The 243,793-nt window shown below is 41.6% G+C and overlaps 9 protein-coding genes and 2 long non-coding RNA genes across 15 annotated transcripts; 5 read left to right on the top strand and 6 right to left on the bottom strand.

Annotated features, from left to right (window-relative positions):
- The first annotated feature begins 935 nt into the window (after positions 1-935).
- igf1 (insulin-like growth factor 1) lies at positions 936-15,481 on the top strand. Its single transcript, XM_026146870.2, has 5 exons — positions 936-1,417; positions 2,752-2,911; positions 12,632-12,879; positions 13,039-13,071; positions 14,900-15,481. The coding sequence occupies exons 1-5, from the start codon at positions 1,370-1,372 to the stop codon at positions 14,957-14,959; spliced, it is 549 nt and encodes a 182-aa protein (XP_026002655.1). The 5' UTR covers positions 936-1,369; the 3' UTR covers positions 14,960-15,481.
- Positions 15,482-27,160: 11,679 nt separating this feature from the next.
- Positions 27,161-31,277, top strand: pmch (pro-melanin-concentrating hormone). Its single transcript, XM_026147078.2, has 3 exons — positions 27,161-27,458; positions 30,872-31,013; positions 31,118-31,277. Exons 1-3 carry the CDS (start codon positions 27,228-27,230, stop codon positions 31,165-31,167), a joined length of 423 nt encoding a protein of 140 aa, XP_026002863.1. The 5' UTR covers positions 27,161-27,227; the 3' UTR covers positions 31,168-31,277.
- parpbp (PARP1 binding protein) lies at positions 31,243-50,727 on the bottom strand. Of its 2 annotated transcripts, none has more exons than XM_026147074.2 (11): positions 50,588-50,727; positions 48,893-49,048; positions 45,462-45,698; positions 45,231-45,335; positions 42,668-42,838; positions 42,396-42,550; positions 39,727-39,910; positions 39,394-39,575; positions 38,181-38,262; positions 32,639-32,822; positions 31,243-32,069 (listed from the first exon to the last, which is right to left on the bottom strand). In XM_026147074.2, exons 2-11 carry the CDS (start codon positions 49,040-49,042, stop codon positions 31,756-31,758), a joined length of 1,764 nt encoding a protein of 587 aa, XP_026002859.2. In that variant the 5' UTR covers positions 49,043-49,048; positions 50,588-50,727; the 3' UTR covers positions 31,243-31,755. The 2 variants fall into 2 exon arrangements, with proteins under 2 accessions (XP_026002859.2, XP_080147562.1); XM_080291436.1 differs by having other exon boundaries at positions 45,231-45,329.
- Positions 50,728-50,737: 10 nt separating this feature from the next.
- nup37 (nucleoporin 37) lies at positions 50,738-78,738 on the top strand. The gene is made up of 10 exons (XM_026147075.2): positions 50,738-50,989; positions 52,589-52,760; positions 52,841-52,962; positions 62,432-62,504; positions 62,702-62,796; positions 76,163-76,253; positions 77,775-77,950; positions 78,030-78,080; positions 78,365-78,458; positions 78,562-78,738. The coding sequence occupies exons 2-10, from the start codon at positions 52,605-52,607 to the stop codon at positions 78,673-78,675; spliced, it is 972 nt and encodes a 323-aa protein (XP_026002860.2). The 5' UTR covers positions 50,738-50,989; positions 52,589-52,604; the 3' UTR covers positions 78,676-78,738.
- LOC145421311 (uncharacterized) lies at positions 55,589-56,904 on the bottom strand. Its single transcript, XR_013902644.1, has 3 exons — positions 56,746-56,904; positions 56,006-56,087; positions 55,589-55,831 (listed from the first exon to the last, which is right to left on the bottom strand). It is a non-coding gene; the product is annotated as an uncharacterized LOC145421311 (long non-coding RNA).
- Positions 78,739-85,358: 6,620 nt separating the features above from the next.
- On the bottom strand, positions 85,359-90,753 carry th2 (tyrosine hydroxylase 2). Of its 2 annotated transcripts, XM_026146368.2 has the most exons (12): positions 90,324-90,753; positions 89,273-89,447; positions 89,051-89,139; positions 88,899-88,966; positions 88,364-88,414; positions 88,124-88,269; positions 87,544-87,679; positions 87,390-87,459; positions 87,254-87,310; positions 86,994-87,089; positions 86,776-86,909; positions 85,359-85,656 (listed from the first exon to the last, which is right to left on the bottom strand). In XM_026146368.2, exons 1-12 carry the CDS (start codon positions 90,600-90,602, stop codon positions 85,491-85,493), a joined length of 1,467 nt encoding a protein of 488 aa, XP_026002153.2. In that variant the 5' UTR covers positions 90,603-90,753; the 3' UTR covers positions 85,359-85,490. The 2 variants fall into 2 exon arrangements, with proteins under 2 accessions (XP_026002153.2, XP_080147560.1); XM_080291434.1 differs by having other exon boundaries at positions 86,776-87,089.
- Positions 90,754-91,603: 850 nt separating this feature from the next.
- On the bottom strand, positions 91,604-119,403 carry pah (phenylalanine hydroxylase). 2 transcript variants are annotated; one of them, XM_080291435.1, is made up of 13 exons: positions 119,243-119,403; positions 118,103-118,222; positions 101,637-101,820; positions 97,810-97,898; positions 97,332-97,399; positions 95,805-96,001; positions 95,283-95,418; positions 95,100-95,169; positions 94,857-94,913; positions 93,936-94,031; positions 93,458-93,591; positions 93,261-93,376; positions 91,604-92,037 (listed from the first exon to the last, which is right to left on the bottom strand). In XM_080291435.1, exons 1-13 carry the CDS (start codon positions 119,312-119,314, stop codon positions 91,994-91,996), a joined length of 1,383 nt encoding a protein of 460 aa, XP_080147561.1. In that variant the 5' UTR covers positions 119,315-119,403; the 3' UTR covers positions 91,604-91,993. The 2 variants fall into 2 exon arrangements, with proteins under 2 accessions (XP_080147561.1, XP_026002152.2); XM_026146367.2 differs by having other exon boundaries at positions 118,103-118,225; positions 119,243-119,401.
- Positions 119,404-141,545: 22,142 nt separating this feature from the next.
- On the top strand, positions 141,546-210,288 carry LOC113008682 (uncharacterized). The gene is made up of 15 exons (XM_026146301.2): positions 141,546-141,790; positions 146,620-146,685; positions 153,097-153,283; positions 156,922-157,356; positions 158,028-158,534; positions 163,614-163,760; positions 169,673-169,852; positions 173,288-173,364; positions 175,199-175,304; positions 181,709-181,933; positions 198,624-198,694; positions 199,900-200,010; positions 200,114-200,211; positions 205,057-205,126; positions 208,282-210,288. The coding sequence occupies exons 1-15, from the start codon at positions 141,641-141,643 to the stop codon at positions 208,531-208,533; spliced, it is 2,682 nt and encodes an 893-aa protein (XP_026002086.1). The 5' UTR covers positions 141,546-141,640; the 3' UTR covers positions 208,534-210,288.
- LOC145421310 (uncharacterized) lies at positions 200,558-203,473 on the bottom strand. The gene is made up of 2 exons (XR_013902643.1): positions 201,860-203,473; positions 200,558-201,090 (listed from the first exon to the last, which is right to left on the bottom strand). It is a non-coding gene; the product is annotated as an uncharacterized LOC145421310 (long non-coding RNA).
- Positions 210,289-212,373: 2,085 nt separating the features above from the next.
- ascl1a (achaete-scute family bHLH transcription factor 1a) lies at positions 212,374-215,443 on the bottom strand. Its single transcript, XM_026147405.2, has 2 exons — positions 213,293-215,443; positions 212,374-213,202 (listed from the first exon to the last, which is right to left on the bottom strand). Exon 1 carries the CDS (start codon positions 213,873-213,875, stop codon positions 213,309-213,311), a length of 567 nt encoding a protein of 188 aa, XP_026003190.1. The 5' UTR covers positions 213,876-215,443; the 3' UTR covers positions 212,374-213,202; positions 213,293-213,308.
- Positions 215,444-216,370: 927 nt separating this feature from the next.
- On the top strand, positions 216,371-226,372 carry itfg2 (integrin alpha FG-GAP repeat containing 2). Of its 2 annotated transcripts, XM_026147643.2 has the most exons (12): positions 216,371-216,577; positions 217,299-217,394; positions 217,469-217,510; positions 217,602-217,779; positions 217,856-217,995; positions 218,810-218,958; positions 219,044-219,138; positions 219,552-219,605; positions 219,830-219,921; positions 220,518-220,635; positions 222,182-222,355; positions 226,222-226,372. In XM_026147643.2, the coding sequence occupies exons 1-12, from the start codon at positions 216,482-216,484 to the stop codon at positions 226,287-226,289; spliced, it is 1,302 nt and encodes a 433-aa protein (XP_026003428.1). In that variant the 5' UTR covers positions 216,371-216,481; the 3' UTR covers positions 226,290-226,372. The 2 variants fall into 2 exon arrangements, with proteins under 2 accessions (XP_026003428.1, XP_080148241.1); XM_080292115.1 differs by lacking the exon at positions 219,552-219,605.
- The last annotated feature ends 17,421 nt before the right edge of the window (positions 226,373-243,793 follow it).

Genomic DNA, 243,793 nt, shown 5'->3' with positions numbered 1-243,793 from the left:
AGCTCCTGTATCAGAAGTGTGTGTCAGTGCTGCTGCCTGTGTCAGATTGGGACATTTGATGATGATCGTGTTTTGACCCACTTTACCCAAACAACTCTAACTGTTGCGTGTCTTAAGTCCCCTTTGGAACCAACCATGCTTGTGATGCACACACACAAACACGGAGGGAGCATGCCTGGATACGTGCTGGTGTCCTGTTTTATGATTGGGTCACAGCAGTGATCTCATGTTTAGTGACTGGATCAGTGTTGATATCCCGTCCCTGCTGAGAACAACCCTCTTTAAGCCCTTGCTTTCGTCCCTTCCTGTGACACAGTGGGAACTGCGGGGCCCCATCTTCAACATGATGACAGTGGGTGGCCCTGCATCAAGAGTCTGTCAGTGCAGACGATTGCTCCAAGGGTATGAAATAAATGTCTTCTTCATCATAAAACCCCATGTGTTTTTCTTTTTTTTTTCCTCCTTTTTTTATTTTTCCACTCTAGTTCACAGGAGCATCAGATGTTATTTACAGGCGAACCCACTTCTATTAAGTGAAAATCAGCAAGAAGGGAGAGAAAACCAGAGACATACACCAGGATTATGCAGTGACAGTGTGCAGAAAGGCAGCAAACCCTGCACAGTGGCTCTCATTTAGAGGAAACAGGGCTTCACATGTGGCTTTCTGGCTCAAGTTTGCTCCTTACTGTAATAAAAATGTCACATTTTTACATTTTCACTCCGGTTCACATTTATTTAGCTTTTCCTTGTGAGGTTTTCGAGTTGGGAGCACTGCGGTGACCAAGTGGGAAAGTGTTTTTAATGATTTATTTAATCAAACCACTAGTGGAGAGACTTGCTGTTCAGTTACGCGGTGCCAAATTACGCACAACAGCAAAGAGCCATATCACAACCGCCAGCTCGTCTTTAACTTCTCCTTCATGAGCTTTCAGGGCACAAAATAATGCGTTTGTAAGAGTGTGAGCCGCTGCTGCTACTGCTGCTGGTGGTGGTGGGGCTGATCTGAACTACTAACCAAGTCTTAGAGAGATCAAAATTCAATCCCGTTCTGAGAAAAAACAGAAATGACGTTATTTGAATATGTGCCCAAAATCCTTAATGAATAACTTAGGACGAGTAGGAGGCAAATGCTGCCCCAGCTGTTTCCTGTTGAAAATGTCTGTGTAATGTAGATAAATGTGAGGGATTTTCTCTCTAAATCCGTCTCCTGTTCGCTAAATCTCACTTCTCCAAAACGAGCCTGCGCAATGGAACAAAGTCGGAATATTGAGATGTGACATTGCCCGCATCTCATCCTCTTTCTCCCTGTTTTTAATGACTTTAAACAAGTTCATTTTCGTCGGGCTTTGTCTTGTGGAGACCCGTGGGGATGTCTAGCGCTTTTTCCTTTCAGTGGCATTTATGTGATGTCTTCAAGGTAACTTACCTGATTTCCTTTGACACTATACATTATCACCTTGATTCTTCACTTGCTCACTATTTGCACAGAGCATCTTCGCCTACTTTAAAAAGAAACAATAAAAGGGGATTCTTATCGCTTGCTTGTATTTCACAGCTTTTGAACGCATGCATTGGTGCGGATTTATTCACATTTTTCTCCTTTTCATCCACTTATGGAACAACTCTCCCGCATGTCCTGGTAATCTATTTTATTTTTTTCCAGAGATAATTATATTTTCTACATTTTGCTTTGATTCTTTTTTCTTCTTTTTTCTTTTTTTTTTTTTTGCAATCAAAAAATCATTGACATGGATCGTGCATGACTTTCAGCGCAGGTATGAATTTGGACATTTTCCGTGCGCCCGGCGCTTTTTTCCACCAGAAAGCCCTAATGCAGCTGTGCAACTTTCAAAGTAATTACTGCTGAGTCTGCATAATTTACGTGGTAAATATCTAACCTGATTCCTCTGCGGGGTTGAAAGACAGAGAGCGGGAGAGAGGAGAGATTATCAAGAAACACTTGCGGGCGTCGGGACTTTGCGGTTGTGATGTAGATGGATAACGTTCCGTGTTTATTCTCTTTATTATGTACATTTGGCCCAGTCAGCTTCCTCCGCGGGCTTTGGCGGGAGAGCCTTTTTCCATCTCACATTTTGGATCGGAAAGATCTCTTGGCAGCTCATTTATTCTCCTTTCTGAGTGTCGAAGCACTTTTGCGCCTAATAATGCGCTGACAGCTAGGCTTTGGCACATTTTAAATGTTAAACTGGTTGTTAATGATAGATAGCCTGCATTTAATTAATGTGATTAATGCAGATTGTTGTTAACTTGCTAAGACCCACTACACAGAAGCCGGGCGGATGGACGAGAAGGAGAGGAGGGGGGTATAGTGTGTTTTCAATTTGGACGCGCTCCGCTCGGTTACGCACAGGCGCTCCGGAGCATCAGAGCTGCTCAGCCTCCTGTTTGACTGACTCTGGCACCGAGTGCGAGTCTGGATTTAATACATTTTCCTCCACATCTCCAAACTCCTGTAAAGTTACCATCTGTTTCTTTCCCCTTTTTAGCAGATGGAACATCCTGGATGCCCAACTTTAAGCTGGCTGCCTTTTTTTTTTTCAACCCTGTGTTTGACAGTGCGAGTGTAATACTGCCACTTACTGACGTGCCTTTGAGCAAGACACTGTGCAACAAACTGTCACAGCAGATGCGCTAAATGGAGAAGAGTGCATGAAGCTTTGAGTTGTGGTTAAATGAAACTCTTTTTCCGATGATGCTGTGAAAATGTTCTTGCTCTCTCCCTGTGCGCAGAGTGCGATGTGCTGTATCTCCTGTAGCCACACCCTCTCACTACTGCTGTGCGTCCTCACCCTGACTCCGACGGCAACAGGGGCGGGCCCTGAGACCCTGTGCGGGGCGGAGCTGGTCGACACGCTGCAGTTTGTCTGTGGAGAGCGAGGCTTTTATTTCAGTAAGTGCACCTTTTTATTTATTCATAAAGGTTGGCTGTATATGTCCCAGAGCTCTCCACCTCCTGCGAGCTCATAAATAAAAGAACAGCCAGTTTGACATCTCGTCTTGGCTTTCCCTTAATGTTTTTTTTTTTTACTTCATTCATTCCTCATCCACTCTTACATCTTATATTTAAATTCCCTGTACATTTGTTTTAATGCTACTCTCATCACCGAGGTCAAATTCTGAATGAGAAAAGTTAGATGAAATATGGAATAATGATAAGTAACTCTTATTGGTGGCAAATCGCAGCTGTGACCAGAGGGAAAGGGCTTTAAGTGGAATTTGGCTATCTCCAAGAAAAAGGAGGGGTAGAAAGTAAATGTTGCAGTGAAGTTTTTTCTTTTTTCCACCAGAGAAGGGAGAGCCACCCAAAGAAAACCCTCGACCAAGAAACCAGGATTTAAATCTCCAATTTTTCCATTAAGGGTACAACCTAGCCCAGAGCAGCACAGGATATATGGAGCTATGAAGGTTAGGTGCAATGTTCCACCGGCAGCCAGAGTTTCTCAGGACATGTATCCTGCTTTGTCTGTCAGAGACGAGCAGCACGACTGTACATTAACAGTATAGTTGGCTCCCACAGAGCTGAAGGTTAGAAGCTTATTATTCACTTTTCTCTGGCTGGCATCCATCAATTAAGCCAGTTTCAGCAAATGTCCTCAACGAGCATCACATCTCCACCAACAGTCATTTCTTATTCATAAAATTATTAGTTCTCCCTCTGACTCCTGTGCAGTTTTGTCATAACAATCCATTTTAAATGGTTTGGTTTGGTCCCAAAGTTATGAAAGATTTTCCACATGTGGTAGACTTTGTCAGCTGCCAGTTCGAAAAACAGAAGAAGAAGATATAAGATTTCTCTTGGAGATCAGCAGCATCTATAATGCATTTGCAGTTCTTCTCTTTTCCAGTAATTGATTTCTTTCACCTTCGCTTGAACCTGAATAGTTTGAAAATATACCTTTTCTATCGTGTAGGACAATTAGAGGCCAGAAGAAGTGGGCAGTAGTGGTCTAAAGCCATGCTCAGGTTTAGCAGATAACTTTACTGCATTCAATAACTTAGTTTGGCTTGATAACCCATTATTTTTTTCCTAATTATCACTAAAATGTAGCTGATTGAAATGAATTGGATAAGCAGAAGAGAATGGATGGCATTCACAAGCTTAGTCTAAATGCAAGCAGCATAGACTTCACCCTATGATAAAACCTACCCTGCTTTATGGTCCTATTTGACCATAATTTACTACGTAATCATCATGTTGCATTAGCTAAAAACCAATAATCAGCAAAGTGTTTACTGAAATCACAGATCGCAGGAGATGATCTGGTCATCTCCTAATAGAATTCTACGTAGTCCGACTTTTCCCATTTTTGCACCAGAGGAGTCGCCCCCTGCTGGCCATTAGAAGAAAAAAAATGCAGGTTTAAGGGACTTCAATACAAATATTGTCTATACACTCTGGTGTTGAAACAATGCTTAACAGCTGGGTTTAAATCCTTAACTGACCTAAACCAAGTACTGTGGTGCTGTGATTCCACAATGTGTGGGCCAGCTTTTAAGGGTACTGCAGGGCCCACAACCTCAAACTAGGAAATACCTCATCTTCAGTTCATGTGATGAACAAAGTCGCAATTATAGGTTTGGACCACAGAGCTACTTCTACTAATCTAAAGTATTTGTGAAAAAATTACGGCAACACACTAGGTCATGGTTAGCACTGCAGTTAGTAAGAACATAACATAACGTATACAAGTGGACTGATTGATTCTTATATAGCGCTTTTCTACTCTTTCGGAGTACTCAAAAGGCTCTATACAACATGCCACATTCACCCAATCACACCCATTCCACAAGAACCTTCTCTATTCATAGTGCTTTCTAACTACATTCACACACATGCATACTCCGATGGATGCATTGGAGAGCAACTTGGGGTTAGTATCTTGCCCAAGGACACTTGGCATGCAAACTAGAGGAGCCAGGGACCAAACCACCAACCTTCCGATCAGTAGGTGACCTGCTCTTCCTGAGCTACAGCCAACCCTCTAAAGGTTCTTATTGTTGAAGGGTTATTTCCATCTGCAGATCTCTGCATGTGGTGGCATGGCTCTGTTCTGGGACCTTTCCACCTTTCAATATACATGGAAAGGTGTGCCATGGATGGAAGTGGGTTCTAAAGTGGCGTGCAGATGTATATAGATGTGTATAGCAACTGGGGACAGACTAATAGATGGGATATGCTTTAGGCTCGAGTCCATTTGTGTCATGTGATGTGAGTATGAGGCTCTGAGGAGGCGTCTGTGTGCCTGGTAATTTACACGAACACAAAGATTTTACATTACCCTGCACCAACTACACTTGCGCCCTTCAGTCGGACTACAGAGACATAACAAGAACCATTGCTTGGCCATGGTGTCTCTTCAGCTATCTGTCGCTGTATCAGAATATAATAGACTCTTCATGCAGCTTAAATATAAGAGTTGGTCAACTGGATTTGTACAAGTTCATCAGCTCAGCTATCAACTGTTCTCGTTTGGCACTGAGAATCATCTGAACTGTGCTTTGATGGGACTAGCTACACCTGTCATGAAAAACGTCTGACACTGCATACAAAGTGCATTATGCAGGAAAGTGTTTACAGAACTCAAGTCAGAAGGTAATTTTCCCAAAGACTTCTATAGGACCAGAAGTCTTTTTCAAACTACAGCTATCACCCTCTAGTGGCCTGGAAAAAAATGCAGGTTTAAAGCACTTCCATGTTGGCTTCTCTTTTAAAAGCCAGAAGCTACTCTCAGATCAATTTCCTGCTTTCTACCAGCTTGTTTATGTATGACTTTGTTTCGGAGAGATTGGAAATTAAATAGGCACAATACAATTCACACATCACTGTAAAATCTCTCTCTTACCCCTTCTCTAACCTTAACAAAGGGTCTGAGTTGCATAACCTAAACCATGTTTCTGGCTGTTATGCTAAGAGATTCTACAAATTAAATAATTTAAATTCTATGGAATTGCGTCTTCTGAATGTAAATAGATTTCTTTACAGATAGCAGTGTCAGCATGCACCTTGCTGCTCCTCTCCCCGAATCCTGCTCCTTGCAGCTTTTCCAGGACCAGTCCACATCATTCTCTGCGTCAGGGCCTCTGTATGGCATTTGCCAGAAAGTTTTTTGGAGAGCCACCAAGCTACTGCAAAGCTGCGAGCCGTGTTCGTCCAGATGCTCCTGGAAATACCCACATGCTGTGAAGTGGTCTTGACAGCCAGTCCGATTGCCAGTATTCTGCCTGTTAAGACTTTTTGGTCTTTGGATTCCCTCGGCTTCAGCGTCTTCTTCTTTAAATGATCAAACATAACATTTTAATAAGTGCAGGCCTTGGATTCTGAGTAAACAGGTTTGAACTTTGGCATCTTTTTTTCCTTAGCAGTCTTTTTTTTTTTTTTTTAAACCCCAACTCTGAACATTTCATTTCTCCGATTTTGAAATGGTCCCGTGACCTGTCTGCAGCTGTAGCTTAAAAGTTTTTGATATGTTTAGGATTTTGACAAGGTATGAGAGTGTTCAGAGCCGGGTGATGTGGGAATGTGACAAAGGGTTGGATACTGATACCGGAGTTTAACTGCAGTTTATTAAATGGGAAAGTGTTGAACAGAAGCCAATGTAACTCATGAATCCTCATGTAGAATATACTTCTTAAACAGGAACAGACCTTTTTGTGGTGGTTGGTGGAACGTATTTGTCTTTCCCACATTACCTTACACTGAGCTGTCAGTGGACTACACAGCATCCATCTATCAATGCTACTTTTTCCTGTTAAAAAGAGGCGTATTTCATGAACACTCCATCCATTCTCTGAAAAAGATGACAAGGTTTGAGCAGCAGGGTGCTGTGCCTTGGAAAATATGCTTCTCGCCGTCGTCCTCGGTTTCTCTCGCTCTCTCATATTCTCGCTGTCATCCCTTTTCCTTTGCTTCTAGTCAGTAAAATATCTGGAGAATCCATTTGGGCTCTGTCGTCCATAGGACGCGGCAGAGTAACGGCTTGGCCAAAGGAAGCGTGATCCTTTCCCTGAACTCTTCCCCTCCAGTCTGGCCGTGTTGAACTTGGCAGCCCTCTGATTGATAATGTGTGCAGAGACAGTGTTGCAACAACAGCGGGCTTTATGTGCTCACAGTGCTTTTTGCCATGCCACCAGTAAAGTGAAGCACACTTGTATTTCACAACTGCAGATTTCCTACCCTGACAGAAAACATTAGTTGGTGGAAATTCATTTTTTTAAAGGGTAATTAAACAAACTGCGGTCAATGAAACAGAGAAAAAAAAACCTGCAGTCAGTTTTTCCAATTATTAGCCCGACCTAAAAAAATCCTTAGTTGTCTTTGTAATGCTTTAGCAGGCAGGACTGCGGGGTGATTTCACTGGGATGTTCATTCCATGAATCAGATCTGTTATGGGACGTTTTTTGGCTGAAGTGTGAGTGCTAAGTAGCTCCGCGCTCTAAGTCACTTTTAGTTCATGCTGAAATATTCAGCTGTTTTAGAGTGAGCACGAGATATTTAATCTTACTCTGTAAGACTTCTGCATAGTGTCTGCAAAGAAGATGAAATAATCCATCCTTTTTTCAGCCAAAAGCTCATCGTCGCTACACAAATACCCAATAAGAAGGCAACCAAATATAAAATGCAGTGTGCTCAGGTGAGTTGAAGGTGGAAAGGAGAGTGGAGGATGAGATATGACTTCCTTTTCAGTGTCTGTCCCTGCCAGTTTTATTCAGAGCCACTTGAGCTGGAGAAAGAGGGAGAATGTGTAAACAGCACGTCACATGCACGCACTTAGACTCACGCATGGCGAGGCCTGGTCCCTCAGCAGCAGGGGATTATGTGGATTACAGGATGATCAGGACACCCTCCACCATCCCCTCCCGCCATAGTTTTGCACTGGACCTGGGCACACAGCGGAAGGCACCAAGGCCCGAAGAAAGCCCTCCTGTGTCTTCTCCATCGCTATGAAAAGGTGTCGATTTCCCATGAAGACCTGAAACTAAACATCTCTGACCCCCGCTGCGAAATACTGGAACAAAGAGGCTTCTCATGAAAAGGACAGGCAGGCGTCGTCCAGATTTAAATCTGTACATTAGGTGAAGTTGAGACTCGAGGGATTTGAGGACACTAAAAAATACTTAACCTTTTCATTCATTCACATTATGCAGGCCTTCTACAAAGAAAACAGGGGAACATTAGTTAGATTTATAGATATCTTCTTCATGGCGTTCTTTTGTCTTTATAGATCTCATAAAATGGCTTGGTTTCGCTTGTTAGGTGTAACCAAAGACTCATGCACAGCAGTGATCACATTACATTTGTCTGTAATGCAGAAATGTAGCCTTCCTAAATTCGATAACTATTCAAATACTCAAGGCTATAATAAATAATGACATTTATCTCCACGATAAGCAGAAGAAATACATGATCAAACACAGGCATTAACCGCAGACAATCTAAAAGATGGATGCAGCTTCCAGGCAAAGTTCTTTCCCCTGCGATCTTTTTTAATGGCCACCAACTGGTGATAAAGACTTCCAGTGTCGAGGCTTTGCAGACACATGACCACTAACCATGTAATGATAACTTAACTTGTCTCCCAACTACCGATCATGAGAAAAAATTACGTTACATTTGTAAATTCCAAAAGTTGTTGCAAAACTTTTTCAAGAACACATACCCTGAAAAATCCATCTTTAAATATTCATAATGCATTTGGATAAGGTTCAAATTCTCACAAGCCGTAAAACATGGTACCAATGATAAAGGGATAGTTTCTAGTACTTAAAGCAGCTTTTCTAGTCCCTGCCCAGCCGTAAACTCCCTGACACTTCACAGGAGGAGCAGTGCACTGGCTCCAAGAATCCACTGCTTTTTATTGACCATGACCAAGCTGTAAAACTCAGATGCTTTCTGTGCCACTCTGGAATGGGGAAATCGAGCCATCTCTCTCCGGTGCTGTTCCTTGGAGGAATGAGCACTATGCATGCTGAGCCTGTCAAATACCAAACCAAAGATGTTTCAGGGAACCGTGCGGTGACATCAGATGAAAGACTTTACGAAAAACTAACATAGATTGTGGCTAGTCAAAACTATAGCATAGCTTCTGTTAAGAAGGATGCTGTCAGAGTGACATCCAAGGTGAAGAAGTACTCCACCCCAAAGACCAATTTGTGGTTTTTGTGCAGCCAGCTGTAGACTTAAACTTCAAACAGTGCTTCTATACATATTTAACCGGGGTCAAGTCTACGCAGACGCGTTCCACACATGCTCACTAGAAATCGTGTGGACCTCCTGATGGAGGAAGAAGAGCTGCTTAGTTTGCTGTGTTTGGCTGAACAACAGGAAAAAGTCAAAAAGAGAAAACAGTGTGTGCAAATTCAAAACAAGAACAAGATCAAGGTTGTGCAAGACATCACTAAACTACACATGGCGTATGAAACAAGCTTTCACTTGACTTTTAATTGGTGTGACTGCAGTGGTGCTAGTCCACACGGCTTCAGATTTTGGGTTGAGTGCTAATGTGCATATCAGTGATACAATGAGACAAAAGTTATGATTTGGCCTTTAAAAAGCACTTAAAAGAAGGTTCTGTAAATGTCTAAGTGGCTAATTCGTAGTGGACAAAGACTGTGGTTGTTTTCAGTTTACAACCGGTAGAACTTATTCCAAAGTTAACACACTTATGGACAAAGGAAAATACCTCAGAACACATCAAAATGTTCATAAAACTTCTGAAAAGAATAGCTTTTTCAATGTCCAGGGTTTCTCAGAGATGTGTGTGTTAGTTGTGGTTCCTTGACTCACCGGTTGTGCGACATGCATAGCTATCCAGTGTATCAGGCCCTCCTAAATAAACCTCTGGCTTTTTTCTCTTTATTTTCTCGAATTCACCACCAAGTACGGTATGTGCTGCTCTGGTTAGAAATATTTGTACAGGCTGGCATCATCTGCAAAGAAGTAAGTTGTTAAAGGTCCTTCCTAAAGACAGTTGGTATTTAATAATCAAAAGAAACGTTCTTTCTTTAAGTTTTCCTTCAGACTGACTTTTGCAAAATCGGCAAAACCTTTTTTGCATCTTCTTTATTTACCCTTATTTAACAGTCACAGAAAACAATTCTTTGTTGATGGGGGATTACAGCAGTTATCCAAAGCTTTTAGACCTGATTATTATATGCGTGTTTTCCCCTAACCTGCCTGAGCTGATTATCCTACATGTTACAACCGGCACCAGCTGATTACCCTGTCCCTTCCAGCTGTTTGTGCAGCAGGGTGGCAAACTATTTTCAGAATAATAGCGGATGTTAATTTGTAAGGCTTTATTGGGGGGGTGGGGGGGTTGGGGGATTGAAAAACAGGCCAGGCATTGAAGCACAGCCCCTCTTTTGGCTTTCAGAAACCATTATATAATCACCAGCCAGGGCTCAGTGTCGCAATTTTCTCATTTTAAATGTCTTCACGTCAGGTGTTAATAGAACAGCCAATGCTTGGCCCACTGTTACTCAGTGGGACAAGCACTGAAAGAATTTCTTAGAAAAACAAAATGAATACAATCGTTTGAACTGTATATAATAAATAGTTTAAATATCCAAATCAAGATTTTTTTTCAGCCATTTAAATATTTCAGTTTTCTAGTTTGCACACATCTAGTTTAGAAGTCTGAGATCTGGGTAAATCCAGTTCTTCTGTTTCCTAAATAATGCAGGTGCACAAGGTATTTTTAGCATCCAGCTACCTGATGAGCAACATGAAAGCCTCCCTATCACCCCCCATCTCCTCCTCTTCATTCACACCTCTGTTAGCCTCCACTCTGCTTTGTGTCTGGGGGTCTGAGGAGAAAGATGCTTCTGTTTCTGAATGAAAGCTGCTCTCTGTTCAAAATAACGTTGTCAGGACAAGGCAGACAGAGAGCAGAAGTTAATGCACTTTGTCAGCACTGGCAGTCTTCTGAGCCAAGAGCTATTAACTCTGAGAGGGAAAGGCATTTCCTCCTTGTAAATGCCATATTAAATTATTATTATTTCATTTGGTAACAGGGAAAAGCCCATCAGGACTATATTGTTCAAGGTGAGCAGGGAATTGTAAATGGGAAGTCTGGGTTTTTCTAAAAGCCACCAAAGAGGGTGGGTTCTGGGGGGTTAGGGAGTTAAAAGAGGAAGTGAGTACTGGCGTCACTGTAACTAAATGTGATCATTGAGTCAAAAATCTGTCACGCCCTGAGATGTATTATTTGGACTCAAAAACCTCCCCCAAAAAGCAAAATACCCAAAACACCTTTGCTAGCTGGCTTTGCTTCTTTACTTCATGCAGTGAGCATGCATCATGTCTCCATCCTCAAAATCTGTGTTATTTGAACGAGCCTCCAGGGTGCTTCTGCCAAATAAAAATGTGAATGAACAGTGGGACATAGCCAATGGTGGTGTGGTCCTAAAAGCCTGCCTGGATGTTTCTGCAGGTGGATCGGGCCCAGGGGACTTGTGGCTTGGCCTCGCTGGACTATGTAAAAGACACCTGGGCCAAAATGGCTGAGCAGGATATTCTCACCATTTGGGTGACTGCCCCCCTTCCCCCACCCCTTTCCCTCCTTTTTTTTAAAGTTTTTTTTTTTTTACATTGATGCAGCTGCCAAAATGAGTCCACAGTGTGCAATGTGATATATTGTAAATTTTACATGTAAGAAATCAGTGTCACTGAGACCGTACGGCTGTTATCACAGCTTTATTACGAGCGTGGCGTCGGCGTCCAGCCATCGCCAGAATGTCTTTGATTAATTCTATTAAAAAAATAAGAAGCATAGGAAAGGGAAAATAATAATGTCATAATTTAAAGACTCAAAAGTGACCATTTCAACTGAAAATGCGTAGTAAACTTTAAATCAATGGGTATTTTGGGAAAAAATAGACAAAGGCACGGATTTTGTTGGCTAATATAAAAATGTTTTGTCAGCTGTACACATGTAAAGTGTTTTTTCTGGCCTATGCTTTATATTTGTACAAATTAAAAAATATATGCAATTATATGTAGAAAGCACGGAAATCATGAAACAACATTGTTCCTTTTTGCTTCCTAGCTAACATCAATATTTTTGTTGTTGAGTTTGGCTGGTTCAGCTAAACCTGTACTGGCCATAAGCATGAGGACAAATTTACCACTTAAATTATGTACTAAATTTCAAATCAAAGTTCCCTTAATTTAGAAGCAGGTAAACAAATGCGGACAACACTGATTTTACTGGCTGAACGGACATTTACCATTAACAGATTTTTTTTTTTCCTATAGGATGATAGCAAATTAAGCTAGCAATAGTTTTGTTAACCGATTTAAAATGTTGTCTCTGGCTGACTTTTTATATAAATATACTTTTAGAATATATCCAGTCATATGAAATCATTAAACAAATCTATGGTTTTTCTTCAAGTCCACTCAAGAGCCAAAATATTGCTACCTAGCCTTTTTATACCAGCTCGTGTAAACAAGTGCAGATTTCTTTCTGAAGTAGTAAAGTTTGGATCAATGAGTCCTTTATTTCAGCGCACTAGCCACCAATTTTGTTGGGTAGAAAATTAGAACTAAGCAATGGAACTGGTTCTGTCTCTCCATTGTCTAAAACCTGCTGCCGTTCTTCTCAAACAGATAAACCAACAGGCTATGGCCCCAGTGCAAGGCGGTCACGTGGCATCGTGGATGAGTGCTGCTTCCAAAGCTGTGAGCTGCAGCGCCTTGAGATGTACTGTGCACCTGTCAAGACTCCCAAGATTTCTCGCTCTGTGCGTTCACAGCGGCACACAGACATGCCAAGAACACCCAAGGTTAGTAGCAGAGCGAGCAAGGGGACAGAGCGTAGGACAGCGCCTCAGCCAGACAAGACAAAAAACAAGAAGGTGAGCAAAGCATCAAAACAGATAAATTTTAAAAATTGTTGATTGGATTGAATTTACATTTTGTTACATACTCAGAACATACGTGCATAATATCCTGATTAATTAAGGTAATATAGCTTAATTAGCAGAAACTAAAGTGACCTATTTTTTCTTCCACAGAGACCTTCACCTGGACATAGTTCATCCTTCAAGGTATGCATGCAAAATGATCTCATGTTTCATTGTCCTTTTGTCATCTAAGCTTTATCAAATACACAATCTCGCCAATGACGTAAGAGTTTCAAAAGCAGGGCAATCTTTTTACAAGAAATGAAAACTTTATATAAATCCTAGTTCTAGAACATCAGGGGGCAACTAAAGAACGTGTAATTTCTAAATATGGATTCGGTGTCATAGTGTGAGCATTTTAAAATTCAACCATGTGCTTTTTACTCTTTTCTCAATAAAAGAACACCATTAGAATCGGAAGAAGAAACTAAGTGGTTTTTGTGGTAGACCTGCAGTGGCACTCCCCAGGCACAATCTCCACTCTGCTACTTTACATTATGTCCTAAAATTCAGATAGCTTACAATACAACACATGCAAGGGAAGGAGCCAAAGCATACATATCACGTTTAGTGATTTTATGTTTGCAGCTGTTCGTACATCACTGGCAGTTGGTGGTGAACAATTTTAGATCTGTTCGAAGGTTGAGATCATACTCTGTCCGAATATAGCATGTTTTCTGACTGAATGCATTTGAAATCCGAGTGCCCACGTCTGATCAGAATAACCACACTCAGAAGAGGCAGAGTGTAAAATCAAGCATTGTAGAGGGAAGGATGTTGAAGAAAAATTCAGTGAGCTGCATTTGTTTGAATTCATTTAGAGTCCAAAAATCAATTATATAAAGAACATATCGTTGATTTAAAATATGCAGACCTCCTTGGCAGGGAGGTAAGGAGTTAAGAACTAAGTAGATAACTACTCCTAGAATCTACTAGAATAAGTACTGTAATAAGTACAGGCAGAACTACTTATGTACTTTCCCTTACTTAGGTCTTGCATGGCTCAGGCACATAAAAACCCTGTTTAGAGGCTAGGATGTGCAGATGTTAGTGGAAGAAGAAGTTATTTAAACACTGAGAGTGAAGAAAGTGATCAGCAGTCAGGTCAGGTAATTTTAAGGGCTTTTACTATTACTAGATTCTGGACTCTTCCAGAGCACAGTCCAAAGCAATTTCCCCCTGATTTCCCCTTGCTGTCAGTTGCTTGAATACAAGACCAGGATACCCCATCTGCTCTAGTGTTACCCTAACCAGTGTAAGAATCCTTATGGCATATGACTGACCTTAGACAAGATCACTTTTAGACCAACATTTGGATGTTGGAATGTCTTGATGCATGTTCCGTCATACCAGAACGTTGATTCGGTTCATTGTGGACTGAAAAGGACAGTTGGATCATTAACAAAACCTTTCTCCCACTGAAAGTGTAATGTACAGATGAATGAAAACAACTTTTTGGGATTTGGAAGTTAGGTACTAAAATTGATTCCTATTTGAAGTTACCAGAAATAAAAAATTTGTTTTGTTTCATTATTGTTTATCACCATCACCATCATGTTGCTGTGGTTAGCAGCTGTTTTAGGTTCTAAGTTTGAGCATCCTGGTTGGCTAGGGTCTTTCTGTTTGGAGATTACATATCTGATTTCATTTCTTTCCACTGACCAAAGATGCGGTTGTTAAGTAAAGTGGTCATTCTAAACTGGCCATAGATGTGAAAGTGTGTATTTCTAAGTTTCTCTAAATTAGCCCCAAGATGCATGGGTAACCACACAGAGTGTATTGCACTTTTTACCTAATATCAGTTGGGATGTGTTCCAACCCCTTGTGACCCCCAAGTTGGATAAAGCAATATGAAAACTGCCGGGTAGATGAATTTTGACCAAATAAGTACAGAAGACCAGGCCACCCGGTATCTTCTATATCTCTGCTGTACATCTAAAAAAAAAAAAAATGTGTTTCTTTTTTGTTGCAGGAAGTCCACCAGAAAAACTCAAGTCGAGGAAGTTCGGGGGGCAGGAATTACAGAATGTAGGGAAGGAGCAAATGGACAAATGCCCAGCAACTTGGGAGGAGAGAAGGGAGTGGCCTTACCTGGTACCCCTGTGGAATGGTTCACTGTAAAACAAAAGAAAGAAGATGCTAATAATGACCTGAAAAGCTCTTCAAAATGATTGAAAACAGAGAGCTAGGTGGTGTGTAAGGGTCTGATGTGGAAAGTTGTGATTATTTTATACACTGCACCATTCCATACTGGGAGGAATTCTTTGTTAATGCAATGTAACAGACTAGTTTAGCTGCTAAGACACGAACAAGAGCTTATTATACCTCCATGTGGGAGCTGCAGCCTCCCCAGGCTCCAGGAAAGATGGGAACGTATCTGGGCCTCAGCCAATCAGAGAGCAGCATGACTGTGGCTCGGTCACATTTAACAGTTAGTACCCCAGTTCAAAGCTGATATATTACCTTCAGAGTTTGTTTTTATGCACCATCCATTACTGTGGATATTTTTATTATGTAAAAAAAATAAATAAAAAAGGTTTGCTTTAAGGACAAAGACCAGGTGGTTCATCAGAGTTTGAACATTGTTGTAGGTATGTTAACTTGAGCCTAAGTCTAAACCTTACTACGAGGAGTCGCTGGAAGGTTTGAGATCAGTCCAAATCTCTCTTAAGCCCCAGGAAGTGTTCAAAACCTGAGGACTGAGTCTACAATCCAAACATTATAAAAAGAGCTCAAGCACTATTAGAGGGGATTTTAAAGAAAGTAGGTAGTACAGAAGGTACTACAAAAACAAGACTGGGATTTTTCACATTTTCCAAAACAGAAAAACAAATTAACCAGAAGCTAAAACTGAGTTCTCGTTTGGCCCTCAGAAGCGTGTCCTTCGGTGAAGTCAAAGTGCATTTGGCAAACTGAAGCGGAAAAAGTCAAATAATGACAATCAGGCAAAATGTTTGTCGTCTGCATCCTTTCACGTGTCAACACCCCAGCCAAATTTGATTTTTGACAACAGTTCAGTCAACATTTCCGTTTGAGTGGAAACCTGTGTTTAACCTTGAACACAGGTTTCCACTCACAACCCGTGTTCAAGGGTAAACACGATGTTATGAAAGTTTAGTCAAAGCAAGTGCTCTAAAAAAAAAAAGCAGAGCCTTCACACGTATGAATTTAAGTGATTGATCTTGACCTGGATATTTTATTAGCTTAGGAAGGCTGAGAATTTTGCAACTTTATCTGATGGCAAGAGTAGAATAAACCTCCACTGCATTCATTGCAGAGTGCACCCAAGAAACACACATATTTGGTGAACGTTGGCAAAACCACAAGGACAAATCTTTCTGGTGATGTGATGTTCGCATATCAGAATACAAATACACATACAAAAGCACTCACAAGGTAAATTAGAGTTATGCAACTACAAGCAAAGGTCATGCAGACATACACCAACTTTGATGAAAAGCCAGTTCTGAGAAGTCCTTGCATGAGGACTAACAAAAACGGCTGTTTGTTTAAGCCTCCAAAAAAAAAAAAAAAAAAAAAAAAAAAAAAAAAACGATAGGAAAAAAATAATAATTGCCCAAGACAACTCATCTCTGGCTCTGTCTCCTCTGCCTGTGTATAATCAAACAGTATTCCCATTATGTTAACCTATGCATTACTATCATTCATTGTACATGATGGTTTCATATAACAAAACTGTATTAAGAATCCTATCCACTGTATAATGGTGCTATTTTGTAGTTTGTTACTTGCAAGAGATGGCTAAGAGACTGATGGCAGGGCTTACATTGGAGGTCTTCCCTTTTGCACAGCCTTGTGGCCACCATTTTAATAGTGTTTTTATTTGTAAGCTGTTTCAATAAGGTAGTAGTCTAAGCGAGTAAATGTATCTGTGTGAAATCTGTGAATGCATGAAGAATTTAAAAAAAAAAAAAAAAGGAAATGAATATACCATGTTGTGTTCCCAAGAAGGCAAAATGCTATTTTTTCTACTGTTTTAAATTATTTTCTCAATATAGATCCCTTATGCCAAATAACTTGACAAAATAACTGTGAACAATGATTCTTCCAATTGTATTAAGATTGTAAAAAGTCATCGTGTACTTTTGTCTGTCCAGATGTGTGTGTTGGTGATAATTCACCTAACTGGAAGTCAAAGTACCAGCTATTGAAATTACTTAAAACAAGACAATGCAACCTTTGTCAAACAGTAGACAATCAGCATACATCCAACAAAAATCCCAAATGTACCCATTTCAGTAACATATTTAGAATCTGGATCTTTAATTTAATGACATAAATAAAAAGAGGTCGTTGCTACTCTCATAGAGACGGGGTGACGAACCCTACGAAAGTAGGGCTGTGGACTCAGAGTTGACTGGTCGATAGTTTAGTTGACACGCTCTTACCTAATAACATTTTTATTGATTATATGGTCCTCAGTCTTACTGGGCTCACAACTAAGGACTCACCCAAACCTGAGTACATTGACAGTATATAAGATGGGCACTGTGAAGTCAGCCACTAGTTTGAGAAATCCTGTTGAGGTCTTGAGCTGATTTATTTATTCCTTTTTTTTCCCTTTTCTTTCTTTTTTTTTTTTTTTTTTTTTTTTAACCATTCTTGATGCTTTGAAACCAGAAAAGATGAACTTTGAAACCACACAAATTTATATAGGACAGAAAGTAATTTTGAATCTGCAGGAGTCACCCTCTGGTAGCATTTGAAAAGAATGCAGGTTTAAACCTCTTCTGCTTTGGCATCTGGTTGCCTATGCCTATGAGTGTTGGTTAGCCAATGTAATTATTATTTATAGATTTAATTAACTATTACTCAGAGTCGGTTCCAAAGTAACTGACAACATTTAAAGTTCGCAGCATTTTGAAAATCACAGTTCAACTACCAACAAACCACATCATCTAAAAATTGTAAGACAACATGTCTGCCTTAGTATATTTAAATTTTTTTTTTCTGATAATAACTTACACCTGCAGATTTATCCAGATACAGTTTCACTGGCTTCAGCAGATAAGACTAAAATGGGTATGACATACAGTGAAGGATTAGGGTCATTGAAAAAAAATATCTTTGAGTCGGACCTGTGCCTGTCAACATGGAATATAATGGCATAAAGTTCAATATTTTATTCTATTTAACTAAAATTAAAGAGCTGCTTCACAGAGATTGTGAGCTCTTCTGAAAACTACTCCATTGGCATGGGGAAACAATCACAAGTTGTACTTGAAATGTTAATAAAATTCCTGCTGCTATCTCAAAACTCCAGATTTTTTAAAAAACCCCAGAGGATTATTTTTATCTTTGTTTTTTTGTTTTTTGTTTTTTTTAGCTATTAGAAAACTAGCAAAGCCATTTGCAGATATATTAACTTTATAACTTTAACACAGTGGTTCAGCAGAGCTTAGAAAAATACAGCCATAATTGCAGTTTTCCCATTCTTCCCGTTCCCACTCCTGGCTAATTGCCTTTAACACACTTCTCCATTATTTAGTCTGTTGGTGCTAACAGTCGCGACAGAAAAGAAGTGATCTTCCCACAAAATAAATGTAGGGCTGAATTATTACTTGTGCTTTGTCTCTACATTTTTTATTTAGCCAGTTAGCTTAGCTTGCTGACTACGTGTACTCAATGTAATCCGCCCACTAGCAATCCTAAAGCTCACAGATTAACACAGGAAGTGAATCCTGTGTGTTATTTCACCTCAATTTTTAAAGATTAGATAAACAAGATTCTGAGCTTTAGAGGAGCTTTAAAAAAATAAATAAATAAAACCCTCTGGGCAGAGCCAAGGCAGCTGTTCCCTGTTCCTAGCTAACATTGCTAAGCTAAACGAAAACTGGGCTTACGTTGTGCGATTTTTTTCAGTCGCGTTATTCAGCTCCTGCTCAAACTGCACGATTGACTCGTAGAGGTTAGAAGTTCGTCGGTCACGATGCAGGTCTCACACTATACGGCCCGATGCTCTGATGCGACCTGAGTGCTCACACTGTGCGTCCATAAAATGAAGGTTATAACAGAAATTCTGTCGCTCGCTCTCCCTCTGTCTTTCACTCACACAGACATGCACCACCACCATCAACTTTGCTAAATTGCTAATGAAAAACATTGATCAGCTGTGATTGAGCAGCAGTGTAGAGCCAACTATTTTCACGGTTGTTGTGGTCGTGATAATTTTGTGAGGCCACATCAAAAAGGCTCGGATGAGCTTTCCAAAGTTCTACAAGTTGTGCCTCCATCGCTTGTGTTCAGCTCACACGCTGCACTGCCGTGCTGCTCCGTCTTTTTCACCGACATTTATGTGTTTGCGTGTGCGCAGTGTGAGCGGCTGCGGTGATACCCTCACGACGGTCGGGAGGATTTCAAATCGGTTTGAAATCCTCACGACCAAGCGATTGATGATCGGGAGCTGGTCGTGAGGTGTTAATCACTTCTCGTTACCCAACGTATACTACACGATCCACGACGGACGATAAAGGCCAAAATCGGGCCGATCACCAAAACGGGCGCACGACTCAAAAATCGGCTCAAAATGGGCCAAAAATCGCACAGTGTAAGCCCAGCTTAACGGGCTACTGAACCTGGCTTCATATTTAAGCTACAGTTAAAAATGAAATTAGCCCATGTTGAGAACTGAACTAAGATTGCATTGTCTGGCTTTAAGAGTAACCCAGGAGTTTAATTTATCTTGTCCAAAACATTCGTTATCAATTCTCAATTAAAACTTATTTTCACAGATTAATTTAAAAGTGTGTTTTTGTTTCTAAAAAGGTTGTATAATGTGGATTTGCTATATTCTTTAGTGTTTATTCTAAGCAAACTGTCTTATTAGTCAACCTGGCAGCAGAAATGAAATAGGAAGCTGGCTGGAGAACAGCTCTGGTCCTCCCAGATCTTCAGATAAATGGTATAAACCAAAGACTTTTTGATTAAAGTGAAGCCTCACTCACCATTATTGTATCATGAATGAAACCAATGAGCTGTTCATTAAATATCAAATGATGGTATCACTGTCTCAATTTCACTACAACAACAGTACACCCGTCACACTATGTTTCTGGTACCTGAAATACAGTTTGTGCATTAAAAAACAGAAGCTGCAGCAACCATCTTCACACAATGAATGAAACATTCCAGTTTGTCAGTGGTATGCAATGATCAATAAAGCCTGGATCATGGGAGCGTGTGAGTCATTAATGATTATATGAGGTGTTATACGAGATGATACAATTTCCTGAAGGTCACTGTCCAAAACAACTGTCTGATTGGAGCGCTGTTATTCATGGTGCTTGATTGCCTTCTGTAGACAAAAAAAAAAAAAAATACTGACAAACTGTTCACCATTCCTGCTGAATAAACCACTTGTCAACATCACAGAAATGGCTGGAGCGTTCTTTCATACTGCATGTGTATTAACTTATAAAAATCTCTGGGGAAACATAACCCTGTAAAGACATTACTCTCCCTGCCACATAACATCACACTGGTAGCATCTATATGGCTTTTATTAGGAACCCAGTGGAGTCAGACACATAAACAGCAGATAATTACAAAGTAGAAGTTCGTCCCTCTTAAATCTTTAAAGACATTTTGGTCATGGATAAAGCCATAACTCAAGCTGAGGCTTTGTGCACCATGCATATGAATCTGGTTGGGCTAAATGACAAAGTAATACTTCCTAAGAGGCAGCAGGATCTGCCAAAGCAAACAGAGAAGGGGCGTGGTGCTTCCTGCATGTCTCAGCTCTATTGGGGGATGCTAACAGTGACAGCGCTGAGCTCTGCTCGTTGTCAGCACTTAAATTTTTATTTTTTATTTTTTTTTAAAGAACTGATGTATATGGGGCAACAATAAAACCCTGATAAACTGACTCTCTGGCTGACGCTCAGCAGACAGCGGAGATCAAAATGTGAAACAGCAGGAACGCCGGCAAGGTCCCGGTCATCCTGACCATCCTGGATGTTATTTCATCCCTCTCCATGACTAATACTGAATCAATTATCTTACCCTAATGGGACAATTGCAGGTTGCAAGCTTGCAAGATTTAGAGTTCAAATAAATTGGAGAGATCGTGTGCAGTGGAGAGAAAGAAAGCCAGTTATCGGAGTGAATATCAAGGTTAGGATGTCTTTAAAATGCTCATTTTATACTCTTATATGGGCTAATTTTGCATTACATGGTGAGTCAAAAGAGTGCAACACACAAACATGTTTGAATAACCTCAGGAACCAGGATGGTTGTGGAAAGAACAATCTCTTCCCATTGATCTACGTGCACTCGGGATCCAGTGCATCTGAGGACACAGATTTTGGACTGGGCTCTGAAACACAATCTCTCCACACTCTTCAACTCCTCATCTTAAGCACACAATTGTCTTTTGAATGACCTTGTGGTCTGTTTTACTACCCTCACCAATTTTACTACTTATTCTGCTGGTTGTTTTACAAAAAAGAAAAGAAAAAGAAGTTGTAAGGCCTCATCAGTCTCCCGCCATCCATTTTTTTCCAAAAGGACACCCAGGATTTCACTTCACCGAGTTCTAACTTTTGCTCTTTGCTGTTGTCAGCATTTTTTGTCTTTAATCTTAAATGTTTTTACATTTTGGAGGTAAAAATCCAGTCTTGGAAAATGATGAGTTTACTATGAGAAATTTACAAGTAGCCCTGTGTGTAATTTGATTGCTACTGCAAGCCAAATGCAGTGCAAAGTGCAAGAGCACGGTGCTAACTCAAGAATATTAGCAGCTAGATTAAAGAATGTATTCAAAAAAACCATGTAAAGCTTCAGAATTGGAGATTCTCTTTCTCTCAATTTCAGTCAACAGTGGAAATTCACTGAGACTTGATTATAGCAGGAGAGTGTTGGCTCAGCTGTGTGCTTTAAGAACCCATGATGTCAGAGCCTTATTTTCCTTGGAGAGGCTCTCATCAGCTGCATTGTTCCAGGAAACCATGGTCTGTTCTCTGGGCAAAAAAAAAAAAAAAATCCTGCCCAAAATGCGATCCCCCCTCTTCTGCACCCGCATCTCTGCTGAATGCAGCACGCCGGCCTCTGGCACAGCTCAAGACACACACATAGATGTGAAGCATCCTGGACGAAGCATCACATTTCCTTGGAACCAGAGCTTCCCCTGCACTGCAACAGTGTTTGCCTTTTACTTTCTTTTTTGTTTTTCATTAGAAGATGAGTGTCGGTGATGAAAGGCAGCGTGTTAATACAGGACGAGGAAATAACATGCTGTACCCTGAAGGACTATTAAACAATGCTGCTACTGATGTCATAGAGCCCAGTCTTATTATGAGGTCTCGTTTACGCACAAAGATGTAGGTGGTGTGATTGAAATACAGCACCGGCAACTGACAGGTGATGCAAGCAGCTGACAAAGCCGTTGATAAAAACACTCTGCAGCTTAACCGAGCTCAAAATTTAAAAGACGCACAGACCGAATCAGATCTGGATGCAATTACAAGCGCATACAAACAAGACCAACTGCAGTCAGTAGTTGAATAAACTTTGTTGGCATGAGTTGAAGATTTGACAAGCGGTGTTGTGGAAACATAAAGATTTAGTAAATAATGTTCATGGATACCCACTGAATCACATCTGGTCTTCATAAGATTATTTGACTCTTGGCTTTTCTACTAATGTTCTTTGTTACAGAATTATGGTAATGATTTCTTAGAAACTCGGACTGGGTGAAAAACGCAGTTACCAGATAGAGAGACCTTCACCACAGCTCAGAGTTCGTTGATTCCTCTCGGCAAGTGCCAGGGGAGCTGACAGAGCCCAGAGGCTCATGAATCAGGTGGACTTGCTTTGAATTCCCAGTCCATCCCCTGTCCATGAATGCACCCTCTATAAGAATAAATATGGGAAAAGGGAGGGATACATTATCAGAAAGAAAGAGCGGGAAAGGTTACAACAACAGAGCACGAAGCTCACAAGTTCAGTTGTGCTTCTGCTGGAACGGCCGTGCCCCTGTGGACAAGTTCAGTCCTTCAGTAGAAGTCCTCGCCCTCCAACAATAATACTTACAAAATAAAGGCTGACCGCTCCAAGTAAAATCACTTCAGCTGAGTTCAATCGCTATTATTCATGTCCTGGTTCTCCATTCCCTGCTCCACGGCTCCTGTGATATTAATAAGGTAAGCCCTTTGAGCTGAGAAGAAGCCTACCAGGCGTTATGTCAACATTTTTGCTTGCCTCCGCCTTTATTGTCAGCTGATGGTCAGCACCTTGGTGTGAGAGCTCGTGATCAAACGGCCTGGAGGCTTGATCACAGGGCTATTGCAGATCAAATTCTCCTTTAAACAAAAAGTTTGACAGGTCGCTTATTTGCGTTCTTGATGAGAGTTAGATGAGAAGACCCCACTAACACCTGACACTACTCTGATTAGTATGGTAAATACAAAGCTACCGCCAGCAGCTGGTTAGCTTAGCTTAGCATAAAGAGTGAAAACAGCTAACCCAGCTGTTTTCATTCTCACAAATGACCTATTTACACCTTAAAGTATGACATCAGCGTTTTGTCAATTTGGCCACTTGCCTTCTATCCGGTCGTTAAGTGATGACATGACGAATCCTACTTCCGGGCCTAAAGTAGCCTGTGTTTAATATGGCTTTTGTGTTGTTAACATGTTTAATGTTTTGTATTTTCTTCTATTTAATCTCAAAAAGCTCCTAAAACAGTCAGTGATCACTGTTGACCTCCCTCGGCTTTTATTACCGCTAATCATTTATTTAAGCTCAGTATTTAAAACCTTAGGATGTAACTACAGCCCAGCCCATGCAGCAGTATATGAATGACTAACCTCGTATTGTGGATGGATTATCTCAGTTGGTCTCCTGGCTGAAGTTTGGTCCTTTTACAGCATCCTGCCATGCGATTACATTTGTTCCTGACCACCGAGAACACTCATGTTAACTTTTATCGAGTGGAAAAAAGTTAGCTTGTTTATATTATGCTAACATAGCTGTGTCGCTAGCGGTCACGTAGCACATCATTATATACCAGCTAGCCAAACTTCAGTAAACCTACAAACGTCACTGCTGTTTAGTTTTCTGTCTTCATTTATGTTGGAAGTGATAACAGCTGTTTTAATTTGTTTCCAAAACCCCGCAGTCAGGACATGCTATATTGTATTTCGATAGAAGCTAGCGAGCTAACTTCCTGCTAACTTCTAACTCCGTTAAATGTCATAAATTCCGTTTTCATGGATGCCTGGATGTTAAACACAATTGTTACACCTGGTAGAGCAGAACGCTGATCATTTTATTAAAGATGAAAGACTTTAGACAGTGTTTCAACTCTCAGTAATGCCATAGTGATCGTTTGATATATGGACCTGCAGCGGAGTTTAGGCCCAGACACGGCTAGTGACGTCAGACTTAACGACCGGATTGGCGTTTGAATGAACAGCAACAAGTGAAGCAAAGGATTCCTTTTCTTGGCCTTTTGTATAGCACTGTTCTTTCTTTATCATTCGGCTTACTTTTTATCATATTGTAGGAATGTATTTTAATACCTTGGCTCCTTTTTTACCCTGGAGAAAACCTAGCATTAATTAAAATAGGTTGAGTTGTTTCACCCACATAGGGGGACATCCAGGGCAGACACAGAACTCCATGGAGTTATATATCTTAAAAAAGTCTGGGATTTCCTTTGGGAACTACCAGAAGACTGGAAAATGTTGTTTGTCAAAAGGACACTACTTAGCCAGCTGTCACTACAGTACAGATAAGGTAAAGAAAATGGATGGATGGATGGATGGACTATTTACATGTACCATGATCTTTATAGGCAACAGTAACTGGCGGATTATAAAGCATGACCCAAAACACAACAGTTAATGATTTTTATGACTTTGGAAGAGTGAGTTTTTACTTCAAGAGTCCAAAGTGAGAGCAACAGGGTGGAACGACTGGAGGATGGACGAGCAGGTGGGTTTGAGAGGTGAGTACTTAACTAAGACTTTCCAAATGAGCCAGATCAGCATGAAAGAAAGAGGTAAGTGATACAGGCAGAAAGTGAACTCTTCAGCTTTTCAGGGGCAACTACGGAACAAGATATCAAAGACGTTAGCACAGGGGGGAACTTTGGAAATTACAGGAGCCATAGAGAAGCCTGAATGCTGCTCTACTATTGACAAAAATATGGCAGAGATCGGATGTTTTAGTTGGTCTTTAAGTTCAAGATAGGAGATGAGGAACAGGTCAAGGAATGGGCATGAACAGGAGACTCCATCTACAGGTTAAACCCATCCTTTACCTAAAGAGCTAAGTCAGTAAAAAGCATGGGGAAAATCCCCTGAACAGTACAGGACCATGACAACATTTTCAAACCACAGACTACTTTAACTATTTTAACTTTCTCTGATTTGTGTGAACATCAAAACCTTCTGAACACCATATTTTATACCACAACCACCATTTTTTGTTGGACCAAGGTTAAGGTCTTTGTTCGTAGGGGTGCCTCACATCTGTAATTTTGGTTTGCATCAACTGGAAACCTTGAAGGCAACAAGTAAACAATAAGGTGTGAAAGGACCCCTTTAGTGACTTCTACAATAATAATAATAATAATGGATTGGATTTATATAGCGCTTTTCAAGGCACCCAAAGCGCTTTACAATGCCACTATTCATTCACTCTCGCATTCACACACTGGTGGAGGCAAGCTACGGTTGTAGCCACAGCTGCCCTGGGGCAGACTGACAGAAGCGAGGCTGCCATATCACGCCATCGGCCCCTCTGGCCAACACCAGTAGGCGGTAAGTGAAGTGTCTTGCCCAAGGACACAACGACCAGGACAGAGAGCCCAGGGACCGAACCGGCGACCTTCCAGTTACAGATACGCTTCCCAACCCCCTGAGCCACGGTCGCAGAGAGCTGTTTGCATGCTTGCTCTGTCAAATGTCACCAAAATCAGAAGAATCAGTTTTCCAGAAGCCACATGCCTGCACAAGATTACATGGAAACCCAGCAAATAGTTCTTGAGGCACTTGCAATCTTGATTTAAGAGGTGTACTCCCGATTCCCAGAACTACTGGAAAAGCATTGATTAAAAAACCCGTCTTCAAGCAAAACAATCAGATTGGGGTGGGTTTTTTTTTTTTAAATATAGCTTCAAAACAACCAATATAAACATTCTTTAAACAACAAAGAGAATTGCTTTCACTTGGCTGGTGATATAGAGGCAACAGAAGAAGAATGCTAACCCTAACCCAGGTTAACTAGGAGGCTTGAGCTCAACCTCTTTTAAGATAAACTTTCACTTGCCATTTAATTGGACTTTTTTGGTTAGATTAAGGAACATAAACTATGTGGTTTGCCTAAAAATGTTCTCCTTTTAAATTGTAAGATAAAATGACCAACCTGGCTCAAAACCATGTAAAAGTGACCACATCAGAACACACTGTACTCGCACCAGTTAACGAGGCCACAAAAACATAACTTTAAATAAAACTTGTAATAAGAGCTTGCACAAGCAACCTGTGGGTTTAGTCTCCTTATAAATAAGATGAACCCCTCCTCCAGAATTTACAAAAGAGATATATTGTTAAATTTGTGACTTTTAGATAAGCTGACATGACTTTTGTTTTCATCAAACAGAATATGCTAGCCATTTCAGCCTATTTTCCGTCTTTGAGCCAAGTTCAACTAACAGACTTCTTCTATTCAAAGTCTTGGCAAGAAGGTATAATAGTGATTGGCGATACCAGACAAATAATCTAAGTAGGTGCCTTTTTACCTGAGTCTGGAGGCGACAGCACCTTGTTGATGGGGATCTTGTTAAGTCACTGATACCTCTGAAAGACTCCCTGTGTGAGTTGTGTTTCTTACTGCAGCAAGTCTCCATCTTATCACCTGCTGGGTTAATTTCAACATGCGGATTTTGAAGGGACAGATTTGAATCAGTTCCTACCCTTTGACCCTCTATGAGCCTTCTTTCCCCGAGTTCTTTAATGTGGTTAAAATTATAGCACACCATGTTTCCCCATCTTTAATAACCTTAATTCGCCAAATCTTTAAATGTACTAAATGAAGTTTGTCACCTTTTGCTTCCCTGTTAATGGACTTATACCACATCTCCTGTGACCTTTGATCTTATACGTTGATGTGTCCCTGTGGGAGACATGATGATGATTTTGTACATTAAACAATTGTGAGCTGGCAGCAAAATGCTCTCTCCCTCAATATATAAAGCAGCTTAAAGTCCAATCATACCAGTTGTTAAGGCAAGGCTCAACTGGCGAAAGTCTTAAGAAATAAACATTGTAGATACCATGATCTCTGTCTACTCTGTCTTCTTAACTCTGCTGCTTTTCACTGAGCTGAGCAGCCACTCAGTCACCGTAGCCATGCCTGCAACTAATGCAGAGGATGGTACAACAGAAGAAGACAGCCTGGGTTTGATACTGGGTGACGAGTCGATCTCTGAGCCCGCTGTGATCCCACCGGTGTTCAGGCAGCGCCGAATCAGGGATGAAGATGGGAACCCAACAATCATCATCTCGGTAAGTGTTGCAACTTTCATCATGCATTAACGTTATTCCTTTTTGTTGCGACTTTTTAGCCTTTATTGTTATCGCACAGTGGAGACAAGATCTCCCATTTCTTTTCCTTTTCCCCTGAACCCCAAATGGTGTGGGCGGATGGCTGCCCCTCCCAGAACCTGGTTCTACTGGAGGCTTCTTTCTGTATGAAAAGAGTGTTTTTCCTCCTCATTGTTGTCAACTGCTTGGCTTCAAAGGGGTTCGTTTGATTGTATTATTGTAGGGGTCTATGCCTTTGAATATAAAGTATATAATGCCTTGAAGGGATTTTGCACTATATAAACAAAATTGATTTAAACTGAAGAAAGAACATTTTTCTTACAGTAATATATTTGAATTGTACTCAATATACAATATATACAATAATTTTTACTACGCTGATCCTGATAATAATCAGGTGTCAGTCATTATGGTTATGTTATAAAGGATTCTGAATTGGTTGAAGGTCCAGTAACTCTTATTAAGAAGTATTAAAGTAGTTCTTTGTAGTACAAGTGTTGCTGGAACTTAAACCTGAGCAGATGTCCATGCGCCTTTGAAGTAACAAACTAATTTTACAGTGTGGGCCAAATACAGTCCAGTTTGATCTGAAGTGGGGGAGACCAGTGAAATTTCATATAGTTTTAACTACATGTTTTATGCCCGAGATACCTTAATTTAAGGAAAAGAAGTGCAATTTCAACTACACGTCTTAGTTTTTCTACATGGAAAATAAAAGCTGTTGTGGCAGCCTGACTCTTTGTGCTTGTATTGTAAAAAATAAATGTGTAAAATTACAGCAAAAGTTCTGGTAGCTAAAATTACCAGACTGTTCTGTAATTATAAAGGAGAAAGCGTTCATTAATTCTTGTAAAAAATATCCAGAAATTTTTATATTGGATTATGAAAAAACTTATATAAAACTATAACTGTGTAGGTAATTGTCAAGTACTTTGATGTAGAATAAAAGCCTGTACAGGTGGCCCTGTTGAATAAGAAATGCTTTAAAACTTAAAATCTTATCTCTCTCTCACTATATATATATATATATATATATATATATATATATATATATATATATATATATATATATGTATGTATATATATATATATATATATATATATATATATATATATATATATATATATATATATATATATATTTCTTGGCTGCTGCCTCAAAGCACACTGTGTGCTGTCTATCTTGCGTGCTGCACAATATCGTTTATTATTTAGTAACTACTGATATCTATGACTAGCTAGTTTATTGTGATGGTGCTTTTTTTTTTTTTTCATTATGTTGCTCTTTGTTGTTTGCTGTCTCCCCTGTTTTTTTTTGTTTTTCTTTCTCTCCATACAGGTGACCCAGGAGTTTTTTTTTGTTTGTTTTTTTTTTCTCTCTTCCCCCCCTTCTGACCGTCTCTTCTCCCCTTTGGTTTTCTTTCTTCCTCTCCCCCTCTTTCTTTCATTCTTTCCCCCTGTCCTATTAAAAAAAAAAAAAAGTTTGACACCCCTGCTTCCACACTGTTCCCATAAAGGATTCTAATTTTCCCAAAAGTCCCCACAAAACAAAGGAGCTTGTAACAAAAACACACTCTTCCTGGAATGTAATTACTAATATTGCAAAATCAGTGTTGTTTTATGTTCATCTGAGACAGTATTTCTGAGTGAATCTATGGACAAGAGACTGATATATGCTGATTTTTGGTTTGGAAATAATGAATTGATATTTTCTTCTCTTTGTAAGGTGACCTTGGGTATTAGAAAGGCGCCCTCAAATATAACGTACTATTATTATTATTAGGTATAGTTCATTTTTATTCTTGAAGTTGACTAGAGTTGCTCACAGTTCAAAATACTGCTTAAAAAGCTGTGCACGTGAGGCTATATCCACACAAGGGAATAGCTCCTTTGAAATGAAAATGAAAAATATTACCTCAAGGTCTGTCAAGAATATGGAAAAGCAAGAGGTAGGCATATAACACTAACCGAGAAGAAAAGTTGGCCAGTCAAAAGTCAATAAATAACAATGCACTACACTGTCTGACATTAGAAAAGGAGGTAAAGTTCCACACCATTGATGTTGCAAGAAAAAAATCTAAATTTTCGTTGTTGACAAAAGGCCAAAATACCCATGTACATACTACGTACATCCATTGCAGCCCTTTTCCCCAACTGTTTAAGCTAGCTTTCTTTTGATTGCTGCCCCTCATTTTTATTTTATTTTATTTTTTTACAAACACCCACAGAAAATATGGAAAAAACAATTAAAGGTCCACTTTTCACAATACTAAAAGGCTATTTAACCAAAGACCAACCCTGCTTCGAATCCCCACCTAAACATAGTCTTACACTCTCCTGAACAGGGATGTCAAGCTCACTTGACATTGGGGGCCACATACCGAGCCCACTTTGATATAAAGTAGAGTGGACCTGTGAAACTGTGCTAAATGTGTAAAATGACAAAAAAAAAGTTATGGAAGTTCATTGCACAGACTGTCCTGTAAATAGAAAATATAACGTTTTCATTCATTCACAGTGGGCTGGATATATTCTGGCGCCCAGGCCTTATGTTTGACACCCCTAGGGTAAGCACTATAATTAGTGCTTAAAGAAAATTATAACCAGCGATTTTGATTCTTTTTTGGATCAAATTAACTTAACAGCAAACTATCCACTGTCATTCAGCCTAACACTGTTCTGCCAGTGACGGTCATGCCTCATAAATCTTCATTGTATGAGATTTTTTTTCATAACAACCTCAGCTAACCATAGTTCAACAACAAAGAGCACATTATCTCCATCCTGTGACTGAATACTTGACCCCTTTCAATTGGCCACCGTCCTCGCTTCTACTGTTAAGTCAATACTTCACATAAATCTATAAAAATATTTTACGGCAACGCTGGAAAACTGGGAAATACTATTAAGCGAAAAGGTCAAATGATCACAAGCCTATAAAGATTTATTGGACTCTCAGTGGGAAGAATGACGATATATCAGTGTTTCCCCCAAATGTTTAGCTACGATGTGTAAAAGGTTTATCTGCAGACTGCGTCTTGTGTGTTATGAACAGGGTGGTTATCTCTGTGGTAATGGGAAACAGGCAGCCATGATGGAGACAAAGACATCTGGGCGAACCGGAGCTGTGGAAGAAAACGGGCCACTGTGATATAGTAAAAAATGAGGGAACACATTTCTTCCATTTGGGGTTCTTGTGGCTTGGATCAGCTGGTAAAAGCAGATCCAACACCTGTACTACAAGTAAAAAGGATAATCTTTAAAAGCTGTTCCTGCAACCTGACCATCCAGAGTTCACATCCTACAGTACGGGAATGTGTGTGTGTGGGCTCCGGGTGTCACATGTAATCACTGATCAATATGATGTTTTTCAGGATGCAAGGCTGAAAGGGCACAGTGTTCGAGGGCTGAACCCGGCCTTCACTCGGAGCCTTCCTCTCCTCGCAGATCGAAGCCTGAGCCACACTCCTGCCGAGTACAGCGTGAAGATAGATCGCAGAGATACCGACCTTGACGGTAAGCATATGGAAAACCAGCATTTCTTGGAAAATAAACTTAAAAAAAAAAAAAAAATGCCATATAAACTCAACTGCTCTATGTGGTTTCCTTTCCTAACCTAGTGCTGCGATGTATGATTGGAAGAGTGTACCGGCCCTGCTGGGAAGCATGAGCGACGTCAATGAATGTTTCCTCCTGTATGGTATAAGAAGATTAATTTACTTGTAGGAAATAAAGCAGACAAACATGGAAAACAAAATAAAAGTTTATTAACAATTGCAAGCTGTGTGTTTAAAGAGTGGATGTAAATGGTAGAATCTTGAAAATAATTGAAAGGTAAAATTTACATACTAGCAGTGACGATATACATTTTATTTCCAAGAAGGCGTTATTAGACTCATTTTAAAATTGATTAGTGATAAAGTGCAATGACCAGCTTGCTTTTCGCCTAACAATGTTGGACATTTTAGTGACATTTTCAGAAAGAGTTAAATAACACTGTTGTGCACATTTCATACGAAGCCTCAGTGTAGCTTAGCATAAAAATATTTAACTCTTAACAGCAATCACTAAGTCACTAAAGATCACGTGATATTTTACCGTGTGTGTATATATAAAATACTCGAGGTTAAACAAGATGACAAATGATTCTAAATGGCAGCCCAAGCTGGAGTATACTCGTAGTACACAAGCTTCAGCTGCTTCATATAAATATCTGATAGAAAAGTCCTTATTGTGTCATCGTTAGTGCAAACACTGGTTAGACTCTGAAGAAACTGGTCAGCTTCCCTTGTCCAGCTATGAGCTTCTTCTTACTCAAGGCCTTGCTGCCATTTTTGCCAGGCATTTTGACTGATGTGCGAGTTGGCTGTTTCTTCTCCGGAGGCTCATTTTCAGATCCACCGTGTTGGTCCAGCTGCTTTCTCTTGTTACCCCTGCTTTGCATCTGAAAGCCAGTTCCCTTTCCATTAACCAGGCTTGCACCTTGTTTTGGGGCATTTCCACTTCTTTGCTCGAGAGCAGCCCCCCGCTGTATCTCACCCCGTGCCTTATTTGTACATTCAGAGGACTTGGCTGCAAATGTAAAAGAAAAACAAAAATGAAATAAATAATTAAAAAGCAAAAGTAAGTGTGACAAGTTGGTAGGGGGGAAAGGGAAAAATGTTGTGACGAAATTGCTTACGTTAGCTGCTAGTTGAAGCAGGCTGTGTGTTTATTCTCTGAACCTGAATTTCAACATTTGTCATGTTAACCTGATGGAGCAGAGCCTGAATTCCCACGGAACAAAAAGCAGAAGGGGGAAATGGGCAAAAAGTCTGTACAAGACTGTGTGTGTGTGTGTTTTGTTTTTTTACGACAGATGTGGGGGTGAGGAGGTTTTATAGAATGGGAATTAATTTAACAGCAAGTTGTAAGTACCAGTCCCACAACTGGGACTGAGAAGGCTCCAAGGCCGGAGCTGAGAAGGTGAGCCTGGGCCTCGATCCAGCTGTGTGCCGTCAGAGGAAACAGAAGTCTGTTCCAGCAGATAAAATGCAGCACGTCTTGTTCTGACATTTGACATGTTGCTGAGTACAAAAAAATAAAAGATGGTGGTGGGGTAGGGGGTGTAGCTTGTAAAGAAAAATAACATAAACTTTTACCTTTTGTTGAGTCTTCCACATCAGAGCTGCACCCATCATTCACAGATGTGGTGGTTTTAGCTTTGGGTGGGTGCACGCAAGTGGGAACCTGGCTAGTGCTCGGGAAGTCCAGCACACGGTTGAGAGGGAGCTCTTCGTCATTGTAAGTGCAGGCGAACTGGGATCGGATGACTCTCTCTCGGACCTGGAATAAATGCAAAACAACTGAAATCCAGCTGATATGGCGACTGGTGATCAGTATCAACAACTGAGGGCAGGTGGCCGAGATTTTTCTGGCTCTTTCTTTTGGCGTTTTGAAACAAAGACCCTTTTAAGTACTTTTCCACTCCTGCTCAGCGGGTTTCAGCAGCTGGATCTGCTAATTAGCACTGAAGTACACAAACTACTTTCTTTCCTTGCTCTGATATTGTAATCAAATGTATTATAGGCCAAACCTAAAAGGGAACATGCATATCTGCACTAAAATTCGTGGAAATCCAACCAACGGCAGTCAAGACATTTCACAGAAAGCACAACTTCTGTGGTGTTAAATCAGAAGAATTTTTGGCACATCTCAAAGAGGTTTTCTCTGGAGCTAAAGGAAAATTACCAGCGCTGCAATAAAGTTTTATTTTTTTAAACCACTTTTGTTGAGTGGGGTTTCATGTACTCAAGTGTAATAGACTTTTCTTTTTATCATCAAGAAAATGCGTCAATTTCTGTCAAATAAGGTACCACAAAACAGTCATGCTTACGTCTGAAGTAGCCCCGAAAAACGTGACTCAGAGCCAGAAAAAACACAATGTGTGAAAAGTATGCGGATCACGAAAGTCATTAGCATCAATTACCATTATTAGGTCATTGTAATCCATCCAATAGTTGCTCAGATCTTTCAATAACAAAAACAATAAAAGGGTATGGTTTTTAATTAGGGGATAAGATTCCTGGCTTTTAAAGCATGTTTTATGTTGGGGTTTTTTGAACAACTAAAAGTTTTAATATGTTGCTGAAATCCCAGAAATGAGAAAGATGAGATTTTCTTTTCTAGCCAACTGATATACTGTGCATTGCTCCTATCAATTACCACATCCTTTAAAAAACAAAAAAACAAAACAAAAATCCCAACAGCCAAGTTTCTATAACAAAGTGAATGATATTGAAGCCTACAATCCCAGCCCAGGGGCACACACAGATCCACAGCTTTTCATCCACTGTTTGATGTACGCCTGCTTGGGATTATCACAATCCAGGGATTTCACCCTTCAGGCCAATGGGCCACAGTAAGGAGAAGAAATGTGAGAGAGCAAAGCTTGGTGGGTCCGCGGAGCACAAAGGGGATCAAAGCCTTTGTGCTTCTCAAAAGAACTTCTTTAAAGAGGACCTAAAACAACAGAAACCCCAGCACCGAGGCACACTTCAGTAACGGAGCTACTGGTTGCATGCTAATAAAACCTAAAGAAGATGGAAGGGGATGGAAGAGCTGCACGGCCAAACTATGACCCACAGAGAACAACTAATCCAATTACAACAGGTGGAAGCCTGACATGGCACCTTGTGGTCACATAGCCCTCATTCCTCCGAACACAACTGTCCTGAAATAACCTACGTCTGACCCGACACCTGACCGAGACATTCCTGATAGCATTTTAAAAAGCAGGTGCAAGCCATTTCTGCAGCTTTGTGTTCTGACATCTGCTTTTGTAGAAGTGAGAACAAAGCAGTAGCAGGTGCAGCGGAACCAGAGCTATATATAAAATAAAATGAATATATAGCTAAAGGTGAATGCACCTCATTTGAACATCGTTACTTGTGTCACAGAGGAAGCAGGAGTTTTTCTCGTGTTTTTCAATGTTTTGATCATCTGTGGTAATAGTGGAAGGAAGAAAGAGGAGGAAAAGAAAAGAAAAAGACCTGGAAACAACCCAAAAGCAGAAACTAAATCTGTCCATCTCTGTGTGTGCCGGTTGACGTCAGTGCATGATGAAACCGCTGGAGAAGTCTAGGATAAAGTCATTTAGCAGACAACAGGAAACAATAACCTTTCAAGTTTCCCTTGCTAGTCGAGTTACGCGACTGATATGGCATCTTCAAAGTGAAATTGATGCAGAAAGCTTCCGCTCACCGAGTTCAGGAAGCGGTGAGCTGCCCAGGGACCATTACAGCGCACTCAAACAGGAAGGCAGCCAGATTGTGGGGAGCTAAAATGACATCTGGTAGCACAATCAAATAAAGGAGCTATTTCACAAAATGTGTCTAGCATACATCTTCTAATAAGTGCTTCACACTTCATGTTTGCTTAAAGGATAATAGCTTGCAATCTAGAGCTGGGTGATGCAGCAGCACTACCCTAAAAATACCTCTTACCACCACAAGAAAAATAAAATGGCATTACCGGTATATTCTGAGAAATAAGTTGTCTTTTTTTTGTTGCTACAATTAATTTTCAGTTTCAGAAAATAGCATATCTTAGCAATTTGATCCAAGTATTACATTTCATTCAGTGTAACTCATAACAACAGTCACACTCTTTACCCTTAAAATATAAAGCAATATTTTAAGGGAAAGACAATAATACAAACAAAACAGAAAACCACCAACAATCTTGATTCCCTATGAGCAAGCACTTTGGCCACAGTGGGAAGGAAAAACTCCCTTTTGACAGGAAGAAACCTCAGGCCGAATCAGGCTCATGGAGGTGCAGCCCTAATTGAGACCAGAAAGAAGGACAAACAACACACTAGAATTTAAGATGTAAAGTGTCCTATCTCTAAGGGAGAGACCAGCTCATTTCTGCCGCTTGTATCCACAATCTCGTTCTTTCAGTCACTACCCACAGCTCGTGGCCATAGGTGAGGGTAGGGACGTAGATCGACCGGTAAATTGAGAGCTTTGCTTTTACACTCAGCTCTCTCTTCACCAAGACAGACTGGTGCAGCATCTGCATCTCTCATCACTGGCGAACAAGACCTCGAGATACTTGAACTCCTCTACTTGGGGAAGGAACTCATCCCTGACCCGGAGTGGGCAATCCACCCTTTTCCGGTTGAGAACCATGGCCTCAGATTTGGAGGTGCTGATCCTCATTCTCGCTGCTTCACACTCGGCTGCGAACCGTTCCAGTGCGAGCTGGAGGCCATCACCCGATGAAGCCAACAGAACCACATCATCCACGAAAAGCAGAGATGAGATTCTGAGGCCACCGAAGTGAAAGCCCTCCGCCACTTGGCTGCACCTAGAAATCCTGTCCATAAAAATTATGAACAGAATCTGTGACAAAGGGCAGCCCTGGCGGAGCCCATCACCCACCGGGAATGAGTCAGACTTATTGCCGGCAATAATAATAATAATAATAATAATAATAATAATAATAATAATAATAATAATAATAATAATGGATTGGATTTATATAGCGCTTTTCAAGGCACCCAAAGCGCTTTACAATGCTACTATTCATTCACTCTCACATTCACACACTGGTGGAGGCAGCTACAGTTGTAGCCACAGCTGCCCTGGGGCAGACTGACAGAAGTGAGGCTGCCATATCGCGCCATCGGCCCCTCTGGCCAACGCCAGTAGGCGGTAGGTAAAGTGTCTTGCCCAAGGACACAACAATCAGGACAGAGAGCCCGGGGATCGAACCGGCGTGTGAACCAAGCTCTTGCAACAGTTGTATAGTGATCGAATGGCCCGTAGCAATGGGCCAGACACCCCATACTCCCGGCGCACCTCCCACAGGACACCCCGAGGGACACGGTCGAATGCCTTCTCCAAGTCCACAAAACACATGTAGACTGGTTGGGCAAACTCCCATGCACCCTCAAGTATCCTGGAGAGGATAAAGAGCTGGTCCAGTGTTCCGCGAATCAGGACAAAAACCGCATTGTTCCTCCTGTATCCGAGGTTCGACTAGCGGACGAACTCTCCTTTCCAGCACCCTGGCATAGACGTTCCCAGGGAGGCTGAGGAGTGTGATCCCCCTGTAGTTGGAACACACCCTCTGGTCCCCCTTCTTAAAGATGGGGACCACCACCCCGGTCTGCCAGTCCACAGGTACTGCCCCTGATCTCCACGCAGCATTGTAGAGCCGTGTCAACCAGAACAGCCCTACAACGTCCAGAGCCTTCAGGAACTCTGGGCGGACCTCATCCACACCAGGGGCTCTGCCACCAAGGAGTTGTTTAACTGCCTTACTGACCTCGCCCCCGGAAATTGGCGGGTCATTCCCCTCATCCCCAGACTCTGCTTCCTCCTCGGAAGACGTGTCAGTGGGATTAAGGAAGTCCTCGAAGTACTCCTTCCACCACCTGACAATTTTCTCAGTCGAAGTCAGCAGCGCTCCGCCAGCACTATACACAGTGCAGGTAGAGCACCGCTTTCCCCTCCTGAGACGCCTGACAGTTTGCCAGAATCTCTTCGAGGCAGTCCGAAAGTCTTTTTCCATGGCCTCTCCGAACTCCTCCCACACCCGAGTTTTTGCTTCAGCCACTGTCCGAGCTGCATTCCGCTTGGCCTGTCGGTACCTGTCAGCTGCCTCCGAAGTCCCACAGGCTAACCAAGCCCGATAGGACTCCTTCTTGAGCCTGGTGGCTCCCTTCACCTCTGGTGTCCACCATTTGGTTCGGGGGTTACCACCATGACACACACACCACCTTGCGGCCGCAGCTCAATGCAGCAGCTTCGGCAATGGAGATGCTGAACATGGTCCATTCAGACTCAATGTCCCCACTCTGCCTCGGAATGCAATGAAGCTCTGCCGGAGGTGTGCGTTGAAGATCTCATGGACTGGGGCCTCTGCTAGACGTTCCCAGCACACCGTCACTACGCGTTTAGGTGCACCGGGTCTGTCCAGCGTCCTCCCCCACCACCTGATCCAACTTACAGGACTTAAAGGATCTGTAGTTAACAGCTAACGTACAACATCTTGCCATCCATGCTAGATACCAGAGCACACCTTCAGGAGTCTAGTGGAGTCCATACCTTGACAGTTCAGGGCCGTTTTGGCAGCAAAAAGGGGCCAACGCAATATTAGGCAGGTGGTCATAATGTAATGCTTGTGTGACTGAAGCGAGTGAACCAGAGAAACATTTAACGTAAACACTCAAATTCGACTCTTATCGCCATAAAAGACTTCAGATGGGACATTCTGTGGGACAACTGCCCTTTGCCAAAGTCTCTAAACACTTTCCTTGTGAATTTATGGTCTCACTGACCCGTTTCAGTTTATACGGGATAAAAATTTTTGTAAATTTTAGTGATGCTAGGTAGGTGCCAGAAAAGAGGATTTTCCAAGAAAACAGGCACTGTTAACAGGTTACTGGTTTGAATGCCCCATACATAACTTTTTCAGCACGCTCGAACCAACACTAAGCTAAAACCCAGCTGTGCAAACGGGAAGAGTGGAAGTCAGTTAAGATGAGAGCTTCAGCTAAGCAAATAAATAATATAAAACCAGGAAGAAATTACAGGATATAAAGACATTATTTTCAATGTTTGGACATCTGATTCAGTTTGGAGAGGTTCATATTTAGGATTTGGGGCTCTTGGACAAAGGGGCCCACGTTACCTTGGGTTTGAGCAGGTCTAGTCGGCTCTGGACTCTGTTCTTTAGGGGTTCTGGAGAACATCCAGTAGACACTTCAGGGGATCTGAGGAGAGAGAGCCACAGCGAGAAGCAAAGAAAATTTTTCAATAAATTAAAAAAGCTACAAGCTTACATGGCCACAGTAACCGAGAAATCTGCCTGCTATTTCTTCAAACAACGTTCTCCCTTTAAAACTCTCACCATGTAAAGATGTTTTCACTAGCATTAGCCGTACAGTGTCACCCGCCCCTGTAGCCACAAACACAACCAGTGGCTGTATTATTTTTATTTCAGAGCAGATAAATTGTTCCATTGTGATGTGGGAGGATTTTCCTCCATATGGTTTCAGAGGAAAGTCGCACAGATCCATGTTGGCCTATTTTATATTTCAGGGGGATTCCCACTCTCACTGAACCCTGTGGTAGTGAAAAAAGTCTTTACTGGTTTCAGACTCAGATTCAGAGTTTACTGCAACAAACTAATCACAAATATAATTATTCTCTCCTTTGGCATTATTGTGTCACTGACAAAGAACTGAGGAAAAAGAACTCAAGTGATGGTATTGCTTTGGAAAGAAACTCACATATTTGGACTCTTGGGATCAATAACCCATACAAAATATTATAAGAAGACCAGCAACATCTTTCAAGAACTTGCCCATCATATTAAGGCAGACAGTAAACTACAAGCTCATTTAACTCGAATTAATCCGACGAGGCTGTGAACACGATGAAGTTCCAGTTTAACATAGAAAAATTAATAAATACAAAGTAGTGATTTTGCTCTATTACAGTGTTATATAATGTAAGCGCTCTTTACTGTGTTTGCACATGGCACTGAAGGAAATGGTAACAGTCACTTCATGAAATTTGGGTACTGCACCACTAGAAATCTAATATTTGGATAAGACAATCAAATATTAAAAATTAAAACTAGATAAATTGATATTGTATTTTTGTTTCACTTCTTTAAAAGCAATTTTTGGTTGACCTTAAAACCCACTATTAGTCAAACTCCCCTAAATTTACTTTTATTTTACTATTATAACCTTTCTTCTAGAGGTCATCACATAATGCAGTAAGTCAGGCCTGCTTTAATTCTTAATTTTGCCAAATGTAGCCTTAATATTTATTTTAACCAACTGAAAATGCAGATATCAGATTTTGAGTGAACTGCAGAATTAACAGGAACCAACCTGAACAGCGTGAGGACGCAGGTCCCCTCTGCTCCACCGAGGACGGGCTGATCCTCGGACAGCAGGTCGGCTTTGCTTTGACACGGAGGAGTCAGGGCTTCTTCATCCAGCAGCGCCATCAGCACCTTCACAGTGTCACGACCTCCGTATGCTGTAGCGTGATTGACTGCATACACTTTTGGCTGGGGGTGAAGACCAACATAACTACAGTCACAGCTCTGCCAGATGGTGAACAGACAGTGAAACATGAAGTGGGTTCAATGTATGGACTTGTGGCGAGAAGGAAAAGCCCAGAGTGGAGCCAGCTGGCTGAAAGCAGAGGTTATACATTACCCTTGCAGGACTTATCCCTGTCCCGCTTCCATTAGCAGACTGCTTCTGGATCTGGTGTAGCTGGCAGATCCTCTCCTTTAGCTCCTGTGCAGTCTCCTCAGCAGCAGCGTACACGGCATCTCCGCTGCTGCGACCCTTCACCAACACCGCCCTGATGGCGGTCACCAGCCTGGCTCCACATACACTGGGAAGTCAACAAAGTGACAAGGGAACAAGAAATGAGCTACAGGAAGAGAAGAAACGCTGAATAACTTTGGAAAGGAGCAGATTCTTTCTTATGCGGGACACACAGTGGTTTTCATCTGGATGGAGTAAACAGTCTTCAAGAGTTCAGCCAACATTTGCCAGCATGAATAACGCTCTCGCAGAAAAGCCGGGGCTTTAGTCTGAATGTCTTTAAAAGATATACTGCTTCTTCACTTTCAATTAATTGGACACTGAATTTCAGGGCTCAGAGTAATTGTTTCAGCATTAACATCCAGTAGAGCTTTATTTCACTATAGCAGAGTTTTGCCAATGTTAACAGTTATAACAGTTACATGGTCACTGCACTCCGGTCTGATTTTCCTCTTTATGTCGCAGTTGGGAGGGGGGGTGTTGATCCGTGTTTGTCTCCACAGTATGTCCAAAAATCATAGCAACATATCATTTATGTAAGTTTCAAACAGTCAAGTGCACCAAAATGTTTTGGTGGCGAGGCGGTGGTCCAAACCTGACCCGGCTCTGATGCGAGGGAGCGAGCGCGCCTCAGTAACAGAATCATTTGGGAAAACAGATGTTCGCTGAACAAGGGGCCCTGAACTCGCCACAGAAGGTGTTTGTATGAGGAAATACGGTACTCCACTGAGAGCGTAAAGGCACTGCCTGCTGAAAGACACGTTGGCCATGCTCATCAGCATCTCATCAGACGGGAGTTCTCAACGACCCGCGTGAACTGAGAACCCTCAGAAGAGCAGCGAGAGTTGAACACGGCACTGCACAAACATCATGTGTTGTTATGGCTCGAGCGAATCCGCCGTTGCTACTGGGACTGCTTACAAAAGGCTCCTTCTGCAGCTTCAGCTCAAAGCTCACATGATTGAACTGCTAAATTATTTGTGATAGCCACTTCTGTTGTGGTGCCAGATGCTTTGACATCTAAAATAATCTGTAACAGTATAGAGAGTGATCTGTGGAGCTCTAGGTTTGATGATAGTTCATCAAAGTGAGCGAAGCAAACACACGGGGAACAAGTTATTTAACAAAGATGGGCTTTGATGTAGCAAAGATGAACATGCTTTAGCAATCCAAATGTTATCATGCTTAGATGGGAGTCATTACAGGGATTTGGGAGGAAATAATAAGAAGCAGTGGGGGGACAGGTGGATTTTATGATCACAGGTGTGATTTCAGCACAGTCTGATCCGCCCTGCTACAAATATTCCCACCAGTCGTAGCAGCGCACTGCCAAATCCTTGAATTCACAAGAACTGAGTCAGCTCCTCCAGAAAGGAAGCGGGATTTAACCTGAACTGAAGTGGAGAAATTCAAAGAAAAATCCAATCCAATTATAAATCACAAGTTTCACTGTGCTTGACTTCAGCTGCCGCCAGGTGCTCAGCTTTTCTTGGAATCTCTGCATTCTCCTCATCAGCTTAGGATGACTCTGGATATGAAATACATGTGTGTGTACTATAAAAGCACAAGTTATTAAATACTGTAGAACAATTTGAAATTATTAGGTATTTATCTGAAACTGAAAACCTTTTCGGGGTTCCCTCAGGTCAATAAAAGTAAAGAAATCTGTTACTTATATTGCATGATTCAAACATTTTTAGTCATGCTTAAACATTAACACAGTAACACGCAACAGTATGTGTGTTACAGTAAACTAGGAAAAAATGACAGATTCTTTTACATGATTTTTAAGGTGTTCTAGAAATGATTACCTGAAAAAATAATTAAAGACAGCTTTTTGACAAAAAAAACAACAACAACAACAAAAAAAAAAAAAAACCCCATTTACTTCAATGCCCACTTTGTACAAAAGATTTAGATTTCAAAAACATTTGTTGTTAATATGTTGATTAAGAAGACTATTAATTAACTGCTACTTACATAAAAATATACTATATATGTGTGAATGACATGAAGTGATATAGCTAGCCTCACAATGTAATTAACATTAAACTAAGCAGATGCTTATGCTAAGCTTACAAGCTGTAAACATAAAGTAGGAAACATTATTCATCTTGTGTGAGATGATAGCCAATGTGTGATAATTTATAGGTTAAGAGGCACTAAAAACTATGTTATTCAGACTCCAGCGTTTTGATAAAGCTAGAGTAGCGTGTTCTGTTGGTATTTAGATATTATGTGAAACTAAGCGAAGCTGCTAGCTACAAGTTAAAAAAAAAATTGAAAAAAAAGTTATATGGTTGAGAAAAAAAAAGCGAACAATTTTGTTTTTTCTGTTGTTGAAAATCTAAGTGATGCCTGATGTATTTATAACTTCTATTGCAATTTGACTTCAATTCTTTAGAAAACAAAGAATTTCCAGTTCAGGTGATAGAGTGCATCTCAACTTCCCAACATTTACATTTAGTTCTGTCTCTACGGTGGAGGCGTATGTCAAACTAAGCAGCAAGACAGAGAGCAAGTGGAAGCCTGGATCAAACAGTTCTGTGTACCTTGGGTCGGGGATCTCCCCCAGTATTTCTTCCAGGTTGTCTACAAACTGGACAAAGTCAGACAGGCCTTTGACATGCTTTCTCAGTGGGTCAGATTCAGCTGGAGCATAGCCCTTCCCTCCAAGCTGGAGAGCCCTAACAAAAGACGTCACGGCCTGCAAAAAAAAAAAAAAAAAAAAAAAAAAAGCAAAAGCATGAGAACGACCCAGATGTTGCACCAGAGAGGATTACTCTCATTTACTTGAGCACATAATGACTGGGGGTGTTCTTACCAAGAACAGAGAAGTGTTGCTGTTGTGCGCAGCATGCTTGATGTCAGTAAACGCCTGTCGTCCAAGAGTGCGACTGGGAACGTCGAGGATTAGCGCCATGGCAATGTCGTTCTTGGTGTTTACCAGCAAATTCAGATAGGAGCAGAAAACGCGTCTCACAGCCATTTTCACCTACAGACAAATAGAAAACACACAAGACCAAAGATTTTTACATTTTAATAAACTGTCAACGGTTCCCCAAGATTATAAGGGAAACTAACAGAAAGTCTATTAAATCTTAAACTGGGTAACGTGTTTGAGATGCATTTTTGGTTGCATCCTCTCATTGGTATTATGGCATTCAAAGGCTAATGAACAGTTAATGAACAGTGCAGCACAGTGGCACGGTGGTTAGCACTGTTGCTGCACAGCAAGAAGGTCCTGAGTTCAATTCCACCATCAGGCCGGGGTCTTTCTGTGTGGAGTTTGCATGTTCTCCCCGTGTTTGCGTGGGTTCTCTCCGGGTACTACGGCTTCCTCCCACCGTCCAAAGACATGCAGCTTGTGGGGATAGGTTAATTGATTAATCCAAATTGTCACTAGGTGTGAATGTGCGAGTGAATGTGAGTGTGAATGGTTGTCTGTCCCTGTGTGTTGGCCCTGCGACAGACTGGCGACCTGTCCAGGGTGCACCCCGCCTTTCGCCCTATGACAGCTGGGATAGGCTCCAGCGCCCCCCGCGACCCTGAAAAGGATAAGCGGAAGCGAATGGATGGATGAACAGTTAACGTCATGGCATTAATGCAAGTGCTTAACCAGCACTTTGGAAATTTTGGGTTTTGTTTACTTTCATTTTTCAGATGAAAAACTCATGATGTAACTACACATTGTGTCAACCCTCCTCAAACAACTGTGATTAGCCAACTCAGTACCATTGTTTCCTCAAGTACATTTCCTGCAACTTCTACTTCAAATAGATTGGAAGGGTTTGGGTCAATTTGAAGAGAGAAAAATCAGCGCATTCTAGTGATTTGGTAGCAGAATTGAAAAGCAACAGAGGTACAGTAGGAACAAATATGAATACTGTTTCATATTATATTCATACTTTTCTCAATTGGTCAGAAGGGAGGTGTCCTTCTTGGCCACTGTATTTAAATATGGTGGTGGAAGACAGTGGCTGCACACCCGCTCCTATGCATTTATAATAGATTATAAGTGTAGTTTGTTGGAAGACATAACTACACAATGTATATTTATCCTTTCCTTTGAATTAAATAACCTCAAAAGGTTACTGACTGCTGGTGCCAAGGAGACTGGAAACAAGCCCGATCAATAAACCAGGCACCTAATAGATACAGTTAAACCTTCAGCTCCCTTGTTTCCCCAATTAGTGACCATACCAGATAGAGCCACATAGAGTTGTGTCTCCTCATTGTTTCAAACTGGGGATGTTCTAGGTGTAAGGTGACTGTGTTAATCACCACATCATAGATGGCAGCTAGGTATCATGTTTATAAATCTCTCCCCTGTCTTGACCTTACAATAGTTTAAGAAGAAAGGCTACAATTAACATTAAAAACTAAAGCTGAAAAAAACAAAACAAACAAACAAACAAAAAAAACCTACCTGGAGGAAATATTTTAAACGCAAAATGAAATAAAACAAAAACTTATATTAGTACCTCAGTTTTTTTTATTTTTTTATTTTTATTGTTTTAAGACCAAACAAACCATCCATCAGTTATATTGTAAGGTGATAGACAGAAAATCCCAACAACCAGATGGTCTCCTATGAACATGATTTTGGCAACAACGAGGAGAAAGAACTCTCTTTCAACAGGAATAGACCACCTCCCATGACTAGTTTAGGGGTAAGGGTCTAGAGATATCACTGAAACAAAAATGTACGGATTTGATGGAGAGTTATCTGCTGTATTAGTTTGCCATTCTGCAGCCAAACAAAGCAGAGACTCCAGGAAGTTACTGGAACCAGACAAGACAGCGGCAAATTATTTTTATTTCCCTATTTATATTAAAACAGCAGATAATCTCTCCGTGTCTGTTTTTACTTCTGCTAAGCAAACCAGCAACAACATTTACTTCAGTAAAAACCTTCGGTCTGAAATGCCCAAACTGGAAAGTAGCTTTAGTTCCCGAGTAAAACGGCTACAAACAGCAGCTGGCATCGCTCCAGTAAAAAATTACATCAGCACAGCAAGCCTCCTCTCTAAAACCCCATAAATTTGCAAGAGGCAGAAGAGACCAGCAAAGAGACTGTGTTACAGAAGCTCCTGTGTCGTGTTTTAAACATCTGCCTGGTAATTGAATTCACATTGCACCCTTAAATCTGAGTGATGTGATATAGAGCTCCTGTCAATAAGAGCAGGATGGATTCCAGACAGAAATTACACTGAAGGCTGGGAAAGCAAAAGCATGGATTACTGCCTGCAGGAGAGAAGCATTTCATATTACTAAAACACAATATTCAAAGGCAGAAGGCAAAGTGGAAATAAAGGATTTCTTGTGGGAGTTTATGAAACAAGTTGCACCTTTCACTGAAGCAGAAAAAACACAGTTGGGCCTACCTGTGAGCTGCAGGACCTGCCTTTACCAGATGGGGTTGACGGGACTGAGGAAACTGGCAACTCTGGGACTTCCACGTTGCCCGATAGGAACTCAAACAGCTGGATCTTGGCAAAAGAATTTACAAAAGCAGAGAGAGAGAGAGGGGATAAACAGATTGGCCTTATCTCCAACTGTGTAGCCAGTGTGATCATCCACAATCAACATCATCAGCCTGATTTCAACCAGCTCACCAGGCTCACAGGCTCCTCTGGATCAGAGTCCACCAGCCTCAGCTGTTTGTACATGAAGAGGAGATCAATCAGGTCGATGGTGTTGGAGCGTTTCAGGAACGACTCGTATGCCTCCACAATGAGATCATAGTTCTCCAGGCGTGCAGGGCTGGGGGGCAGCAGGTGAAGTTTGTCTAACAATAAGTGTTTCCAGGCCATCAGGACATCACTCAGAGCCACTTTGAACTCTCCGCCATGCTGTCACAGGAAGAGAGAAAGCAGCATGTGCAATTACAAACAGCCTGGAAACAATCAGTTCAAAAGCAAAGAGACCTTCTGCAGCCGTCCAAAAATAAGCCATGAGTGGTCTCACCCGGAAACCTGCAGTAATGTCATCAGTTATAGACGTGATGACAGTCGGCCTGATGGTTCAATTGAACTATGCCGTGATGATGATGTGAAATGGGCTCACACAGCCTCGCTTTTACGACACCGGATAACAGACACACTGTATATTTTTCCTCCTTAATTCCATTTATTTTCCATTTTGCGAAAGAGGAAATTCATCAGTTGCCTCACCTTCAAAATTCAACTTTATCCTAAATGAGTCCAGAAACATTAACATTTAAAAAAAAAAAAAAAAAGAGTATCCTCAGAGCGACTGAGAGTGAAGCGTGAAAGGCTGGGTTTACAACATGGTTGCTGTCACAGTACGTTTCAATTCAGTTTTAATTTTCCAGCACCAACTCACAATAAATCAACTCAAAGCTCTTTATATTGGCAAGTGTCAGAAACGTCCAAAAAGACGAGATTGCCTGTAAGCAAGCAAGCATTTGTGACAGTGGGAAGGAAGAACTCCCTTTTAACAGGAAGAAAACTCCAGCTGAGCCAGGCTAACACAGGGGCAGCCATCTGCCATGAATTGGGGAGGCAGAAAAAAAATTAAGAAAAAGAGAAGACAAAAGTTAATGCCATGCAGCAGAGTGCATCATGGGAAGTCCCACACAAGCCTGAGCCTACACCAGCTCAACTAACAACTGATTCAGGTTCACCTGATGCAGCCATAACCATGCTTTACCAAATCATTATCAAAAGTAAGAGTTTGAAGCCTATTCTTAAAACAGAGCCCGTCTCCTGAACCCAAACTGAGAACTGGTTCCATAGTGGAGGGGCCTGAAAGCTGAAGGCTCTGCATGAGATTGAAGGAATACAACACTCCAGTCTGGAAGTACTAAATAAATGAACTGTGTCTGTGAAGGTTCTCAGTCATCCAGGTCATCGTAGTCAAAGGAGCTTGCAAAGAAAAGCGTCTGGACTTCTTTAAGTTGCTTGAAGACGTTTCACCTCTCATCCGAGAAGCTTCTTCAGTTCTAAGGTCAAATGGTGCAGAGTCCCAGATTTAAACCTAGTGGGAGTGTCCCCCCACAGAGGGACAAAAGGACCCCCTGACTCACATCCTGGGCCATCTGACCTCAGGAATTCATATGATAAGGTGGGGCCAGGTTTCACAATGAGCTCACCTGAAACCCTGGCTGATTGGGACCCACACCCAATTTCACACCTTGGCTCATCAGGGGGTCCTTTTGTCCCTCTGTGGGGGGACACTCCCACTAGGTTTAAATCTGGGACTCTGCACCATTTGACCTTAGAACTGAAGAAGCTTCTCGGATGAGAGGTGAAATGTCTTCAAGCAACTTAAAGAAGTCCAGATGCTTTTCTTTGCAAGCTCCTTTGACAATAAATGAACTAATTTTTCAGCGTCAGTCTGAGACAGGATGTTTCTATTTTTAACAAATATTGTGCAGATTAAAGAAAACAGTCTTACATATTTGTTTAATATGTGCAGCGACGGATATATCCTGTTATAAAATGGCTCTAAGATTTCTCAGTGTTACTGGATAGCCTGACCCTTTTGTTAAATAAAGGGCCTAAAATGCAAGTTATTGGTTTACCATTAGACAAAGTTTGATAACTTCAGAAAACCTTGGGCTATCAGAATTGCTGCATTTCAGCTACTTTAACTTTACTTTTAGATGGATTTTTTTTAAAATCTGTATATATATAGGCATTTTTAAGCATAAAGGGACCAAACTACAGAGGAATAAAGCTGATCAGCCACAGCATGAAATTATGGGAAAGTGTAGTGGAAGCTCGATTAAGAATGGAGGTGATGATTTGCGAGTGGCAGTAGGGTCTCGTGCCAGGAAAGAGCACTTTGAAAGTCAGACGTAGACCCATTGAGACTTTGTGGATTTAGTCAAAGCATGTGGCGAGGGAGGAGGTGAGTTACTGCATGAGGAACTAAGTAGCAGCAAATGGCACACATGAGGGCAATGAGGTGGGATAGGTGGTTTCAAGGTAGAGGTGAGACTGCATCAAGGGTCATCTGTGTGACCTGTCCTTTATAGATATGAATCAGATCAGTAAAAGTATTTTAAAGTGTATGAATAAATGAATCAAGTCCAGAACCGTATTACTTAAAACTGAGTAACTTTGAGGTGGTGTTGCAGCATTTTAATAAACCTATTTTAAACTGCATTTTACATCCAATCTTTTTTTGTAGTTTCTGTGTATTCCTTGTGGTCTAACAACAAAGCTGTGGAAGAAATCAAGATACATGTTGTGTATTATTTGTGCAAAAATGATGCAATCATGAAAAAAGCCCATCAGCTACGCAGTCTGAAAACCTTTCGACTGGTACTTTGGGTCAAAGCGTGACTTTTGTGGCTTGTGAAAATAAGGAGCAGGCTGATGGGAGATCTCATCTAGAGAAGAGGCGTTCAAATCAGTAAGACTGAGAGTAAGTGCATGCAGGTGAAAGAAAAAGGAGCACAGCAGAGAACGAGTTGGTGAAGATGAATTTGAATATTTGTGGTCAACTGTTCAAAGCAGCAGCAGGGTGGAGGAGATGGATGAGAATATAAGGAGAAGGGTTAGAAGATGTCATGTGGCTTAGACAGTCACTCAGCTGGATGCAGCTGAGTTAAAGATGCTACGATTGTGATTGAGTGGGACTGTTAGGGAAGAGTGCAGAAAGGTGGGTTATTTAAGATCTCCATGTTTTCAATCATTATCCAACACCAGCCTCTTATGTTGCTCACAAAAATACACAAATTAATAAATAATAAGCACATAAAAATAAAGCTACTATTTGTGGTAGAGTGTAGAGGATGAATTCAGAAGTATGACAGCCTGAGGAGATAAACTGCTCTGACGCCTGGAAGTTCGGCAGCTGATACTCCTGTATCACTCGCCAGATGGCAGCCTGGCTTACAGGCTGTGCCTGGTGTTGTCTTTTCATATCCTTTGAGCTCTGCGCAAATTAGAGGATGCTGCTAAAGATGGAGCTGGCAGGCAGGGGGGAAACTGGAATGCCACAGATGAGGTTGATGGAGGTGGTGAGAGAGGACAGATACAAATAATCTGTGGTATTTTCAGGGTGTTAGGGTTACCTTTTTATTCACTTCTGCCATGGCCACCTGCAGCACCATAAGCATGCCATCAGCTCCATGAATGGTGGTCCTCTCAGACTGTAAGACCCGGTGACGCTCCCTCCTGAAGGTTTTCACCATCAGCTTGAGTTGGTCTCCTATACCCTCCATTATTCCCTTAAACAAAAGCAACAAAAAAATTCTATCGCACATTTAAATGCAACAAAGTTTTTTTTATATACGTATATATACATATACACATATATGTATACATGTATGTATACATGTATGTATACATGTATGTATACATGTATGTATACATGTATGTATACATGTATGTATACATGTATGTATACATGTATGTATAGATAGATAGATAGATAGATAGATAGATAGATAGATAGATAGATAGATAGATAGATAGATAGATAGATAGATAGATAGATAGATAGATAGATAGATAGATAGATAGAGATAGAGAACAAAACATAAAACAAGCCTGATGTTAAACTGAACTTGATTTAAAAGCCAACATAAAAGATGTGTTTTAAGTGTGATTTGAAGGACTGTGTAGATTCTGAAGTACGAATATCATATGGCAAGTGATGTGAAGTGATGTGTACCTACATTTGGACTAAAATGCTGCTGCAATGGAGAGATGAGTGTTGACGACCCAAATAGAGAAAACTGCGGTAGTCCAGTTTAGAGGTGATGAAGGCATGAATAAATTTTTCTAGGTCTTTAGGAGGAAGATGATGCTTCGCAATTTCACGTAACTGATTAAAAACCGATTTCACAACTGTGGACACTTGCTTCTCTAATTTAAAAGAGCCATCTAAAAACATGCCGAGATTTCTTACAGTGTGGAAATGATGACAAGCAAGAGGACCAAGGGCATCAGTTATCCAAAAGGGCCATGACTTCCAAAAACAATAACTTCAGTCCTATTTCCATTTAGGGCGAGAAAATTGTGTTTTAACCACTCTTTAACATCATGTAGGCAGTTAAGCAGAAGGTGAAGGGGGACAGAGACATACAATTTCAAGGGGAAGTAAATTTGGATGTCATCAGTATAACAGTGAAAGGGAATGTGTATTTCCTGAAAATGGATCCCAAAGGTATCATGTATAAAAAAAAAAGCAGAGAGTTGGATCCAAAACAGACACAAAACAGACCCCGGTGGCACACCACAACAAATAGGGGGAGTATTTCCCAATAGCAACAGAAAAAGACCTCTCTTTAAAGATAAAACTGTGCCTTTAAGACCAACGACATGGTCAAGTCGGATAAAAATAATGTTATGAATAACTGTGTCAAAGGCGGCAGTCAAATGTAAAGTGACTAAAGCAACAGAACAACCTTAGTCGACAGAGCTTCCTTGAAAAGGCGAGAAGGAAGAATATCTTGAGGGGAATTTGAAGGCCTTAAGTTACTGATTGCTTCCTTCAAGAAAGGAAAAAGTCACTGGCAAAAAAAAAAAAGAAACCCTCAAAACCAATTTATACATATAGTTCTTTAAATACAGAAAGACATACCTGAAATTAATTTAAAGACTTAATTTTCATACAGGGTCTCAGTGGCATGTAACACCTTCGATAACTTGTAAGTATTTCACAGCAAAAATGTGTCCACATTTTACATCTACAACTACATACATATATACAACACAGCGTTTATTCACTTTACATTAAAAAAGACTGATTAAACAACGCAAACCTCTTAAATTGCTGCAGTCTTCCAAGAGCACACAGTCACGACACAAAGCAGCTGTTTTGAAATTTTAAATTGCCGATGACGTTGTTCCTTTTTGTCCAATCACCTCTCAGCAAATAGCGGGGGTGAGATTTTTCTTTTCGTAGAGATATTCAATTCTAAAACTCGACAGCTAGCTATAAGTTCGTGTCATTAGACGTGTTTCAAATAAAATCTTTCAGTAACGCTTATGGATTTTCTAAAGTGGTTTAGACTTTCTCCCCAAAAATTTCTGTCGCCATAACTAATACCCAACCACCCTCTGACATTTCTACTCGATGGTACGTTCCGTGTCGTAATCGGAAGAAGATTGAAAACATCTCAAACGCGGGCAGCGTTTCGTTCAAGGGATTCATTGAAAATAAGGTAGTAAAGTCTATCAGTTACTGCTGTGTTCTGAGTTTAGATAGACCCTCACCAGTAAGGGTTAGCTACGACATTGCCAGGCTGCGGTTTGACTGGTAAAAACGACAAGCAGTGCTTCCGCATTTAAACCAGCAGCACGTTTTGCTTCTAGACTGGTGACATGCTACCATTAAGATAAGATAAGATAGAACTTTATTAATCCCTCGGGTGGGTTCCTCTGGGAAATTCGACTTCCAAAAAGCACAGCAACGACCGAAGTTACAGTTACAGAATTGTTATATACATATACATATATATATATATATATATATATATACACACACACACACATATAAATACAGAGACATTATTATTATTCTTCCACAAAAGCCACACTAGTTTAGCTGAGATATCATATTCACCTAGTTTTCCTTTACAGAAATAACATGAAAATAAACGACCTTGTTGCAACTTAGCGAGAAAAAACTTAACTCATAAGCAGTAATACAATTTTAAGCACTGTCTGCATTTGTACTAAGTTTAAAAAAGGGGGGGGGGGACGGGGACTCTGTGTGTATATTAACTGCGCCGAATCTAATGTTGATCAATGTAGTTTGGTAAAACATAGTCCAGCTGCGTCCTACTTGCTGTGCATGAGTCTGTAACTACTGGGATATGAAAAACAAGAAAGTCTTTGATTGACGTTTGGTTTTTAGGATCCTTAGCAACTGTAACCCTGCAGACTTTTTTTCCTTTTTTTATTGAACATAAGCAAAAATACTGATTTAGTTTAGTTAAGTTTAACTTTATTTTTTATCTGCAAGATACAAAAGAGGGTTTATAAATCCCCAACTAGTGTAGTTAACAAAAACTAAGATAAAAGTAGGCCTGAAAACAATTTTAGTTGACTGAAATAAAATCCAGTCTAGACTTTTTAAAAATATAAATTCAATAAGTTCCTGGAAATTTTCTTGATATAATGGCATCAGTTGCAGCAGATTTGTGTGTTGTACCTCCATGATGTACAGCTACAACAAGTGGTTGTAGCTCAGGTGGTAGAGTATGTAGGTATGATGTATGAATGTGTGTGAATGTTAGAAAGATAGATGTAGAAACAAGTGCTTGTTTGAATGGGTGAATGATGCATGTTGTATAAAGAGCTTTGACTGCTCTAGTAGAGTAGAAAAACGCTATATAATAACAACTCCATTTACCACATCTAAGGTGCTCAAACACTTAACAGAACTGACTGATTTTAAGACATTACAATTAACACAACATTTATTTTGTGCCTGAGTATTTTGTGCCTTTTCATTAGAAGCCCATTGATTTACCTTTAAGCGTTAAGACAAACCTAATGTTATTTATCCTAAAAGTTGGGAACCTGTTTAGTTAATCAGTTAAAAATCAAGTTAAACACAACCTTTAACAAAATAGCTTAATATCATCATATATGTAGTGTTGAGACTTTTAATTATCACATTTATCATGACTACTGGTACATTTACCGATAATAATCTGATCAATGAACTGATGTTCTTGTTTAAAAGTGGTTTTAAACAACAGGTATTGATGATCATCCTAATCATTTCCTATCGGTTATCCTTCTGATTCTTTCAGTGGAAGTACGCGCGACATGCAGGAGGACTCAAGCCACAGTCCCAGCTACACCGTACCATGTGACGACTTTGTTCATGTGGTGGAGTTCAGTCCCTTCAGCTCCGGTACCCCGGCATCTCTCCTGGCCTATGGTGGAAACCAGTACGTGGTGGTGGGCACCTGCCTCTTCCAGGTTAGAGATACAGTCTCACGTGTTTTGGTTCACTGAGTGCACATCTGTTTCCTTCTCTGAATGCAACTTTGCTCCTACAGGAGGAGGATGTGGAGGTCGAGGGAGTTGAATTCAATGTTCTTCGAGCTTTTCACCATGAACTGCGTGTCGACGCTCTAGCCTGGAGCCCCGAGTCTCGGCTGGACAGGATACCCACTATCAGGTACTAGGCCACTTGCATTCCACGTGCTTTGGCCTTCTTCTGTTTTTTTTTTTGTTTTGTTTTTTTATATCCAAATCAAGTCTTTTTATTAACATCGTTCACTTTGTAGCTCGGTGGCTTGTTTAAAACTCTTCATGTAAGCGCTTTCTGAAACATGAATGAAGACACCCATGTTCAGCTTCGGGAGCTGAAGACATGCAAAACATGGGTGGTCACTTTTGAGCTTGATTGAAGTTTCTCATCTGATGTTTCTGGTTTTCGCTGGGTTAAATCAACTGCCCCCTGCTAGGGCTGGGCGATATGGCCTAAAATTTATATCGCGATATAATTTCAAGCATGTGCGGTAACGATATATATCACGATATATTCTTTTCTTCTGTATAACGTATTTTCCACACTATAAGGCACACTTAAAATCCTTTAATTTTCTCAAAAATCGAGAGCGTGCCTTATGTATGAATTCTGGTTGTGCTTACTGACCTCGAACCGATTTCTGCGTGCAGAAATCTGTTAAAAAATGTTTAGTACAACTTTGGTAAGCCGCACTGCTTGATGGATTGTCAGAGCATTATGGCTGCCGTAGTGAGGAGCTTCGCGGAGTAATCTGGGTCCAAAACTCCATCCGCTTCAGGTCCCAAAGTCAAACGAACACTAACGGTGTGTTCACACCAAACGCGATAGACGCGAACGAAAACGCCCCAAACGCCCCTAATTTGACGCGTGCACATTCGCACCTCGACGCGTGTCCAAGAAAAATCCATCGCGCCTCAAAATTGCATACTTTGACGCGCGTGAACCGGAAATGTGGGAGGAAGTTGTGCCAGACCGGTATCTTTGCTAGATGGCAGCTGTCGAGCTAGCGCTTGAAGAGAGAGTCTCCCTTCTCTATTTACTGTGGAGAGCAGAGCAGCGGCGTTAAGGACGTCCTCGCCGTACCTGGGTCCATCAGGTCCTCCAGACGCGTGAGCAGTTTGGTGAGTTTCACCACTTGCTTCAGGAGCTGCGCCTGGATGAGGCGATGACAGCGATATCGCCGTCTTTCCCTCGCCCAGTTTGAGGACCTGCGGCCCGCGCTGGTCCAAGCATCGCCCGCCTAGACACCAACTACAGGCGCTCAATCCCACCTGCAGAGCGCCTGTCCGTCTGCCTGAGGTTAGTAAAAGTGTTTAATACGGTAGTCCTTTATTGATACCTGTGCTAATATGCTAAACTATCGTTTATAGACTGCTAACATGGATGTGCTATGCTATCAATGAATGCCGTTGGTGTTTACTGATAGCAAACTGTGGTATGGAGACGACTGTTTATAATATTTTTAGTGATACTCAGTTCTTATCAAGTCCTGATTTAATTCAATTTATGCTGTTATCAGTGTTTGCATTGATAGCATGGCTGTGGTGTCATACGTATGCGCTCGGTGTTTGCTGATATCAAACTGTAGCATTAGGACCACTGTGGGTTAATCTTTGTAGTGATACTCACTCCTTTTTTTATTTAGACCTGGTTTAATTCTGGTATAGTTGAATATTTGTATATAATCCCTGCAGCTGTCAGACTCTATAACAGGGGTCACCAGCCTTTATTAAAACTGAGAGTTAGATAAAACTGAACAGTTTGGTTCATCTTTAGTTGCATGGTTCCATCTTGATAAGCTATGTCTTATCACAGATTTATTTTTCAAAAATATTAATGATATAAGAAAGGAAAGGGCTACATGTCAACATAAAACTCTTTATTTCTATTAATGTCTTACTTCATTCCTACCTGATTGACATGTTTAGGAATTATGAGTGATTGGCTCACTGTAGTTGTGAAAGTTGCTACCAATCAAATTATGATATGTTAAAGTTAAAACAAAACAACTGTTTTAGATATTATCTAATATACATTTTGTAATTATCCTTATAATTACAAAATGTTTTATGTAAGATTCAAGTTTTGTGATTTAAATCTGACATCACAAAAGTATTTTGGAATTTGAATAATGTATTTTGTAACTGCAGTACACATAATACTGATTTTGAACAATTTTGTCCAGGTTCCTTGTCACCGGGGACTCCTTCCAAGCGTTCAGTTACAGAGTCGGTGTGTCAGATCACCCCCCAGGTAGCGACGGCCATCTGGGACTGTCTAGTGGACAACTTCATGGCTGTGCCTTCACCTGGAGACTGGCGGTCCATCACAGAGGGATTCCAGGAGTGCTGAAACTTCCCTCTGTGCTGTGCAGCTCTGGATGGGAAGCACATCCAGACAAAGGCACCCCATATATCATATAGGAGACACACACATTGATATACACTAAATATTTATTTCATTTCTTTTTTTGTGGTGCCCAAATTTATGCACCTGCTTGATTTTGTTAAAAAAATTATTGCACACTTTTTGTAAATCCAGTAAACTTTTCACTTCTCAAATATCACTGTGTGTGTCTCCTGTATGATATTTAACTGACATTTTTTATTGTAACAACCAACGATTTATACAGGAAAATAATGGCTATTAACAAGGTTGCCCAAACTTCTGCATCCCACTGTATTAGTATATTTTGTCATTAGTATAATATGAAATAAATTCTACATGTGTCAAGTCGTGTGCCAACGTTTGCTGTGTAGTAGAACTAGAGACATTTGTCATTATAAAAATTTATTTGAAACAATATTAAAATTCTCGAACAGAAAAACATTAAACATAAATATATAAAATATAAGTATTTACAGAGAGACAGGAATAAAAAGGACCCAGCTGCTCTCCAGAGCAGGAACAAGGCTGAGGAGGAAATGCTCCATTGGAGACTGGTGTGGCCTCTTCAGGGACTCCACCGCCGATGGACCGTCCCTCATCTGCCTCGGAGCCGTCCTCCTCTGTGGGCCTGTAAAACAGCACAAAACACAAAGAAATGAGAAGGCTGCTACTAGATTTTAATTTCAACATTGAAAACAAAAACAAAAAACAGGATATAATCAGATTAGTTGTAGATATTTAGTAAAGGTGATCACAAGGGAATCCAACCGAGTAAAAAGCTATCAGTGCTTGCTGTACATACCTGTGGGTGCAGCAGCAGGAGCTCAGGGACTGGGGAGCCAGGAGAAGCAACAGGGGATGCTCTGCTGCAGAATCAGTTGTCTCTATCAATACAGTATTAAATGTTAACAGGTTGAATATAATAATCAGAGAAAGTATATACAGTGGTCCATCATTTATTGCAGCAGGGGTTCTCAGAAACACTAGGCCCTGGCCACGCACTTCGTACACTGTTTTCCCCACACACATGAACAATGGTCACAGTTCTCACAATTGATTCTCAAAGTGCAAACCTTTGTAGATTGCAAAACGTAAAAGTATTATTATGCCGCGTTTTGTCTTCATCTGCCTGCCACTTTCGTGCGCCTTTTTCCCTTGCGGTGCAGGTGTCTATTTCCGAATGAGGGTCATAGTTATGGGTGTTTTTGTGCGGTTTTTTTTTTCTATTGGACGTGATGGTTATCAAAACCAAACATGATAAATTTGCCACGCGCAGGAGACACGGCACGGAGGAGATTTGTCAATCAGGCTGCAGAATGCAATGCTGTACTGTGCAATAAAAAAAAAAATCAGCGAAAAAGCGAGGCAGTGACGGATGAACAGCGGGACCACTGTGTGCTGTTTATTAATAAACAAAATATATTCCTATATGACAACATGCATAAAAGCAGAACGGTATTTGTACGTCCATGGGAAAATAGCGGTGGCTTGCTAGCTTGCCAGGTCAGTGAAAACTTTCAAAAGAGAAATGAATGAACTTACCAGGTTGCCCGATCTCTTCACATATCTTCCTCCAAGCTCTGTCCTTTATATTCCTGTCTCGGTACAGAAAGCAGCTGGTGTCGTACAGCTCTGGGTTGTTTGCAACAGCATTGATTAGCCTTCCCCTCCACTGAAGAATGAAGGGCTTTGGCTGGATCTGCCCCTTTGACCTAGGTCACAGCCACGTCACCAGGCTCCTGATTGGTTGTCGCGGCGCAACTTGACGCTGGAGTTCAGATTTTTCCAACTCCAGCGGTAGATGCGAAACGCGCGTATGCACAAAATGCAACACAAAAACAAACGCCTGAAACGCGCTACACTGACGCGCGTTTCAGGCGTTTTGGCCTTTTCACGACACAAATCTGCTTCCGAATTCAACATTAATGAATCAATGTTACGGAAGTGGAGGAAGGGCAGTTTTTGGCTTTCCCCATATTTCAAAAGTGCTTCATCTCTTTGCTGTGACATGGTTGTAACCGCTACGATGCTTTCTACCAAAACAGGCGCAGCTTGATGACATCATCATCATGCGCTATCGCAATAGCGCATATAGTCAAAATCTCTATCGTTAGCCAAATTTATATCGTTTCCATCATATATCGTTTATATCGCCCACCCCTACCCCCAGCGTAACCCTTTTTGTGTATGCTGTGTATGCTAGCACAGCGGTCTCCAACCTTTTTTGCACCACGGACCGGTTTATGCCCGACAATATTTTCACGGACCGGCCTTTAAGGTGTCACGGATAAATACAACAAAATAAAACTAGTACCGGTACCAAAATAAAGAAGATTTATTCATAACACACGTGAAAACACCAAGGAAAACCGAGTTAACGATACAAACGATAACAAAATAACGCTGAAAACCGATAAAAACCCTGAAAACTATACATTTCACACCTGAGCCTCAACTTTCGCGGCCCGGTACCAAACAACTCACGGACCGGTACCGGTCCGAGGCCCGGGGGTTGGGGACCGGTGTGCTAGCAGATTCCTGCAGTTGCCTGTAGGTTTTCATGTGATATGACCACCAGCTCCAGTGGTTCCTTAGGTTGTTTAGGTTGCCACAGTTGCCTGTAGTTTTCCATATAGGTCTGCGAATGCTTGCCAACTACTAGGTGAGTGACTGTAAAATTAAACAAAATGTAATGCAAACTGGAAATAGAAAAAGTTCAGCAATGTTATTTATTAACCGGTTGGAATATATACACAATCTTACCCAAGCAACAGATGGTTGACAGTGTCTAAGCCAATGTAACTGATGCCTTATTAGCAAAAGGCATTTGGTTGGACATTTGTAGCTCATCTGTAGGTCATGGGCCTCTTGTTACGTGAGAGGTCATGATGAGGCAGGATTAGAAGGTCTCCAGCCAACTTTCACTTCCACATTAGACATTTACGTCTTTTAACATAACTTAACGGCTACCCTGAGGTACCCCTGAGCAAGGTACCGTCCCTACACACTGCTCCCCGGGCGCCTGCTTAGTGGGCTGCCCACTGCTTCACTGAGTGAATGGGTCAAATGCAGAGAAAAACAAGTAATTTCCCCATGGGGATCAATAAAGTATCCATTATTATTATTATTATTATTATTATTATAACAGGGTCACTGTTGTAAACACAGTTTTTGGGACCAGAGAAGAGACATTTGCAGAGAAAGCACACCAGCCAGTGAAAGTAGTCATCACTGCCTCTTGCTGTCACACTGCAGATGCCAGGATGTGAGCAAAGTTGTTTCAGGTGGCTTTGGACAGGAGGGAAGTAGCCCAAGCAAAGATTGTTAGAAAGCAAGAGTTTTCGCCTGAGGCGGTGGATGGGAAGGTTTCGTGGTCCCCCTGGAGGTGTTTAGCCTTTCTGTAATTGAAAAGGAAAAGCAGCTGGCCTTCTGTGGTTTACTCCACAGGACCCTTGAGCCAGCCCTGTGACGTGCGCACTTGTTATTGCGCTGATGACTACCCACTCAGGTTCCATCCCTCCCTTCAGGCTGCACGTAGCTGTGCCTTCCAGGAAAAGTACAACGTTCTCACGGGTTTGCCTCAAGTGGGGGCCCAGAGAGAGTAACAGAGAGGGGAGAAGAGGGGCCTCAAGCTGCCACCACAGCAGCTTATAATGAGAACAAGCCTGGAGACTATTAAAACCACAGACTTCAACTGAACACACACATTTTTCAGCCTTGCCTGTCATTTACTATATACAGTGGACAACATGCTGGCCTTTATCAGAGAGTTAAAGGCACAAAGAGAAGATGGGCAGAGGGACATGAGAATGACATGACAACAAAGACCCCCAACCAGGCTCAAACCAGAGAAGCTAAAGTTCATGTTTGTGGCATTTTACCCTCAGATGCCCTCAGGGATGATTGCAGCTTGGATCACTAGGCAACCAGAAACAGACATGCATCAGTAAATTACATGCTAATATATTCTGTAGTTTGCACAGAACATATTTTAAAACTTCAGCTTGGCATCCTAGTTTGCTGCATGCATGGGTATATTTGCAAGGATGTATTCTTTTTATTAAATGTATTTTCTAAATTTCTTTTCAGCAAATAATAGAAGTACTTTGACAAATAAATAACTGATGGATATTGTATTATCCTATAATTCCAACTAGGGCTGGGCTATATCATACCGTTCACGGTAATACCGGTGTAATGTTGGGCAATGATAAGAAAATGAAATATCGCGATAGGATATGGGTAAAACGCGCATGCGCAGTGCCTTTGTTTGCATACGCACATGGCTGCGACGCAGAATGAGAAGAGCGAAAGTGGATCGTTAAATGAAACGGATGAACCAGAATTGGTTTGTAAAAATGCTGCAACTTCAGTGGTGTAGAACTGGTTTAGCTTTCATCCGTCAGATATACAACAAAGCACTATTTTTGGTAGCGCATGCTAGCGGGCCGTCGTTATTACCGTGTTTTTTGGGAGATACGGCGCACTTAAAATCAATCCTTTGATCTTTCTGAAAGTCGACAGTGTCCCTTTTAATCCCGTGTGCCTTATGTATGAATTCTGGTTGTGTTTACTGACCTCGAAACGATTTTATGTGGTACACGGCGCTCGAAAATCTGTCAAATGTTTCAGTACGACTTTGCTAAGTTACGAACCCGCACCGCTTGATGTATTGTCGGAGCATTATGGCTATAGTAGGCAGGTGCCTCGCTGAGTGAAACACATACAATATTACCATATTGTATGTGTTTATAACCTCTTTTAAGTTTTGTGGATATTATACATGGTTATGCTGAGGATATGTCGGCCAACTTCCACTGGAAATGCCTTTTGGTTAAACTGTCAGCAAGGATTTGCATTTGCACTGTAAAATTTTTTATATAACTTTAATGCATTTAAAAAGTTGCTTGTGTAAGTGCAAAATACATTGATGTTTTTTGGGGTTTTTTGCACTAATAAAGTTGAGGAGTTGTAAAGTATTTTATCTAGTGTCAATTATATCATCAGTTATATCGTTATCGCAAATTTTCAAATGTATATCGTGATAGATATTTTTGGTCATATTGCCCTGCTCTAATTCCAACTCTACTATCTTGGGGTCTATCTGGTAATCTTCTACTCAGGAGCTTTCATTGTTTCACAAAGAATTATTATAGTTTTGTATTTTGTGATTGGTTTTTATTAGTATTTTATCCTGACATTTTATTTACGTTTGGTTTAATTCAGCCTCGCTTTGTCAGATAAAAAAACTAAACCACAGTTCTTACTCCTCCACATCAAAAGTAGGCAGCTAAGGTGGTTCAAACATATCTTACCAGAAGGAGGTCAGGGGGCAGACACATGACACGCTGGAGAGATTTTATCTCTGATCTTGGAATGGCTCGGTGTTCCTATGGAAACGTTGGAGGAGGTGGTTGGGAAGAGTGAGGTTTGGACATCGCTGCTGCCCAAACGACCTGAACCAGGTTAGGCAGGATAAGTTGCAGTGTTGGTAATGTAAGAAGAGACTCAATAGCATTAAAATGGGGGGAGTCTAAGAAGAGGCATGGTCTGATATCCTGCGTTGGTTTTGTTCCTCGAACACCAAGGTTAACATTGTGATATGATGTTATCACTTTGCGATGTATTGTTTTGGTGTTATTGACACACCATCACACCGCACACCAAACCCTAACCATGTCCCTAACAGCCATGTTTTTATTTTTTGTTTTTTTGTTTTTTTTTTACATTTTCTTTTTCCTGAGTGGACATTGGCAATTTTTTTTCCATGTCACAGAACTAATAACATTGTGATTGACCAAGATTAATTGTGATGATTCAGGAAGAACGCCAACATGGGGGATATCAAATACACCCAAGGCAGAGAAGCCCAGACCTCCCTGACCACGTCTTTCAGCTCTTCTGGGGGAACACCAAGGTGTTCTCAAGCCAGCCAGGAGATGCGATCTCTCTCTCTCTCTGACGACATAGCTCCTGGAATCACTGGGACGCTCGGGTCAGACCACTGGGCTTGCACCCATAACTACTGTCTGACTTACTGGACCCATGTGGTGCTTCTTGTGCGTTGCAGACCCACAGAAGGCCAGGTCCATATTTTGTCTTTGGGCTGCATCCAACTGGCCCTCATAGGCTAAGGCCCGGCTACCAGGCACTCTTTCTTGGACCCCTCTCCCCGGGCTTGATTCCAGGGGGCCCTGGTAACCCTATCCTGAGCAAAGCAAACTGGCTCCTTGTTCTCTTGTTCATAAGGGTCGTCTGAATCACTCTTTGTCTGGTCTCTTGCCCAGGACCAATTTGCCTTGCAAAACCCAACTAGGAGCAAATGCCCCCTCAACATAGCTCCTGGGATCAGTGGGGTACAGACCTCCCCACCACAATAAAGCAGGGATTCATAAATGTCATTACAAGATGAAAGGGGAAAACATTCACATATGCATACAGTATATAGACTCTAAATGTAGCTTCTTTTTTTAATGTAAAACATTAAGCCAAGATTCTGCTAATTTTGGTCAAGCAGACCTTTCAAAGATGTTCTCACTTTCAAAAACCTATCCTGTTTCAGCCTCTGTGGGGTTAAAATGATGGCACGAGGTAGAGTGAGTTTATGTCAACAAAACAAAAATTCACTGGAATTTCCCCTTTTTATTCAATGGGAATGGCTTTGACATTTAATTTAAAAAAAGGCAAAACGCCAGCGTGTGTTCCATGTTTTACAACAAACACTAATACGCAGGTTGAGAGGGCCTGTCCTAATATAATCTAATCTACTGTAGCAGTAAAACCCTGGAGCACGTTAAGGCTGTTTGTAGTGACATCATGCCAAATCCATCTGTGCCTGTGCTCGAAAATGTGTGAACTGCTGTCTGTTTATTCTGGTGATATGTGTGTGTTTTTCTTGTCATAAGTGAGTTAGTGTAATTGTGTGAATAATTGCAGGCGCTGGTATACGAGGACTGATTAGAGGGGAAAGTCCTCTGCCTGGCTCTGCACAGGTTTTTTTGAACAGAAGCGTGCACAAATGGCGTGAGGATTCTTATTTTTCTACATGTTTATCTTAGCTTGCAATCAGAATCTCCCTGGCAGTGTTTCTACTGATCGGCGTCCAAGTTTTTACCACACACACACAGTCTCATCCAGAGGTGTCAGCGTAGGTGGTTGCATGATGTCGTTTGTCATCGGTCTGACTGTTTTGATGCTCACTCTGTGTTTTTATGTCCTCTCTTTGCAGGTTGTGCACGGCTGCAGCTGACAGAAAGCTACGCCTGCTGACTTCTGATCTTCAGGATAGGCATGAAGTCAAGGTAATGCAACATCTGGAGCACATTGGCCACAACTGCGCTTGTCATTAGGCATCAAACTTGCGCTGCTTAGTGCTGACGTTCAGTGCTTAGCGATAGAGGAAGTAGTTAAACTGCTACAAAACATTCATTTAACAACTTATTGATTGGTATATTTTCTGTTTTTGTTCACACGTTTGTTTTTCCAATGCTGTCACTAGGTAATGGAGGGTCACACCAGCTACATTAACCATTTGGTGTTCGAGCCCATGGAGGGGAAACAAATTGCTTCCGTCAGTGATGACCACACTTGCAGGTCGAACCCGTTTTATTTCCATGTGTGTGTGTGTGCGTGTGTGTGTGTGTTCCCAGCTTCTGATTTTCAGTTCTGTTCTCTGTTAATGGTGCAGAAAGTTCTGACAGTGTTTCCACAGTGAAACACGATGCTAAGCACAACATGCTCCAGTGTGACTGTGCGTAAGCACAGAGCTGCTTTGTAGCTTTTCTAGCTAATTGGTTAAATATGGAAATCCAATTAGCTGCAGAAAGATTTTCCTCTCTCTAAAGGGGGGTGGGTGTCCCGTAACAGGGTCCCCAAAATTTCCTTTTCAATTAAGGCGAGAGGAGGGGAAAAAGTGTATCAGTAGCTGGGGTCACCACGGGGACAACCCCTGTAACATTGTGAGGCTGGTTCTGCTGCAACATACAAGCACGTCATTTAGCTTTTACTTCTGGATGCCCACTTCAGCCACATAGCCGTTAGTATTAGCTGTCCTGGAGGTAGTTAAGTCATATACTTTTAGCTAGTTATTTCAGCTAGTGTTGCTTTTTGTTTCAAATGGCAGCAGCAGTGTAGAAACTCTAATATTTTTAGATTCAAACAAAAAAATGCAGGTAGTTGGAGATAACGGACTGGATATAAAGATGAAAATAGCTACACTTACACCACCTATCATGGAATAAGGGGTGACTATGTAAATCAAGACTGTGGACACATAGTAACAACTTCATGCACCAAATCATACTCTTCTTTATGTCAACCAGTTGGGGAATATCTTGAATAATATAGAATAGAATAGAATAGAATAGAATTCAACTTTATTGTCATTGCACATGCGCAGGTACAGGGCAACGAAATGCAGTTTGTATCCATCCAGAAGTGCTTTAGTGATATAGATATATTACAATATATATTAGCAATAATATAGATATGTGAGTATATTACAGAAATGGGTCTATTATGGTATGTTATAATGTACACGGTATGAAGTATGTTGTGAATATTCTATAACTATAGGTATGTACAGGCTGTAGTGAGTACAAGCTATGTACAGGATATGAATAGGATATAAATATGAAAAACTATACGAAATAAATAACTTTACAGAAATCTGAGATATACAGCTATATATATAATATGCGCACAACATCACATGAGAAACGTCAATCAAGTCATAAATTGGGTTAGGAGTAGGCTTGTCTTTTTATACAGTTGGACCTGATTGAGTCGACACCTTCTGGCTAATAGAAAGAAGAAAAAGTTTCGTTTTTCGGACCTGACTGTAGACTGCATATGTAGCTATGTTTCTCTATGAAGACCTCCGCGAGGCCTTGTAGATCTCAGAAGGGAGTCTGGTGTGGGAATGGAGAGTAGACCTTTAACTGAGGAATCCAGTGTCCGGGATGGGGTGTAGGGGAGGAGAAGGTTCTGATAATTACTGGATTTGTAGCTGAGAAGAAGGATTTTACAGGAGACTTACCTTGACTGGGAGCTGGTGAGGGTGATGGGTTAGCAGGACTTGGTGCAAAGAACTTTCCAGAGCAATGGAACCTTATTGTTGTTCAGTTAGAGAAAGTTGGTTGACATCCAGATTTTGATATCTTCCAGGCAGTGAATCCAAAGCAGAAATACCTTCAACATGCATTTTTTTTTACTGGCTAGTCTGGTTGCTGAAAGACTTCAAGTGTTATAGAAGTATATTTGAAACTCATTTCCCTTGCTCTGTGACCTCAGTAAACACTTTCCACATGGCTTTATGATCTCAGTTGCTAGTTTCAGGCCTTATCAAATAAAAAGTGAAGATTATCATAATTTTAAGAGCATTATCTAAGTCCTTCCTGTCTTGTTGTTATTTACACAGGTAGAGCCATGCCTTGCTTTTCGTGTCTGGTTTCAAAACACCAAGATATGAAAGCAGCACGGTGGCACGGTGGTTAGCACTGTTGCCGCACAGCAAGAAGGTCCTGAGTTCAATTCCACCATCAGGCCGGGGTCTTTCTGTGTGGAGTTTGCATGTTCTCCCCGTGTTTGCGTGGGTTCCCTCCAGGTACTCCAGCTTCCTTCCACTGTCCAAAGACATGCAACTTTAGGGATAGGTTAATTGGATAATCCAAATTGCCACTAGGTGTGAATGTGTGAGTGAAAGTGAGTGCGAATGGTTGTCTGTCTCTGTGTGTTGGCCCTGCGACAGACTGGCGACCTGTCCAGGGTGTACCCCGCCTCTCGCCCTATGACAGCTGGGATAGGCTCCAGCGCCCCCCGCGACCCTGAAAAGGATAAGCGGAAGTGAATGGATGGATGGTGAATGGAAGATATGAAAGCCCAGGCATGCAGCTAACCACAATACCTTATTGGCATTTACTGCCACATCGCAGACAGTCCTTTATCATGCTGCCATTAAGAGAGAGTTTAATCTCATATTCTGAAGTATAAAAAAATGCTATTAATATCTGTTGATGTGGATTCTGAGGTGGAGGATATTTTTCCAATAATTTATTGTGAAACTATGTGTGTTTGCGTTAGTATTGTATGATTTTGTCTTGAGAGTCACACTGCATTATAATCCAGCATTTTTTTTAATATACAGTGCTTTGAAAAAGTATTTATATATTTTTTATATAATTATGGCATAATTTCTTAGATTTTCTCCGTATTTGTCACACTTACTTCTTACACATCATTAAACAAATACTAATATTAGATCTCCAAACCTACCTCCCTGTGTGGAAAAAGTAATTGCCTCTTAAACCGAATAACTGGTTGTTCCACTCTTGGCAGCAAGAACTGCAATTAAGCATTAGTTATCAAACATCAGTTATCATAGAGTCTTTCAGATCATCGTGGAGGAATTTTAGCTGATTTTTCTTTACAGAAGTTTACAACAGAAGTTGTTTGTTTTTTTTTCAACTCCATTGAATGGTTTTCCAGATGCTTTGGCCTGTTTAAGGTCATGCCAAAGCATCTCAATCAGTTCTAAGTCTGGACTTTGACTTGGCTCGTGTGTTTCAGATCATTGTCCTTCTGTGTAACTTGAGTGCTCTTGAGCTTCAGGTCATAAACTGATGGTCAGAAATGTTCTGGAAGAGAGCAGAATTCATGTTTTCATCAAGTTAATCTAGCAGCAAAGCAGCCCTTCACCAGCACACTCACAGCGTGAGTGTTAGTGTGTTAGTTTTATGTCAGATGTAACGAGACTCAAACCTTCCACAAAGTTCAGCTTTTGTGTCGTCAGTCCACAGAACATTTTCTTAGAAGTCTTGGAGATCATCAACATGTTTTTTGGCAAATTTGAGATGAGCCTTTTTGTTCTTATTGGTCAGCAGTGCTTTTCTTCTTGAACTCTCCCATGGATGCCATTTTTGCCCAGTCTCTTTCATATTGTTGAATCATGAACTCTGACCTTAACTGAGACAACTGAGGCCTGCAGTTCTTTAGCTGTTGTTCTGGGTTCTTTTGTGACCTCCTAGATGACTCATCGATGCACTCTTGGGGTAATTTTTGTCGGCTGGCCACCCCTGGGAAGGTTCACCGCTGTTTCGAGTAGGGCTGGGCCATATTATACCGTTCACGGTAATACCGGTATAATGTTAGGCAACGATAGGAAAATGAAATATCGCGATAGAATGGGAGTAAAACGCGCATGCGCAGTGCCTTTGTTTTCATACGCACATGGCCGATTGTTGAGTGAAACAGATGAACCAGAATTGGTTTGTAAAAATGGTGCAACTTCAGTGATGTGGAACTGGTTTGGTGTTTGTCCATCAGATACACAACAAAGCACATTTTTTTTGCAGAACATGCAAGCGGCCATCGTTATTGTCGTATTTGTCGGACTAAGATGCTCTTAAATCTGGGAGTAATCTGGGTCCTAAACTCTGTATGCTTCAGGTCAAACAACACTGCAGCATCACTGAGCGTTAAAAACTGTCTAAATTCTTTCATCTTTAGTAAAACGATCAGCATTGCTGCTTTACCAGGTGTAACTATGAAGTTTAGCTTCCAGGCATCCATTAAAACAAAATTTATTACATTTAACGGAGTTAGAAGTTAGCAGGAAGCTAGCGGAAGTTAGCTTGCTAGTTTCGCTAGTTACCTAAGCATGATATAGCATGTTCTGACTGAGAGATTTCTGAAAAAATTCAAACGTACATCTCTGCTATCACTTCCAACATAAATGAAGACAGGAAACTAAACAGCAGGGACGTTTGTAGGGTTACTGAAGTTGGGCTAGCTGGTATATAATGATGTGCTACGTGATCGCTAGCGACACAGCTATGTTAGCATAACATAAACAGTGAAGCTGGAGGACGAACACTAACACTTTTCCACTTATAAAAGTTAGCTTGAAGGTTCCTCATGGTTAGAGACAAATGCAATCGCATGGCAGGATGCTGTAAACGGACCAATCTTCAATCAGGAGAACAACTGAGATAATCCATCCACAATACGAGGTTAGTCATTAATATACTGCAACAACATGGGAATAGAGCAGCTGCCAGAGAATTCAACATTAATGAATCAATGGTACAGAAGTGGAGGAAGCAAGAAGAATGAGTTTAATAAAGTTTGATTTATCTGACTGCTTTGTTTCGCTTAATGTGCCTTATAATCCCGTGCACCTTATGGTCCGAAAAATACGTACTGCACACTGCAGTTTAATGTTGCAAAGCACCTCTTTTTAACTTCAGTGGATATTATACATGGTTATGCTCAGGATATGTCAGCACATTTCTACTGGAAATGCCTTTTGGTTAAACTGTCAGCAAGGAATTTGCATTTGCACGGTTACATTTTTATAAAGCTTTAATGTACATAAAAACCAGCTTCTTGTTGAAGTGAAAATAAATGGAAGGTTGTCTTTTTGCGCTAGTAATGTTGTGGAGTTGTATTTTGTCTCGCATCAATTATATCGTCAGTTATATCGTTATCGCAAATTTTCAAATATATATCGTGATAAATATTTTTGGCCATATCGCCCTGCTCTAGTTTAGAGTTTTCTCAATTTGTGCTTAATGGCTCTTACTATGGTTCGCTGGAGTGTCAACGCTTTAGAAATGGGTTTGTAACCATGACTTTGTCTCTCAGCTGTTTCTTTAGATTGTGTATGATGTGTTACTTTTTGAGTGATTCTTTTGTACCCTGCTTCTCTGTAAGAAATGATAAAGGGGCAAATAATTTTTCACAGGCTTTTAGTCGGTCCGTTTTTGACTATCAGCAGCATAGTGATCCCCCTGTCCATTCACATCTGAACAAGTCTCCTCAACTCTATTCCTCCGCTCCCTCTGCTAAGTGTCCAGAGAAAACAGGAGTGCGCTCTCTCTGCTGAAAGATTTAAATTCTGTCATGTTGAGAAAATATGGGACGCAGGAGGAAGACAGAGGAGGAACAAGGGATAGATCAAGTTAACAGGAGACGACCTTCCAGTCAGCCCACACAAACTGAGCCTCGATATGAGAACAGGAAAGAAAGGGAGGGAGGTTTCTATCTGCATGTATAGACTCATGACCTCTCCATCAGTCTGTTAGCTTTGGCTGGAGTGCCTCTACTATAAGTTTGTTGTCATCACTGTCCCCTGCAGCTGTGGGACCTCTGCTGTTTCCAGTATGCAACCTGACGCTGGAGCAGCAAGGTGGGGAACCAGACTGCACTTCCTCAGAGATGGAGTCTTGCTTCATGTAGTCTAAACAACTCATGGTGTCAGTGTAGGTGGAAAGGGTGTGGGTTATGCCACCTAGAGATCACGAGGGCACTCTGCAGGGTTCTGAGAGGATTTGGGGCTGACTGAGTTCACCGCTGAACTCAGGAAAACGCCCACCTGCTGCTGCTGCATTATGTGTATGGTTTAAAGCAGTATATCCTGTTCTCACTGATAATCCGTTTGCTTTTTCCTCAATCCCTCATCTTGTGTAAGGGGAGAAAAAATTACAGTACTGTGATAGCCTGTCCTCGATTACTGGTTCTCAACCTTATTGGGTCCCTATAAGATTAGTTCAAATAACCCTCTGTAACCCCACCCACTCAACATGTTCTGAATTTGTTGTCATGGATTACAAACCTGACCTTATTCAACACTTTTAGTTACATAAAGGTGGATATTCTGTTAATGTGGGCAGCTTCCATTACTACTGCCTTTTTAAAAAAAATAAGTAATCTTGGAAGTTGGGAAAATTGTGTGAATCCTGTGTGATCATGTGTTTTAAAGTCAGTAGAGAGTAAGAAATGCTATTTTTAGAATAGAATAGAATAGAATTCAACTTTATTGTCATTGCACATGCACAGGTACAGGGCAACGAAATGCAGTTTGCATCCATCCAGAAGTGCTTTAGTGATATAGATATATTACAATATATATTAGCAATAGTATAGATATGTAAGTTTTATAAAACATTTAATACATTTTTTTTGTTTCTCGCTCTGTCAACAACTAAATAAGTCGTTAACCAACATTTTCCACCTTTCTCAGTTGTTTCTGGGTCTTAAGAGAGCATTCCTGCCACCTTTTCACAATCTGGACCACATGCTTTTTTAGATCAGTCTTAGCTTATAAAGAAGAAGCTAGATGTTTCTAGATTATCAAGATTCAGTGTTGCTCCCTGCTAACAGATTTGTCAAATTACAGACGTTGTGCCTGACTGATATTTTCTCATAGATTTATATAGGAACTGAAATATTTTTGCAATTATAGTTATCGCCACCTGGGGGCTTTATGAAAAAAACAAAAACAAAACACACAAAAAACAGCCATGTCCATCTTTTATATACAGTATATGGTTCCAGCTGTCCTTTTAGCCTCATCAGAAATGGTGTTACTGGAAGGATGAATGTCAAGAAGCCATTCTAAAGGAAGGAAAACCGGGAGAAAGGCTGAGGTATGCCAAATTATTCAAGAACTGCACTGAAAATCACTGCACTGACGAAGTAATGGATCCAAACTTGAAATATGTACGGCTTTAGGAGAGAGGTACAACAGTGAGTATCTGGAGCCATTGTAGAACATGGTGAAAGCCCTTTCATGGTTTTAGGGCTTGATTTCAGCCAGTGATGGTGGGGATCTTGTCAGATTTTTAACCACCGTACAAAACCACCTGGAAAGCTTCTGGTTATCAACAGCTTGAATGATTTCAAACACTCTGCCAATGCAGTAAAAACATACCTGAATAGAAAAACACACAAGGGAACACCATCAGTCATGGATCGGCCTCCCCAGAGCCTGAACCTCAACATCATCTTAACAGACAACTGAAGAAAAGGCAGAAACATCCAAAGAAGAGCTCTGAATGTCCTTCAAGAAGCCTGGAGAACTATTCCTGGAGACTACTTAGTAACTGAGTTCAGGTTGTGTGGAAGAACAACGGAGGTCACACCAAATATTGACTTTTCAGTTTGTTAGCCATATATATTTGTGTTCCCTGTTCATGTAGTGACCCTTCAAGGTACCTGAGATATGATTCTTATTTCTCACCTTTGATTATTTATTCTATTCTCTAAAACAAATCGGGTCACACAGTGCTAACGGCATTTCCCGTTTCCTTCATTTATCCGAAACCCCAAAAAACCACAACGCTCCAACCTTATTGTTTGCTCACTCAGATCACTTCCAATGTCCTTTTCATCTCTGTTGTTGTACATGGAAGCAGAGAGTTATTGCTTGATGTAGTGTGATGCAATAACAGTGCTTTATCAGAAGAGGTGACGCGTGTTTTCGTGTCTCATGTCTTTCACCTCATTCGGCAGAGGTTATGTTTTTTTGGGGAGCTGGCGTTCTCCATTTGAAGGGGAGAGCGGTTGACCGCAGTTTGGCCGTTGGTGGTGTAGCGTGCAATTGAGCTCTGCTTGGCTAGTGGTCTAAAAGAATAGGGTTTAGTCGTTGTTTTCCTCATGTGGTCTGGGGGTTTTTCCTCTCTCTTTCTCCCCCCCCCCCCCCCCCCCCCCCCCTCCTTCGTTCTCCACAATGGAGGCCCAGGCTGCACATGGGCAGAGGAGAGAAGCCTAGAGTTTTGACAGCACCCTATCCTACTGCCTGCACGGGAGACGAGGCAGGAAAAGTTGAGTGTTTACTGTGGTCTTCATCTGAGACGGGGCATATCCTCCCCTACACCGCACCACTGAGGACATCAATCTCTCCAACAACACACTTGACATTTAGATAGTCTTTGGAGGTACTTTATTACATGATGTCTTTTGCATGACCTCATCAGTCAGCGCCTTCCCATGCTTCACAAGACTTTGTTTTATATTCCCAGAAACACTTGCAGCCTTCCCTGTGCCCCCATCTCCACCTTTTCTTCTAGTTCAGATGTGGTTAACCGTAGATCCAGGTCTCAGGAACCGCAGCTCTCTCGGTCCAAGTGATTCATTACATCCGTGGTGTTGCTGAGCTGCTTTTGCGATCATACAGCTTATTTAGCTGCTGGAGCCATACTCTAATTAAGATTGGTCCTAATCCTCCAGAGCTCTCTGTTTCATTTGCATAAGGTAGGATGCTGTTCAACTTTTCTCCGCCACGCTTCCCCAGCTGACGTGCGTTTCGCCGCCCTACGCTGTATTCCACAGAAAATGAATGGCAGCGGGCCGCCCACAGCGAAACATTTGCTGTAATGCAAGTGGAGCATAACACCAACTCAGGCGAGGGTGCTTAGCCCCCTACCTCCATTCCACTCCAACCCACCTTCCTCTGCCCCTGCTGTCATAGCTCAATGTAATTTGACGCTGGCGTTTTTTCTGTAAGAGTCCAGTATAAGTCTGTCTGTCTTCGAAGCTTGAAGGCCCAAATCTGAGAAAAGAGCCCATTTTCCCTGGAAAAGGATGAAGACAGCTGTACCCTGCTGCAGATTAGAGGAAACCATGAACTTCAGTGAAAAGACGCCACCCATTATTTACTCACCAGCCTTTTACTGTGAAAGCCAGGCATGTTTCCACAAAGCTGCAGATTTATTGAAAAATAAAGGCACTCCAACACGATTCACCAGTCTGGCATTAGTGGGTATCTTTGCTGCTGTGATCTTTATAGCAACAACAACCAGCAACTCACAAATACAGCTAACCAAATTTCGTGCTGAAGACCAGAGATGGGCAGTAACGCGTTACTGTAATCCGATTACTTTTTTCAAGTAACGAGTAAAGTAAGGGATTACTATTGCAAAAACGGTAATTAGATTACTGTTACTTTCCCGTAAGCACGCTGCGTTACTGCGTTACTAAAACCGTGATTTTTTTTTTGCGTGTCTCATGACAGTGACGTAAGCAAGTGCGACGTTCGTGACAACAGCTGTGTGCAGATCAACAATGGATAATATATCGAGTGCGGGAGAGAGTATGAGCGTGCAGCGTTTAAAGCGTGGAAGTACTGACCTTTAAGTTTGATTCCATAAAAAGTGACAAAAACATTAGTGTCCGCTGTTCACTGCGTGGGAAGAAAAATTCTTTTTACAGCGAAAAAAACCCTAAACTTCCGAGCAAGCACGGACAGTACACTGCCACGGGAATATGAAACTCCCAGATCCTTCCACTGACCGCTACGACACACCTGCACCAGGGCAAACCTCCGCCTGCCCCACTCCTGCTATACAGGTGAAAATAGAGCAACAGGACCGCTGAGTCCTTGATTTTATTTATTTTCTGCTGTGTTTTACCTGCATTTATTTGAAAGAGTGAGTGTAAACACAAAAACAAATTTTATTTTATGTGCTGGAATATGCAGAAAATAGGTTTAAATGTTAAACAAATTTCTTCCAGTCAGAGAATGTTGCATATAATTTAATGTTTGCTTCATGCGTAAAGTTAAAAGATTAAAACTAATAAAACAAGTTTTAAAAAGAGACTTTTTCATTTGATTACATTTTATATGATGGGTTATGCAGAAAAAAATAGAATTGGGCTGAAAGATCGATCGCTTTATTACCTATTCAGGTTGTAAATCATTTTTTTAAAAAGTAACTAAGTAACTAATTACTTTTGAAAATAAGTAATCAGTAAAGTAATGGGATTACTTTTTGGGGGAAGTAATCAGTAATTAGTTACTGATTACTTTTTTCAAGTAACTTGACCAACACTGCAGAAGACAACAAGAGTCAAATCAACAGGAACAATATCCATCCATCCATTTCCTTTCACACTTCCAAAGAGGTTATAGTAGCGGCAGGCAGACCGAGGTATTCTGAACGTCCTTCTGCCCAGATGTTTTTTCCCTGTGTCTTCTGAGAGATTCTGAGACACCATCAGCCCAGATGAGATATATGGTCATCAGCCACTTTATTGGTTAAATCTGTTCCACTGCTTATTAACATGAATATCTAATCAACCAATCACATGGAGGCAACTCAGTGCATTTAGTTAGTTAGATATGGTCAGACCAAGCATTAGGATGGTGAAGAAGGTGATTTGGAACGTGTCATGGTTGTTGGTCTGAGTATTTAAGAAACTGCTGATCTGCGATCTCTAGGGTTTACAGAGAATGGGTCTGAAAAAGAGAAAATATATGAGTAAGTAGCAGGTCTTTGTGCAAAACGGCCTTGCTGATGTCAGAGGACAATGGCCAGACTGCTGCAAGCTGATAGGACAAAAAAACAAAACAAAAAACCGACAGTAACTCAAATAACTACTCACTACAACCATGGAATGCAGAAAAGTATATCTGAACGAACTGCACGCGCATCAGGTGGCCTGCAGCAGAAGACCACACTGGGTACCCCTCCTCTGAGCGAAAAACAGGAAACTGAGGCTGCAACCCACATAGGCTCACCAACATTAGACGATAGATTAGAAAAACGTTGGTCTGTCCCAGATTCTGCTCTGACATTCAGATGGAAGGGTTAGAATTTGGTAAAACCAACATGACCCATGTTGGTTTTACCAACCAACCAACTTGGATTCTATCCTGTCTGATATTAACTTATCAGGCCAGTGGTGATTGTGTAATGGTGTGGGGGTATATCTATTTGGAACACTTGTGGTTCTTTACTACCAATTGAGCATTGTTTAAACACCATAGTGTGCCTTTCTTCCGATGGCTACTTCCAGCGGGATAATGCACCATGTCCATGACAGTGAGTTCACTGTACTCTAATAGCCTCCACAGTCACCAGATTTCCATCCAAAAGAGCTTCTTTGGGATGCTGTGGAATGAGAGAATGACATCATGGATCTACAGCTGACAAATCTGCAGCAACTGTGTGATGAATCTATGCCATGAAGAATTAAGGGAGTTCTTAAGGTAAAAGGGAGTCCAACCCAGTGCTAGCAAGGTTTATCTAATAGTCTCTCCAGTGAATTCTGGGACTACCAGGGGCATGTCTAGAGAACTTTCCAGGGAGGCATTCTGATCAGTCCAGACAGCTTGCAGCCAGCAGTAACCCATTTCGACCTTGTTTACTTGTGTTCATGAGTCTGGATAAATGACCAAGTGAAGGCTGGAATGTAGACAACTGATAAATCAAGAGCTTAACCTTTACCTTTTCCGACCGGTGGCACTGACGTCACATCTTATGAAGACTCTAGAGCGGCTGGTGGCTTGGATCTCCGACTACCTCACCGACAGACCACAGTACGTCAGGCTGAAGGACATCACGTCTGACACAGTGGTCAGCAGCACAGGAGCACCACAGGGAACTGTGCTGTCCCCTCTTCTCTTCACCCTGTACACCTCTGACTTCTGCTACAACTCTGAATTATGCCACATTCAGAAGTTTGCAGACGACACAGCCATCATGGGGTGTATCTGGGATGATCAGGAAGAGGAGTACAGAAGTCTGGTGAGGAACTTTGTCGCATGGAGTCACACAAACCACCTGCAACTCAACACCTCAAAGACTAAGGAACTGGTTGTGGACTTCGGGAGGTCTAGAGCAGGTCCACTGCCGGTTCAGATAGAGGGGGAGGAGGTGGAGGTGGTCAACAAGTACAAGTACCTCGGGCTGTGGGTGGACAATAAACTGGACTGGTCATGCAACACAGAGCACCTGTATAAAAAAGCCCAAAGCCGACTGTACTTCCTCAGGAGGCTGAGGTCTTTTAACATCTGCAGGAAGCTCCTGAGGATGTTTTACCAGTCGGTGGTTGCTGGAGTACTTTTCTATGCTGTGGTGTGCTGGGGGAGCAGCACAGCAAAGAAGGACTCATCCAGGCTGGAGAAACTGATCAGGAGGGCTAGCTCTGTGGTCGGCATGAAGCTGGACACTCTGGTGACAGTGGCAGAGAAAAGGACATTAAAGAAACTGATGGACATTATGGACAATGCCAGGCATCCTCTGCACACGGCCATTAACAACCAGAAGAGTCTGTTCAGTGACAGGTTGCTTCTCCCAAAGACAAGAACTAACAGACTTAAAAACTCCTTTGTCCCACACGCCATCAGACTGTTTAACTCCTCTCTGGAGGGGAGAGGGAGGGGAAACAGGAGGACAAAGGAGGGAACAACTAAGCTGTAGTGCCTCTTCACCTCACTGTACAATACCTTGTGCAATACTTTTGTAAATAGTCAACGGTGCAATAGACTCAATACTTGAAATGTGCAATTCACTTGTATTTTTATTTTTTATTCCTATTTATTCTATTTATCCCCTTCGTATATTTTATTTATATTGTCTCTGTATTTATATATATGTGTGTGTGTGTATAACTCTGTAACTTCTGTCGGTGCTGTGCTTTTTTGGAAATCGAATTTCCCAGAGGAACCCACCCGAGGGATTAATAAAGTTCTATCTTATCTTATCTTATCTTATCTTTAGGCTCTCTTTAACACAACATCTGCATGCGGTTTCATGCTCCACCCTCCCGTCACTCAAGACAAGATGATGGTGCAAGTTGAGGGAGTTTGATAACTACTGCAAACATACACAGCTGCAGCAAACACAGAACCATATCTCATCCAAATATTGGATCATTGCATGCCTTAATAGGAATAAGAAAACTCAGGGCATTATATTTGCAAAGGTCAAGGCTGTGTGTGCCATTATGCTTTTGCATTTAGCACTACAGAGAAAGAAACCTTTGGAAGGTCAATTCATTCTAATGTTATGTAAGGGCTAAGGGTGGCTCAAAATCCGATGCTATTTTTAGGCGCCTGCTCTAAAGCCCCATCTTTGCTGTTAATTAAGAGGTAGTGGATTTTGTTTTTGGATTTTAGGCCAAGAACAGTTCACGTGTCAAACTGAATCAATCCGTAGCACAACTAATTAGAAATGATTAGAGCCCTGTGTTTTTTTACCTCCTACACAATAATGAGACAGTTATACAGGTTTTGGCAATTAATTCTCACAGCACTTGCGAACACAGTGTCAGTTCCAATACTCTGGAAACAAAGTGAGTCAAACTGGGTCAAACAAGGTGCCTCACTCTGAGATCGCTCTGCATTTTGTTGGTGTCCATTTTAATCTTTGTTGTCCACGTGAATTCATGTCTGCAGGGTGTGGGACCTGGATGGGAATGAAAGCGCTACTTTCCGGCTTCAGTCTCCTGGCATCAGTGTGTGCTGGCACCCAAAGGAAGTCTTTAAGGTAGGAGTTGCCTACTCTAAAGCTGAGGTAAAACACCTGAGTAGTATAGATGGTTTACAGTTGGAGGGTCAGGTGTGAGGTCAACTTTATGGATGCCCTCACTCCTCCGAGACATCCTCATTGTTATCAGAAACACTTGAAGTTCACGTGGGTGGTTAGATAAGCCAAATAAAAGATTCTGCCCAACATTCAAATATAGATTTTGTTGTGAAATATCTTGATGTGGAGCCCAAAGTACACATGTGGGTAAAGGCCTGCTGAAGTGTACAGAGGAGGGTGAGAAACAAAAAAATATAGTTTTTAAATCCTTTCATAATGTTGCAGAGTCCAACAGAGTTTAATCATGCTTAATTTCTACTTTCTATACTGTTGCATGCTGGGACATGCTCTAATCTGTAGTTTAACTGATATATTGCACATGATATACATAAATCAGTATATATTTCACTGAAGCTCCACATCTCTAAACCACTGTCTCTGTAAATATGGTTTCTACTGCATAAAGTTAATAGGGTCAACAATAAAAAATACAATAAATTATACACTAAAAACCATAAATCTGAATTAGAAAGAAGAACTCTCACATAATAATAGAAGTCAGCTTTGTTTGCACAAAAACAAACGCCAGGATGTCCTGCTCAAGTAGATCTGAAAGCAAGTGAGATTAAACGACTGAATGATTGGGCAGCTCTTGTGCGAAAAAATAGGTTGTTCCACAGATTAGGAGCCACCACCGAAAAGGTCCTATCGCCTCTGCCTTTGAGCCTGGAAGTAGTAACATCCAAGAACAATTGGTTCCTAGACCTCAGTGCTTTGGTAGGCGTGTAGAGCTTCTACGCCAAAACACTAAGACTCTTAAAAACAAGTAATAAAATTTTAAACTGGATCCCGAGATGGACTGGAAACCAGTATAGGGAGGCCAATACAGGTGTGGTGTGGTCATGCCATTTCTTTATTGTCAGAAAGCGAGTTGCTCCATTTTGTAGAGCCTGCAGGCTACGAAGTAACGACTTAACAAAGCCAACGTACAAAGAATTAAAACACTCTAATCAAGAGGTATTAAAGGTGAGAATTACTCTCAAAGTCATGTTGAAGGAGATTGGCCTTCACCTCACTGAAGAGATGTAATTGAAAAAAAGCTCATCTTAATTGTTTCCCTGATAAAGACGTTTCACAACCTTCACGGTACCCTTAATGATGAGTTTTGATGCCTCAGTGTTTGATGCCCATACTGTAAAATATGTCCACTGGCATTTATGTAACCATGATAAAAATAAGTACCATCATTTTTAGGAAATCTCTATGAACCGACAGGATATTTGATACCAGTTGTTTTCTGTTCATATAACCTTGGTACAGAGGTTTAGTTGTGCTCCAGGACCCACCATGCATCCGTGTCATCTTTGCTACCTTTGTTGCAACCAAAACGAGCACCACTTTCAGAATAAAGCATGAATTTGGTGCAGAAGTACAAAGTGTTGTGAAATCCTTGCTACATTCATTACGTCCTGTGCTCTCTAGTTAATGGTGGCAGAGAAGAAGGGGACGATTCGCTTTTATGACATGGTCACCCAGCAGGCCATCCTGTCACTGGAGAGCGAACTGCTCATGTCAGCAGACTGGTGCCTTACCAACACGATCAAAGTAGGCGGGGTGTCGGGCAGCGACTGGCTGATCTGGGATATAACTCGATCCAGGTGAGAGGATGTGTGGTGCTGATATTGCTCGAGGTATTGATTTGGGATGTGTCTAAGTCACGTTTTTTGTTGTTTGCAGTTACCCACAAGAAAAAAGACCAGCTCACATCGATAAAGCACGGCTGTTTAGGTGAGGAAAGTTCTTCCATAAGCCTTATTGCTTCGGTTCATACCTGCTCAGGTTTCTCCTTTAAATCTGGTCAGTCTGTGATTCGCTAAAAAATATTTTAATTTTATTGAAATTGAAAGATTTGGAGTTTTCTTTTTGGTCTTTTACAAAGACCTGAATTGGTTGGCATCACAGAAGAAACTTTCATAACTTAACACAAGTCAGTTTCAGGAGGATGATTTTATATTTCAGACAGTAATTCTCCAATTGTGTGAAGGCTTTCAGGACTTTGTTCTTCTCTCCAGGTGGTCTCGAGCCAATGAAAACCTCTTTGCCACAACGGGATGTCCAGGAAAGATCAACACTCAGCTGATCATCCACCATCTCGGCCACCCGCAGGTCTGTGTGTGCTTTCCATAGTTGTTATGAGTTTTGTTTTTGTTTTTAATTAAATTTAATGTGCTTTCCATCAGCTCACGTCACACACCTCATGTCGTTACAGCCGGTGGCGATCGGGTCGGTGACCGTCGGATCAGGCCTCAGTTGGCACCGGACGCTGCCGCTCTGTGTGGTCGGCGGCGACAGGAAGCTTTGCTTTTGGATGACTGAGATGTAGAAATCTGTTGTGGAAACCTGCGTCCTGTTTCTGTTTGTGCTCAATAAAATATTTTTCCAAGTATTCGTGCAGTTTGTGTGGAATTTGATGGGAATTGGCTGCATGCTCGAGCTTTGTTCTTCTCATTTCTGACCACCCCTTCAGGTCAGCTACAGATAAACAGCAGGATTGTCTGGTTTATGCCGAGAACTTGTTTTTCATTTCTCAGAGGAATGACTTACATCAGTTGTCTGTTATGTCCTGCCAAGAGAGCCGTAGTTCAAAGGAACGTGTCCGAGTGCCAACTCTACACTTCACCAGTCAACGTTGTCCTCGTACAGGTGTTTTCTCTCCCTCTTGGCTTCTGAATTTTCTTACTATCCACGGCGGACCTTGAATCATATCACGAAAAGTGTAAGCACGGGAAAAGCTCAGGGAGGCTCTCAAGTCTGAGGTCATTTCAGGTTATCTTCAGCTTCAAACTGAGCAGTTGCGTGAGGATTTAGGAAGAGGAGCAGATGTGCCTCACCTGACCTTGATGAAGACTCGGGATGACTTGGCAGCTGCCCGCAGTAGAACAAAGACTCATTGTACCATCACAGGAATGCCTGCGAGTTTTCAAAGCGGTTGTACGGCCGCTCAACTGCAGCGGGTGCTGGTGTAATTAAACTGATCGTGAATCATTCGGGGTGGCAGGTGATCACTTCAGCTTCCACCTCAATGCACGAGCTTTATTTCAACGTAAACGTCAGCTTAAACACTGGGTTATATTGGACGCCGACGCCGGTGTGACAGAGCAGGAGCGAGCACCACTCTTTCAAACCAGTCCATCAGCCTCCTATATTTCTTGGACAGGAGGCGCTGACCACCATCCACAAAGCATAACATGCTACTGCTCTCCCGGTCCACTTTTTTTGTTTGAACAAGTCCAATGTGGTCGCAGCTCTCTGGGTTTTGCCGTGCTTTAGGTGCAAGCGGTGTTGGAGCAGCTGCGTATACAAGACCGATTCCAAAAAAAAGTGGAGCGGCTGTGTGAAATGCAAATAAAAACAAAATGAATGAAAATCATTTAAAGCCTGCGTTAAACTGAATATTCTGCAAAGCCAACGTATAAAAAGATCGAAGCCGAGTAGTGTCACCTTCCCACTGTGTTGCATCACGTCTTACTTTAACAAATTCAGCTGCTCAGCAGTTCGGGCCTCCTTTTGTTATATGTTTGTATCATAACGTGCCAAATATCTTTAATGGAGGACAAGTTTGGACTGGAGACAGGCCAGTTTGGCACCCGGACTCTCTCAGTCCAGAGCCGTGCTGTCAGAGTACGTGCACAAAGCGGTTTGGCATCATCTCACAAAGTAAGCAAGCCCTGTGATACCCGCACATATCCTTCATTATCTATATCCTGTTCACTAACGGCCTCTGAAACAGTCTGGGCAGTAGCGTTTCTGGATTTTATTCGTGTTTATATTTGTAGATGCAGGGGAGAACTGTGTGCACCAGTGATGGTTTTCAGGGGTGTTTCTGAAACTGCTGCAAACTTATCAGGTCACATTATTTTGAACTCCAACCCACAAATCAGCTTCTCTGAGACGTTCACTTTCAATACACGATCATGTTTACCTCATTATTAATAAGATGGATATATTTTCAGATCTTTGAAAAATGTATTTGTACTTAAATTTTTTATTCATTTAACTGTTGTTATTCAGGAAAACGCGACTCTTTTGATGTCATGGCCAATATGACCCAGTAATACACATAAATACTGCAAAATATGAAGTAAATAAAGAGACTTCTGCTTCTTTCTTCAGCTTCTCCCTTTTGTGGTCATGGCAGCAACAGATCATCTGCTTCCATCTCACTCTATCCCCTGGATCCTCTGTCACACCAACCCTCTGCGTGTCCTCCTTCACTAAATCTTCTCTGTTGCCTTCCTCCTTTCCTCCTCCCTTGCATCTTCAGCATCCTTTGTCCAGCATATCCACCATCCCTCCTATGCACATATCAGCCTTGCCCCTTTTACTTTGTCTGCAAACGGTTCCCTCTGATCTACTAACTCTGTCCATTCTGATCACTCCCAATGAAGATCTTAACATCTAAAGCTTGGCCTCTTGTCTTTTTATCAGTACCACAGTCTCCAAAAGGCACATCGTAGCAGGTGTCACTACTATCTTGTGAACCTTGTCTTTCTGTCACAAATCACTGAACCCTGCCTGGACTCTTCCCCTCCCCACTCGTACGCTTTCACTTCCATCTTCATCGTCACAAATGCCTCCCTCTCATTTCAGGCACCCGGAGCATGAGAAAAAGTTGTCACAGTCGTCTTGGACCAAACGGGGGGTAGCAATGCTCAGGCGTCTACATTTACAGCCTAAAATAAGGGTCCCAGATGTTTTAAAATTGCTTCAAGGCCATTTAGTGAGACAGTGCATACGATTTAGTGGATTTTTTTTTTTAATTAAGTTTGAAGCCTTTCTTTCCAATTCAGTGCTGGCTTCTTTTTGAAAGGAACTGACTTCCTTTACTCATGTCACATATGTAAGTCAGTAACAGACCGAGAGCAGTCCTGTAAAGAAGGATAAACTAGTGGTTTAAGATGCCCTTTCATGTGTGCACATTCCGCCTGCTGCAATCACAAACACGAGTCTCAATCCTGAGCGGGTTTACAAATCCTGTGACTCAAGGTGGCCATCTGATGGCTGCCTGACAGAACAGCAGGGAGGCTTAATCTTGTTCATGAGCTGTGTGGACTTCTCTTTGCTGAAAGCAGTCCTCAGATGTCACTCAGATGACCCCGGCGTTACCTTTTGATGTAACCTGAATGAAGCTTGATCTCTTGCGGTGGCGGTGCTGTGTGGACTAATAACAAACTGTGAAACGATGAAAGCGAGATCAGGCCGTCTTCAAATCTTCACAAACTTCTTTCTAATCTCCTGCCCCCAGATAATTCTTCTGCGGCCCTGCCAACTTTAAGCCGGGGGCTCAACACAAAGAGAGCAAAATAAAAATAATGAGGAGCATGATAGGGCAGGAAACAAAGAGAGAGATTAGAGCTCTTTGAGGCTGGTGTTTGATTTAATCTTGTGGTTGGCCTGGTTTGTTTGCGATGCTTTCCCAGAATGAAGCGATTATGCTGATTTTGATGGAGTAAGGAGAAAGAGTCAGTGAAAAAGGGTTCCATCACTGCTTTAGGGTGGTGTTGGCTGATCATCTGAAGTGTTGATGCAGCCAGTATGCACTTTATGGAAGCTGTGTGTCAACGGTTTATCCTTTTATAAGGTCTATATTGTACCTGCACCCGATTTAAAGTTTTATGAGCACGTTTGAACGAAAAAGCAAACTCAGCTGGGTGCTTTTGCACTTCTGAGTTTACTCACTGAACCATGACATCTCATCATCTGAAATCAAACAAAAAAAAAAACTGTTGATGAAACATTTCTGGCATGATGGGAGTGGTCTCTTCAAAGCCTGAATAAAGGCAACGGAAACAGAAATGGCACTGGGAGGTTAGATGGTTGACTGTCAAAGGCCCAGGAATACTTAAAACCACCTACCCATCCACTGGCATCGGCTAGACCCTTAGCTTGGTAGCATCATTTGCAGGGAGGAGTTAACTATGTGGGTATGAATGGTTGTCATCTGTCTGTGTTAGCCCTGCTTCACATTGGTGACCTGTCCAGGATGAACCCTGCCTCTCGCTCTATGGCAGCTGGGGTAGCCCACCCATGACCCTAATAAGGATAAGTGGAAGAGAAAGGAAGGATGGATGGATAAACCAAACAGAAAAACTGGGACGCCTCTGGCTGTTCATCATCTAATAATGAGTAAGTAATTTATTAAATCTGTTCTTACTCATTAATTTAATTGTTCTGAAAATCCATATATTTGGATCCAACTGGGCTGTATTTGAAATAATATGACTTTGGCTTTGAGAATCGGTGCCAGCAGCCTCTGGAGCTGCTGTGCCAGGTTGTAAATGTGCTTTTTAATTCTGCTTAGTTAGATATTTTAACACAGGACAAAAAGTTAATACCATGCAGTAGTTGCATATTGCTGCTCTGGAGCTGGAAAGACAAATTCAACTGACTGCCTGAGATCACACTGAACTTTCCTTCTCCATCATAAATTTACCATAAGCTGGAGTCCTGGTCTTCCAGGTAAGTCCAGCCAATCACCGATGAATGTCTTATTTCCTTACTTCCGTTCTGTCTCTTGTTCTCTCTGTTTAACTTCAGCGTCAGTGAAGCTGCTGTAAAAACCACACTTCTCTAAAGTTGACTTTGTTTGAATTCCAGATGTTGCAGATGCTTCCAGGGCTTCACCTAATGATGGCTGGCAGATGTTTGTCTGTGTTTAACATATTAACTAACTGAAGTGAACAAAAAAGGAACCGCTAATCAGCTTCAGAGGTGTGTTGTTTTGCTTTGCCTTCCCTCACCTGACTTCAGCTCCTCACGCACAGGTATAGTATAGTGACTCAGATAAAATGTCTCTTAAAATATTTAACTATTCCTTTTATCTATCTATTTATCTATAAGGCTTTCCCAAGTGATTCTTAAGAGTATTTAATTCATGAAATACTCTTACAACACCTTGTGGCTGGGGCAGTGCTGGGGGCACGTCCAGATGTGGGATTTTGTGAGACACATAGATTATAACTGATCAGTGAATGTCATTTTACTACTTGAGTACACATCATAGACCAAACAAGTTTGTATAGATATGTGTTTTACTAATACTGTCCACTATGACATGAGCTCCTGGATCCATGTTTAGAATCACCAGTTAACCTATCCATGTCTGTATAGAAGAAGAAGAAGAACAGTATCTGAAAGGTATATCCTCAAGAAAAAGGAAAAAAGATCAGAGAGATGTGGGATTTTGTGAGACATATACATTATACATTCATCTGATCCATCTGCTGTTCCCTGATGCCTCATCAGAGTAGGGTGGCTGAAAAGAACGAGGTATACAAACTTACACAAGAACTGGCCTGATGGAGTGATGAAGAGCCTTGGGGAGACTGTTGTTGTGATTTGGCACTGTATAAATAAAATTGAATTAAATTGAATGAATTTAAATGTGAAAATTGTTGGTTCAAATTGTCATCTGTCATCTGTAAAACATGGCGGAGGTGGTTTCCATTTCAGCCAGCGGTGTTGGAGATCTTGTCACGGAAAACTATGAATTTTTTTATTTTTAATCCAACATGCAATACCATCTGGAACGTTTCTGATTGACAGCAATGATCCCAAACACTGCCAATGCAGTAAAAGCATCTCTGGATAGAAAAACACACATCCTCAACATTACTGAAGCAGTGTGGGATCATCTAAAGGCATACAGCATCCAAAGAAGAGCTTTAAATGCCCTTCAAGACACAGGATAACTATTCCTGAAGACTACTTAAAGAAATTCAAAGAAGGTTGCCTTCAGTTCAGGCTGTGTTGAAGAATAAAGGTGGTCATGTGATTGTAAAAAAAGAAAAAACCCCAAAACAAAAGACTATTTTGTGCCTCGTATACTGTACTACTTGCATGTTAGCACAGATTTCAATAAATCCCTGCAGCTATTTCCCAATTTTCCTGGCAAAATAAAGGGTGGTTCATGACCTGTGTACCTTTTTAGGGAGAAAAAAGGTACACATATTTACCTTGAGGTCCAGTGAGGTGCATTAGTGCAAAACGGACCCATGAGGACTGGGATGGACTTTTAATGTGCCTCACAGACTATCTTACTGAGGACGCAGTGAACCTCCTGACCCTGATTTCAGAAGCAACCGAGCCAGCGTCGGGATGAGATGGCCCTGACATCAATAAAGGAAACACTCATGGTTAGATGATACAGGGATGACACAGCATTTGGGATTTGTGGCGAGTAAGCGCAAGAATCTCATTGGATCCCTTCTGCTGGTCGCCGGGTTACAAGAAATTATAAAGTGTGAAACATTTGGTTGGAGAGTGCTAGTGTGTGCGTTGCTGCACACTTTCAAAAGCAGCAGATTACTCTCCCCCCCCCCCTCCCTAGCCCTCTCTTTTTGCACACAATTTTTTCTCCTCTGCACACACAAGCTTTTCCCAGGGAGGCTTGATTTACTGCACAGTGGAATTATGGGAAGGGAAAGCTTCCCAACACAAGGTGGCTGGCGCAAGGCTTTTGCCAGCCACCGTCTTGATGCTGGTGATGCTTTATGAATCCTGCAGATGGAGATGATTTGTCTTCTCAAGGGGAAGCTTTGACGTGCACGGCTTTGATATGCATTGTCGCCGGTGTGGAGATCAAAACGCTGGACGTCTATCAAAAACCCCGAAGGCCAAATTCTCCAAAGAGAAATAAAGAGAGAAGAGCGTCTGTCAGCAGCGCAGCCCTGCGGACCGTGCTGTGGTCGGCTGTGAGGTCCCGGCGACCTGGCCCTGCTGACGTGTTGGGCCTCAGTGCTGGCTCTGGCCTTGACCAGAAGAGGGAACACGATACTTAAATCATTCATAATTAGCTCCTTCCCTTTGCTTAATAACACGTGAAGATAAATGACTTCCAAGAATTTTCCAAATGGAAATAGTCGGTTTGGAATTAAAAGCCAGAAAATGGTCTGGGAGCCCTGTATTGTAGTGGTTCAGCCTTTGCCTTTGATTAGTCCTGCTGACAAACATTGAACCACCTCTGTGGCGCATTTTTTTCAGATTGAAATGTAAAACAACAAAGAGTTTTTCATGAAAATAAACATTTATTGTCTTTTTACATGGTCTACTTTATACACACAGTTAAATGGCCCAGTGGAGCCTTACAAATCTCACTACATAAGGAGGAGAAATCTTATAAAAATGTCTCCCCCGGTCTTAAGACGAGCTGAGCTTCTCCAGGGCGCTGTGCAGGGTCTTGAGGTCCTCCCTCATCTGGCTCAGGGCGTTTTGGATTTTACTGGGTTGATCCAGGACCTCCACGCTGCAGGTGAAGGGGTCATAGCGGACTGTGAAGGGGCGCTTGATGTTTGCAGAGTATTTCCTGTGCACATAAAACAAATTGAAGACAAATATTAGAAAGAGAACAACGTTTAACTGACCAGACATGTCTGGAAATCACTTTGGAGATTTTCTACTGGGTATAATAAACAGCGATTCTACTGAGATCAACTGTAGTACTGAAGACTGTCTGATTGGTTTTTCACTCAATGTCATGCCCACTGGTAGAATTGTCTGCCATACTAGATGTGATACAACCACAGGTTGCTATGGAAACGTATACTGTAGTGTTGTTAGCAGTGGTAATGGCTGGCACTCACTGGATGAACTTGGTGCTGCACCAAAAACCTCCTAGTAATTGCTTTGATTGCTAGCAGGTTGCCATGGTTGCCTGTAGTTTTTCATCTTTATCTATTTGCATTTCCTGCATATTTACATAACCAATAAAACTGCTTGTGCTCTGCATTTTTGACCGCAGTGTTTACTTAAATCTCAGTATAGTGGCTGGCCTTTTTGTGGGCCACACTCCCAACTGGTGGTTGTCAGAGGGTCAGTAACTGGTCTGTGGCCCTGTGTGACTGGCATGATGGTGGTTGCCAGATGGTTGCAGATCAGTTTCTATGTCTGTGTGACACATTGGCTTGGTTTTTTTTAGAGCCGGAAGGGAGCATATTTGGACAAGAGTGAGCTAAACTGTACAGGTGCCACTCACAGGCACAAATATCTGCTAATCAGTGCAAGTGACAAACAAATGAAATACTGGAATTTCACTCAAACTGAAGCACAAACATATGGATGGTCTATACCTCACAGCAGGACATATTATTAGTCAGATATTTCCCCTAAAAACGCTCCCTAGAGAAGCAGAGACACAGTAGAGAGGTCCACTTTGTGAGTTCAACTAGTGGAGGCAGATAGGCGGCAGCTCTAACTCCAACTTCTCATTCAAATGTTGTTAGTTCTAGTTGAGACTTCATAACCTGCATTAATGAAGGGTGATGTCACAGTAGCTATGTCCATCTTTTCTATGTCCATCACAAGTGCCAAAAAGAAGACAACAATATATAATATATATAGGATATATAATACACTATTAAAAAGTAGGGACCTCCATGAACATTTGATGAGGGTTTCTATGTGCTTATATATATTTTTCTTGTACCTCAGTTTCATCTTTGCATCCTCGAAGCTCTCAGACACAAAGTAAACCGGCTGGTAGGTTTGGTCCTGGTACGGCTGGACCGCAGTCTCCTCCGGGGCAAACGGCTTGTACTCGGGCTCGTTGGACAGGGCGTACTGGAGACACAGGTCACCAGCAGTGTCAGACAGCACAGCAGGTAAATGCAGAAACAGAGGACATCTGTGTGTGAGGAAACTCACAACAAGCTCTCCGTAGGAGGACAGAAGTCCAGCGCCGTAAGCCTTTACTGCCCCGTTCTGCTTGCAGAGGCCAAACTCCACAGTGAACCAGTATAACTGCAGTGCAAAAAAAAAAAAAAAGAGGGTTGATGAAAGGTGTTTACCACTAGATGGCACTGAAGGCCATTAAACTGCAAAGAGTGAAGCTGTAGGTCTGCATGAATGTGTTAAAAATCACTCATTGCATTTACATGTTCTATTTTTGAGGCTGAGAATCGTACCGTTGACAGTTTCTCAATGTCCTCATCAGAAACCCCGAGTGAGGCAAGTCCAATCTCCTGAAAACATCCAAGTTTATTAATTCATACTTCATTTAAGGTCACACAAAGAATAAAAACAAGCTCACAGTTCAGTCACCTGTGAAAACTGGGCAAACTCCTTATCTGCCAGCATGGGGATATGGCCGAGCAGCTCGTGGCAGCAGTCTCTGTGGGAGCGGTGTGATCTTTATTATCAAAGTAAAATCAGCCAAGAGCATAAAGAAACAGTTCAGGTCTTACTAAAAACTCACGGCTCAGGGGAGTGCATGGGCGCAGAGGAGTGTCTGATGTACTGCGTGCACTGAAACACCCTGAAGGCCAAACTGGCGAGGAAGTCTCGGGCTGACAGCAGGCCGGCTACTGGGCGCAGCTGGAAACCAGTTCTCTCTGAATTTAACCAGAAAAAAAGAACAGAAAATAAACTGTCCGTTTTGGTATCTTCTCTTTCTGCGTCTTTACTTCATTTCAGTCCTTGTTGTCACAACAAGGAGCTTTAATTAACACAAAAACAGCATTAAGGCACAGCACTGTCGTCCCAGACTCCCCACTTGTAATGCATTAAAAGATGCATCAGTACCTGTGACACAAAAAAACATGCGAAGAATCACGTTTCATCTGCTTATCTGTCTAAATGAAACCTAACTAATGAGAGAAAATAGCCAAGAAAATAAAAAGCTGTTTGAAGAAGTGAAGAACTTTTATAATGCATTTTAAAAGAGTGATATCTTAAACACTACTTCTCTTCTTTATACGTGTAATTTCGTCTTTTAGAGACTTTTAAAACTCGTCTGAGTTAAATTCTGTTCAGATTTTAATTTTTAAGTGTGTCACCTTTCAAGAAGGCCGACACCTCTCGTAGCTGAGGGATACGGTCCTCTCCGTAGCCGCACTCTTTCTCCAGCTGGTGCAGGCCGTCTAGGAACTGTTTGCAGGCCAAACTCGGGTAAATGCTCCTCAGCTGCTGGTAGACCTGCCTCCTTTAAACACAACCATACCAGAGCATCACTGTGATGTAATCGCCCCCTCCACAGTGCATCTACAGCCATGACTGTGCAGGCTGGGCTGCCTCACCATGTAGATATCTCCTCTGCTGTGTACTCCACCACAGGTAGCGGGTCCCCCCTGCAGGATATTCATAAACATCAGTCCCCACATGTTCAATAATATGTTCAATAAACTATTTTTAAACTGGATCTGACTGCATTCACGTCACCAGTTAACCCAGAAAGATATAAAGGTAAGATATATATAAAAATAAGGAAACTATGGCATTAAAATTTCAAATGAAATATCCTGAAGTCAAAGCAATAATCTGCACAGTATAGATAAGACATTACAAGTGGAGACAGTCCAGGTGCTCAGTAGGGGGCGGCATAGAGTTAAAAACATCCAGCTTTTATTCACAGCTTCACCTGCGGGTTGCAGCATCTGATGTGGTGTTTTTCTGATCACTTCTTTCTTTGTGCTGCAACAGCTAACAATTCCACCAGCCTATGCATCATTTCAGCTGCACAATTCAAACTTTTCACCTCTTTTAGATTAAACTTTTTAACCCGGTAATACCAAACGTGACTTTTTCAGACGTCATCAGCGTAGAGGGACTCACTGTTTGTATCTGAAGGCCAGCTCAGAGATGACGGCCCGTCTCTTTCTGTATTCAGGGTCATTGTATCCCTGCAATAAATGAATAATGATCATTACGCTCTATTTTGCCATTATTTTTGTCTTTCATTTAGGAGCAGATGCGTAATCACTCACTGGATGGTCGTGGTCCATGTCAGGATCAAATTTGGTGATCAACATGTTGCATCTGTCGAGGTCTTTTATCTGTCGGGGAAACCAGGGCACTGTGGTCGAGCGCAAACAAACTAATTAGTGCTCCTGCCATCCGTCTGATTGGCTGATATCGCATGCAGTGGTTAATGGGTCCTGTGCTAACATGATAAAAGCATTGGGGTGAATCAATGATCAGACACTTGCCCTTTTCTTCTGGCATGCAGCGAACGTCGTCAGCCACTCTCTTCAGTGAGTTGACGAACACGTCCAGGTCTGAGCTGTGAACTTCACACTTCATGAAGAACTCCAGGTCCGTCGTGCTGTTCTTACACTTCCTCCCCATTCGGCTCTCGATGTGGAGAAGCTTGGCTTCAAATGTCTGCAAGAGATTTTAAAAAGTACAAAGATGTAATTTTCCTGCTTTTCCTTCAGGTTTTTCTTTCAGTTCTGCTGGTCTTTAGCTTTACCCCATAAACATAACAAAATCTTTTTATTTGTCACTCATTCCATGAGCTTCACAGGCTGCTCAAGACAAACCACCCACACCAAATAAATCTTACCAAACACAAATTCGTTGTTTTGTTTGTTTGTTTTCCATTACCCAGGAGAAAAAACAAGATTCTTGACATTAAAAATATAATTTAAGAGTGTCTTGGTTAAAAAAAGACAGCAGTACAATTTAACTGCATAAATGAAATTAATTAGTAATTAGTTTTGGTGATATCTCTAATAAAAATCGGACTTTTTCCTACAGCAGCAATAATGCCTGATAATTGAAATCCTTTTATCCAGAAGTTCCCTCTTCAGTAACACCAGCTTTAAACTTTGCAGTAATTCTGGATTTTCTGAAAGTTTTATTGTAAGGGATTCTGCACACCATGAAATGTGGAAAAATGTGCTTTGCTTCTGGCTCTCTGTAGTTTTTTTTTTTTTTTTTAATTTATAAGGTTATCAAAGGACAAGTGTCAACAAAGCAAAAAAAATGTTCTGTAAATGTGCAAATTAATGCATATTTATAAATTTAATGCATTATTACACGTCACAAACTCGTCAGTCCTTAAAAGAAATGAGGAAATTTAATGGTGATATCTGGCTTCATTTACTGAAAAATGCCTCTGTCGCACGATTCAAGAGTGTTTGAGACATGCTTGACATTGAAATTTATGCTTTTTTCAAGTTTACATTTAATTTATAAAATCGTCACACGAGTCTATGCATTTAATGAAGTGCTTCCACACCTCAGTCTCAGGCTCACCTCAAATATTTTCCCTGTTTTGAAGAAGCCCGCGTTTTTCTCGCTGCTGAGGGCGAACAGGACGTTCAGGGTCACCCTGCCGTCCTTCTCCTCAAACACGAAGCCGTCTCCGTACCTGGAGGGCCCCGGGGAGCCTGCCGGGCCGCCGGCACTTCCGCGCTCCCGGCGCGCGTCCTCGATCAGGCTCTGCTTCCTCCCGCTGAAGGTCTGCACCACACCGTCCGTCTTCATCTCTGTTGGAGCTGAGAGCTCGGACAGGTTTAAATAGCCTCCTCTCATCTAGAGGCTGTATGGAGATGAGCTGCTTGGAGGCCTGCTTTGCGTCACGGCGTTTTTTCTATTTATGGGGCACAAATATCAGGAGGAGACGCTTCAGGTGCACTCAGACAAAACCATTAAAGGTTACGTAAACGTTACACAGTCTTGGATATAAATAGAAAATTATGCTATGAAGATTATTATGTTCGCTTCTTATTCACCCTGTGTTTTGGGGCAGCTACAGGAACAGATTCAAGATTACATCTAGACTGCAGGTAAAGAAGACATCAGTGAGGTGAACATAACCTCACCTCATTGAGGAAAAGAGCACACTAATCAGCCTTAATAATGCTCCAGCTGACCTAAAAGGTGGATTTATAAGTAAATTACCCTTTTTTATTCACTAAACTGGTGGTGTACAACAGAGGGGGATGTTTGTGTTGGTACCAGCTGTTCCCCTCCAAAAAAATAATATCCTGCAGCACCCAGAATGCTTTGCAGTCTGTTAATATGGACAGACCAAAGACTGTATATAAAAGATGGAGAAGTGATAGCCAGAAGCGACCATATTTGGAAGAAAGGTGAAGCGCTAAGAGCTAAACCGATGAACTGTACAGATGCGACTCACGGGCACAGATAGCTGCTAATTAGTGTTAAACAGAATTTTTTAAATGGTTTGGGGAGCACAGCACGTCTCAACATTTAAGGCCCCCATTATACTTTGAGCCTGCTCTGGCGCTAAGTGACAATATTAGCAAAACTGGAGCATGAAGACTTAATTTTTAGAATGATGATACCATTAATAACACTTTAAAAGGCGCAATGAGTGACCCCAGCTAGAAAGGAATGAGTAATAAAAAATGCACCCCATCAAGACTTCTGAATACAGAAAGTAAAACTATCCAAAGAGGACAAAATTACTCTTTGCTGGAGCTGGAGTCTATGAAGCCAACCCCAAGTGGGCATTCGTTTTTTCCCCTCACTAGAGGAATATTAGCTGACAGTAGACACAGGAAGTACAGTCAGAGTACAGAGATATTTATTAAAAACTGTCATGCATATACAAAACATTTAATTAATCCAGATTAAATGAAATATAATAACAGAAAGCCTCCTGTCATTTTGAAAAGCATAATAACCTGATTATTGCAGTTAGCTAACAAAGAAATGTTTATTATACAATGCTCTTATTTTGAAAAGCTATTCTTCACGTAACATTAATGAGGTTATAAACTTACTATTCTCCATAAGTAACGGGCCCATGTTTCCTATTACCTGAATTCTAAGAATATGGTCACTATCTGACTTGCGTATGTGTTTTAATACAAAGAAGTTGAATCTCTAAGCATGACGTTTAAAGAAGCCAAGAAGAAATTGTCAGGAGGGTTCTCCAAGTCTGATCTCCTGTCCTGTTACTCCAGCTTCCGCAGGGCTTCGCACAATTTCCCCATCTCACCTGAAACAGAAGAAAATAGAAGAGTCAGAGGAGCAACTACTGCTGTATGTTAATGCTCATCGCATGCTTTCATATTTATGGACTTTATTTATTTATGGCTTTTAATAACATTCACAATATGGTGGAGTATTTTTTTAATTGCACACATGAGCTGTTTAAAGAGTCATCCCACCATACTGTGTGGCACGTTGCCTACTTTTACACACTGAAGCTATAACACTAACTTAGTGTGTAAAAACACCACAGAGCTGGTGATTTTACTTCCTGAGGACCCTCAAAAAGAACATCTCTCAAAGACCATTAATGTCCTTCTACCACAGCTCCACAGAGGTCATATTAACATATTGTTTCTATGTTTCTGCTGCAACATCCACACAGTCCTATAATTCACTGGATGCCCCCTCCTATGTCTGAAAGATCAGGCAGTTCCTGCTGCCTCAAAGAGGTTAATAATATCACAATGGATCGATCACCATGGGCAGCTAGTGTTTGGCTGTTACCGTCAGGCTGACAGTACAGAACAAATAAAATGAAGACAAACTGACTGAAAAACAGTTTCTATCCCAGAGCTGTACAAGCAATAAATGCTGTAATATCGGAGAAAGATTACTTTTTATCTTTTACTTATTGTTATGTCTAATATATTTTCATATACTTTATTGTTTTTATATAGTGTTTTTATATAGTGTTCAAATTGCACCTAATTACCACTGTACACATGAAAATAAATACATCTTTATATAAACATCTAAACATCTAACTATAAACATTCTATTTTATTCTATTGTAGGACGGAGGAGACGAGGAGGTAAAAACTGGAGGTGAGAAAAGCCTGTGTCATTTGGGTTGTTTCTCTTGTATTTTGACGGTTTACTCCCAGGTCTTGTTTTGGTTCCACTTCCTGCCCATTTCATTGTGTTGATTATTTTCACCTGTGTCTCACACTGCATGCATTTCCATGATTAGTCCTTTGAGTGTATACATCCAGGTCTGTGGGCCTTTGGCTGATTGTATGGTTGTGTTCAGGTCTAGACAAACACGTACAAACTTTTGGAGTTTGCACGTGCTTTTTGGAGTTTGGGGTCACTGTACATAACAAATCCACACTGTGCTTGGTGTTTAAATTTAAGGCACTCAAAGTCAAACATTCATTCACGTTCAGACATCTATTATTTGATATTTCCAGACGACTAGTCATAAGTAATTTGACCAAAGCTGCTTACTGTTGATGCTGTCAGCCAGGTTCCTGAGCTGCTGGGTGTTGTCCAGCACTTCGATGCTCTGGGTGTAGGGGTTGTAGCGCACTGAGAAAGGCTTGGGGATCGTGCCTGCAAATTTCCTGCAGAGAGAGATGTGAATGATTAAAGACTCGCATGCATTGTAAATTTTAGAACAACTAAAAAACTAAAAATTGTCCTACCTGACTTTCTCTTTGGCATCTTCAAAGCTCTCTGCCACAAAGTAAACCGGCTGGTACTCTGTGATAGGGTACTTCTGGACACTCGTCTTCTCGGGGTCGAAAGGCATAAGTTTGGGCTTTTCTGTTAGAGAGTACTGAAAGAAAAAATTTTTTTTCTTTTCACTGCTTTATTTTCTCAATGAGCATCTCTATTCCTGTCTGTAAACAGGAAGTGCGGCACGATTTAAGACTCTGCTGACTTGAGTGGACATCCTCTGCTGACAGCAGCTAATGACCTCGAAGTCTTTGCCCCCACCTGAGTGCTTACCCACTGAACCACTTTACCACCGCCCTGCTGAGCAACTCCCCCAGTGACACATTAAACCTGAACCCGAGTGGACCACTAACCCACTGCCTGCTGTTGTGCAATAAGGCAAATGTGTTATAAAAATAATGTACAGAAAGCAAAATGTCATCGCTGTACTCGGCTTCCTCTTACCCCCAGCTCTCCAAATGAAGACAGCAAGCCGGCTCCGTAAGCTTTGATCTCAGAGCCCTGCTTACAGAGGCCAAACTCCACGGTGAACCAGTACACCTGAGGGACACACACCTGGGTCATGAAATGTGACTTGCAGTAAAAAAAAAAGGAAAGGAAGCTTTGGGTTTCAGAGGAAATCTGAGGAAAAAATATCTTATTTTAAACAAGATGATGACATAAAAATTGCATTTTTATACTATGTAAAGTAAGTTTTTATTTATTTTTTATTATTCTCTTAATATTTCTCCACTCTTTTTTATTCCTTTTTATATTTACTTATGTAAGACAAAAATATAAATTGTCATTAAGATTCTTGAGGTTTGCTTCTGATATACACAATCTCAAATAAACTCTAGGATTTAGATCACATTTTATCTCTTGTTTTACTCAGAGTATTTAAAAATAGGAATATTAAATACAGATATAATATTAATAATGAACTTTTAAAAAAAATTATTCATGATTTTGGAGGTACTGAAAGAGTTGCAATAAATGTGTTTAGCAGCATATATGTCTTGATATTTCTAGACATATATATACATATATGTACTACTTTATCAACAGAAAGCCTTAATACTAATTCAAGCTCGTCTTGACCAATTTCTGCATTAAGATACAATAACTGTTTTTTCCATGTCATAACAAGGTAAACACGTGTCATGGACAAAATGCACTTCTTATATTTACAATCCAAAGGCTCTATAAAGCAAAGAGGACTGTAATTAATGTTATTAATTAAACCTGTGTTTATCCTGCAGCGACATGTCAGAATAGCCTGTTAGATTAAGAAACAGGTTATTTAATGTGGTCTAGATTGATCCAATCTTTTGTAATTAGAGGCTCTTATCTATTACCGCTGTTTGCCTTGTACACAGTACTCACGGTAGCAAGTTTCTCAATGTACTCATCCGGCGCTCCGAGAGATGCAAGGCCAATTTCCTGTGTGGGATCAAAGCACATGGGTTAAGAGGAGCTGCTCACGCTGTCAGACAAGGCCAGGATAAACTGGTGAAACTGAGATTTGTCATCTTTTTGCCTCAGCACAGGAATTCATATCACTCTTGGTCTAATCTGAATAATAGAAAAGGGAAAAAGTAAAGTGTTAATTCTCCTCTTTAATATTACCTGTGAGAACTGCGCAAAGCTTGGATCAGCAAACAGAGGAACGTGTCCCAGGAGCTCGTGGCAGATATCCCTGGATTAGAAACACAATTTGCTCTTTAATTTAGAAATCTTTACTTCCTTGTAATAAGGAAGATTTTACTTCACCTGTAATTTTTTATTAGCTTTATACACTGAGACACTCACGGCTCAGGTGTGTACGTGGGCTTGGAGCCGTGGCGAATGTACTGCGTGGAATGGAAGACGCAGAACGCGAGTCCAGCCAGGAAGTCACGGGACGAGAGCAGGCCGGCTACGGGGCGAAGCCGGAAACCTGTGCATGCTGCAGGAGAGTGGTGGGGAGATGAAAGAGATGAGACACTGAGCGTTTTGTTGCTTGAGTTGAATAAGAGCATGCATTGATAGGAAGGGAGGAAGAGGAAGTGGGGGTCTGTACAGCCAAATGAACTGAATGATGACTCATGCATTGGGTTTCATGGACTGTGTGATGTTGCGTGACTCATAACAGAAAGAGATTGTCTATTTCTATCAATCATTAGAAGAGAATTTACATATTATAGCAGCTTTGTTGCCATCTATAGGCAGTAATTAGCAGCTTTTTAATAGTGTGCATTTATAAATTATATTATTAAACATAGTCTTTCAAATGTCTGCATTTTAACCTCGGAGTGATAAAAAAACAAGTGTTTTTTTTAGGTGTGGAGTTACACTGCAGGAAGCGGGAGACGTCCTCGAGCTGTGGGATGTTGTCTGGCCTGTAGCCGCAGTATTTCTCCAACAGGGGGAAGACGCGGTTGTGTTCACGGCAGGCGTGAGTCGGGTACAGAGTCTTCAGCTCCCTGAACACCGTGCCCCAGGTGGCCTTCTCCTCCTCTGTGTACTCCACCCTGGGAATGGACTGTCCACTGGAACAGCAGTCACAACAGAAGTTATGTTTCCCTGATAAACACTAACATCACCACACTGTGTTTACCTTAAATTTTTCTAGATTTAAATCGAATCAGTTTTTCTGTGGATGTTTCCCCAAGTCTCCCTGAACCCAACAAACCTTTGAGCCACAGCTCATTATTCCTGTTTTCTAACCTGAAAAATATCAGTTTTATTTTACTTGCTGCTCCTGTAAGTCTCACTCAGCAACTAACGACCCAGCTAAAACCATGTTTTAGACATTTTATCGGTTATATGTGAACATTACTAAAAAATAAATTGATGGCTTTTGAGCGTCTACATCAACGGCAATAAAAATTTCACCATGGCTGTAGTTTTATATGTAGAGTTTTTCTAATGTCTGATGTGGAGGATTTTTAGTGGTAGCATCAAAAAATAAATGTGGTAATTTTTTCTACATAAAAAATAATTTAAAATATGATATAGTGGTAATATATCATATATAAATATCATATATTATATATTATATAAATAATTATATAGTATTTTTTAATGAAATAAATAAATATAGAATTCTTTATGTAATTGCTGTGTCACGGCAGAAAAGACAATAAAAACAGCCCATAGAAAGGCTTGAATTAATTAGTAGAACCCGTACAAAAATAAAAATTAGAATTAAATAAAAATAATAAATAATTATATGATATAATGAGCATTTAGAAATTTTGAAAAAATATAATATGATACTATTAATAATCTATTATATAACAAAAAATTGAAATATTGCAATTCCTTTAGGAAATATTGCAATAATTTAATTTGTAACAGCTTTCTCATAAATAATTTATCACTGAATAAATATATCAATGTCAATTTAACTTACATAGCACATTTCAGTACATGTAGACTCAATGTCCTTACCACAAAAGTGGAAAACTCTGCAGGTCTACAACATATTAAGTCAATAAAATCAACAAAACAAAACCTCACAAAGAAAGACTGAATTTTGTGAAGAAAAGGACAAAAAAATATTTTTAGTTTATATTTTTTGTTGGTTTTTTTTCCCTTTTACTTCACCCGTGTTTTTGTTTTGGACTTCGATACTCTCTCTATACCCTAAAGCTACAGTATAACTTAAATTTTTTTTTAAATTATCTACACAGTAAACTCTTTTTTAAAAACATATTGGTTTATTCCAATGAGAAAGTTCACTTCATCATTTGTCTGCAGCATTTGACCAACATGTGAATAAGACTTCCTGATTAGGTGATCCTTTAAACCCACTATTACTCAAACTCAGCCCATAACGTCTCTATGAGCATAAATATATTAAGTAGGAGTAGTTACTGTCTGTAGTTGTAGGCGATGTCTGCGAACTCCTTCCTGCGAGCTCTGTATACTGGATCTGTGAAGCCCTGACAACATACACACACACACACACACAAATAAAAGCCATGTTAGATCTCATGATTGCAGCAGAGCCACTCAGAGCTAAATCAAAGGTGGAAATCCTTTGGGAAGGCCAAACTCACATACATATTCAAATGAAGCCTTTGTAGAGTGTTTTTCAGCTTATGATGAATGCATTCTGCTTTAATGTCAGTGGCAAAAGGGAGCAATTATCTATAATTACAGGGGCTCAATTAAAGCACTGACATCAATTTGTGTGTGTAGATAGTTTCCATTAGAATGGATGGCGGAGTGCGGCCTTGTCATCTCCGCTGCTTTTCATAAGCAAGCGTGTGGGCGTGAGTGGACGTGAGTGGACGTGCATTCATGTGCACACGCAGAGGCAGGATGTGGCGGTGGATGAGTCGGTCCTTACCGGGTGATCGGCGTCCAGCTCGGAACCATAACTCAGGATCTGGTTGGCAAAACGGTCCAAGTCCTGGATATCATTGGGGAACCATGGCACTAGAGGATAACAGCAGTCATTAAGTACTTATAATTTATGTTTTAAGTCAACATTGGATCAAACAGACCAGTCGTGCAGTGTCTGAAGGGGATATTCAGTGTTAGGTAAAGGGTTAAAGGTCATCTCTGTGCCCTTTTATTGTCATATTATGCAGAGATAAGTCAAGTGGCCAAGCTATTTCAACAACTACAATAACCAAGTGGGGTCATATTAATACAGAAATACTTTTTTAATGACTGTATTTGTGTTTATTATACCCACTACGCTCAAAGGAGTCAACCAACATATCTGCGCCACACTTTGTGCGTTGAGTGTCTGCTTCAGAGATTCTGCAGAAAATCTGATCCCAAGATTATTTATTTATTTTAAAACAACTTGTTTATTTTATTGTTTCTTATTGTATCTTTCTTCTTTGACTATTATGGCACTTAATGCTCATATTTATTTTACTTTTTGTGTACAGCGCTTTGTGGCTGTCTGTAAAAAGCGCTTAATAAAAAACTTTCATTTAAGGAAATGATCATCAGTTGAAGCCTGAATATTTTTTTATTCCTGACTTATATAAATGGCTGCAGTTCACATTAATATTGATGATTGTTACACAGTCTTGTGTGCGTTTTGCCTGCAAAATTTGTTTCAGTGCTGTGGCATTTTGACACTCAACAGAGCTGTACATGAGGGGGGCATCTGCTTATTCATATGGATTTATGACACTCAAAAAACAGTGAGGCACAATCATTAATCTGCATTTGGGCAGTGTGGTCCAGCCTGAGGCCCCTGCAGAGACAATAAAGCTGTTTAGGCTGTCTCCAAAACTGGCCATAAATATCCTCCTTGTCCACTTGACCCTGACCAGTACGCCACAGAGTCTATGCTGAGGTCAGAGGGGGATCCATGGTGGCCCTGTCTGTCTCAGCCTGCCGTGACCTTGGCATGTTCTCTGTCCTTGGGTTAGTCTGGGGCGGAGACACTAAACTCTTCTGTTCCTGCCGGGCCTGTTGGTCCTCAGTAGCTAAACTAATGTCATTCTGGAAACAACTAATAAAAGGGGCAGTGGGCCATCATTCTCATGGGAGACACTGGCTGTCCATTACTAAGTCTGGTGTAGCTCAACACCCAGCACCAGGCCTGGTTGATAAATGGATCATTTCAGCTGTAGTGGTGTCAGCTTTTTAGATTTATTCATTTTTTTAACCACAGCTGTTTCTGGTTCTCAGAGAATATACCCTAAATTTCCCTCTATTACCAAAATCTTTAATCTACATCGCACAATATTACCACTACTACTTCTATTATTACGGGATAGGTTGTTGCTGCTGTCTTTTCATTTATGTGTTGAATTCAAATATACTGCTATGAAGGTTGGTACAGATATCAGGGGTCCCCAGAGGATACGCCCATATTTTCCTTTTTTATCAGAATCAGCTCAAAGGTATGTATATGTAGTGAAACGTATTTACATCTCTTGGGTGGCTTAACATGAAGCACGGTAATGACATTTCCCCAGAGGATGATCACTGGTGTCTATCGCAATGAAATTTGGTACAGACATCAAGGTTCCCCAGAGGCTCGACAAAGCATCTACATCGAGGTTTACTGTGTTTTGTACTAAAATATCAACTATTTAATGTCAACTCGATGGTCTGCTACATAATCTAGTACAGTGGGGCAAAAAAGTATTTAGTCAGCCACCGATTGTGCAAGTTCCCCCACTTAAAATGATGACAGAGGTCAGTAATTTGCACCAGAGGTACACTTCAACTGTGAGAGACAGAATGTGAAAAAAAAAATCCATGAATTCACATGGTAGGATTTGTAAAGAATTTATTCGTAAATCAGGGTGGAAAATAAGTATTTGGTCACCTCAAACAAGGAAAATCTCTGGCTCTCACAGACCTGTAACGTCTTCTGTAAGAAGCTTTTCTGTCCCCCACTCGTTACCTGTATGAATGGCACCTGTTTGAACTCATCATCTGTATAAAAGACACCTGTCCACAGCCTCAAACAGTCAGACTCCAAACTCCGCCATGGCCAAGACCAAAGAGCTTTCGAAGGACACCAGGAAAAGTATTGTAGACCTGCACCAGACTGGGAAGAGTGAATCTACAATAGGCAAGCAGCTTGGTGTGAAAAAATCAACTGTGGGAGCAATCATCAGAAAATGGAAGACATACAAGACCACTGATAATCTCCCTCGATCTGGGGCTCCACGCAAGATCTCATCCCGTGGGGTCAAAATGATCATGAGAACGGTGAGCAAAGATCCCAGAACCACACGGGGGGACCTGGTGAATGACCTGCAGAGAGCTGGGACCAAAGTAACAAAGGTCACCATCAGTAACACACTACAACGGCAGGGAATCAAATCCCGTAGTGCCAGACGTGTTCCGCTGCTGAAGCCAGTGCATGTCCAGGCCCGTCTGAAGTTTGCCAGAGAGCACATGGATGATACAGCAGAGGATTGGGAGAATGTCATGTGGTCAGATGAAACCAAAGTAGAACTTTTTGGTATAAACTCAACTCGTCGTGTTTGGAGGAAGAAGAATACTGAGTTGCATCCCAAGAACACCATACCTACTGTGAAGCATGGGGGTGGAAACATCATGCTATGGGGCTGTTTTTCTGCCAAGGGGACAGGACGACTGATCCGTGTTAAGGACAGAATGAATGGGGCCATGTATCGTGAGATTTTGAGCCAAAACCTCCTTCCATCAGTGAGAACTTTGAAGATGAAACGAGGCTGGGTCTTCCAACATGACAATGATCCAAAACACACCGCCCAGGCAACAAAGGAGTGGCTCCGTAAGAAGCATTTGAAAGTCCTGGAGTGGCCTAGCCAGTCTCCAGACCTCAACCCCATAGAAAATCTGTGGCGGGAGTTGAAAGTCCGTGTTGCTCGGCGACAGCCCCAAAACATCACTGCTCTCGAGAAGATCTGCATGGAGGAATGGGCCAAAATACCAGCCACTGTGTGTGCAAACCTGGTAAAGACCTATAGTAAACGTTTGACCTCTGCTATTGCCAACAAAGGTTATGTTACAAAGTATTGAGTTGTATTTTTGTTATTGACCAAATACTTATTTTCCACCCTGATTTACGAATAAATTCTTTACAAATCCTACCATGTGGATTCATGGATTTTTTTTTTTTCACATTCTGTCTCTCACAGTTGAAGTGTACCTCTGGTGCAAATTACTGACCTCTGTCATCATTTTAGGTGGGGGAACTTGCACAATCGGTGGCTGACTAAATACTTTTTTGCCCCACTGTACATCTGGTTCCAGAGTATACCCTGACCAGGGTATACTCTTAAAAACTTAAAAATTACATAGATGAAGAAAAAGGCTCTTTGACAAAAAGCATTTATGATCCCCAGAAGATAATCCCCATTGTGCTACATTTTTTGTTATTTTGCAATGAATGACCTTGTTTAATATCAAATGGCTTGTAATTAATTATTTGCAGGTATTCATGTGCCTCTTGTAATCATTTTGGAGACCTAGTGCCATCCTTTGGCTAAAAATAAAAGCGACTCAGATTTTGATTTATAAGTCTAAAACTTCATTGCATTGCTTGTTTAGCACTTAAAGGCTGAAATGACTGGCATATTAAACACGAGAATATATCTGTAAGTTGACATTCACATGCAACATAAATTCACATTTAATAATTTCATCATGTTGCTGATTGAAGGTGCTCTTGTTCAGTGGACATCCTCATACAACTTACTCACTAACCTGTGTCCTTCTCTTTGCTGCGTGTTAGCTCGTGCACATGGCCGCTGATTTGTGTGCGCAGGCAGTCAATGACCTCATCCAGGGCCTGAGAGCAGGAGGAGTCTACGCTGATGAAGAACTCATACTGCTCACTGTTCATGCGCGATGGACGGGACTCGATGTGTGTCAGGTTAATGCCTTTCTCCTGCAAAAAGAAAGATGTTGGCATGCGGGTGTCAGCTGTTTATGTCTTTATGTTTACGCTCATCCACGCATGTATTTTGTATACGGAAATGTTAAATTTGTTTGAGAGGGATTTCTAATAAAAAACAAGGTGGAAAATTGTCCCGCAGCACTGCCTTTGTGCTATCACTAGAGGGTGGTGTGCTGTTAGTAAACTACTAGAGTGCACTCTATCAGACTTTGTGAAGACCACAGGTCAGCTGGCTGGAACTCGCTGAGCCAGACACTGGATGCATTCTCTTAGTAAAGACGTGTGGGACATGTTGTAATAGTTAGTACACAACTGTGGAACCCTTGGGAAGTTTCCAGAGTTTTATGGTTGAAATTCAAGAACTGTACTTGATCTTAACATGCAAAATAGTTCTGGCTTGTATGTGAATGAATTTTATATGGTAATTTTCACCTAAATGTGCTTTTGTTTTTGTGCACGTTTATGTAACTTTTTGGAGGGAGTGTGTTATTTGTTTGGTCCGCTATAGGCTGCAGAGGAGGGCGTAGGCAACCCAACATCACGTTTTCTCCCATCTGGATCCTATTCAGCTTTTTTTTTACGGGTCATGTGGTTCTGCATCCCCCCCAAAGAGTCACTACAGACACGACCAAAGATGAGACCACGATGGCATTTTTTGAATTTCATTTGTTTGAAGAGATTTAAAACTGTGTTTTTCAATTAAAAACCCAATATTACTGTATATTATTACTTAAATTTTTGTTAATAAATTAAAAAAATGTGATACATCAAATCATTCGTGAGGCCACCACAGAAAATATGATATGTATATGTAGCTGACAGATTTAGTTTCTGATTTTTAATTAGTTTGGGATTGAGAACTGTGTCCCTGTCATCATAATTAATCTGTCCATGACTACAAAGAGAAATAATTCAATGTGCGTGCCACTGGCAGCCTGGTCCAGCTTAACATAACCATTCCAAGTCCTGAAGCGAATATAGTGCAGCGGCAAATCTGCCACATTTCTATACCCCTCCGAGCCGTCCCTTCACTGTGACGCCGGTGACAATAACCCCAGCTGAGGTCAAGGTCAGTTGGTAGCATGACTCGTCACAAGAAAGCCATGCCGCTGTGTCACATGTGCGCTGAAACCCGGGTGGATAAGCTGTCCGGCAGTTTTTATGAGCGGCTCTCTGAATGAACACAGGATGGTTGTCCAAGCTGTGTGGCTAAACGTTAGCACATGGCTCAGTCGTTTTCAATATATCAGTAAAAAACACACACACACACACACACACACACACACACACACACACACACACACACACACACACACACACACACACACACACACACACACAACAGGAGAGAAAAATGAAGTCCTGGAGCACAAACTCTTGAAGCTTTGTTTTTTACAGCATCATTTACTTTAAAGCATGTGAGTGGACTCAGCATGTGTTACATCACAGCTGGGCAAGAATGGGGTCTGTTGATAGTTTGGGGGTCGTTTGGCGTGTTTTATTGAAACGTTAAGGGCAGTGGGAGGATGAGGGGTGGAGCAGGGGGAGGATCGGCAGAGTGGGAGCTCATAGGCTCAAAGGGGATCCTGATGTTTACAGCTGCATTTGAGACAAGCATTTGGCACATACTTGGTATTGATCAGAGTCAACACAGCCACATCTCCACCCACAAAAATGTGGAAAATTAAATTAAACAAAGAAAACATTTTCTTCACAAAAATGCTTTTCATGAACTGAAAACATAATTTTCATGGCTGGTTTTATATGTTATGATAGTGTTTTAATACAAAATGTATTTAAAAAAAATTAAAACTTGATACTTAAAAGAAGGTCAGATTTAAAGATTAAACAATGAAGGTGCTGCCAGTCGCTATTTACCACGAGCACGTAGTCACCTACGCAGAGGCAATTTAGATCGATATGAGAAGAAACAACAACACAATGACGCACTGATGTTGTTGGGATTTGAAGGATTAAGCAATAACAGGTTGTGTAATAACACATCAAACTGATTTTCCTTGGTAAATGTGCAAAAGTACGACAAACCATTAAGTACCATTGTATGCACAGATTCCACAACATAGACTGTTTATCAAATTAATGTGTTTGGGGCTAGATTTCAAGCCTTGGTGGTGGAGATCCTGTCAAAACTGTAAATGTGATTATGAAGAAATATAGAAATATACAATCAGATTTTCAACTCTCATCCATTCAAGATCCATTCATTTTTCAGCGTGACAATGATCCCAAAAATGTCAATGCTGTAAAACCAAACCTGGACAGAAAAACACAATGGAGCACTATCAGTGATTTAGAGCAGTGTGAGCTCATCTAAAGGCAACCAACATCCAAATAAGAGCTTTGAATGTCCTTCAAGAAGCCTGGAGAACTATCCCTGAAGACTACGTAAAGACTTTACCTAAGAGATTTCAGGTGGTTTGAAGAATAAAGATCGTCATAAAAAATTTAAGCTCATTATATTTCCATACATGTTTCAAGAAACTGCTCTACCGTTTTCCCATTTTCCTAACAAAACATAAAGAAGAATTTATAGATAAAAACAGCTGTTAGTCATCAGCATAGTATGTTGTAAACTACTTTACTTTCACATAGGTACAGCACAGCAATCAGTTTGCAGCGTGTAAGAATGGAGAATTTTCTAGCAGCATTTGCCTGGTTCTTTATCACTACCCCCAGCTGAGATCAATGATGCACCTGCCATGTTTGCAAACCACTGATATACAAACATGTGAGATAAGCTCTGTTTGTTTAGTTTCCTCCTTTAAAGAGTCAGAAAAAGCCAGGAGCATGAAAACTACACCGCAAAGCGCTTAGCCTATTTGTACATTTCTTTCCCCTCGCCAAAAGCCATATTGTATTTAAATGACATGACTAGTATAAATTATGTACTAAAGTGGAACATTCCCAGGATTTACTTTTTAGTGTCTCCTCATGTGGCTTGTTTTGTTTAATGTTAATCATTAACTTATCGTAACATAACTGCTTTGTCATGAACCATTTTTTTTAAAGGAGCAGGTTGACAAATTGTCTCCCCCCAGAGTCAGTGTTAGCAACTTAGCGATATATTTATATATTTAGCGAGTTTTCAGACCCCCTTAGCGACTTTTTTTCTAAAAATCGACTAGCAAATCTGGCGACTTTTTCTGGTGTTATTGGAGACTTATTTATGACGACTTTTTGACGTGAAAGCGCATATCGCTTTTACTCTCAACAAGCAGCGGGTGCTGCCGTGGGCACCTCGCCCGTTCCACAGTGCTCACGGGTGGAGGATAGTCCTCCCCCAGCTGCTATCAGGGTAGAAGATGTTCACACCTATGCGTCCAAAGTGCAAATGAATCGCGCATGAGCGAAGCCGCTGCTCCCACACTGACTGTAACGCAGTCAGTTCTTCTTTTACTCTTATGCTGTTTTGTGGATCACAAGGTTTAAAACTTACGGAAAACACACACACAAAGTAACTCCACCAGAGTGCCTATTTCGGGTCACTTTTGCCGGTCCAAGCCCGGGTAAAGGAGCAGGGTTGGAATTGTGACATTAAAAAAAGCACAAAAATTGCTAAAAGAAATTTAATTTGTAGTTCTAAGTAAACTAAATGCATTTAGGACGTTTTTTTTATTCACTTTATGTCTCTTCCACGATGTTATTCCTCTCTCCAACAATGTAGGTTACAATCACATTAGCATGACCAATTATGCAAATTAGGCGATGACATCATTTAGCCACTTCTAGCGACTTTTAGGACAGCCAATAGCGATTTTCAATACTGAGGAGTTGGCAACACGGCCCAGAGTTAAGTAAGATGGACAGATACCAATCTCACTGAAGCCAGCTGTTTCTTATTTGTTTTATCTGCACAGGCCAAAGTGTAAAAAGAAAAGGATCCTTGCCAGAAACATTTTTACATTTGATCAATAACATTTTCATATATATCATTTGTAACAGTTAGTAGTAATTAGTATTAAGCAAAACCAGCCTTCCAAAACTATGCCAGATTAGCTTCTCACACAGAGTGCAGTCATGGGGATATACATTAACCAAATGGGATTTCAAATGTTATTTAGAGAGATTAGTGGTCATTAGGCAAGTCATTACTGTTTCTTATAATGCTAACATAAGTTAACGAACTGTTGGTTGTAACTTAGCATGAGCTAAGCTCTGCCATAGCTTAGCATCTTACAAGGCAGGGCTCTAGAGTGCGACCAATCTGGTCGCAAATGCGACCAAATTTTTCAGTGGTGCGACTAAAAAAAACCATTTGGTTGCACCTGTGCGACCAACTGTTCGGGTAGCAAAAAAAAAAAAAAAAATCTGCAACCTTCCCTGTGGTCAACAACAGACACACATTATGCCCTTATCGTGGACTAAACCAATCAGAGATAGTAAGGGGCGGGACCTCTCTGATTGGCCGTGGTCCAGTTGAAAGTCCAGTCTGCGTCACTCGATGACGCAGACTGGGGCATGTTCAGAAACAGCTCCGACGATGACGTCAACGTGTTTACGGAAGCGGTTGTGGGATTCATCGGGAAACTAGCGGATGATACCGTGGAGACAAAGACTATCACAACGTTTCCCAACCAGAAGCCGTGGGTGGATAAAACCATCCGCGACGCTCTGAGATCCCGCACCGCTGCCTACAACACGGGACTCATGACGGGGGACATGGACCCGTACAAAGCCGCGTCATATAACGTGCGGAGGGCGGTGAAAGAGGCGAAGCAGCGCTACGGGAGGAAACTAGAGTCACAACTCCAACAGAGTGACTCTAGGAGCCTGTGGCGGGGACTAAGGACAATAACGGACTATAAAGCACCAACAACCGGTATGACGAACGCGGCCGTGACTCTGGCAGACGAGCTGAACACTTTCTATGCTCGCTTCGAGGCTGCAGCTAAGGTCTCCAACAATGCTAGTGTTAGCGGCGCTAACGGCTGCAGACAGGAAGATACTGCCAGCACCGGAAACGTGCTCGTCATCTCCGAGCATGAAGTAAGGAGAGCCTTCAAGAGAGTGAACACCAGGAAAGCAGCAGGACCAGACGGCATCCCAGGTCGTATCCTAAGAGACTGCGCATACCAGCTAGCTCCTGTGTTCACTGAGATATTCAACATCTCTTTATCTCAGTCGGTGATCCCCACATGCTTCAAAGAGTCCATCATTGTTCCTGTCCCGAAGAAACCCCACCCTGCTTCTCTCAATGACTATCGCCCTGTAGCCCTCACCTCAGTAGTGATGAAGTGCTTTGAACGCCTGGTCAGAGACTTCATCATTTCTTCACTACCAGACACACTGGACCCACTACAGTTCGCTTACCGTCCAAATCGTTCCACAGACGATGCCATCTCTCATCTCCTCCACACATCACTCACTCACTTGGACACTAGAAGGGGGAATTATGTTAAAATGCTCTTCATAGACTACAGCTCTGCATTTAACACCATAATTCCCTCCACACTCACCACCAAGCTGGAGCATCTGGGACTCAACTCATCTATGTGTCAGTGGATCTCCAACTTCCTAACTGGCAGACCACAGGCAGTAAGGATGGGCGGACATGTCTCAGCCTCCACCACTCTCAGCACTGGAGCCCCCCAGGGGTGTGTTCTGAGCCCCCTGCTGTACTCTTTGTACACATATGACTGTGTGGCCACTACCAGCTCCACCACCATCATCAAGTTTGCTGACGACACCGTCGTGGTGGGCCTGATCTCTGATAACAACGAGACGGCCTACCTGAAGGAGATTAGGAATCTGGAGAACTGGTGCCAGAGGAACAACCTCCTTCTAAACGTCAGTAAGACAAAGGAGCTGATAGTGGACTTCAGCACTAAGCAGGAGAGGAACTACCAGACCCCCGTCATCAACGAGTGCCCAGTGGAGAGAGTGGACAGCTTCAAATACCTCGGAATTCACATCACGCAGGACCTGTCATGGTCTTGTCACATCAACACCGTGGTGAAAAGGCCCGACAGCGTCTCTACCACCTCAGACGCTTGAGAGACTTCCAACTGCCCTCCAAGGTGCTCAGGAACTTTTACTCGTGCACCATAGAGAGCATCCTGGCGGGAAACATCTTAACCTGGTTCGGGAACAGCACCATGCAGGACAGACGAGCTCTAGAGAGGGTTGTGCGGTCAGCTGAGCGCACCATCCGCTCCGAGCTCCCTGACCTGCACTCAATCTACAGCAGGCGGTGCTGGACCAAGGCCAGGAAGATCGTGAAGGACCTCAGCCATCCCAACAACAGACTGTTCTCTCTGCTGAGGTCAGGAAAGCGATTCCGCTCCCTGAAGACCAACACAGAGAGACTGAGGAGGAGCTTCTTCCCGCAGGCGATACGGTCTCTCAATCACACCACCACACAGTACTGACCCACATATACAGTTCTTACACACACACTGGACTTTCTGGACTTTGGTTTTGCACAACACTGGTCACTATATTCTTCATTTCCGGTTAATACTTGTACAGCTGCTGTTATTGTGTATATATTTATTTATATTTAGATTTCTTCATACATTCTTATATAGTTCTATATTGTGTATTTTGTTGTACAGTTATTTTATTTTCAACTTTAATTTATATATTTTGTCTTATTCTTCCCAGTTAAATTTACCCTTCATTCTAATTTGTGTTGTACAGTTATTTCATTTTTAACCTTAATTTATATTTTATTCCTTCCTAGTTAAATTTACCCTTTTTAATTTTTCATATTTATTTCCTATCTTATTCATAGCCTTTTCCTTTTTTTGTTTTCTTTAGGTCACGAGCAGTTGTCCAAGCATTTCACTACATATCGTACTGTGTATGACTGTGTACGTGACAAATAAAAATTTGAATTTGAATTTGATTTGAATTTGAAAGTGCAGGTGGAAGTGGGAGGTGAGTAGCTTGCAGAGGTGTGGACTCGAGTCACATGACTTGGACTCGAGTCAGACTCGAGTCATTAATTTTATGACTTTAGACTTGACTTGAAAAAATGTTGTAAGACTTGTGACTTGACTTAGACTTTTTTAATGACCTGGGACTTGAATTGGACTTGAACCGGTTTACTTGAAAAGACTTGATATTTCACCCCAAATATAAAATGTAACATGCATATAGAGATTGAAAATGTGATGTCATTCTGGGGTAGAACCACAAAGGATTCTGGGAACTCGTGGCAAGAGGTACTAGCGCACGCAACTAACTAATTGAAATCAGTTATACAGCGATAAAAAGAAACACAAAAAATGTCAAGAAGCTGTTGTATTATTAACTGCAATAGCCGGTCACATGACAGCCACGGGAAGCCGACGGGTAAAGAAATCGGTTGTTATCGGATTACGTCGTTGAAGAGAAATTGTTCGAGCCATGTTTCCGAAGTAACAAAGAGGCGACGGATGGCCTGGATCGCAGCCATTCAAAGACCAAATATAACGTCCCAGAACACTCCAGCTCACAGGTTAGTCTGCTCCAAGCATTTACACAAAGGTCAGTCTTCTGTTGTAGTTAATGCGTCATTTTCATAACATAATTGGTGATATAGGTTACAAGCAAGTCTGACGCTGAACAGAAATTGTCGCGCTATGCTCCTTTGTTTATTGTGCATAAATAGTGAATTGTCCTGACACAATATTGTGTTTCGCTTCTGTTATTATGGTACATTGACAAAAACATACTTTTATTCACAGGATAAAACAGTTGTTTTGTATCACTAATTGCCCAGTACGATTACAGCATACAGTATTATTGTCACTGCTACATTTCTGTAACGCGTACCAGAAATTATTTCCACTACTAATTAATTACCGTTGAGCTCAAAGGTTATATTAATAAACGGTTAACGAATGTGTATTTATGACGACGATTTGTGAGACTGGTAAACTTATGATACGTACGATGGTCTTTCGTTCTACACGGTGCATTTCAAGGTCCTGCACCCATCCGTCGGTAAACTGTACCTGGGCTTGTTGCAGTGACCTGAAGTTACTAAACTTCATGAGTGTGTGCACTCACTCCAAGAACCGTATGATTATAAATATGCATATAAATATGCTACGATGAGATAGCTGACTTCATCTAACTAGCAAATGTTGTCCAGGCTACGTTGGTGATGCAGTTTTTTTTAATGTGTATGATATTTTTGTCATGCGATTTTAAAGCTGGTCCTACAAGCACATCCAAGAATAACATGCAGCTTATTTCAGAACTGTCGGTGAAAATTATTCTTGGAGCTAGGTTTAATTGAGCTGCATTTTAAAGAGGTGCAATTTCACAATTTGTGTATATTTTCCAAGTTCACTATTTTGTCATGTGTTGAGAAAAACACAGATTTAAAAATTACATGGTCTAATATTTACATTTAGCATAACTGCAACATTCTTTTTTCGTTTTTTTTTAAAGACTCGAAAGGACTTGAAATTCAAAATTTCAGACTTGTGACTTTACTTGGACTTTTACACCAGTGACTTGAGACTCGACTCTGACTTGCCTGACATTACTTGAGACTTGACTTGAGGATAAAGACTTGAGACTTACTTGATACTTGCAAAACAATGACTTGGTCCCACCTCTGCTGGTTAGAGTTGCATGGATCGCAGATTTATCCGTTTTTTGTGAATATAAGCTGCTGACTGGTGAGCAGAATTTTCAGCTTGGTACGTTAGTGTTCATCAGTTAATCATAAAACATATTTAGTGCTTATAACAAATATATTATGCTAAATAAAGACAGATTTTTCCACAATGTATATGATAGTAAGAGTTAGTAAACCTCTATTAAAGTCTCCCTCTGCAGTCTGTTGTTTCTTAGATTCAGCATTGAAACTGAATGTAAAACAAAACATAGATGACATTCTGTCGCCTCATCAACCACCAAGATCTCACTGCCTACAGACATTCAGTAACTCTCATTGGATAATGTTAATAAATATCTTTCACTAAATATGAACGTTTTCTACCTGTCCTTGTTTAAATTATGAAAGAAGTTATTATGCCTGAGAATCTCTAGAATGTCGACTACTTTCCACTAAACAGTTGTCTTCTACTTTGGTTAGTTTTTTTAACAACCATTTAAAAAACATATTTTGCTTTTGTTTTATTTTTTACTGCAATTCCTGTAGAGTAGCTTTTATAGTGTTAATTCAGTATGTGCTACAAAATAAAAGCCTTTCCTTTACATTAGGTTTGTGGGCATTTTATTTTGAATTGTTCCAATCATGGCACTTCAAAGGAACAGCGCATCACAGGAACAGCCTGTGATGTCACAGTGCACATTCTACTGGAAAACCCTATAAATAGGGGAGACGTTCAACCAACTTTAGTGGATCTCGGATGGCAGAAACACAAAGCAACCTGGTTGTTAAAACAAAGACAAGGCGGACGCAGAGAAACGCACACGCACACGCTGACGCATCTACAATGGCAGAAGCAAAAATAGAAATGGTCATCACACCAAAACCTGAGGTTGATAAAGCCGCACAACCAAATACTAAAAAGTCTCCTGTGGCACAACCACCAAAGGAAACGGTTGTGAAACCAAAGAAACAAAAAAAGCAAAAACAGAAAAGAGTGGCTGAAGAACCAAGAAGAGCAATTACTCGGGCATATGCCCGGGCTCTTCTTGAAGCTCAAAACAGCACGGCTGATGGAGCAAACCCAAAAAATGAAGAAATGCAAAAAAACTCTGGAGCCACTCTTGAAAAAGAAAAGGCTGAATCCCTCCCCATTTCAAATGCAAAGGAGGACATGGAGAGAGAGAGAAATGGGAAGAACCCCAGCAGACCAAACCCTGTGCCTAATGGAGGGACTTGGGAATATCAACCCATTCCCACATTTAGACCCCCGTTTAATCCCTGGCACGAGATTGCTGCTCTCAGACACCAACTGGAAGCCTCCCAATACCATCAGAACGACCTTTACGGTAAAATGGTAGGTGCAAACAAGAGGGCCTCTTATCACCAGCTTCAGGTGAACAAACTTCGTGAAGAAATTCACGAGAACGAGCGAAATCACGAGGAAACGATCAAAGGCCTCATAGAGCAGCTGGAAGAGGCTTCTAGTAATAAGACCTATGACATCAGTGAGACAGACACTCTCGCAAGTGACAATGAAGCTATGGTCATATTGGATGAGGTGATTGCTACCCTGCAGGACCAAATCAGCCACCCTACCACAGAGCAGTGTGTGGAGTCTGCCACTCCAACCACAGAGGCTTCACACACTGACTCTGTAGGACTGAAGTCCTCTAAGGAGGCTGAATTTGAGCTCAAATGTAGGATTCAGCAAGAGCAGATTGAGATGCTCCAGAAACAGCTCCTAGCTGCTCAAAATCAGCTTGAAGAGCAGGCCGTTAAACATAGGCAGGAGCAGGAGACACTCAACCTGGAAATCAGTGACCTGAAATCCCAGCTCTGCCCCAACAAGGCCCTTCATGATTTGAAGCTAGAGTCTCTGGAGCGAGAGCTGAAAGGGGCCAAAGCTTCCTCACTTAAAATCCCACAGCAGCACAAAGAACAAAATTCCACTGCTGCAAATGAAATGCACAAATTTGAGCTTCCGAAAGAAAACGAGACTGGAGAACAGGACAAGATGGAAAAAGAGGACTCACGGCCATCCACTGCAAGGTCTCTGCAGGAGCCTCAGAAAGAAAAAGACACCACAGAACAACAGAAGATAGAAAAAGAAGAGTCAGCTGCATTTTCTGTACAGGAATCTTTGCAAAGTCTACAAGACAAACAGAAAATGCTCAATGTCAAGGTGGCTGAACTCAAGACTGAAGTCAAGAGCCTGCCAGAGATTCCGCCAAGGAAGAAGAAGAACAAGAAGAAGCGGAACTGTGCGCGTCCCCAATTTCACATAATTGGTGTCAACATCAAGTCCTAAAAATCATATTTATATACAACTAAATTGTCAGTGAACATTTGAACCCCTCTCGGTCAAGACAGAAGGCCACCCCTTCCTGAGCCCGGTTCTGTCAGAGGTTTCTCCCTATTAAGAGGGAGTTTTTCCTCTCCACTGTCGCCAAGTGCTTGCTCATAGGGGATTTGGGGGCTTTTTTTTAACACCAACCACTGAAAAGTTCACTGACATCAAATTTAAGACTCAGCAAATATGGAAATGGATCATTCGTCATCAAGTGAGGAATCATCCATTTATAACATGTTTGCTGAGTCATATTTAGTTGTATATAAATATGATTTCTGTCACACTAAGGCCAATCACAGACTAATTTGGACAATTGGTAAAAAATAAATAAATTGAAAAAATTGAAAAAAAGTAGTTGTGTCATTGTTTCGTGTAGATTTCAAATAACATGCCATTTTATGTCAACATATTTCTGTTACATTTGTAGTGCTCGTGGTTTTATATTCTTATGATCCTGTTTGTTTGATGAGTATATCCTTCTGCCTTGCTTCACATATTTACTGCTGCTTGGCTAGCTTTAGTCATGCTAGCATCAGCACGGGTAGAAACAGATACACATCAGAGACATCACATGTAGCTTGTGTTTATGTTCAGAGTGACACCTGATTTAAAAGCAGGCAGCAAAGCACTGAGCAGCATATCAGTCAGCACAGAAAACAAATGCCATAAATGTCATCAATTAGGCTGGAATAGTTTGTTTCTAGTGGCTTCTATCAGAGGTGTGGACTCGAGTCACATGACTTGGACTCGAGTCAGACTCGAGTCATTAATTTTATGACTTTAGACTTGACTTGAAAAAATGTTGTAAGACTTGTGACTTGACTTAGACTTTTACACCAATGACCTGGGACTTGAATTGGACTTGAACCGGTTTACTTGAAAAGACTTGATATTTCACCCCAAATATAAAATGTAACATGCATATAGAGATTGAAAATGTGATGTCATTCTGGGGTAGAACCACAAAGGATTCTGGGAACTCGTGGCAAGAGGTACTAGCGCACGCAGGCTTTTAATTGAAATCAGTTATACAGCGATAAACAGAAACACAAAAAATGGCAAGCTGTTGTATTATTAACTGCAATAGCCGGTCACATGACAGCCACGGGAAGCCGACGGGTAAAGAAATCGGTTGTTATGGGATTACGTCGTTGAAGAGAAATTGTTCGAGCCATGTTTCCGAAGTAACAAAGAGGCGACGGATGGCCTGGATCGCAGCCATTCAAAGACCAAATATAACGTCCCAGAACACTCCAGCTCACATGTTAGTCTGCTCCAAGCATTTCCACAAAGGTCAGTCTTCTGTTGTAGTTAATGCGTCATTTTCATAACATAATTGGTGATATAGGTTACAAGCAAGTCTGACGCTGAACAGAAATTGTCGCGCTATGCTCCTTTGTTTATTGTGCATAAATAGTGAATTGTCCTGACACAATATTGTGTTTCGCTTCTGTTATTATGGTACATTGACAAAAACATACTTTTATTCACAGGATAAAACAGTTGTTTTGTATCACTAATTGCCCAGTACGATTACAGCATACAGTATTATTGTCACTGCTACATTTCTGTAACGCGTACCAGAAATTATTTCCACTACTAATTAATTACCGTTGAGCTCAAAGGTTATATTAATAAACGGTTAACGAATGTGTATTTATGACGACGATTTGTGAGACTGGTAAACTTATGATACGTACGATGGTCTTTCGTTCTACACGGTGCATTTCAAGGTCCTGCACCCATCCGTCGGTAAACTGTACCTGGGCTTGTTGCAGTGACCTGAAGTTACTAAACTTCATGAGTGTGTGCACTCACTCCAAGAACCGTATGATTATAAATATGCATATAAATATGCTACGATGAGATAGCTGACTTCATCTAACTAGCAAATGTTGTCCAGGCTACGTTGGTGATGCAGTTTTTTTTAATGTGTATGATATTTTTGTCATGCGATTTTAAAGCTGGTCCTACAAGCACATCCAAGAATAACATGCAGCTTATCTCAGAACTGTCGGTGAAAATTATTCTTGGAGCTAGGTTTAATTGAGCTGCATTTTAAAGAGGTGCAATTTCACAATTTGTGTATATTTTCCAAGTTCACTATTTTGTCATGTGTTGAGAAAAACACAGATTTAAAAATTACATGGTCTAATATTTACATTTAGCATAACTGCAACATTCTTTTTTCGTTTTTTTTTAAAGACTCGAAAGGACTTGAAATTCAAAATTTCAGACTTGTGACTTTACTTGGACTTTTACACCAGTGACTTGAGACTCGACTCTGACTTGCCTGACATTACTTGAGACTTGACTTGAGACTTACTTGAGACTTGCAAAACAATGACTTGGTCCCACCTCTGGTAGCTTGAATAAAGCGATATCAATTCATTAAATCCTGAATCGACTTTTAAATATAACTGTGTTTTGCCAGAAACGGCAGATTCTCAGATTAAAGCTCACAAAACCATTTAAACAACAACCAAACAGCAAATGAGAGCAGGTACACGGATTCCACACAAAGACGTAATCACAGAACTCAGAATCAACTTTGTCTTTCTCGGCTTTCTCACCCGACGGCCTGTAGACGGACACGCTATCGGAGCTTAGCGATTCTGATGCGTCCAGTCTGCGCTGTGATTACGTCTTTTTGCGTTGATTCTGAGCTGTAGGTTTTGTCTCTCTCCAACCAAAATTCACAGAGCCAGCAGCAAAAGAAGCAGCAAACTGCGCTTCACATTTGATCAATGTGGTCATGAATTTTGCTGTTTGCTTCCACGACTATTAAAATCACACTTCATGCACAGCTAGCTCTCTCTCTCTCTATACTCTCTATACTCTCTCACTCTGTACTTCAAGAACAGTTTCCTGTCTCCAATCTCTGTTTTCTGTATTATTCATTCGCTTATTACCCACCAGTCTACCGTTGTTTACAGCGCTGTCGGCTGCTGTCTTTTTCTTTTCTTTTTTTCACTTAAATGACCTCGGACAAGAAAGCCTATTTTTTCTGTTGTTCAATACTGAAGAAATTTAAACTTTATATGCAGAACATTGTAGAATATTTTTAAGGTTATCTGCTATAAAAAGCCAGACCAGGAAAATCTCATTCATGTTTTTCTGTGTTTTATTCTCACTTACTTTCACACAAAGGCATCTGCTGTGATGTTCACAATTCTGATGTAGTCAGTACTGATAAATGATCAGAATTATAATATTTCTGACTGTCTGAGGCTAAGTTGAATCGAATCGGGACTTTGAAAACCGGAATCGAATGGATTATAGAAATCAGTGATGATACCCAGCCCTAGTGAGCAGCCTAGGCACGACAGACGTGGATGTAGCTGTAATAGGAAAATAACTATTGCTAACTTTTCTGTTAAGTTAAGGCCTGATCCTTCTGAAATTCATAGCCAGTGCTCTGACACGGTGTCATCAATCTTTGAATGCTGAAAAAGCACAGTGTATCCAGAAAAACACATTTATATTATATAAATTATTATAAAATTTGTGTACGCCTAACTTTTGTGCCGTATGCCCATGGCAAAAAGTTAGTCTAGAGCCCTGCAAGGTAGCTTATTGCAGGATTAGTTTACCTGTCACTTAGCTTACATTCTTACAAAGAGTAGAAATTGAATCATATAGATTAAATATATCAGACATAGAATTTTAATGTGGTGAAATTGTAGGTATTACTAGCATGACTTTGTTCGATTAAGCTAAACTGATTACTCTAATGCTAAAATAAGCTAACTAAATAGTGAATGTAGTTTAGCTAAGCATTAGCTTAGCTGTTGCATGAGTTAGCATTTTACAAGGTAGCTTAGCTCCCCCCACTTTGCATTGTACTTTCCTATATAATAAATCTTAGCTTAAAAATAAAACTTAAAAATTTAACAAATATAATATAGAAATGTGAATTTATTTCAATCAGTGTCATTATTAGTTTGTTTCAGTTAGACCAGCCAAATTGTTGCTACTTAACACAAACTAGCTACTGGATGTACCTTAGCTTACCATATATTTAGCTGTTTACAAAACCTTGAATCAGGAGACACCCATTTGATGGTAAAATGTTGCTTAGAGAGATTGGGGGTGTTCCTGTGTGGGCTGCATCCAGGGTGTTTTCCTGTTAGTCTAACAAGGTAAGTAGCTTATGGTTATAGCTTAGCTTAGACTTAGCTTAGCCAGCTCACAGCCACAAAGAGTGGAATCAAGTAATATAGATTAAAGAAATAGTATAAATTCTTAGTGAGATCAGAACTATTGTATTATATTATATACTATTATATTATCTTATCTTCTCACAAAAACTTTGAATTAAGGTGCTATAGAAAATACAAATGAAATATAAAATGCTAATTAGTAAGATTAAAGCACACATTGAAGCTTAGCTACTTAGAAACACTGGTGACACAGATGAAACAAATAAGATATAAATGTGAGATATAAAAACCAGAAATGAGGAATATGGATATATAGATGGATGAAATGTTATTTAGTTATAGCTGCTGCTTGAAGCGTTTTATTTATATCTAGTCCAGTCAGAACCACTCTTCGGAACCTAACCAGCAACCAGTGGCTGGCTATAGCTCTTCATTTAATGGTCCCCTATGAATCTAATTTTCTGCAAGAAAGCCAAGAGGCACAATGTTCAAAGTACTGACAATGCTAAACACATTTTAATATTTTTCAGCACGGTGGCATGGTGGTTAGCACTGTTGCCGCACAGCAAGAAGGTCCTGAGTTCAATTACACCATCAGGCCGGGGTCTTTCTGTGTGGATTTTGCATGTTCTCCCCGTGTTTGCGTGGGTTCTCTCCGGGTACTCCGGCTTCCTTCCACTGTCCAAAGACATGCAGCTTGTGGGGATAGGTTAATTGATTAATCCAAATTGTCACTAGGTGTGAATGTGCGAGTGAATGTGAGTGTGAATGGTTGTCTGTCCCTGTGTGTTAGCCCTGCGACAGACTGGCGACCTGTCCAGGGTGTACCCCGCCTTTCGCCCTATGACAGCTGGGATAGGCTCCAGCGCCCCCCCGCGACCCTGAAAAGGATAAGCGGAAGCGGATGGATGGAATATTTTTTTAAAATAAATTCTTCTTCTTGAATGCATTTCACAATAGTCAGACACTGTCATAAATAAAGATTAATATACCGAACCATTCACACATTAATTTAACAACCTATGGTTTATTACTGGAAGAGCTGCTTGTAATTTTGCTTTCCATGACTAAATGAACAAGTTAGAAATCCTAATGATATTGAAAGGTACATGAATATCATTAGCATTCAGTTTGTCACTGAACCCCATTAGGACCCAGGGCTGTCCACTGATATAAAAAGTTTACCTCAAACAGCCTCAGGGCTTTGGCTAAAGCTCCGACCTCTTCTTTTAAGGAGAAGATGCAGGAGATCACCTCTGACTTATTGTTGGTCTCCTCCTCCAGGTACATGGAGCCCCTTCTCTTCTGCTGAGAGACGTATTTAAGATAAATATACAGATTTTATATAAAAATACAACATGGATGAAGTCGTGCATACAGTGTTGTTAATGCAAAGCTATTACAAAAATGCAACAGATTCACTTTTAGTGCGGGGATGTGAATCATGAATTTAAAAATTGTTAGAATAGTGTTTGGCTCTCCTTTTGTCTGCCTGCCATATGCTGTTAGAGAGCATGTTATGTAGTTTAAAGCCATCCAGGGCAGCGCGTAAAGTTCAAAGCTTCACACTCAGCCATATTCAAAGAGGGTTTCAGATAAACACAAACAAAAACCCAACACATCCCCTCATTTCTTCTACAGATGTTTTACAGATGAGTAAATACAGATGAAGAAATAACAACCTAGTTAATTATTTATTAAACTGAACATGTCCCATGCTTTTTTAAAAGGAACCCACATAAAATTAAGCTTTTAAAGGACAGTTTTGACTGCAAGAGTTCAACAGGTGACTGAATTTCTACATCTTTTGTATGGCTTTTATTCAGGCTCCAGTTAAAGATTTCTAATATGTTGCTTATGAAATCTGATGTCAGTTAAATAAATGGATACACAGAGCTCAAACTGATATTAAAGATATTAACTTCGTGGTCCATCTGGCAAAAAGTTACCTGTAGCTTTAATTATTTGATTATAAAAAAGAACTTAAAGGGTGCTTTTGTCATTCAGAAACAAAAACAGAAGCCTGCAGAGTAGGGACATTTCTTGCATTTGTTTAGCACTCTGACTTTTTCCATTATCGTCAGCTGTTTTTCACCTCTATTCACTGTAATTCTCTGCTTTGTTTGCTCTTGTACCCCGAATTTTCTAGCTCTGCCCAGCCATACTGTTGTTTTAATAAAAACGCACTGGTTTGAATCGCTATTTAAGGCTGTTTGTTTTGCATAACCTCCACAAAAAGAACACAAATAAACAGACAAAATTGAATGTAGTGCTAAAAGAAAGAAAACACAAATGGCTTTTAAGTCAGCTATAAGTCAGATTTACCCCTGGGACTTGGTCCCCTTTTTCTGCTTCTGGGCTGTAGTTTCCATTAACCCTCTTGTATGCAGCGTCCATCCTCTCCGTCCTCCAGGTAGGAAGTGTGTAGTTGTGTGTATGCTAATGCTGGGCTGAGATCTCGGGAAAGCTCCTCTGTGAGCGCTCCTTTAAAAACCATTCCTGGTTAACACCGGTCCACGTGACACCACACCCCCTCTGCATCGATATGTCATGGGATGGTTGTTGTGAAACAGAACTAAAGTGGCACATCTGGTTCTTGTTGTGTGCCTGTGGGCAGAGTTTGCTGGATTTTGTGCAGCAACTTTGTCAGTTTCTGCGCAGCCTGGTCGTTTTGAGAACAGGTAGAAATAACCAGTGAAAAACTTGTTTTTATCCATTTAGACACATTATGTAATCATAGTTATGTTAAAGGGAAAAATGGTGCTGATATATTTTTCAAGGCATGGTGTGAATGTCTTAATCGGGCCGTTCCCAAACCTCCACACTTAAGATATAATTCTGAATATAATCTTTTAGAAGAAATATCTGTACAAACACGACTGTGTAAGGTGTAATTTGTGTAACTGCACAGTGCAAACACTGAGGATGTGACCTGCAGTGGAAACTAACCTCATGACTGATAAGGGATTAGTGCTCCTGCCATATGGCACTGTATGAACTAATAACTAGGATAAAAACTGGTTGTCCCACCCTTGGCAACTTGAATTGTAATCAATCGTTTATGATAACTGGCTATAAATCTTTCATATCGTTGTGGAGAAATTTTGATCCACTCTTCTTTTCAGAATTGTGGTAACTCAGCCACACTGGATGGTTTTCAAGCATGAATGGGCTGTTTAAGATCCCAATTTTCATTCCAATGTGATAGAAACTCAGACTTTGACTAGGCCACTCCAAAACCTTAATTTTGTTTTTGTTTTACGCATTCAGAGGTGGACTTGCTGGTGTCTTTTGGATCACCCCCTAGATAACTGAAATTGAGTTTCAGGGCATGAACTGGTGGGTGGACATCGTCCTTTACGATTTATCGACAGAAATCAGAATTCTTGTTTCCATCAATTATGGCAGATAATCCAGTATCAGGTCCAACAAAGCAGCCCTAGATCATAACACTACCACCACCATGGTTCGTTTATGAAAGTCTCGATCGTTGTGTCCTTGGGTGAGACACTTCACCCGTTACCTACTGGTGCTGATCAGAGGGCCCGGTGGTGCTAGTGTCTGGCAGCCTCGCCTCTGTCAGTGTGCCCCAGGGTGGCTGTGGATACAACGTAGCTTGCCATCACCAGTGTGAATGAGTGGATGACTGGTTGTGTAAAGCGCTTTGGGGTCCTTAGGGACTAGTAAAAGCACTATACAAATACAGGCCATTTACCATATTGCTCTTTGTGACCCTCGAGGCCAAACAACTCAAACATTTGCAAGGGGAGAACTCCCTCAGATGGTCTGATCTACTGCCATGCAGGGGCTGCGCTTTTAGATAAATGGACATTGTGAAGAAATTAAGGTAATTGTTAAAATGATTTATCCAGGAACTCTCTGGATTAGTCATACAGTCACTGTGTCTGGCAGTAATCAGACCTGGTTGTGGCTAGTGTAAAAACAATGTGGTTAATCACAGTTAATTCTTGATTCAACAAGGAAGGAAATTGTTTTTTCACACAGGACCAGGTAGGTTTGAATAACAAATATGAAAAACTAATACATCAGGAAAGGGGTAAATTCTTTTTCACAAAACTGCAAATTGCTTATACATTCTAAGTATTCCAAAGATGGAGATCTCTCAATTGATACTTAATAAAAGTGATCCTTTATAACTGATACTTTTGCATTTTATAATGTTAAATTGTAAACATTTGCACTATTTTACAGCAATTAGTTTAAGTTAGATCTGAATTAAAAGTAAGCCTCTTTTACTTCTGTTCCGTCATGAGGAGAACACTCAGGAGAAGACAAATGCTAGCTGCTGTTGGTAGCTTGAAAAACAACATCATCAGATCTTAAGAAGCTTTGTCTACAGTAATGACTTCAGCTAGGTCTTACAGGGAAGGATGCTCTTTCAGGTTAAAGAACAGAGGTAAATATCATAATACACTTTTTAAGACTAGATTAATCAATGCCTTAAGATAAAATAATTTTATACGTATTATTATTATTATTATTTTTTAATAAATGAAGCTATTCAAACCATGCAGGCCCGTGCTTCCAATGCCCTGGTGCAGATAGCCTTTCAATTGTACATATTAGTACTGAGATACTACATGTAATCCACTATAGATTGCACGCTCTAATCTACAAACTGTAATGAATAGCTGGTCACACCATCACACCTGATCCTGAGGTGATCCACAGGTACCACATGAGGGCAGTATAGGTTTGGTAATGTGTGCAGGACACCAGTAACACAAGGAGTAATGGTTTTTATGTGTAATATTTCAAACTGAAGCTCTTAAATGTTGTCATTTAAGTTCAGTCTCTGAGCTACACAATCTTCATCTAAAGTGTCTTGTGTTTGTTTTAGCACTAATTCCATGTAATTTCAAAATGAAATTTCTGATCTATCCCAAAACTGTGACTGAGTCTTTAAAGGTTTTGGGACAACACTGTAATCTGTGACTGTTTCAGTGCTTTACATACAAAATTTTAGAACATGAACCAAGTAAAATAAGGAGGTGTGAAAGGGGTGCTAATTAACTACCCTCTGATATTTAAATTAAATGTTTCTTGAGCAAAATATATTTTAGTCAAATAATGTTTACGTTCTCAGTTACCTTCAAATAATATTGGCAAAACAACTTTTACAAAACTAGGTCTCTTCATTCTGTAGGCTATAATAGATCAGCTGACTGAGCCTGATTGGCAGAGGGTAATTTGATTAACTTTAAGCCAAGTCATAATTTGACCCATTCCAATGAGCCAGAAGTTTCAACCTAGGTTGGTGCAGTCTTAAACTTTGTTTTACCTCCAAACCATACGGCCAGTATGGGTATCTCATAAATTAAAGCACCTTTGTGGATCTTCCCTCTACTGTAAATAGAAATTGACAGACTAACTTTCCATATGTTAGCTCGTATTCTGCAGATGTGACTTTGATCTCTGAGATTACAGTTGTTTAAGTTATAATTAAAAAAGCTGCTCTCTCATGTTTTGCAGCCAGCATGTATTGTGTTTTACTGTCATTTTATTGTCACTTATTGCAAATTTCAGGAGATTTTATGGCTTAAATTGCGTCTTTGGAGGGAAACTATGGGCACGGTTGGTCCGTGTCCAGTACTTTCTCCATTTGTTATGTAAAATATTCCTTATCCATCAGAGGCCCAAACTGCAGCAGAAGAGCTTTGAACTAAATGCTAACATCAGTTCACATAAAATCAAACTGAAATTTCCTTTTTTTGACACATAAAAGCAAAAAGAGACGTGAGCAACACTTAAATTCAAGGACAAAAGAGATTGGCAGTTCCATGTGCTATGTAAAGTGCCCAGTATTATATCTTAATCTTATTGCAGTCTTGAGGTAAAGGTCAGATTCTCCATTGAGTTTATTTAATTGACCTTTACAATCTAGTCGACCTTTGTTGGAGGGTTAGCTGCAGCTTTTTCCACTCAATGGCTGTCTTATCTCACAGCCAAAAGTAGTTTAAACTGATAAATATTCATCCTGAGCCGTTAGCTGGCCTGGGATTTCACCACAATTTCGGTATAATGTAACAAAAGAGCAATCAACCTCCACCGATATGGAAAACTCAAAGGTCAGATAATTTTTTTTCCATTCTGTTTTCAGCATTGATGTTGCCTCTGAAACCCTCTTTGAATAAATTTCAATTTGGAGTTAAAAAAATATTGAATCATTATGGTATTCAAATTGATCCTCCTCAAGGACTTGGATTTGGTGTTGTAAGTGTGACCGCTCCCCCAAAAGATATTGCAGGTCATCTGCAGACCTGATTTTTTCTGTTGTATAATAGTTATATTCTCTTTTTTTGATGCGGTAACTCCTTACAGAGAAAGCGAGCAGGAAACCAGCCTGGTCCAACCAATATGGTTTATATGTAGGGACTAAAAAGGTATTCCCAGTCCAAGCCATTTTTTTTTCTCTTGGAAGGGTTTTTCCCAAGTCTGTCAGATCTTAGCCTTTGAGTGATTTCTCCTCAACAGTAGATTCAAATAGACCTGGATGTTCTTTACATGGTCCGGCGGGCCATTGCTGGTGCTGTGATCGTTGTATGATATTCCCTAAACCTTTCTTCTGAAGTTCTGCTGTGACATCTAAGAAAAGTAAATAGTAGAGCAGGGCGATATGACCAAAAATATTTATCACGATATACATTTGAAAATTTGCGATAACGATATAACTGACGATATAATTGACACTAGATCACTTTACAACTCCATAACTTTATTAGTGCAAAAAAACCCCAACAATGTATTTTCACTTGAACAAGCAGCTGTTTTTTATGTGCATTAAAGTTATATAAAAATTTTACAGTGCAAATGCAAATCCTTGCTGACAGTTTAACCAAAAGGCATTTCCAGTGGAAATTGGCCGACATATCCTCAGCATAACCATGTATAATATCCACAAAACTTAAAAAGAGGTAATACACACACACAATAGACTATGTGCATGTTAGCATATGCCACTTCTGGTGCGAAAACTCCTGTGAGGAGCTTTGTTTCCGGTTTCCTATTCGCGCCTTGTTTACGGTCCAAAACAAGTTAAGCAAATGAATGAATCAAGCAGCGATTTACATTTCTATAGATGTCTTGAGCATTTACCCAATATATCTGTAAATGATGTTCATCAACTTGTCGATATTTTTCCCCCGCGCCTCAGAGGAAAAGAGAAAAGGGATTCAAATGTTATATTTCTCAGTATCTGTAAACAGAGGTCCCTCGTTTATTGCGGGTGTTATGTTCTAAAAATAACCAAGTAGCCAATTTTATTTTTTGACGGTGCAAAACGTTTCGTGGACATCGTGGACATACAGTACTGCACTTCAGAGTCACACTGCTAGCGATCAATGCAGCGATTCTGCACTGTACAGGAGAGACGTCATGGAGGAGATCGTCTGCAGTGATCAGGGCGCAGGACACAATGTGATGTAAAAAAAATAAGCATGCAAACTTGCACTAAAAAATCCGCGAAACAGCGAGGTGAAAGGTGAACCGCGTTATAGCGAGGGACCACTGTAATTTTGAAGGTAAGTCACAACATACCCTTTGTAAATACTAATGTATAGAAACCGTTACCAGCAATCATTCATTTTTTGTGTGGCTTTTTTTCACGGTTTGTTAACATGCTGTGTAAGTGTGTACTTGACTAGCTGATATCGACATAACGGGGGAAACATCTGGTTTGACTATTGTTCACCTGTAATTTGAATGCTGAACATTTGCCTGTTTAAATCATAAGACCAGTATACAGAGATGTGCTTCTGAATGTGGACAATGTGTCTTCTGATTTTGTAATGCAGTTCTGCTTGTGTTGAGTGATGTAAACAACTGATTGATCTAAACTCTTTAAACGTCAAAATTGATCATTAGATTTTTTATGACACAACAGTGGTGAGTGTTCCCACCTTCTGCTCTTTGTAACTTAACGCGATCTTTCTCATTTTCGAGTTTTGGACATGATTTTGGAGTATATCTTCGCAGTAGTGATTGGCCGCAAAGTAAAGCTACTGGAAATGTACAACCCTACATCCGGTCTCAAACCATGAAGTTAGCATTTTCTCGTGCACAGGGTCTATACGGTAATATTGGTTTTGTCCAAATTCAAGGCTGCATCCTCCTGAGGACCCGGCCTTCGCGGTCTACGTGGGCCGGGTCCTCAGAAGGTCAGGTAGGCCGGAAGTAAACGGCTGGGGAAATTGGACGGTCTAGCCTTCTGATTAGCGTCACTGCTATCTCGGTGGAGTTTAATAAACTCAGCCGTCTGCTCCTTGCTATCTAAAACATAACAGGACACTGGCGTAAATTCTCGACTGTCTCATACTTCTGTTTAATCAGTTTTCTGTTTGACGTTTAGTCAGCTGTGTAAAAACCAAGGAGGAACCCACCCGGGGGATTAATAAAGTTTTATTTTATCTAATCTAATCTAATAACTTTAATCTCAGCCAAACCGATTTACTCACGAACAAACAAAACACTGAAAAAAGCCCAACAATAACATTTTTAGGTTGTCTAAGTGACTTATATATTACGTTTAACCTGAGTAGCGAAACTCCGCAGTGATCTGAAAATGATGTGCCGGGAGTTGTGCCGTTCTCGGCGGCATCAGTGACCATCGAGCTTCCGGCTAGCTATTGAGCTGGTGGGTAGCAGACGTCTCCGAAAACGTCGAAGCACTTTAGCAAATATGCGATATCTTGATAAACCGAGCAGATATTTGATGTTTACACAGCTACTTTCTCGCCTGAAAATATGTTAAAAGTTTATTTTGTGACCCAGAAAGATTAGTAAGAGTAATTCTAAAACTTAGTAACGGCTACCATTGTTGGAAACTGGAGTTTGGCTGGGCTGCGCTATGAATTCTGGGATATGGTAGGCGACAAAGGACACACCCGACCTATCCTTCAAATTCGGGGAAAAGGAGGACGCATTTGTCGGCTGCATTCGGAGGAGTCTACGAATTTGGACAGCCTTCGGCGCATCGCTGTGACGTAATCGGTCTACAAATGCGGCCTCAGGAGGATGCAGCCCATGAATTTGGACACGACCATTATGTTGAAGCACAGTATGTATCACTCCGCGAGGCTCCTGCCTACGATAGCTGTAATGCTCCGACAATCCATCAAGCGGTGCAGGTTTGTAGCTTAGCAAAGTCGTACTAAAACATTTGACAGATTTTCGAGCACCGTGTACCACATAAAATCGCTTCGAGGTCAGTAAACACAACCAGAATTCATACATAAGGCACACGGGATTATAAGGGACACTGTCGATTTTCAGAAAAATCAAAGTGTGCCGTATTTTCCAAAAAACACGGTAATAACGACGGCCCGCTAGCATGCTCTACCAAAAATAGTGCTTTGTTGTGTATCTGACGGACGAAAGCTAAACCAGTTGCACACCACTGAAGTTGCAGCATTTTTACAAACCAATTCGGGTTCATCCGTTTCATTTAACAGTCCGCTTTCGCCCTCCTCATTCTCCGTTGCCGCCATGCTTTTTCCGCCATGTGTGTATGAAAACAAAGGCACTGCGCATGCGCGTTTTACCCATATTCTATTACCGTATGATATGGCTCAGCCCTAGTAAATAGTACATTTCCAGAAGACGCTAAAACCACTAGAGAATGTTTAAGAGAAGCTAATGTTGTAAATGTATTATTGTAGAGTCTTTACCTTACAATATAAAGAGCCTTGAGGCAACTGTTGTTGTGATTTGGCGTTATATAAATAAAATTGAATTGAACTAAATATGAACTTTCAGCAGACGTTTAAACTTCATGTACCAAGCAATTTTAGCAGTTAAGGCCAAACAAGGCTTTGAATATGCTTTTTTTTTTTGCACACCCTACTGGCCTCATTTAAATGCACATCAACATACAGTTTCTCTGCCAATTAGGACCCACAATGGACCTCTGTATGTGCTTGTCTCCTCTGGTTAGCAATTTGCCCATGAACCCATCTGGGACGTGATGTCACATGAAATCCAAAAGGTTTCTCAGTGTTGTCCTCACACTGTACAGTAGATGGAGAGCTCCCTACTGCGTCATTTACTGTCATTAATGGTGATGGACACAATTGCTCATTTATCACAAGAAGTGGTGCAGTGTGTGTCTACAATGGCCTTCTCCATAGGGCCTCAGCCTTATTCACACACTGAAGATCCATTCTCACACTGATGATTAGACAGATGCAAGTCAGAGTTAATGTCTGATAGGTTTAACATGTTAGGAATGAGCTTCTGAACATGCTGCAGCTGTCTACACTCTAAAAAAATAATAATTTGAGTTTTTCTCCTGATTATACAACTCCATGTTTTTTTATAAGTGGAAAAGTGCAGTTAAACAAGGAAGGCCGACTTCAGCACAGAGCATTGCTGTGCAGGAGGAGTAGCAGGGGTGCTTAGAGATGATAATCGGTTATAGAGTTGTGAGGCTCCTAATTGTGCTTTCATAAGACGTTGCTGATTAATGGACTAGTTGACAGACATCCTGTGAATGTTGTCCACATGTGCACAGTCCACAGGGGTGCTGAAGAATCCACTTCAGCCTTCCAGCAGCATTGTGGAGACTCTTTTCTGAGAGGAGGAGAGCTAGAGAGGGAGGGGAGGGGAAAAAAGGAGTGGGAGCAGGGAAAAGAGAATGAAACTTGGAGGCTTTCGGCAGCGCTGTTGTAAAGGAGAGTGAATGAGAGCAGGGGCCGTGCAGCCAGCCACATGGGCAGTTCTCACTCGGAATAATGGGAGCCTTTCTGTGGCTCTTAACCCCCTTGTCGCATGCTGGGAACGGGCAGCCGTCCGCCCGCCGCTCACAACAGACACGCTCAGCCACGCTCACCCGCTGGATAATTGAATTTTACACCCAAGAAAGTCATCCCTTTCCCTGGTCATGTCCCCTGTTACACGTGGCCCTGACAGGAACTCTCCCAGGATCAACTTTTTATCCAATGAGAAAGTCTGATGAATATACTGAGAGGCAAGTTAGCAGTGTGATTCAGTGGACAGCTGAAAAATCCCAAATACTATTGGCTGGATTGCCATGAAATTTGGTAGTTTTAAGTGAAACAAATGGTCAATTGAGTGGTGGTACTTTTAGCTTATTTCTAACAGCCCCTTAACTATAAGTGGTTATAACAGTTAATAGTGTATGTTTCAGACCCTTGGTGCCAGTGTGAACAAGTTCCTTTAGATGAGGCAGAACTAAAAACTTTGAAAATGAGCTTTCTAATGTGTTTTATGTTGGAAAAGACTCAGCAAACTATCTCTGAACAAGTGGGCGTGGTACCTAAAATGAACTAAATTTAAAAATAGACTCAGGTGAGACTCAGTCTCTGTATTCCCTCCAACCCAGCTTAGTTCCTAATGCAGATTTTGTCACCTTTTGGAAGGGGACTTGTGTGTTACAGTCGGTAGAAACAAATGGCTGATATCACTGTGTATTTGGGACACTTCTTGCATGGTTGACAGACTGACTTGTAAGTTTGGTGACCATTTGAAACTGGGGTAGGAAACCTGTTTCTCGCCATCTTGGGCAAACAAATCCATTGTAACTCTTCAGCATATTATACTTGAAGAGGCCTCACTCCAGTACCACCTCACAGTGTTTTAGAAAGTCTAGACCATGATGGGGCCAATCTCAGGTCTGGTTAAGTCATGAGGTGAGCAGGAGAAGTAGTACAAAGAGCAAAAAAGACCATGTAGTAAGGAAGCAGTGGTGACACAATAGGTTAAGTGGAGGACTTTGACCTGCGAGAAAGGAGATGTCAGAGACGGCATATTTTTGGTGTGTATAATGCACATGCACATGTGTGGGAGCTAACTGATCGAGACACTGGGCTAACCACACTACAGGGTTATAATGCATCAAAGGTCATGCTGGTCCAGAGAAGAAAGTTCACAGTGCAACAAAAAGAATTATGCAAAATTTGCACAAGAAGAAATCTAAGTGACAGAAACGTGATTTTATATATAAGAAAACCTTAACTATTATATTTATTTAAATACTTGTGCGGCCTGTTCCTATGTGGGTGTCTGATCACCATTTAGTGACCAGATTATTTGAACAAGAAAACAAAACAAAAAATAACAAAGACATTTTCAATTACTTTCTTTATTGCAATAAAGTGATTAATATTTCTTCTTCTTTCTTTAAGAAACAACATTAACATCTGTCAGTCTACAGCATCCAGTTTCATTGGCGTACCTTGGCTTCACACTGCTGCCTTCTGTAACATAACCCATAAGATAAGGTTTATCTCTAGGAAGTCATTATTATCAAGTTCTTGGGTCAATCACCATATTAACTTATACTGGAAAACCTAACCCATTTTGCAGCAGGTTATGTTTCAGATATAAAAGATAAACACATACTGACCAATCAGTTCTCTGAAAACTCATGGGAAAAGCCTGTTGACCTTAGTGCATAGGTAGCAGGAGTGCGTATAGGTTTGTCTTTCCCTGATGAACATCAGTCGAGAACTAAGCAACCAAGTTTAGAACAACCATGAAAATATAATCCAGAGCACGTGTTTGTACTGCCTGACTTTACAGGCGATTAAAGCAAAATTCCATAGAGGATACACATTTTTGCGCGGTCGATGCACAATGAACATGACACGTCAAACAAACGCAAACAATGAATACAACATTACATTTGCTGGGGGATGATGAAATGAACGTAGTGGATATGAAACTCAAAAGAATTTTATCTTCTTAAAAACCTATAGATGCTGATACTTGGTGTATGTGTGCTGATCTTCACCAATTACACTCTGCTGCTTTTAGCTAGTGTTGTATGTATTTTTATAATATTACAGTTTGGCCGTCTGACCAATCAGAAAACATCAACAGTCACCACTGTTTCTTTCACGTCAATGCTCATTTGTGACTGCTTAGCCTGATTGCTGATGTTGGGGTAAGTCAAAGTAGACCTCGGTTTGTTAAAACAGGCCCTTGCTTGGCATTAGCATTGCAGCATTTTCAGGTTGAGTGTGCTGTCTTCTCATGACCAAAAAATAGGAACATCTTTTTGATATTGACTAGAAAGTATTGTTGCATAATGTATGTATGCGTGTTAGCTGCAAAATGCCAACCTGACTCATCTGCTTCTCTTTAGTGACATCTTCTGCTTTGCAATTCATCTGTGTATGCCAAGAGAAACTGAGGCTAAAAGATATATTGAAAACTTTATCACTTTTTTCTTGAGTCTACCAATATCTGTGCTGACAAAGCTTGTAATGGGCTTGACAACTGTTTTGTCACCTCTGCAGAACACGCAGCAGAAAACAGAGAGGGATAATATTACCTACAGGTGGCTGCTGTGTTGTAATGGCTTTTTAAGCCATCTTGTTTAACAAATATAGTAAAGATTGAGATTAGATTAAGTTTGTTTTAAGGAGCAGACCTGAGGTGCCTAACAGAGGAGATATGGCTTCGACATATTGATGTTGTGAAGAGTGATCCATCCAGACCCTTCCTCCTTAGCCTTAGGCTGATAAGCAAGTTGGGAGGGGGACCCGGGTCACCGCCTTCCCCTGGCTCTGTGACCAAACACAAAAGGTGGTTTCCTTCTGTCAGTTGTGGTCACTTTCACCTGTCACTCAGACTCTCTCTGAGTGAACCAGCGTCCAGGGAGGGCGGCTCCAGGTGAGCATTCAAGCGTGGATAATAGCTCCTGTCCTCTCCTCACGTCACCTGGGAGTCCCAGGCACAAACCCAGGTTTATCAACTTAAAACTGATTCTTAGTGGTTTATTGTTATACATTTGTGCCACGATAGCAGTTGGAATGATGTTGGAAGAATGTAGTTAGGTTATTAAGAGAGTTGGTTGCACAAAGAGTCCTGATGTTATCTTAAGTGGATCAAAACCTGATCAGTTGGAGCTAAATTCTGGATTTCAGACTTTAGCTTCTCTGTGCATCAATCCACACAGGTATGAAGAGCCTCGAAGTTTTCTTAGCACATCATGAGGCAGTTGTTATTTTTCAAGCTCGTTAATTTATGATTAGCACGCAGCAAAACTAATGAAGGTTTTTTCTCCATACATGGATTTCTGCTGTCTTCCAAAGAGGATTCAGCCGAAGCCAAAGGAAAATCCTTAGCATTGCAAACAATCACAAGATTGAGAAAAAACATCAAAACATCAAAAACATCTGCGTGCCTTGTCATTCCAAGTACATAATCTGTAAATAGTTGCCTCTGGACCAAATGAAAACTTGTCTAAACTGTCAAAGTGTCATGGCGGGACAGTGCATTTATGAAATGGACCCAAGGGCGGAGACAGGAGAGATGAACTGAGGTTTAAACAAAAGGTGATCCTTTATCCTGATTGCATGAATGCAAAAGCAAAGAAACATGAACAGTGGCAAAAACGAAACAAAAACAAAACTGGAAAAACTAGGACTGATTTTGTGCAGGAGTATGAGAGCAACTATGAGATAGAGAAACATAAACTAGAAACATGAACATGCCCAAAATCATGAAAAACCTGGAAACTTGACGAGGTAGAAAGGAACACAGACGACCTGACAAAGACTGAATGAAAACACACAGACTAAGTACACACAGGAGGTGATCAGGGGAAGTGGAAGCACTTGGGGAAACAGCTGGCTCAAATAATCATGACACCACAGGGAAAAGTAGAACCAAGCACAATGAACTTAGAAACATATAAACAAGACTTTCAAAATAAAACAGGAAGCATGGAGAGGCATGAAGTGGGACAAGCTTGACGTTAGAAACGTAAGAAATCAACAATACAAAATAACACAAAACGCTGGGTCACTGACCCAGACAATAAAACCACTCAAATGTGGACCTCTGTACTCCTCTTTTTATTGGTTCTCAGTTTGTTAAGCCAAAGAAGATACCACCAGAAGCCATAGGTCAACATGCAGATCATAACCGATAGGAGGGGGGAAGACGAATAACAGCTCTCAATCTCATCACAGCACTTACAGTGCTTTCTGCTTAGTTTGCATCAAAATGTTTAATATGACCATCACAAATCAACAAAGCAAGCACAAGCTTTATGATGACTTTTAGTAAAAATATGATAATATTATGTCTCCACCTGTGCAAAGGCAGGCTGAACAATATAGCTGAGAAGTAAATAAGAGGTTTTTCACAATTCCTTTAAATTCTTGAAAATGACAAACTACAGAGACTTTAAGTAAGGTTCATCAGACTCACAGACCAATCACACTTACATACATAGTCCCTCTTTATAGCCATTAAAAATCCTGATTAATGATGTAAGTCTAAATGATGCTAGGTACTCAGACATAACCTCAAATTTAAGTTAGAAAAGGAGTAATATTTAAATATTTTTATGTATGTGTGCATGCTGCTAGACAGTTAAATGAAACAGTGAGGAGCTACAGTAAGAGTGGATTTTTTCATGTTCAAACAGGTCTGTACATATGTTCTCTCAGTCTCAACAGGCATGTTTTCATAATGTAATTTAATCCCCTGGAGTAATCAGATGTCGCTAAATCCATAGTGTTTAAATGAATCCTGAACAATGGAGTGAGTAAATAGATATCTGTCAGGGGATTTTAGATTTCCTTGGCGTAGGTTTCCTGTAATAAAAACACTATCTGACCTAAGGTTCATATTACAGTCCCAAATGTGACGTCCCAAACATTTCCAAGTACTGCTGGCTGACGCGTTCATCAGCCAGGCATCAGCTCTTACGTGTTTGCCTTTCGAGGTGCCCTCAGGTCTGTGTTTACCCAGCCGTCACGGGCAGAGCCAGCAGCGTGCTGTACTTGGCGGGTGACAGTGGTTTAAATGAGAAACCTGTGATTGATCTGCATTCATGCAGCCTGTCATAATACCTGCATCAACACACACAAAGGGAAAGTCACTCTGCAGCTGCTAATCAGGCTCACATATGACAAGTAATTTCCTCACTCTGTATGATGTATGGTATGATTTTTTTAAAGAGATGGAAGTGAAAAGATGTTGTGGGATGTGAATCATGCAAGATGTAGGATACTTTAATTTGACAATTTGCTATTCATATTAAGAATATGTATGTAAACTTATGAAATAAAAGGAAATGTTTTTCTGTTAACCAAATCAGTACTTTTTAAAGTTATGCTTTCCCCCCCAACAATCAACACGTCGGTCCTCTAAATAAACCAAACCATGACAGCCCACCAACTTTACATGTGCCCCAAGAAAGAATAAAAATGATAAGCACTTGCAAACCCAAATATTATTTGCTGTCTCTGAATATCACAGTCACCGTTACAATGAAGAGCTCAGCTATTCAAGTTACAGTTTCACCTTGAAACATCCTAAAATGACATTTTTAATTAACAAAAATTATTAATAACTGTCATCAGCGGCAATTATCTGCTGCAGAAATTAATGCATTATGTAGCCCATTTATGACTTTTAGAGATAACTTCACTTTATGGGACTTGAAGAGCTCTGAAGACATCCAACATACTGACCTAAATCTCACTAACTTTTCTCTAAATTTATTCTGTTTTCAAAGAAAAAATAAGTGATGTAGTGTAATGTACGATAAAAGTAAGAATTAAATGGTATCTACTTAGCTTTTCCATAATTCTCATCATATATTTATATTGTTGCACTGGTAGAACAGGTACTCGGATTAACTGAGTTTCAAATAATGACATCAGAATATGTACAAGTAATCCCTGTGAACCAAATGCTCGGACTTCATCTAGATCTAAATGCTCGGTTTCAGTCTTTTTAACCCTTTTCAGTCTGTGCGTTCACATCAAATACCTGAAGGCAGTCTTTTTGGAAATATATGAATACTTGGCAGTAACAGCCAATGGCACGAGGAGGGGAAGTACCCAGAGCTTGAGTCAAGTTACTGTAACATGTTTTCAGAACTTGCACTGCATCCTCAGTGGAAGCGACGTGTCAACCAGAGAGCAGATGAAACTGTCTTACCTTCCAGGATTGCAACTAAAGTAACTGCCAGTGAGAGTGCAGGATACCATTTATTGGCAAAGCTAGTGTTGCAGAGCATTCTCATTCCCGACGCGTAACATACCGACGATTTGTCACATCCTGAGGCATCCCATTGGAATGCAAAAGATAACTGTGATACGCGTGCGATTGTGGATGGAATCCAATAGAATGACGCTCCCAGCGGCAACACACGTTCCAGCCATGTATTCGAGCCCTAACCTTAACCTTAACCCTAACCATAACATTAATCGTGTTAGATAGTATTTTTCAAAGCTCGTGATGAGAAAGTAAAATAAATGTACATGTGTAGATTCAGTCCAAATGGTTCTCCTGTTTCTGAACGCGTAACATAGGAACGTGTTGGGTGGCCGAAAGCGTAACATAATGACGATTCGTCACATAGCGTAATATGTTACCCTTTGGGAGGGAGAACGTGACGTGTTGGGTGAATATATTAGTTGGTTACCTAGGTAACTTGATGTTGGAACGCCCACAAGCAACCAGCCATAAGCTTGAAATCGATGAGTGATATCGATAGTATTGATACCGATGCGGTTATCGATACACATTGATACTAGTATCAGTATAGGTGTCTGCAATACTGGCCCTGTATTTAACTATCAGATCGATACTAAAATTTGCACATTATTTTAGAGAACCGAAGTCCTACATTTGCAATTACATCTCCTTATCTTTATATATAAGAGAAGTTGAACCCTACAGCCCCAGCTGCTCTCACACAGCGTCACTTAGCTTGTTTTTCATTTTCAGACGAATCCTGACGATATGTGTATAAAAACTTTTTCCCAAATTCGATACATTTAACTTGCATAAATACAGGTTCGCTTCTGTTGCACAAATTCATGTCAGTTTGTCTGAGGTTACACAGCTATAACTATAATGACAGAAGCCTCACCCACCTGCTCTTCAAACCTTCTGTTTGTGATGAGAAGAAAGCTGACATAAAAAGAAAGGAACTAAAAGAGGTCAGAGAGGGTGCACTAAGAGGGCTGTAGCACAGCTCAGCATAAGATGAACTGATAAATAAGGATTATTTTGAGCTGTAAATCATGCAGAGCTGCTCTGAGCAAAAGCCTGCAAACTGAGAAACATAAACTTTTGCTTTTTTCCTCATTTTAATGGACCTGAGCTTTTCTGTCAGCTTCATAAATGCTCCAGGACTTTTTTTGTCTTTTAAATAATTCGTTCAACAAGTGTTTCAGCGTGGTTTGTCTCTGCAGTCCATGTGCAGTACTGTAAACCCCCTGCTCTAACACTCACCTCCAGCAGAGGACGACATTCGCCGAGTAACCTCTTTCCAATGGGCCCCACCTCACCAGTGACCTCCTCCTCCTCGTCCCCATCGACGGCCCCTCCTATCAAAGCCATAACCTCTCCTAATCCCCCCTCCCACCCCTCGTTGCCCTGGAGACGGCTCAGACGAGCAGGTGATGCATTGACAGGGAGCAGATGGTTCCCTGTGGAGGTAAGCATGGCTGAACAATGCTTCCATATTCATCATAAAGTCCTGCTAACTCTCGGCGTCTCCCTCCTTCGAGTACATGCGTACACATAACTTCAAAGTTGGCGTTTGCAGAGACCGAGCAAGGTGAAAATGTTGTGACAGGGCTCAATAAATGAAAGCGCCTCCATTCAGAGGGGGCTGGTTTACAGTATCTCAGAGAGGAGGCAAGAAGGCAAGCATTTTTTCTTGCCTCGACCTTCCTGTGCTTGTCTCCTGCAGGTGTTTTTGGGCTTTTTGCCGCAGTAACTCACTCCTCTAAAGAAGCTCCTTCTTTAGCCCCTGTCTCCCCTGGAGATAAAGTACAAACACCCCACTCTTGCTGCCTCTTTCTTTCAGCTAACTCCTCAATAATCCAGCAACAATACAGGGCTCTGAGGCGGTGTGCAGCGATTCGCCAGAGGCCTGACTTGTTTTGGGGTGCAGCGGTAGGAGGGGAGGGGCCGGCGGTGGAATGGCATTATGGAGATCAGCTAATACATGTAAAACATTGCATCCATTTTTTCTTCTCTCTTTTTTTTATTGGAGCAAGTGGTAAAGAAAAAAAGTCTGCAGCACAATACGCTTAACCACCACACCTGGAGCTCACAACGGGGGCGAGAATGGCTGCCTCACCCATCATCACCAGCACGGCAGCACCTATCAATACAGGCTGTAAGGAGCTTGGTTGGGCCGCAGGAGGAGGGGGCCAGCTGTATTCACAGCCTGACTATGATAAAGACACACAGTGAGGAGCCATTCAAGAGCCCTGTGCCCATAATGGAGTCACTAATAGGTGCCTATTCAGCAGGGAAAGTGTTTTCTGAAGGGGCGAAAAAAAAGTTTCAGGGAAGCAACAATCACTTTGTCTGCTGCCTTGTGTATGTAAAATGTATGCAGCGCTCCACCCCTCCACCCTTTTCCAACTCTTTCTGCTGTCTTTTTTTTCCTTTTTCCTTTAAAAAGCATCACCAGTGAATAGGCGACATGCATAGTTTGGAGTCGTCCTTTCATCCTTACTTGAAAATAAACTGAATGGTCTGTTCTCGAGTGAGTATAGTCCAGCAGGCGTGATCTCAAAACTGGGCTCTCTTATTTCATAGAAGTGTTAGCCACATGCACAGGTGACCAATAAGTCTTCCACTGTATATTTTCCTCATCAGATTCATGCTTTAGACTTTTAGAAATAAAGTTTGTAGAAAGCAGAGATCAGGGAAGTTTGTTTGAGCTTCCCCTGATCAAGAAGTTTTAAATGTAAATGTGAAACCTCTCTTCACTGAATGTATTTTAGGAGCTCCCTGGAACTGGAGCCCATTACTTACCATATTTTTCATTTGGTAAATTAACTGATTCTTGTATACTTCAATGCTTTTAAGTGCTTACTAACCCGCATTCGCACAATTCATACCCTGATGGATGCATCAGAGGCTACCTCCTGAGCAAACTAATGTTTAGTTTTATTCTTTTTGATTGTTTTGGCTTATTGATTTGAAGATAAAGTTAGAAAAGGAAAGATGAGATGGTTTGGATGTGTGAAAGAGCAGGGATGGTGGATGAAAATCGAGCTGCCAGGCAGGAGGAAAAGCGGATGACCACAGGGGAGGTTAATGGATGTAGTGATGAAGGCGATGCAGAGGGTTGGTGTGACAGAGGAGGATGCCAGGAATAGAGTGAGATGGAAGAAGTTGATTTGCTGTGGCGACCCCTAAAGGGAGTAGCCAGAAAAGAAGTCTCGCTTATTACTTCTTAGTTTTATCTACTTAACTGTCTCTTAATGTAATTTACTTTGTCTTGTCTCTTGTCTTTTTCTTATTTTTTTTCATAATTTTCAAATATAATTTGTTGTGCTGTACTGTTGTTGTAGTTATAGGCTCTGATTGTTATGAGCTGAGCCTGGGGACCCACATCTAGGATGCAAAGGCAGGTAGAGGTAATGGAAAACAGGCTGTTTATTTGGCTGAAGGCAGATATCCCAAAAGCAAAAACACAAAGTCAGAAAAGGGAGCTTAAAACTAGAATCTTACTGAAATCTGGGGAAACATACTCGAGCTGGAAATGCTGGTGCTATGAGAGGGAACATTTAACTGCTGTTGTACATTAATAAAATGTTAATAATTTGTTTAACTAATTAGCATTTCTGGGACCAACTCAGTTGAACTTTCTAGCAGTCAAATCCCTAAACCCACCCGTACGATGAACGTTTAAAACTTAAGCTGTTGTTTAAGTTTTTTAAGAAAGTGCAACTAAAATCTTTTACGTGCAAAAAATGTGAACCTTTTTTCTGTGGTTCTGTGCTTCTTCCTGTCTGTCCTCTCCCCCGTCCTGATTTCTGGTTACTCTTATTACTGTTTTTGGTTTAACCTCGCCTGGTTGAGGCAGATGCCCACCCTCCCTGGTGCTGCTGGAGGTTTCTTCCTCCCCACTGTTGCCAGCTGCTTGATCACTACATGTCTCGTTATGTTTTAGTTTATCTTTCTGCAATTGCAGTTTTTCTTATGTGAATCGAATTATATTGGCATAAATCAGTTTGCAGGGGTGCCATATCTGCACAAAGCCTCAAACACACCCGTGTTCAGAACGCAAACATGAGCCAGCTTAAACAAGGCTATAAAATGTATGCATTCCATGTTAGGACAGAGCCCATGATCTGTTTGGAACTTGCAAATGTGTTGGTTTTGCAGGAAAAATTGGAAAATTCAAACTGCTTTTCAGGCCGTCATGCTGACTCACCCTGGATCCTGAGGCACTGGGGAGCAGACCTCGTGGGTGAGCTGACTAATCTTGAAATACTGGGACCATATTGAAAGAGAGGGCACACACTAAAAAATACTGGGACCATATTGTTTTGTGGTGTCAAAGGGCTTAGCTGACAGATTGATGAGATGAGGAAATAACGGAGCCAACCAGGGGGGAGGGAGAGGAGAGGAGGATCTCAGCATGGTGTGGCAACCAGGGTTTGGAGTCAGTGCAGGACTCCCTGCAGGCCTGCGGGCCACAGCCTGTGCAGGTCACCGCTCTTTGATTCTGGGTCCCACAGCCCACAAAGGGCAGCACGCAGTGGGCAGGGCTGCTTTCCTTAGAACAGCATGAAAGCCCCTTGTAATGGTATTTTTATGTGTTTTGTGAGAGTCTTTGTCAGCCTTTGTGTGCTGATGTATGTGTTTATTTGTGTGAGTGTGTGTATGCCTTTGCAGTCCTGCAAAATCCAAGTTAAGTCAAGTGTGTACTTCTAAAAGCCTAAGAGTCCCACGTTTCTTTTAAGTTTTATTTAGCATACTAGAAAAAAAATTACTTTTATGTTATTAGTGGAAAACATGACTATTCTTTTCAGCTTAGTGTTTTTTGCTTCATTGTCAGAGCATATATTTTGGACCGGGACCAGCTGGTTTCAGCAAATCAAAAGCTCTAAAATCCTACAGTATGATATACTTAACAAACACCACATGGCAGGCATTTATAATTAGCTACAGTAGCTCCATGTAGCTCTGGAAGTAGAGTAGTATTTGGATAAAATGTGAGATATTTCACCTAATTACCATACCATACCATACCACCTTTATTTATAAAGCACTTTAACATAAAACCAGAGTTCACAAAGTGCTGTACATGCTAAAAGCATAAGTAAAGAAAATTAAAATGAGATAAGATAAAATAAATAACTAAAAAACTAAAATAAATTGAAACATGTCAAAACAAATTGAGTCAACCCCTCTAATCAATGCCAAAGGCTTCAGCGAATAAATATGTTTTAAGAAGACTTTTAAATTCAGAGAGAGAAGAGGCCTGCCTAACATGCAAGGGTAGATCATTCCACAACTTTGGAGCAACTACAGCAAAAGCACGATCACCTTTAGATTTATACTTAGTTTTTGGTACCTTAAGGAGCTGCTGATTGGCGGACCTAAGGGAACGGGGAGGTGTATATGGTTGTAGTAGCTCCGAGAGGTGGGGGGGGGGGGGGGGGGGGGGTATCTGGTATAATTGTCAGATACCAGAAAACGAATACATTTTTGACAGTCAGATGCTTTACTTATTAAGTCAGTAGGCTTCCTTCTACTGTATGGTTGCCACCAGAGAGACAAACCACTTACTGAATCCTGAAAATCATTGGCAGATCAAGCAAAAGCTGGAAAACAAAGTCATTGACATCTATCAGTCTTGAAAGGCTTATAAAGACATTTCTAAGGCTTTGGGCCTCCAGTGAACCACGCTGAGAGCCTTTATCCACAAATGGAGAAAAATTGGAACAGTGGCAAACTTTCGTAGGAGTGCCTACCAAAATTACTCCAAGAGCTCATCAACAACTCATCTAGGAGGTCACAAAAGAACCCAGAACAACATCTAAAGAACTTCAGGCCTCACTTGCCTCAACTAAGGTCAGAGTTCATGATTCAACAATAAGAAAGACACTCTGCAAAATGCGATCCATGACGAAAACCACTGCTAAGCAAAAGGAACATAAAGGCTTGTCCCAGTTTTGCCAAAAACATAGTCTATGGACTGATGAGACAAAAGCTGAACTTTTTGCTTTGCTGCTTTAGGACGACTTGCTGTAATTGATGAAACCATGAATTCTGCTCTCAACAAGAAAATTCTTAAGGTGAACAGCCGACCACGAGTTCATGCCATTAAGCTTTGGTTATCTACCAGAACAACGATCTGAAAAACACCAGCAAGTCCACTGGTGAATGTCTCAAAAAACCCAAAGGTTTTGGAGTGGCCTAGTCAAGGAATGGACTTAAGTCAGATCAAGATCTTTTGGCATGACCTCAAACAGGCCGTTCATGTTTGAAAACCCTCTAATGTGGCTGAATTCAAACAATACTGCAAAGAATTTTCAAGTGGGCCAGAATGATGAATGGAAGAATATTTACATTTTCAGTAGTGGACAAGTAGTTTTACATAACTGATTATCATATTCACCATTGAATTATACATAAAAACATCTTGTATAAAGTCTGTAGGAGAGAAAAGAGATGAAACAGCAGATCACGAGAATACCAGTTTTATGTGCAGTTTCTTTTAGTAGAAAAGCCACACATTCCACAAAAATACTTACAGCTTCCTCTGACACGAGTAATTTTATTACGGTGTCTTAGCAGCTGGTATTGTGGGATGTGGATTACCCAAAGTGCACTGCAGGTTCCCCACAGGGCTGAACAGAGAGGGATCTCAGGGAGGCGTTGCTTTATGAAGGGAAATGTAAAGGAGAGGTCTTGATCTCAGACGGTCTCAAGAAGCTTTAGCTCATGTTACAAGTTGTGCTCAGACTATGTTACAGCAAAATCCTTATTCTGAAAGCATTTAAATAAAGCACTCATTTTAGTCCCTGAATGAAAGAACAAATGTCACAAAATGAGGAACTAAAACAGGTGCAAAAGCTGTTCTTTTTACGTACTTATTTATTTTATTTCAGCAGAAACTGGTTGTGCAGAGGTGGCTGATGGTGTCACTATTGTAAATGTTTGGTCCGGTCACCATGGAAAACACTCACTACTTCTCCCTTGGCCACCTCCCCTTGTTAATATTACACCAAGAAATTGTTTACTAGGATTTTCCTGCACAACAAACCTGAAGATGAAAAGCCCGAAGCACAAGACGCACTCTACATAATGAGCTTTGATTGCAAATACAGATAGAAGGCTGTTCCGGGCTTACAAACACACACACACACACACACACACACACACTGGTGAACTCTTATTTGTGGAATTGATAGGGTCCATTGTTTCCACAGTGCTTTCCACTATATGCCCTGTAATGCAATTAAGGCCAGGAGATTTATGCTGCTTTGTAGCAGCCCAGAACCTGATCCGTGTTGTGTCTGGAGTCGGACTGAAAAGCTGCCTCTCTGTCCAGCTGGTCCTGGTTTCTGCTCTGGCCTCTGTCAGTGTGTGCAGCTATAGTGCTGTTCACTTCCTAATTGAAAGCTTTGGTTTATTGTAGGCCTGTTTTTGTGTCACATTATTTGCCTGAAAATTTGTAGTGAGCTGAGAAGGGAGATAGCCTCTTTGTGCCCAGTGTCTCTGTTATTGTGTTCACCAAGGAAGCATGCCTGAGAGAGTTGCACTAGTTTAGCTGGATGGTAATTATTAACAGCCATAAGCTATTTGAATAGGCTGCATTTTTTCAGCCTCCCACAGAGAGAGGCTCTGACTGCAAAGTGTAAACGCATAAAACACCTTCTGGGCGAGTGGAGACGTTTTCAGGCTCCTTTTAAAGAGAAAATGAGTAAACTGAAAGCCTAGAGTTCCCTGGACATGTCTGCTGTGGAGAGAAGAGAAGTTTCGGAGGCTCGCTGGGAAATTAGACCTTCCAGAAATCGGGATTTCAAGCATCCACTGAGGCCACTGGTTCTGCCCAGGCATCCTGTCTGCACGAGCACCTGGCCGGCTGATGGCTCCAATGGGGTGAGTCCATGCATGCCCACCCAGCAGTAGTGGCCTACTGCCGCCACCGCCCACAACTCTGAAATCCCAAATGAAAGACACGTCAAATGCTGCTGAATGAGCCCCATGGCGAGAACATGAGAGGGAAGATCCGTAACACCCGGCACATCTGTCCACCTCTCTGACACTAATGAATGTTAAGTAGGTTAGCTGCTGGTGTGCCAGTGTCCCACCGGTCATTGTGGCCAGTGGTGGCAGCGGGCTGTGCTTTTGTCATGGTGCGCCAACCCCCCGTGATACGTCTAAAATGGCTCGACCACTTACTCCTGCACACAATCCTGACACCAATAGTCACCATATTGATCCCTCGTGCTGGCAGATTAAAGTATAAAAGGAGGTCTGTCCTATCAGCAGGGGTCTCCGCTGACTTCGAGAGCTCATTTCAGGGTCACAGAGTCCTCTCAGCCTCCTGACCCAGACCCTAAGTGAACACACGAAAACACCGGTGCAGGGCAGGACAGAAACCTTTCCAGGGATGAAGTCCATTAAACAGGATTGGTCAGATGCTCACATTCACAGCTCATTATAGCTGACCCCGGGCTCTTTCTCTTTCAGTGTGCTGCTCGTCTTTTCTATCTCTGGCTCTAACCTGGCCAAAGCCATGCTGAGGTGGTCACTCTCGCCTTTTGTTTGCATTGATAGCTCAGCCGTTAACTTGATTGTCTTCTAGACTGGATCGCCTCGTCCGTTGTGTTGCTTTGTCGAGTTCCTCGAGTGTGCTTTTTAAGTTTAGGGACTGTGCAGCTCTTTTGTCTCAGTGCTCAGCGTTACTCAGGCTCTAAGCCTGGGGTGAATTTCCTGAATAGATTGGAAACTGTCATGTTTTCCACTTGTGAATAATCTTTTTCATTGAAGAATGATGGACTTCAGATTGTTTTTAAATGACTTTATAACCTTTCCCAATTATTCATAATGGGCAGCAACAGTTCCCTAAGAGCATTGCTGATGTCTCCTTGATATTGTGTTAACGCACACCGGAAAACTGCCAAAATGTGAGGTGCTCACACTTGCTGATGATCAGTTATTCAGATCAGATTATTCCAGTGGAAGCAGTTAGGGTATACTTAGATTTATACTCATTTGAGGGTGTATTTAATTAATTATAAGGCCTGCTGAGGACCAGATTTTTTTTTTTATCATGCCCTGATCCCTAAAGCCTACTTTCTTTTTCCTATTACTCAATATGAATATACAGAATCTGTATATGACAAGACTTTTTGTACTGGAAGCTTTCTGCCAAAAGGTGGATTCTGTTCATCTGGACATCCACTTGTAGCCTTCAAGTTATTGACCAGTCATGCTTTAGCAATCTGTGTGAAAAAGAAAAGACTGATACCAAACTGAAAGCTTGACACCATAAAGTATTTCTGCATTTGTAAAAAAAACGATTGTCATGAAAAATACCCTTCAACACTTCCAATATATTACTAGAAATTGTGCCAGAAACCTTTAGTCTGATTTTTATTCTAAGGTTTGCACATGTACCACCACCCTAATGGCAGCTTGTTTACTTCCGTAAGCTACCTGCATTGTTCTGGGTAATTTGTGTCCTTGGTGCTGACCTCACGAGCGCCCAGCTCACTGTTCGATTCCTGCTCTCTGAATTAAATGCTGATTAAATGCCTATTAATGCACAATGACTCGCAGACGGGGTGTAATCAGGTAAAACAGAGTTAATAAAACATCCAGTGTGGTGCTGGGGAGAAAAGGAAGAGCTCCCCTGAGAAAGACAGACAGATGGCGACAGGAACCACCAGAGAGAGGACAAAGCAGAGTGGGAGAGGGGATAAAGCAAATACCAGCCACCACTTTGGTGATTAGTTCTAAATTGGTAATTTGATCTAACCGCTTCCACCTACTCATTATTGATAAGACAAACCATATTTGACCATATTTCCCCCTGCTGGCTCAGACCGACAGCACAACACTTCCTGTCCACTTGCCAGCCCACGCCACCCTACGCTCAGCAGTTCTGACAGGAAGTGCCGTGAGGTGGAGCGTCGACACACGCACAGTGGAAATCCCATCTGCCAGGAATCTCCCTAATCTCATCATCTGAACTGAACAAGGAAAAGAGGAGCAGCAATCACTTTAGACAAACCCTCTGTTGGGATTATGTGATGATGGGTCAAACGGTGACATCAAAGGCAGAGCGAGGACCGCGAGTAATGAAATTCTGTTTGAGCTAATAGACCACTGGCTTTCTTTTTTTTCTTTTGTCACGAGTTTGCTTCTTTGTTTGGAATGAATAACATGAAGACTAAATGTTTTCATCGATGAGTTTGGGAAGTGATTTCCAGAAATTTTTAAACCTTTCAGGAAAACACACGTCAGAGATGTTAAAAAAAGTGATTTATGGAGCTATAAGATAAAATGCTGAGTAAATGTAAATTCATAACTTTTATCTGTAAATTTGTAAAGTAGTCTTTACCTCAGACTTGCAACAGTAATCTGATGACATTTGCCTTTCTTGGCCAGGCTTGATTTTTTTTACCTGGCAGCAGAAAACATTAATTATGATATCAGAGTGAGGGGTTATCCTTAAATGAGATATCCATATTTTTATTGTTGGCTAGAGCAGCTTTACATGACTCACAGTTAAAAAAAGAAGCTTCTTTATCTTGCTGAGGGTTTGGTGCAGCGCCTCCGCTCCTCTCTTGCTAGGATTGGTTTTCCAATATTTGGACTGAACACTGAAACAGTATATGATCATGAGGAAAAGCCTAATAGTCAACTTTAGTATGATCATTATTTTGACATTTATAATTGACATTAAGTTTTCTTTATGTGACAAATGCACATTTAACTAACAGCTCATTTATATACCAGGATAGCAGGATTTAATGAGCCTTTCAAGGGACATGGGCTTCAGAGAAGAATCACCTTTCATTTTGTGTTCTCTGTTAGTTCATTGTTTCCTTTTGGATTTTGAGAAGTGCTGAAGTTCATGTTCTCTATCATTTCATAGTTTCTGTTATAGGGTTATTTTGCATTTCCTTGTGCTCGCGAGTTTTGTTATTTTCTGGTGCTTTGTAATGTTTCCTTATTTTCTCTAGATCTTAGTTTAGTTAAAGGTGACTCTAGGTTTATTGGTTCCCTTTAGCATTCCCATTCTGTTCCTTCAGCCTCGTCTTTGTGCAGGTCTTTATGTCTTTCTTGTTCCTGTTCAGTTGTGTCTGTCTTCCTGTTTAGTTTTGGTGAGTGTTACTCTCTGTGTCAAGTTTTACTTCCGTATAATCATTTGTGTCTGCAAATTATTCCACCTCTCACATACCCTTTAAATGACACTCTCAGGCCGAGCTTAGGATCAGGACTTTTTCACAGTGGTTAATCCGAACCACACAGCAACATATTAATGACTAACCCCATGTTGTGGATGGCTTCATCTCAGAGGTGTCATCTGATAGCATTTGTCTCTTCCTGCTGGGGACTCTCAACAAATTAACCCTCTTACTGCATTTTCCCTATTCTCATGTGTTCATTAGTCTAACCACAGCTTTGTAGTTAGGCTTATATCACAAACCCTCCAAGCACTGTTCATATCCAGACATAGCGTTGCCAAAAAATGTTAAATCCATAATGAGACGCATATTTTTTTTAAAAACTAACAATTCCGAAATTAAAATCTTTTTCTAATTGCATTTATTGAATAATAAAAACTGAACACGATGTTTTTTTCTGCTATGTGACTGCAGCCTCTTTTTTGTTTTGCCCAGTTTTCTCTTTCGGCTCATTTGATTTCTCTACATTTTAATCACAGGCCACCCCAGCCCCCAGCCACTCCATCCTCTGCTGTCTGAAAATGATGTACTTGATTTCACATTCAACGTAATTAGCGACAATGAGGTCACTGGGCCACAAGTGCCGTGATTTACTGAAAAAAACGGTTGTTTTTCCACGTCCGTTCATTATTTGGCAGCAATTAAGGCGTCTATTAAGGACGAAGAGCTCGTGAGGTATTTCTGGCATAATGTGTGTAATCATACATAATGTGCTTTGTTGCATACAACAGGTAGGTAGACAAAGGAGGTAAAATGGGCCAGACCTGACGCTGCCCTCTAGCCTCTCATGGTGGCACTGAAGCTGTTTGAGAGCTCCGCAGCAGAGGAAATGGAAGCACGCATCAACCTCCATTGTCTTCCTCCTCCGTGTGCCACTCTTGCCCCATGTAACCTACTCTGGTCTGGGGTTACAGCCCATGAATGAAGGGTGAATCCTGGGAGGGTCTGCTCTCCTGCTCCCTGCAGTGGATCAACTCTGGAGCTGACTCAGTGCTTCTGGGAGCTGCCAGGAGCTGCAAAGAGAGATGGATGAGCTGCTGGGAATTGGCTGGTGTTGTGTCTCCGGGTGATTGATGAGTTAACACAGTGCCTCTTGCTCCATGGGTCAAACCGACACATCGGGACCACAGGACCACCGTACTGTCCCAAGGAAGCTTTATGTTCGAAGAAATGAGGAGCAGACGTTCTGTACACTGAGCAGATGTTGGAAAGCTGGTTGTGTGGGAGAGAAGACTTCATCACAGAGTCCTCAGCTTCTCCTGGAGGTGTTTCACAGCAGCTCAATAATCAAGACAGAGGGGGTTTAAATATCTCCAGAGAGCCCACTCCCTGTGTGGCATTATGTGTTTTCAAATGCTTCAGTCATTGTTCTCAGTCCCAAGGCCTGTGGAGTTAAAAGCATTTCAACTCTTTCAACTGATCAATCTCAATCTGATAGATCTGTACTTAAATAAGCCGTCTTTCTGCAATCAATACTGTTAAATGTGACTTATTTTCTTTTTCTTGCAGAGACCCATTTATGTCTCTTTTGTCAGCAAGGCTATCCTGTGGGACAGAGGAGTCTGCCACTACACTGTGAGTGCCCAATTTTACACTTCGTAGCCACAAAGAACCTGAACAGATTTTGGTATTCTTACCTGTTGTTTTTGTGAGATTGTACAAGTGATCCTTCTAGCTTTCCAAACTTGCCATAAAATCATGAATACCTCCTGTTTATAAGTGCGCTCTTGTGAGACTAGATTAAGGGTGTTTCAACCCCTGAATTGTTTAATCCATTTAAATCAAACTTCATTTCCCCTCCTTGGAGCAGTTCGTTTATGCAGATGTGAACACAGTAATCGCACTTGTTTTCAACATGATCTGACACCGATATGATCATAGTACCAGGTGTACATTACAAGTTTGAGCTAAGAAACTTCCTGTATGCTTTGTATGGAACAATGGATGCACAAAAGTCTGTACAGGCTAGCAACTAGCCATGAAACGAACATAAAGTCTCCATTCTCCAACAGTTCAGAACACAGCATCTTCTTTCTGTTTTTTATCCTCTGTTATTACACATCTGAGCGGATTAAACATTGTGACGTGGTTTGTGCTGATACATTTTGGTTCACTTGGATTTTTCTCTGTGTGAAAAGAATCCAAATCATGGTGAAAAGCGGCAAGTTTACAAACTCATCAACTGATTCGGACCAGAACAAATTAACTACAGGTGCCCTAAAAGATATAAGATAAGTCGTTGGAGTCGTAGAAAATGTTAAAAGGGTAGGTTTTGCCATGGCTCACAGCAGAATCTAATGTGTCATAGCATAACAGGAAGTATATTTCATGTCTGCATCACGTATTTTGCTCAGGCAACGCAGGGATGCACCATCGTGATGCACCATGGCTTTTCTCTGCCTAATGGGGCGTCCAGACGGTGGTGAGGTGGCAGCCAGAGTCCTCAGAAAATCAGTGACATTCAGGAACTTCCAGTGAAATAGATGCTAGGACTCAAGATTTCTTAACTTCAAAGCAAAGGTAGTGAATAGATTTAGAAGGGTTCTTGGCAACCAGAGTCAGCAATGTCTGCTTGCAACCAACTGTCAGCACCAAAGTGATGGCTCACTCAAACCAAGTCATGGTTCAGTATTCAATGTTTGTACAAAGACACGAATCGTGACATCTGAGACAGATCAGATGAAAAGTGTTGTTCAGCGACAAAAATATATTGCAAGTTAATGTACAGGATCCAGAATCTATACTTTGGTCCAGATACCAAAGGCTGTTAATGAGTATGCCTCTGACATAAGGGGTATTCGACATGGAGCATGGAGGATCATCCATTTAAGGATGAAATCAGCAAATAAATGTTAAAGTTTTAGCTCTGTTTTCACTCAGAGAACAGGGCAATTTAAATTTTTTTCAAATTCCTGAAAGCTTTTTATAATTTGAACCCTTGCTTTTCCTCTAACAAGCAACATAAAACACACACACACACACATATTCTTCTTCTTCTTCATCTTCTTTCTCTTCAACACTCACGATTCCCCACCTCTCCCCTCTGCTGAAAAGCGTCCGGGAGTGGATGTGCCGCAATTAACAGTGGAGTTGCCATGGGGACAGCACAGTTGTGTGGGCTGGCTTCCTGTCTCGGCCTCTGGTTAAACAAACAAGTAAAGTCGTCGGACAAAGGGGCCCGCTGGTCCTTACAGCCTCATTTACATCCTCAACCGCTTTCACCGCTTCTGCATTCACAGAGTTCATCAGGCCTGGCATCACCCACTGCCATTCTCCAATCTCCTGCGCCCGCTCTGGTTATATCTAATAAATCATGAGGGCATTGTGATGGTAACAACTGCCCGCTGTCATACAGGGGGACAACTTTTACAACAAGGGTAGCTAAGCAGAGAGACAGAGAGGCTGTTGACCCAGACATTGATGCTCCTCTACTCTCACCCAGGATACGAGATGCAGGTCGGGCTGCACAGGTGCCCAAACATGGAGGCAGAGCACTCATATATAACAGGGTTTTTACATAAAAATGTGGTATGTTTGTTTGTTTTTTAGTTTAGGAGCAATATTGTTAGAAAGAATTTACCATATTTAGTTCATCTGAAACTTTATTAGTTCAACAACACCTGCTTCCAAACAATTTCACCAAAATGTCGGAGTTGTGTCAGCACATGGCCATAAAGGAAGTATTAATGGAGTCATTTACTAAACTTTGAGGCACATGCTGTTAATAAATTTTTCCCCAAACTCTGTAAAGTCCATTATTGTAATATTAAAGGTTGTAAACATAGACAGATAAAAGAAGGTTATGAGGAAATACTACTACTATTAATGTTCATATCACCGTTCATCAATAATTACTCTGTGTTAAGTCATTTTGGTGACTGTACATCAGAGGAAGGAAAAACCAATTAATAAATCCCTGATGTAAAAAATGGTTCCAAAACTTTTGTTCAGTTATACGTGAACTTCAAGGGCCTTAGAGGACTCTGAGCACAAACTGTGCGGCAGTATCGTCACATCCTTGCTGTGCTGAGTTGTTTTGGGATCTGTGCGTTTTCGGGGTAAAAGCTGCCGGACCCTCTGGGGCTGCGTGGGCCCGTAAATCAGGGTCATTGTCTCACCATCGAAAGTAGAAAGTTGCTCTGAATGCTAAGCTGCATCTGAGTCTGGCTTCTGACACGAGCTGATAATCAGATTTACTCCCCAGAATCCGCCGGACTCCACAATGTGCCCCACTGTCGTCGTCCCTCACTTTGCCTCTCGCCGGCCCCCTTGCCAGAGTCCCGACCCTCTCCCCTCCTCCCCCATAGCAAAGCTAATTACACCCCGCAGAAACACAAATCTCCATGATTTAAAAAGTCACTCTTTTTCAGGGGTTTAACCTTGTTAGGGCCTAAGCCTGGCTTTCTTGTGCTTCAGCTCTGTGAAGAATTCTCTGTTCCTGCAGACGCTGGGACATAGACACACTTCTGTCTTTGCTCGTAGTCGTCCGCCTGTCAGAGGGTTCACTCAGAGGCAGCATAATTAAGTGTGTGCATGGATGTGTGTCTGCACAACTGCTTATGTATGCTTGTATGCTGTGTACATATGTGTGTGTGCGTGTGTGTGTTTAGAGGTGGTGGTGGTGGGGGGGGGGGGGTGAAGGAGCACACGCAAGGCTGTCCTCTGCAGGCCATCTGGGACTCTGACTAACTAATAGACTTCCTACATTCATCTAGAAGCGCTACTTGTACATCTCAATCATGTAGCTGTTGACCGCAAACAGGCCCGTAATGACATTAGCCAGCTCTGGCTGTGTGAGGACAGCGTGTGGGTTGCCTGACGCCAGGAGGTTAGCCTGTTTCCTGGGGGCCTGTAGGGCCCCTGATGGAGCCCACACAAGTGTTATGGGCATCTGCAAAAACTACAGTCCTACCTACTGTCACTGCTGGAAATGCCTTCCTCTGTGACATGGGACAGGGAACCTATAAGCCAAATATTAAATACCATAAATCATATAATGCTGTCCACAAGTCTTGAGTCATTATTCATTTCTTTATATTTTGGAAAATGGGAAACAGGTGCAGAGTTGAACTATTCTAACAAGCTTGAAAGTCAATATTTGGTATGACCACCTTTATTTTTCAACACAGCCTGAACTAACTTAGGCAGTTTTCTTGGAATTTCTTTAGGTAGTCCTCAGGAATAGTTCTCAAGCTTCTTAAAGGACACTCAGAGCTCTGGATGTTGGGTGCCTTTAGATCAGGGGTGTCAAACTCAAATGCACAGTGGGCCAAAATTCAAAACTGGAACAAAGTCGCTAACATTTGTTCCAATGTTGTTTCTCATTGTCCACAGCCCCAACAGAGCTGTGGACAATGAGAAAGATGGTGGGCTAACATTAATATTTATTGAAAAAAAATCTTCCTCCAGATTTAAGAATGAATCTCTTCTTATGGACTCAAATAAGTTTTGCTGGAAAACTGAATATGGAACAAGCAAAGCTTAATACTAAACAATATATATATTAGCTGTATAATACCAGTAGGCCAGCTCTAATAGTAATTTGGTAAATTACTATTAGTGTAATTAATGTAATTAGGCCAGAGTTTGACACCTATGCTTTAGATGATCTCACACTGCTTCAATAACATTGAGGTTGAGGCTCTGGGGAGGCCAATCCATGCCTGATACTGCTCCAATTCTTCTATCCAGGTATGCCTTTACTGCATACCGTGTGTTTTGGCTCACTGTCATGCTGAATAATGAAGCTTTTGCCATTAGGATGTTTTTTTCCAGATGCGTTGGATGGATCCTTGATGTGATTCTGGGTTAATGCTGCCCCAAACCATGACTGAGACTCCACCATGTTTTACAGATGCTCATCCCATCATTCAAGTTCATTCAGCTGACCCACAGTGAAACCTACCTGCTGTGTGACTAACCAGTAATGATAGTTAGCATTATCACATAACGTAGCACTCCATTAACACATTTACCTTGGTGAAAATGTCAACAAACCAGTGGGTGTCATTATAAGGATAAGACATCAGGAAGTTGTAGAAAGACCTTAGTCCATCATATAAATTCAGTCCATAGATAACTAATGAAGTAGAGGACTGAGTATTTAGACTTCCTGCATTGGTGTGATGAGGTAGGATTTAAATAGAAGTGTTTTTGAAGATTTGGCTGCATTAATATAGTTTTTGAGTGGACTGCAGTGGTGTAGACTTACATTGATATTCATGCCCCGACCTGTCCCACAGAAGGCCACAAGCCTGATGACACCAGCCCTACAAAGAAAGCCCTCCGCAGCCTTTTGAGGGCCTGAGTTTCAGGTATTAAGGAGGCCAAAAGGGTGGAAAAGCAGTGTGGAGGAGAGCAGCCCCCATCGCCACCTCTTGTCCTGCCATTTCTACCTCACTTCGCCTTCTTTACATCACAAGAATGTAAATCTTTAAAGCCTGTGCATCTGAGAGAAAGGGATTTAAAAAGCTGATCCTCCCTGTGTGAGTCACAGACAGTGCCCCCACCTTTCACCCTCTTTCTCTTTCTGTGTGAGCTATTGTTTTCAGACAGATGTTGGATCTGTACATTTACTATTTTTATTCTATAATAAAAGAGTAAGGAGCTGCACTTTGTTGCAGAAGGAGCTGAAATCCAAGTCAAATAAAAACCCTGCGTCCACGGGCCATTTATTACGACTGTTTGCTCTCTGAGGGCCGGAGAGCGACTGAATGACTCACTGGCACCAAGGCTGTATGCTGGGCTTGGATTTCTGTGGTTGGCATGCCGTCCCTCCTTCAATATTGACCGGCTTTTATCTCCTGTGTCTCCCTAACAGTTTACTCTAGAGTTTTATCACCCTCGCCATAATTTTCTGCCTCCTCTTGTCATGAAGGAGCTGGGTAAAGAGGAGGAAGCAGGAGTTGCTTTGTGTGCTGATCTGTTTTGTCAACACAAGGGGGCAGTGGTGGTACCATGCATCATTTGAATCTCCCCATCTCCATATACAGCACACCCTACAGCAGGTTTTCTCTTTCAGGCTTTTATTTTGTAACAGCTTAAAGTTTGTATACTGATACATTTGCTGCTAGTTTAGTGACAAATAACAGTTGTTGTACCAAATAAAGTTGAAGGAAAATATTATTTTATTTATTAAATCAGAATTTTTGTGCATATGTTTTCAACCTTTTTATAAATTGGTACCTTATTAGATTATTAATATACAAATATATGTTTTTAATAAATATAATCACTTATGTTTTTCAATGAGGTTATATATTTAAATATGATGGGTATTTTCTTTTAAAGTTATGTTTAATATTTTTGAAATGTAATCAATTTTTTGTCTATTTTCTTTTCTTTTTTAATCTTTTAATTTTATTTATTATTTCCTCAAAATTATTTTTTAATCATGTTATTTATGCTTTTACACAATGTTTAGATATTAGTTCATTTTATTTGAATTAGTATATTTTTTTATTTTCCAAATAAGTTTAAGTAGTTTTTTAATTTGTTATGTAGTTACTATGTGCTTTTAAATAGCCGCCTTTATTTAGTTAATTTGATTTGATTTTAATTTGATCAAATAATATAACATTTTTTGTTTTAGTCATTTTTTAATGATCTGTAATGTGCTTTTTATTGTGTTGAGTGCTTAATGTTGTAAGCATTTTCCCCTCTTTTTTAGTATTTATGTTGTTTACATGTATCATTTTTTTAGTTTATTTTTATTTTTTATTATATTTTATTACTTTTATTATTTTTATTCAATAGGATGTATTTACATCATTCAATATACTTTAAGAAATTACAGTTATTTTACATTGTTGTTGTATCTTTTTGCTTTATTTTTTTATTTGTTGGTTCTCCATTTACCTAATCTTCAAAATTCACTTACAGATAGAGTTGATTTTTCACTTTATTTATTCTGTTTTTACATTTATTTTAAGAATAAGAGCATTTCAAATGGTTTTTTTTGTTTGTTTGTTTTGTTTCCTCCTGCAGGCCCACGGTCGTCCAGCTTTCTGCACCTCTCTGTGTCCACGCTTCCTGTCTCACATGAAGGCTCGTCCTAAAGACTTCTGCCCTCCCTATTACCGGAGCTCCAAGTTCACACAGCAGCGTCCTTCTTCTCACGGAAAGGTCCAGAACACACACGCTTCCACTGCCCCAAAGAGCCAAATGCTTCAGGGTGAGGGGTTATTAATGAAACATCTGGACCTTTCACTGCTGACTCCTTTATCTCCACAGGCCTGCTCAGTAGCAAAAGCTAGCAGCCATCAAGCTTGTCGTTAGCTGTGTGTGTAGTTGTGTTTGCTTAACTCCAAATCTATCCTCTCTAGCGAGGACGTACCCACAGCGCCGCCCTTCTGGTGGTCTCCTGGAGTGAAAAGCCTGGTGCTGGGAGACCTACCGCTCCTTTCAGAGCCCAGCCTCTGATGTGAAGGCATTTCTCCCACCACACACCTCAGCAGGGCACCACTCCCAGAATGCTCAGCTGAATGTGTGTGAATGTGTGTGTACAGCAGAGGAGGGGGCATTTCTTAGGATCGGGGTCTAATACTAATTATTCTGCCATATGGTGGTCGGCTCCCTCACAATCGTCTTTAACCCTCCTCTCTGAAGAAACGTGCTGCGCCCAATGCCATGGCTTTGCACTCTGACACATGTCATTCATATGCACATCAACACACGCACGTACACACCAGTTCATGTGCACGTGTGTGTGTGTGTGTGTAACAGATGGGAATGGCAGGGCATTGTAAGAGGAGGCAGTGCAGAAATGTGCTTTCCAGCGCGTTCTCTTTATCCCCCTGTGCTGACTCCTCTTGGCGACAGACCCCCAGGAAACAAGAGCAGATTGTCTGACACCCTCCACCCCTGCAGCGCCACCACCACCACCACTACTACTACTACACACACACCCTCACAGCAGTCAACAAAAAAAAAGGAGGAGTGAGAGGAAATGGGCGGTGTTGTATGGATTTGAAGTTTGTGGAAGAGAATCTTGGAGCTATGAAAGGAAATGTGGAAAGAAGAGCCGGAGAGAGGGGATAATAGCTGTGGTAGGAAGAGAAAGGAAGTGGGTTCAGGTTTGGACTGAATGTGGGCATTAAAACACATTTTGTGGATATTAAGTGTCACAGTGAAACATAGTAATTTATCCGATGCCACAAAGTTCACAAAACCGCCTCATTTAGTTTATTTTGTATATCGAATGTCTTTAAATCATCTTGTTTGTTGGTTAAAACAAGCGAATCTTGTTTTTTGTGTTTTCTGTGATTTGCTGTGTTCGTTTTCATTCCCCATTAACAGTTTTACTTACACAAGTTCATTTTACTACTTTAGCCCTTATACAAGAGAGAATTTATGTTTACTTCCAGTCTTGTGTATTCACTACGTCTCTGTACTTAAAAATGAAGATTTCAAACATAACATCCATATTCGGGCTTAGCGGGGGATCGGGGATCAAACCTCACATCAGAGATCAAAGTTCAGCTCATATATGTCACAGATTTTTACACATCATTTGCATTTTAATGGACTGGGTGACGTTTTGTGATATTAGTGTTACTCTGTTCAGAGCTGCTGTTCAGCTAAGATAGTAACACTGAAATTCACTGACTGTCTAGAGCTTTATTTTTTTTAATTATGATATTAATTAAAGAAAAGTTTGGTTTAGTTAAAGGTCAACTGTTAAGACTTCTTTTTAATCCTTTTTTTTTTGTAAACCAGATTAATTATTAAGCTAAATGAAAAGGCAGACACATTTATTGTGTCTTTATGGAGTTTAGTTGACAGATTATGGAAGATGAAGGATTAAAGATGGACCTACCTCTGTTCGAAAGAATCAGAACTTTTCAAAACTTATAATTATTTGTCTTGTAAATTCTGTGTCTGAATTTAGGTTCTTGCTTTTTCTTTGTTGTTAGCAGCTGCTTGAGAGCTGACAGGTTAGTGGAGTTTAGTCAAGGTATTTCTAAATATGTGCAATTGATTATAGCATTTGTGTTGTAGAGATATTTGTATATGTGTAAATATATGTTTGATTGTATTGTATGATTATTGAAAATATGTAGAAAATGAAGCCAGTTGTTTTTTAGAGGGGTTTCTGTGTGATAAGATAAGATAAGATAAGATAAGATGAGATAAGATAAGATAAGATGACCCTTTATTAGTCCCACAAGTGGGAAATTTGGTTGGTCATAGCAGAAAGTGGACAGTACAAAGTTGAAAGGAGCAAAAATTAAGAAATACAATAGAATAAAACAAAATAGAACGAAATAAAATAGTATGTCAAAATTGCACATGTTGCATCAGAAAAAGAAATAAAAATCCAATATATTGGCCCTCCGGATCAGCCTGTTCATCCCCAGCAGAGATGCTGCTGTCCCAGCAGACCACAACGTAAAAGATCGCTGACGCCACCACAGAGTCACAGAAGCTCTTCAGGAGTGGGCTCATGTCTCTTTGGTTGAACCTAAAGCTACGGCTGGCCAAACTGACATGACAACATGTTCCTGTTTTGTCTGAGCCAATGTGCTGCTGAGACAAAATAGTCAGCAACAGGACGATTCATCCTGTTGCTCACCATCCGTTTTGCTGTGAGCCGATCTCTTCATTTGTAGCATTTTGTAACGTGTTAGTAATTCTCTATTATCATTAGGAATGGCCGGGTTTGTGTTTCAAGTTAAACTCTATACTCATACTTGAGAAGAAAGTAAAGAAAACTCTGAAAGCTATAAACTTATCACACAAACATCAAAATTCAAAGATTACAACCAAAATTAAAAAAAACAAAAAAAAAAAAACAGTCTAAAGCCGCTACTCTTCCACATCAAAAGGAGCTAGTTGGGGTGGTTTGTGCATCTGGTTCCCAAATAAGCAAAAGAAGGGCGATGGATGGGAAAAATACATAATAGTAAATTGGAATACACCAAGGACCACGACAGGATGGTCTGAGATTTTAAACTGTGAAAGCGGTAGGGGTGTACTCACTAATTCCACCTGACAGATATGTTTTTTTTAATTTACTTATTTAAATTGTGTGTCATTTATTTGAGTCTGTCACCTTTAAGCGCTGCTTAGTGTTTCTTATTGATATACCGTACACATATACTGCACACAGCTGTACATGCAGTTGCAGGTTTGATTCATTTGTCTTCTTTTTTCTGTGCGTCTTTCTTCATCATACTTTGAAAAAGAAACATTCAAACTTTTAATTGGTTCCAGAAAGTTGGTATTTTTGTTTATCTTTAAGCAATCTTCTGCACATTTAAGTTTTATTCTTTTCTTTTCATCTTTCATATCTGATTCATATGCCACTTTTTGAACCGACCCTTCTCTCTTTCATTTTATATATATCTTTGATGTTATTGTAAAAGCAGAGTGACGTCTGAATCTCTCAGTTCTTACAGAAACAAACAGAGCTTGTGATGTTTTCCACACACTTGTTGCCACAAACAGCTTGCAGGACGCCTCCAGTGTATACTGTTGTAAGTGTTTAGATAAAAGGTCCCCTGCCCTCAGGTCTGATGCTTGTTGTGAATATGGAGTTGGGAAACAGGCAGCTGCTCCAGTGGGGTGATTTCTTGCAGCCTTTGTTAGCAGGCCGATCCACTCAGCAGGGAAACAAGTGTCTGCTCCAGGACTGAGGAAAGTGGGAACAAAACTGTCACGAGCAGACTCTGGAAGTTTTAAAAATGAACCACAATGTGTTGACCTTTGAGGAATAGAAGAGTGGATTTATTCCCTTGATTCAGATCCATATTTAAAGTCAGCTCTGTGGCTGATGTGAATCTTTACTGATATTTATTTGTGTTTTTATAGAAGGACACTTCCATCATATTCCCATCAGAAGAGCGGGCTTCGTGCAGAACGTTGGTCTGATTGCAGGAAGTCGCTCTGCTATAGTCATTCCCTGTGCCCAGCTCCCCGCTGCTCCACCCAGCCTTAATCCAACACCACCCTACAACAACACGCCTCACCCTGACTCTGAAAGACAGGAGAACAACTCAAACCCCACTCCAGCATCTCCTCATCCTCTTCCTCCTGTGAAGGAGAAACCGCTTGGGGGGGAAAAGGTGTCCCTACCCGCAGTGCTGGAGCCCGACCTCAGACCTGCTGGATCAACCCTCTCACCACCACCCAGCTCCCTCTCCCGGGGGTCTTTTTCAGATTTAAGCCGTCCACCTTCCAGTTTATTCAGTCGGAGCGCCGACCTCAGCAGTGGCAGGAGCAGCGTCCTCTGTGACAAAACATCTGGTAAAAATCTCAGTTAGCCGTTTTCATGGCACCTTTAAGACTTGTATGAATTATAACTTATATTTACTAATCAAGTACTTCAGGCTGATTTAAATGATGTTTTCAAACACCCAAACCCCAAATATATTTACTACAAACTAATATAAATGGTACAGTATAGTAGAAATAAACCTGCCAATACTCCAAAATGTGAGAAATTTTATTTCTCAAGAAGAGATTTAAGCATTGAGGGAGTTGTAGCTCAGGTTGCAAAGGTGTTCTTGGGCAATATATTGAACTCCAGTTTCCCTTGATGGATTAATATCATCATACCTTATACATGAATTCAGAAACATAGAATATCTAGTGTGAATAAAACAGTCTACATGTAAGTAAACCAGATCTTAGAAAAGGTTAAAAAAGCAAAAACACAAAAAAACAGAAACATAACTTTTAAAAACTTTTGATGTTAAAGATTAAATTTCCATCTGGTGTTTCTGATGAGTTTCAGCTGATGAAGAAGGATATCTGCAAGGGTTTATTTCTGTCCCAAAAATATGGCTTTTTTTTCCTTTTTTGATTAGTGAAATGTGTCAGAATTAACAGGAGAGAAAGTGATGTCATTCTGCAAACTGCAAGCAGCAGTTTAGACTCAAACTTCTGATCAAATTATTTTTTCTTCTGTCTTTCAGCAGCAGATTTGATGGTCTCAGCAGATCCAGAAGGCTATGTTTCTTTATCCCCATCCCATCCTTCCCCTCTCATGCAGTTACCCCTAGCTTCTTCCCCTCCAGAGGAATCAGACCTTCATCAATCCTTCAAGAAAAACACCACCGCCGACAGCACCGCCACCCCTGTGTTCTACGAGCCACTCTTCGGCCAAACCAAACCCATCTCACCTCGCCCAATACCAGCCATCCACTGTAATTCAGATAAACCTCAGAGCAGCAAGAGAAGCACAAAAATACCACAAAATATCCACTTAGAAGTATTTGTAGCTCCTGCCGATCTCAACACATCCTTGGACTCCGATCAAGGTGCCACTCTGGCTTTTCCCTCCACCACTTGGTCCTCCTGCCCAAGTCCACAGAGGACCACTCCCCACTCAGGGTCACTGGCAAAGCTGACCCCTTCTCCTCCAATGTCTCGGATGGAGTCTCATCGCTGGCCGGTCCTGCCTCCAATCTCCCCTGTCAGAGGTGAGAAATGAGCTTGGCGACATATGTGTCGTTCACAGCCTCCTCCCTGCCCAACACTACACTCCTACCCACTTTCTGAGGGCCCTGATTGTCCTGAACAAGGGTGGACATCCACCCCGGGACAAAGAGATCTGGTCAGACAGAGAAATCAAAGCCTACTTCCACAGTGAGGCCTTCAGATGCTCCTGCCCCCATCAGCACATTGTGAAAGCTCTGCTGTCAGCCTGTTTTTTCTCACCTCCTCCCACCACATAATAAATAACACATAAAGCTTTTCTTTTTCCTCTAAATCAGCAATAGAAAGGAGGGCTTTTGATGAAAAGCTGGTACCGTTTGAGTCGCTGCTCAAAGCCGTGAGGCCCCAACAATAGAAGTCGGGGTGCCTACCTCGTGTGGCGTGCCTCTCAGTCTCAGCGCCCCCCCCCCCCCCCCCCCCCCCCCTCATGGCTTCACTTTTCTCTGGGCTCTGAGAGGGAAACGTGTAGCTGATGGTCATAAATCCACACTGACCACCGCTCGCTGACGGCAGAACACTGAGGAGGAACGCCACAATAGAATACCTCTATGGCTTTCCTGTGGCCCGCTAATTTACCGTTCCCAATGAGCATAAAGGACATGCCACTGACATCTGACTTCTCCAGGAACTTTATGAAAGAAAGCAAACAATGTGGAAATTGTGTAGGGATTTTCTCCTTTCTATCAGAGACATCTACTGTTCTCTGTGTGGTGCTGTGCTACAGGGGGGGGGGCCATGCTGTATCGGAGCACGCTGTTCTCTTCACGGCAGACACAGAGAGCGTGTCACTGGTTCATTTATTTCCTCGCAGATGGAGGCAATTCAAGTTCAATGCAGCCTCAGTGCGGCTCAGTTTGACGCTTGCAAGCTAATTCCAGTTTATTACAACCTTCAGTCTTGTTTGTTCAGGTTTACATGAATTATTATGTTTACTGTTCTTGCCAAAGTCGCAAAGGTGCATGGCAGCATTTATAAAAGACAGACAAAAACCAACGGACAGGTCCACAGTTGGGCTTGATCAACTTAATTACATCCTATTGATTTAAATGGAAGTGAAGGCAGCAACAGTAATTCAGCCCTCAGTAGGCCAGTTCCCTTCCAGTTCTTTCCCAAATAAAATGACTTTACCGGGAGCATTTCGTAAGAAATTACAGCTTTTCACTACAGTTCAATTTAACGTTTTTAGAATAAGCTAGACCTTGCTCAACATTCAGTACAGCTATTAAACTGTTTATTACATCTAGATAAGATACGGTGAGAATTATTTTATTTATCTCAAAAGTACCGGTAAGGATATTCCTGTCCTTCACACACAACCTATAACAATACAAGAACATAAACTGGATGCACAACTAAAAGGGATTTTTATTTTAATCTGATCTCACAAAACACAAGATGACATGAGAGGCAAAGCTATCAGGCTTTGAGGTGAAACTGAATGACAAAAAATCTGTGAAACACGAAGAGGAGGCCAAAACTTAAATATGTGATCCAGGCAGTTAAAAAGGAGGTAAAACAAAAAAAACACTAGATAACTACTAGAATAAAGCAAAATAAACAGAAAAATGCAAAAATCAACACGTCAAAGTCTGATGTTCTCAGCAGTACAGAGCAAGTACAAGGAGCTGCTCTAAGGAAACACAAAAAGTAAGGAAATTTGTGTTTATTTCTTTTTATTAACAATGCTTCTTGGCAATAAATCTTACACTGTTGGAAAGCCTGTTTGTTCCTGAAAAGCATGTCCAGTCTTCTCTGCCAATGCCCAACAGCCCTTCATTAATGTATTGAATGATTGAAGTCTGAAGAAAGAAAGCATACTGGATTCTCCCATATCTTCACTGGTCTGGTACCAAACTCTGTCACCTAAAATTGCCCACACACAGCACAGCTTAGAAACTGACTCCAGAATTTGGGAGTAGACGGGAAGGAATGGCCTGCCTGCAGTCCTGACCTCAACCTCAATGAACACTCGTGGGATCAGCTTGGGAGTGCTGCCATAGTGACCAACACAACCAGATTGGCTCACTTGTGGAAATTGCTGATTGAAAAATAGCAGTGTGTGACCAAGCTGGTGACCAGCATGAGGAGGAGGTGCCAGGCTGCTGTAGTTGTGTATGGTCCATCCACATGCTACTTGCCGGTATGTCTGCTTTCTTTAGACTTCAATCATCCAATACATTAATGACGCCAAACAAGAGTGAATAGCAGAGTACGCAGTTTGGCATTAGCATAGAGAATTTTCATGGATGTACCTACATACTCAACTCTACTGCTCAACCTACAAATTTAAGAAGAAACAAATGGGCTTGCCAACGGTATAAGATTTATTGCTAGGAAGCATTGTTATGAAATGACACACAGGAAATGTGGTCCAGTGGCATCAAACCCATGGTCTTGCAGTACCCTATACCATACGGGTCATCTACTCAGTCAGGTGAGCTACAGTAGTGCCCAGATTCCTTTTTAAACTTATAAAGTAGTCTGAGAAAGGTAAACCTGTAGTTATCTTGGAAAGTCACAGCTTTTCTCTGTGCAAGATCCGCACTTTGTGCTACTAAATGCTTCTCCTCTTATAAAAACTTCACCTTGGAGTTCTGTTGAAACCAGCAAATCAATCAAATTTAAATCAGGCAAATTAAGTTTTATGGACAGATTTCCACCACGTTATGGTCACGTGTCAGAAGTTCATCATTTACTTTAACTCAGCAGAAGATCAAATTCCAGCTCAAGTGACTTTAGACACAACAGACTGTAACTTTTTTATGTCTCACTTAGACAGCTGAAGTCTGAAGGTCTGACGGATTTGTATCACCAACTTTACACCAGATGGTCAAAAAAAATTTGCCTTCTTAAATCTGTGTCTGCAAAGTCATGTTTTTTAAAAATGCTCAAATTAAATTTGTCATAAGCTGGAGTTGTCACTTAAAAAGCTATAATCTGAGAGGTATGGCTTTGGAAGGGATGGCATGGTTTGTATCTATAGCAACAGCCCCAGTGTGGTACTGCGTTTGGCAGCAGACACTCTCCTTGTCTCACTCAGCCCTTTGTGCCCCCCAGCATGGCTTTCTCATATCCCATCAGTCCATACAGTGACCCCAGACTGACCTGTTTTGAGCAACATCTCCAGAGTTTAACTGTCCCTGACAATGAAGCAGGGCACTGTCCTGGCCTGGCCTGGCCTCTCCACTTAGGGCCTTTCAGCATGGCGCTGTGACCAGGAAAAGAAGGCCACAGGCACACAGAGGAGTCGTTGTTTTTATCCAACTCTGTCAAATCAAACCCACTGACCCCCCACAGCCACCCTTAACCTCCCCGAAAAACTCGCCCTGACTCAGTAGAGCCCTCGTCGACTGAGAATGACAGCTGAGTTGACAGCAGCAATATGCTTTGAAGTGTCAAGTCAAGTCCTTCCATTGTCTCTCTGAGTAGAGCGCCAAGCCGCTCAAGTGCACAATAGTGCAGTGGTGTGTGCGTGGCGTTGTTCACTTACTTGACTGCGCAAGGGTGGCTTCATGTGTACATTTATACTCGTCTGTGTGGGTGAAGGAGCTGAGTTTGCCTTTTCCTTTTAGAGCCTCTGTATATATTATCCTTTTGTCCAGGCCAAGCTGTTCTAATGTGAGAAAAGCCTCGACAAGCTTCTTTCATGGCAATGACAAAACACATCACCCAGTGAAACAGTTTCTCTCACTAATCCTCTGAGTTTTAAACCAGGCAGAGTGAAACAGTTTTGATGACGAGCCTGACCGTTTTTAACATTCCTCAAAGTGCCCTCTGTGCGCTTAAGGGAAGATTTTCCTGCTATGTTTAGTGTAGGCAAGTTGAGAGTACTTTTACCCTGAAGCCTCACCTGAGGGGCTTCACTTGTGGATGTCCTGTATTGTGTTTTGCCCACTTGTCAGAATCCCCCTCCTTGAAGGGGTGAGCATCAATATAGCTGACTACATCCAGCCAAGAGAAGCTGTGTAGTCTGACTTTTGTTTTCCTTTCTCTTTGGTGTTCTCATTATTATTAAATTATATAGCAATCTTTTATTGATATTTAAAGGATTTTGTGATAGTTTATGTGGGAATCAGTCAGTACTAATGAAAAAAATTTAAGGTACATTTAATGTTCCAGTCACAAAGGCCTAGAGACCAGCCAGTGACCCATTGAAATGTATCTGCTTCAACTGCTTAGTAAGTGGTTGCTGGCTTTTGGTAGGTGAAGTTGAGCCCAACAATTGCTCTTGTCGCTGGCAGATTACTGCTTTGCCCATAGTTTGTCTCGAAAAATTACAAACCAGACTGTAAACGGACACTGCTCACCTACAAACGAAAAGTTTGCATTACACTGCAACTCACCTTTTACTTTGAGGGGACATGGTCTCAGTTTCACTACTACTTAAAGAGTTGTCGGCAGGCTACAGCTGGTCATATACCACTACTACCAATTTCACCTTGCGACTTCCAACAACCACTTGTTTTCTAATAATCAGAAGTTAGCTAGTATAAAACAGCTAACCTAGCCTTATCTAGTTTTTTTTTCCTAGCCTTATCTAGTGTGCCTGCTAATGCTCTAGAGTTCATTCAATTGCACATTACACCTTGTTTAATGTATACAATATAGCTATGATATAAGTGTAAAAAAAATGTTATACCCATACAAAAACAGTTGTATGGGTTATTATGTGCCACACTAGCAAGCTGAGCTAACTGTAGCTTTATATATAGCTAATGGACATAGCTTAAGTAATTTAAAGAAAAATCTTCTAGCAGCAGAACATAAATATAGATTTAACTCCTGCCTTGGAAAAATCAAAACATTTTACTTCAAAAAGTTGTTTCACAGAGTAAGAAAATGTAAATTGAAACATGTTAAAATAAAAATAATATGCAGTCATGTTATTTGGCGCTTACATTTTCTATTGTTTTCATGCACTGTACTGGGTCCTAATACTTTTCAAATGTAACAATCCACTGTGCCCACACATGTCATTAAAAATACATTTAATCCTTATCTTCAGCTTCATCATCATCTGTATTATCGCCATAATATTAAACACCCGCTCTGTGCTGTTGCAGGGCGCTCAGCAGCATCTCGCTGCTCTGAGATCAGCTGCAGTCAGTCTCGTGTGTTCGATGAACTGGAGGCCATTGCGCCACTGTCAACTTCCTGTTTGTCTTTGGACCAGCCATCTGACTCATCAGGCTGCCCTTCACCTGAAACAGGTAACACGTTCAGCACTTAAACAGCTTCAGCTAATGATACAGCTTAATAATTACAGTGTTTCCAGCTTTTTCCACAACTTTGGTCCAAGCACTTAGGTCTAGGGCTGCGTATCGATTTTGATTTCCATAATTGATTTGATTTGATTGACTGATTTGACTCAGACAATCAATTTATCAGTACATATCCATACTTTTATATCTATGTATAAAAACAAAACTGACACTTGGTTTTATACAAATATAAAACCCCCAAAAATACAAAATGACAATTATATTTGACTTCATCAGAGGTGTAAGCATCACAGCAGCTGCCTTTGTGTCAAAGTAACTGAGGATAAAACAAAGAAAAACATGAAGGAGATTTTTCTGGCTTGGTCTTTTATAGCAAATAACCCCCTTAAAAATATTCTGCAGTAGACCAAAAACGGAAGAAAACCATGAATCAGCAGATGAACATTACCTGATGCTGCTGAAGTGAAGCAGCCAAAGTTACAGAGGTTTATTAGACACAGCCAAGCGTTTTGTCGTTTGACATAATTTGTAAGTTTAAATTTCTTTGGTGCTGACCAGCAGAAATTTGGCTTTCTTATTGGAGGTCATTTAAAAAAAATAACAGCAGTAGACAGCACTGTGCACAATGGTAGACTGGTGTGCAATAAGTAACCGAATAATGGAGAAAAGAGAGATTTTTGATGGTAAACTCTTGAAATACACTGAGAGAGAGCTGAGCAGGAAGTGTGATTTAATCGTGGTGGAAGCAGAACAGCAGAAGTAAGAGGGAGCTCATTACAATGTTTTTCAAACGTGAAGCGTAGTTTTGGTCTTCTTTTGCCGCTGCTAGTAAATTTTGGTTGGAGAGTGACGAAACCTGCAGCTTCAGAATCTGTGAGATGTCGGCTTTCAGCACTCGATGGCGTCCATACGTGCCATCGGGTGAATGGGGGGGAATCTTTTTCCATTTACCTGCTCTTTAATCGTTTGCTGTTTTAGCTGTTTTGCGGTTGTTGAAATAGTTTTGTGAGCTTTAACCTGAGATTTCTGGCAAAGTACATTTATATTTAAAAATCAATTCAGGATTTAATGAATCGATATCAGAATATTCAAACTAAAATTGATTTGAACTGGAAAAATCGATTTTTTTAAACCCACCCCTACTTAGGTCTTGGATTGTCCTGAAATTTTGTAGATACTTTTGTAATCCACAGATGATATAACCTACTGACATTCTCAGTCTTATTACCATGACATTGAAATTTCATGGTTTTAGTCAACTTTCTCGACAGCTTTTTGATGGCTTGCCATTAATTTTTTGTGCAGACATCATAAGGTTAATATAGAGGTCTGACAATAAAGGACCAATTACCAATCAAGTGGTTAATATGATGTCTTCAAAAAGTATGTTTTTTTCAGAGAATGGGGAAAGTAGGACCCAAAGGCAGGACTTTCTACGTTGAACATTTCTCCCAGTGTCCATGGTCCATGTTTCCATTCCCTTTGCGTCTGTATACAATGCATGCGGTTTTTCCTCTTGTTTCTGCAATACTCCTGGAAGTCACAGAGGCAGCGGTTAGTAACATCCACATCGGCGGCAAACTCAAACACTCAAACAATCTCACAGCTCAGCCACTCTGTTAAATAACTCCCTCGACGAGGCTGATCAGCAGCAGGTGCATGCGATTACGCTTTAGGTGCGGCAGGTCTCACGGTGGGAAAAACAGCCACACACACACAAATATAAGGGGAAACGAGGGACATCACACAATACACGACCATTGCAGGTCACCCGGCGAGGACAGTGAACAGTTTTAAGAAGCAACAGGTCATCAGGTATAAATACAAAACTAACAAATGTACAAATATTGAAAGGTAATTCATTCTCATCTTTGAGGGTCTGTCTGATGTGTTTTTGATCGTTCAGCTTACTGATTCATTTAGTAATTAAACCATAATTTAAAACAAAAGTATCCTCTTATTATTGTGTGTGTTTTTGTTTTTGCTTTTTTCAATTTAATTTCAATTTAATTTATATAGATCAAATCGCAACAACAGTCATCTCAAGGTGCTTTATATTGTAAGGTAGACCCTACAATAATACATACACACGTTGCGTTTTTGCGGTTCACAGGTTATCAGCATTTGGAAATTTGGTCAGGCTTTAGTTTGGCTCCTCTTTCTCTCTCTGTGATTCCAATTCAAAGAAAGTTAAGTTTGTTTATTGTTGCTTCCATCTATGTGTGGCTCCCATTCATGTCTCAATTAGACATGCTCTCCTTTCTCTCTGACATCTGCCTTGTTACCAGCAGAGATGAGCTTATCTGACCACTCACTCTGTCAGGTCCTTGCATTGGCCCACACTGGCCAACAAAGGCGGAGTAAATGTGATTTGTGTTAGTGTGCATGCCTGTATTAGATAGCATGTGTGTGTCCTGGAGGTGGTTGAGTGAGATGCGGAGAGAAACATTAGCCAATGAAGACTTCCTCCACGTCCCTCATAGCCTGCTAATCCCTGACAAGGTGTTTAACCTGCTTGCTTGACCCGAACCTCTGTCTGACCTCCACGACCTTTGCCCCGAGGATGTGAAAGGATCAGCGCAGCCGCAACCACGGCAACCAGTTTGATAAAATCAACACAGGGCTCAGTCCAGAAGCTCTGGCAAATGCGAGCTAATGCTCCAGACTGATTGTTATCAGGCTGACGTGAAGCACAATTTAAATTTGTATAGGATATACAGGATTTAAAAAAAAATACAGATATTTAATCAGGCTAAACTGCATAAAGCAGACTCAAGAACAGCCTTTTATTTCAAAACAGACCAAAGGAACTCAGGCCTGGACCAAGAAAACCCCAAAAGAAAATAATGGTGAGCAAATTGCAGCTTCAGATGAGAGACTTTGCTGCATGTGTTTAATTTGTCCTCTTTAATGACTTTGTAGAACTTGAAATCTGACATGAACCTCTTTTAAAAACCTCTGTCATTACTCATGACCTTTGCTGATGTTGCACAACATCACTTCTGATCAGCGCTTTGAAGAAACCGTACAGCAGTTCATTCAGGAGCGTGTCACTGTGACACTGAGTGGGTGGCAACCACAGTGTCCAACACCTTAGTCACAGGATTAGTCATTTGTTATCTGCCACTGTGTTTGCTGAGTGTTGCTCAGTCTTTGGGCAGCTTGTGGCTAACGATAGATTAATACCCGACCTAACTGAAAGTGCTTCCCGCCACATTATGTTACAGCCACAGTTATCCCAGGGATTTCCTCTCAACGACTTCTTAATTTATCAGCAGCAGAAGCAACAGTTCCAGTTTTCTCACCTGAGGGATTACTTTACCAGTTCCCAACTGAAAACACTTAACAGAGGAATGTGCTCTGTGTGGATGCAAGCGCAAAACTTTCTCTGATTCTCTTTTCTAGCACTGCTGGGATGCTGCTGGGAGTGCTAGTGTGTGTGTGTGTGTGTGTGTGTGTGTGAGTGTGTGTGTATGTGTGTGTGTGTGTGTGTGTGTGTGTGTGTTCGTGTCCATGCAGCAGAGCGTAATGTGTGAAATCCCCTCAGATAGGAATGGTAGCTCCACACCGGGGATTTGCATGGGCAGTGAGCCACACTGTCACTGATCCGCTTTTAATTGGGTGTGACGGCGAGAACTTTGGAGTCTGAGGGGGGAATTGTGTGTGTGTGCGTAAGGTGGGGTAGATCTGGGGTGGTTTGCTTGAGGTGCTGTGCTGTATAATTTACAGTCATTTAATATTTCAGTTGAATCAAAAAAAATTTCAACAGATTATTAATTTTTCCAACATCTTTATGGTTGGAATACAAATATTAGACTGTGTTCTACTCTTTCAAGATTATGATATGTTGTATACTAACAAAAGTCTCTGAATGCATATTATGTTTTACCTAATTTACTTTTACCAGCTCATTAAGATGATGTCATAAGATGGCTTCCTGCGTACCTCATTCCCAGAATATAAAACACCTTATTATACTAGACCTTCCAGTTTATATTCACATATTGGTTCTAAATCATTTCATAGAGTGCTTTATCTTACTAAAAAAAGCTATCCCAAAAACATTAAAATATCTGCATTCAGAAATTTCTCATTAGCACGACTGAGGTGAATATTTTCTCAGCAATTCTAATATTCACTGCAATGTTTTCATCCTGATTTCTTCAGCCAATCGACTGTCAGCTGTTGAAACTTGTATCTATTTAAGTAAGTAAAATATAGCATGTGTCAAGACAAGAAAGCAGTGACACAGTGCTTTACAGAGGTGTCAGTAAAATATAACAAACATACTTGAACCGATAAAACAACCCAGAACAGTTTAAGCTTTTTTTTAAGGATATTACAGAGTTGCAAAGTTTTATAACTAAGGAATGAAATTCAAAGTCCCTTTTAGTTTTCAGACGAGTAAGTAGGAGCACAAGAAGACCCAAATCTGCAGACCTAGGGACCCGACTTGGAGAATAAAGGTGGAGTAGGTCGACAATATAGGTGGGGGACACTCACCTTGTTGGGCCATAAAAGTAAGAACCCAGATTTTGTCCTGACAGGAGGCCAGTACAGAACCTTTAAAAATTGGAAGATGTATGAGAAGATTTATGAATAAGAATAAGAAATATTGTGGTCATGTTTTTGTTTTTTTCTTGTTTTGTTTCTTGGGTGGACTCTCAGCTGTGGGTGGGTCTCTGGGCCTGTACCCAGACTGTTCATTGGATAATCCAGCCCAGGTTGATGTGTTCTAAAGCCCTGTTGTTCTGCCCTTGAAATGGTACTTGTTGCTATTGTCTACCTTTTAAAATATACCTATTAACACCTTAATTAATGGGTAGTGAATTTTGTAACTTTTTTTAAAAGATGAACTTTTGTACTAATTTATTAATTTGTCTTAGACATTTTATTACTAATTTATTCATTTGTACACTTAGACGTTGGCTGGTATTTTGATCTATTCTTTTTACTTACTGACCACTCAGCAGACCTGCACAGCTGATATACATGGCAATGCTTTTTATTTAAATGAAACAGTAAAACTTTGTTCATATATTTATATTTTACTAATTGACAGCACACATATACTGCACCCCTATGTGTGGGAGTGTAGTATGTAGTTTTACTTCATTGGGTGGTTATTAGTCCACCCTGCTGAATGGAAGTAATGGGCAGGAGTGTTTTCTTCAATGGTAGCAATAGGGGTTAAAGTTTGTTTTGACCTCTTTGTTTCCCTTACTGTTTGGTTAGATTCAAGCACCAATACAATACCAGAAAGTTTAGTATAGGTTAATTAAGTAAATAAATGAGTACTTTTATTATTTAAGAGTACCTAATGGCAACATTTATATGACTTAAAAAGAACTCATAAATGCTGTTGAATAGGTTGATAACAGGCTCAGATTGGGGTGTGGTGTGTGGTTTTGTCGGACCAACTGGATATTTTCTGATATTCTCTTTTTGTTATCAGGTTAACTTGAAGTGAGGCAACAGTGCTAACCACCGTGCTGCTCGCTTCTATGACAACCATATAAGGAAATTCACTCCTACTGACATTTGTTTCGATTTTCTTCCACAGGTGTTACTTTTATATAAGATGACCTCCATTATTGGAACTTTGGCCATGTTTAATACATGTATCCACCATTATTCATATTTATAATAGCATGTGTTATTATACTGTTATAGGATCTTTTCTATCCTATCTAAATTAACATTTTACATGTAGATGTATTAATTTTAAACGGCTCCAACATGTCTGGAGCTTTAAAGTTTATTTTTCTGATGAATATTTGAAATAATAACTGCCTGGACTAACTGGTCTGTTTGTCTAATCTTCACTGCAGAATATCAGAGGTCTCTGAAAGATTCAGATCTTGTTTTTCTGGTGTAACATCTGCTGCCTCCCCCAGCAGAGCTGTCCCCCGGCCTCGCAGCACTCACAATGGGCTGCGACTCTGGAAATCTGGGCTCCCTGTCCCGGGTTCAGCTGCTCCTCCTGGACCGACCGGCGCCTGAGACTCTTTTGAGTCCCTTTGAGCTGGAGGAGGAGGTGTCCCCGAGGTCCGATCTGACGATGCAGTATGATTCAGCAGGTAAAACATCAGCAATATTAAGCATGATAAAGCTAAAAAACCAAGCTGTGTGGAAATGCAAAGACCTTAAATGTTATGAATGGAGGGAAGAGGGGTTGGTGGGTAGTTTGGGAGATTGCAACATAAACCATGGATTTAACACAACCATGCACAAACATGCAGATACACCTGTAGCTTGTAGCTTGTTAATGATCAGGGGACACTGAGCCAAAAGAGGAAGTTCAGAGCCAAAGAACAAACTCTGACTAACACCCGTTATTTCAGTTAAGATGTTTCTGAACAGTCTGGATCGTTGGTGTGAGAGTGAGAAAGTGAATTCCTTCTGATTTTAATTGTGGTTTTGCATGTTTGTTGTAACTTAAAGACAAATCTGAGTTGACTGAGCGTAAACCTCCTGCTCTGACGGTTTGAGTGAGATTGTTTGATAAGCAAAAACCGTCACTGTAATAACAGGCAGCAGCTGGACAGGTGTGCCTGTGTGTGTGTGTGTCTGGAGAAAACACATAAGACCTTACATGGGGGGAAAATATGACCCTGAAGGTGTGTTTTCTCCGTCTACGACTGGCCTTGAGAGTAAGCAATGCATTTATGGTGTAAATCCCCCCCCCCCCCTTTTTTTTTTCTTTCTTTAACAAGCTGTAATATCGACTCTCATCTGCTCCCAGGCATGCCGCTGCGAGCTCTTAACTGCTTTTCCCTCAAGGTGCGGTGAGGCAGAAAAAGGTTTATAGGGATATCAGGATGTGCCATATTAATAAAGATCAAACCGCTAGAGTAGATCATTAACTGGGAAAGTCCGACTAAGAAAGCCAAACACACTTCGAAACAACACTGACACATAACACAGGATAAGAAACTGAGAAGAGTGTGTGCAGAAAACCCCTGCTGATTATAGACTGATAAGGCACCAGAGAGGGAGATAAACACTGTGGATGTTTAAGAGGTCAATTCAACCCATTCATGAAGAAACATCTCTCATTTTAACTCGACTCTGAGATTTTTGCATCTGTTCAAAAGCACTAAAGATCAAGAGAGCTCGCTCTTCGTCGCTTCATCATCTATCACGTATCTACTGGAAGATTTTTTCACATAACCTCATGTTTGAGTTAATTCTGTTCATGTCTTTTAGACACGAACACTGTTGTGGATTAACAAAAGTGACATATTCTGATATTTTATTGTTAAGCTGATAATCTCTGATGGTGACTTAGACCTCAGATGGTTCACTTTTTATAATAAATGAAGCGTGTCTTTGTCCCTCACAGCCTCTGCCTGAGTCTGATTCTCCAGAACGTCTCTTGCTGTTTTTCCTTCCCACTGACACCAAGTGATTTCTCATAACAGGTTGTCTGATTGTTGTGGTTTTCTCTTTATGATTAGAGGATCTTTTTCTTACAATATAAAGCACCTCGAGGCAAGTGTTGTTGTGATTTGGTACCATATAAATAAAACTGAAATGAATAAATATAATGGCAAGCATTAAACTGATGTGCTTCCAACTTTTGTCCCTAGTTGGGCTTTTTTACCCCTCAGCTTCAAAGGCTTCAAAGGCAGCCCGCTGAGCAACCAGGCAGGCAGCATGGACACGCAACTTGGTGAATGAGGGGATGTAGGATTTTCAAATTGATACCACAGGTCTATCTACTAGGTCGTGACAGACAGTTTTTTTCTTTGTTCAAACACAGACCTGTTTAAACAGACCTTGGCTTAATAGTATTAATGAATTAATAAGCTGTGTACTTTATTGTGAAGAAGAGACTGGGAATCGTGTTTTATCTGTACAAAAAACAGATTGTCTGCTTCCCTAACATCCTCCTCTGTCACACCAACCCTCTACACCTTCTCCTTCACTATAGTACAAGCTTCTCTGTGGTCTTCCTCTTTTCTTCCTCCCTGGCAGCTCCATCTTGAACATCCTTTATCCATAATATCCCAAATCCCTGCTCTGTCCAAACCATCTCAGCCTTGCCTCTTTAACCTTGTTTCTAAACTTCTAAACTAGACCTGAGCTGACCCTCTGATGTATTCACTTTTAATCCTGTCCATTCTGGTCCCTCCCAGTGAAAATCTCAGCATCTTCAGCTCGACCTGCTGTCTTTTTATCCCTCAGCCGTAAAACGCTGAAAGGGTATTATCATCCAAAGTGCTTGGCAAGCGGGGAGTGCACCCAAGTTTGTGAATGCGACAACTTGAGAACGAGCTGACATAGGGATTTGAAATTCGTACCGTAGGTGTATTTTCTAAAAATACACTCTCAGACAAAATACACTCTCAGACAAGTTCAAATCTCAGCGACCCCAACCTCAAGGTCAGGAGCTCAAGGATAGGATGTCACATGACTTCCAAGCGTTTACTGGGTGAACCACTTGACAGCGTCACAATTTATGATGATCTGTCTTCTTCTTTTGTTGCCAAAATATTCTTCTAAAAACATTCAAGACATTTAGTTTAATTCAGTTATCTGTACAATGGCAAATAACAACAACAGTCGCCTGAATCTGGCATTAGATAAAGACTTAGCAGAGTGAAAATCCCAACAATCAGGCAACCTCCTGTGAGCAAGAACCTGCGATGGTGGGAAGGAAGAACTCTGAGTTTCTAACCTGCTAAATTAAATGAATGTTGTCTTCAGTTTGGTAATAAACAGTTAGTTTTGCAGGTTTTCTCAAGCATCCTGAGGTGCCCAGTTGCAGACCCCCTGATTTGCAAAAAGTAAATAAAAGACAGTGAGTGGGAAGCTTGAAAACGATGGATCTTGTGGAGACTTGCATCATCATTATCTGTATGATGGCAATGTTTTTGCTCTTCATTTGGGGGTCAGTCAGAGTTAGTCAGTCAATTTGGTCTTCATGTAATTATACCTTTGACCTCGTACTTTTTAAACTGTAACGGTTTGTGGCTTATTTATTTAATCAGAAACAAAATTTCTCTGGGTGAATTTCCGCTGGAATTCCTTTAAATTGTCTTATCAGTGGAAATCTCCAAACTGGGCTGAATAAAACCATATTTATCTGGCTCATGCCCAGCATAAAAAGAAATATAATCACCACGGTGTTGTTAGCATTCATGCATCCATGCCTCCGATGTTTACAAAAAGACAAAATCTGTCTGAGTTTTCTGAAAGCCTGTCTTTCCTCTCTCTGTGTCTGCAGAACAATGTTTACACCTGGCACGCTTCTGCAGACAGGTGCTCCTCTGGGGTTTTGTTGCTCCATTTTATGCCATTATTTGCTCAGAGATTAGGAGCCATAATTGGAACTACTACACAACATTACTCATATCTGAGCACACACACTCAAGTACAAAAAGACAAGCGCATAGAAGTGTGTGCCAGAGGCCAGCACTTATGTACACAGATGCATGAACACAACTGCTAACACACAATCGCTTCCTCTCCCTCCTGCCTGACGCTGTGTTCTTTGCTGGTTTCGTCAGGTGTTTCGAGGCCGCTCACAGCTGGCAGCGTCTCTGAAAGGTTCAACTCTGCAGGGAAAGTCCAAGAAAACAAATCGGTGAGTGCCGCTGCCCCTTGTGAAACCAGTTTTGGTTCTCTCACACACATACCCAAACACACACACACACACACTCACCCCTCCTTCATTCATCTATCAGATTTCCTTCAAAAGCAGGACTGTGCTTTGTTGTCAACAAACACTAGACCTTGAGGAATCAGCTACTATCGCACAACAGCCCCAAGCAGTGCACACATCCCACACAAAGACACCCTTTTACAAACTTGAACCAGCATGCATTTATAACTGTCATGCCAGTAAGACAAGCCAAATTGTTGATGATAATTGAGACACAATATAACAGAGGGCACGCGGCGTGCAGCAGGTGTGTGGTTAATCAGTCACGCGCTGCAGGAGAAGGGGGAGGCCCGACTGTATGGTAGGCTTTTACACCACCTCATTGGTGTGTCGTTGTGGTGGTGGTGGTGGTGGGGGGGGGGGGGGGGGGGGGGGTTAGAGCTCGACACGATAGGATTCTTTTGGAGGATGCACCACCACCAGGATCAGACAGGGTTTGATGGGGTGAGGGGTCGGGAGGGTAAACAGGGCTTTTGCACGCTGGGCTGCAGTGGAATGGATGCAGGTGCTCCACGTGATCTACGATTAATCTCCTCTTTATGACAGATGAGAGGGAGCCCCTGAAAAGCATGAATGAGAGCCATAAGCCCCCCACAATTATGCCTGACCACGATGGGGGTCTAGCCGGAGTGCTCAGAGCAGGATTCATACAAACATTTGCATAATTCACCTCACTGAAACCAAGTATCCACCCACAGGATTATTTACAATGATGAGAAACTCATAAACCATTAGTAGGTTTTTCAAGATAGAAGCTGCAAGTTCTTCCTCACGTGCTTCTTCAGAGGCAAACCCGACGTTATTAAAAGTTTTGAACCAACTTCCCTACTTGCTCATTTTGATTACTCTGCTGTGTCTTTGAAGAAAAAAAGGAAGTGCATGTACTAGGTGTTGGTTTTCAGTATTGGTGGTGGGGGCAGGGGGGGGTCCTTTTCTGCATCAATGTATGATAAAAAAAAAATTATAAAGATGGAAACACAAAAATTAGGCAGCGAGTGGCAGCTTACACAGGAACGAGCCATCTGCGTCCCCAACAAAAATCTACACTTAATAATGAAACAGAATTTTAATCTCAGTTTTTGTAATGATACACACAGATCAGCCACAATATTAAAACCACCGACAGTTAAAGTGAATAACACCAATCTTCAATGCCCAACAAAAAACTGTTAAAGCAGTCTTTGCAAAGACACTCCCCTATGGCAGCAGCTTCCCACAATAAATGGTAAATACTTTCTCCTCAATTTGAGCACTAAAAGTGCTTTCTTACTACAAGGAAGGATCAAACAAACATCTTTCCCATTATTAGAAGCACTGCTACACTACCTGAGCCCAACCATGCTGGAAAAATCACCATGGAACTAATAGAGAAACAAGCAAAGCCTCAGGATGTCCATATAGCTGAGATCTCCCAGAGTCAGTTAGGGAATTTGAAAAAGGGGAACATTATGTGCATCTGAACAGGGTTAATTTCCACCCCATCTATAGCTAGGTACATTATTTAATCATTTACATATAAAGTTGCTGTTTACACCTCAATTTGTTAGACATGGCAACAAATAGAACAAGAAGAAAGATCCATGTGCATGTGGAAATTTTCCAGATATGGTGGCTATCGCAGACTTGTACTCAAAGAACCGCACATTACATTACGCAGGTCAATCTAATTCCACCGAAACCTTAACCTAAAATAGCTCCTTCCTGTTTCTGCTGAAAAGCAGCCTAACTGATTTTTTTCCTTTCTGTTTCCATGCAGGATCAGTCCGAAGGAGGTTCAGGGTCGCCATCGTCATGGATCATAGACCCAAGTCCGTCATTCGACATGTTCAGATCCTCCCATTCTCCCTCCCAGTCCAGCCACAGTATGTTATCCATTAGATTTACTCAGAACACATATTTTTTTTCAGGCTCTGTCTGCGCTGTCATTACATACCACCTCTGTTTCAAAACTAAGAGCCTACTACAACAATACTTAATCAATACGAGAGCCCATCTTCACCATTAGCGCTTGATCCAGTAAAAGCCCACTCAGTCCCTGTCGGCTCTGCTTTATTAGAGGCCATTGTCTCCTCACTGTCAGCGCTGTGTTTGGCGTTCCCTTGCCTCCGGTACACTTAAGCCTGTTAATCCTCGCTAGGGCCAGCTGGCCTGCAGTATCACCTTCACCTGTAGGGCCAGCTTGTGCACATTCATGAGTGATGGTTTAGGAGCAGTGCTTTACTGTATGGACCACAAACACTAGAGAGCTGGCAGCAAAAGGCCAGAAAACAGGCAGGAGTGTTGTCAGCGCAGTGGAAATGGAGAGCCACCCTTGAAGTAATAGCTCGCTCTTTTTCCTCCCACCGTCATTTGACCACATCAGTCAGACTGTGATCATTTTCTTTCTTTTTCGCTGATGTCTTACTTATCCATTATCCGTCATTGTGCTATAACACTAATGGTCCATGGCCTGCTGTATTGCTAGAGGAAGTTACAAATGCATCCATCACAGCTGAGATTGATGCATCCGAAGGCTGAGCTGCAGGGCGCAGCGTTGTCTACCAAATCCAACATGTCTGATGCCACTGTCGGTTGATTGACATAATTAACATAATTACTTTTTTTTTTTTAAGTGTTCGGTTATGTTAATTGGATAAATAGTTTTCTAATATAATGCACTGCTTTTCCTTTTACGATCATGTCAGAATTACAGAGGCATTAAAATAAAAAGTATTTCTAAATCTTGATATGAGGTATGAGTCATGAAAAACGATGAAACACTTGTTTAGTTACAGAAAGTCTCCATGTGAAGGATTTGGCATATGTCACTTTTCAAAGCACACGTTGGCAAAGTGCTTCAGGGTTTAATAAATATACAGTACACAATCAGACTTTCAAGCACATTACATTCTTATATAAATTCATCAGCGTGTGTGATATGGACTGGGTGTGGGGGTGTCCCAAAAATGTCATACCTCAATAGGTCACATGATAGGGTGGGACAAACCTCTTGTGGTATTGACCCCATGCCTATTTGCACACCTTGACTCATGTGATGACACACTTGATTAATAGTGCGTCACCTACCCTCCTGCAGGACAACCCCCTACTGGGATTAAAACGCTGTGAATCTCCACCTTTTGATTTTAGAGCTGAAGAGAGGATGAGAGGGTAAAAACAAAGCAAAACAATATGAATTCCTAATAAAGTTAATAATATATAAATAAATAAAACGGCCAATAACTAAGATGGGCAAATATTGAAACGTGGATAACATCTGGTGTCACCAAAAGTTCTCTTTTTGTATCAAAGACAATAATTAAAATGCCCTTGAACATCTAGGCAGCCAAGGATGCAACCTGGACGTCCAAGCTCAATTACACTATGTTTTGCATCATAGTGTAATTGTGTATTTGAAGAGATCCGTGTTTGCTTCAGTTTAGTCACTCAAGATTTTCTGATCAGGTGTCAGAACCTTTGGGACACCTTTGTACATTCAGATCCAGTCTCTTTATGGATGAAGACCTTTTCTGCAAACATGAACATACAAACTCAAAACTCTTGTTATGAAGACAAATTTTAGTTTCAACGAGGTACGGAAGTGATTGAAACTTAGAGAGGGTCTCCTAAAAAAGAGTTTGTGAGGACACCCAGAACCTCTTCTCTGTGTTTTACAGGTCTTTCCTAAAGGTTGACTTTACTCTGTAACATGTTTATTTACCTCCTCTGTTTCTGACTGTAAGAAGTGACCACACAAGTAAAGAGCATTTTATGACTCTTTAAAGGCATTTTTACAAAGACTGATTGATTTATTAGCTTGTAGAAGGTATACAATGTATATCCATTGTCTAGTTACACAATAAGTTAAATTCCATTAAGCTGTAAAATGCTCCTTTTTTGGTTCCTGACAGATTTTAGAATAAGTCTTTGCTTGTTTAACTACCCTGTAAAACTTGGGCAAACATGAAAAAGATGTTATGTAGAGGATCCTGGTGATGGCTTATGTGCTTTGACCTTTTAGAGGCCAAAGACACGGTCACCCTCAGAGGGAAGGGGTCATTAGCAGGCCGTGGAGAGGTCGCTCTGGAGGTTACGGCGCCTCTAAAAGATGCCCAGTGTGTGGCATGTCTTTGTGTGGATAGGTGAGATTTGGCTACCCTGGACGTGCGAGCAGTTCAACCTTTCATTTAAGCCCCTAATGGAGGGAATGACCCCAATTTGACTCCATGAGAATATGGGTATCCCTTTTGTAGGTTTAGTGTGATGAACAACTTCTCAGAATGGATTTGAAGATTATGTCAGATTTCCATCCTGAATGAAGTTCCCTACATTTGTAGAAGTCATAGATCCAAACCCTACAATTATAGTATGTCCATCACTTTTATTAATAACAAAGGTTTTATGGATTGTATCATCCATAAAACCATACAACCAAACCATAAAGCCATCCATTGTTATTCATTGGACCCATGGAACTGCAATCGTTAAATTGTTGCTGGTGTTTCGAAGCAGCACATCTATATGCAGGCTAACATTGACTATAGCAGTGAAAAGACACATGTCCTGCCCTATTATTTTTATTTATTAATCATGTTTATTATTATTATGATTGTTGTATATATGGTACGTTATTGTACCATGACTGAGGGCCCAGCCAAAATACTGCAAACCATAGTTTAAGAATAATAAGATCATCACTATATGAATAAAACTGAATCAAACAGAACTTTATAATAATAAAGATAATAATGATATTACTATTAACATGTGACGGGGCTTAATGCACAAATTGCTCGTTACCCAAACATTACAGCTAGCTGACTAATTTTAGCTACTTCATTCCTAATAGTGTTAATGCTAATGAAATTCAATTTAAAGCACATAATTCATTTCAAGTTCAAGTGTTATTGTCATATACACAGTAAAAAAAACATAGTTCCCTGTACAATTAAATAATTCCACTGCAGTTCACAACAGAAAAGAATCCAATGATCATTTAAAACAACAGAAACAATTATAAGAGCAGCATATGAGAAATACAGTAGAAATAAATGCATAATATAATATAACATAATAAAATCAAAAATCAAAAAATATGAGCTGAAATAAGCTATTTACATAATTATACAATTTACATTCTTTTTAAGTTATTTTGTTCTTATATAGAGATTTAGGTGGTGATTATCAAAAGTGAGGCATTGAGGCAATAACCTCAATACCAATGTTGTTACCAATAAATTGGTAAAAAGAAAAAAAAAAGAGTTAAATACATAAAAAAAATCTTCTGCACCTTCTACTTTGTTCTGGCCAAGCTCCATGAGTACTGATATCATGAATTTCCTGTAATAGAATTGAATAAAATAACCAATTTGTAATCTCTAGAAAGCTCCACCCCAGATCCCCACATCAATGAGTCACCCATCCCTTTGGATCGATTGAAAATGGTTGAATGATTTAGAGATTAAGCCAGACCCAGAAATCAGCTGCTACAAGATGCCCTGGCTCCCCAGTGAGGCCTGCGATAAGACCTTTGTCCATCTTTGCTCATTTGGAATTCATAGGTAGAATAATCCCTTCCCTCGTAATTGTTTCATGGCTGTTTCTCTGCTGCTCGGTCACTCTGTGTTCACCCTCAGAGTTTAGCATTCAGCTGCAACTAAAGATGTAAGTGTCCAAATGAATGTGGCGATGTACAGGGCCACAAAGAGCACTAATCTGAACTGACCTCAGTGGATTGTTTCAGGGAAGTTGAGGAAACTACGGGACAGATTAGGCTGCAGAAAGACAGAGGTGATGCAGCCAGAGATTAGTCATGTACTAAGCAAGGATCGTTTCACCCCCTGTGGACCACACACTAACAGTGTAGCCATGTCACTATTGTCTCTGAGCCACCATCACTGTGGACTCATTGGCTATTGTCTCTGAAATCCTCCGGCGTTTCCCAAAAACCTGGACTCAAGCCCATTGATTGGCACTTGTCAGGGCAGATAGAGAGGGTGACGTGTTGGGAAAGGCATCGATAAAGGAGGCCTGAAAGGAAAATCCCCTCCCCATGAATAATAATTTGAGAAGGATTTTCTTTTTTATTCCACCCTGCTCCTATTCTGCCATTCATTCAAGACATAGAGGAGTGAAGGCTCCGGGTGGCGTCAGTGAATGGCCTCGACACGTTGATTGTCTCGTTGATGCTCATCCCTTTCTCAAACATGCAAAGAAAGAGATACAAGTCCAACCTTATTGCCTTTGGCTGGTGCGCTGCATGGCAAAGGGCAGGCGGTGTGTGTTGTGGGCGGTGTGTGGCCTTTTTTCGAGATCAGCGAGGGGATTTGACTTGGCCACTCGCAGCCAAATCCAGCTATCTGCTGTGCTCAGATGCTGCGGTTGGTATGGTAACCTGCTCTGTGTGTTTTAGATGGGCTGTTGTTTTCAGCCTGAACTAACCAGCAATCACGGCTGTGCATTCATGGATTAGGCCACTGCAGGTTAGGATAGGAGGGCTTCAAAACGAATAAACTGAATACTGAATCCTTTCACCCTGATATAAAGATTGTGCAGGTTTGGAATCAGTCAGAAGAAAATATATATATAAACACCTCATAAATCACGGTATGAAGGGGATACATGAAGATGAAGGTGATTTTAATGTCGTCTTTATATTTTAGAACAATCAGTTTTAAAGTCTTGACAAATGGACACCCCCGTTCATATGCATCACAGTAGTTTGGTCCACCACCTACTGTTCACTAACTCCTTTGCTGTGCACACTTAAAACAGAAGTCTGCGACTTTTTCTACAGTCATCAGAATTAAACACTTAGCAGCCACCATATTGTTTCGGGACAGCTGCAACTCCATATTTATGCAGACTGGAGGTCTCTCTGGGAATGATTTGGGGCTCAAACACAGGCCTTCTCCCAGGCAGCATATGTTACATAGTTTTCCTGCCTATGCAGCTGAGCTGTTTTGATGCCCAGAGTATATTTGCTAAGGGGAATGTAATTTTCTTTGTAATTAGCCATTTCATGGCTAGTAAAATTAAAGATAAAGTTTTATTTAATGCTTTGACTCCCTTAAGTAAGGCGCCATCCACACTGAAAGTGATTTGCAGTGGCATGGCGACCAGAGACAGGAAAGACTGGGAAACTGGGAATATGGGCCCTGGACTTTAAAGGAGAGCGATGGAAGATGTTTGGAGTTGACCATAAACACTAAATAAGAAATGAATTATTGATTTTAGGCAGAGGAAAACAGATGAGTCTGGTTAATCATGTCTGTTTTGATGTTTCTTTTGTTCTTATGAGGGCTGTATAAAGTTTTGAGTCAAATTTGTCATTTCTTAATTAATGAATCAAGATGATTGATAAAATGAATTTTAACCAAAGCTTTTGTTTTCCTTTTGAAATCGTGTTGCTTCTCATCTCATTTGTCATCGTGTCACTGTTGAAGTTTTTTGTTGCATATGAAACAGAATGATAAATTTTTTGCTCTGAAGATGAATACATTTCTCCGTCTTTCACCCGTTTTGATGACATTGGGGCTTCAGAAGGACGTGGAGGCGTGTGATTGTGTGCACTGTGGTGGAAGACAGCCTGTCAAATGAGACATGGCTACATCAATCTGAGCTGCTGACCTCTGCACGCAGGATAAATGAACGCTCGCCACCACCACGTTCGTGAGGCTTCTTGAATCCAATGTCCATCATCTACTCGACCGGTCGAGCTTTCTCCTCTTAATGAATGGACCCGTCTCCTGATGTATCACATTTTGAATTTTCGCTCATGTGCTAACACAAGAAACACTCGTGTTTGCAAAAGTAGCACGAAGAAAAGAGTCTGAAACTCTAATGGAAACTGTCGCAAAAGACAATTTGAGGCTCCTTTAAGCTCAAGTCTGCATTGATGGCGCTCTTTGTCTCTACACTTCTACACCAAGAAGTGTATTCTGTGGACTTTGTATTTGGAGATAATGGGACTCGTAATTGGCTGGTCAGTGACAAAATAGATGGCTGTTTAAGTCTGGCTCTTTAGTGCGGCACTGAAAGGACTGAAGGAGATGTGACTGCAGCATTCGAAAAAACAATTTGATGAGAATTAGTGTTAGCTATTAACAGCCTGGAAATGGGTTTTAGTGCTTTCTTCTAAGTGGCTCCTTCCTCGAGAATCATGAATACAAATGTGTTTCTTTTGCAGCACTGTGATGTTTAAAGGGTTAAAATGTAGAGAGTAAGCATGGTAGAGCCAGGTCTTTCTTTTTAAATGTATATTTCATGTTGTATGCCTTCACTCCAGGTTCCCACACAGGCGAAGGGGGCCCAGATGAGGAGGAATCCAATTATCCAGGATGGAGGGACCAAGCTGAGTCCCCGGCTGGAGGGAGAAGGCCTGGGAGTCTCGAGGATAAGGAAAGCAAGATGGAGGAGAGGAAAGCAAAGGTGCTGAACGTGCTTTCCAAACTGCAGGACGAAACGCCTCGACAAAGCAAAAGCAGCAAAGGCCACTCAAACTTCGAAGATTGTGAGTTTATAAAAAAAATCTCAGAATGGTTAAAGTATCTTTAGGTTGTGTCCTGGCAGAGATTTTTCCATGTGAGTCTTATAAATCTCTGTGGCGATGGCATCTTAATGAAAAAACACCCTCAGGGAACAGCTTCTTTCCCCACCACGACCTCTGTAATATTTCAAAACATCGGCAATCTCTACGGTGTCACGCTCTGTCTTTGACCAAAATGGGGGCGGTGTTTATGATATCATCAAATGTAAATAAAACCTTGAAGAAGACCGTTTTTCTCACCATAAGCACTTGAAATAATCGTTTGGAAAATTAGGTCCCCTCCCTTAACTTTAAGGGAGGAGGGGACCTACTCCCTTAACAGTACTTAAAGTATTGTTTGTAAAAACATGTCACAAAAGGCCAGAGACCGGTAACTGGAACTGAACCCAAGCGCAGTACCCAGAGCAGAGGCAGAGAAAAGGTTTTAACAGAGTTTTATTGATCAACACAAGGATAATATGTAGTAGTGACAAACGGTACAGGATTTGGGTGGCATGGCAATGTGGCTGGGGCAAAACAAAGGGGCAGGACTGAGAAGGAAACTGGAGCGGGAACAGTCACATTTGCAGGTGAGAGATGGATGTGTTGAAGGAGAGGCGGCGTAGGTCCGGGTGAGTTTGATGATGTGGATGTGGCTGAGCTGAGATCCTTGTGGTTCCAAGACTGAGGGACTGCAGGAGGGCAGGCAGGTGAGGCAAGGAGTGAATCCTAGGAAACGGAGAGGAAAATCCAAAGTCCAAAAGGCTGTGCGGTTTAAAGCCGTGGAGTGTCTGGGAGCAGCAGGGTAGTCGATGAACTGGTGGAGAAGAGATGTCAGCACAGCGCTTAAATCTCCCAGCCTAATTAGCTCAGTCAGCTCCAGGTGGTAGAGGGTGTGGTGGCCCTGCCCATGGGCGGAGACCAGGGAAGTTCAAGAACCTAGTGGAAGTTTCCAGCCACTCACCCAGACCATGACAAAACAGTTTCAAATCTTGCAGAATTAACTAAATACATCAATGCGATGTGTTTCCAAAACATTTGTGTGTTGTATCGAAGAGATATCAGCTCAACATAAAAAACTGCTGGGCAGTGCTTCTGTGTATTACCGGTTCATACCACAAGATGGTGCAGTGTTTAGTTTAACCCTTATTTAACCAGTCGAGTCATTAAAGCTTTGAAATTTTATACTACGGTTCGGAGCCGCGGACCTGTTTTATATATGCGTGAATATATACAAGATCGCTGCAAAAAGTGCAGCCTTACCTAATGTCCACCCTGCTGTTACTCATTGTGTGGATGCTTTAAGCATCCACACTATTGAGTTCCTCTTGGGACTTCCGTACACTTTTTGGCACTTAACTACTTCCGCAATTTTCAGCCGATTTTCACCGTTCAAATTTTAAAATATTCTGCTATTTCTGCTAATTCCTGCTATGTCTTTTGGTATTTTTCACTATTATACTTTTTAAAATATTAAGCTTAATTTGTCCCATTGAAATGAATGGGAAACTTCTGCAATTCTGCTAAAATTTGCTTGTTTCTGAAACTTAACTACTTCCTCATATTTTCACATAGAACAACCATTCAAACTTTAAAATGTTCTCAAATTATTGGGCTATTCAGGTATGATTCAGCTTTTTCAAATCTTTTACCGTTTTACCTTTATGCCTCTTAAAGTTTTCAGTTGCAAAATTGTGATTTTTCACAAAATACATGCGTTGTTATGGTTGCTATGCACTTGGCTTCCAGTGTGCCACTGAAGGTTTTGCAGTCTTCTCTTCATGTCCGAACAACTTCTTGCTACTTGCTCAATCTTCACTCAACTTCCACAAATTATACATCAAAACGTAGGTATTTTTGCTGGGTTTCCGAAAATGTCACTATCATTGTTGTGGGATTTATAGAATTTTGGCAAATCTCCTCAGACCAACACAAAGTCGCAAAACTCTCCATAGAAAGTCAATGGAGAGCTTGTTCAAAATCACCGCTTGATTTCTGTAATGAGAGGCATATTCGAATCGTCATATCTCCTTAACGAAGAAAAGTTAAGACATAAGGCTTGTCCCAGTATATCTTCAGACACTCCTGACGCTCACAATTCAAGAATTATTTTCTCACCTATTACCGTTCTGAAATGAGTTAGACTTGTTTGAGGGTAGGAAATTCGTCCTTCGCTCAGATTTCTTCAGATTTCAAACTCTGGAAATGAACCACTTTTTTCTCTCGTCATATCTTTTTAATGGATTTCCACAGAGACCTGAAAATTTCCATGATTGTTCACCAAAGCCTGCTGTCTCTTACGGTGAAAGAATGATATTGATACTCCAAATAGATTTAGAGTTAGAAAGCGTTGTTTGAGGGCAAGTCAAGGCAGTTTTTGCTTTGCTCTACTCAGTTATGGTGCATTAGAAGTCAATTATCTTTAATAATTCATATTTTAATGATAAATTGTCAACACTTTAAGATTCCCCCATCTCTTCTGAACAAAACGGTGTAAGAATGACCGTTCTAGCCCCTACAGTTAGGAAATTATGGTCATTTGTTTGAGGGGAGTCGTCATTATGAGAAATAGACTGCAAAAATCCTGTGTCTCTCTGTGCTGCGTGCACCTGTTTTGGCGGGAAAAAGTGCACAGGCTCTCTGATTGGTGGATTCAAATTCAGCAGCTCCAAGGCTGCTTGACTGAGCTAGAAACTTACTTCTCTGTGTGTGTGTGTGTGTGTGTGTGTGTGTGTGTGTGTGTGTGTGTGTGTGTGTGAGAGAGAGAGAGAGAGAGAGAGAGAGAGAGAGGAAGCCTTTTTATGGGATGATCTCATTGTAAGATTCAAATTCAATATATTTAGACTGGTTGACTGAATTGGATCTTGTGTGTGTCTCTCTCTGTGCATGTGTGTTTCCATATGTGTCCATATTTGTGATTGTGTGGCTGTTATATTTTTTTTTGCCAATTTTTTTCATTTAACAAGTATATTTGAGGGACCCTTAGCATGTTCAGCATTTTTTCAGCTGTCCATTTTGCTTTTCCAATTTTTCTGTTTAAGTTATTACTATTGTGCTAAATCATACTATTTCTGCTATTTTATAAGATTTGTGCTAAATATAGTATTTCTGTCAAATTATAGTATTTGTGCTAAAACATAGTATTGATTTAAAATTACAATATTCATAGTTCATCACAGTGTCTCTGGTAAATCACAGTATTTCTGCTCTGTTGTACTATTTTTCTAAATCATAGTGTTTCTGTAATGCTTAAGTATTTTTGGCTAAATATATTCTTTCTGTTATCTTATACTATTTCTCCTAAATTCATGTATTTTTGAGAAGTTATCATGTTTCTGGTAAGTTACAATATTTCTGCTAAGTTCTGCTATGCTATTGTATTTCTGCCAAGTATTATGTTTCTTCTAAGATATTGCAGTTCTGCTAAGTTATTCCATTTTAGCAAAGTTCCTTTGCTTCTGCAAAGTTTTTACAATTTCTGCAACTTTTCAGCTTTTTCAGCTAGTTTTTGCATACAGCTTCAGCTTTAAAGCATCCACACTGCATTTTCGCAGGAAATGCAAATCTTTCTAGTTTTATATTAAGATTTAAAAATCTAGTTGGTATTGGTATGGCGAGTAACCTTCAGTAATAGTAATAAATTACAAAGTAATAGTACATTAATGTAGTTGTAAAAAAGCATGATAATATAATAGGTAATCCAAAGTATTGAGAATACGTTACTGTCATTGAGTAACGTAACGGAATACGTTACAGAATAAATTTTGGGGCATGTATTCTGTCATCTGTAGTGGAATATATTTTAAAAGTAACCTTCCCAACACTGTCTGTATATTTATAAATCTATATATATCAGAAGTTAAACATTCAAAACTACCTCCTCACTGTCCCTGGTGATAACATTTTATATTAATACTGCAGAAGCTAATTACAAAACAGCACTTGAAATAACAGCCATAAATAGCTCTATTTCCCATCATGTAGATTGAACTTGACCTGAAATGAGCTGTTCATTGTTGTCCTAACATCTCATTGAGCACACATAAACTCATTTCTGTTTCTTCAGTGGCCACTTAAAGCTGCCTAACAGCTGTGTGTACAACCACTGCATTTGGATACCATTAAAGCTTGAAGTTATGAAGTGTGGCACCTAGACTGATGGGTGTGCAGGTGCAGGGAGCTGTAGCTACCTGCTAGCTGCCTCCCATTGGACCAAAAGGGTTAATGGGTGATGTCCTAGTGGTTACATCCATCTTTTATATACAGTTAAGTTGGAGGTGCAATAAAGCTGGTGTCTGGTATTTTGCTCGTTTGTGTTGTTGTGTTTGCACATCTCTGTTGCTTGTGGGGCTCGCACACAAGAATTTCACTCGCATGTGCTGTGCCAGTGTGCCTGCATATGTGATGTGACAATAAAAGTGATTTGATTTGATTTGATTTGATTTGGTAAGCATTTTGGCATTCCTCCGATCGTGTCATTTCACTGTTTGTTAACATGTTGAAGTTGTTTTTGCGTCCATTTGCATTTTAAATTCTATACACCTTGTAAAGCGTTTTCAGTCTGAACTGAAAAATAAACACAGACAGACATCAGCCTGGTTGAAAATGTTAAGTGTTATTCTTAACTGTTAGCAATTAGCAATATTTGAAGGCTGAATCTGTCTGTCTGCCAACCCTCTTCTTTGCCTCACTTCATAGACGAAGCATAAAAAACACAAACGCATTTACCAACACTCCTCTCGACTCCAAAAATTTACCCTCAATTACAGCACTTGATTTTTACAATTGCCTTTTTTCTGCAAGCAGGAGTTTTAGCCAGGAGTTCTCGAGTTTCCCTCAAGTGCCTAATTTCTGGCATCCGAGCCTTTGTAAGAGCGCTGGGGACAGCAGCTCCGACAATAAGCATCTACACCTAAGGTCAAGTCTGAAGGGGCTGGCCCTCTGCGGAGGTCAGTCAGGTCAGAGTTGGCATGTGAGTGTTGGCACCCATGAATAGGACTGATTGGACAGGTTTGTTCAGAGAGTAATCAAGCAGGATGGAGAACCCAGCAGCTGGCCTCGCTACTTTGCAGAAAGGTTATTACTAATGGAAAGCCTTTGTGTTGTTACAGGAGTGTGCACTGTGGTTACTGTGTGTGTGTGTGTGTGTGTGTGTGTGTGTGTGTGTGTGTGTGTGTGTGTGTGTGTGTGTGTGTGTGTGTGTGTGTGTGTCTACTGTCACTGTTTATTTTTGACCGGAGCATGACATCTGTTTTCAGAGAAATGCTCCTAAAACACACTGTGAACTGGATTTTCTCATTACCTCATTATCAAACAATAAACGGGTGTCAGGGCTTGGTGGATACAAAAATTGAGGGAAAAGAGAGTGACTATTGACTGATTGCTATGCCCTAACCACAGACTGCTTTCTCAGATTCTGCCTCAGACCATTTATTTCAAACCCTCTCCACTCTCTCACTATATTCCACTCTTGCAATCTAATAAGGCTAAATATAAATCTCAAAAACAAATGATAACATTCAAAATACCTTTGCTCAACTAAATACTAAACCCCAAATTTCACTCAGTCGATCCACCAATGTCTGTAGCATCAGATGCTTTATGAATGTGCCCTTGTGGTCAATTAGACTAGGAAAGAATGGTAAATGGTCTGTATTTGTATAGCGCTTTACTTGGTCCTAAGGACCCCAAAGCACTTTACACTATACACAATCATCCACCCATTCACACACACATTCACACACTGGTGATGGCAAGCTACATTGTAGCCACAGCCGCCCTAGGGCGCACTGACAGAGGCGAGGCTGCCGGACACTGGCACCACCGGGCCCTCTGACCACCACCAGTAGGCAACGGGTGAAGTGTCTCGCCCAAGGACACAACGACCGAGACTGTCGGAGCCGGGGCTCGAACCGGCAACCTTCCGATTACAAGACGAATGCCCAGGTTTTTAAAGCTAGATTTATCACATTTACTATATTTAAATATACTAACACTTATACACTTACTTGCTAACAATAGAAAGCACAAATGCTCTGGATTCTGTAACACTAGTGAGATAATCCCATTAAAAGTTCTCTAGAAAGCATCGCATGCACACCTGTCAATCAAATTAGCCCCACTCCAACATAACACCTCGATTACATCCAAACAGGTGATTAAAAAAAGTGAATGGTGTAACTGTGTGTATTGTGAATGTAAGCCCAACACGGGGCAATGGCTGGAAGTGAGCAATAGCTATAAACCTATGTGCAGTACATCATTTGATATTTTATATTTGGACTATGTTAAGCTTCACTGTCCCTTTTAAATAAATAAAGAATTATAAAATGCTAAAATTAAAGGACTTCCTGTCCACAGAGACCAAACCTGTTGTTGTACCAGGCTGTGAATGTGTTGTTTTAATACAGTTTTTAAAAGTAATTCTAATAAAAAAAATGTACGTACATTAATAAAGTAACAAGACTCTCAAGGGGTGAAAAAAAAAAAAACCCTTGAGATTTTTCTCTCCATATTATGAACGTCAAATAAATCCAGTTAGTTTTGAAATCTTTTGTCTTCTGTAAAAAAATAGACTCCTTGTATTGATGCAACATGAAGGATTCTTTCATTATTTTTCAGGTTTAGAAAAACAGTTTTGGTTAGAATTAACACAAAATTATTAGCATTGAAAATTTAATTAACACTGAAATATGTTGAAATTATGAAGGCACTCAGTGACTGTGCTTGTGTGATTGGCTGCTGTGTTTTCTCTCCTGGCTCATTTTTGTATTTTTGTCTGCCAAGGGTCCTTTTGTTTTCTCGTGTTTGTCCTTGTGTGTGGCTTGTATCTGTATGTCTGTGAACTCCCTCTGGTTCATTCTTGTAACTGTGGCCCCTCATTAGTCTCTAAAAAGGACATAATTGTTGTTGTTTTGTTCGGCACCGAGCCCTTGCCAAAGGATTCCCAAAATCCACCCCCACCCCTACACCTGTAATGTTTTTGTCCATTCAGTCCCGTGACACTCCAGGTTGTCATCAGTCAGCAATCGCTGCCATGCGCCTCGTGTCTGGAGTCATTCTGCAGAGATGAGTCAAAGCAGAGACAGTATGTACACAGGCACAAAGAGAAGATTTTATGTGATGAGCTGTTGGTTTCTTACACAACAGAAAAAAAAGTAAAACCTTTTTCACCTTTGATCTTCTGTGCCCCCTTTTTATAGAATAAGTGGCACCTAAATAGTGCTTCATATGCTTCATGTGCCCTTTTTTATGCTGGGACTCTACTAAAGAGAATCTTTTTTTTTTCCTGAAATAAGCTATTATGGCTCCTGATTCCCCGAAAGCTTTGGAAAGGACCTCCTGCTTTTGAAAAGTACTGTGTGTACTTTCTGGGCATGCCATGCCTGGGTAAATGACCTTATTGTTATGGACACGAGCAGGTAAAGAAAAACTCATCTAAGCTCTGTGACCACAGCATGCAGAAAGAGGATGCCACACCCCAGATTCATATTATTTTTACTTGAAAGCAAACATAAACTAAGCTACAAGAGGCGCAAAAGAAACAAAATGACGTAATGCAAATAAGCCAAAAAAAAATTCCTCCCTAAACCAGTTAAAAACTAAAAATTAATTAAAACTATGAGAACAGGAAACACAAAGGATATATACTCAGAAGTCTATCAAAACATACAAGCTTAGCATGTAGCAGCTGTCTGATCTAAGAGACAGGCTTCGTTTCCAACCTCCCTTAAATAAGAACAGGATAACCTTTCCCATTACTTACTCCATCATGTCACACCTGAGAATGAGAGGGAGGAGGTGAGGAAGGGGGTCAAAAAGAGGGACTCCTGACTGAGAAGAACCTCCTTTTCACTGCTTGTATTTATGATGTCATTCTTTTGGGCATTAAACACCGCTTGTATGAACGTAGATGGACCAGTAACTCTCTTCTCACTAATGATAAGGACCCTAAGAGACCTTTTAAAGGCCTCCACTTCAGGGTTCATGTCAATTCCAATTCACCGTGGGTACTGAAAGCCTTGAACTCCAGTTCCAAAAACTGTTTCAAATGAACAAATATAAAACAACATATCGTTAGCTTCATAGCATAAGTGCCTAAGTCATTTGACTAAGTCAATGACTTAGGCACTTATGCTATGAAGCTAACGATATGTAGAAATGGATTGAAATTAATGAGAAATATTTACTTTCTCAAAAATAAAAAACTATTTACACTCAGAATTACCTTGCAACACAAAACAACAAGACAGGAAGGTTATAGCTGATATTCAGATGAAAACTGAGGTTTTCAGCTGTGATTTGAACTGTGTCAAAGAGTCTAGCTGACAAAGTTGTAGTGCTAATGAGTTTCTGGACTTCTAAAAGCCACTTTGGGCTCCATTCACCTCTATCTCCAATGGACAACCCAAGCGGATGTCAAGTAGTTGTGGTTTCCTTTGTGTTGCTAAAGCGTGCCTGTTAGCCAGCGGCTGGCTGTGGTGGAAGGGACCCTGTGGGTCTCTGATGAATGCCATTGTTGATATGGAACACCTGCCAGCCTTGAAACCAGCCTCACTTTGACCCCACCCAGTAACACCACCACCACCAGCCCACATTACTGCTTTCTACCTGTGGGTTGATGTCTAATTGTTGGCTCCAAACAGTGAATTAAAGAGAAAGTGAACAAGAAAGACCAGTTGCTTAAAGAGCAGGTAACAAGAGGTCATAGAAATAGTTACGTGTTTGCAGGGGGATGTCCATAGTGTGCGTTCAGGTACAGTGCTTTTATGTAAGCCCTGTTTGTTCAGCCTTTGGTGTGGCATACCTCTATGTATTTACCATCAGTCCAGAATGACTAGGCAAACAAACAGCTTGTCTATTGATGAGCAGGAGCGTGGAATATGCCCGCTGTATTCATAAGAGAGAAAAAAAAGAAGGGAGAGAGCAAAGTAAATCTGTCAAAGCGTCTATTATATGGTGTCCAAACAGAGAGTGCCCTCGACAATGGCCTTATTAATGGCACAATGTCAAGGAGCGGCAGGGCAATAATAGCAAATGATTTGTCTTTGTAAGGTTATCTCTGGAGATCAGGTATTGCAGCAAAGCAGATGATTTGGACTCTTGGGAGCATATCAGGAGGATCTGCGGCAGGAGCTGATTGGTCGTAGGCGTGTGTGCATGTGGAAAGCGTAAGTTGTGGTTTGTGGTGAGGCCGATGGCGTGCAGCCAGAATCAGGAGTGTGGCCGCTACGTGCGTCTTTGTTTGTTTTCCTACCAGAGCTTTAACCCCCCCCCCCCCCCCCCCTCCCCTTCAACACACACACAAACACAGTCTTTTTGGAGAAAGTGAGGGGTGGAGTCATGAGTCCATGTAGAAACAACAGAGGCTTAAGGATAATGCTGCTGTGCCGTCACCTGTTTTAGCACGGTAGTACCTAACTCTGCTACACTGTGTTTTGAACACTGGTGACCTTTAAAAAAAACTGTTGCATTTAAAGTTCTTGCATTTCCCATGTTTGCAACAATTATGATTATAATGTAGTCTTTCACCACAGTCACTGATATGACAAAATTACACCTCACTTCTTGTTTTCTGTTTTCTAAGCTCCTTATTTACCTGCTAGTATAGAAAACAAGTCGGCATTCTGAAGGTGTTTTTAAGCTCCATAAATGTTTTCCATGTATCCAGTGATACAATTGCCTGCCTGTAACTTAGTTTCTTGTTGTAATTTAGTCTTTCTGGACTGTGAGTGAATGGTGGGCTACAGTTCCTCTTAAACAATATATTCTATTAGGCCATTTCTAAATGTGATGTAGGCTTTGAACTGACATAAGGAGACACAGAACCACCTCAAAAAGACTCTGAACCACCAAAAATGTACCTGCGATGTTCCCCCTTTACTCCCGATGTGATCTCCTGTGCTGTTCCCTCGTGTCTACACCTGCAGTTTGTATTTTGTGGATTTAATATCAACTAATAAATGTAATTAATTTAATGCGTAATGTGACATGCATTGAATTTGTGAGTACAAAGATAACAGGTTAGCTGTTTATTCTTTAATATTAATCCTTTGCAGGCTGAGTTAAATATGCATGAGTTGTCTGTTGTAACTCTGAACTCAGGTAGGTTTCATGAAAAATGTACAGGTACAGGGGGAACGTTATTGCTGTTGCACAACTTACTCATACATTTGACTCTATGTGTTCAGTATAGACTGCACCTCCTGCTGGTGTATCATGTGGAGGCTGACATCGCCACCTCATCTATATTCTATATATTCAATATTATTGTGTAATGACACGCTCAAAGCTCCTCTCACCTGCTTAACACATAGGGTCTCATCACTTTTACAGAATCATCTCATTTTTAAGGACCCATTTCTCATAGATTTTATCCTGTCAAAACATGTTTATCTGCTTCTGTATGAACGCACTTTGTTCTAAATCTGCGCTCTTAATCACATATTTTAGTCCCGTATATGTGGGGCATGTTTCACCCTGACATCTTCCTGCTGTTAAAAACGAGGTCACCTCCTCTCTGCTGCTGAATGTGACCTTTGTTGAAGGAATTATGGATCACAGCATACAGTGTGATGATGAGCAGAAACAAAAGTCTGGGATTAAGCGGGAAAGAGAGCAACAAACAAGTGGACACGTTACAAACACAATGAACCCCTCTGTGTGCCCGTGTGTTATACATCACAGCCTTACATTGTTTTACAGAGGTGTTTTTGTGTAGGTATGCACAAATTGAATGTGGGCTGTATTTTAAACTTAAGGCATTAAAACAGTCAGAACTGGGTGTGATGATCTGTTTTCACATATTTCACTTTTACTCCCAGAAAAGCACATTTTTATGCTTAACCCTAAAACTTACCGGAATTTTTTTGTAAATACAGCACACACTTTAACCAAGTGTAGTTTTCCTGCTGAAACTATGATATATCCTGTTACATGCTCAGAGTTGAGGGGGGGATATTTCAACCCTCCCCCATGCACTTTGAGGGCTTGTCATTCTTTCATTTATTTCATTAAATACACTCAAATTACCATAGAAAAACTATGTTTTTAATCCAGGGGTCACGTGGTAACGTTTTGCAGATTTGTCTGATTTTACATTTGTGTCTCTAGTATGCTGTTCAGTTACAAGACCGGACCGTTTTGCTGTTTCTATTCAACAAGTGAAAGCTAAGGGGAAAAAGGTAACTAGCTTAGAATTTGTGGGGAAACGAATTAAACCCATTATCGAGCACAAATTCCACCAAAGCGTTAATTTAAAATACTTTGGTGGTTAAATTATAAAGGACTGGTAACCTTAAGAGCAGAAGTTATTAATAGCAGATATTGAGACTCAGGAAGGGCAAAACACAGCTAAATCAAATGAATATAGGAGCTGCTGAAAGTAGCTTTATTAATGGTTTATTAACAGTGTTAATATGCAGAGTAATTGGTAACTAAAATCTTTAACATCTTAGGACCTGGCGTTCACATGTGTGGACATCACATTTTGGGTTGTCTAGACCAAAATACTAAATTTTGCTCTACAAGGGCCTGATATCCACTAAAGAGGACATTATACTGCCACTTTTCTATCAAAATTTAAAGAGAATGTCCTTATGTGTGGCTCTTATTTTTATCAGAAACAAAAATCAGGTAAAAAAAAAAAAAATCATGTCATTCTTTGTTTTTACATTCATCAGGTCCCAATTGGCCCAAATAGCAAAAAGAAATTAAAAATACATGCCATGAAAGAGTTTGGGTCTTAGGAGGTTAACATTCATGGCCCTGCTGCTGCCAGCCTGCAGTAGGATTTATCAGAAACCTGCCAAATATAAAGAGCTAAGGGAACTAGAGAAGCAGTTTATCTTTATACAAACACGTATTTATTTTTTTGTTGTTGTTGATTCAGGTGCTTTGTGCCTATTTAAAACAAACCTCCGGTGGTTTTAACGTTTTGAAGAGGAGGTCAGATAATTAACTTTTATTGGCTTAGCTCAAAGCTTTTGATAACAAACATGATTAAAAAGATGTCGTAAACTCTTCTTTCACTCCACCTGGATTCACTTTCTTGGTCGCAGCAAAGAGGCAGGGCTTTAAATCCACCATGAAACAGATGCTGCTGGGCATGACTTGGTCATGGTGACTTTATTTATTACATGTTTGTTTCCTTCATTACAGTCCATCTACTTCTAGTTGCACGTGCGAGTGAAACGTTTCACTACCGAGTGCGGCACACGCATTGTCCACTTCCTGCTTTGTTTTCCACAGCACTAAGACAACCTCTGTATTTACTACAGACTGCAAGAAACAAGCGAATAATTAATGAGGGTTGCATCAGCCGTTATTCAGAGCTGTGATTACTAGAAACAGCATCAATATTTGCCATAGAGGGAAATATAAATCATACACAGACTGATAACGGTCAGTGGAGCAGTCAGAAGTATTTTTCATCTGTCAGCTGCAGACGTTGGAAACAATGTCCGAGGGTGTGTATTAAATGAGCTGTGACCTGCGGCTCTGTGCCGGTGCAAGAGCACTGACTCCACGAGAGAAAAGAAACAAAACAGAAAAACAAACGCCGGTAAAAGAGTGAACCTCCCTGCTCATCATCATCATCATGGCCCCATTCTTCCTCTTTCAATTGCAACTGAATCGCCTCGGTCTCATTACAGATTATGGCCTCAACAGAGTGACTCTCCCCTTTCTCTCGCCTTTCTCCACACAGTCCCTCTCTTGATTAACATTTTCTGCTAGGCTTCACACCAAAGGCACAACCTGTGCGCTTTAAAGGCAGGGTGAAAAAAAAGCCATCGAGCGCTGGAGTAGAATCAGATAAGGCTATCAGGCAGGAGGCTTTACTGCCTCGGCTTTGTCCCGCTCCTCCACCCGGCCTCGCTTCCTCCCTCAATCTCTCACTCCACTGCACCTTTTGTCCAGCCTGATTCCCTGACAGTACGCTCTTCTCAGCCGGGGACCCCCCAACCTCCTCCAGCACCACTGCACTGTGAGCCTGAGCGCTGCAAACAGCAGCTGAAAGAGAAGGCGAGGCTGATGTTGAAGGTGAAGCCCCAGCAAACGGCTTTAACTCTCAGAACAAGCCTCATTCAGCGTGTTTCACAGAAACAAGTGGAAAATAAAGTGCAGTTTTCATCCGGAAGCAGTACTTAGAGGACAGTTTGGCCCCAGATTTCATTCATGTGAACCATTGGCTCTGGTGAAAGCTGAGAAAAGTTCCTACCTGACACCATCAGAATCAAGTGATTTATTCATTTATTTAGCTTTTATATTGTAACATTAATATATGTTTATGAGGCAAAACGTATATATAATATACTGTTGTTAATAACAACAGGTCTTGATCTAAGACCAAAATCTTGCTTTGTTACATAAAACTTCAGATGCATTAACATCATGGGATATAGCAGAGTTTCAGTGGCAAAACTTCATCAATTTAATGTCTCAGATTTAGAGTATCGGTTAACATGCTTGAATATTTGTGCACAAATCTGCCATATTGTTTTAAGTTTAAGTTTTAAGAATGCAAGCATGTTTGTAGCTTAACGCGTATCATTAGACCAGGCAATGTTTCCCATCTTCTGAGAGCGTGTGAATTGTAGCCTGTAGAGGAATAGCACCTGGCGTGGTCTTCTGCTGCTGGAGCCCGTCTGCTTCAGGGTTGTGCTTTCAGAGATGCTCTTCTGCATAGATGTAGCGAGTTTTGTTTTACGTACTTTAGCCTTTATGTCAACTCAAAGCAGTCTGGCCACTCTCGTGTGACCTCTGACATTTTCACCCTGAAAACTGTCCATGCATACACTGAATATAATATATATTGTCCCGTCCCGTTGAGTGTAATTTCCTTTGCTAAAAAGAGGGGGGGGGGGAGTATTCAGTGGAGTTTTTTTTTAATGTAGATTGTGGCTTCCTGTATTAGCTGTGTTGTCATATATTTCTGGGGTGAAGTCTCAAAATATAAAGTCTAATGGAGTGCAAAAATTAAAAAAAAAGAAAAAAGATCCTGCCTGAGTAAATGATCGGAAAAATTATTTTAAAAATGCACCTTATATACGCCTGGATGGTTTTTATTATTAGCGGTATCAGTGTGTGTGTGCGTGTGTGTGTGTGTAACCTCATATTGTCATTGTGGACTCACAGACGTCAGCACAGGTCAGCTGCTCACTCTCCTCCAGATGGTCAGTGAACCTCAGCCTCCTCAGAAAAAAGAGGAGGAGGATCCATTCACTGTGTCACACAAGGTGCCAGTTCACTTCAGCAGATTGACCGGTGCACTGATGCAGCCACCGAGGAGGATGAGGAAAGCCTTTAAATCCCCGCCCGGGCCCGCTGCAGGCCGAGCTGCGGCTGCACGCATGTGTCCCTCCAGATCCTCGTCCCGCACCCTCGTCTCATCGCAGATATTTGCAAACAGATGCGAAGAAGGCAGGCCGCCTTGCTTTTTTTGATTAATCAAGCTTTAACAAGTCAAGTTGACTGGATGCGAATGTAACATTTAGCATGTGAAAAGAGGAGGCCTGGTTTTGATTAGGCCTAAGCTGATAAATGGCAGATTCAAACAGGCCCCCCTGCCATTGGAGAGAAACCCCAGAGGTCCAGAGGTTTAAGTCCAGACTGATATCAACTCTGTTGCTTCTCTTTCTTCTTCACACCAATGAATAGATCCATTATTCAGTAGACTCATTCGCATCTCCTAAATTGAAGTGGCAGCAGCTTAAAAGCCCCGTTTTCTAACCCCCCTTCTCGCTTTTTATACGGAGTCGCTCTCCCTAACAAATTTGCCTGCTGAAATATTCATGGTTGCGATTTGTCTCAGTTTGTGCCCCTCGTGTAATCATCGCTTTTACATTTGGGATTTTTGCACTGAATCAGGGAAATAAGCTCATGTTTTTCTCCTAATAGAGTATGTTTAAAAGGAGTTTACATGAAAGCGGCATAAAAACATCATTTAAAACAATATAGAATTGAATTTAGCAGATACTGTTTCTGTACTTTGCTTTTTTTGCATGCAAAAGTACTGTATTGTAATCTGCTGGCATGCTTATCTCCCTTCTGTTTTCCTTTGGGTAGCTTTACATTGTTATAATAATGATTCTCACTCACAAGCTACAACTTTCTCTTTTTTCAAAATCAACTCCTAAAAAGAATTTTTTTTGTACATCTTGTAAATAAACTCCAGCTTGATATACTTGGTATCTTGGGAAACTTGTAAATCGACAGTTTAATTAATGCCCCATAAAAAAATACATGTTTTTTTTAAAAACTCTTCTAGAAGGCCAAAAGTGATGCCTAGAAGATTAGCCTGGTTTTAAAATAAAAAGAAGACCGTTCATACGCCAGAAGTTGTTTTGACCAGCCACCAATTCCATATGGTGATCAAACAGCTGGAACATTTACCCCAAATGTGCCAAAAAAAAATGCACAGCAAGTTATCAGAAAAGACTTTGTTGCCACAACAATGCAGTCCGATGGTCTATAACTCAAAAAACCTGAAGGTAACATTTTGTCTGGCTTCATTAAATATACTAAAGTCAATATATAAAAACAGCTGAGCCTCTGAAAAGCTGAAAAGCTCCGTGTAGTTCCACTGTAAAGTTTGCATGGAAACCTGCCTCCCAGTAGACCCACATGTGGACAAACTGCCGTCAGTACAGGGAAGCATATCGTTATTGGGTTGACACTAGAGCGAGGGTCGAAACTTTGTTTCTATCTAAGTTCAGTATGTAGGCCAGAGAATTTTGTTAAAGCGATTCATTTTTTAAAATGAAGAAATAGAACTGAAGTTGTAAACAACACAAGTTGACATCACCAGAGTTAAATGTTATGCCTTTGATCTTCGAACACATCTGGAAACAGTGTTTTGTTTTTTTTTGTTTTTTTAAGTCCTTAAAATAGAAGAAATTTAAAAATAGAAAGCAGAAAAGTTTGCTATCACAGAAACCTCAGAAAAGTGGTCAGTCTAGGCCAGTGGTTCTTAACCTTGTTGGGGGTACTGAAGCCCACCAGTTTCATATGCGCATTCACTGAACCCCTCTTTAGTGAAAAATAAAATGTGATTTTTTTCAAATTCAAGACATAGATATGTTTTTTACTGGTGTACAAAATGAGCCGTGCATGTCACGGCGGAGGTTCTGCCGAACCCCTGAGACCGACTCACCGAACCCCTAGGGTTAGTGTTTTTCCTAAGTAGAAATGATTTAATACAAATGCTAATATTTCCCTCTAATATACTCAAACTCAGGAAAAACCTTTTCCCTATTCAACCACAGCAGTGCCGTTCATTTCGAGGCCTTGACCGCTGCATCTATTCATCTCACTTTCTGTCTTCATATAAAGACCCAGCAGCCAAGTGCCACTCTGACCCCCTTCCTCCCCTCCTTCGCTCCCTCCTCCCCGATCTTGGTCAACTGGACGTCCTGTGAACCTCTCGCCCCGTATTGTCCCCCCTCCCTGACCCCGGTGCGACCAGAGGAGAGAAATATTGCCCTAATCCACTCTGCACACACACACATGCACACACCGTGAGAAGCCTGACGTTGTTACTCGAGCTGCATGTTTCTTTTGACTATCACACATAAAGATGATGAATTCACCGTCTGAAATTTAGTATGTCTAAGAGTACAGTTAACATGGCTTCCCCTAGCTCTCAACTTTTGCCTTTGTTTTCTTCTCTTTCCAGTCGACTTTTTGGCAAAGTACTGCATTTTCAGTCAGGAGAAGCTGGCCGAGTACAAAAGGGCTTTTGAAGCAGTAAGTGAAAAGGGATTTAAACCCTTTATATTCCCCTTTTTCTTTTAGGATATTCTGTTTCACTCACTGTAATTTGCTGCTCTCCCTCCCAGAAATACAGATTTTTTTTCTCCTAACAGTAGCAATGGCTTGCAAAATTTAGGAAAACTGTAAAAATGTTTATCTCAGAATTTAATAATTTAAGAAAAATCACTTTTTTCCAGTTCACAATCACAGTCAACAAAGAAAACCAATGAGTATTAAAAGAAGGTTGAAACAGATTTCAGCCTTAAGAAAAGATTCTGCTAGTTAATTAATGTGATAATTCACACCTTGGTTGGATTCCTACAATATTTCCAAGGGTCGAAACGAAAAGTCAAAAGAAAAGACTTTAAATCTCAAGTTTTGAGTTTTTGTTTTGCTTTTTTGTAAAATATTTATCGTTTTTTCCACTTTAACCACTATGCTCTGCAACTGGTTGCCGAGTGGTTGCTGGATTTTGCTGGTTGTTACTAGGTGAAAGCACCAAAAGCCTTCTATGCTAGTGATTGCTTTGGTGGTTAGCATGGAAGACGGCGACTTGTCTGCAAACAGTTGACAACTACTCGCCAAGCAGTAGTGAAATGTGAAAAAGTATGAGGCAACCTGGAGTCTTTTTCCCTTCAAACTAAAAGTTCTACCTTACCGCCACAACCAACATGTTTTAAAAAGCGCAGTTTTTAGTTTGAAGGCAAAATGTTTCTGTTTCCAGTTTGTGTTTTGAAGTTTCACTACTGAAAAGACGACAAGTTGGCATCATTCATGCAAACTAGAGGCAATCTGCTACCAACAAATCTGGTGGTGTAACCTCGAGCAACCACTCTCCAACTAGTTGGGGAATACACGTTTTCCTCTAGTCCTGCGTGATTCAGGTTTTATATTCACCTTTATTCTTTAGTATATTCTCTTTCTTTCACTGTAATTTGCTGAACTTCCTTTTAGTAATAATGTAATTTTTCCCACTGATGGTAGTAAGGTTGACAATAAGTTGGCTTTTAATTAATCAGTTAATCCAATCATCCTCAAACTGGATGGATTTATTTCCAAACATAATAAAGAAAGTAAAGGTCAAGCTACAGATTTTAATCATCTATCACAACTTTCTGTTGTTTCTTTATATAGTACCCAGCATTTTTCCCTGTTTAATCCTTTAAGTTAAAGATGGTAATGGCAGTCTTCTTTTGCAGGAGGACAGTGACGGTGATGGCTACATCTCCTGTCTGCAGGTCCTCCTCGCTCTTAAAAACATCATCCCTCCTGAGCTGCTTTCCGAAGAGGAAGAGATCTACGTCTACAGGGTGGGTCTTCGCTTTGCCTGCACACGCTCACATCACACATTCACGACGCTTTAACAGTTGCATGGGTTTGCTTTTTGGATTTCTTTTCTTTCTTATTTTTCAGATCCTGGAGATGGTGGACTTCAGAGTGACAGATGGGCTCGTGGACCTGAGGCTGTTTGCTGTAATTGCAAGCCTGGCACAGAAAATTGCATCCATGGAGTAAGTGACCAACTAACACACCCCTCAGAGAAGCCGGAGGAGGAGTCGCTGACCTCCCATAAATAAGAATAAGACTGTGTATGCAAGTTTGTTCCAGTGATTTTGCCATCGTGTGTGGGACTCTCTTTGATCCACTTTGCCTTTTTAGAAATGTTTTATACGACTTTAGAGGTCAAGGTTTCGAGTCTGGATGTGATAACTGTGCACTTTGCCCTTAAGGGCTGAAACCAATGTTGAATAGTCACCAGAATTTGACTTAATTCAAACTTATCTTACCATGAAAAAGTTAGATATCATATATATCCATTAATTTGGAAGAAAACAGCTAGAAAAATGATGCAAAAGCTGTAAAAGAGTTAAAAACTTTATTTAAAGAGCTGTGTTGTATTACTTTAAAAAAGTAATGCATTGCCTCCTTAAAGAGAGTAAAAGTTATATAATTACCAAATAAACAGTATAAAACTAACATTACAGCCACACCGTGACACAAATCCCTGTGCTAATGAAGGCACACGCTACTCTTTCTTTTAGTCTTTAGGTTTTATTACAAAGATGACCAATGAGTGCATCACAGGAAACACTGACTGCACTGTGGCCGTGAAGCAAGTCTGCTCAACTGGTTTTAGCTTTCGAAACTCAAGCTTTGGCTCTTTTCTTGTAAGAGGGGTCTTCATACACTCACTCTGGGGTCGTTGCCTACATGGACCGTCGACTACTGTGTCACAAACGACCGTTCTGTGTGTTACTCTCACGTGTGCTGTTGTTGGTGCTTGAAGGTGTCCACTTCAGACACTTTCTGGGCTTCTCATGCTGCTTTTTGGATCTCTGATGTTTTTTCGTGCTTCTCCCGTTCCTAAAGAGCTCCACTGTGGAGCTGGTCTGCAATTAATACATGAAAAAAATTCAACAATTTATTAATTTATTTATTTAAAACAACCCTGAAACAAAACAAAACAAAAAAATTCTCCTCATATCAAACGCTCTACAGTCCAGGGGGCTGCTCGCTGTGTGTCTGTGTTTTTAGCCAAAAAGATATCAGGTGTTTTCACTCCTTTCTCACTTTTCACGGCGTAAACGGGAGAAAAAAGAATTAGCAGGCGAACAGATCGTGAAAATAACCGAACCCTGAACCCTGCTCGGGCGGCGCTCGGCCTCCGCGTCCTTGTGTCTCTGCATTGTGCCCCATATGTCGCAGATTCCCACACACAGCGATCTCTCGCTGCCCCGGGCTCTATAGCTTCCTACACACAGGAGAGTGTGGAGCCAAGCCAGCACCAGAGGTCCCCGAAGGTCAAGGCCTGCACCCAAAACCTTCACCCCAGAGTGAGAGCTCCCTCTCAGCGAGTACGGGGCCAGGGTCATGGGTCCTCTGATTTACGGCCAGCCCCTTTGTGTGGTGCATTAGAGGAGGCCTGTAGACTGGCTGCCTCGCTGGCACAGAAAGCCCAGGGTGTCTGCGCTCTATAGAGGCAATTATAGTAATGATAATGAATGTCCATATTAAACCTCTTTTCACAGAACTCCTTTCTGCGATTTAAATGATAAGAAGAGAGGAGATCAGCGCTCCTATCGCCACCTCCTAAACAAGGAGAAAACAATAGCATCCTTCTGCCGTCTCATCCCAACTGAACTCAGCTGATCCTCTTACCTGTTTCACTTAATCCTGTTGTCTGTAATCCTAGCTTCGAAATGAGCTGCAACAGTAGTTACACAATCAGCCTTTCTGATCATGAAGGGCTTAGAGGAGGCGGCTCCCTCATGTTCATAGATGTTTCTTGCAGTTTAACGGCACAGTAATTACACCCTCCTCCCCCGTTTGCTCTCCTCTTTTCTTTTCATCTTTAACTGTCCTCCCCTCTCGTGTCTCTCGTCTCTCCGGCTCTCTTTTTGCCTCCCTCTCACCCTCTCTGTGCTCTCCTGTTTTGGCCCTTGACTCAGGCCATCTGTCCCTGTGTGGCATTGTGCTTCCTCACAAGTCCACCTCACACAGCGCCACATTCCCTCAGGCAGCATCACGTGGTCTGACGGGAAGCACATTACCATGCAGAATTCCCGAACGGCATCGAGCGGAGCCGGCTCATCCTCGTGCTTTCGCTGGAAGCTCACGCTGACGATCTCCCCACTACGTAAACTGTCTGATAGAGTTTCCCATCACCCGTCAGCCTGCTCAGAATATCCCAAAACAACCCTCAACTCTGTCAAGTCGAACTAGGTCAGGATATGTTTGCATCCCTTCACCTCCTGCTTCGCCAGCTCCCCAGCGAGGGGACCGCCAAAATTTGGGGAGTATTACGCAAGCGAAAAGTCTGCTGTGCTGGCCACAGCGGGGTGCCGGAGGAGGTCCGACAAAAGAAAATGGGTTAGGCTGCTATTATCCTCCCTGCAGTCCATCATCGGTCCCCTCGCCCCTCATTTACGCGAGCCATTATCACGCCAGTGTCCTTAGCGCACCAGCATTTGGACTCTTTTACTGCAAACCAAGTGCAATTAATAATCATTAGCTGCCCTGTCTCTCTTCATCCCCATCAAGCCCCTGCCTGCACCGTGGTTGGAGGACAAGGGCCAATCATGGAGCTGGGAGCACTCAGGCGTGCACTGCACTCGATGGCCTGGTGCTCAGCCATTCTTTGGTCTAACAGGCCATTGAGCGCTCGGCGAGGAGGGGCTCATTAACACTGGGCGCTCGTTAGAGAAGGGACGGCCGTCGCTGTGCCACACGCTGGACAGGAGAGGCCTGTGCCCACATAATCGGACCAGTCTCCCTCTAATTATCCGAGCAGACCTAGATTGTGCCGGTCTGCGACTTGTCACATTGCTGCAGAGTGTGCGTCCGGTCGCTGACACCCCTCCCCAAACCTCCACACGGACTCAAAACCAGAGCAGTTTTATCCGTTACTGTGGCGGGGTGTCCCCGTTTGCCCACGCATTGTTTGGCTACTGTGAACAACCACAATGGACTCAGAACATTTTACCATCACGTCTCCTGTAAACACGACGTCGCACAGGACAAACCCGCCAAAAAATGCCGCCAAAGTTTTTCCTATTTTTGGAGCGATTACATGACCACAATTATTTGTATTCACAACAATCCCGTTTGTCCTTAAAGGCCAGCTGCTCTCTTCTTTTACACTTCATGACTTAGTCAATAAAAGAATTAGTGCAGCGTGCTCTGGAGGCTCATGGAGCCACTTTGTGTCTGTATTATGAAATCAGAACAGGTTTGCAATCAAATAGCAAAACTATACAAACTGGAAATGTGTAAATAAACTTAACCCTAATCTGGTTTCCTCTGCAAAAAGTTGATCATATTTCTTCTTCTTTTTTTTCAGTTATTGCAAAAAATAAGCTCTGTTGGAAAAACATATTTCAGACACTATTTGGTTTGGTTAGATGTAGGAATCTTCCAAATTTTAAAATAATATGTTGTTTTTATCTGTTTCAAAACATTAGGGAGTTTTTTTATGTGTCTCTTTTTAACTCTGTAAAGCCTGAACCATGAAATAACTGTCATCCATCCATCCATTCTCTAAACCTTATCAGAATCGGGGGGGGTTTGGAGTCCATCCCAGCTACCACAGGGCGAGAGGTGGGGTACACTCTGGACAGGTCGCCAGTCTGACGCTGGGCTGAAATAATGCCAAAATAAACCTCATGTATCAGATATTATACACTCGATGTTAAACAGTTAAACATGTGTCTCTGAAAACCATGAAACCTTTACATGTGAGTTTGGGCTGCAGAAATACAAATGACTTGACAAACAAATAAATAAATGCATTTAAACAATAAATTTAAAAAATGAAAATAAGGTTATAAATAGCTCTAAAAGAAAAGCAGATGTTCTATGAACTAAATGATGTGCATCCACACGTTGTATAAGTGTGTGTCATACAGTTTGGTAGCTTGTATTGTGTATGGGATTATTTAGGGTCTTTTTTATGTTTTTAATCTTTAGGCCAGTAAACTACTTGTGTTTTTTCCCCTCTTATTTAAAAAGAATAATAAACAATTCTATACACACAAACAGCGCACGTTAGGCATTGAACATTACAAACATTTCTGGGATTGTTACTTTTGAGCTCATGGGTGTAAATCTTGTTTTAATGATCTGCAGTGTTGTAACCGGTGCTGGGTGTAACACATTCCAAACTAACATGTTACTGTAATCACATTACATTTGTCAGTAGTAATGTAGCTAAATTGTACTAACTTCATTAATTACATTACAGTTAATTGTGTTGTTACTCGTGTTACATTTACTCAACACTGAGTGTTCGCCAGCTCCTGTTCTCTGGAACCGGCTAGAATCACTGTGGCTCTTTGGGCTCGTTTCCAGCTTTGCATTGGATCTTGTGTGTCCTCATTAGGATAGGGATTTATGTCAGTATGTGGGACTGTAGCCTCAGGTTTATGTTGTTAGCTGGTAATTGTGTAGCAATGTATTTCAGGTCATGTTATAGAATAATGCCAAAGTAATGCAACAATTACTTTTTCCGGTGAGTAATTAAGTAACGTACTGCACTACTTTTAAGACAAGTAACGTTTAAGAAATCACATTTTAATTGTGAATTTATCTGACTGGCAGTAAAGCCTTATTTCAAAGCAGCTCTCAGATCCGTTGTGATTTCACTTTATAGCTTTATAAAGATATAAACGTAGCTCCTCTCTTTCGGGAGTTTCCCAAAGCCTGAAAAATACCCTGATTACATCATCGGGGTAATCTCACTTTGGACTTGGAAACATGAGTTTAAAAGTGAAGATATTCTGGATGTGACTTCTCTACAGGTAGAATTAAACCTTGAAAAGTTTTCAGCTCATGTTCTTATTTTTGCTTTTTCCTTTCAGCGAGTTTATGCGATCGCTAATCAGCAGCATGGACTTCCGATCCTTGGAAGTGAGACTCTTCAAAGCTAAGGTGCAGTGAAAGCTTCCTTTGCCTCATGTTTACACTCTGGAGTTTGTTTTCATGATGTGCCCTCAATGCAACATCAGATTAACTCACACATTAGTCACATTTATTCCACACAAGCCGTCCCCGCCTCTTTTCATGGCCTCGCTGGTATAATTATAATGAAATAAATGCTGGCAAACACTTTGAAGAGTAATTCCAAGGCATCCTTTATACAGCAAGCTTTTTTTATGAGAGGCACTCACCCCTCATGCATAGAAATGAGGGAAGCAAGTCAGGGAGAGAAAGAGAGGGGTGCCTTTCCCTTTTCATAGATTAGCACAGCCTTAATCTCATTAAAGTGCCCAGCAGTGAACATGCCGTCCACTCCGCCCAGCCCTGTAATCAGCATGAGACACACAGCTCATCTTAGATGGACCAGGATGGATCTACCAGCTGGCCCAGTACTCAGTCACAGAAGGAAGTACTGAGCAATAGAAAGGCAGGAGGAACATGAAAGCCTGCAGCCATGGGTTTGGAAACTGAGCCCCTGGCCAGGTAGGGGAGGCTTCGTAATTACAGAGCTGTTAGGGATAGGGTTGTTAACTGGAGAAGTTGGGGGGGGGCAGCAGCAATGGGTGTTTGCCAGAGGGATTATAACCCTCCCACCCCTACTCCGCCTCCGCGTCTGACAATTAGTACCTTGACTGCATTAACTGTGCAAACAGGTGCACTCAAAAAAGACTAGAAACAGCCTGTGGTAATCTGAGGCTTCCCTAAAGAGCACACACACAATAACAACACACAAGTGTACTCTGTAAAACAGCAGAAATTTACTTGGGCATTCTGCGAAGCTCTGCCAGAACCCAAATAGCCAGCGAGAGAAGAGCCACTGAGCCAGACTGGCTGTAGTTAAACCTTTACTCAAAAAGCCATCTCTAGACCCAGCAGTCTTAGCTAATTATAGGCCAATCTCCAACCTTCCTTTCATATCAAAAATCCTTGAAAGAGTAGTTGTCAAACAGCTAACAGATCATCTGCAGAGGAATGGTTTATTTGAAGAGTTTCAGTCAGGTTTCAGAGTTCATCACAGCACAGAAACAGCTTTAGTGAAGGTTACAAATGATCTTCTTATGGCCTCGGACAGTGGACTCATCTCTGTGCTTGTCCTGCTAGACCTTAGTGCAGCATTCGATACTGTCGACCATAATATCCTATTAGAACGATTAGAACATGCTGTAGGTATTACAGGTACTACGCTGCAGTGGTTTGTATCATATCTATCTAATAGACTCCAATTTGTGCATGTAAATGGAGAGTCCTCTTCACACACTGAGGTTAATTATGGAGTTCCACAGGGTTCAGTGCTAGGACCAATTCTGTTTACATTATACATGCTTCCCTTAGGCAGCATCATTAGAAGACATAGCATACATTTTCACTGCTATGCAGATGACACCCAGCTCTATCTGTCCATGAAGCCAGATAACACACACCAATTAGTTAAACTGCAGGAATGTCTTAAAGACATAAAGACCTGGATGGCCGCTAACTTTCTGCTTCTTAATTCAGATAAAACTGAGGTTATTGTACTCGGCCCTGAAAAGCCTAGAAATATGGTATCTAACCAGATTCTTACTCTGGATGGCATTGCCTTGGCCTCCAGTAACGCTGTGAGGAACCTTGGAGTCATTTTTGACCAGGACATGTCCTTCAACGCACATATTAAACAAATATGTAAGACTGCTTTCTTCCATTTGCGCAACATCTCTAAAGTTAGAAATATCCTGTCTCAGAGTGATGCTGAGAAACTAGTTCATGCATTTATTACTTCCAGGCTGGACTATTGTAATTCATTATTATCAGGATGTCCAAAAAACTCACTGAAAAGCCTTCAGCTAATCCAAAATGATGCAGCAAGAGTACTGACAGGGACTAGAAAGAGAGAGCATATTTCTCCTGTTTTGGCTTCCCTTCATTGGCTTCCTGTTAAATCCAGAATTGAATTCAAAATCCTGCTCCTCACATACAAGGTCTTAAATAATCAGGCCCCATCTTATCTCAATGACCTTGTAGTACCATATCACCCTATTAGAGTACTTCGCTCTTGTTCTGCAGGCCTACTTGTTGTTCCTAGAGTATTTAAAAGTAGAATGGGAGGGAGAGCCTTCAGTTTTCAGGCCCCTCTTCTGTGGAACCAGCTTCCAGTTTGGATTCGGGAGACAGACACTATCTCTACTTTTAAGATTAAGCTTAAAACTTTCCTTTTTGCTAAAGCATATAGTTAGGGCTGGACCAGGTGACCCTGAATCCTCCCTTAGTTATGCTGCAATAGACGTAGGCTGCCGGGGGATTCCCATGATGCATTGAGTTTTTCCTTTCCAGTCACCTTTCTCACTCACTATGTATTAACAGACCTCTCTGCATTGAATCATATCTGTTATTAACCTCTGTCTCTCTTCCACAGCATGTCTTTTATCCTGTCTTCCTTCTCTCACCCCAAACGGTCGCAGCAGATGGCCGCCCCTCCCTGAGCCTGGTTCTGCCGGAGGTTTCTTCCTGTTAAAAGGGAGTTTTTCCTTCCCACTGTCGCCAAAGTGCTTGCTTATTGTTGGGTTTTTCTCTGTACCTATGAAGCGCCTTGAGGCGACTTTTGTTGTGATTTGGCGCTATCTATCCATCCATTCGCTTCCGCTTATCCTTTTCAGGGTCGCGGGGGGCGCTGGAGCCTATCCCAGCTGTCATAGGGCGAAAGGCGGGGTACACCCTGGACAGGTCGCCAGTCTGTCGCAGGGCTAACACACAGGGACAGACAACCATTCACACTCACATTCACTCGCACATTCACACCTAGTGACAATTTGGATTAATCAATTAACCTATCCCCACAAGCTGCATGTCTTTGGACGGTGGGAGGAAGCCGGAGTACCCGGAGAGAACCCACGCAAACACGGGGAGAACATGCAAACTCCACACAGAAAGACCCCGGCCTGATGGTGGAATTGAACTCAGGACCTTCTTGCTGTGCGGCAACAGTGCTAACCACCGTGCCACCGTGCTGCCCATATAAATAAAATTGAATTGAATTGAATTGAATTGAAGTGGTTCAAAGAGCAAGACCAGAGCCAGTTTTCCATGTTTGAGGTCATGTCAAAAACTATGATTGTTATTAACTCCTGCAGCAACTTTTCCTGTTCCTCCTGGAGGACCAGCAGGGCGATGCGGGTGCTCAGAAGGGCTTCATCAGCGCAGAGCAGCTGCTGCTGGAGCTGAAGGCCGGGGGCATCCACCTGGATCAGGAGGTGGCCGTCAGACTGGAGCTGCAGCACATTCCTCCTCTGGACCTGCTGGACTTCTTGGCCTACCTGCCCCTCTTCATGCTCATTCACAAGTCGGTGATTTCCAACCCTTTTGATGACTCCAGCAACCTTTGACCTCAGCACTCTGTGGATGATATCTCAGCTGAGCCACGTCTGCTTGTATGAAAGGACGACATGTGACAAACAGAAAAATGATTTTAAAAAGGACATTTGTAGTGGAGATACAAAGTATTTCTTTTAAATTATGCAACTTTGTTACATTTCACTTCTAGCTTTAACCTTTAAATTTGCTGGTAACAACCAGCAAGACTGAGTTTAGAGTGGAAGAAACCATTATACCTTGCTATCTCCGCTGCACCTGAAACTTATTTCTTTCATTTTAAATTGCTCTAAATTAGACATTCAGCATTAGTTTGGGTTTCATAAAATGTATATATATAAATAAGCACTAATATTTATGCAATTAGATATTTAGATCTTAAAGACGAACTCGCTGAAAGAATGCTTTCACATTCTAATGATAAAAACTATGAATACAGGATTTTTAATAATTTAACAGACTATCAGAGACAAGTGTTTGTTGTTGGACATTAAAAAAATAACAGAAGCCTTGGTGATAAAAGCCGCCAGAACAGAAATTACACTGGATGTTTATGACACACTGATAAAAGATAAGTCGATCATTAGACTGACGATCCCTTAGGGACTTCTGTGGGGTGATGTTCAAACAATCTCTCTCCTCGACAGCTGTGTAAACACATATTTCCATATGAATACTTTGAATATAAACAAGAGTCAAGATTTTGGAAGCCAAAATGTTTTTGACCTTTTATAGTTCAATTAATGAATAAACCATGGAAATACAGTTGTGAAACCATCAGTTATCTTCTGTCAAGGAGTCAGATTTTTATTGTCTCCTTTATTTTTTTCTGCATTAATAATGTAAACGCTCTGCAGCATGTGTGTGTGTGTGTGTTTATATCCACGTTACATTTTACACGTTGTTTGCACTGCGCTCCCTTTAGCAGTCATTTCAATTCCCTGAAAATAGAAATGAATTTACTCTGCACTTCCCACTCCATCTCTCATCTGTACGAGTAGCTGAATTTTATTGGCATCGCACAGTCTCAGGTGGTCACATTGCTGCTGGTCTCTTCCTGTGCGCATGTCCTTTACGTCACACGTGTGCTGAGTATGTTCTGTTTCCAGCCTCTGTCGTTTCTCTGAGGCATGTGGATCACGTCACAGAGCAGTAAAGTGCTGTCTGTGGTCCTGAAATCTTCTGTGGCTGCTGTAGTTTCAGAGTCTGACGCTCTGATTCATGTAACAAGTGTTCATTGTTGTGGAGTTTATTAAAAAAAAAAAAAGACACAAAAACATTTGAGAAAAATGCAGCAGCGCAGCAGAGCTATTGGCTACTGTCCAGTTCAGTCCAACTTAATCAACACTGATGAATGATGTTCGCTAAGATACTCAACTGATGTGGTTTGAGCCTTTGTTTTGCCTAAGCTTTGCCAATTAGATATGGCCGCGCTCTCCTGCCGCTTGTGCACGCTTGACAGACTGCCGCTGAGGGAAACATAATGAGCTGTGACAGGCAGCAAACCTTTGTAAGCTCTATGTCACCAGAGAAAACAGTCAAAACTGCTTTTATTGTGACTCTTTAGATGCATGCTTTGAACTCCATCTAGTTTGAAAATGTGGCTGCAGGTGAGCTTAGGGTCTTCTTACCAGAGACTACAGGAGGAAAGTAGCTTTGTATTATGTACTGTCCATTGTTCCTGCTAAATAAATACAGCTAAATGATAAAAAAGTAAACATTAACTTTCAGCATCCTCCCCTTCCCTCCAATAAACACTTTCCTGTGGACTTCCTGGGCTCAGTCACTTGTTTTGTCTTACTTAAAACAACTTGATTTTCATTTTGTAATTTTGGTCCTCCTCAGATTCCAGAAGGTTGTTAGTATAGTTCATCATGTGACTGGGTCATTAGTCAGTGAGCTCAGATCCATATAGATTGGTTTTAAAACACTCAACAAGTCCATAAGCCTAAATGCATCTTTTATATAGAATCTATAAGGTTAAATGCATCTTTTATTTACAGTCTATAATAATAAACGTGTATTTTGTGTACACTCTCTGGGCTTGCCCTACTTGCCATAAGTTGTCGTTTTATATTTTTAAAACAATCCAAAACATTGATTTTATCTTTAGAGAAACAAAGTTCCTCACTCCATAGGTTCCTTGAGTCATAAAGTACCACTGTGTGGCTTTCCCCCCACTGCTGAGCCCCATGACAAAGTCTGGGGACCTCTCACTGTTGGTTGTGTGTTGGAGGTCTTTTTTATTTATTTGTTTTATGTTTTATTTTAATCCAGTCATCATAATTGTTTACTTGTTAAACTGTGATGGTGCTTGGCTGGAGGCTGCCGTGCCTCTTACTTCACTTTTTTAGACACTGAATTAAAGTTAAATTTGAAAACTTAAAAAAAAAAATCACATCTCATTTTTATTGAAGTTCAAGATGCCTTTCAAAATAAAAGGTCTTGAAGTAAATTGAAAGAGGTGAGGAAATTAGAGATGTATTTGCACATACAAGAGTGGGATCAAACCTTTCTCGTGTGCTATTCTGATGGAAAAGTTTTATTCGGGTTTAAAGTTATTCCAAGCTGGCAGAAAATTTTACTCACATCAGAAAATATATACAGAATTTAGAGGTATCATCTGTTTGATCTGAAGTGTTGCAGGTCCTGTGCTTCTAATAAATAGATTAAGTGAATAGATATTATAATTGTTTATTAATTATTGTACAAACAATGAAGTGTCTGCAAGTTAATGCTAAACTCAGACAGTTTTCTAATAACTTGTGTTTTTGAATGAGCCAGGAGGACCCTCTGCCTCTCTCTCAGGCCCTCTGGTGGTCCACGAACTCTCCTTTGTGCGCTCATATTTACAATAAACACGAGTTTTTCCAAAGAATTTCACTAAAACGTGTCTTATTTATGTATTTAACGCCATTTCTGCATAAACACCCACATTAACACCAACATGTTGAACCCCACACTCTGACGGATGTTTTTCCCCTCCCAGGTGGTGGTTGTGTGTTCAGCGGCATGCTGCTGTCAGGAGGCACACGCCATCAGCCAATTCAGCTCCGTGTCTCCACTCGACCACCATTCAGACCCCATTCACTCATTAAACCAGACACGCGTCCGGCTGCAGCCTCCGCCCTACCTGTCAAACTCAGTTGTGCAGAAACCTCAGAGCTCTAGTTCACAATCTCACGTCATGCCCTCCATCTGCAAATTTTAAAGCCTCCTGTTTACTTGAATTATATTTCTCGGTGTGAGTTGAATTGGGGGAAATAGTGTCATTGTAATCCTACAACTTGGGCGATCCACCTTCCAGCCGCTTCGTGCGCACAGACGCTAAGGAAGACTAGCTTGAAAAGCTCACTCGAGGGTTCATTAACTGCAGAGGTGTGTTCATTTTAAGGTCATGTTGTTAAGAGAAATATCACAGCAGTATTTTTATTTTTCACGACATCAATGTGGTGGAGGAGGTGTATGTGTGTTTTTAAAATGGAGACAAAGTGGAGTTTTACGCATGTTTTGCGAGTGTGAAAAAATGCGTCTGTTGGGTTGAAGGTGCTGGCTGGTATTACCAAGGAGAAAGAGATAGCGGTGTGAGAGTTCTCTAGTAAAAGACCTGCGGCTACAGAATTAGTTGAGCCACTCTGCGCTCAGCTTCAAACAAGAAAAGAGAAAATGCATCGTGCGTAAAACGTGCGTTCTTCCCCTTTTATCTCCACGTATTCCATCTACTCATGTTGGTTTTAATGGCCACACAAGGAAAACTGTACCCAGTCGTCGTCGTCCCCCCCCCCCCCCCCCCCCCCCCCGACACACACACACCACCACACACACACACTTTAAAATTAAGACATGAACAGTAATTCAGTAGCATCTCGTTTTATTTTTAGACTAGAGTGTAGAAAATATGGTTATAAGACTTCTTATCTTCCGCTTATGTGGAGAGGATATAGAGCTGGCAGTATAAAGAGACAATGCGTGGCTATTGCACTCTGTTTGGACAATAGCTGCATAAGTTTTTGATCATTGTGACATGACATAATGCAATAACGTGGTTCTGCTATTAAATAAGACACATCGGTGCTATAGGATAAAACATCGGAGTATCAAACTCCCTCTGGAACCTCGTGAACACAACAGCCAGAGAATAATAGACTACACGTCTACATAGGCAGGAGGTATAGAAGCGACTTCGCAAATATATAGACAAAATATATACAAAAGGATGTGTACAAAACATCTATAAATCTCTTACATACAAAAATATCTTAATATATCTTAAAAAAAAGAGCGTTTGATATAGAATTTTATAGAATAAATCCGTGACTTGGAAGCATTTTTCTGAAGTCAGCGTCTGAGAGAGAGTTGGTGCTACTGTGATGGGGTTGGCATAGAAGAGTTTTTAATGTGCTGAGAGCGTGAATCGCTTTAGGGTCATTTTCTTTTGTTTTTGTTTTGTTTTTGTTTTTGTTTTTTTATCAAGGGGACACACAGAAAGTTTGGATTCCCACGCTGCATGTGGGAGACCCGTCTTCCTTTAATCCTTTGGCGCTGATCTCCGGCCTGATGTTCAGTTAAGGCTCCGGGACCCTGCTGAGACTGTCAGGTGGACCGGGGAGGACCATCTTGTTCTTCTCCTCCTCGGGACCATCCCAAGCCCAGGAGAGCAATAAAGTGAGCTGATCCATATTTCTGCGAGGAGGAGGAGAAACGGGAAGTTAGGTTTGTCGGGAGTTAAATGACGATGGTGCCTGGAACGAGCGCGGTGACGTGTGCGCTTACCTCGCACGGATGCTCTTCAGAACCAGTTTGTGAAGTCCAGCAGCTCCTGCTCCTCCGGACTTAGGGGGTCATAGGAGCCCTCGTCGGATGAGTAGGAGGACACGGGGGAGCCTGCCATGGAGTTCATGTCTGCGGAGTATCCCTGCGACATGCCGGGCGACAGCACGCCCGCCTGGAACGCCGCGCTCACGGCGTCGTGCTCGTCCAGCAGCTGCTGCAGCGCGCGGATGTACTCCACGGCGGAGCGCAGTGTCTCCACTTTGCTCATCTTCTTGTTGGCGGCGCCGTTTGGCACGTGCTCCCGCAGCGTGGCGAAGCCGTTGTTGACCAGCTTCACGCGGTTGCGCTCGCGCTCGTTCCTGCGCGCCACCGCGTGCGGCTGCTGCTGTGGCAGGCTGTAGCCGAAACCCGCGAAGTTCAACCGCCGCTTGCAGCGCAGCAGCTCCGGGGAGGAGGAGCGCGGACGCTTCGGTTGCTTGCTCGCGGACTTCCCGCTGCCGCTCGCGCTCAGCTGGACGCTCTGCGCGGAGAAGAAGCACGCGGGCGGCATCAGCTGCTGCTGCTGACTCGCGTTAATTTCCATTTTGGTCGTGAGGTCCCTACCCGCGTGTGGGGAAAAAAACAGAAGTTTTAAAGAATCGCAGAGATTCCGGGAGCGCGTCCCGCTCGTGCCGTTCACGTGCTGTGGCCGCTGGTCGCGCACTTGCTCCAATGTGGAGGGGGGGGGGGGGTGCTACTATTGGTTAGGAGGGCAGTCGCAGCTCCGCTGATGCTGCCTCGCGCTCCTCAAAGCTGCTCTGAGCTCTCGGAGAAAGACGCCACTGCTTTTCAACACGGGTGGCTGAGGGGCTGGCCACGCCCTCCGGTCGCGTGGATACACCTTGGGCTCCTGCCCCGGTACCGGTGCGCCGCGCGCCTGACGCGTGCCACTTGAAGCACTAAACAAACAGTGAGAGGAGAGGGGTTTTTTACGAGAAGGTGAAACAGACTCATAGAAGTCCACACCGAACTCAGTCTGATGCATTTCCAGGTGGACAGTCACGCGTTTTGTTTTGGGTTTGTTTTTTGTTTTTGTTTTTTACAGGTCAGCTAAAATACAGAGGAGCGAGAGAAAACACAAACTGTGCATAAAATCTATTCACAAAGTGAAGTGTGCGACGTTCTCTCTGCCCGATCCTGATTCTGGTCCCTGTCTGTGCCATTTCTTTACACACAGCCACTCGTTTGCGGGACTTTGTAAAATTTTCCACTTTGCGCGCCTCATCGGCCGCACAAGCGGAACGAGGAGGCGCAAATCCTCGGTCTGTGCGCGTAACTGGACTCTCTATGCGGGACTGAGAGGTGCATAACAAGAAAACACGCACAAACTCCAACACGCTCTCTCGCGTCTTTGCGCATGCACGCACAACTTTGCGCACTAAACAGAATTAGGATTGTTTTGGGGTTCAGTTTTTGCGGGTGAACTTCTTGCGTGTGTGTGCGCGCACTCTTTTCTCTTCCCCCTTATTCTGGGCACCCGTGCATGCGCGCCTTTAGAGGGGATTGCCATAAATAGTTCAAATTTTCTGTGGCATTCACATTCAGGCACACACACACAGATACACACACACACACACACACACACACACACACACACACACACACACACACACACACACACACACACACACCACCTCCACTTTCTCCTTCAAAGCCCAGCCGGAGAGTTTAGAAAAGAGGCGTGGGTCCTATTCAGCGTCCCCCCTGCGCCCCTCCGCCCTGCCTGATCTTTCTGAAACATATATCCACGCTGTTAGCGGGCTTCCACAGTCCAATTATCGTTTTGTGAGGACTCTCTCTCTCTCTCTCTCTCTCTCCGCTGCTGCTCGTCGTCCAGAGGCTGGGAGGGCACTCACTTTACTCGAGGGGCCTTCCACTCAAAGCTGGGTGTAATAATTAATATGACATCTGTCTACCCGAGTTCCCTCTTTAACCACTTTCTGTATTTTTCCCTCTTTTCTTTGGTGTTGGTGTGTGTGCGGGGCGGGGGGGATGCGAGGGATTATCTCTCAGTTTGTTTTGTGGCAGGCTCAGTCACCCAGAAAGACCGATAAACACTTCATCTCTACAAAAATAAATGTAATTCATCATAGTATCATATCATTTATTGTTCTTTGTTTGTTTGTTTTTTTAAACTGAATTATAATTATGGCTGACAAAGTTAAAAATAACTCTTCTGCAGTGGAGCTTCTCTTCTCTTCTAGAATGTTTGGCTTCACACTGATTTAACTCCCTCACGCCTGCGTCGTTTATTGCTTTACAGGTAAAGTTGTAATTAACGGGCGCCCTCTAGAGGACAGCAGTGGACGTTATCACCGAGAAGTAAATCCTCCCATCCTGCCCTGTTTCAGATTGATAGATAGATAGATTCCACAAGAGAAATTCTTGTGTTAAATAAGCAACAATGTTAAAATAAAAATAAAAAACAAACCCGAATTTAGTTAAAAGGACTGACACTGTGTAAGAGAGAAGTGCAAATTGCATTAATAAATAATATGTGGACTATGATCTAATAACATCTGCAAGTTTAAATAACTTTTTTTTTCTAATTTTAGCTTATGTTTATGTTTAATAGCTAGTTTTCTTCACTTTGAGTGTTCGTTTTGGTGCTTTTCACGCTTTAATATGTTTTAATATCGTGTTTGTTTGCAAAATGTTTAAATTAATAAGATAACGATGAGATTTACTTTTTCACCAACTTGGGGAAGATTCAATAGATCACCAGGTGCATGGTCTGGGTACATAATGTAATTTTCTTTGCTGTTATGGGGGTCCAGCAAAGAAAGAACAGAGGCAAGAACGAAAATCAAACTATTTGAAAGTATGCACTTACGCTCATTGACCGCCAGGTGTCAGTATTTCACAGCGTACGTAAACTAGCTCAGTTTTAAAAGCTCTCTTTCTTCAAACATATACATGTGCGTACATGTTTTTACTACTACTAATAAAATATATATATGGAAACAGGAACACGTCCAGGCAGATCAGTGCTTTGGTTTGCGGATCACCTTTTATGTCTCTGCTACGATCCCGTAGATATTAGGTCACGTGGTTTTGTTTACTAGGAGGAGGCGGTGAGCGCGTGAATGAGGTAGCCAGAGCAGTATCGGTAAATCAGCGGCCGTAAAGGGAATACAAAGACTATCAGCTATGCGCTCTCTGAACTATGTGCACCGGGTTAGCTTAGACTTCACAGGGACTCTGTTTCCTCACGCCATCTGTCTGGGAGACGCAGACAACGATTCGGTACGGAAGCTAAGCTAACTTTTGTTTATTATTGTTATCGTTAATGTTTGTTTTGTCTTCTCGGACCTCTTGAATGCAGACTTTTAAATGTTTAAATTCAATTCTAAATATATTTAGTAATGTATTTATTTATGGTTTGATAACTAGACTTTTTGCAGTCTGTTCTTATTATAATAAGTCTTGAGTCACCGCTCATTTCTTTCTCCATCTTGCTTCCAAAGAGGAAGAAATTCTGGTACTTTTTTTCAAGTTCTCCTTGGTTGTTCGGACACTGGCTGCTTTTTAACTTATTTTCAGTTGAGTGCTGTTTGCTTCCTGATCTTTTTCATTTTTACCTGACTGAAAAAACAATTAAAAAGGCACCACACTAAAGGGACGAATCAGTGCTGTGTCTGCACATGACAACTTGGGGTTTCAGCCAGTGTCGTGTTAGAGAACTCACATTTTGATCCACTATTGCTGATGTGTGCCAAATTACCTGGAAAACATCTGATTGGCAGTGGCTCTGTTTATCAGCATGACAGTGATTCCAAACACAAACACATCTATTCCCCATTTTCCTAGCAAAATATAATGATGTTTTGTCTCACAATTAATGACTTTTTAGCTTCTCAGTTTAGAATTTGTCTTGATCAAGAAGAGTAAAAAAAAAAAAATTTATGACCTGTGTTACCTGATTGTTCAACTGCTCCACTAACACGGCTGTCTCCCTTCTCTGCAGCTGAACGAGCTGGTCGTAGGAGACACCAACGGAAAGCTGCTTGTTTACAAGAACGATGACTCCAAACCTTGGATCACAAGGTCCTGCGTGGGCATGGTCAGTGCAGGTGCTAGAAAAATCCTTTTGTGTCATGTGATCTGTGGCTCATGTGGTGTGTTGTGCTTTCCCAGCTGACCTGCGTTGCTGTTGGAGATGTGTGCAACAAAGGAAAGGTGAGAACAGAGAAGTCAGAAGCTGCATATTGTCTGAAGGTTTAGGATTTGATGTGACGGCGTGTTTTTATTTTTATTTTTTCTGTGTCAGAACTTCGTGGTTGCCGTGGGTGCAGAGGGCTGGTTTCACCTCTTTGACCTCACAGCTGCTGCCGCGAGCAAGGCAGACTCATCCAGCCAGCACGAGTTTCAGTCACCTGATGACCAGAAGCCCTTCCTCACCCAGCACATTCCCGCCAACACCAAAGTCATCCTCATCAGTGATATTGGTAAATTCTCGCTAAATTCTTCTGTGATAAATGTGGATTTTTGTGATTTTTGAGTGCAGCGTGTGCGTGTCTGCAGATGGAGATGGGCGCTGCGAGCTGGTGGTGGGATACACAGACCGAGTGGTGCGAGCCTTTCGCTGGGAGGAGCCGTCTGACAGCTCTGATGCAGGGCCTGGTCAGCTGATTCTGTTGAAGAAATGGCTTCTGGAGGGACAGGTGAGCTCAGGTGTTGTTTCTTACCAGCATGTGAAATCACTAAACTTGATTTGATGCGGGGGGGGGGGGGGTATTTTCTGGGCACACTCTGGACCCCTTTGTACAAACTGAGCATCATTTAAACCCCACGGTCTACCCGAGTGTTGTTCCAGACCACATCTATCCCTTGGATCACAGTGCACACATCTCCTCATGTACTCTGTACTTCACAGGCTGTCATCAGATCTCAGTACAATAGAGCACCTTTGGGATGTGGTGCAGAGGGAGATTTGCGTCATGGATGTGCAGCCAACAAATCTGCAGCGACTGTGTGATGTTATCATGTCAGTATGGACCAAAATCTCTGAGGAATGTTTCCAGGACCTTTTTTAATCTGTTCCACAAAGAATTAAAGCACTTCTGAACGCAAAAGAGGGTGCAGTCTAGTGCCAGTAAGGTGCACCTTATAAATAAACTACTTTATATTTTCTCAGCAAACTTTAATGAAAACTTTCACCACTAGGTGGCAGCATTGTACCAAATTATTTTAGCGTAGTCCACCCCAATGAGCGGTACCTCCGCCTGTGTAGACGTGACATTATTTCGTATTACCACTGTGAAAACGTTCAGTTCAGTTCAGTTCATTTTTATTTCAAACATTTCAAACATGTGCCTTCACAATCATTACAAACTATTATTCCATTAGACAGAAAACCCATAAAACCATGGCGAGCTGACCTTAGTAGGTACTGATGGAAAAGGGCGTTTGGGCACTCAAGGCCCTCCATAGATGAGACCTAGCTGAATAAATAATCAGGTATTGGCTGTTCTGCAGGTGGACAGTCTGTCAGTGAACCCGGGTCCAGAGGGGTTACCTGAGCTGATGGTGTCTCAGCCAGGCTGCGGCTACGCCATCCTGCTCTGCTCCTGGACGCAACAGGACTCCTCCGACTCTGGCGACGACACCCCCACCACGCCTGGGAGGTAGACGCCTCCTCCATTATAATGTGAGTGTCGGTTAGATTGATTGATGGACTGGATTAATTTAGCGTGATTTCCCTCCTCACAGCGAGGGGCCCTCCAGAGACGTAGTTCTCCATCTGACCACCGGGCGGATACACAACAAGAACGTTTCCACTCACCTCATCGGCAGCATTAGCAAAGGTAGACGCTCTTACCAGCCGGCTCGTTTTACACTCGCACCTACGCTTGTTTACTGGGTCGCTGATGAGGTAAATAATGTGGGGACAGAGGGCGTCTGCAGGTAAACCCGGGCCCTGTCGCTCACCTGGAGACACTTTTAAACTGCAGCTGAGTCTCGTCTCAGTGGGTTTCTTTAGGTGTGTTGTAATTGTACAATTTCTTTAAGTCTCCTCTTCTCATCATCCTGCTGAGATGCAGAAACACAGATGATGCAAATGATTTCCTTTCATACTGCGATCGGTGTGACAGTAAAAACATATAAAAGTGCGTTTGATATGGTTTTAAAAAAACTCACAAAAAAATGGCTGATTGCATATTAATAGAAGAATTCAGTTTTTTTGTGTGTGTGTGTTTTTTTGTTTTTTTTTTTACAGGATCCAAGGAAGAGTCGTCAACGTGTGGACTGTTTGCTCTCTGTACTTTAGATGGTAGGATGGGAATTTTAAACACTTAAAATTCACATCTCTGTGGAGAAGTCTGTGCTTTTCTATCAACTAGAACAAGCTGGTTAAGCAGGAGAAAGAGTTTTTTAATTTGTTGGCTAAAATGCATATGACAGTGACAGTCTGTACACAACAGCAGTTTTTAGCCGTGTTGATTTATTTTTGACCATTTTTAAGGCCGACCTGTTTTCTGCCTCCCCGTGTCACAGGGACGCTGAAGCTGATGAACAGTTCGGAGCAGTTGTTGTGGTCGGTGCAGGTGGATCATCAGCTGTTTGCCCTGCAGAAGCTCGACGTCACAGTGAGTCTCTGCGACAGGCCGACACTCGTGGACGCTTTCAACTTTTAACAAAAATATAAACCTTTTGTTTGTTTTTGTTTTTTTAGTTTCCAGTGAAAAACAGATGTTTTGCTAACTCGTCTGTTTTTAATGTTCTTACGTGTGTTATTAGAAATTGTTGGAGCTGATGGGACTCATTTAACTAACATTTAACTTAAAATGCAGATAAAGCCGGCAGGAAGTCAGACGTAACAACAGCACAGAGAAGCCATTTAGTTTTCAAAATAAAACCCCCCGTGTAGGCTACACGTGACATTGCAGTCATGCAGCCGCTGTCGAGAAAGTCTCTCTGTTCTTCTCGGCACTCATGGGTATTTCAAGTTAGTCACTTTAGTTTATACTATACCAGTTTGATCTCCATTAAGCCACCACAGCAAGAACAATATCCGACCAAATTCAGATTTTTACCCTTTACCCTGCTCACTTAAAAACTTTTACCAGACAACTGTTTCTACTCGATTACATGCTGAATTAATTCAGAAATGTGCATTTGCCTTTGTGTATGCGCTCAGCTACGCAGCAACCCTGTGTGCGTCTGTGTTTGTGTCTTCTTCCAGGGGGACGGCAGAGAGGAGGTGGTGGCGTGTGCTTGGGACGGTCAAACCTACATCATCGACCACAATCGGACCGTGGTGAGGTTCCAGTTCGACGAGAACGTCAACGCCTTCTGTGCAGGTGAGGGACGTCGCACCACCTCCTCCTTGTTTTTGCTCCGCCGTCGTTTTTCTGTGACGGTCACAGACACTCGTCAAATTTTCGGCTAATGCGACGACGCGCCACTCGGACCTTTCCAACAGTAGATCTAAATCTGCAGCTTTGTCCAACTTATAATGCGACTTTCAGCTCACTGTTGAATGTGACACACTTAAAAACAAGCCGCTGGGGCGTTTTTGGCTTTCACGTTAACTCACTCAGCTCAGTATTGATGGTGAGCTTAAGGCAAAGAGAATAAATGATAAACAGACATGTGTATGCTCAGATCTGTGCTCTGTAAATCGTTTACACATTTTTGCAGGTAAATCCACCTGGAGTCTTCTAATCCTCTGGATTAGCGGAGTTGCTGAACATCCATAAATCTGTTGATTCTGCTTAATGTGTCTCTGAGCCTCTCGCAGCGGAGCTTTCAGCAGCTGAAGACACAGATATTTCCCTCAGGCTGTCCACACAGCTCCAGATTAATGCAGATGAAACCATTTTTCACTTGAGGTTCTGACTGTTTGAGGAGAAGGTGTTTGGAATATTTTCCACTGTTTTCCTCTCTCAGCAGGAAATGATCTGCTTTACACTTCTGGATTTGAGGTTAAGGTACCTAAATGTTTGACAACACCTCAGCTACAACTCCTCCCAGGCTCTAGCTTCAAACTCCTTTTAGTTCATGGGCCACAAACATGTGCGTACTGGGCCAGAGATAACAAGCTAAAACTGTGAGCTCAGGTGAAGGACAGCTCTTTACCCCACACCCTTAATAATAACCAGAAAACTGAAGGTTCTCAAATTAAATGACTGAACCCTTTAGAAAATGACTGCATTGTCATCAGTATATCTCAGCTTTCCCACATGTTACATTACATTTTGCAGGTTAGTGGAAAATCATTTTTGTAGCTAAGTGACGAGGATATTTATTACACTAACAGTTCAAACAAGATGTGAAAATCCTCTGGACTTTTCATATATTTTCACTCCCGTGGCCTCACTGCAGTTTTCGTGCTCTCTACAACCTGATTTCTTACCTTAGTCCAGGCGTTTGTAACCTCAAACAAAGGTGGAATTTCAAACCTGCTCCACCAGATGGCAGCATAGAACTTTAGCCTCGCCTTGCTTTGAGCTTTTCCTCCTCTCCTCTCCTCTCTCTGTCTTTCTTATCTGTGCTGTCAGATCTCTCTGCAGTGTTTGGACAGTTAATCTGAGGCGCCTAGTGTGACATGTGTGGTTTTAAGTGAATTAAAGAAAGAGACAAAAGACGCCTGAGATCTCTGATTCCAGCCATTTTTGCTGCTTTCCACCTGCTGAGTTTAAATGAGGTGTTCAGGCCTCACTCCCCTCTGCTCTCAGCTCCTCAGACAGATCAGACTTGTTGTGTTGTGTGGAGGCTACAGTAGCCCGGCAGCGGAGGATTGCTGATTTGTTTATTTGTATTCACAAAGCACGGTCCCTCATATCACTGCCACCACCTGTTGAGTAAAAACTGTGTGTAAGATTCTCAGGTTTTCTCTGGTTGCAGGTCAGTACACATGTAAGGAGGGCAAAAACGGGCCCTGCCTCGTCTATGTCAGCTTCAACCACAAAATCTACATCTACTGGAAGGTGGAGCTGGAGCGCATGGAATCCACCAACCTGCTGCGAGTGCTGGAGGAAAAGCCCGGCTTTAAAAGCCACCTGAAGATGCTGGGAGTCGGTAAGTACGTCGGCAGCTCAGCGTTCGGAGTCAAGCACACACCTCCTCAGTTTGAGGGCGAATAAGAGCCCAACTGGGGCTCTGATCTGAATACTGATGAGGAGGAAGGAAGAAAATGACCCCACCATGACAGACTTTACAACTAACGAGGCCCTGCCAGCAAGTTCTTACTCTTCTTTAAAGAAACAGTTTGCAGCACAGTCTCTGCAAGAATTCCTATTGATCACCAAACAAATATAACTAGGATATTGTAAACTGGTTAGATGTAACGTTGGGTATTAATTGAGTGTTAATTCAAGTCTTGTGGCTTTTTCTACACGTCGCTGTAGTGTCAGTTTATGCTCTCCTCCTGCAGGCACACACTTTAGCTGCTTCTGGCTGTATTATAAAAACTGGTTGTTTATTACCCAGCCTTTCCCTTTGACTGCTCGCTTTACATGCAAATATAGCTGAAATTAAAGAACAGTTACCATCTACAGTGTATGTGGTTAAAATGAACTGCGTGTCGCTGCGATGTATGCATCTGAGTTTTTTTCTGCCCAGTGTTCTCCATTAGAGGCCTCAAGTTGGTGCAGAGTACACAGTCACGGTGCAACTGTAAATGTGGGGAGAAGTAAATGACTGTGGTCCTGCTTACGCTTCCAGTCGTCTTCCTTATCTGTTGTTTAATCGTTGCTGTCCATCTGCCATCTACAATTTCCAGTAGTTTGAAGGAAAAGAAGGTAAACTGTTCTCTAGGTGTCGATGGTTTTAGCTGCCTCACCCTGACCTCCTTGAAATGTCAGCAGCAGCTCTGAGGCGCTCCCCTGCTGCTTTTTCACCATAATAAGCTCCCTTTAGCCAAGCGCTGATTATGAGTTTGCCAGTTCTCCATCACAAAGAGGGGAAGGTTTCTAAATCAGCTGCTCCTACGTGGGCATTTTCAAATTTGTGACGGACGAGTTCAAACATCAGCTTGTAAAGTGTCAGCGATGTTTGCTGAGCGGTGCAAGGTAAGCGGCGCATACCTGACATCAAAGTAGAGATGAAGGTGGGAGGCTGACTGTGAAGTTAGGCGTTTATGTCCACAAAAAGTCATATTTATCCAGTGTGTAGTTCAGGACTAAATATAGCTGCTCACTGATGTATTAACTCACTTAATCTGCAGCTGTTTCCCAGAAGGTTCTGAAATTTAGGGGCAGATGTTCCCAACAATAGTGTCTGATAGTCACACACAGAATACCTCAGCACATTGCCGTCTCTTAAAGATTCACTGGGATTTAAAAAAAATCCCTTTTACGATGTGGTGTGACCGTTTCCAGGACCTTTTCAATGATGCGCAACCAACAACAAAGTCGTCGGCCTACAGGGAACCAACATAAGTGATCTGAAGTAAATACAATGAGTGGATGCTTAAGACCTCTTTCAAATCTGATTTCTATTTCTTTCGCAATCGAGGCCTGGAGGGCAGTGCAACGCATTGGAGGGAAAGCTGAAATAGCATCTACTTTCACCCCAGTTAACAGCCTAGATTCAATATGAAGGGTATTTTTTCTTCTGGAGACAGATAACAGACTATGTAAACAACTGTATTAAAAATGTTGAGTACTCTGACATTTAAAAGCATGCTGTGTAAATTTTCAGTGGGTGTTGCGGGATTAGTGATCCTAAACTGGGACAGACCTGAGAGAGGGAATTGAGATCACAGAAAGTATGTGAGAGGACAATTGGAATAATGATTTGTACCAATTTAGAGCACTGCAGCTTAAAATCCTGCACTCAAATTCAATGCTATGACTTCACCTTCATATCCTATGTGTAAAAGAAATACTGGAAGCATTACACACTGGAAAATATTAAGGATCATTTTAAAAAGTGCAGAAGATCTTAGTCTCGTCTCCTTGTTCTCCCAAGTATTTACATCTATACTGGTATTCGATGGCAAATGCCAATCGGGCTCAATGGTGCCGGGCAGCGAGCACAGGGCCCACTGATTGTTTGCTCAGACATTCACACTTGTGGCCTCGTGGAGGTTATATTGTAGCTCTGGCAGTGCTCATCCTATTCTTTGTTGCACAAAGGAGCAGCTACCTGTCCTGCTGATGTGTTAAGGCCTTCTACGGCCCTGTAAAGACTGTTTAGACTCTTGAGACTGTGCTGTAACACTGACTCTAGCCAAATGCAAAACTACTTAACAAATGTAATACTTCTTGGAGAAGTCAGAAATGAATCAGGAATAAATAATAATCAACCACTTAAAACTAATTCTTCTGTTTAGGAAAACAAATGCAATTTAGCATCTTAATGTCTCAAAAAATAATAATGTGCTGGTTTGATTAGTAGGTTTATATTTGAAAGTCTGCCAAATAATAAACTAAAGGTTTAAAGCAAATATTCTTGAGTATAAACTAAAATATTTGCATTATGAATGTAAATTGCACGATGATTGATTATTACTTCCACAAAAAGGCTGAAATTTAGGGGGGGGGTTTTAGCCTTTTTCCCCTATGTAAGACTTCTTACGATTACCCAATAGAAGATGCAAGCTAACATCTTTTCCATTTGAGCTTGAAACAGTCGATATGAGTCGATATGATCTGCGCCTTTGTTTGTGTAAATTCCTGTTTAATCCCGGTGACATCAACAGGCTGTGAAAGGCTGCGAGCTGTGATTGGTCGATCTCCAATATGTCATCAGTCACGGCCATAATGTATGGCTTTCCTAATTGTGTAATCTGACATGGTGCCTATCAGACCGTGCCCGAATGCACCGTGAACGTTTGTGGAGTCATTTCCTGTGAAGTCATGTTAATCTGGTCACATGTCAGTTAGGGCTGCCACGATTAGTCGACTAGTCACGATTATGTCGACTATTAAAATCGTCGACGACTAATTTAATAGTCGACGCATCGTTTGAAGCTTTGTAAGATCACAAAGGACGCAGGAATGAGTAGTAGGATTTAAGGGTGTAATAACGGACTGAGACAGAAGATGGCAGCACTGCATGTACAAGGATGCCAGCTGCCGTTAAACCCCGAAGAAGAAGAAGCTGTGTCCCAGAATTCATAGCGCAGCCCAGCGCAGTTGTCAACAATGGCGGCAGCTAGTTAGTTTTAACTTTACTCTTATTATTCTTTCTGGGTCACAAAATAAACGTTTAACATATTTTCAGGCGAGAATGTAGCTGTGTAAACCTCAAATATCTGCTCAGTTTATCAAGACACCACATATTTTCAAAAGCTCTCCGACGTTTTCGGAGACGTCTGTTACCCACTAGCTCGTTAGCTAGGCGGGGGCAAGGCTAACTAGAGCCGTGAGAACACCGGACTCCCGGCAAGTCGTTTTCAAACCCACCACTGTCTTTCGCTACTCAGGTTAAACATGATATTTAAGTCACTTAGATAACTTAAAATGTTATTGTTTGGCTTTCTTTAGTATTTTATTTGTTCCTGAGTAAATCGGTTTGGCTAAGATTAAAGTTATAGTTTTTGCACAGCTAAATAAACTTCAAGCAGACAGCTGATCATCAGAAGTTTGAGACGCTGGATAATATACTCCGGTGTCCTGTTATATTTTAGAAAGCAAGGAGTTTATTAAACTTCACCGAAACAATCTGCAAATTTCATTAAAAATTAATAAACTACCATCTTGTCTTTATTTTTAGTTAGCACAAACACTTCAAGCTGTAAGCTAATGATAGTTATATAAGACCAGATGCTGCTGGTGCAATAAGCTGTACGCTGTACGTCCAATGGATGATGATCTGATTAGTCGACTAATCAAAAATAATCGGTGACTAGTCGACTATCAAAATAATCGTTTGTGGCAGCCCTAATGTCAGTACTCCGGTTTCAGCGGTAACCGTCACATTGTGTTTCGCCTCCACAGATGCTGATGATCCGGCCGCAGTGCGAGCCCTGGTGGCAGATGTTCTCTACAAGGATGCGCAAACGTAGCTCGGTGACATCCATCACCACGCTGCCTTCTCTGTTTTCCCCCTGACTGTAAATACTCTGTAAATAAACACTGACAGACCGTCTTCTGTGCTGCTGCTCTTGTTACTCGCGCTCCCCAACAGATAGATGTTGGGGTTTGGGTTTCTGATCGGCTCGCCACTGGCTGTTATCTCAGACCTGCACGCTGCCTCTGTCATTGGTATTCTGTCCGCCCAGGTTGCTTTTAACAAGGTGGGCAGAGGATGAGAGCAATGAGACATAATGCAGGGGAAATGCTGCACTGTTTAACCTGCTGTTTTCACCGGTAACTATGTGAATCTGGGAGCGAGGGGAGGGCGGGGGATTAGCAGAAGCTTTATGTGGCCGTCAGTCAGCGTTGACAAGCGGCTGAAAAGAGCTCCCCAATCAAACAGCAGTGCCTTCCTATTATTCATTCCCTGTAGTGTCTGAGAAAATTCTCCTATCCAGTGTATCATCTCAGACATGAAGCGCTTCTGATTATGCATAACACGATTACTTACATTTGACTAGCAGTGAGTTAGTAGTGTTGAAGTGATGATGGGAAGGACTGGGGGAATCTCCCACTGTTCCCAATGGGAGGATCCTATTACCACCTGTGTCGACTGCCTCTGTCTTTCCCATGCAATATTAATAAGATGAGCATGTGGCTCAGGTGTCCTGGTAGCCTCTTATCTCTCCTGCCCTTTAGAGACTTACAAAAAGAAGGCTTTCCTTTGAGGACCAAGTCCATGAACTTTTTCTTAGTCTTGTTTTGTTTGCATCCCATCTAAGAAAAATCCAGCAGTTATAATTTCTTCTTAATCCACTCTTAATCACGTGATTGTCTGCATTAGCTTCAGCTAAAGATAAAACTCCTTCAGTGGAAAAAGTTGATGAGGTGAAAGATATTTTACATTTTGAAATAAAATTTGAATTTTTTTTTATTTTTTTAAAAAAGGAAAAGAAATGATCACGCATATAAAGGAAAGTGCAAAACAGCCCAGTGGATCATTCTGGTGGCAAGTTTGGAGGCAATTATAGCAATGTGGGACACAGAAATGCATAATCTGTTCTCTAATTGTTTGTAGGATGATGTATTCTTTGTGGGCTTTACTAAGATTTTAGTCAATCCCAAAAATGCTGAAGGGAATTGAACTTATTATTTATTTATTTTTACATTTAAAAAAAATTGTCTGCAGAAGCAAGTCTCACTGCAGTAAAATTAATATTCTATACTTTAGTTGTTTTCCTCCTGTGGTCTGGAGACATAACAACTCTGGAGATGAGAGTGTGGTTGTCTGCTTCTCTGTCAGCCAAGTGACCAGTCCTCGGTGAATCCCACCTCTCCCGTTTAGCTGCAACCCTAAATGAGACGAGTGATCAAGAAGATGGATAATTTTGCCATCATTTCTTTGGGTAAGCACTAAGCCCAAAGAGGTTGACGATGGTAAACCATGGATATGACAGTTTACAGAGAGTTTGTTTGCTCTAATCTGGATTACTGGAAACAAACACCTCTTCTGCATCAGCGAACCAACAAATCAATGATAAAACCACTAATGCAGCAGCCTCACTTAGCGCCTGCCCCAGAGGAGCTGTTGGCTCACAGATGATGAGAATAAGGACTTCAACACGGACCAAACAATGCTAGCTCTTAAATGTAGCTTGATTGCTGTTGACCAGTTGTGTATATATCTATTGGCTCTACTAGAATGAGAGTCTTGAGTGCATGGGTTCCCAGATCTTTTCCAGCTAATTACTGATAAGGACTGCTATTTCCACATTGTGTGTGTGAGTTTGAAAGCAGAGCAGCAGACTCTTGCACAAATTTCCTAAATTCCAGGCTGAATAGACGAGAAATGTTTCAGGAAGTCAAAACGTGTCACTGGGTTGTTGGTGAACCTGAAAATGACCACAAAGCAATCAGTTTCATAAAATTGTAGTGATTATAGGCAAAATAACTATTAGCAATGTGAAGTGTGTGGTACTTATATCAGATGGTTATCTTAAAAAATCACAACCAAGACTATCCACAAGCAACAAAGTGATGCACGACAAGCAAATTGTTTTTGTGCTGCATCTCTATTTGATAGCTTAAAGGCAGAGGTGGGACCAAGTCATTGTTTTGCAAGTCTCAAGTAAGTCTCAAGTCTTTATCCTCAAGTCTCAAGTCAAGTCTCAAGTAATGTCAGGCAAGTCAGAGTCGAGTCTCAAGTCACTGGTGTAAAAGTCCGAGTCAAGTCACAAGTCTGAAATTTTGAATTTCAAGTCCTTTCGAGTCTTTAAAAAAAAACGAAAAAAGAATGTTGCAGTTATGCTAAATGTAAATATTAGACCATGTAATTTTTAAATCTGTGTTTTTCTCAACACATGACAAAATAGTGAACTTGGAAAATATACACAAATTGTGAAATTGCACCTCTTTAAAATGCAGCTCAATTAAACCTAGCTCCAAGAATAATTTTCACCGACAGTTCTGAGATAAGCTGCATGTTATTCTTGGATGCGCTTGTAGGACCGGCTTTAAAATCGCATGACAAAAATATCATACATATTAAAAAAAACTGCATCACCAACGTAGCCTGGAAAACATTTGCTAGTTAGATGAAGTCAGCTATCTCATCGTAGCATATTTATATGCATATTTATAATCATACGGTTCTTGGAGTGAGTGCACACACTCATGAAGTTTAGTAACTTCAGGTCACTGCAACAAGCCCAGGTACAGTTTACCGACGGATGGGTACAGGACCTTGAAATGCACCGTGTAGAACGAAAGACCATCGTACGTATCATAAGTTTACCAGTCTCACAAATCGTCGTCATAAATACACATTCGTTAACCGTTTATTAATATAACCTTTGAGCTCAACGGTAATTAATTAGTAGTGGAAATAATTTCTGGTACGCGTTACAGAAATGTAGCAGTGACAATAATACTGTATGCTGTAATCGTACTGGGCAATTAGTGATACAAAACAACTGTTTTATCCTGTGAATAAAAGTATGTTTTTGTCAATGTACCATAATAACAGAAGCGAAACACAATATTGTGTCAGGACAATTCACTATTTATGCACAATAAACAAAGGAGCATAGCGCGACAATTTCTGTTCAGCGTCAGACTTGCTTGTAACCTATATCACCAATTATGTTATGAAAATGACGCATTAACTACAACAGAAGACTGACCTTTGTGGGAATGCTTGGAGCAGACTAACCTGTGAGCTGGAGTGTTCTGGGACGTTATATTTGGTCTTTGAATGGCTGCAATCCAGGCCATCCGTCGCGTCTTTGTTACTTCGGAAACATGGCTCGAACAATTTCTCTTCAACGACGTAATCCGATAACAACCGATTTCTTTACCCGTCGGCTTCCCGTGGCTGTCATGTGACCGGCTATTGCAGTTAATAATACAACAGCTTCTTGCCATTTTTTGTGTTTCTTTTTATCGCTGTATAACTGATTTCAATTAAAAGCCTGCGTGCGCTAGTACCTCTTGCCACGAGTTCCCAGAATCCTTTGTGGTTCTACCCCAGAATGACATCACATTTTCAATCTCAATATGCATGTTACATTTTATATTTGGAGTGAAATATCAAGTCTTTTCAAGTAAACCGGTTCAAGTCCAATTCAAGTCCCAGGTCATTGGTGTAAAAGTCTAAGTCAAGTCACAAGTCTTACAACATTTTTTCAAGTCAAGTCTAAAGTCATAAAATTAATGACTCGAGTCTGACTCGAGTCCAAGTCATGTGACTCGAGTCCACACCTCTGATAGAAGCCACTAGAAACAAATTATTCCACCCTAATTGATGACATTTATGGCATTTGTTTTCTGTGCTGACTGATATGCTGCTCAGTGCTTTGCTGCCTGCTTTTAAATCAGGTGTCACTCTGAACATAAACACAAGCTACATGTGATGTCTCTGATGTGTATCTGTTTCTACCCGTGCTGATGCTAGCATGACTAAAGCTAGCCAAGCAGCAGTAAATATGTGAAGTAAGGCAGAAGGATATACTCATCAAACAAACAGGATCATAAGAATATAAAACCACGAGCACTACAAATGTAACAGAAATATGTTGACATAAAATGGCATGTTATTTGAAATCTACACGAAACAATGACACAACTACTTCTTTTCAATTTTTTCAATTTATTTATTTTTTACCAATTGTCCAAATTAGTCTGTGATTGGCCTTAGTGTGACAGAAATCATATTTATATACAACTAAATATGACTCAGCAAACATGTTTTAAATGGATGATTCCTCACTTGATGACGAATGATCCATTTCCATATTTGCTGAGTCTTAAATTTGATGTCAGTGAACTTTTCAGTGGTTGGTGTTAAAAAAAAGCCCCCAAATCCCCTATGAGCAAGCACTTGGCGACAGTGGAGAGGAAAAACTCCCTCTTAATAGGGAGAAACCTCTGACAGAACCGGGCTCAGGAAGGGGTGGCCTTCTGTCTTGACCAAGAGGGGTTCAAATGTTCACTGACAATTTAGTTGTATATAAATATGATTTTTAGGACTTGATGTTGACACCAATTATGTGAAATTGGGGACGCGCACAGTTCCGCTTCTTCTTGTTCTTCTTCTTCCTTGGCGGAATCTCTGGCAGGCTCTTGACTTCAGTCTTGAGTTCAGCCACCTTGACATTGAGCATTTTCTGTTTGTCTTGTACACTTTGCAAAGATTCCTGTACAGAAAATGCAGCTGACTCTTCTTTTTCTATCTTCTGTTGTTCTGTGGTGTCTTTTTCTTTCTGAGGCTCCTGCAGAGACCTTGCAGTGGATGGCCGTGAGTCCTCTTTTTCCATCTTGTCCTGTTCTCCAGTCTCGTTTTCTTTCGGAAGCTCAAATTTGTGCATTTCATTTGCAGCAGTGGAATTTTGTTCTTTGTGCTGCTGTGGGATTTTAAGTGAGGAAGCTTTGGCCCCTTTCAGCTCTGGCTCCAGAGACTCTAGCTTCAAATCATGAAGGGCCTTGTTGGGGCAGAGCTGGGATTTCAGGTCACTGATTTCCAGGTTGAGTGTCTCCTGCTCCTGCCTATGTTTAACGGCCTGCTCTTCAAGCTGATTTTGAGCTGCTAGGAGCTGTTTCTGGAGCATCTCAATCTGCTCTTGCTGAATCCTACATTTGAGCTCAAATTCAGCCTCCTTAGAGGACTTCAGTCCTACAGAGTCAGTGTGTGAAGCCTCTGTGGTTGGAGTGGCAGACTCCACACACTGCTCTGTGGTAGGGTGGCTGATTTGGTCCTGCAGGGTAGCAATCACCTCATCCAATATGACCATAGCTTCATTGTCACTCACGAGAGTGTCTGTCTCACTGATGTCATAGGGCTTATTACTAGAAGCCTCTTCCAGCTGCTCTATGAGGCCTTTGATCGTTTCCTCGTGATTCTGCTCGTTCTCGTGAATTTCTTCACGAAGTTTGTTCACCTGAAGCTGGTGATAAGAGGCCCTCTTGTTTGCACCTACCATTTTACCGTAAAGGTCGTTCTGATGGTATTGGGAGGCTTCCAGTTGGTGTCTGAGAGCAGCAATCTCGTGCCAGGGATTAAACGGGGGTCTAAATGTGGGAATGGGTTGATATTCCCAAGTCCCTCCATTAGGCACAGGGTTAGCCGTGCTGTTTTGAGCTTCAAGAAGAGCCCGGGCATATGCCCGAGTAATTGCTCTTCTTGGTTCTTCAGCCACTCTTTTCTGTTTTTGCTTTTTTGGTTTCTTTGGTTTCACAACCGTTTCCTTTGGTGGTTGTGCCACAGGAGACTTTTTAGTATTTGGTTGTGCGGCTTTATCAACCTCAGGTTTTGGTGTGATGACCATTTCTATTTTTGCTTCTGCCATTGTAGATGCGTCAGCGTGTGCGTCTGCGTTTCTCTGCGTCCGCCTTGTCTTTGTTTTAACAACCAGGTTGCTTTGTGTTTCTGCCATCTGAGATCCACTAAAGTCGGTTGAACGTCTCCCCTATTTATAGGGTTTTCCAGTAGAATGTGCACTGTGACATCACAGGCTGTTCCTGTGATGCGCTGTTCCTTTGAAGTGCCATGATTGGAACAATTCAAAATAAAATGCCCACAAACCTAATGTAAAGGAAAGGCTTTTATTTTGTAGCACATACTGAATTAACACTATAAAAGCTACTCTACAGGAATTGCAGTAAAAAATAAAACAAAAGCAAAATATGTTTTTTAAATGGTTGTTAAAAAAACTAACCAAAGTAGAAGACAACTGTTTAGTGGAAAGTAGTCGACATTCTAGAGATTCTCAGGCATAATAACTTCTTTCATAATTTAAACAAGGACAGGTAGAAAACGTTCATATTTAGTGAAAGATATTTATTAACATTATCCAATGAGAGTTACTGAATGTCTGTAGGCAGTGAGATCTTGGTGGTTGATGAGGCGACAGAATGTCATCTATGTTTGGTTTTAAATTCAGTTTCAATGCTGAATCTAAGAAACAACAGACTGCAGAGGGAGACTTTAATAGAGGTTTACTAACTCTTACTATCATATACATTGTGGAAAAATCTGTCTTTATTTAGCATAATATATTTGTTATAAGCACTAAATATGTTTTATGATTAACTGATGAACACTAACGTACCAAGCTGAAAATTCAGCTCACCAGTCAGCAGCTTATATTCACAAAAAACAGATAAATCTGCGATCCATGCAACTCTAACCAGCCAACAAAAACATGTGTTCATAATACAAAACAAGTTTACTTTGTGAAATGTTAAAAGGTACAAAAAATAAAACAATATGTTTTCAAGACTTTTTCACAAGTTCCTATATCTCACTGAAATGTTACTCTGTAGCTGATTTCTCGTATTTTAAGTGTGATGAGAAATTTTGACTAGAAACAAGACAAATATACTTGATAAGAGTTTGAGTTTTTGCAGTGTATATGCAGCTGATTGATTTGGTCTTTAACCAACATGGAATCATTTATGTTGGGCAGCTGTGGCTATGTGTATGTGGCATGAATAAGGCACGGCGGGACCGCGGAGCGACGTTCAGAGCCAACTTTATTTGATTCACGTCACACCACACCACCACCAACCCCTGAGTCCCCGTGTTTTAACACGGCGGGCGTGATTGCGGATGCCGTGCAGGTGCGTCCGCACGGCCCCGCAGACCACGCCCCACCACATACCCCCATCGCCCGATTGCTCCCCGGCCTAGCGGGGCTGTCCCGCTCCTCTGCCTCCAACTCCGGCTGCACAGGCTGCCCTGGAGCAGGGACCTCCGTCTCCCCGCACAGCTGCTCCGCCACCGCCTCCGCCACTCCCGTTTGGAGCGGCTCCGCGCACTGCGCCTCCGCCCCCAGCAGGCACAGCCCCTCGCCCACCTCTGGGTGGAGCGACTCCTCTGCCTCCGGCAGGTGTAGACCCTCGCCCGCCTCGTCCTCGGCCTCCGATTGGAGCGGCTCCTCCACCGCTCCCGGCAGGAGCAGCCCTTCACCCGGCTGCTCCTCCTCCTCCGGCAGGCTCGGACCCCCGCGTGGCTCGTCCACCACCTCCGGCTGCCGAGGTGACCCACACGGCTCCTCCACCGCTTCACTGTCCTCGGGACACACTTGTGGGGGTGGCGCCCAGGCCCAGAGCAGCGCTGCCAGCTCTGCCATCTTCCCCAGGTGGCGTTCGCTCTCCTTCCGCAGCTCTTCCTGTTGGCGACGCACCTCCGCCGCCTGCTTCCGCTGGGTGGCCGCTATTTCGGCCACCCTCTCGGCCAGCTCTTTCCTTTCCTGGCTCTGGTAGGTACCCGCCATGCCGCCTCCTGGGTTTCGGCACCAATGTGGCATGAATAAGGCACGGCGGGACCACGGAGCGACGTTCAGAGCCAACTTTATTTGATTCACGTCACACCACACCACCACCAACCCCTAACACGGCGGGCGTGATTGCGGATGCCGTGCAGGTGCGTCCGCACGGCCCCGCAGACCACGCCCCACCACAGTGTACTAATCAGTGCTTCAGTCCACACGTCAAAGGGCAAGATACTGAACCTTCGATTGTCCCCAACGCATTTGGGTGTGAATGAAATGTATGACTATGACTTCTAGTTCAAAAAGGGCTATTTATGTATTTAAGTCCAGTTGTTGCTCATTCACTGTTACCTTGAACGAGTCATGCTATCACCACTCTGTGTAATAGATATTTCCTATATAAGCAAATATGTTTTACACTATTTACCTACTGAAATGAAATGACTGAATGTATCAAACATACATTTTGCTCTTACTTCACATTTTAATATTTTTAATGATAACATTATTAGGTTTTTAATGTCCCTTACTGCAGAATAAAGATTTCTTATGAAAGTTTGGTTTGGTTTTGCTTTTATCTTTAGCTCCATTCTAAGAAAATGACCAGTTTCAAGTGTCCTCAGTGTAGGACACATACAGGATGCCATGCTGAAATGTAAAGCACTTACAATAGAAGCCACCAGAAACAAATTATTCCAGCCTAATTGATGACATTTATGGCATTTGTTTTCTGTGCTGACTGATATGCTGCTCAGTGCTTTGCTGCCTGCTTTTAAATCAGGTGTCACTCTGAACATAAACACAAGCTACATGTGATGTCTCTGATGTGTATCTGTTTCTACCCGTGCTGATGCTAGCATGACTAAAGCTAGCCAAGCAGCAGTAAATATGTGAAGTAAGGCAGAAGGATATACTCATCAAACAAACAGGATCATAAGAATATAAAACCACGAGCACTACAAATGTAACAGAAATATGTTGACATAAAATGGCATGTTATTTGAAATCTACACGAAACAATGACACAACTACTTCTTTTCAATTTTTTCAACTTATTTATTTTTTACCAATTGTCCAAATTAGTCTGTGATTGGCCTTAGTGTGACAGAAATCATATTTATATACAACTAAATATGACTCAGCAAACATGTTTTAAATGGATGATTCCTCACTTGATGACGAATGATCCATTTCCATATTTGCTGAGTCTTAAATTTGATGTCAGTGAACTTTTCAGTGGTTGGTGTTAAAAAAAAGCCCCCAAATCCCCTATGAGCAAGCACTTGGCGACAGTGGAGAGGAAAAACTCCCTCTTAATAGGGAGAAACCTCTGACAGAACCGGGCTCAGGAAGGGGTGGCCTTCTGTCTTGACCGAGAGGGCTTCAAATGTTCACTGACAATTTAGTTGTATATAAATATGATTTTTAGGACTTGATGTTGACACCAATTATGTGAAATTGGGGACGCGCACAGTTCCGCTTCTTCTTGTTCTTCTTCTTCCTTGGCGGAATCTCTGGCAGGCTCTTGACTTCAGTCTTGAGTTCAGCCACCTTGACATTGAGCATTTTCTGTTTGTCTTGTACACTTTGCAAAGATTCCTGTACAGAAAATGCAGCTGACTCTTCTTTTTCTATCTTCTGTTGTTCTGTGGTGTCTTTTTCTTTCTGAGGCTCCTGCAGAGACCTTGCAGTGGATGGCCGTGAGTCCTCTTTTTCCATCTTGTCCTGTTCTCCAGTCTCGTTTTCTTTCGGAAGCTCAAATTTGTGCATTTCATTTGCAGCAGTGGAATTTTGTTCTTTGTGCTGCTGTGGGATTTTAAGTGAGGAAGCTTTGGCCCCTTTCAGCTCTGGCTCCAGAGACTCTAGCTTCAAATCATGAAGGGCCTTGTTGGGGCAGAGCTGGGATTTCAGGTCACTGATTTCCAGGTTGAGTGTCTCCTGCTCCTGCCTATGTTTAACGGCCTGCTCTTCAAGCTGATTTTGAGCTGCTAGGAGCTGTTTCTGGAGCATCTCAATCTGCTCTTGCTGAATCCTACATTTGAGCTCAAATTCAGCCTCCTTAGAGGACTTCAGTCCTACAGAGTCAGTGTGTGAAGCCTCTGTGGTTGGAGTGGCAGACTCCACACACTGCTCTGTGGTAGGGTGGCTGATTTGGTCCTGCAGGGTAGCAATCACCTCATCCAATATGACCATAGCTTCATTGTCACTCACGAGAGTGTCTGTCTCACTGATGTCATAGGGCTTATTACTAGAAGCCTCTTCCAGCTGCTCTATGAGGCCTTTGATCGTTTCCTCGTGATTCTGCTCGTTCTCGTGAATTTCTTCACGAAGTTTGTTCACCTGAAGCTGGTGATAAGAGGCCCTCTTGTTTGCACCTACCATTTTACCGTAAAGGTCGTTCTGATGGTATTGGGAGGCTTCCAGTTGGTGTCTGAGAGCAGCAATCTCGTGCCAGGGATTAAACGGGGGTCTAAATGTGGGAATGGGTTGATATTCCCAAGTCCCTCCATTAGGCACAGGGTTAGCCGTGCTGTTTTGAGCTTCAAGAAGAGCCCGGGCATATGCCCGAGTAATTGCTCTTCTTGGTTCTTCAGCCACTCTTTTCTGTTTTTGCTTTTTTTGTTTCTTTGGTTTCACAACCGTTTCCTTTGGTGGTTGTGCCACAGGAGACTTTTTAGTATTTGGTTGTGCGGCTTTATCAACCTCAGGTTTTGGTGTGATGACCATTTCTATTTTTGCTTCTGCCATTGTAGATGCGTCAGCGTGTGCGTCTGCGTTTCTCTGCGTCCGCCTTGTCTTTGTTTTAACAACCAGGTTGCTTTGTGTTTCTGCCATCTGAGATCCACTAAAGTCGGTTGAACGTCTCCCCTATTTATAGGGTTTTCCAGTAGAATGTGCACTGTGACATCACAGGCTGTTCCTGTGATGCGCTGTTCCTTTGAAGTGCCATGATTGGAACAATTCAAAATAAAATGCCCACAAACCTAATGTAAAGGAAAGGCTTTTATTTTGTAGCACATACTGAATTAACACTATAAAAGCTACTCTACAGGAATTGCAGTAAAAAATAAAACAAAAGCAAAATATGTTTTTTAAATGGTTGTTAAAAAAACTAACCAAAGTAGAAGACAACTGTTTAGTGGAAAGTAGTCGACATTCTAGAGATTCTCAGGCATAATAACTTCTTTCATAATTTAAACAAGGACAGGTAGAAAACGTTCATATTTAGTGAAAGATATTTATTAACATTATCCAATGAGAGTTACTGAATGTCTGTAGGCAGTGAGATCTTGGTGGTTGATGAGGCGACAGAATGTCATCTATGTTTGGTTTTAAATTCAGTTTCAATGCTGAATCTAAGAAACAACAGACTGCAGAGGGAGACTTTAATAGAGGTTTACTAACTCTTACTATCATATACATTGTGGAAAAATCTGTCTTTATTTAGCATAATATATTTGTTATAAGCACTAAATATGTTTTATGATTAACTGATGAACACTAACGTACCAAGCTGAAAATTCAGCTCACCAGTCAGCAGCTTATATTCACAAAAAACAGATAAATCTGCGATCCATGCAACTCTAACCAGCCAACAAAAACATGTGTTCATAATACAAAACAAGTTTACTTTGTGAAATGTTAAAAGGTACAAAAAATAAAACAATATGTTTTCAAGACTTTTTCACAAGTTCCTATATCTCACTGAAATGTTACTCTGTAGCTGATTTCTCGTATTTTAAGTGTGATGAGAAATTTTGACTAGAAACAAGACAAATATACTTGATAAGAGTTTGAGTTTTTGCAGTGTATATGCAGCTGATTGATTTGGTCTTTAACCAACATGGAATCATTTATGTTGGGCAGCTGTGGCTATGTGTATGTGGCATGAATAAGGCACGGCGGGACCGCGGCGTTCAGAGCCAACTTTATTTGATTCACGTCACACCACACCACCACCAACCCCTGAGTCCCCGTGTTTTAACACGGCGGGCGTGATTGCGGATGCCGTGCAGGTGCGTCCGCACGGCCCCGCAGACCACGCCCCACCACATACCCCCATCGCCCGATTGCTCCCCGGCCTAGCGGGGCTGTCCCGCTCCTCTGCCTCCAACTCCGGCTGCACAGGCTGCCCTGGAGCAGGGACCTCCGTCTCCCCGCACAGCTGCTCCGCCACCGCCTCCGCCACTCCCGTTTGGAACGGCTCCGCGCACTGCGCCTCCGCCCCCAGCAGGCACAGCCCCTCGCCCACCTCTGGGTGGAGCGACTCCTCTGCCTCCGGCAGGTGTAGACCCTCGCCCGCCTCGTCCTCGGCCTCCGATTGGAGCGGCTCCTCCACCGCTCCCGGCAGGAGCAGCCCTTCACCCGGCTGCTCCTCCTCCTCCGGCAGGCTCGGACCCCCGCGTGGCTCGTCCACCACCTCCGGCTGCCGAGGTGACCCACACGGCTCCTCCACCGCTTCACTGTCCTCGGGACACACTTGTGGGGGTGGCGCCCAGGCCCAGAGCAGCGCTGCCAGCTCTGCCATCTTCCCCAGGTGGCGTTCGCTCTCCTTCCGCAGCTCTTCCTGTTGGCGACGCACCTCCGCCGCCTGCTTCCGCTGGGTGGCCGCTATTTCGGCCACCCTCTCGGCCAGCTCTTTCCTTTCCTGGCTCTGGTAGGTACCCGCCATGCCGCCTCCTGGGTTTCGGCACCAATGTGGCATGAATAAGGCACGGCGGGACCACGGAGCGACGTTCAGAGCCAACTTTATTTGATTCACGTCACACCACACCACCACCAACCCCTAACACGGCGGGCGTGATTGCGGATGCCGTGCAGGTGCGTCCGCACGGCCCCGCAGACCACGCCCCACCACAGTGTACTAATCAGTGCTTCAGTCCACACGTCAAAGGGCAAGATACTGAACCTTCGATTGTCCCCAACGCATTTGGGTGTGAATGAAATGTATGACTATGACTTCTAGTTCAAAAAGGGCTATTTATGTATTTAAGTCCAGTTGTTGCTCATTCACTGTTACCTTGAACGAGTCATGCTATCACCACTCTGTGTAATAGATATTTCCTATATAAGCAAATATGTTTTACACTATTTACCTACTGAAATGAAATGACTGAATGTATCAAACATACATTTTGCTCTTACTTCACATTTTAATATTTTTAATGATAACATTATTAGGTTTTTAATGTCCCTTACTGCAGAATAAAGATTTCTTATGAAAGTTTGGTTTGGTTTTGTTTTTATCTTTAGCTCCATTCTAAGAAAATGACCAGTTTCAAGTGTCCTCAGTGTAGGACACATACAGGATGCCATGCTGAAATGTAAAGCACTTACAATAGAAGCCACCAGAAACAAATTATTCCAGCCTAATTGATGACATTTATGGCATTTGTTTTCTGTGCTGACTGATATGCTGCTCAGTGCTTTGCTGCCTGCTTTTAAATCAGGTGTCACTCTGAACATAAACACAAGCTACATGTGATGTCTCTGATGTGTATCTGTTTCTACCCGTGCTGATGCTAGCATGACTAAAGCTAGCCAAGCAGCAGTAAATATGTGAAGTAAGGCAGAAGGATATACTCATCAAACAAACAGGATCATAAGAATATAAAACCACGAGCACTACAAATGTAACAGAAATATGTTGACATAAAATGGCATGTTATTTGAAATCTACACGAAACAATGACACAACTACTTCTTTTCAATTTTTTCAATTTATTTATTTTTTACCAATTGTCCAAATTAGTCTGTGATTGGCCTTAGTGTGACAGAAATCATATTTATATACAACTAAATATGACTCAGCAAACATGTTTTAAATGGATGATTCCTCACTTGATGACGAATGATCCATTTCCATATTTGCTGAGTCTTAAATTTGATGTCAGTGAACTTTTCAGTGGTTGGTGTTAAAAAAAAGCCCCCAAATCCCCTATGAGCAAGCACTTGGCGACAGTGGAGAGGAAAAACTCCCTCTTAATAGGGAGAAACCTCTGACAGAACCGGGCTCAGGAAGGGGTGGCCTTCTGTCTTGACCAAGAGGGGTTCAAATGTTCACTGACAATTTAGTTGTATATAAATATGATTTTTAGGACTTGATGTTGACACCAATTATGTGAAATTGGGGACGCGCACAGTTCCGCTTCTTCTTGTTCTTCTTCTTCCTTGGCGGAATCTCTGGCAGGCTCTTGACTTCAGTCTTGAGTTCAGCCACCTTGACATTGAGCATTTTCTGTTTGTCTTGTACACTTTGCAAAGATTCCTGTACAGAAAATGCAGCTGACTCTTCTTTTTCTATCTTCTGTTGTTCTGTGGTGTCTTTTTCTTTCTGAGGCTCCTGCAGAGACCTTGCAGTGGATGGCCGTGAGTCCTCTTTTTCCATCTTGTCCTGTTCTCCAGTCTCGTTTTCTTTCGGAAGCTCAAATTTGTGCATTTCATTTGCAGCAGTGGAATTTTGTTCTTTGTGCTGCTGTGGGATTTTAAGTGAGGAAGCTTTGGCCCCTTTCAGCTCTGGCTCCAGAGACTCTAGCTTCAAATCATGAAGGGCCTTGTTGGGGCAGAGCTGGGATTTCAGGTCACTGATTTCCAGGTTGAGTGTCTCCTGCTCCTGCCTATGTTTAACGGCCTGCTCTTCAAGCTGATTTTGAGCTGCTAGGAGCTGTTTCTGGAGCATCTCAATCTGCTCTTGCTGAATCCTACATTTGAGCTCAAATTCAGCCTCCTTAGAGGACTTCAGTCCTACAGAGTCAGTGTGTGAAGCCTCTGTGGTTGGAGTGGCAGACTCCACACACTGCTCTGTGGTAGGGTGGCTGATTTGGTCCTGCAGGGTAGCAATCACCTCATCCAATATGACCATAGCTTCATTGTCACTCACGAGAGTGTCTGTCTCACTGATGTCATAGGGCTTATTACTAGAAGCCTCTTCCAGCTGCTCTATGAGGCCTTTGATCGTTTCCTCGTGATTCTGCTCGTTCTCGTGAATTTCTTCACGAAGTTTGTTCACCTGAAGCTGGTGATAAGAGGCCCTCTTGTTTGCACCTACCATTTTACCGTAAAGGTCGTTCTGATGGTATTGGGAGGCTTCCAGTTGGTGTCTGAGAGCAGCAATCTCGTGCCAGGGATTAAACGGGGGTCTAAATGTGGGAATGGGTTGATATTCCCAAGTCCCTCCATTAGGCACAGGGTTAGCCGTGCTGTTTTGAGCTTCAAGAAGAGCCCGGGCATATGCCCGAGTAATTGCTCTTCTTGGTTCTTCAGCCACTCTTTTCTGTTTTTGCTTTTTTGGTTTCTTTGGTTTCACAACCGTTTCCTTTGGTGGTTGTGCCACAGGAGACTTTTTAGTATTTGGTTGTGCGGCTTTATCAACCTCAGGTTTTGGTGTGATGACCATTTCTATTTTTGCTTCTGCCATTGTAGATGCGTCAGCGTGTGCGTCTGCGTTTCTCTGCGTCCGCCTTGTCTTTGTTTTAACAACCAGGTTGCTTTGTGTTTCTGCCATCTGAGATCCACTAAAGTCGGTTGAACGTCTCCCCTATTTATAGGGTTTTCCAGTAGAATGTGCACTGTGACATCACAGGCTGTTCCTGTGATGCGCTGTTCCTTTGAAGTGCCATGATTGGAACAATTCAAAATAAAATGCCCACAAACCTAATGTAAAGGAAAGGCTTTTATTTTGTAGCACATACTGAATTAACACTATAAAAGCTACTCTACAGGAATTGCAGTAAAAAATAAAACAAAAGCAAAATATGTTTTTTAAATGGTTGTTAAAAAAACTAACCAAAGTAGAAGACAACTGTTTAGTGGAAAGTAGTCGACATTCTAGAGATTCTCAGGCATAATAACTTCTTTCATAATTTAAACAAGGACAGGTAGAAAACGTTCATATTTAGTGAAAGATATTTATTAACATTATCCAATGAGAGTTACTGAATGTCTGTAGGCAGTGAGATCTTGGTGGTTGATGAGGCGACAGAATGTCATCTATGTTTGGTTTTAAATTCAGTTTCAATGCTGAATCTAAGAAACAACAGACTGCAGAGGGAGACTTTAATAGAGGTTTACTAACTCTTACTATCATATACATTGTGGAAAAATCTGTCTTTATTTAGCATAATATATTTGTTATAAGCACTAAATATGTTTTATGATTAACTGATGAACACTAACGTACCAAGCTGAAAATTCAGCTCACCAGTCAGCAGCTTATATTCACAAAAAACAGATAAATCTGCGATCCATGCAACTCTAACCAGCCAACAAAAACATGTGTTCATAATACAAAACAAGTTTACTTTGTGAAATGTTAAAAGGTACAAAAAATAAAACAATATGTTTTCAAGACTTTTTCACAAGTTCCTATATCTCACTGAAATGTTACTCTGTAGCTGATTTCTCGTATTTTAAGTGTGATGAGAAATTTTGACTAGAAACAAGACAAATATACTTGATAAGAGTTTGAGTTTTTGCAGTGTATATGCAGCTGATTGATTTGGTCTTTAACCAACATGGAATCATTTATGTTGGGCAGCTGTGGCTATGTGTATGTGGCATGAATAAGGCACGGCGGGACCACGGAGCGACGTTCAGAGCCAACTTTATTTGATTCACGTCACACCACACCACCACCAACCCCTGAGTCCCCGTGTTTTAACACGGCGGGCGTGATTGCGGATGCCGTGCAGGTGCGTCCGCACGGCCCCGCAGACCACGCCCCACCACATACCCCCATCGCCCGATTGCTCCCCGGCCTAGCGGGGCTGTCCCGCTCCTCTGCCTCCAACTCCGGCTGCACAGGCTGCCCTGGAGCAGGGACCTCCGTCTCCCCGCACAGCTGCTCCGCCACCGCCTCCGCCACTCCCGTTTGGAGCGGCTCCGCGCACTGCGCCTCCGCCCCCAGCAGGCACAGCCCCTCGCCCACCTCTGGGTGGAGCGACTCCTCTGCCTCCGGCAGGTGTAGACCCTCGCCCGCCTCGTCCTCGGCCTCCGATTGGAGCGGCTCCTCCACCGCTCCCGGCAGGAGCAGCCCTTCACCCGGCTGCTCCTCCTCCTCCGGCAGGCTCGGACCCCCGCGTGGCTCGTCCACCACCTCCGGCTGCCGAGGTGACCCACACGGCTCCTCCACCGCTTCACTGTCCTCGGGACACACTTGTGGGGGTGGCGCCCAGGCCCAGAGCAGCGCTGCCAGCTCTGCCATCTTCCCCAGGTGGCGTTCGCTCTCCTTCCGCAGCTCTTCCTGTTGGCGACGCACCTCCGCCGCCTGCTTCCGCTGGGTGGCCGCTATTTCGGCCACCCTCTCGGCCAGCTCTTTCCTTTCCTGGCTCTGGTAGGTACCCGCCATGCCGCCTCCTGGGTTTCGGCACCAATGTGGCATGAATAAGGCACGGCGGGACCACGGAGCGACGTTCAGAGCCAACTTTATTTGATTCACGTCACACCACACCACCACCAACCCCTAACACGGCGGGCGTGATTGCGGATGCCGTGCAGGTGCGTCCGCACGGCCCCGCAGACCACGCCCCACCACAGTGTACTAATCAGTGCTTCAGTCCACACGTCAAAGGGCAAGATACTGAACCTTCGATTGTCCCCAACGCATTTGGGTGTGAATGAAATGTATGACTATGACTTCTAGTTCAAAAAGGGCTATTTATGTATTTAAGTCCAGTTGTTGCTCATTCACTGTTACCTTGAACGAGTCATGCTATCACCACTCTGTG

The sequence above is a fragment of the Astatotilapia calliptera genome, chromosome 17, assembly GCF_964374335.1.
Source record: "Astatotilapia calliptera chromosome 17, fAstCal68.1, whole genome shotgun sequence".
Lineage (NCBI taxonomy): Eukaryota > Metazoa > Chordata > Actinopteri > Cichliformes > Cichlidae > Astatotilapia > Astatotilapia calliptera.
Note: the sequence above shows the minus strand (reverse complement) of the source record. Positions and strands in the feature narration are given on the sequence as shown.

Bases quoted from the DNA above. Each gene is read 5' to 3' on its own strand.
- ascl1a (XM_026147405.2), bottom strand. From the start codon at position 213,875: ATGGAAATTAACGCGAGTCAGCAGCAGCAGCTGATGCCGCCCGCGTGC.
- igf1 (XM_026146870.2), top strand. From the start codon at position 1,370: ATGTCTAGCGCTTTTTCCTTTCAGTGGCATTTATGTGATGTCTTCAAG. The intron at 1,418-2,751 runs GTAACTTACCTG...CCCTGTGCGCAG, and splicing joins ATTTATGTGATGTCTTCAAG to AGTGCGATGTGCTGTATCTC. The intron at 13,072-14,899 runs GTATGCATGCAA...TTTTTGTTGCAG, and splicing joins GACATAGTTCATCCTTCAAG to GAAGTCCACCAGAAAAACTC.
- pah (XM_026146367.2), bottom strand. From the start codon at position 119,314: ATGGACGCTGCATACAAGAGGGTTAATGGAAACTACAGCCCAGAAGCA. The intron at 94,914-95,099 runs GTAATATTAAAG...GATCCCACACAG, and splicing joins GCTTTGCGCAGTTCTCACAG to GAAATTGGCCTTGCATCTCT. The intron at 93,377-93,457 runs GTAGGACAATTT...CTCTCTCTGCAG, and splicing joins GATGCCAAAGAGAAAGTCAG to GAAATTTGCAGGCACGATCC.
- LOC113008682 (XM_026146301.2), top strand. From the start codon at position 141,641: ATGTCTGCTGTGGAGAGAAGAGAAGTTTCGGAGGCTCGCTGGGAAATT. The intron at 146,686-153,096 runs GTGAGTGCCCAA...TTCCTCCTGCAG, and splicing joins GAGGAGTCTGCCACTACACT to GCCCACGGTCGTCCAGCTTT. The intron at 158,535-163,613 runs GTGAGAAATGAG...GTGCTGTTGCAG, and splicing joins TCCAATCTCCCCTGTCAGAG to GGCGCTCAGCAGCATCTCGC.
- pmch (XM_026147078.2), top strand. From the start codon at position 27,228: ATGATCTCTGTCTACTCTGTCTTCTTAACTCTGCTGCTTTTCACTGAG. The intron at 27,459-30,871 runs GTAAGTGTTGCA...GATGTTTTTCAG, and splicing joins ACCCAACAATCATCATCTCG to GATGCAAGGCTGAAAGGGCA. The intron at 31,014-31,117 runs GTAAGCATATGG...TTCCTAACCTAG, and splicing joins CAGAGATACCGACCTTGACG to TGCTGCGATGTATGATTGGA.
- itfg2 (XM_026147643.2), top strand. From the start codon at position 216,482: ATGCGCTCTCTGAACTATGTGCACCGGGTTAGCTTAGACTTCACAGGG. The intron at 216,578-217,298 runs GTACGGAAGCTA...CCTTCTCTGCAG, and splicing joins GAGACGCAGACAACGATTCG to CTGAACGAGCTGGTCGTAGG. The intron at 217,395-217,468 runs GTCAGTGCAGGT...GTGCTTTCCCAG, and splicing joins CAAGGTCCTGCGTGGGCATG to CTGACCTGCGTTGCTGTTGG.
- parpbp (XM_026147074.2), bottom strand. From the start codon at position 49,042: ATGGAGGGTATAGGAGACCAACTCAAGCTGATGGTGAAAACCTTCAGG. The intron at 45,699-48,892 runs GTAACCCTAACA...TTCCTGTGACAG, and splicing joins TGGCAGAAGTGAATAAAAAG to CATGGCGGAGAGTTCAAAGT. The intron at 32,823-38,180 runs GTAACGTGGGCC...CATTTATTCCAG, and splicing joins TAGACCTGCTCAAACCCAAG to GTCCGAGAGAGAGTCATCCG.
- th2 (XM_080291434.1), bottom strand. From the start codon at position 90,602: ATGAGAGGAGGCTATTTAAACCTGTCCGAGCTCTCAGCTCCAACAGAG. The intron at 88,967-89,050 runs GTGAGTGATTAC...CATTTATTGCAG, and splicing joins ACATGGACCACGACCATCCA to GGATACAATGACCCTGAATA. The intron at 87,680-88,123 runs GTGACACACTTA...GGTTAAATTCAG, and splicing joins GGTGTCGGCCTTCTTGAAAG to AGAGAACTGGTTTCCAGCTG.
- nup37 (XM_026147075.2), top strand. From the start codon at position 52,605: ATGCAGGAGGACTCAAGCCACAGTCCCAGCTACACCGTACCATGTGAC. The intron at 52,761-52,840 runs GTTAGAGATACA...TTGCTCCTACAG, and splicing joins TGGGCACCTGCCTCTTCCAG to GAGGAGGATGTGGAGGTCGA. The intron at 62,505-62,701 runs GTAATGCAACAT...TGCTGTCACTAG, and splicing joins AGGATAGGCATGAAGTCAAG to GTAATGGAGGGTCACACCAG.